Source organism: Carettochelys insculpta, chromosome 3 (assembly GCF_033958435.1).
Source record: "Carettochelys insculpta isolate YL-2023 chromosome 3, ASM3395843v1, whole genome shotgun sequence".
NCBI lineage: Eukaryota > Metazoa > Chordata > Testudines > Carettochelyidae > Carettochelys > Carettochelys insculpta.
Genome location: NC_134139.1, coordinates 185,353,340 through 185,641,697, shown reverse-complemented (window position 1 = coordinate 185,641,697; position 288,358 = coordinate 185,353,340). Strand labels below are relative to the sequence as shown.

Here is a 288,358-nt window from a genome sequence, read left to right as displayed (position 1 = left end):
TATAAACCTTTAGACTTTAATTGTAATCCTCTGCTTCCTTTTGCCTTTTCTACCTCTTCATTTCCTCTAGAAGTCACTACAGTTCCTATACAGGTGTCATATTTGCAGGGGTGGCTGCACATGTCACTTTTCAGACATGCCATTGGGTCCTATGCGTGAGCATGTAAGTCTACTTTTCCCAAGCTCCCCGAAGCCATCTTATCTCTGGAGAGAATATTTTACAATCCCTCCAGACTTTCTTCCCAAGCTCTGACTGTTCTGCACAAATCATGTTCTTTAGGCTATGCAAGTTGAGCAGAATTCCTCAGGCCCAATGTCTCTGCCATTGTCCCATTACAACCATGAAGGGTTTGCTGAGGGGTAGTTTATCTTGAAGTATTCCTTCTCTCTTCCTGCTTTGTTTTCATGATGACCCACTATTAAACTAAAGAAATGTACAGTAAGCATTTCAATTACTAGTCTCAGAGGGACAGCTGTGTTTGTCTGTAGCTTCAAAAAAGCAAGCAGTCCTGTAGCACTTTAAAGACTAGCTATATTATTTAATATTAAATGTTAATAATAAAATATTAAATTATAAGTTAGTTTTTAAGGTGCTACAGGACTGCTTGCCTTTATCTCAATAATTAAGTAAACATACCATTTTCATTAATTATTTCAGAGCGGTTCCACCCTCTTATCCACCACAATAGATTTGAGGACAGGCCAAACGGTGGGATAGAAGGAACTGATCCATTGACCTTTGAGATCAATGTCAATATCATGAAGATACTTCCATTGATTTCAATGGACAATGGATCAAGTCCTACATCTGAATCTGTTCTAAGCATAACATTAGTCTGAATCACTTCAACATTCAGAAGAGTGCTGAGGAGAAACTTCCACTTGGGAAAGTATAGCTTACAAAATTGCCTGGGACACAAATGGGGTGCAATAGAAAGTGACTTACATGAATAGGTTGCCGACAGAAAGGTGCCCAGTTGATGTCCCAAAATGAATGTACAAATAGCTGTGGCAAAACTTGCCTTATGCATACTAGTGTTACAAAAGGTATTTCACACAAGACTGGAATTTTGAGGACCAACTTGCAAGAATTCAAAAGTGATGCCTCGCCTTCTGACTGGATAGTGAGAGGAGACCGTCTCATACTGATTAGAGAGTCTTTGTCAGAAGTTCAGGCTACTGTTTCATCTATTCTTTAAACTCAAAAAAGAGGAACTATTCTCCCAGTAGAAATGGTATAATCTATCCTGTCTCCTTTAGCACATCTATTCATGAACTAGTAACAGAGAGAAAGCCATGCTAGTCTATATGCTATCAAAACAAACAAATAAAAAAAAGCAGCCAAGTAGCACTGTACAGACTAACAAAATAATTTATTAGGTGAGTCTGTCCCACAAAAGCTCATCACCTAATAAACTATTTTGTTAGTCTTTAAAGTGCTACTTGACTGCTTTTTTGTTTCTATTCACAAAAGTGCAGCAACACTGAAATGAGACCTGCTCTGACAGTGAAGAAGGGATTGGCGATTTCTGTGTGGAAGTTTGCAGTGCCAGACTGCTATGAGTTAGTGGGAAATCAGTTTGGAGTAGTTAAATACACTGTGGGAGCTGTTGTAATCCAATTAGGCAGGGCCACTAATCATCGTTTTTGCTAAGTAAAGACTCTGGGCAATGTGCAAGACATACTGAACAGGTTTGTCACAGGGGGATTACCTAAATGTGGTGGGGTAATAAATGTCACACATCTACTGTTTTGGCACCCAACCGCATTGCACGTATAGAGAAAAGGATACTTTCCAATGTTGTTACAAGCACTGGTAGATAATCAGAGACATTTTACTTATATCAACTGACATGAAAGTTGAATGGTCAGGGAAGGTGCATGACATGTACATCTTTAAGAACCCAGGTCTGTTCAGAAATCTGCAAGCAGGGACTTTTTTTCAAGAATGCAAAACAACCATTGGTGTTGTTGAAATAACCACAGTGATCCTCAGAGCAACAGCAGTGCTCATACTCCCATGGCTCATGAAGCTGGACACTGTACACCTGGAGAGTAGCAAGTATTAGTTTAATGGCTAGCTTAGCAAGTGCAGCATGGTGGTTGACTGTGCCTTTGGCCATTTAAAGACTGACTGGTGTAAATGTTACCCCTACTTCCTGTGTGCTTCATAATATCTGCGTTATACCTGTAGGAGTAAGGCTTGGAAGTAGAATAGGTTGTCTGCTAATTATGAGAAGCCAGATACTGGGGCTATAAGGAGACCTCAGCCTGGAATACTATGGCTATGTCTACACTAGCCCCTACCTTTCAAAAGGGGGATGCTAATGAGACACTTCGGCAGAGGCTAATGAAGCGCTTCCATGAATATGCAGTGCCTCATTAGCAAATTGCTGGCAGCGATGATTCGAAAGTGCTGCTTTCGAATTGCGTGCCGCCTATGGAGATGGGGGCCTTTCAAAAGGACCCCCCTAGTCTTCGAAAGTCCCTTACTCCTATTTGGTTTTAGGAATAAGGGGTTTTCAAAGACTGGGGGGGTCCTTTTGAAGGTCCTCTGTCTACATGGGCGTATGCGATACGAAAGCGGCACTTTCAAATTGCCATGGTCAGCATTATGTTAATGAGGTGCTGCATATTTGTGGCAGTGCCTCATTAACATCTGCCAAAATGTCTCATTGGCATCCCCATTTCAAAAGGTGGGGGCTAGTGCAGACATAGCCAAAAGCTTTCAAAACCCATTTCAGTAATGTTCTGCTTCTCTGTATTGTGTCTTCCCACAGTGTGAACCTTGCCATGGCTGTTAGATTTGACAGAAGCTGAGAATGGGTGGCAAGTGGTGGATCACTTGAAGATTGCCTATTTTAGTAATTCCCTCTGTATCACCTGGTGTTCACCATTGATGGAAGACAGTGTGCTAGGCTAAATGACTTATTGGTCTGAACCAGTATAGCCAATCTTACGTTCTTATGGTTTGTCTCCTACATGTTGCTTTCATTGCCTCAGTTTCTGGGTACCTCCAATTCTCTCTCCCACACCAGTTTAAATTAAAGATTTCAATCACAAAATGTGGAATTTTATTGCACAAATTTACCGAAACTGGAAGATCAAGAAAAGAATTGAGCACTGGATAGGTGGAATAAAATAAATAAATAAAATTTGGAGGGGAAGGACATTCATCTAGTCTTTAAAGCACAAGGGTCTTACTTGTCACACATTGTATGCACAGCTTTTATTTTTAGGATCCTCACTAGAGATTGAGTGGAAGGGGTATTGCATTTTCCCCTCCAGTCCTGGAATGCTTGGGAGAGGAAGAGAGGTAATACAACAATGTTGGAATGCCATTCTCGCAAGGGCTAGATAAGGAATCTAGCTTCAAGACATTTCTTCTTAAGGTCAGTCAGATGCCTCCACATGTCTGTTTGTTCCTTCAGAATTCCTGGCATCTCATGCTACGTGCCGCACTCATTCTCCTCGACTGCTCCCCTGCTCACCATATACATGCCCAATTTTTCTGAGGGAGAAATCTTCCACTCTGTCTACTCTGTGACTACATCTACATGAGTGGCTTTTCCTGGCAAAACAGGGCTTTTGTCGGGAAAAACCATGGAACGTCTACCCATAAAATGCGCTTTGTAAACAGTTTACCAGCAAAACCTGGGACATTCATCGACAGTGTTATAGCTCTCTCCATTCAGGTATAACACCTCTTTTGACAGTGTTCTGTTGACAGAACAGCCATGTAGATGCTCCAGGTCACTTTTTGTTGAGAGCCCTGTTTACAGAGCTTCAGGTCGGCTGTTCTGGAGATAGAGTGCCAGACAGTCTGGATACTCTCTGTCAACAGAGTAGATTGCTCTTTTTTATGTGTAGATGCAATCTATTGACAGAGGTTTTGCTAGGAAATCTCTACCAGTAGTCATTTCAGTCAACAGAGACTTCCCATGTAGCTGTGGCCTTGCACATGCTGTCACAGAGACATTAAGAGTTCATTAAACAGATAATCACACACATGGTTCTCTTCAATATCTTCATCAACGATTTAGATATTAGCATAGAAAGTACGCTTATTAAGTTTGCAGATGATACCAAGCTGGGAGGGCGTGCAACTGCTTTGGAGGATAGGGTCATAATTCAAAATGATCTGGATAAATTGGAGAAATGGACTGAAGTAAACAGGATGAAGTTTAATAAGGACAAATGCAAAGTGCTCCACTTGGGAAGGAACAATCAGTGTCACACATACAGAATGGGAAGAGACTGTCTAGGAATGACTACAGCAGAAAGGGATCTAGGGGTTATAGTGGACCACAAGCTAAATATGAGTCAACAGAGTGATGCTGTTGCAAAAAAAGTGAACATGATTCTGGGATGCATTAGCAGGTGTGTTGTGACCAAGACACAAGAAGTCATCTTCCGCTCTACTCTGCACTGGTTAGGCTTCAGCTGGAGTGTTATGTCCAGTTCTAGGCACCACAGGTCAAGAAAGATGTGGAGAAATTAGAGAGGGTTCAGAAAACAGCAACAAGAATGATTAAAGGTCTAGAGAACATGACCTATGAAGAAAGGCTGAAAGAATTGGGCTTGTTTAGTTTGGAAAAGAGAAGATTGAGAGGGAACATGATAGTGGTTGTCAAGTATCTAAAAGGGTGTCATAAGAAGGAGGGAGAAAACTTGTTCTTTTTGGCCTCTGAGGATAGAACAAGAGGCAATGGACTTAAACTGCAGCAAGGGAGGTTTAGGTTGGACATTAGGAAAAAGTTCCTAACTGTCAGGGTGGTCAAACAGTGGAATAAATTGCCAAGGGAGGTTGTGGAATCTCCGTTGCTGGAGATATTTAAGGACAGGTTAGATAGATGTCTATCGGGGTGGTTTAGACAGTACTTGGTCCTGCCATGAGGGCAGGGGGCTGGACTCGATGGCCTCTTGAGGTGCCTTCCAGTCCTGGTATTCTATGATTCTCTTTCACCTTTGCCTTATCTGGAAAAGCCTCTCCACTGGTGTGTATATCAATGCAGACCCAGGAGCTAGTTCACAATTGCTCTAGAAAAATCTCTTCCCTTGTTTCAGAGAAGTTCAAAGAAAAGAATTTTCATTTACATAAGGTATTCATTGAACAAGTTTACTCTTCCAGCCATTTTGAGTAAGGTCTGGATATTATGGGCATTGGACCAACAGCGACATTGGATGGATAACCTGTGATGGAACCAGAAGTGGGCAGGGAATCATGTCATCTTGCCTATATAATGTGGACACAGTCTGAAGATTGGGGATCAGACTTGACCCACACAAACTGAAACCTTGGCAGAGACTGTACTGGGGTGTTTTGCTTATTATCATAAGTGGGAACTACAAACTCTACACTCTGTCTACTCCCCACCACAATTCCCACCCTCCCATTCCATGGCCAATAGCCATCACAGGAGGTATGCAGTATCTAAAGTCAATACCAATTCCTGCCACCCATGCTATGGGCATGTTTTGGAAACAATGGGTGAACAGGTAAAAAATCACAATGTGGGAGGGGGAGCAAAGGTAATATTGTTTGTTATCTGAGCAAGGGAACTGGAAACTACCACCATGCCTCCTAGGTGATCCTATCTGATATAGTCTCCTGAGAGTAACAGAGGTGGCAAGGGAATAGATACTGCAAGCATCCACATACAGACTAGGTCTTATGCTGTTATTCTTTGTACTGCAATGATGCCAGCAGAATTAATAGTGGAGTAGTGTGGGAAAGTGTTCCACTGAAATGGAAGAAATTAGACTTCCCAGAAACATGCAACAGATTACAGAGTAGCTCCATGAAAGTTTTCTAGAGATTTCTGTGGAGGATTCCTAGACCATCTCTGTATATACATAAATAGTATTTTTCCTCCATGGGGCATCCTCTGACTACATGGTTTGGCCACTTGGATGGTTACTCTACCTCACCTTGTTAATTTCAATGAAAATGGAATATAAAAATATGAACCCAAGATATCACTTGAAATTGCATCCTCAGCAGAGGCTCCTCCCCCAGCATTAAACTCAGCTATAATGCTGCTCTGCAATTCCTTGGAGGTATCCATGCTGCTCTTGTTGGTCGGGGTGGAGTCACCACCGAGAATCACATGCAGCTCCTTGTAGAAGGGGAATGTTTGCAGTGCTGCACCACAGTGACTGTTCACCCCCGCCCCTTGCCTTCTGGTACATCTGCTGTGGTTCCTTGGTTTTCAGCTATCTCTGTTGCATGTTCCTTCTCTCCATGCCCTGCACAATCTCCTCAAAGGTATCTATGATTTTACAATTTTATCAGAGCTGTGCATACACAGTGTGTACTCCCCACAGACCAAGAAGATCCATGACCTCCTGTGTACTCCAAGCTGGAGTATATTTGTCATGTGAAGTAAATATGATCAGCAGAGCAGGTGAGCTCTCCACACCAAAAAAGAGGGAAATTTGACATTCAAAACCTCCTGGTCATTTAATTTCCTGTGTACCCAGAGGCTGTGCAGTGGAGTTGAAAGTGTTTACCAGAGTTGACACAGCAGAGCATTGTGGGACACCACCTGGAGGCCAGTTCAGAGGACATATGCAACACAATGGCTATGTCTACACTAGCCCAAAACTTGGAAATGGCCATGCAAATGACCATTTTGAAGTTTACTAATGAAGCGCTGAAATACATATTCAGCACCTCATTAGCATGTGGGCGGCCGCAGCACTTTGAAATTGACGCGGCTCTCCACTGCACAGTTTGTCCAGATGGGGCTCCTTTTTGAAAGGACCCCGCCTACTTCAAAGTCCCCTTATTCCCATCTGCTCGTAGGCACGTGTAGCCGATCCGCGTCCCACAACATCAAAACAGCGGGGTCCGCCATGGTGGCCATCAGCTGAGAGATTAACAGACGCTCTCTCCAGGCCCAGAGCTCTATGGTCACCACCTGCAGCGACCCTTTAAAGCTCCCCGCCCCCTGCCTTCCTGTACAGGAAGCTGAGAGTGCGTGCAGGCAGCAGCAGTAACACGCAGCTAGCCTGCACACCTCCCTGCAGCTCCAAGACATCACCCCGCTGTGATGGCCGCCCGCCAGCCCCCCAAGGGGACCCAGGGCTCCCAGCCTGGCAGCCAGCCCTGGAAGAGGCAGCGGGGCCCCTCCCGGATGGAGGCCAAGATCTGGGACCTGCTGGGGCTCTGGAGCGAGGAGGAGGTGCTCCAGGTAATGGGGAGCAAGAGGCGGAACGCGGATGCATTCGCTCGGCTGGCTGAGGGCCTGGCCACCCGGGGTCACCCTGCCCACACTCCTGACCACGTCAGGAGTAAGGTTAAGGAGCTGTGGCAGGGTTACGCCCGGGCCCGGGATGCAGCCAGCTGATCTGGGGCTACCCCCGCCACTTGCCCCTTTTACAGGGAGCTCAGGGAAATCCTGGGCCCCCAGTACACCTCCTCCCCACCGGTCACTCTTGAAACCTCGGCCGACGAGCCCCAGCAGGCCCCGGAGGCAGAGTCCACGCCGGAGGCAAGCCCCGCCCCCCGCCCCTCCCCCAGGAGCCCACCCCTGGGACGCTGGAGGAGGAGGAGGGGGAGTCCTCCTCCAGCAACGGGGGGCTACAAATAATCCTGCCGTCCCAGAGCTCCAGCAGGGCGTCTGCCCAGAGGGTGTCCTCCGACCGTGGGAACGGACCGTCTGGTATGTACCCCACCAGTGCACACCCCCAGGGTTGAGGGGCGGGGACAACAGACATGACCAGGGCCCTCCACATGCCCAGATGACCATGACTCCAAGGACAGCAGTGGCAAGTCCTTCAGAAGAGTGCATCAGCCCCTGCCCCCCACAGCAGGACAGTGCCATGTCCCATCCCTGGGGATGGGGGAAGTGGAACCTAGGGTACCCCCCGGGTGGGGGACACCCATCAACAGCAGCAGCAGCATCTCCTGGGGACGGGGATGGGGAACCAGCAGCAGAGGGGTGGGGGGACAAGGGCCATGGCTCAGGGGCCACACTAACGGCTGTCTCCACTCTTCTTCCCCCCCGTGTTCCGCAGCTACACTATCGGAGGGCACGGAGAGTGCAGGCGAGGTGTGAGTGGTCCTGGACAGCCCACCAGGGCCATCGCTGCAGGCCAGCCCCTCAGCGGAGCACCAACCAGCCCCAGGGCAGGGCTAACGGTGGACCCCCAGCTGCTTGCGACCCTCCAGCGGCAGCTGGAGGTGTCGGAGCAGCGCCTTTGGGTGGACGAGTGGCGCCTGCAATTGCAGGAGTGGGTGCTGGCCTGGCATCTGAAGGCATGGGGGGCCTTCAGGCACACTTTTGAGCGCATAGCGGACTACCTGGCCCCCCATGCCGCGCTGCCTGCTGCTCTGCCTGCCCTGCCTGCTCCACCCGCCGCTCCACCCGCTGCTCCACCCGCCATCCCACTGCTGTCCAACACCCAGGGGCCTTCTGCCAAGGGGGACCTGGGGTCTGCTGACACCCACCGGCTGTATCTGCCAGTTCGCACGGCCCCCAGCCAGCCTCGGCCAGGGTCACACCCGCCAACCCCAGGCACTGGACAGTAGGGGATGCGTGGCCCAGGACGTGGCCCCCCCCGCATCCGCCTTTGTACATATCCCCATTATTTTGTATATAGTTTGTGTTAGACCCCTGTTCTTTTATGATACCAGCCCCCCCATGTAAATAGTTCCCCCCTTTTGTTCCACTATTTTATATATTGTATTAATAATATTGTATTATTATGTATTATAATATAATACATATAATAATATGTACTATTGTATTAATAATAAGAGAATTCACTGTTTTGTGGTTTCAAAAACAACAGGTCTATTTTTATTTGCAAGAAAAGTTGGGGTGGGTGCTCTTGGGTGCTCTGTAGTGTGGGCGTGGGGACAGGGAGTGTTCTGGAGGATGCGGGGGTGCAGTGGGGGGTCTTCCAGTGTTCACCCCACGGCCTGGTCAAAATGGGCCCACAGGGCCTCCCGAACCTGGATCCCCTCGGGGTCCATCTGGCGACTGGGGGCAGCGGGTGGCTGCATGTCAGCCCTGCCAGCCTCCACAGCCCAGCCCTGAAAGAATGCCTCCCCCTTGCTCTCCACCAGGTTGTGGGGTGCGCTGCACGCGCCCACAGTCTGGGGGATGTTGGTGGAGCCTGCATCCAGGCAGGTGAGGAGACACCTCCAGAGCCCTTTGAGGCGGCCAAAAGTGCACTCAACCACCTGGCATGCATGGTTCAGGCGTGTGTTGAAGCGCTTCTGGCTGGCTGAGAGATGGCCCGTGTGAGGGTGCATGAGCCAGGGCCGGAGTGGGTACACCGTGTCTGCGATGATGCAGAGGGTCATGGTGGTGTCCCCCACAGGGATCTCCCACTGGGGGATGTAGGTCCCCGCCTCCAGCCGGCGGCACAGGCCTGAATTCCTGAACACCCGGGCATCGTGGGTGCTGCCAGGCCAGCCAACATAAATGTCCAGAAAGCAGCCCTGGCTGTCCACCAAGGCCTGGAGGACCACCGAATGGTAGCCCTTCCTGTTCAGGAAGCGTCTTCCACTGTGCTCAGGAGCTTGGATGGGGATATGGGTCCCATCCAGAGCCCCAAAGCAATTTGGGAAGCCCAGGCTGGTAAACCCCGCGATGGTGGCATCCGGGTCCCCAAGCCACACGAGCCTGTGGAGGAGCAGGGCATTGATGGCGCAGACGACCTGCAGGGGAAGGAAATGGGAGAGCACCAGTGAGGGGTGTGCAGGGTGTGTCTGGCCCTCCACCGCCAGGGCTCCCTCCACCCCCAGGGCTCCCCTCCCCCCCAGGGCTGCCCTCCACCCCCAGGGCTCCCCTCCACTCCCAGGGCTCCCCCCCCACGAGTCCTCTTACCTCCATGAGGACAGCCCCGACAGTGGCCTTGCCCACGCCAAACTGCTGCCCCACGGATCAGTAGCTGTCTGGAGTGGCCAGATTCCAGACAGCAATGCCGACCCATTTCTTGACCGTGAGGGCACACTGCATGGTGGTGTCCTGGTGCCTCAGTGCGGGGGTGAGCCACTGGCAGAGCTCCAGGAATGTCTGCAGGCTCATGCGAAAGTTCTGGAGCCAGCGGTCGTTGTCCCACTTGCCGAGCACCAGCCGCTCCCACCAGTTGGTGCTTGTGGGGTAGCTCCACAGCCGGTGGTGTGTGTGGCGGGGGGTGGGGGGGTTGGAGAACAGCAGGGTCTGGGGCTGCTTCCTCCTCCCCTGGGGGCAGCTCTTCTTCTTCTGTGACTAGAAGGTGATCAGCTGCCTCCTGCATGGCATCGAGCAGGGCAAGCACTGCTCCTGCAGGGGCGGCTGTGTGGACCTCTGGCTGCTGCTGCTGCTGCTGCTGCTGCTGCTGCTGGGGGTCCATACTGCTTTGCCGAGGTGTGCGTGCCTGTGGCTCTGCAGACCGTGTGCTGTGCAGGCTGAGTGTGTCTGGGAGGGGCCCTTTAAGGGAGCGGCTAGCTGTTGCCCCGGAAGTGCTAGTCTGCCCTGTGACCCTGTCTGCAGCTGTTCCTGGCACCCTTATTTCGATGTGGGCCACTTTGGCGTGTAGACGCTCCCCTGCAGCGCCTGCTTCAATGTGGTGCTGCCCAACGTCGACGTTGAATGTCGACAGCACCAGCCATGGAGGACGTGTAGACACTATTCATCGAAATAGCATATTTCGATGTCGCTCCATCGAAGTAAGCAATTTGATGTAGCATTCACGTGTAGACGTAGCTTAGGTGTCATAAAGCCCTGACTGTAGTGATTTAGGTGGGGTTGGGACTGCTTTGAGGAGGGAGCTGGACGAGGTGGCCTCCTCAGATCTATTCCAACCTTAATCTTTTATGATTATATGAATTATAAAGGAGTCTTGTAGGAGGGGCAACTCACAGGACAGTGGGTGAGAAGGGATATATGGTAAAATATGTATACTAATGGTGGGAATAGTAATTATGGGGCCTTCCAAAGGTCTTGTTATGCAGACTGAACCCAAATTCTGAACCTTTTGAGAAAGAATATTTATAGGGTTATGGCCTAAGTTCCCTGCTAGTGCTGTGGCCACACAGCGACCTATTTAGCATCACACAGGCACTCTGGGAGCCCAGAGAGGTTGGGAGCCTGCAGCATTCAGCTGGGAGAGCTGACCGAGCCCTAACTAACACATAGTGTGCCCTCCAGTTTGCTGCAGCTAGGGCCGCCTGTCCCTGCAACAGATCCTGCTACCACTAAGGGGGCCCAGTCTGGCTGCAGTCCCAACTCCACCATGGTTGGCACAGCTCTAGCCTCTGTCTCACCCATGCCACCGCTATGATGGTAGATGACCCAATCCTGGGGCAGCCTGGCCATGTACCCAACCTTGCTATAGCTGGGGCACCCAGGAACTGCCACAATGTGGAGACGTGCTTTTCCTGTCCAGCCCCAGTGCTGTCTTGAGGAGATGGAGCTTGAGGAGGTCCCCCTCCTTTCAGTAGGCTCAGAGCACACTCCCTCATCCCAAACAACTCCCAAACCTTGTCCCAACCCATAACCTGTACCTCCAGCCAGAACCCTTACACCTTTGCACGCCAGCTCTCTGTTTTATAACCTGAGACCTTCCCACACTATGGAACCCTTCCCCCTCCTGCCACCTGAACTGTGATATTTGCATCTATATGAAAGCAATATGTCACACATCCCCTCCGTGTTGCACATCCCCTCCACACTGGTACACTATGGCATAAGAGTGCTGGGCATTATTCCCAATTCTGATCAACCTTTGTGCATGATATTCTCTGTGCTTTAGTTCCCTCAGCCTCAACAAATTGTGATGGGGTTTACAAATCCCACAAAGGAAAGGACAAGATTAAAGAGCTGCTCTGAGCCCAGGAAATCCTGTGCATGCAAAGCCTGCACAAGCTGGAGGAACAGTGTAAAAATGGAGCAGATTACCTCAGTGGGATGACAGTGGAAGTCAGGAGCTATTGCAGGGAGGGATCTCTCAGTGGCTAGTGCAGTGGCCTTGGAAATCTAAGGTTGTGAGTGCAATCCTTGGGGGGGCAGGGGACTGGTTTCAAGGGTCTAGTGAAGGATAGATCTAAAAAAAAAACTGTTAGAGATGGTGGTACGTCCTGCTGTGAGTGCAGGGAACTGGACTTGATGACCTTTCAAGGTCCCTTCTGGCTCCATGAGAAATATATATTGGAGTGTGTTAACTTCCTTACTTGCGAGGAGTGTGGTGGGGGGCGGGGTTGAAAGCAGAAGGCGTTTCATGAGGTCATTAACAATGAGAATGGAGGGATTTATAAAAAAGTGATTGGTAAGCACTGGAGGTGATCCAGGGATTTAGCTGCCCAACTTTGGGCCTTGTACTGGGGCCTAGCAGAAAGGAGACTGTGCCTGTGTTCCTATAGAAAATGCATCCCTCAGTGGAGTACCAGGCTGGGAGAAGTTCCTGAAGTTGCAAGGGTCAGGACCGCAAGACCTTGACTCTAGGGGAAAATACTGAATCCTGGTCTGAGGTCTTCCCCATTATTGGGCTGTTCATATGTCACTTGAAAGCAGGGGTATTGAAAGTGTGACCTGGGCTGACTATTTCAAAGGGGGAATGCTAGGAAGGAATACTCCCATCTGGCCACTAAGGGCTTATCTGCACTTGCCCCCAACTTCAAAGGGGGCATGTAAATCGGGGTGATGGGAGACTACTAATGGAGTGCTACAGTGAATACACAGCACTTCATTAGGCTAATTCTCCCCAGTGGCAACTTCCAAGTGTCAAACTTTGCAGTACCAGTTTGCATGTAGCTGCAGGCACTTCAAAGTGCCCATAATACTTTGAAGTCCCTTTACTCCTCAAAATTTTGAGGCATAAAGGCACTTCGATTTAGTGCTATTAATGTTAGTGAAACTCCTTCCGGTCCTCAGATGGGAAGCACTAAAGATGGGAGATTAACTCCATACTGCAGAGATTAGGATGCTGGTGCTCTCCATGATCACCTCCGGGGTAAATTCTGGAGATTAAGTTCATGTTATTAAGATGCCTTCAATTTACTCAAGACTGTACCTGATCTTTTATGTAACCTCAAGTATAATTTCATTCCAGTGGTCTAGCTTGGAAGTGACAAGTGGATGGGGGCTGCAGTCAAATTATCAGAGTGAAAAATACAGTCTTTTTTTCTTTTTTTTTTAATCCAAAGATGAAAGATGATGCTTTTGATGACCGCCGTCTGCAATAAATCCAGCATGATAATAAGACTGCACATGACCTCAACTGAGAATGTGATGGCAGTGTTTGAAGTATTATTAGCACTATCCTAACTATTACCACTTCTATCTTTCCTGGGTTCAAGGTAGCCCAAAAGCCAAACCAATATTCCCGGATAACTCAATTAACTGTGTCAATGCTACCTGCATTGGATGAAAAGGTCACACAGAGCAGAATGTTGTCCTGGCATATATGTGTTCTCTCACATTATGGGCCCCTGATACAGAATAAGATTAAGCATTCCAGATTTCATGTGTAGCAAGTCTCTAGAAGGAGAAGGAGGGCATCATTCATGGTTCTTTAGGATCTGCTACAAAGGACAAATAAAGTCATTTTAGCACAAGACTTATCAATTTATGTATTTGGGTTGGTAATGTCTTGTAACTGAGTTAGTTGAAGGTGACTGAGAAGTGAAGTAGTATTAGTAAGAACTAGAGCAGATCAAATAAATTTTGATAGAACCAGTTTTCTATGAAAATGCATTTTTGTCAGAATTGAACACATTTTGCAGAATGTGTCAATTTCAACATTGAAGGGGGAAAAGTAGAACTTAATTATGTGTTTTAATAACTTCAGTGTTTTGTTTTGATAAAGTAAAACTATTTACTGTAGATTATAATTTCAATTTATTTCAATTTTATGTTAATTTCAATATGCATGTATGTTTTGTATTATTATGCTAAATACATGAATATAAAAGTCAAAAATAAATTAATCAAAATAATGTTTTAACCTTATCCAAAGAAAATATTTTGAGAAAATGTAAATACCATATTTTCAGCTTTGTTCCAGCTTATCATTTCTTTTTATGACGTCAGATTCCTGTGAAAGAAAAATTCCAACTTTAAGATCAACCTTTTGCTCGTATACACTGCCTTGCGGAGATTATCTGTTGATGCAATTAAAGTTATTTTTTGCCATGATTTGCATGATAGCTAGGTAATGAGCCATCTGGGATGCAAGTGGAGTTCAGATAGTATTGCAGTTGGTTTGCTGTCTTACTGGCTAGGAATGAAAGCAGCAGCATTTAGGCTACAGCTACTCTACAGAGAGCTTTAGAAAGAAGCTCTTCTGGAAGATCTCTTCCAAAAGAACTTCTTTCAAAAGAATGAATCCACACTCAAAAAAGCAGATCAAAAGAATGATCTGCTCTCTTGAAAGAGAGCATTCACACAGCTCCCAGTCTTTTGGAAAAATGGACCATGGCTGTGTCTACACGAGCCCCCTCCTTTTGGAAGGGGCATGTTAAAGAGGGAGTTGGAAAGATGCTAATGAGGTGCTGCTATGAATAGCCACCACAATTAGAACATGCCGCTTTTGAACCACGCACCACTGCCTGACCAATCTGATTAGTTTCTACGATTAGATAACTGGCTCTGTGGATCAGGGAAGATCAATGGGTGTGATTTATCTTGACTTTAGCAAAGCTTTTGATACGGTCTGCCACAATATTCTTGTCGGAAAGTTAAAGGAATGTGGATTGGATAAATGGACGGTAAAATGGATAGAAAGTTGGCTAGAAGGTCGGGCCCAGAGGGTGGTGATCAATGGCTCAATGTCGGGATGGTAGTCGGTTTCTAGTGGAGTGCCCCAAAGTTCGGTTCTGGGTCCTGCTCTGTTCAACGTATTTATCAACGACCTGGATGAGGGATTGGATTGCACCCTCAGCAAGTTTGCAGATGACACTAAGCTAGGGGGAGAGGTAGATACACTGGAGGGTAGGGACAGGGTCCAGAGTGACTTAGACAAATTGGAAGACTGGGATGCAAGAAATCTGATGAGGTTCAATAAGGGCAAGTGCAGAGTCCTGCACTTGGACCGGAAGAATCCCAAGCATTGTTACAGGCTGGGGTCCGACTGGCTGGGTAATAGTTTTGCAGAAAAGGATCTGGGAGTTGTAGTGGATGAGAAGCTGGACAGGAGTCAACAGTGTGCCGTTGTAGCCAAGAAAGCTAATGACATATTAGGTTGCATCAAGAGGAGCATTGCCAGTAGATCCAGAGAAATGATTATTCCTCTTTATTCAGCTTTGGTGAGGCCACATCTGGAGTACTGTCTCCCGTTCTGGGCCCCCATTTATAGTAAGGATGTGGATATGCTGGAGAGGATCCAGTGGAGGGCGATCAAAATAATTAGGGGCTGGAGCATATGACTTATGAAGAAAGGTTGAGGGAATTGGGACTGTTTGGTCTGCAGAATAAAAGACTGAGGGGAAACTTGATAACAGCCTTCAACTTACTGAAGGGAGGCTGTAAAGAGGCTGGAGAGAGGCTGTTCACAGTGGTCATGGATGGCAGAACATGGTCTCAAGTTGTGGTTGGAAAGGTCCAGGTTGAACAGTAGTGGAGTCTCCATCCCTGAAGGTGTTTAAGTCTCACCTCAACAAAGCCCTCGTGGAGCTGATCTGATGGGTTTGGTCCTGCTTAGAGCAGGGGGCTGGACTTGATGGCTTTTTTAGGTCTCTTCCAGCTCTATTGTTCTTTGATTCTATGATTCTATGTAGCCGGGGGCCTTTCAAAACAACCCCCCAGTCTCTGAAAACCCCTTCTTCCCAAAACAAATGGGAAGAAGGAGCTTTCAAGGTCCTGGGGGTCGATTCAAAAGGCCCCCGACTACAAGGGTGGCATGTGATTCAAAAGCAGCACTTTTGAATTGCCACAGCCACCATTATGCAATAGAGGTGCTGCATGTTCATGGCACTGCCTCATTAGCATCTTTCAAACTCCGTCATTAACATGCCCCTTCTGAAAGGAGGAGGCTTATGTAGACACAGCCCATGAGGATGGTCTCTCTCCAAAAAAAAGAGCCTGTGGAGCAGCTACACGCATTTTTTGAAAGAAGCTTCCAAAAGGGGGCACTCTTCTTGAAATGGAAAAGGAGGAGTGATGTCAAAAGGAGTGCCTCATTCTTTTGATTTACTTTCGAAAGAAGGATTTTTGTTTGTAGACGCTCCTGTGGATCTTTCAAAAGAGCACTCTTCTTTCAAAAAATCTTTCAAAAGAACTTGCTAGTGTAAATGCAGTCTTAGTGAGGTCATGAATAATGAGAATGGAGGGATTTTAAAAAACAGACTTATTGACTGAGGCTGCATCTACACTAGCAAGTTCTTTTGAAAGAGTGTTCGAAAGAAGGGGATCCTTTCAAAAGATCCTGTGGAGTGTCTACCCACAAAAAGCATTTTTTTGAAAGAGCAATCCTCATGGAACCTGATTTTTCGATCCCTGTCTCAGTCCTTTGAAGGAGCGGGGTGTGTGTGGATGCTCCCTTTCAAGAGAGCAGATCATTCTTTTGATCTGCTTTTTCATGTGTGGAAGCACTCTTTCAAAAGCGATTCTTTGGGAAGAGATCTTCTGGAAGGGCTCCTTTCGAAAAGATCTCTATAGAGGAGATGTAACCTGAGTGTTTTTGTAACCCACACACCTAGGTGTGATTCACTGTCCCACCTAATCCACTTCATGGGGAAAGAATGAGTATTCACTATAGCCTAAGCTATGCTCCAGCTACACCTTAGCTCAAACTGTAGAGGCACCTGTACTGAGATCCCAGGTTCAAGTCTGCCTCTGATCAGTTACATTCTAGGTTTGTATGGTATTCCTTTGGAGGGAAACATGGATGCTTTCCTTCAGCAATGGGCCAACACATTCTGTGCTAGATTTGACCAGTGAGGAGAGGCAAGATGCTACTTTAAATGGGGTACCAATGGCTACGTCTACACGTGAAGGCTACATCGAAGTAGCCTATTTCGATGTGGCGACATCGAAATAGTCTATTTCGATGAATAACGTCTACACGTCCTCCAGGGCTGGCAACGTCGATGTTCAACTTCGACGTTGCTCAGCCCAACATCGAAATAGGCACAGCGAGGGAACGTCTACACGCCAAAGTAGCACACATCGAAATAAGGGAGCCAGGCACAGCTGCAGACAGGGTCACGGGGCGGACTCAACAGCAAGTCGCTCCCTTAAAGGGCCCCTCCCAGACACACTTTCATTAAACAGTGCAAGATACACAGAGCCAACAACTAGTTGCAGACCCTGTATATGCAGCACGGACCCCCAGCTGCAGCAGCAGCAGCCAGAAGCCCTGGGCTAAGGGCTGCTGCCCACGGTGACCACAGAGCCCCGCAAGGGCTGGAGAGAGAGTATCTCTCAACCCCCCAGCTGATGGCCGCCATGGAGGACCCCGCTATTTCGATGTTGCGGGACGCGGATCGTCTACACGTCCCTACTTCGATGTTGAACGTCGAAGTAGGGCGCTATTCCCATCCCCTCATGGGGTTAGCGACTTCGACGTCTCGCCGCCTAACGTCGATTTCAACTTCGAAATAGCGCCCAACACGTGTAGACGTGACGGGCGCTATTTCGAAGTTACTGCCGCTACTTCGAAGTAGCGTGCACGTGTAGACGCAGCCAATATGTTCAGGCAAACCTTCTTGCATATTTATGTGTAACACTGGATGAGTGGAAATTTAGCAGCAGCCTGCCCTATCTTGTTTATCTTTGGGCTCCAGCAGCTCTCACCAATACACTTGATTTCTCTCAGTGAGGATGAAGTACTGGAGAGTTCCTCGCGAGTAATCAAATTTTAATTGATCTCCTTAACTTAAACTTTTTGAAAAAAGTCTCACAATTTTTTTCTTTATTAAAATAAACACAAATTCATAGCTACTTAGCTTCAGTTTTGATCCCATTAATGAAAAATATGAAGCACTTTATTTGTTAATTGCTTTGTTTGTACATTCCAAGAACTTTGAGTCCTTGTGGAATTAGTACTGCTTGGTATAAGCAAACACCCATGAAAGACATTTAATAGGAACTAATTGGGTGGATATTAATTATAATGCAGGTAAATGAGTTTTTAAATGAAAACGTTTCCACTGAAGGCTAAACCTAATTGTTTATTTGCTTGTGTGTGTGTGTATCAGGGAGTTCACTGCAGACTCTAAAATGCCTAAAGAAACCATTTGAAGAAGGTTTTCATTAGAACTAGAGTGAGAGCAGAGTTGTAATCAGCACATTAATCTGAACAATTTCAGATAATTGGTGTTATTCAGACTTACAGAACCATAAGGTAGAAAAGGACCATCTGGGTTATCTAATCTAACCCCTGAATAGGTGTCTGTCCATTCATCTACCCATTCATAATTTCTTAACAGAAAGAAATTAAGTAAAGATTTTTTAAATGTCTAATACAAAAAAGCATTCAAATATCTTTAGTTTTCCATGTGGAACAAGTATCAGAGGGGTAGCCTAGTTAGTCTGTATCTTCAAAAACAACAAGAAGTCCTGTGGCACCTAATAAACTAACAGATAATTTGGAGCATAAGCTTCTGTGGGCGAAGATGTGTTTTGTCAGATGGAACATGGACCCACTTCATCACATGGAATATAAACTCAGCCTTATTGATGGTGAACCGCTATACCCACCACCCTCCTCTTCTGTCTGCAGTTGGCATGACCCTTGTGAGGGAGAAGAACAGCATCAACAGTAGGTGGAGAGAGCACTTCAGCAACCTTCTCAACAGACCCTCCATTGCCGACCCTGTGGCCCTAGACCAGATCCCTCAGAAATCCACACTAGATAGTCTTGACCTGCCCCCTACAATGGATGAGGTCAAAAAGGCAACCAGCCAGACCAGCTCTGGCAAAGCCCCTGGGATGGATGATATCCCTGCTGAAATTTTCATAGGTCAGGACCAGTATCACTTGAAGTTAAGGATGCCACAATCATCTCAGTCTTCAACAGCAAGGGCAACAAAGCTGACTGTGGAAATTATCAGTGCATCTCCCTTCTCCGTACTGCTGGGCAGATCTTGGCTCAAGTCATCCTCAACTTCCTGATCATCAACATGTCAGAGGAGAACCTCCAGAGGCACAGTGTGGTTTTCGCCCAGGCCGCAGCACCACTGACATGACCTTTGCTGCTTGTCAGGCCCAGGAAAAGTGCATAGAACAGAACTTGGATCTGTACACTGTCTTTATAGACCTGACTAAGGAGTTTGACACCATCAAGAAAGGAGCCCTGTGGATTATCCTGTCAAAACTTGGCTGCCCGAGAACATTCGTTAACCTCATAAGCCTGTTCCACGATGACAAGACTGGCTTTGTTCTTTCAAATGGAGAGTCCTTAGATCCATTTGAGATATCCAATGGTGTGAAGCAAGAGTGCGTGCTGGCTCCAGTGTTATTCAACCTCTTTTTCATGTGCGTCCTCAGCCATGTAGTGAGGGACCTGGACCATGGAGTCTACATAAAATACAGACTTGATGAGTCACTTTTCGACCTTCGTCATCTGAATGCTAAAACCAAGATGCTTGAGAGGCTCTTCCCTGAAGCCCTATTTGCTGATGACTGTGCACTTACGGCACACGAGGAATCTGATCTCCAGCTCATCATCAACAAGTTTGCTGATGCCACTCACCTCTTTGGTTTGATCATCAGCCTAGGAAAGACCGAGGTACTGTTTCAACCTGCTCCAGGATCTGCTGCTCACCCCGCTTCAATTTTTATCAAAGGAACAGAGTTAAAAACAATAGAGGAGTTCAAGTACCTTGGCAGTGTGATAGCCAATGATGGCTCCCTTGACAAAGAAATCAATGCCAGAATCTGCCAGGCCAGCTGGGCACTAGGACATCTGACAGCGCGAGTGTTGAATCAGCACCATATCCAACAGTTCACTAAACTGAAAGTGTACAAGGCTGTAGTCCTCACCAGCCTCCTGTATGGCTGTGAAACCTGGACCTTGTACAGAAAACATATAAAACTGCTGGAGTGCTTCCACACGTGCAGCCTGAGGTCAATACTGCACATTCGGTGGCAGGACAGAGTTATGAACTTGGAAGTCCTGGACAGAGCAGGAATCATGAGCATCAAAGCCATGATTCTGAAAGCCCAGCTTCTCTGGACAGGGCACATCATACGAATGGAGGAGTCAAGAATCCCTAAGCAACTCCTCTATGGTGAACTCTCCCAGGGCAAAAGAAATCAAGGTAGGCCTCGCAAGAAGTATAAAGACTGCATGAAGATCAACATTGCTTGTGCTGATTTAAAACCAGATCAGCTAGAGCAGCATGCAAAAGACTGAACAGGCTGGCATGCTCTTGAACGACACGCATATCACAACTTTGAAGACCAGCGATGTGTACGCCTCATTGATGCTTGTGAGAGGAAGAAAGCAACAGCCGCAGCTGCATCAACAGAGCCAGAACAATTTCCTTGCCCCCACTGTGAACGTCCATGCCGTTCAAAGCTTGGACTCCTCAGCCACATGCAAGTCCACAACCAATGAGCCTGTGCAAGCTCAAGACGTCATTGTCAGACACGACGGACTACCTACATTGATAGTGAACTGCTATACCCATCACACTAACCTGCAAAACTGACTCCCAACCAATATGTTTGTTATGTGCAACAGAAGGCCAAGGATTGAATGGATATGGAGAATGAACTCTCCTCCTTCTCCAGATGTGGTTCCTCCAAGTCAATATTAGGCATATTGGCAGAGAATTGGAAAAGCTTGTACTGTTCACACCCAGACAGGGCCAGTTCTGTAGTTAGAAGACTCCTATTTCATGAAATTTGGAACCAGCCTTTTCACAAGCACTAAATACACAACAATTAAAGCATTGAGTATGGCTTTTCCCCAATGATAAAAGGCATGTTCTAGAACCTGTTCATCCTTTAAAATATTTTCAGAAGACTGCCAAATATTTGAAAACATTTTCAAAATTCTGAGCACCAAAGCCCAGGGGTTATAGGAGCCAAGGAAAGAACACAAAGACTGAAAATCAAGTGTGACCTAACTTTTCAAAAGGGAACTAGTGATTTTTGGCTACCCCAGTTTTTGTCTGCTCAGTGTGAACCACAGTATAGGATCCTTGAATGTGATGAGCACTTGCTCCATAAAAATCATAATCTAATGCTAAAATATGTAATACTTGTTTTATTTTTTATTTTTTCAGTATTATAGCAAAACCCACAGTGAGTCAAGCTTGGCTTAGGAAGGCCACCATCATTCAAAATATCTTAGTTGCAGCCAAGAGAAATAAATATCAGTAGATTAACAATTACACACAGCACCTAAGAATTGCATTACTGGATCTTGTGAATGATTCATCCTGTCAAGAACTGTGTCTGGCAGAAGCCATGCTCATCTGATGATATGCAAAAATCATCATCATTCATGATCCCTTTTGGTTGAGGATGGTCTTTTTCACAGGTTTTATTTTTGGGTCTTCTGGTGACTGAGTCGTCAGATTTTTTAGTCATAGGTTCACTGGCACTTTGTAGGTGGTATTGAAAGACCAAGTTGGGCCATGACTGCTGCAGGATAGTTGTCTTTATTTCCTCTTCTAGTATTTTTCTGTAACCAGGGCAAGGTGGCTTTTCTCAAAAGAGGATGTTCCCACTCTGACAAGTCTTCTCCCATTATCCCTATCCTGGGCTGCTGTCTTCTAGGCTGGAAGAAGTGGCACAGTAATGAGCTATCCGGATGATGCTAATGAGATGCAGATACAAATTTTCCATGCCTCATTAGCATATTGGCACGTGGTTCAGAATCCTGAAGAAACTCTTCTGGGCTCCAAGGTACATGTGCAGATGTGCAGCCCGGGGGGATCTTTGAGAAGGTAGTGTCAATCCTACATCTCTTGATGTTTCCTGAGTGTGTCTTTGAAGCATTTCTTTTGGTCTCCCATTTCCTTTTTCCTTTGGTAAGCTGGCCGTACAGCAGTTGTTTTGATAAGGTTATATCAGGCATACGCATACAGCACACACTCCATCATAGCTGGTGCTGAATAATCAGAACCTCAATCCTGAAGATGCTGGCTTCTTTGAGGACACTGACTTCTTTGCAATGATCCTCCCATTTTATGCTGAGAATCTTCCAAAGAAAGTAGTGGTGCTGTCATTCCAGGTTTTTCAGGTGTTTTCTATAGATCACCCAAGTCTCACAGCTGTTGAGGAGAGCTGTGATTAACACTGCCTTACGAACTTAAAGTCTAGTACATGTTCTCATGTTGTGATTGTTGAACATCTGGTCAGACAGGCTGGCACAGTGGATTCTGTGTTGAATCTCAGAATCTATGTCTGCCCTCTGTGAGAGATGGCTTCCAAAGTAGGCAAAGTATTCTTCATTTTCCAGTTCTTCATGGTCAATGTAGATCATCCTTGCTGGATCTGATGATTGACCAGGGAATGGCTGGTGCAAAGCTTTTGTTTTACTGATGTTCAGGGTTAGATCTAGGCTTTTACAAGCTCTAAAAGGCAATTAAGGGTTGTTTGTAGATGCTCCTTTGAGTGTGCAACGGCAGCATAATCATCTGCTTATTGGCATTTGTTTTTTGCTGACAATATTCCTGTAGTCCTGGCATGGAGATGAGAAAGACTGAAGAAATTGCCATCATTTCAATACTGGATGCAATGCCTTGTGGTAGACTGTCTTGGATTAATGTTTTCATAGCTGCTAAGAAAATGGAGAAAAAGATGAGTGCCAGTACACATCCGTGTTTTACAATGGTGATAAACTTGCTTGGGCAGCCAAACATCAACAGGATTTTCCCACAGTCTCATGGTTGACAGAGTCAAAGTCTTTTTTTCAGACCAATGAAAGCCATACACAGTTCCTGGTGTTCATGGCATTTGTCATGGATCTACATTGCTTTGAGAATCATGTTGTTGGTACTGAGTGAGTTTCTGAAGCCGCTTCAAGGGGGAGTAGGCAATTCACTAGGAATCTAGCAAGAATGTTCCAAGCAATGGAGGGGTCAATGCCTTGATAATTGCCACAGTTGGCCCTGTCTCCCTTCTGAAAATGGTGATGATGTTAGCGTTAGTCAACAGAAAGGTCTTTAGTGTGCCAGATTTGAAGGAGTAGCAATTTAAGCTTGTTAGTCAGTGTTTCTCCTCCCACTTTCAGTACTTTAGATGGTACTGAATGGTGATTTATTGTTATTTCTTTGCTTACCTTCTTTTCGAACCTACTCAGGGATCAGTAGGTGTCTTCCAGAGCTCTTTGATTTATGTGTTATATTTAAGAAGGGTATATTGTCTTTGTATTTCAGAAGTGTGAGGGCACATGAGATTGGTCCATACAGAGTCTTTATCTTACAAAAAGGCTCTGCATATCATCTCTGTCAGCAAATGTTTGGATTTCTTTTGCTTTGTCCTCCCACCTTTCATTTTTGATTTCTTGGCTCCCCTTTGGAAGGTCAGCTTTGAGATGATGGAAAAGGCTCTGCCAACATTTACAAGGTGCCCACCAACCACAACTCACTGTATTTCATAGTGTCCATTCCAGGTGCAACTTCCATTCTGCAAAAGTGAAAGAATAATTCCCTCCAATAGAGAAATTATTAGATAAAATGTTGTGCTCTCTGTTATGCTGGAAGTTAGCCTAGATGGTCATAGTGGTCCCTTTTTTGCCCTAAAATCTAAAAATCATCATTTCTGTCTACATCATGGAGTGATATTTATCTTCTCGAAAAAAATGTGAATTTTGCTAAATTAGTTACACTGAATGTGACCTTTTATTTTACAAATATATGTTTGAAAATATTGTAGTACATAGCTTTAAGTATTTATTAATAAACTCTGAGTAGAGAAAGCCTTAATTTGTCACATGGGCAGTCAAGTCACCTGTTTCTTGTTAAATTCCATGTCTAATACCCATTCTTCTCTTTCTGAAATTGTATCACAGAGTGGCTCCTTTTAGATGTACAGAACTAGTGCTAGTAATAATTTAATGGAGGTTCAATCTTGCTTGATATTTTTAGTGATGAAAGCTTTGATGTGTAGAATTGGCACTGTCATTTAAATACTCCCTTTGCTTAAAAATACTAAAATAGAGTTAAAGACATGTATTGGCATTCAGCAAAACAATGTGTGAAACTGTGCATGTTAATCAGAAGAGCCTGAGTCAAACGACAATTCACATGAAGCCATATATCAAGCCACTGTAGCTGTGAAATAGTGGTGCTGAATATGAATTATATTCAGCACCACTATTTCACAGCTACAGTGCCTTGATATATGGCTTCATGTGAACTGTCGTATTATATATAAAAGACATGACCCTTGTAATGACTCATTTGGATTTAAGTAAAACTAGATTGGAAAATATTTTCCACTGATTTCACAGCATGTTAAATTTATTGAACCATTTTAAAATACATAAAGAAGAAAAATATTTTTCCCATATATTGCTTGTAAATCTGTTTGTTTTTTTAACCTTGCCCTTACAGCTATTTTAGCTGTGAGTAGGAAGGGTCCAAAGTTGTTGTGATCCAACAACCTACTGTGGATGATACAACTAACATCAGGTGCTAGGTGTGGCCTTTCAGGTGATGACAAGTTGCATTTCTTCCTGCCCTCTAGCTTCCATAGATTATGTCTATACTACAAGAAAAACACCAAATCTCAGAGCTCTGCTCAACTGGCTTCAGTTTGCAGGGCTAAAAAAATAGCAGTATAGACATTCTGGCTGGAACCTGGTCTCTGATTCAGGGTGTGGGAAAAGGTCTCAAAACCTCAAATCCAGCCTAAGTGCAAACTCCTACATGGATATTTTCAATCCTGCATACGATTGTCAACTCTTCAGAATTGACCAAGAGTGTCCAGAAGTTAAAGGGTATTCCTTATGAAAGATTATGTCATGTGATGAAACTTCCAGAAGTAAATCCAACCAAAATTGGCAACTCTAGCCCCCGTAGCCCAAGCCCCATGAGTGCAGAGACTTGCTGCTGTGATGGGAGGGAAGGGTTTGTAGTCACAATGTAGTCTTAATCACAATGTGCAGGGTAAAACATGAAAAAATGGACCTAGGATGTGAGCAGGAAAGGGATATATAAGAGGGAGTATTAACTAATATGGGTGATTCTCGCCATTCTAACAAGATATTTACATGTGTTCCCCTCTTAGGCCTTCTCTACACTGGCAGCAGAGTCCAGGGCAGTGCTCTCCAAACAGTAGATCAGGATCTACTGGTAGGTCCTGGAGCATCTCATAGATGATCCTGACTAGTTTGGCCAGGAAGCTATCGAGTGTCAACAATGCAGCTGCTCCTCCCACCCACCCCATAGTGCTGTGCTTCTCCTGCCCTCTGTCTTGGTGGTGTTCCATGCGAGCCTCCTGCTTGCTGTGCAGGGTAGGGAAGGCAGAGGATGAGGTTGCTGATGTCATGTGGTGTTGATGTGGCCATCAGTGATTTGTACTGTGGTATCCAGGAAATGTATTTCTCGTGTGGAATAGTCAAGGCTGAGATTGATGGTAGGATGCAGGTTGTTAAAATCTTTAAGGAATTCTTCCCGAGTCTCTTTACCGTGGGTCCAAATGATCCACATCGATGCCACTCTCTACCAGAAACCCACTGACTACTACATTTATCTACATGCCTCCTGCTTCCATCCAGCACGCACCACACGATCCATCATTTACAGGCAAGCCCTTAGATACAATCATATTTGCTCTGATCCTGCTGACGGAGACTGAAAACTACAAGACCTCTACCAAGAATTCATAAAACTTAATTATCCACCAGGAAAAGTGAAAAAAAAACCAAATAGACAGGGCCAGACGAATACCCAGAAACCAGCTGCTTCAAGGTAGGCCCCAGAAGATCAGTTAGAGAACTCCACTTGTCATCACCTACAGCCCCCCAGCTCAATCCCCTGCCACACATCATTAAAAACTTACAACCTATTCAGGATCATGATGTTACGCTCCAGAAGGCCTGAGGTGACAGGCCTGTCCTTTGCTATAGACAATTCCTAACCTAAGAAATATTCTCACTAGCAATCACAGGCTACACCACAGTAATATAAATCCTGGAACTTTTCCTTGCAACAAACCCCACTGCCAACTTTGTCCACATATTTATTCTGGGGATACCATCACTGGACCTAGCCATGTTAGTTACAAGATAAAAGGCACGTTTTTGTGCACTTCCAGAAATGTTATATATGCCATTATGTGTCAACACTGCCCTGACACTAGGTACACTGGACACACTAGGCAACACCTTCAACAAAGAGTAAATAGACACCCAGCAGACATCAAGAAACTCAATACACATCAGCCGGTCAGTGAACGCTTCAATGGAGTGGGCCATTCTGTTAAAGACCTGAGAATTTGTGTCCTGGAGCAAAAAGAATTTAAGAACAGATTAGAGTGAAAAATTTGTGAGTTGGAATTCATATTCAGCTTTGACAGATTAACACATGGTATGAACAGAGACATCAATTATTACCTCACACATTACAAGCACTGCTTCCCTTCCTTTGATGCTCGTAATTATCTCAGGCAGGACAATTAACATCCCACTACACCTAATCCCTCTCCTATGTGTTTGATTTGTCAGTTTTTATTATAATTTTTTTTTAGTCCTCTGTACTTATAAATGTCAGTCTGTATTGGAAATGAGATTGATGTGATGAAGTGGGTCCGTCCCATGAAAGTCATCACAGCAGAAATCATTTTGTTAGTTTTTAAAATGCTACATTTCTGCTGTTTTGTTTTGTTGGAGTACAGACAAACACAGCTACCTCTCTTTTACATTAATACAATGTGAGTTGGTAGATGCCAATACAGATATGCTCCCTCTAACGAGTGTCTTCTTTTTTATATGGTAACCCTACTGATCTGGTTAGTGCTAACTTGAACTTTTGTATTTTAGATAGAACTCTGAAGATAATGCATGTCGTTTATGGAGTAGCCTTGTCATTCTTTGCTTCATTTAACTTATTGTTTATCATTATAAAATGGGCATGTAAGATGTAAGTTTATTTTTCTTCTTGTGGCTTTTGTTTTGGACTTGATTGTGGGAAGGCTGACCCTGTGCAATCTTTGCTGCAAATGACTTACTGCCTGAATTCTGGCTTTTGTGTTCTTTTATAATGTGTTGTACTAGGCAAGGGCTAGTGAAGTAAACTCTAGCCCAGTCAAATGTTATACCTACAGTAATCCCTTGATTTATGTGGATGTTGAGTCCCCTTCCAGCTGGAGGAGCTGAGGGCTTGAAGAGGGGGAGGTTTCCATTTGCACTTAACTCTTGTTAATGCGAGTTAAGCACAAATTGAAATTGCGCTTCTCGAGGGTTTCCTGTCTCCTGCTAAAAATATCATCGTAGATGTCCAAGCCACTACTAGGGCATGTACAGAGCTGTACAGGGCATGTAACATAGCCTTCTGACTTGTGTTTGCTTATCTGAACTATGCCTCACAGTCTATGCTGTTGTTTATACTGTGCTAGGAGGCTGTGCATTTTATGTATGCTACATGCTGTTGTGAGTGAGTGTGCAGTGTAGATATACCCTCAAGCACCAGTTCTTCCATTTATGCCTCACAGTTCCTTGTGCCTTCAGAGCCCCATTGACCGACTATTAAATTAACAGCACTGAGGCAGACTTATTCTTAATGCTTGATCGTGCGTGTCTATTTTAGCTTTTAACTTTCTCACAAACCTTGTCACTCTGTGCCTGAATGGGCCCTTAGCTCATAAACTAACATGATTTTGTAAAGATTCTTCTGAATAATGTTAGTGTGAGGAGAACTACTAATGTGTCTCTTTCTTAACAATATCCTCTTGATTTAGTCTTATCATAGTACCCCCAATTATTTCTGTGGTTTATTGAAAGTTGTTTCAAATGAGAAGCTGCCACTCTAATTTTCAAGGGCTTTCCTAGTCCTGTTTGCAGGCTAGGGACCTCTGTAGAGAAATGAGTGATCTGGGTCTTTCAGCAGTCAGTTTGCAAAGAGTCAACCTAAAGTAAGGCTTGGGGAGCACCTGTGTTTGTCGCTCTCTGAGTTGGGGTTCTTGCATGTTCTGAATTCTAGGAAATATAGTATAACACTGCAAACTTCCAGCCACTTTGTCTTTAACTACTCTAGGCATATGCTGTGAACATAACACTTTTACACACTATAATTACTGTATCATAGAAACTTAGCAGTGAGAGTACAGGGCTCATTCTTAAAGAGCTTAATGTACATGTAAGTCTGCTTCCTTTGACAAATAGAGGCAATCAATGCATGTATCTTGAAGTGTTTCTGGCATTATATCTAAGCAACTTACAACATCACGTGCAAAAGGAAATGACCCTACAGACGTACAGAAAATGGCTTTTCTGTCCCACAAAATATTAGTTTCAACATTCAACATTCTCTGATGAAAAAAAAAAACATTTTGACAACTTCTCCTTTTCTAATGATCCTTATTTTATACATTAGAAAATAGGGGATTGAAGTGCTCTGCCTCATGTATTTTTTCCAAGTAGTCAATGAGCCTGTGGGTAGATTGTGGGGAACTGTCAGCAAAAGATACACAAATTGTGCATTGAGTTTTGAGTATTTGTTGCCAATAGTTCTGTCGGAAGAGGCTTTTCTGACATTTGGCCCATCCTCATACAGCCAAATGTCAGAAAACTCCTTCTGTCTACACCACAGTAATACTAATCCTGGAACTTTTCCTTTCATCAAACCCCACTGCCAATTTTGCCCATTTGTCCTCAACAAATGGCATCTTTGAGCTATGACTGTATTTATTGCTTACATATGTATTGTGGGGATACCATCACTGGACCTAACCATGTTAGTTACAACATCAAAGGCACATTCCTGTGCACTTTGAGCAACATTATTTATGCCATTATGTGCCAACAATCCCCTGCCACTATGTACGTTGGGCAGACTGGGCAAAACCTTCACCAAAAAATGAATGGACACAGAGCAGGCATCAGAAATCTCCATACACATAAGCTGGTCAGTGACCACTTCAATGGAGTGGGCCATTCTGTTAAAGATCTGAGAATTTGTGTCCTAGAACAAAGAGAATTTAAAAACATATTATAGCTATAAATTTGTGAATTGGAATTCATTTTCAAATTCGACACATTAACTTGTGGTATGAACAGAGACATCAATTATTACCTCACACATTACAAGGACTGCTTCCCTTTCTTTGATGCTGGTAATTATCTCAGGCAAGACAATTAACCATCCTCCCTCCCTTCACCTCCCTCCTTCAGTCCTATGTATTCGATTTGTCAGATTTTATTGCAATTTTTTTGTTGGTCCTCTGTACTTATAAATGTCAGTCTGTATTGCAAATAGAATTGATCTGATGAGGTGGGTCTGTCCCACAAAAGCTCATCACTGAATAAATCATTTTGTTAGTCTTTAAAGTGAAACATTTCTGCTGTTTTGTTTTCCTTTGTCAAGACATCTCTTCTTCCTAGTGGCACGAGGTTTACAGGCATGTCGGCAAGATGCTCCTGACACAGCAGGCCTCTTCAAAGAGATCTGCAGTCTGGACGTGCTCTCTGTCAACCGAACTTCTGTTGACAGAAGTTTTTTCAACAAAAGCCTCCAATCTAGACAGAGCCTGATAGATTGCCTCAGCTTGTGCATGATCAGCGTAAGACAACAGAATTGACCCAGAATCTTTGCCCCTTTTTGAGAATTCAAGTATTGAAGGCTTCCCAGGTCACAGAGAAAGTCTGTGACAAAGATTGGGTAGACCTGAGGTATCCTGACTTCCCATCACATACTTTCGCTGTAAAACTATTCTTCCCCTCTCAGCCACAGAATGTGAATCAAGTATAAAGGTTTGTAATATGTGCTTGCAATTGGGGCGGGGTGTTTACTCCCACACAGGTGAAAAGGTTAATGAGTTTGACGCCTAATAACTTGTCTAGTGTCACCTGGAGGATGAACCAAACCTCACTGGAGATAAAGACCAGCTGTGGGAAAGATGGAGTTTACTTTCCTACAGATTCGTGTGGGCCAGGTAGAGGATAGGAGCCCAAAGGAAGCGTAGAGTTTTTTGGGGGGAAGCAACCTAAGGAAAGGAGAGAAGAGCAGACAGACTTCTCCAGACACTTTGTGATGGTTGTCCCCTAAAGGGCTGTAACCGGTCTGAAACCCTGAGTAAGAAGAGGAGGAGCATGTCAGATGTGGAGATGATAGTGGTACAGGCACATGCAGTGAGACAGGAGAGGCTAAAGCAGCAGAGGTAAGGTTAAAACACCGCAGCTACCAGCTGAGCCCAGCTAGGGAGAAGATTTAGTTTTTGCAGCTTTTCATTATCCATGATGAAGGACTTTGGAGCTCTGGCAGAGGCTGGACACTGTAAAGCAGTCTGGAGGGAGAGGCAGGACACTCCTTTGGCCAGAGCAGCCCAAGGAACAATGGGGAAAACAGAGTTGCATTATTATATTCTCCCACAAGGGGATGTTCTAGAGTGGCACTTTCTACAACACCAAAACTTAATTTCAGGCTAAAGGATTTGTAGTTTAATTTTCATTACTATCCATGTATGATATGCACAATCCTGATGCCATTTCCCATTAAAAGAACAAAATTTGGACTGACAGTTGACCATGTGGAATCTAAAGTCTGTCTGCATGAAAGGCAGTGGAATGAGGCAGAGTTTAAGATATTCAAAGCGCTGACAGATAGAGGACTCTGGTATAGCTATCTAGCATGGCAGTTCTTTCCATCCAGTTTAAGCAGAGAGTGATGTACTATCTTAATTATTAGCAGAGCTAAGGGAATGTTCTGCCCATACGTGTCTGTTCTTCCTTTTTATCTTCCCACCAACGCATTTGGCTTCTTGCAGAGATAATCCTTTGACATCTCTCTTGCTCAGTCAGTTGGTTCTCTCTTTCTACTCCTGACTGATTCAGAAGCGTTTGAACAGCATTAGCTAATATCTCCCTGCTGAAGAGTTTCTGAACGCACTGCTGCAATATGCTAAAGGAAGCTTTCCTTTATGCGGACTCAGCCTTATCATAGTTTATCCATTTCCTTAACTCCCTTCACAGAATACTGACATGTATCATCATTTTAGGAGATGATGACACATATCTGTCAGACTTCAAATATTGCATTTCATCCAAATATTTCTGGCATGAGCTTTTCTGCATTTTTAAAAAGTCTACTAAGTACCAAGTACCAAGATATTGGAGTGAAAACAGTTACTCTGCTCTTTTTCACCGAATCCCTCAGCTCTATATGTCACATGATACTGAGATGGTTGAGTCAGTGGCATTGGAAGACTGGATTATAATCCTAACACTGATATTCTGTGTGAGTTAGGTAAAATCACTTCATCTCTGTTTCTCCAGCTGCAAAATATGGATATTAATATCCTCTACCTCCATGAACAAATCTGACAACTCAAGATGACAATTGGCATGTAAATGATGAGTACTATCGCCATTCTTTGTTATGTTAATTCAACAGTAGGAAGGAAAGCAATTGCTATTTTGGGAATATTGGGAACGATTCCTACCCCAAATTTCTTATCCTTGTTAAAAATAATATCTCCTACAACACAGGGCCTAAAAAGCCAAGGGATTTAACAGTCCATTCAGTTTCAATCTCAACCTCAGTTCACGTATCTAAACTCTTGTCCTGAACAAATGGCACCTTTGAGCTATGACTGTGTTTATTGCTTACATGTTCATGTGTTTTCACAACAAGTCTTTGGTGTGGATGAGACAAATAGAGGTCCACTAGTTAAAGGATGATGCAGCATATGTTAGATCAGATCCAAAATAAAAAAAAAAAAAGTATTAAACTTTTGAAAATGTTTTTGTTCTTGCAAAACAGTTTTAAAAATATATTTGATAGTTGTCCCAATTTGTTTCAAAATTCTGAACTATTGTCCAGTTCTAGCATTGGTCTTTCATGCTTTAGAAAATGCTTGTGAAGGGATGAGCCATGTGGCCATTTCATGTTTAGTAACTTTTAGCAGGAAATGTAAGGAATTTGTCTGCAAGGCGCTGTTGTAATAGACATTAGTCAAAATTATGGCAGATAAAGCATCCACCTTAGGGTTTGCTTCCTTGGTTCCCTGGAAGAGCTAGCATCATGCTATGCAGAATTTAAACTATGCCTATGTGCAAATTGAGCCTGAGAGGAGAGGAAACATTAATGGTGTACTTAGAGAATAATAATAAAGTTTTAACCTCTAACATGAGGTACAGAGTTTCACATTCCCCTTAGTACAGTGTTAACTTCCCATGGGCTACGGGTATCAGCTGTGATCTCAATACTGGTGTACTATGGTCTCCTTAAAAGATCACAGGAAAATGAATATTTTTTTCATAGGGATGGGATTTTCATAAGTGCCTTAGGGGAGCTAGGCACTCAATTTCCATTTCAACTTCCAATGGATGAACACCTAAATCCATTAGGCTGCTGTATTTATTTATTTATTTAGTACAGACTGGTAAAAACATGCATCTGATGAAGTGGGTCTTTGCCCTCGAAAGCTTATGCTCCAAAATGTCTGTTAGTCTAGAAGGTGCCACAGGACTTCTTGCTGTTCTCGAAGATACAGACTAGCACATCTACCTTTCTGATACAGGTAAAAACATATGCATTTATAAATAAAAAGAAAATTAAATAGCAGAATTTACTGTTTTTAAATGTAATTCAGAATGAGTGTCAATTTGACAGGTGAGTGAACTATACAGCAAATAGATCTTGAAAGCTCTGGCAGTTTGTATTGCTCTGCATCTGAGCTGCTGGTCATTAGCTGCTTGTAGCTTCTCCAGTTTTCTGCTGAGAAGTTGCATGTGTCTGATAGGACAGGATGATATGATTGTGCGGGGTGCTCATAAGTGCTGAAAACACTGCTCTTCAGTTTTACAAAAAAGTTAAAATAACTCTGATTCTTCTTCCCCTTCCCCCACGAAAAATAAATGCTTGAAAATAATTATCAGGAAACGTTCTCCTTCTCAAATCCTACAGTAAAAAAAAAAAAAAAAAAAACAGCATAAAGTGAGTCAAAGCTTACCATGGCAACTGAAAGATCTGGGAAGGATAGAGCATAGCTTAATTAAAGGAGGATGTCTCTCTGCTACTGAAGCCAAGGTTAACAACTTCAAATGAATGCATCTGCACAAGAATGGAATCCTGATACCTATGCCTGCTTGGAAGTCAAAAGGATTACTGGCCATGAAATTGAAACAATTATGTAACACTTTTAGCTTTTCTCTTTCATTTACAGTGATTTAAAAGGAAATCTAAAAGTCTTGTGTTCTCTCTCTCTTTCCCAGGCTTCCAGCCCTCTTGCCCACTTTCTGATCTGTTGGAAAGAATATGAAACTTGTTGACATTAATTTGGATCCCCCCATTTGGAGGGTGGATATATCCATTTTAACAGAGAAAAATAAGAAAACATGATTAATGAGCCTACGGCACTTGCTTGGGGCCTTGGTTTGCTTTCAGCTGTTCCATGCATGCTGCTTCAGTGCAAGCGGTCTGTGGCTAAGGAATTAGGAGGCATTACCTGAAACATAGATAATAAAGACAAAATTGTTTTCAAATAAATATCAGAACACTGACAAGACTTAGTGTCTCAGAGTTTTTATTTTTGTAAACAATGTTACCTAACCAAGCCATGTATATGTTTTTTTTTGTTTGAATACTGCCTTTATCACCATAGTATCTTCACAAGTTTTTTTCATCTGCAGGGGGAGGTAAAGAGCTCCCACAGGGAATGTTTGGACTCTACTCTGCCCAGGCTATCAGGGGGCCCCTACCCACAGCAATTGAGTAAGACACAAAATTTTGGTGCTTTCCTTTTGAGAAGGAGCAATTAATATATATTGCTATGTATCTATGTTGGGGAAAGAGGTCAAAGAAATATACCTTATGCATGGAACAGAAGTTAGGGGTGTCTGTGGTGGCCTTTAATTTTTAGGATGACTGAAAATATCTTTCTATAACATTAAGGTGACCATCCATCCTGTTTTTACCGGGTCAGTCCCTAATTTAAGCTCTCTTGCTTTTTTTTAAGAAAACAGGCAAATTGTCCCATATTTTGCAGGGCTCTTTTTTCCTGGCTCCCTGTCTCTTGAGGTAGCAGCTTATCCTGCCAGAGAGCTCTGCTACTGGATGGCTGCCCAGTTCCCTAGAGCTCTGCATCTTGTGGCAGCAGCTCCTGCTGCAGGGGAGATCCTCTGTGGGGTAGCTGCCTCATTCCCCAGCACCCCATGGTGGTAGCCCCCACTGCCAATCAACTCCACAATGCGGAATCTCCCTCATTCCCTGGTGCCTTACACTTAGGGGAGGCAGCTCCTGCTTCCAGGGAGCCCCTCCGTGGGTGGCTGCATCATTCCCTGGCCTCCCGTGTCTCAACGAAACCGCTTCTGCTTCATTCCGTGTCCAAAGTTATCCTAACCAAGGTTAATGTATGTTTTCCTGGATCTACATATCAAAAATAAACTGGCTCACCCAAAAAGCAGGGAGAGCAAAGGGCAAGAAAGAAACCAACTTGCATTATAGCAAACATGTAGGAAAAGAAAGATCTGGTGCCTTCTTCACTGCCAGTCTCCATTGCTCCTTCTTTATTGCTGGAAAAATTTTAGTTCAAAGGACAGCCTTCAGGAAAGTCCACTTTGAAGGCTCATTGAACTATAAAAGAACTTAGAGGTTTCTTTCCCTAATTTCTTACACCTAGGAAGACAATGTAACAAACACATTTGAGACTCAAGAAGAGGGTTCTTCACCCATCTTGCTGGAAGATTTTGGGAAGACACCCCTTCTGAAACCAAACTTGCTAGATTAAGTTTTAGACCTTTAGCTGTATTTCACTCTTATTTGCTGATAACCATTTCTAACTTTGTGTTATACTTGAATTCACTTATATTACTCTCTCCTACTAATAAACGTAGTTTTGGTTTAATCTAAAACAATCTAATGCCATCTTTAATGAAGTAACAAACTGTTGAATATTGAGTCCCTAAATAGGTCACAAACATTGCTAACTGGAATGTCCAAGATAAGGCTCAGCAATGCAGAGCTTGTTTTTCATTTTGGAAAAGCACTTAAAAGTTAGGAAATGCCAGAATTAACTTTGCCTATGCTGAAGGCTTATAACTTGACCTAATTTTCGGGCATCTCTTCATGGAAACTTCAAAAGGTACATCCCTGAGGCAAAGTCAACCACCATGCCAAATTTCTAGTCCCTCTCCAAAGCATGGAAGTGGTAGAACATCTCAACAAGAATTTTTAGAATTGTTAGAATTTTTGTCGCATGGTCAAAATGTAATTTTTCTGAGGCTTATTCTTGGAAGTGGCTGAGCTTTTCAAAAACCACTCAGCCTGAGGCACCTGGCCTGGAAAACTTCTCCTGAAGTGGTTAAAATTGGGAAAAGGTATAAGCAACTGAAAACAGTCTTATAAGGGGTATTGTTGGGCCATCTTAACTATACCAGTCTCTGCCTAGGATAATATTTCACTAATATTTAGTTAGCATCTGTTGGTCTTTTCTTAAGTAAATCCTGAATGACTGCCTCAGATTTTTGCCCCCTATATTTGTTCATTACTCTTAATACATTCTCACCGCCATTCCAATAGCAACTCTAATAAAAAAATGTGTTATTTATAACTCCATCCTGCAACCTTCCATCACATGAACAGTTATCATCAATGGTTTCAGTCTGAAAACTCACAGGAATGCTAGTGGTGAGAATGGTCCTTTAGATAGTGGAATGAGAGAGGTAGTTCTGGCGCTTAATGGAGCTGGTCAATATCCTGGCTTCCAATGTTGAGAGTTACCACTGAACATTATAAATCAGATGTAACTGTAGGTTCCTCTACAAGGATTGGAATATTCTCATAATGAGTAAAGATCTTTATATCTAGCTCCCTGTGAAATGAGGGGTGATAATTAGTATATTTTATAGTGAATCCAATGAGAATTAGCTACACATGGGTAGAGAATAGGTTCTGATTGGTTTTCTTGTAGCACATTGGGCCAAACTTCTGCTGGAGTCAAAATAATTAAATACACAATAGTCTGCCATCTGTCAACTGTATTGTTTTGTTGCAATTTTATGAATAAAAGATTTGCTTTAAACAATAGAAAAAATTCCAGAGATTGGTTAAATATACTTCAATAAACTATGACCTATGTTTGTGTAGGTGGTCTCAGTTTGTCACAGTACTAAAATACATAATAATAGTCAGCTAAATTCCCCATCGACTGTTAATTCATACTACTTATTTACCTATTAGGATTCCCAGCTGTGCATGAACAAAACAACAGGCACTACACAGAAAATGCTCGTTTATGAAACTTATGAAATGTTTTGTAATGACAGACACCATTACCTTAACACTTTTTTGCACCAAAGAGGTAATGAGAGGTGGGGAAAAAAGAGGTGTATTTTCATTTGAATTTTAAAAAGTGTCACTTTCTTTTCTGAAAGTAGAACTATCATAAGTAAAATCCTGGTCCCATTGAAGTAAATGGCAAATCTCCCAACAGTTTCAGTGGAGCTAGGATTTTAACATATGCAGACTCATGCATTTGAGTCTGCAGTGCTTTCATTTTAAAAATGAATGCAATTAAAATTTTAGTGAAGTAAACAAGTTAAATCAAAAAATATACTAAAAAGAGGAAAGAATAAAGCCCATATTCACAAATTACCTAGGGATCCCTTTGTACCACTCAGCCAGCATAAAAAGCATATCTACATGACACTGAAAAATTCCCCGCTGGCCTAGGCTAAGGGTTGTTTAACGGCAATATACTCTTTGGGCTTATGACACTGTGTGAGCTCTGAGATCCTCCAACCTCACAGGGTCCATTGCTCAGGCTCCAGCCAGAGCTTCAACATCTAACTGCAATTTAAACAGCTTCTTAGCTGGAGCCCTATGATTGTGAAACAGCTGACACAAGGCAGCAGCAGGTTTTAAACTGTCATGTACATCTACCCAAGAGGCATTAAACTGATCAGCAGACAATGCTTCTTTCAGGCAAGAACTTACTGCTCATGCACCTAAACTAGGACCTGCCTTTTTGAGCTGAAGATCAGGAAGGGGTATGATGGAACTTGAACATATCAGTCCTTCACTGGCTTTGAGGCCTTCAAGTTGACATGGTTCAAGGGTAGTTTAGTGAGATTCTGGAACCTGAAATTTGCCACTGAGCAATCCTGAAAGTCAGAGTACTGTTGGTCCCATAGTCAGTGGTCCAGCTTAGAAAATTTTTGACCTGGATCAAGTTATTTTTTTTTGTATTTGGCTTTAGAGAAGCCATGTTGACATGGTCCACAAAAGATGTCTAAAATGCCATTTTTTGTTATTGCTGCGGTCAACATAACACCAGTCCAGCAACCATCTAAGCCTGTTAAGTGCTTAAATTTTTGCTGTAAAAGTTCCCTGGGAGCCTACCTTTCTGCCTTGGATATGTCCACTGTAGACTTGCTGTAGAAGTCCAGGCTAACCCTAACCTTTATCTACATAAGCTGCAGTGCAATCCAGAAACTGGGAGAAAAGTGTAATGCCTATCTTGCCTGGAAGGTTCAATCTGGTACGTGTCCCCAACATCTCAGGTGGTAGCAGGAATTCCTTTGTAACTCAGTGATTAGAGCACTTACCTGGGAAAAAGGAGACATTTATAAATACTTCTTCAGCAATCCAAAAGAGTAATGATTCATTACATTCTTGAGACTAGATTATTTATATGTTCTCATTACTGTTGTAGATAAGCATTTCCAAGTGTTGGTAGGAGTTCCCAGCTCAAATCCTCTTGTCTCAAGCAGAAGGAAAAATTCAACTAACATTTGCATTTACAGATTTATGTCCAAATGTTATTTCATTTGTTATGAATATAGAAAAATTTAAATATTGTTCACAAACTTAATTTTGTACTAGCTCTGTAGTTTTGAAATATTTCAATGATTGGAAAAAATAATTTGAAAGTGACTTTCTGAGAGTATGAAATCAAAAATCTAGTATACAATTTTGGGAAAAATTCCCATTTTTTTAAAAAAACAGGTCTGATGAATAACAAGGAAAGGCTGATTAAAAGTCCAGCAGAATGTGAATGTGTTTGCAAACACACTTCATTTTGTTCAGTTCTAGTTCCACTGTATTACAGTAGTGAGTAGGATCCAGATCTTCAAAAGTGTATGTGTTTCTTTGGCCATTTGGACCTAGCTGACCATATTACAAATCCACCCTTACGACTTGAACTAACTGACATCCTCAATGGTCATCTCAGCTAAGGTCACAAACTGGACATACAAATGGAATTCCCATCTCAGCCTTAGCAACGGAGGGTTCTGTGGCACCTTATAGACTAACAGAAAAGACCAGCATCTGATGAAGTGAGTCTGTGCTCATGAAAGCTCATGCTCAAAACTTTTCTGTTAGTCTATAAGGTGCCACAGAACCCTTCGTTGCTGTTACAGATCTAGACTAACACAGCTACCCCTCCGATACTTGACATCTCAGCCTTGACATTGATCACCTGAGACTAGGCCATTCTGAGGGATTTTATACCATTGTTCTAAGCCAGAGGTTTTCAACCTTTTATGATATTCAGAACTCTGAAAAATTTTGAATGGAGGGGCAGACCCCTTTGAAAATCTTCTTTTCCCCTGCCTCCTGCCCACCCTGGGACTGTGGTCCATAGGTTGAAAATCACGGTTTTAAGCCCACTCATATGGTCCAATAAAACCAAAAAATCCTGAATCCGTTGGAATTCCTGTGAGGAAGTGGATGTAAGGTTTTGAGTGGGGGGCTGAGGAGCTGATGGGAACTGCAGAAGACAGTTAATTTTGTTTGGGTTATTTTAATGAGAAACAGCAGAAACATGAGACTGGTAAATAAATCACGGGTTCTCATCCCTCACTGGGCTCACCAAAAAGTGAAATTTCATAATTAATTCTATTCATTGCAATGGGAGCAGCTAGTGACCATGCTTTCTAATCTGTTCTGTGGTAAATATACTGCAAAAACATTGGGAAATCAATTTATTTCAATGTTCTAAAAACTTCAAATTCACTTTCTTTACACTGAAAACTGCCAGTGAAGCTTGTCAGTTATATTTGGAAATCACAGTGAATTTACTGAAACTGACTGAAATCACTGAAGAGATAACCCTATGAAGAGGAAAACTCATTATGACTAATTTCAAACCCACTTCATGGAAAATAATGTGGACTATCTTTTGAAGGCAATGAGAGCATTAAAGTGAACTAGATATTCCAAGTGTTGTGTCTTCTGCTCTGGTGAGTCTCACTTCTGAGAGCTTATTAACATCAGCAGCAAAGTCCTTTCTAATCTTCATGGAAAGTCAGATACCATAAAAAGGGAGACAGATAAGACAATTTGACAGGTGCTCATTAAGTCTGAATTCTTTGTTAGTTTTACCTTTCTCTTTTGGACACACCCCTTTACAATGCAGAATGTACCACTATTACCAAAAACTCCAAAGTCTGACAATTGCTCCGGTTTACTGAGGTGTCCAGAATGGTGATGTAATTTTGGATACTCCATATTCTGTCTCCTCACATCAGCTAACCAATCAATTATTCTCTGCTGTACATAGCCATCTGATACCTCTCTTGGCCCTTACTGTCCTCCTGGAATACTTTTTCAGGCCTTAAGAGCCACTCCTCTGGTGACTGGTTATCCTTTCAGTTATCCTTTCCCAAATGAACCCGGGAACATACCTCTCTGACATCAGCATTCAGCATAGTGAGGACGTTTATGTAGTTATCCTATTTTGGTACAAACAAGGTAATCTTCACACTTCTGAGTTTCTCTACCTGCTTTGGCAATACTCTTGAGTATAGTCATATGTTTTGTATGGAGTTCTTTATATCCTTCTCCAAAGTAAATATGCAAGTTGACACATAATACCGCACAGCACAAAATTGGCTATAAAGTGTCTTTTCCCCCTGACAGAGTACTTGGCATTTGCTTTCAGATGTTTTGTAAGAATGAGACATATGCTTTCTATGAAAGAGATGAGCTAATGCATGACTGATCACACTTCATATAGCCTTGTATTTTAAACTGTGGGTGAAATTTCAGAAGCAAAATAATTAAGAATAAAAAATGCCTTTCTGCAGTACTAAGTGATGAGGGTTAGGAACAGGCAACTCAAGAGGGAAGGGCAATAGTGTTGCAATGTGTGGGTGATTTTGTATCAGTTAAAGAAAACATATTACTCTGATGGAGTTGGAGTTCCTTTAACCATTATGTGCAATCTTATCCTGAGTCACTCTATGTTGTCAATTGCCATTGCAATCATCAAAAGTTATTGAAAGGAAGTAGTTTATGCAAGCAAAACAAATTTCTTTAAAATTCAGCTTGAGACAGAACACAATTTAGACTGAACAAATATAGTTTGAAAAAACTATAAGCCAGTGGAAACAGTCTTGTAACAGCACACTATTGGATAGCCTGCAGGGATCACTTAGGTCTGTCTATGATAAATCGGAGTGCCAAAGAAAGAGGATATCAATTCGTAGAAATAATCATACTGCAGCAATAAATCGAATAAAATATATATTGAAGTTATAAATAGGCAAATTTCTGCAATGAAGTCTAAGAAATTTGATGTAACGTGCCCATTATTTCGAATTTATTTCAAAATAGCATATGCATAGTGTAGATGCTCACCAAGGTATTTCAAAATGTTGGCAGTTGAAATATTTCAAGTTATTTTGAAATAACTTTGCTGTGTAGATATAACCATAGAGACCCATGGCAAAATTGTCTTTGCTTTTGATTGGAACAGGACAAGACCAAGTTTGAATTTAACAGTTCAGATGAAGGAGAGCGTGGAAGCACCATGTCTTTGAATCAAATTCATTAGCCTTCAGAGGCTGACTGGCACTGCTGCACCTGGCTCCTGGCTCCCTGCCAATTGCAGGAGCTGTGAAACTGACCAGCGCAGCAGCCCAGGTCAGTTTCTCAACTCCTACAAGTGGTGGGGAGCTGGAAAACTCACAGTGCTGTTGCACCTGGTTCCCAGCTCCCTGCCACTCCGGGAAGCTAGAAAACTGGCCAATGCAGCAGAACCCGGGGCTGGGGGCGGGGACACAGAATGCAAGGCTGAGAGAACTGTGGGATACGTTCCTACAATGCATTGATGCAACAGTCGATGTTCGGCCACTCTAATGCTGCAGCACTAACTCAACTTTGTGTGGACTTTGTGGGAAGTGAGGATACTCAAAATCGAATTTATAAAACCCAGAGTTATAAAATCAAATTTAATAAAATCATATTTATCTGGTAGTGTAGACATAGCCTCAAACTCTTCTCAATTACTCTCTCTCTAATTGAAAAAACTTCACTGAGCTCTGACGTCAACAGATTTGTCTGAGCAATATGTTCAGGATTCAGCCTTACAATTTCACCATATTTTATTTTTATCCCATGCCTCCCACATCAGAAAATCCATTCCCTCGCTCTTTGGTTATGTTGACTCATTTTTACCTGACTTTTGATCATCTCCTATTTAAAGGCTCGAAGCAGTAGGAAAAATTCATTACATTATCTACTCTGGCTTCTTTACTTAGTGAGCTCAGTCCTTGGTTGTTATGACAACTATACTTTTATGACTTTGTTAATAATTAAGCTCCTGGATTCTGCCAGGGGGAGGAACCTGGATCTACCCCATGGCTTGTCTGTATCTGGCCCACAAGGGTCAGGTCTCAGTTACTCTCCCCTGCCCCCACAGTGGGGGCCCCAGGCTGGAACTCCAACCCTGAAGCCCCTCCCACCAACATGTGACTGGACTACCAACACTGGCACCCCACTGCATGAGTAGGGGGAGCCCTGGGCCTCATGGGTGGGAACCAAGTAAGACAGGGACAGAACAGGCCCATTGGCTCTGCCTGGCCGGGGCAGGAATTGCTGCATGTGCTGCTGCTCCCCATCCTTCCATCTGGGGGAATATCAGTGCAGGGAAGTGATTCCTGGAGGCTTTCTCCTGGCTGCTCCCATTGGCCAATCATGGCCAACAGGAGCAGGGGGGGGCAGTGCCTGGAAGCAGCAGGAGATGCAGAGCCATGTGTGCCCTGGAGAACTGAGCAAGGTAAGTGCTCCCCATTTCCCGGAAGCACCCCTCCCAACCAGACCTCTGAACCCCCTTCTTGCCCAGCCCCCCACCCCACCCAATTCCTCTCCTGCCCAGCCCCCCACCCTAGGCCCCTCCTGCACCCTCTCTCCCATGCAGATGCCCAACCCTAACCCACTCCTGCCCCTACCATCTGTCCAGACCACCCATCCCTATCCTGGGACCCCAGCCTGCGCTTGCATCCTCCCTCCTGCTCAGCTCACCAACCTCAACCTATTCCCTGGCAGTCCCCTCCTGCACATTGAACCCTGAACCATTCATTTTTGGTCATGCCCTGAACCCCCAGAAGAGTTCATGTGGCCTGGAGGAAACCTTAAACCTCTCTCATCCCCCTTGCCACCTTATGTCCCACCTGTGAGACTCTAGTGTGAGGGGACTGAAGTGTCTGAGTCAGGTGCCACGTCAGTGAGGGAGGATTTTTTTCACTTTTATTTTGCTTCTGACTTTTATGTGCCCCTCCCCACAGCTGACTTTTCTGTGGGTCAATGGCCCCAACCCAAAAAAGTTTCCCCATCTAAGCTGTGAAAAGAACTATCTATCATTTCCAGTCTTCATAACAGTCTAGCACATCTTCTTCGCTGTGGACCATATCCACCATCCCTCCGAGATTCTTTGTGCTGTCTGTGAGGTCAGTACGTGTTGAAGGTGCTGTGTCCTCACCATCCAACATTTGATGAGGTACAGAATCCTCAGTACCTAATCCCTTTTTGAAAGTGAGATTTAGGCACTGAAGTCATTTAGTTGCAACAGTGAAAGAATGCTTCTTCCCCCAAAAAAATAGGGAGAAGGGTTCTTTTGAAGATGGGGATTACTTTCAAAAGAGCCATGTCTACACTGCTTTTCTTGTTTCAAAAGAAGCGCTTTCGAAAGAAGGATATTCAAATGAGGTGCCAGATAAGTAAATGTGTGCCTCACTTGCATTTTTGATTTCCCTTATTTGCATGCCTCTTTCGAAAGAGGAATGCTAGTGTAGATGTAGCCCAAGTGTGCAAAGGCAAACGGTTGAAGAGGCCAGGAAAAAATTCTGCAGATCTTACACTCTACAAAAGCACATGAGCATAAAAGGAAATAAAAGAGCCTTGTCTCCATAATGGGGTGGAGAGCAAAACAGAATGCAAAAAAATTTTCCACTGACTGGTTATCACTGTATATTTACAGACCTTTCACCTGTTTTTCCCACAGGCTGCTCTTTGCTTTACCTTTACTGGAAAGTAAAAGACAAAATGCTACAGGATATCAGTGTTGGGAAAAGATGCCACCTACCAGGACCTGTAGGCTTCACACAGCCTCTTACGGATGAATTTGCATCATAATGTGCATCAGAATCTTCTGGGTCATGAGATATACACTGAACGAAATTACATACACAGCATGCCATGTATCTCTACTATCTGCATTGGCTTTTAACCATTTGACAGCTTAAAACAAGTCTAAAGTTTAGCAGAGTTTATCCTATAAATAGCTATCTGAACTCTTTAGTCACCATGCACATTATTCACAGATGGGTGCCAATTAGTGCGTGATTGGCTGATAGGTAGACACATAGACACGTAACCCAGACACATAGGAAATAGGATAATCAGGCCCACTGACAGGAATTTGTACTGCCCTAGGGCCCTGATTAGTGGACCCCCTTCCCCTTCCTCAGACAAAGCCACATTCCACCCCCAGCCAGGGAAACCCTGAGCACCATCACTCAGTCAGAAATCCCCCTGGTTGGTCATAACCCGAACCCCAATCTGCCCAGAGGTTCTCCTCCCACCCTCTGTCCCCTCCCTGCCACCCCATCAACCATGCATAGTTCTGCCCCCAGCGTGGTGCTGTGCCCAGCTCAGCTCCTACCTATCTCTTCCCTCGGTGGTCTTGAGCTTAGCTTGTCCCCTAGCTCACCTTGGACCACCCCACCTCCCGATGGTCCTGTGCCCTTCCCCCTCCCCCGCTTGGATCTCCACTACTTTGCATCTGACAAAGCAGGTCTTTACCCACGAAAGCTTATGCTCCAAAATAGCAGTTAGTCTCTAAGGTGCCACAGAACTTCTGGTTGTTTTTGTGGATACAGACTAACATGTCTACCCACCTCTTCTGATCATTGAGAGCGTGAATTAGCTTGTTCAGAAACTGGTGAGAAATCTAAGAGAATTGCTCAAAACTGGCTGTCAGTTATACAGCTGTCTTTAACTACTTGGTCATGGCCACTCAAGGGCTCCATCTACACTAGCAAGCTCTTTCAGAAAATTTGGCCCGTTTTCGAAAGAACATGTGGAGCATCTACACACAAAATATGCTCTTTTGACCTGAAATCAAAAGAATGTGGTTCTTATTCTGGAAGACTACTTCCACCTCCCAACCAGGAAGAGCAGTGTTTCTTTTCTAGAAAAACAGGGTGATGGAACACAAGTCAGATGGTTCCTCTTAGGGGGTAGGATGCTCAGTTTTAATGCTGTGGTCCCATGCTACTGCAGGACCAGTGGGGGCTCCTGGCCTGGTCCCTGTGCTGCTGCAGGACTGGTGGTGAAAATTTTTCTCATGTTCTTATGGAAAAAAGGTGCTGGAACTCTGTTCCAAGTGCATTCCACCAGAAAAACAGGCCTAGAAAGAGCAACTTCTTTCGAAAGCTTCTTTAAAAAAAAGTGTATGTAGATGCTCTGCGGGCCCTTTTTTTGAAAGAGCAGTCCTCATGGTGCTGATTTTTGGATCCCTGGCCTCTTCTTTTGAAAAGAGCGGGAACTGTGTGGGCACTGTCTGTCAAAAGAGCAGAATGATATATCAATCTTTTTTGAGTGTGGATGTGCTCTTTTGAAAGAAGTTTTTTTGGAAGAGATCTTCTAGAAGAACTTCTTTCAAAAGATAGCTGTAGTGTAGACATAGCCAGGCTGTTTAGATGCACATGTCAAACAATACATGAGTGAGAAAATAATCCAAATATTTGAAACTTTTTAAAAGGCTATAGCAACTTGAATTTTACAACCTTCTCCATTGGTCAAAATCACATACAAGCAAGGGGATAATATTGACTGGTATCTTGCCCATCATTATTAGACAGATTTAGAGGTTTCCCCTCTTCATCATCATCATCATAATTATTGTTATTATTATTATTATTATTATTATTATTAATCAGAGCATGCACATACAATGTTCGCCTGTTCTTTTCATTCATCCTTCTGTTATCTTATCCTTTCCTTCAGTACATGACTTCTTCAGCTGAAAGACATGATACATATTTAACATCCTTACAGTCTTTCACAGTACATGGTACCTGCTGCAATCTTTCCACGGACTTTTCCTTCATTGGTATGCACTGTGGTCATTCCTCCCTCTGCAGACTCGATCAATCATGACTTTAGAGAGATAATATTGCTGTCTTTTCTTTGTCTAGCACAAGGGCTATCAATAAATTGAAATCTAGACAAGCTTTATGTTTCATTCCATCCATCGAATTTTCCAAACGGGAAATCTGGGACTGCTTGATTTAAATGACTAATTATTAAATTGTTTGAAGTATTCCATATTTTTCATATTCAAGTTTGCTAGTATTTAAAGTGCTACATGATGGTTGTTTTGTTTTGTTAGAATACAGACTAACACGGCTACCTCTCTGTTACAAATCATTTTGTTAGTCTTCAAAGTGCAACATTACAGCAGCCTTGTTTTGTTATACTCAAGGTACAGTTATTAATAACAAAGGTTCTGAATTATGTGTCCTTGCTGTAAGGTAACTGCTGTGATCTATCAAAGATTGCAAACAGACTCTTCCAGTGTGTCTACACAGCAATGATGGGTGCATAACTGATTGGGAAACTGTTTTCAAAGAGTTATCAGTATTCACAATTCAGCCAGAAGGGCACATCAATTGGATTTCTGCAAGCCTCAGTTCTGGTTCTGGTTCTGGTTCTGTTCAATATCTTCCTCAATAATTTAGATAATGGCATAGATGGTACACTTAAAGTTTGTGGATGATATCAAGCTGGGAGGGGTTGCAAGTGCTTTAAAGGATATGGTCATAGCCCACAATGATCTGGATGAACTGGAGAAATGGTCACAAGTAGTAAATAGGATGAAATTCAATAAGGACAAATGTGAAGTACACCACTTAGGTAGGAAGAGTCATATACAAAATGGAAAATGACTGCCTACGAAGGAGAAATGTGGAAAGGGTCTTCAGGACCTAGTGCCTTCAAGCTAAATATGACTCAAAAGCGTGTAATCCTCCTATTCTCCCTGGCAACACTGACTTATGTGCCTGGGGCTCAATGTTATTGATATTAAAGGATATTCTTAGTATACCAGTGGTGGTGATGGGTACAAAAGAATCTTTATCCACCTCTCTGCTGCAAAATTGGTGGTGCCTCCATATAGCTGGTCCCGATACACACTCATTTATGTGACTGAAAAAACTGCAGGAATAAACCCATTTTAACAGTAACACGATTAAGCCTCAACCTAACTATTTGGTACAATATTGGATGCCACATTTCAGGAGAGATGTGTACAAATTGGAGAAAAATCAGAGAAGAGCAATAAACTGATTAAAGGTCTAGAAACTATTACTTATGAAGGAAGATTTAAAGAATTGGGTTTGTTTAGTCAAGAGCAAAGGGAGCATATTAATCAATTTTCAGAAGGCATTTGACAATATAGATCAAAAAGGGACTTGGATGGTGTTGGAGTCATATGGAATGGATAGCAGACTGATACAGTTGTTGAAGGATATCAATGACAATGCAGAGGCAGTGGTGAGAATGTGCGGAGACCTCAGAAGTTTGTGTGGAACGAGTAGAGGTAAGAGACAAGGAGATCCGATATCACCGAGTATCTTCACCATACATCTAGAGTGAACAATGGACTAGATCAAGGAAGAGGTACAAGGGATATCTGTGCATGGTATAAGAATTAACAACTTGAGGTTTGTGGATGATATAATTGTATTTGAGGAAGATGAGGAGAAGCTAGTGAAAATGTTGCAGGTGCTAAATGAGGAAGGGAAGTGGTATGGACTGATTATGAGCATGGATGAAACAAAAACAATGGTTTTTGGAGATAAGGAAATAGGAAGGAAGATCAGTGTAGATGGGATCAAACTAGAGAACATAGAGAAGTTCATGCATCTGGGGAGCAATATAGTGAATGATCCCAACTGTAAGAAAGAAATAGCAACTAGAATAGTGAAAGCAAAAGTGAGTTTGAAGATGATGGATAAGATCTGGAAAAGCAGTGAGCTTAGGAACAAAACTGAGCATCTTAAAAACATACATATTCAGCAGCATGTTGTACGGATGTGACACATGGGTGATAATGAAAGATTAGAAGACAAGAATATTAGCATTCGAAAAAAGTTGTTATAGAAAGATCCTGAGAATAGCATGGATGCAGAAGGTCATCAACGAGAAATTATACAGGAAGATAAAGGCAAAAGTGAACCTACTGTAGAAGGTTGTACTATGCAAGGTACAGCTGTTTGGGCATATCTGCAGAATGAACAATCCACGAAAAATCATGACCCTGGTATCTGGCATAATGGATGGTTCAAACAGGAGATGCAGACCCTATAGAGAATGGATAGACGATACAGTTGATCGGTGCAGAACTAGTCTAAAGAAACTAAACCACTCTACACTGGACGGGGACTGATGGAAATAAATAGTGAAAGAGACATCAGACACCAACGGGGGATGAGTCCATGGTTGATGATGATGATGATGATGATGATGAGAGGGAACACAGAAGTTTTCAAGTACATCAAAGGTTGTTAAAGAAGGAGAGAGAAAAAAATATTCTTCTTAACCTCTGAGTATAGAACAAGAAGCAAAGGGTTAAATTGCCACAAGATGATTTAGTTTACAAATTAGGAAAAACTTCAAAACTGTCAGTGTGGTTAAGCACTAGATTAACTGCCTTCATTATGAATTCTCTATCATTGGAGATTTTTAAGAGCAGGGTAAATAAAAACCTATCAGGGCAGTCTAGAGATAATCCTTAAACCTGTCTAGAGTGTGGAGGGATATAACCAGAAGATCTCTTGCAGTCCCTTCATGTCGTATGATTCTGTGAATATTACTTTCAGTGGTGCTTTTTGGTGTTCAAAGATTACTGATGTGAGGTAAAGGGGCTGAAGGAGCAGGCTCTAGGTTCTCTACATCTCACACTCTCTGCATTCCTTGCATTTCCCATCCATTCTGTAAAGGAAGTTAAATTCTTTGTTTAATTGTATTTTCTAGGTTAGGGAATAAAAGTAAGGCTACAAACTACCCACAGTCTGTAGAATGCCTGCTTCTAGTGTCTATGGAAAGGTTCACAGAATGATCAAGGAAGAAAAAAAAAAAGATCTTTACGCATTAAATTAAAAATGGCGTTATTATTTGTTCAGAATCTTCTCACGTAAAGAGACTGGAAAGCCAGAAGGGACCCTTCTTATCATCTGGTTTGACCTTCTGCTTAACACAGGCCATAGAAATTCCCCAAAATAACTCCTAGAGCAGATCTTTTTGAAAAAACACTCATTCGTGATTTAAAAAGTCTCAGTGATGAAGACTCTGCCATGAAGGTCAGTAAATTTTTCTAATGGTTACTTACCCAGACAGTTAAAAATGTAAGCCTTATTTTCAGTCTCCCTTTATCTAGGAATTCAACATTGCCTGGGGGGGAGCGTTCTATACGTGCTCAATGCCATGGCTGCCTTGTGCTTTTCTTCATTCCTCACCCTGCTTTCTGGTCCTCCTCTCTGACTCTATGCCATTCCTTTTTTCCCTTTGCATTTTCTTTCCTTAAACAACTCCTAATTCACATTTCAGGTACTTCAATTCCACCCTCTTCTCCATTCCATCTACCAAACAAATCATGATTGGAAAAGTTCATGACTTAATGCTGATAATGTATCAATTCTTAGTCTTTAATTAACATCTACTGCCCATTAATTGGGAGGAATTCTTACCTCTTCGCCATTTGATGTTATACTGCCAGCAGCATTAGGAAGACAACAGTGCACCAGTAGTGCTGCAGATTTCCTTTGCAACTGTCAGGGACACAACCTTCTAAACATAGTGTAGAATCCATCTGAATAAGCCCTCAATGTTCTAAAAATACACCCAGTGGGTGAAATATTTGACATGTGTGATGTCAATTGCTTTCTATTTGCTGGCTCTCTACTGCTGCAAATGGAGAAAATGGAGAGTATTTACAAGTGAGGAATGTATTGGAAAGAAGCAAGTGAAGGACGAAGGATCCAGGTTTTCATAAGAACAAGAGGCTCTTCAAAATAAATACTGTTTCATTAGCTCTGTCCATGTTTCACTGAACATGCATAAAGCCAGGGCCACTGATGGGCAGGCACAGGGGGCAGTTGCCCCAGAGACTGGTGATTCAAAAGGACCCAAGGGTCCCTGCTTCTAATGTCACTACTGCCAAAAAGGCAGTAAATGGAGCACTAGGCCTTTTAAATTACCACTGGAGCACTGGTGACGGTGGGCTGCTCCCACCCCGCATCCTTCCCTTTCTGCCTAAGGCCATGGCAAGAACGTGAAGCCAGGCCTTCCCCCACTTTGCCCTTGGGCCTGGTAAAGCGGTCATCAATCTCCTACAGAAAACATAGATGTCACTCTGACAGTGGCAGTGTCTATGGCTTTCCAGAGTTTTTGCCTGATATTCTGGCAAACTGTGTAAAGAGAGGGGCAAATCACGTCCTCACTCTGTTTTTCATCTTCCCAGCTGCCAAAAGAAGATAATGATTGTGATGTCCTCTGTAAAGTAGTGTGAGATCTATGGAAGAAAGTCCTGTACAGGAGCTCAGTATTAGCACTACGAGAGGTAATATTATATGATCTTACTCATGTGATGAGCTTCACTGAGCTGTTTTATATGCATTTTCCTTCGGCAGTTCATTATATTGAATGTTAAAATCTTCCATATTCCCCACCTGGCTGGCTGGTTGCTTATGGACCAAGACCTAGATCTGTTCTGCACCTTCCTAGTCAATTTCAGTTGAAAGTGTTCTCCAACTCTGCAAGGAAAATTCTGATCACTGAGGCAGAAAATAAAGTTAGTAAACTACAAGATAAGCTAGGATTGGTGAACAAAATATTCCATTCAACAGCAAGGGTGAAAAAAAAGCAAAGTATCACAATAATATGCAACAGTAGAGTGCAGATTTCTAAAGCTTCATTTTAAGAATCTTGTCTCACCAAGTAAGCCAAGTAAGAAAACCTAGTAAGAAACAGGCAGAATGAGACACTGACAGAGAGGAATTAGGCAAAGTAAGAAAAGAGCTCAATTAAAAGAACAAGCTGGACAATACCAGCCATGAATAGCTTCTGTTTGTTCTAGCAGACCATAAAGCAAGCATACAAACACACTTTGAAAAGGAAATTAGAGGATAGAATTTCAAATTCACTTGAACATTCTGAGCATTTGAAATGTTCATGGGACATGCAGATATTTCAGCTTGTTTTGTTTCAAATGGGGACAAAATGTTAAAATATCAGAGCTTGTCACAAAAGGAACAGTTCTGCAAAACCTCTAGTCCAGTGGTTCCCAACCTTTTCACTAGTGAGGACCCCCAATTACCCCCACTAACCGTTCACAGATCCCATCAAAGTCACTTCTAGCCACAATGTACACTTCCTTAAATGAAAAAGGAAACCACAACATCAATTTTTGGACAGCAATTAATAACATTTTTGGAAGAGATTTCATTTAAAGATAATTGTAACATTACAATTTATTTAAAGCTTATTTTAATTTTTATTTATCTTTTATTTTTTTTTGTCAACCCCCTGCCATAACCTCACAGACCCCTGGTTGGGAGGGACTGCTCTATTCAGAAATGTAAAAGCATTTTTTAATTATATTAACCTGTGTTGCCCAAGTTGGAACGTGGAGAAAGGAGTTAAAATTTGAGTGCTTCCTGCCCTCTTCTGATCTGAGATCCCAAGATGGCCTGTTTCTCAGGAAGCACCATGTTCCTATAACTCCCACAATGCACTGTGGCAAGTCAGCCAGAGAAACGTATCGCAAGAAATGTAATTCAGCCTGAGAGCCCTGCCCAGAGATGCGGATGCAGTCATGTTAATACACAGCCATCCAGCTGGATACAGGTTAATGTTGATCAGAATCAGAAAGAAAATAATTGTGTTTTGGTTCCACTAACTGAAATGTCCTTCATTTAGGATAATCTGAAACTAAATAATGTTTGGTTTTCATTTTCATATTTGAAAATATTAAAAACCAGCACAGTTCCATTTTCCCATGACAAATGTTGATTTTGCAGGAATTCATTTTCCTTCAAATGTTTTGATAGAAAATTTCCAGCATGTACTAATGCCTTGGGAAGCGGCTTTAGCTAATTTGGAAAATAAATCAATCAATAAATAATTCTTCTACCAAAATAAGGGTGGGTTGTGTCGAGACCTTTGCGGGGTCCACAGCCTGAGGGTTCAGGTGTGTCTTTTCTCTACTTGTCTAAGCAATGCCTTGCCACCAGTGCTAGAAAGGTCATGTGGTTTATTTACTCTACATGATATCAGAAGGAGTATGTAGATAGGTACACTGGGAAAAGGAGACTGCTAGATTGTGACTAACACTTTTGTTACACCAATTTGTAGTGGCCGTCTTGTTCACTGGGGATAGAGAGAGATCCCCAATGTTATTTCATATAGGCCATCAAGCAACCATTTATGACTAAAATTTTGACATCTCAAGGGCTGGATATGAACAAGTTTTGGCATTAAATTGCAGCCATTTATCACAGACAAAATCCAGTTACACACAGGGAAACAGAGCAACATTCTGACTTTTACTATATTTTGTAGTGCATAACAGGTAAACACTGTTTTGAAGGTTGTATCAAAAGTACTGAAAAAAATACAGACATGCTAAAGCTACTTCTTAGCTTTAAAAATTCTAGAACTGAAAAGTCAAATGCCTTGATTTACAAACAAAATCAAACTACTACACCCTTGTTTAAAACACTTCTGATTTCAGCAGGCTTCAGTGATCAGAATCTTTTTGTAATGCAGAATGAAAGGAGAGTTTTTAATGAATCCTAGTCTGAGGTGTACTGAATGTTCAAATTCTTATTGCTGTATAGTGGTTAAGAAATGTCTTCATGTCAACACTCTCTGAAAATCATACCTTACAAATCAGAGTTCCAATCACTTTCCCTGAGCAGGATTTGAGGATACACAGAGACGAAGACTGCCACTGCGTTTCTCCTTTGTGGATAATTTAATTTACCACTTTGTGGATTCTCTTTTCTGAGGCACTTAGTTCAGGAGTTCTCTCAATCAGCCCTGAAACCAAGTCTTACTGATGATGTGGTCCCATCTCATTCAGAGAACAGAAAAACATCTTATATCCATTCATTGTCTGCTTTTATTTGTGAAGATGATTTATCAGAGAGGGCATCCTGCTCGCTTTACTCATTCAAGTGGTGTTACATAAATCAACCAATATACCTGCAAGAGAAAAGTAACTTTTGGCTCTAGGCTTTTCAGACCTAACAAAACAATTACAGTATTTCCCCAAGCAATTGCTGTTTGTGCTATAGTTGTGTGGATGTTTGAAAATTGAACAAATGATCAGTTACAAACACCGAACATGAAAATATAAGTGTATAAATAAGAATACATACAATATGTTGAAACACTGCATAGTGCAGTTCTGATCACAGCTGGGATGAGAAGAAGCTCATGCTTCTTTTTGATCGTCACGATCACAGTAAACCCAGTACTCATGCCACTAACTAAATGGAGCTCTGTAACTTAGAGCTTCACTGCATAAGACTTTGCAGTTTAATGGTATAAACTGGCCACATTCTAGTTGTCAGGGAAACGCAACAGATCTCATAGGCAGTGTTTCCCATAAACTGAGTGCTTGGGCAGCCATCCTGGAAAAATTCGAATATTGTTTAGTCGCACGCGCTCAGCTGGTAGCATGAGTTTCTATTGGTGGTGCACATCTATGCATGCCTCAATGAACATAACAAAATTTATTCTACATACAGATCTGACAAACAGAGGAAACATTAATCACAGATCAATCATATCAATTTGAATTCATCTGGAAGCAAGTGCCAAAAGTGGATCATGGGCGTTGTGTGCACCTTTCATTCTGCAAGTCTTACGCATCTTGAGTAACTGACTGTCAGTCTGGTTTTCCTTGGGTTCACCCAAAATGCTGATTTGTCAAAGCAAAATGGTTCATGTGCATCTTCAAAAAGTTTGGAAACTGTCAAGATACCTTTCCCTTCATGTTCATTTTTAAATGATTTTTTTTTTACTTTTTGTGTTTAAATATAAATTGATTTATACTAAAAATGTCAACAAGAATAGGTCAAATTTGAAATGAGATTCCAGCTGTCAGTGTATAGCCCTCTTAATTTTCATACGTATAGACTTCTATTTATCCTGTCCATTTAGAATGTAAGCTTCTAGGGGTGAGGATGATTTTTCTGTATGTTTGCATAATGCCTAGCACATGGTCAAGTAACTGGTTCTCTCTCTCATGATATTGTCTCATTGATTCCTTTTTCTGCCCCATTGGTCTGTATACATCTGTTGTCTCTTGTCTTAGTTTCAGAATGTAAACAGTTTAAGACAGTTGTATTTTAATTGTGTGTTTGTCTTGGTCCTGGTCTATGACTAGGAAGTCCTGGGTGCTATGCTAACTCAAACAATGCAAAAATTAGAAAATTGGTCAGGGAATCTAATTTCTACAGCTGCCTCATTTCTAGAGGCACAGGTCATAGAATAATTTAATCATAGAATACCAGAACTAGAAGGAACCTTGAAAGGTCACAAGTACAGTCCCCTGCCCTCACGGCAGGAACAACCACCATCTAGACCACGTCTGACAGTTGTTTGGCTAATCTGCTCTTAAAAATCTCCAATGATGGAGATGCCACCAGCTCCCTAGGGAATTTATTCCAATGATAGACAACTAGAAAGTATTTTTTCCCCTCTACTGTCCTAAACCTCCCTTGCTGCAGTTTAAGCCCATTGCTTCTAGTCCTACTATTAAAGGAGAACAAATTTTCTCCTTTCTCCTTGTAACAACCTACTAGGTACCTTAAGTCTGTTATTATGTCCCTTCTCAGTCTTCTCTTTTCCAGGCTGAGCAAACTTAATTCTTTCAATCTTCCCTCATAGGTCATGTTTTCGAGACTTTTAATCTCTTTTGATGCTTTTCTCTGGACCTTATCCAATTTGTTCACATCTTTCCTGAAATGCGGCATTCAGAACTGGACACAGTACTCCAGCTGAGGCCTAATCATTGCAGAGTGGAATAATTACTTCTTGTGTCTAACTTACAACCCTCTTGTTAATACATCCCAGAATGATGTTTGGTGGTTTGTTTTTTTTTTGCAAACAGTGTCACACTGACAACTCATATTTAGCCTGTGGTCCACTATGACCCCCAGATCCTTTTCAGCAGTGCTCATCCCTAAACAGTGGGTTTTCATTTTGTGTATGTGAAACTGATTTTTCCTTCCTAAATGAAGTACTTTGAACTTGTCCATATTGAATTCCATCCTATTTACCTCAGACCATTTCTCCAGTTTGTCCAGGACATTTTGAATTACAATCCTATCCTTCAAATCACTTGCAATCCCTCCCAGCTTGGCATCACCTGCATACTGTATAAATGTATTCTCTGTGCCATTGTCTAAACAGCTGATGAAGATATTGAACAGAATCAGTCCCATAACTGATCCCTGCAGAAGCCACTTATTATATCCTTCCAGTATGACTGTGATCCATCGATAACTATCCTCTGGGAATGGTTATCCAAACAGTTATGTACCAACCTTACCATAGCCTAATCTAGGTTATATTTTCCCATTTTACATTTCTCTATCTTACTTATAAAAAGAGACGGTATTAAATGCTTCACTAAAGTCAAGGTATACCACAAATACCACTTCCCCCTTATCCACCAGGCTTGTTATCCCATCAGAGAAAGCTATGAGGTTGGCGTGACATGATTTGTTCTTTAGAAATCTATGCTGTTACTTATCACTTATCACTTTATCTTCCATGTGCTTGTAAATGAATTGCTTAATTATTTATTCCATTATCTTTCCTGGCACACAAGTTAAGCTGACTGTTCTGTAGTTTCCTGGGTTGTCCTTATTTCCCTTTTCCTGGCTACTGCATTTACCCTTTTCCAGTATTCCAGAACCTCTCCTGTCTTCCATGACTTTTCAAAGATGATAACTAACGGCACACCCACCTCCTCAATTTGCTCCTGGAAGATGCTCTAGGATGTATTTCATCAGGCTTTGGTGACTTGAAGAGATCTATTTTCTCTATTTAATTTTAACTTTTTCTTTTCCTATTTTAAGTTCTGAACATACCTCATTTTCTCCACCATTCATGATGTCATGCATCCAATCACCACTAAGCTTCTTGTTGGAAACCGACACTAATAAATCATTAAGTACCTCTGCCTTTTCCACATTTTCTTCCCTCTGTTGTTTTTCCCTCTATATTGAGTAAGGGACCTACACTGTCCTTGGTCGCCCTCTTACTTCTAATATATTTGTAGAATATTTTCTTTTTACCTTATGTGCCTCTGGCTAGCTTGAGCTTGTTTTGTGCCTTTGCCTTCCTAATTTTGCCTCTACATATTTTCCTTTTTGGTTTATTTTTATCCTTTGTAATTTGACCTAGTTTCCACTTTTTGTAAGACTCCTCTTTGGTTTTTTAGATTATTCAAGATCTCCTGGTTAAGCCATGGTGGTCTCATGCCACACTTCCTTCCTATCTTTTCTATGCAGTGGAATAGTTTGCTGTTGTGCCCTAAATACCATCTCTTTGAAAAACTGCCACCTGTCTTCAATTGTTTAGATTCATTTCCCATGGGACCGTACTTACTATCGTGGAGGGCAATGCTGTTAAGCAATGTGTGTACACTTGGGAAACTGAGGCAAGACACAAATTTTAAATTTTTCTTGATTTTTTGCCCCCGAGACACCTAACCACACCCTTAGAGATGCTGGTAGAGTGTCTCACTGGATTTTACCCTGCAACCCAGCGCGGTGTACACAGTGGTCACTCACAATAGGGTTTACAGGGTTGTGGTAGGATCCGCAGAAAAATGGTGCTGAACAGTGTCTGTCCTGAAAGAACGAATGAGTCCCTTTAAAGGTGCAACCACAAGAGGAATTTATTAAGGGGAGAGGAATTACACACGAGGATAAACCTAAATTGACAGACTATAGGTTTTCCCTTTCCTTTACTAGTTTTTTAGCGCAGAGTTTGTTTATTTATGACACCAGCCCTTGAATTATGTAAAGCCGCAATGAGCAGCACCCTTAAAATGTCCCACTACTTACAGCGAATCCCAGGAATCCCATGACGTCTTCACTGAGTGCTGTAAGGGGAAAGTAGTTAAGGCAGAATATTACACAATCCTTTTTTATAGAGGTGCCAGTTAACGGCAAAGAATAAGAAGTAACCTGCTGCAGGGAGTTATTCCCTCACAGGCAGGGGGGAGAGCCACGAGGCTCTCAACCCTAATTCCGGAATCACCTCTTACGATGATCCAGGCGCTCAACCTCCCTCTCGAACGGGGGGAGCAGATGGAATGGGACCACCTCCTACGACAGTTCCCAAGGTTTGGGGTCGCCTCTTACGACGATTCCTGAGGTTTGGGGTCACCTCTTACGATGACTCCCCAGATTGGACTGCCAGTTAACAGCTAGCCCAAGGTAAGAAACACCTTTCACGGTAGTTTCCAAATACAATATCCGTCCCTATTACGGGCCAGTCAAATTAATCCTTGCCTTTTATTGGCAAAGTAAATTATGCTTTTAGAATACTCTGAGGGTTGAAGATATCTCGGGCTGGCTATAAATAGCACCCCCTGTTCTTTACATGGGCTAGTAGAAACAAAGGGTTACACAGTTTGAATTGTTTTAGCAGAACTGGGGCAGTCCCAGCCTACCACCTATAATGCGTTGCTGCCATTGGTTAGCACATCCAGCAGCAACCAAAGATGCAACAACACGTGTAAAATACACACATTAACCAAGTCATTACAAGTACATTTAATTGTTACCTCTCCTTCCTTAGCTTTGTTTCCAGGCACTGGGCCTGCAATCACTTCTTTCAGGAGCTAGGAAAGTATGGCTGCACAGGTGCGTTTTTACAGCGCCGCACTAGGCCTGACAGGAAAGAGGATTGAAGAAAAGAACCAGGAGGAAAAGAACCAACTTGGGATACAAAAACCTCCTGTAACAAATTTGCAAATAAGCAAGCAAATTTGTAGTGATTTCAGAATGGCCTTAGTTCTCCCCACCGGCCACGGCAATGGTCGAGGAGGAGAAGGGCAGGACCGCTGCTTCAGTTTGTCCCTGTCACAGGGCGCGTGCTCGTTAGGCAGCGTCACCTGCCGGAACAAACCATCCGGGAAAAACCGGAGCCTCCAAAATGGCTGCAATCAGGAGCTCTTCTTTGTCCCTCGATGACTATGGGCGCAAAGTCCAAGTTCCTGAAGGCATCCTCTTCGGGTCTTCGACATCCCTCAGTGGCTGGGGTACGATGACTGACACGAAGCTTGTCACCTTCTTTTCTTCTTTCTTCTTCAGCTCAGTCCAGGTCCAGGTCCCCAGAAGGAGTGAGAGCAAGGGCCTCAAGCTCCTAACTTTATAGGGCCTGTGAGGACCTGTTTGAAGTCCATGTTGCATTTTGGTTGCCATAGCAACCGAAGAAAGCTATGTGTTACATATTTAGTAGGTATCCAAAACTAACCAACTAACTTTTAGGATTTCAAACTGTAATTTATACATATTAACTGCCCCTCATAAATATTTACACCAACTGTCATTTTCTAACTCTCATTCTTGTTTACTTCATTCTAGACAGTTCTAGATGGTGTTTTTCAAAGGGGATTTTTTACAGTGGATTTTTATAAAGTGCTTCTATGGGCCTGATAGGGAATAAAGTCATGAATTAAACAACATAGATGTTAAAATGCTTAGTTCCCAAGGCTTTTGGTTAAGATGTGGGGATGAACACACAGACACCACAGCCCATGGCCAGGGACACATCAAGCACCTCAGGTGAGGATATTTCAACACTTACCAATTCCCTGAGTTTGCTACAGTCTTCCTTCCTGAAATCCTTTGTCTCCATTTTGCTGTTCTGCTTCTTACCATTCCTCAGAATCATGATTTCCATCATTTCATGATGATTTTCACCCAAGCAGTATCCATTTTTCTAATTCTCAACCTGTTCCTTCGTATCTGTTAAACTCAAATCTGGAAATCTGGAACAGCCTCCCTTCCTTGTAGCTTTCTCCACTTTCTGAAAAAACAAACAAAAAAAATAAAAAATAAAATTAAAAAAACCCTCCAATACCTTCCAAAACTTTTTGGAAAAATCTGTGCCCTGATGTGTTCCTTTCTCAACAGATAGCTGGATAGCTGAAGTCCCCCATAACCACCCACTCCTGTGCTTTGAATTATTTTGTTAGGTGTTTAAAAATCTCTTTTCCACTGCTTCTTCCTGGTTCAGATGTCTGTAGTAGATCCCTACCATGACATCACCCTTTTTTTAACCCCTTTTATGTTGATAAACAATGTTAGTCTGTCTTTCTGAATGTACACTCTCTAGTGAGTAAATATGTAGGACGACAAGTAGCAGTATTTTAGATTTTAATTCTTTTATAAGTCCAAGCATATTGGCCAAAGAGAAATTGAAAGGAATTGCTGAAAGCAGTTGCTTTTAATATCCTAAGCTTCTCCTTTGTGGGCCAAAGAGAAATAAATGCACTGATCAAAGTGCATTAAAGACAAAGCTTCCTAGGAAGGATGATAATTATGCTAGGTGGTAAATAGTTGAGAATTGTTTATCATAAATAAAAGTAATATGAAATTTTGATAATTTGTGTTGTTCTTTGATCTAACTGCTGAGTCTCTAGATTGTGAGAATTGCTTGCAGAAATGTGTGTGTATCACACAGAGTTTGTCCACATTTGAGTGGTGAATGGTTGACTATATACTAATGTGATTCAGGGTGAAATTGGGGAAGAATATGCAAATGTCCTGATTTGAGAAATTATTTAAATTAAGCTGATGTGAAAAACACCCACAGCATTAAACTAGGAAGCTAGCCCTCCCTCGATTCAATAGAAGTGTTACTCCTCAAGGCTACAGCCAGACTTTGCCAGGCCCTGGGCAATGTGTGTGTGGCAGGAAGACACCTTCAGGCCTCCTGGAAGTGGGTGGGGTCTTGGGTGGAAGAGGTGGGGCTACATGATACCCTACCCCAGACAACCATCAGTGCTAACCCGACTGTGTCCTGCAGGGCTGGGATGGTGATTTAAAGGGGCTGGGGCTCTGTCCACAGCTGCTGCTGCAATGGTGGTACCGGTCATCTGAGTCTAGGGCCCTTGTAAATCACTGAGCCACCAGGCAATGCCCCTTTTGTTCCCTACCCCTTCAGTCATCCTGGTTATCCTACTGGATTCTAGTATACTGGCAAACATAAAATGGAAGTTCTAAGCAATATGTAAATAAGTTGACTTCTACATATCTAACTGGCCCACATAATGGCTTCACAGTGGTGAACTTAATCTTTGTAACATCAGCATCCTATTGGCATTTACAGCCCTATGCAGAAAGCAATAATTTTCCATAAATCTATATTCAAAACATTCTTCTCTGCACATTTTAGTGAATTCTGATGATGAAGTGCATGACTTTAAAGCCTAGCATTGAGAGTCTAATTACACATAACTTCCTCTGAATAATAAAGAGCAGTAAAGCAAATCTGCAAAATGAAGAAATAGTGGTGTCAAAGCAAAATTAAACAAACTCAAGACTATGAGTAAATATCATTTCTTTGTTGTCCTTTATGAACATGAATTTGTATGTTGCTAGACATGCGACACCACTAACACATTTGTCTTTAATACCATACAGCTGTGTTAGTGTAACCACCCGCAGGCGGAAGTGAACCTGGGAACTCTGGAGCTGTGTGCATTTTTAAAACAGTCACAATGGACTTTATGATGAATCTGCTTCAATAGTTCTGTATAATTACTCATATACAGCAAAATTTTCAAGTATACTGCTAACTCTGTTTTTACTTATGTTAATGGAAATTCTGAGGGTAGGGCAATGGACAAATAACCCCAGAAAACCTACTGGCAATCTTAATTAGCTATATTATGCAGCCCTACATTTGGTTCACAAATGGAATGTTTGTTTGTTTTCTTATGTTTTTCTCAGTAAAACCTTGAGCTAAGTTTAATGGTAGAGATGCTGGGGAAAGTCCTGCAGGCAATTCTGAAACTGCAGAACTTATTTTTGTTCTGAATAAAATGGAATTAAATTTTTAAACTATTTTTTGTAGAATAGAAACTCTGAAATTATGATAAAAACATCAAAAGGTTTTGAGATATAGATAGATAAAATAAAAGGATAAAGTCAACACAAAGTGTTTGAGCATTACTGAACTGCAATAAGGCAGTCAAAATTAGTCATATCAACACTTTTCCAGAGACAATTTTATCTAAATCAAAATGTTCCTGCAAAACATTTTAATTTAGATTAAACTTCCTTTTTTGACAGAATAGTGTTCCATTAAATGAAATGACCAGTTTTATTTAATACAGAAAAAAATCTTTCCTGTCTCTGTCTTTAAAGACAGTAATGTATTCAGTAAATGGAGGGTGACATTTAATTTAATTATTGAGGTGTGTGAACTAAGTTACAGTACGTTCATTTCAGATTAGTTTTAGATTGAAAAGGAGCATTGCAGCTTCCAAATGTTATTAATGGCTAGGAATCCTATAACATACTGTAAAGACATTGCACTTTAAAAACAAATATTTTTTTCTCAAGTCTTGTTTCATGCATCTAACATATGGGGATTGAAGTATGATGGCAGAATCCCAGATCCTTTTCAAAACATGTTAGAAAATAGTAGATGCTTTAGCAGTGGAAAATACTTTTTGGGTGATGGGGCCTTTCTTGGGGCCTTCACTAGCACTGGAAATAAGAAAGATTTTACGTCTAATCCAGAGCACCTCAAGTCTGTGAAAAGATTCTCAGTGAGTTCACTGGGCCTTTGTTTAGGCTGTGTAATTTGCACAGAATCTTTCCATCAGCTGCAATGCCCATTTTTCTCAAGGGGAAAACACTGAAAAACCACAAGAACATAGAGTGATATTCATCATCAATAACTCACTTCCATGAATGATTGAGGCATCTAAAAAGGGAACAGAAAGAATTTTGTCATAACACTTGTTCACATCTCAGTCCCAAGTCCATCTTGTGAGCCCCAACAACCTCCTCGTCCTCTGACATCAAAGACCAGTTCTCTGAACAGTTGAACACCCCTACAAGCAGGTTTCTGAAACACAAATACGTTTTCTGGATAGGGGCTTCAGTGCAAGAGTGGGAGCTGTTTATGAAGCAGCTATGTCGGTCTAACACGGAAGTGGTAAGATGAATGGAAACTGACAGAAACTGCTAGAACTGTGCTTCCACCACTACCTCTTGTGTGGAAACCTGATTCTTCCAGACAAAGCTGGAATGCAGGGTCTGTTGGAAACATATCAGACCTGACTGCTTGTACTAACTGGATCTTATTATCACAAAGTGTAATGGTCTGAGAACTTGGCCCATTAATAATGGCCCTGAACTTGAAGGTCTTCTATAGCATAGTTACAGTCAATGAATGTTTGGTACTTCTGGGTTATCTTTATCCATAGACCCCTCTTTCAGGTTGTCACTTATTTCTCATTTCACCTTCTTTCAGTCATTTCCCTTTGGTTTTCCTGCCTTTTAGCTCTCTTCCCATGTTCTGACATGTAGAATTCGGTCACAAATCACCACCACTGAAATGCTGAGATTACCTGATCCAGATTTTCAAGAGTATTTTTGTACCTAAAATCCCAAGCAATGCCAATCACCATCTAACTACTTCTGAAAGTCTGGCCAACTGTCCTTTGTTAGCTGCCTCAACAAAGAGACTAACAAGTGGACAGTAATAGATTCATCTCCAGATGTAGTTGCTCAAATTCAGGGCTGGGGGATTTTAGGGGAACAATGTTGGAGAGCTTACACAGAAACTGTGACTGCTCCCTTTTCTGTGCATTAATAGTGAGCTTCAGTTTCCAGCACCATCAATCCAGCAACTTTCATGAGAAGCAAATTCCCATTTAAGGAAATTCATTCTTTATGTGCAAGCAATTTCTCTCTTAATTGGTTGGAATTGATGCTTGATTAGTTGTACCCATGTAACAGAAGGATACTAATTTAACCAGAGCACTATATATTTATTAGTTCAAACATTCAAACACTGGCTTTAAATAATAAACTCTACTAGCACAAGACAGTATATAATTAGTGTGGGGGATATTTATAGGTTTGACTTAGTTATGTTGGTAAAGAAATGCACAGCTTGATGTTCCTCCCGTGAAACTGAATGCAGGTTAAGTAGAACAAGTAGAACTTTCTAAAACCCTGCATACTGCTCTATCTACATGGTTGACCTGCTTCCAGGTGAAGGCCAAACTCAAGACATTCCCTATTCTCATGGGATCCCATCAGTAATGGGTCCCCCAAAGGAATCTGAGCCCTTAGATTCCAATTCCACTGATCATAACGCAATAGTTTTATTGATTGGTAAACTTTATCAGGCTGTGGACCCCTACCTAGTGCATTGCTTGTTGAGGATTGTAGTATTGCTGAGAATATGACAATGAATGAGGAGTAATCATTGTAGATCCAATCAAGAAAAAAAATGGGGAAAGGTAAGAATTACTTTACTGAAGCTTTTCAACCTACAGATATGAGCAAGACACAGAAACAAATATTTGCTGGAGAGTTGCAGGAAGCAGTTATGTGAGCCAGTCCTGTAACATGCATGTAAGCTGAGAAACAGGGAAGGGACAACCAGCTCTACCCAAATATACTTGGAATTTGTGTATAGCACAGGAAGGAAGCTGTCCAGCAAAGAGACTATCCTGTATTTTGTTATAGTGACACTGAGGAAATTGTAAAGAATGTATAAATGAAGTATGAGGGCGTCTACACTTGCATTCCTCTTTTGAAAGAGGTATGCAAATGATGTAAATCAAAAATGCGAATGAGGTATAAATTTGCATATTTGACACTTTATTTGCATATTCTAATTTTGAAAGAGCTTCTTTCAAAAGAAGAAAGCCAGTGTAGAAGTTGCTCTTTCAAAAGTAAACCCATCTTCTTCCTTTTATTTAATGTAAGAAGCTCTTTTGCAAATGGGTGCCAAGTATGTAAACTTATACCTTATTTGCATTTTCGATTTGCATCATGTGCATACCTCTTTTGAAAGGGGAATGCAAGTGTAGACGCACCCTATGAGTGCATGTCCAGTAGGTGTTGAATTATCTTGAAACTGTTGCTCTAGCTGTTTGAACTGAGTGGAGTTATCTGTTTCCCCATCACATACAAGGAATACATTGGGGTTGGAGGTATCTCTGCTGTTATACCACTCCCTCAGGGCACGTCTTCATTCTGGAATGGATTGATGGACAGTGATTATTTTAGTGAGAGTTGATGCATTGCATCTAGTGTAAATCATTGGTGCCAAGAGCCTGGGTTCCTGCTGTGTTAACCCTACCCAGACTCCTTTTCATGTGTATTTCTTGAAAATGAATACTTCCTGCTTATTTCTGCTGCTCATAGATTTTTACCTGACAGCAGTCATGTAACAATGATATGGATGCTATTACAGTCACTGTGGCCTGTGTTTTTCAAGCAACGTAAATGGCTTTAGCGCTACATTACCATGCATCTTTACCTCTCTCAGGAATGCTGAGTTCGGAGACAGAGAGCTGCCTTGTGTTCAGTTCACTGCTGGCTGTTGCATAGGATACTCATGCTCTCTCTCAATGCCTTTGTGAAGATTTCATTGTTTTCTTGTTTTCTTTAGCATAAAGTAAAGGTACTCCTGACTGAAAGCACTGGTAAGAACTCTATGCACAGAAGAAGATAGGGCTAATGTCAGGGGTGGACTAGGCCCCAAGATGGGGTGGACAACTCTCCCATTTTCACTGACAGTCCCCCAGAATCAGGTTCAATCTCACAGAGGCTCCTGAAACTAAACCAGGAGATTGACCAATGTATGTCCAGTGGTGGAACAGTTCCTTGCCTACTCTGGCCATGCGCTGTTCTGGAAGTAGCCTGCCTGGCTCTCCCTGTGGCCGCTAGGTCAGAGTGAGGAGTATCTACATGCTGTCTCCACCCTGAGTGACAACTCTGCAGATACCATTGGCCAGGATTTCACTCAAACTCCCTCCCAGAGCCCACACCCAGAGTCTTGCACCCTAACCCCTGCCCCACTCTCAGCCCAGAGCTCCCTCCCATACTGCAAATCCCTCAACCCCATCCTAGAGACCACAGCTTCTCTTGCCAGGACGGGACATGGGTTTGGGGTGCAAAAGTGAGTGAGCATGGCAAAGTGTGAGCAACAGAGGAAGGTGGGATGCAGAAAGTGGGAGGGGGGTCTTGAAGTGGGTGGGGCAAATATATTGGGGCAAGGGTGATTTGTTGGCAACCTTATCCAGAGGTTTTCTGTTAGAGGCCTTAGGGTCCTGTCACACCTATCCCAAGAAAGGAGCAGTGCAGCTAAGTCCACCAAGCAGCCTAGAAAGACTCCAAAGGGCTAGCCAGTCAGAAGGGTTGCAGGGAGTAGCCAATGACAGCCCATGAGGGACATATAAAAAGTTACTGAAGTGGCAGAGACCTTTAACAATAATGAATTTAAAAATTATTGTAATTTAATTTGCCTTCTGGATTTTGAGCTTTAAGAAGAGCAATTAGGTCTTATTTTAAAGCACTCCTCCTCAACCAGAAAGGCTAGCAGTTTATTTTGTAAATTAAGGCTGAGATTTTTATACAATCACATGATCTCAGGAATGAGGACTTTACAACAAACTCAAGAATTAACAACAGTGTGCTTTAAATATAATTGCCAAAAATACGTTTTCTTTTAAGGAATGAGTAGACAGCATAGCCGCATCTACACTAGCCAGCTATTTCAAAATAGCTGTTCCATCTTCGAAATAGCGCCTGCCACGTCTACACGCAGCGAGCACTATTTCAAAGTTGAAATTGACGTAAGGCAGTGAGACGTCGAAGTCGCTATCCTCATCAGGAGATGGGAATAGCGCTTTACTTCGATGTTGAAAGTTGAAGTAGGGTACATGTAGACCAGGCGTGTCCAACCTGTGGCCCATGGGCCGCACACGGCCCTGGACAGCTAGTAATACGGCCCCGCAAGATCGTAAACTTTTAATATTATTATGTGATTTATATACATTAACTATATTATATATTTTGTACGCGGCCCAAGACTATCTTCACTCAAAGCGGCCCAGGCAAGCCAAAAGGTTGGACACCCATGGTGTAGACGATCCGCGTCCTGCAACATCGAAATAATGGGGTCTTCCATGGCAGCCATCAGCTGAGGGGTTGAGAGATGCTCTCTCCAGCCCCTGAGCTCGATGGTCGCTGCGTGCAGCAGCCCCTTAAAGCTCTCCACCCCCTTATTTCCTGTGCAAGAAGCTGAGAGCTTGTGTGGGCAGCAGCACAGCCATGTGCCCAGCCTGCACATCCCTCCGCAGCCCCAAGCCACCATCCTGCACCCCATGGCAGCCAGCCAGCCCCCCAAGCACCCACAGGGCATCCCCTCCAAGGGGACCCAGGGCTCCCAGCCTGCCAGCCAGAGGGGGAACAGGCAGCGGGGCCCCTCCTGGATGGATGCCGAGATCTGGGACCTGCTGGGGCTCTGGGGTGAGGAGAAGGTGCTCCAGGTAATGGGGAGCAAGAGGCGGAATGCGGATGCGTTCGCTTGGCTGGCCGAGGGCCTGGCTGCCCGGGGTCACCCTGCCCGCACTCCAGACCACTTCAGGAGTAAGGTGAAGGAGTTGTGGCAGGGTTACACCCACTCCCGGGACATGGCCAGCCGATCTGGGGCCGCCTCTGTCACTTGCCCCTTTTACAGGGAGCTCAGGGAAATCCTGGGCCCCCGGTACACGTCCTCCCCCCTGGCCACCCTTGACACATTGGCCGACGAGCCCCAGCAGGCCCCGGAGACGGAGTCCGCCCCAGAGGCCAGCCCTGCACCCCAGGGGCCCTCCTGGAGCCCACCCCTGGGACACCGGAGGAGGAGGAGGAGGGGGCCTCCAGCAACGGGGGGCTCCAGATTGCCCTCACCTCCCGCAGCTCCAGCAGGGCGTCCGCCCAGAGGGTGTCCCCCAGCCTTGGGAGTGGAGCATCAGGTATGTACCCACCTGGTGCACACCCCCGGGGTTAAGGGGCGGGGACAAGAGACATGACCAGGGCCCTCCACACACCCAGATGACCATGGCCCTGAGGACAGCAGTGGCATGTCCCTCAGAAGAGTCCATCAGCCCCTGCCCCCCAGCAGGACAGTGCCATGCCTCATCCCTGGGGATGGGGGAAGCGGAACCTAGGGTCCCCCGGGGGGGGAGGGGTTGGACACTCATCATCATCATCATCAGCATCTCCAGGGGATGGAGATGGGGAACCAGCAGCAGAGGGGTTGGGGGACAAGGGCCACGGGTCAGGGCCCAGACTAACAGCTGTCTCCACTCTTCTTCCCCACTCTGTTCTGCAGCTTCACCAATGGAGGGCCCGGAGAGCACCAGTGCAGCGTCTGTCATTCTGGAGAGCCCACTGGGGCCATCCCACCAGACCAGCCCCTCGGCGAAGCACGGACTAGCCCCAGGACGAGCCCAACAGCGGCGGGGCCATCTGTGGGCGTCCACGGACCCCCAGCTGCTTGCCACCCTCCGGCATCATCTGGAGGTGTCCGAGCAGTGCCTGCAGGTGGAGAAGCAGAGGCTCCACCTCCAGAAGCGAGCGCTGGCCTGGTGCCAGAAGGCTTGGGGGGCCTTCATGTGCACGTTCCAGGACATTGTGTGGCACTTGGCCCCCCGCCACTCCGCCCGCCGCTCCGCCCACCGCTCCACCCACTGTCCCTCCTCCATCGGCATCCTGGGGCCTGCCACCGAGGGGGACCATGGGCCTTCGGACACCGCCCGGCCATATCTGCCAGTTCTCCCGGCCCCGAAGCAGCCTCGACCAGGCCTCCAGCCGAGACGTGGGTCGTGCCCCCCAACACCAGGCACAGGACAATAGGGGTGCGTGGCCAAGGACGTTGTCCCCCAAGGCCCCCTCCTTTGGACTCATTCCCCCCATGTTGGTGTAAATAGTTTTTGTTCTACCCCTGTTTTGTAACTGACCCCCCATGTACATAGTTCCCCCCTTATTCTTCTGTTTTCATTTTATTAATAATACAAGAGTTGCAAGGTTTGGTTTAAAAAAATTCCATTTTTTATTGTACAGAAGTGTGGTGGGGGGTGTGTACTCTCGGATTCTCTGTGGTGTGGGTGTGGGGGCAGGGAGTGCTGTGGAGGATGGGGGGTGGTGCAGTGGGTGGCTCACCTGCAGCTGGCCCTGCCAGCGTTCACCCTGCAGCCTGGTCAAAAGGGGCCCGCAGGGCCTCCCAGACCCGGATCCCCTCAGGGTCGACCTGGCGACTGGGGGCAGCAGGTGGCTGGACGTCAGCCCTGCCAGCCTCCACAGCCCAGCCCTGGAAGAAGGCCTCTCCCTTGCTCTCCACCAGGTTGTGGGGTGCGCTGCACGCGCCCACAACCTGGGGGATGTTGGTGGGGCCTGCATCCAATCAGGTGAGGAGACACCTCCAGTGCCCTTTGAGGTGGCTGAAAGTCCGCTTGACCACCTGGCGGGCATGGTTCAAGCACATGTTGAAGTGCTCCTGGCTGGCTGAGAGATGGCCCATGTAAGGGTGCATGAGCCAGGGCCGGAGGGGGTACACTGCGTCTGCGATGATGCAGAGGGGTATGGTGGTGTCCCCCACAGGGATCTCCCACTGGGGGATGTAGGTCCCCGCCTCCAGCCGGCGGCACTGGCCCGAATTTCTGAACACCCGGGCATCGTGGGTGCTGCCAGGCCAGCCAACATAAATGTCCAAGAGGCGGCCCCAGCTGTCCACCAAGGCCTGGAGGACCATGGAATGGTATCCCATCCTATTGAGGAAGCGTCCTCCGCTGTGATCGGGGGCACGGATGGGGATATGGGTCCCATCCAGAGCCCCAAAGCAATTTGGGAAGCCCAGGCTGGCAAACCCTGTGATGGCAGCATCTGGGTCCTCAAGCCGCACGAGCCTGTGGAGGAGCAGGGCATTGATTGCATGGACGACCTGCAGGGGAAGGACATGAGAGAGCACCAGTGAGGGGTGTGCAGGGTGTGTCTGGCCCTCTCCCCCCGGCTCCCCCCCTCCCCCCAGGGCCCCCCCCGACCTCCCCCCACCCCCCTGAGCTCCCCCCCCCCGGGCTCCACCCCTACTGCTCCTTCAGGGGTGGGTGTGTGGGCCTCTAGCTGCTGCTGCTGCTGCTGCTGCTGCTGGGGGTCCATGCTGCTTCCACAGGGTGTGCGTGCCTGTAGCTCTGCAGACCGCGTGCTGTGCAGGCTGTGTGTGTCTGGGAGGGGCCCTTTAAGGGAGAGGCTAGATGTTGCCCCGGAAGTGCTAGTCCGCCCTGTGACCCTGTCTGCAGCTGTTCCTGGCACCCTTATTTGGATATGGGCTGCTTTGGTGCATAGACACTCCCCTGCAGCGCCTACTTCGATGTAGTGCTGCCCAGCGTCGACGTTGAACGTTGACGGCACGAGCCCTGGAGGATGTGTAGACGCTATCATTGAAATAGCTTATTTCGATTTCGCTACATCAAAATAAGCTATTTCGATGTAGCATACCAGTGTAGACGTACCGCATATCTGTGAATTTGAATGGTTTATATGACAGAGACTATTTTCTTTTTTTTTTAATAATAATTTGCCGAGTGTGATTATACAAACAGAAGGCATTAGATAAGAATTCCCTTTGAAAAAATATAAAAACAAATAGAAGAAAGGAGGAAGTTAATATTAATTAATGCAAGTCAGCAGCTAGGAATTGCAGACATTTGTTAGGGGAAATCAAATAACATAAGCAGAGGTACATGGCTAGCGGACTTAAGGATATAAGAAAGATTTTTAAATGTATTAGGAAATAAAACAATCCTGACAGTGGCATTAGAAGGCTATAATGTTAAATAAATATTTCTGGTTTTGTTCAATTTTATTTTTTGGGAGGTGGGGCGGGGAGTGAGATAAATTGTAGTTTATATAATTATTAAATAATAGTTTGTATAAGCAATATAGTCTCTATGGTTGTGTACGCACTAATCTCTTTGGAAGTGGGCATGGTAATCGGCCTGAGCAGAGAATACTAATGAAGTGCTGAGATGAATATGCAACACCTCATTAGGCTAATTCTCCCAGCTCTGGTCGGGTGTCTTTACCGGACAACCCAGTTAATTATAGAGTTGTCAACCTGATATATCTGGGGACTTACTCGTTAAGCAGTATCACAGTAAAAAAGAACCTGGGGATCACAGCGGATGAGAGGCTGGATATGAGTTGACAGCATCCCCTTATAGACAAGAAGGCCAATGGCATATTGGGGTGCATTAGGAGGAACATTTCCAGCGGGTCGAGAAATTATTATTCCCCTCTATTTGGCACTGGTGAGGCCACATCTGGAGCACTGCATCCATTTATGGGCCCTTTTTTTAATAAAAAACAAAATGTTTAGGGGGATGGAGCACATGACCTATGAGGAGAGGCTGAGGGATTTGGGCTTATTTAATTTGCAGAAGAGAAGAGTGAGGATGGATTTGATATCAGCCTTCAATATCCTGAAGGGGGGCTCTAAAGAGGATGGAGACAGGCTGTTCTCAATCGTGACAGAGGGCAGAACAAGGAGCAATGGCCTAAAGGTGAAGAGCAGGAGGAGTAGGTTGGATATTAGGAAAAACTATTTCACCGGGAGAATGGTGAAGCACTGGAACCTGTTATCTAGAAAGGTAGTGGAATCTCCATCCCTAGGGGTTTATGAGTTCCAATTTGACAAATTCCTGGCTGGGATGATTTAATTAGGATTGATCCTGCTTTAGGCAGAGGACTGGAGTCAACATCCTGAGGTCCCTTCCAGCCCTAGGATTCTAGGATTCTATGAAAAACAAATAATGTCAAACTAATTTGATAGCTTTGTGATGGAATTATGAGTTTGGTTGATAAAGGTAAGAGAGTGTATGTAATACACTTAGTTTACTAAAAGTTTGCCTGATTACTGCACAACATTTTGATTAAAAATTTGAAGGCTATAAAAGTAACGTGGCTTATACAAAATGGACTATAAATGGCCCAATATGTGTGAAAATGTGATCCTAAATACAGAATCATTACTGAGCAGATGTGTGTTTCCAGTGGGGTCCCACAGACTTCTGAATTTTTTGCCATGTGCTATTGAACATGTTTATTACTTACCCAGAAGAAAATAAAAGCATCACTGGTAAAATTAAGGGAGTGGCAAATGAACAAAGCAGGTCACTTGTTTTAGAGCAATTTGGATCACTTGGCAAATTGGGAGAAAGCAAACATTTTGCTCTGTAATCTGACAGGATATAAATGTGTGTACATCTATGAACAAAGAATATAGGCCATATGGGATGGAGAAGTCTATCCTGGGAAGGTGTGACTCTGACCATTATAACCCAGAAATCTTTTCTTCAGGAAGCTGAATGTGAGGTCTTGATGTGATGTAACAAAAATAGCTAATGCAATACTGGGTTGCAACAGGGAAATCTTGATTAGGAGTAGAGAGATTCCTATATCTGTATAACTACGTCTACATGTGTATGCTACATCGATATAGCTTATTTCGATGTAGTGACATTGATATAAGCTATTTCGATGAATAGTGCCTACACATCCTCCAGGGCTTGTGCTGTCGACATTTAACGTCAACGTTGGGCAGCACTACTTCGAAGTAGGCACTGCAGGGGAGCGTCTACACGCCAAAGCAGCCCAAATCGAAATAAGGGTGCCAGGAACAGCTGCAGACAGGGTTACAGGGCAGACTAGCACTTCCAGGGCAACAGCTAGCCTCTCCCTTAAAGGGCCCCTCCCAGACACACTCAGCCTGCACAGCACGCGGTCTGCAGAGCCACAGGCACGCACACCCCGTCGAGGCAGTATGGACCCCCAGCAGCAGCAGCAGCAGCAGCAGCAGCCAGAGGTCCACCCACCTGCCCCTGCAGGAGCAGTGCTTGCACTGCTCAGTGCTATGCAGGAGGCATCTGACCACCTTCTATTCACAGAAGAGGAGCTGCCCCCAGGGGAGGAGGAAGCAGCCCCAGACCTTGCTGCCCTCTGACCCCCCCACCCCCTCGCCGCACACGCCGCCGGCTGTGGAGCTACCCCACAAGCACAGACTGGTGGAAGCGGCTGGTGCTCGGCAACTGGGACAACGAGCACTGGCTCCAGAACTTTCGCATGAGCCGGAAGACATTCCTGGAGCTCTGCCAGTGGCTCACCCCCGCGCTGAGGCACCAGGACACCTCCATGCGGCGTGCCCTCACGGTTGAGAAATGGGTTGGCATCACTGTCTGGAAGCTGGCCACTCCAGACAGCTACCGATTCGTGGGGCAGCAGTTTGGCGTGGGCAAAGCCACCGTCGGGGCTGTCCTCATGGAAGTAAGAGGACCCGGGGGAGGCCTGGGGGGGAGCCCTGGGGTGGAGGGCAGCCCTGGGGTGGAGGGCCAGACACACCCTGCACACCCCTCACTGGTGCTTTCCCATGTCCTTCACCTGCAGGTTGTCCGTGCAATCAATGCCCTGCTCCTCCACAGGCTTGTGCGGCTTGGGGACCCAGATGCTGCCATCGCGGATTTTGCCAGCCTGGGCTTCCCAAATTGCTTTGGGGCTCTGGATGGGACCCATATCCCCATCCGTGCTCTGGAGCACAGTAGAGGACGCTTCCTCAATAGGAAGGAATACCATTCTGTGGTCCTCCAGGCATTGGTGGACAGCCGGGGCCACTTCCTGGACATTTATGTTGGGTGGCCTGGCAGCACCCACGACGCCCGGGTGTTCAGGAATTCAGGCCAGTGCCACTGGCTGGAGGTGGGGACCTACATCCCCCAGTGGGAGATCCCTGTGGGGGACACCACCATACCCCTCTGCATTGTCGCAGACGTGGTGTACCCCCTCCGGCCCTGGCTCATGCACCCTTACATGGGCCATCTCTCAGCCAGCCAGGAGCGCTTCAACACGCGCTTGAACCATGTGCGCCAGGTGGTTGAGTGCACTTTTGGCCGCCTCAAAGGCCGCTGGAGGTGTCTCCTCACCCGATTGGATGCAGGCCTCACCAACATCCCCCAGGTTGTGGGCACGTGAAGTGCACTCCACAACCTGGTGGAGAGCAAGGGGGAGGCATTCTTCCAGGGCTGGGCTGTGGAGGCTAGCGGGGCTGACGTGCAGCCACCCGCTGCCCCCAGTCGCCAGGTGGACCCCGAGGGGATCTGGGTCCAGAAGGCCCTGCGGGCCCATTTCGACCAGGCTGCAGAGTGAATGCTGGCAGGCCCCCAACTGCACCCCCCATCCTCCATAACACTCCCTGCCCCCACGGCAGGAATTGCGGCGGCGGCGGCTCCAGCTGTATTGCGATCTAGGCCAGGTGGGGGACCCGACACCGCCGCAAACGAGAGACGCGCACGTGCGGCCGCTTCTCCACGAGCTGCTGCCATGGCCGGCGGCCACCGCTGACACGGCGGATCTGCTGTTCGGAGGCCGGAGTGGCAGGGGAGATACCGAGGCCCGGAGAGGACCAGCCGCCGATGAGTGGCTGAGGAGGATCGGGGGCGACAGGCGGCTTTGGGGTGAGATCACCGTGCCCGGAAAAGTGGGCCTGGGCCGCCGCGGAGGTTTCCCCGTCCCGCTGCCTGCCAGAGGCTCGCGATGGCGGAGAGGCCGCCCCAGGTGATCTTCTGCCAGGACTCCCCGAAGCGGGTCCTGGTCTCCGTTATCAAAACCACCCCGATTAAACCGTCCCGGGGCGGCGAGGAGCCGGCGCCCGCCCCGCCCGTCCCCACCAGTCCCGGCTTCAGTGACTTTATGGTGTATCCCTGGCGCTGGGGGGAGAACGCGCACAACGTGACCCTCAGCCCAGGTAGCGCCGCCACTCCCTCGGTCCAGCAGCCCCGAGGGGCAGCGATCAGAGCCGCCAACGGGGAGGACGAGGAGGCGGGCAGCCCGGATAGTGGAAGCGGCAGCAGCCATCTGAAGGATGGTATTAGACGTGGCCGACCAAGAGCAGACACGGTGCGAGATCTAATTAGTGAGGGAGAGCATTCATCCAGCCGAATCCGTTGTAACATCTGCAATAGAGTGTTTCCACGAGAGAAATCTCTACAGGCACACAAAAGAACTCATACTGGATGTTTAAGCAGATTCACACATGCAAACCGTCATTGTCCTAAACATCCCTATGCAAGGCTGAAGAGAGAAGAACCCACTAGCAGACTGAGTAAAAAACAAACGGCTGACAACAAAGCAGTTGCTGAGTGGCTAGCAAAGTACTGGGAGACTAGAGAGCAGCGCACTACTACTTTAAAAAAAAAAAAAAAAAAAAAAAAAGCAAAAAGGCCACACCACAGAGCACCCAAGAGCACACCCCCCCTCACTTTTCTTGCAAATAAAAATGGATCTGTTGTTTTTGAAACCAAAAAACAGTGAATTCTCTTATTAATACAATATATATATATATAGTAGAAAAAAAGGGGTGGGACTATTTACATGGGCAGGCAGGTACCATAAAAAAGCAGGGGTCTAACACAAACTATATACAAATATTCTGATTTGCTCACCTTGATTATCTTTTTCTGATTTGTCCTCCTTGCTTACTGTTTTTAGTTCTCTGTGCCTTAAATATTGAGTCTGTTCTGGTCTGGCTATGGTCTGAAGAAGTGGGTCTGTCCCACGAAAGCTCACCTAATAAACCATTTTGCTAGTCTTTAAAGTGCTACTTGACTGCTTTTTGTTTTGATAGTGTATAGACTACCACGGCTTCCTCTTTGTTACTATATGCGAATATAATGGGGGATATGTACAAAGGGGGAGGGGGGGCCACGTCCTCGGCCCCGCACCCCTCTACTGTCCAGCGCCCGGGGTTGGAGGGCACGACCCTCGCCTCGGCCTGAGCCCTGGTCGAGGCTGGGTGGGGGCCGTGCGAACCAGCAGGTACGGCCGGCGGGTGTCTGCAGGCCCCAGGTCCCCCTCGGCGGAAGGTCCCAGAGTGGCGGACGGTGGTGGGACGGCAGTCGGAATGGCGGGTGGAGCAGCGGGTGCAGCGGTTGGCGGCGCAGCATGGGGGGCCAGGTATTCCGCTATGCGCTCGAACGTGCACATGAAGGCCCCCCATGCCTCCTGGCCCCAGGCCAGCGCATGCTCCTGAAGCTCCAGCCACCTCTCCTCCACCCACAAGCGCTGCTCCGACACCTCCAGCTGACGCCGGAGGGTTGCGAGTAGCTGGGGGTCCGTCGCCAGCCTCTGGTGGCTCCTCCTCTGGCAGCCTCGTCCTCGCGCTGGTTGGTGCTCCGCCAAGGGGCTGCCCTGCAGGGATGGCCCCGGTGGGCCCTCCAGGACCTCTGAGACCTCGCTGGCGTTCTCTGGGCCCTCCGATGGTGCAGCTGCAGAACACAGGGGGGAAGAAGAGTGGAGACAGCCGTTAGTGTGGGCCCCAACCCCTGGCCCATGTCCCCCAACCCCTCTGCTGCTAGTTCCCCATCTCCATCCCCCAGAGATGCTGTTGCTGATGATGATGATGATGGGTGGCCAACCCCCCCCGGGGGACCCTAGGTTCCACTCCCCCCATCCCCAGGGATGGGGCATGGCACTGTCCTACTGGGGGGCAGGGGGTGATGCACTCTTCTGAGGGACATGCCACTGCTGTCCTTGGGGCCATGGTCATCTGGGCATGTGGAGGGCCCTGGTCATGTCTCTTGTCCCCGCCCCTTAACCCCGGGGGTGTGCACCGGGGGGGTACATACCTGAAGCTCCGCTCCCACGGTTGGGGGACACCCTCTGGGCGAATGCCCTGCTGGAGCTCCAGGACAGCAGGGCAATGTGGAGCCCCCCATCACTGGAGGAGGTTTCCCCCTCCTCCTCCTCCGGCATCCCAATGGTGGGCTCCTGGGGGGGCCCCTGGGGTGTGGGGCTTGCCTCCGGGGAGGACTCCATCTCTGGGGCCTGCTGGGGCTCATCGGCCGAGGTGTCAAGAGTGGCCGGAGGGGGAGGAGGTGTTCCGGGGGCCCAGGATTTCCCTGAGCTCCCTGTAAAAGGGGAAAGTGACAGAGGAGGCCCCAGATCGGCTGGCTTCATCCCCGGCCTGGGTGTAACCCTGCCGCAGCTCCTTAACCTTACTCCTGACATGGTCAGGAGTGCGGGCAGGGTGCCCCCAGGCAGCCAGGCCCTCGGCTAGCGGAGTGAATGCATCCGCCTTCCGCCTCTTGCTCCCCATTACCTGGAGCACCTCCTCCTCGCCCCAGAGCCCCAGCAGGTCCCAGATCTCGGCCTCCATCCTGGAGGGGCCCCGCTGCCTTTTCCCAGGCTGGCTGGCTGCCTGGGAGCCCTGGCTCCCTTTGGGGGGCGTGCCCTGGAGGTGCTTGGGGGGCTGGCGGGCGGCCATCGCTGCTGGGGTGGTGGACTGCAGCTGCAGAGGGGCGTGCAGGCTGGCCGCGTGGCAGTGCTGCCGCCTGCACACACTCTCAGCTTCCTGCACAGGAACGCAGGGGGCGGGGAGCTTTAAGGGGCCACTGCACGTGGCGACCATAGAGCTCAGGGGCTGGAGAGACTGTCTCTCAACCCCTCAGCTGATGGCCGTCATGGTGGACCCTGCTTTTTCGATGTTGCGGGACGCGGATTGGCTATACGTACCCTACTTCAATGTTCAACGTCGAAGTAGGGCGCTATTCCCATCCCCTGATGGGGATAGCGACTTTGACGTCTCGCCACCTTACGTCGATTTCAACTTCAAAATAGTGCTCACCACATGTAGATGTGGCGGGCACTATTTCGAAGTTGGCACGGCTACTTAGAAGTAGCCGGCAAGTGTAGACGCAGCTTATATTTGGCACTGATGAAGCCATGCTGGTACACTCTGTCCAGTTCTGATGCCTGCCATTCCAGAAGGAGATTGATAATTGTGAAGGGTTCAAAGAAGAGTCATGGGAATTATTAAATAACTGGCAGATGTATCTGGAGTTGCTCAGGTTATTTTTCTACTCCCAGCTGCACCCTGCCTGTTCTTTGGTGGCTGTGGGGGAAGGTACGGACTGTGGCTCCCAGCCCCCCCTCCACTTTTGGGGGTCAGGCAGTGGCTCCTAGCCTTTTCTGACTTTCCTGTGGGGAGGACAGTTTGGCCTACAGTTCCTGGACCCCTCGCCTGTCCCCAGTCTGGGGGGCTAGATCAGGCTCTGACTCCAGTCCCCCCACCTGTGCCCAGGTTGGGGGGTTAGCTCGGTCCACAGGTCCCATCCCTTCACCCCGGCATCCTCGGGAGGCTAGGTTAGGCCACATCTCTTAGTCTCCCCACCTGTCTCTGAGTTGGGGGCCTGGGCCAGGTCATGGATCCTGTCTCTTTCCACCTCTCCTTATGGGGAGGGGAATGGGTAGGATCAGATCTAAACGAGGAAGGCCTGGCCTGAAGTCTGGGGTGGAGGGGAAATAAGGGCCTGGCCAAGCTGGGGCACCGAGCTTAAATCCAGACTGATCCTAAAACCAGACTGAGTAGGCCTAGCCGTGGTGCTGGGCCCAGGACCAAGCCTTAATTCCTGAGGGAGGCCCAGCCCCCCATGTGAATCAGAGTCAAGAACCAAGCCAAAAGTCAGACATGGCCCCAGAATTAGGAACAAGGCAGAAAGGCATGAAATGGACTGGAGTGACGACTGGAGTGAGAACAGGCTGGAAAGCTAAAGCCAGAATGGAGGAAGGCTGAACAAGGAAGAGAAACAGGAACAGAGCAAGCACAGATGCACCTATTGTACACATTGAGCACCTGATGTGTAGCTGTAGCCTCTGCAAGGAAATTATGTAGAAACATTTTTACTCCTATTTCTATTATTTTTAAAATCTACGTAGACCACTGACAGTTTATATGGTAATCAATCACCTGGTGTTGGGAAGGGTTCATTATAAAAATAACATGTAAATAGCAACAGCAATAATATTGCAAAATGATCATTCTCAAAGCATTGTAATTGCTTCAGAACAAGAAAAAAATAGTAAAGATTCAGTACAGATTTAATCGCATTCTGTGAGCTACAATAGCAATAACGAACATAGCACGAGGCATTTCCTAGAGAATTAATCACTTGACCGGGGTTAATGGCCCAAGGCTTTGTTTCAGGCCATCGGTTCTCCCAGCCATTCATTACGCTCCAGAAAATGCTCTTTGCTCTGAAATCTATTGCTTAACTATTTCATTAGTCCATTATGGTAGGGTCATAATTTCAAAATATCATTTCATGGCAGATTTGACAGAGAATCTCTAATGCATAGTTTGTAAATAGGCATTTTTTTGGCCTGCATTGGGTAGACACCACAATCAAAGAAGGTAGGGGACAGCTAATGTTAAATGATTGGCTAATGGTTGATATTTGCTTACTGAACATTCAGAGTTACAGGTTTGTCATTTCATGATAACAAGCCTGGCACCTCTTCACGATCCACTGTCACACAACTGAGAGGAAACAAAACACACCCATGTTCCTCCCACCTATTCCTGGGTTTGATTTTTTTTTATTAAATTCCAGCTACTTCCCATCACTACAGCTCAATTTTTCATGAGTGCCTAAGGCCCAGAGTTTTAAATTTAGGTTTTGTGGTGTTAGCTGTTGTAAAATCTGACAAAATTGCCAATGATCTGGACAAACTGAAAAACGTGGTGAGAAGTAAAATGGATGAAATTCAGTAAAGAGAAATGCAAAGTATTCCCCTTATGAAGGAATAACCAGTTCCATGTATACAAAATGGGAAACAACTGCCTAAGAGGGAGTCCTGCGGAGTAACAACTTTGAAGTACCTAAAAGGTTGTTACATGGCAGGGGGAGAAAAATTGTTCTCCTTAACCTCTGATGGGCTTAAATTGCAGCAAGGGAGGTTGAGGTTGCACGTTAGGAAACAGCTTCCTGTCAGGATGGTTAGGCATTGGAATAATTGCTTAGGGAAACTGTCAGTTCTCCCTCACTGGAGATTTTTAAGAGCAGGTTAGACAAACACCTGTCAGGGATGGTCTAGACAGTGTTCGATACTGGCTTAAGTGCAGGTGACTACATTTCATGACCTCTAGAGGATCTTTCTACTCTTATCATTCTATGGCATAGGTGCCTAAATCTCATTTTCAGAAGGCATTTTTGAGCCTAAATGCAATGGAAAAAAACATACAGCGAAGCGGACGGGAGCTGCAGACAGGGGAGTTTAAGAGGGAGAGCAAGTTATCCTGCAGCTGCAGAAGCTACGAGGTGAGAGCGCTGGCTTTTGGAGTGAGTGAGTGTGCTTAACTCTTTGAATTTGAACTGCCATTTTGATTTCAGGTGGGTGAGTTTCAGTTTCTGTGGCAGTTGAGACTGCATGCCTGACCTTTGTTCCCTTGATTAGCCTTCCCCTGTGTGACTCACAGGGGGGAGGGCCTGATCCAGACTTTAAAAGCCAGAGGCAAGGGAGACCAGGGAAGCAAAGCAGACAGGGAGCTGGAAACAGGGGAGTTTAAGAGGGAGTTTGACAGAGGGAGGCCTACTACGGTTCGGACCCGCAACACCTGTGCCAGCACTCTTACTGTCTCCTCCACCTGTGCCTGTAGCCAGACAGACTGCCTGACCATGGATGCCTCTACCCAGATCCTGGTGTGGCTTTGCAGGGACTGTGGCTTGCAATTCCCACTCACTGATATCCAGGCTGGGGGGACCATCCAGTGTGAAAGGTACCTGCTGGTGGAATGTCTCAGGAGGCAGGTGGAAGAGCTACAGGAGGAGGTGGCCAGGCTGAGGAGTATCCGACTCCATGAGCAGTTCCTGGATAGTATTCATGTGGAGACAGCTGAGGTAACTGTCCCAGTACACAGGACAGCTGATAAACCACTGATGGAGGAGGAGATAGATCAGGGTGGACACTGGCAGCTTGTTACTTCTGGCAGTAGGCAGTGTTCCACCCCTGCTCAGAACCCTCCCACCATGGTATTAGGAAACCATTATGCTGTACTTGATACAGGAGACAAAGAATCGCCCCGTACAGCAGAGGAGAAGCCTCGTACCCCCAAGGCTGGGAAGTCTGCTGCCACCACTGCGAGGAGGAAACGTAGAGTAGTGGTGGTTGGGGACTCTCTTCTGAGGGGGACAGAGGCACCCATCTGTCACCCTAACACTTCATCTCGGGAGGTATGCTGCCTGCCTGGGGCCCGTATCTGAGACATTATGGAGGTGTTGCCAAGGATTATCCAGCCCTCTGGCTACTATCCCATGCTTCTCATCCATGTGGGCACTAATGATACTGCAAGGTGTGACGCTGAGCAGGTCAAGAGTGACTTCAGGGCTCTGGGGGCACGGGTCAGGGAGTTTGGGGCGCAGGCGGTATTCTCTTCAATCCTGCCTGTCAGAGGTAGGGGCCCAGGCAGAGACAGGTGTATCCTAGAGGTGAATGCTTGGTTGCGTAGATGGTGTCGCCAGGAAGGCTTTGGTTTCTTTGACCATGGGATCCTTTTCCAGGAAGGACTGCTAGGCAGAGATGGCGTTCACCTTTCGAGGAGGGGGAAGACCGTATTTGGACACAGACTGGCTAACGGAGCGAGAAGGGCTTTAAACTAGGTTCGATGTGGGCAGGGCAGCAAAGCCCACAGGTAAGTGGAGAACATGGAAACCTGGGAGATGGGTCAGAAATGGGAGGCAGCATGGGCAACAATGTCAGAATAAAAAGAGGGTCAAGGCAAAACAGGGAGGCAAGATCAAATCAATATCTTAGATGCCTATATACAAATGCAAGAAGTATGGGTAATAAGCAGGAGGAACTGGAAGTGCTAATAAATAAATACAACTATGACATGGTTGTCATCACGGAAACTTGGTGGGATAATACACATGATTGGAATGTTAGTATTGAAGGGTACAGCCTGCTTAGGAAGGATAGACAGGGAAGAAAGTGGGGAGGTATTGCCTTACATATTAAAAATGTACACACTTGGACTGAGGTGGGGATGGACGTAGGAGATGGACATGTTGGGAGTCTCTGGGTTAGACTAAGAGGGGTAAAAAACAAGGGTGATGTCCTCCTAGGAGTTTATTATAGGCCACCTACCCAGGTGGAAAAGGTGAATGAGGCTAATTTTGAACAACTAACAAAGTCATGCAGGGCCCCAGATTTGGTGGTGATGGGGGACTTTAACTACCAGATATATGTTGGGAAACTAATACAGCAGGGCACAGAGTATCCAGTAAGTTCTTGGATTGCATCGGAGACAATTTTTTATTCCAAAAGGTTGAAAAAGCTACCGGGAGGAAACTGTTCTAGATTTGATTTTAACAAATAGGGAGGAATTGGTAGAGAACTTGAAAGTGGAAGGCAGCCTGGATGAAAGTGATCATGAAATCTTAGAGTTCACAATTCTAAGGAGAGGAAGAAGGGAAAACAGCAAAATAGAGATATTGGATTTCAGGAGGGCAGATTTTGGTAAACTCAGAGAGCTGGTAGGTAAGGTCCCATGGAAAGCAAAACTGAGGGGAAAAACAGCTGAGAAGAGTTGGCAGTTTTTCAAAGGGAGATTATTAAGGGCCCAAAAGCAAGCTATCCCACTGTGTAGGAAAGATAGAAAATATGGCAAAAGACCGCCTTGGCTTAACCAGAAGATCTTGCATGATCTCAAAATAAAAAAGGAATCATATAAAAAATGGAAACAAGGACAAATTACAAAGGAAGAATTTAGGCAAACAACACAAGAATGCAGGAGCAAGGTTAGAAAAACTAAGGCACAAAATGAGCTCAAACTAGCGACAGGCATAAAGGGAAACAAGAAGGCTTTTTATTAATATATTAGAAATGTAACCCTTCTATTAATGCCAGATGCCTGCCAGAAGGGCCGGGTTCAACTCCTGGGGGGGTTCCTGTCAAGGATACAACCAACCGGCTCGAGCCCCCACTCAGTGGCCTGGGACTATTTCACCCCACGTGCTGGGTGCCTGTAAGGCGATTCTCCCCCACTCGCAAGCACAGAGTCTGAGATAGAAACAGCTTGTTTAATGACCATAACCTACCCCAAGGTTACAGTGACAGATGCAGTTTATCTAAGCAAAGAAGAGACAAACCCCTTTATCAAGATACCATCCCCATATGCAGTAGAACCAAGTCTCTTAGGCTACTTCTACACGTGCCCCAAACTTCGAAATGGCCACACAAATGGCCATTTCGAAGTTTACTAATGAAACACTGAAATGCATATTCAGCGCTTCATTAGCATGCGGGCGGCCACGGCACTTCGAAATTGACGCGCCTCGCCGCCACGCGTCTCGTCCAGACGGGGCTCCTTTTCCAAAGGACGCCATCTACTTCGAAGTCCCCTTATTCTCATGAGCTGATTTGCGTGGCCATTTCGAAGTTTGGGGCACGTGTAGACACGGCCTTGCTGGGGCTCTTGGCCCTTTACCCCACACACAGTTACAGGGTGTACCTCCCGCTGTGCAGTCCTGAACCCAGAGCCCAGATATATCACCAGGGCTGTGTCTACACGTGCACGCTACTTCGAAGTAGCGGCACTAACTTCAAAATAGCACCCGTCGCGGCTACACGCGTCGGGCGCTATTTCGAAGTTAACTTCGATGTTAGGCAGTGAGACGTCGAAGTCGCTAACCTCATGAGGGGATCGGAATAGCACCCTACTTCGACGTTCAACGTCGAAGTAGGGACCATGTAGACGATCCGCGTCCCGCAATGTCGAAATTGTGGGGTCCTCCATGGCAGCCATCAGCTGGGGGGTTGAGAGACGCTGTCTCTCCAGCCCGTGCGGGGCTCTATGGTCACCGTGTGCAGCAGCCTTTAGCCCAGGGCTTCTGGCTGCTGCTGCTGCTGCAGCAGGGGATTCATGCTGCATGCACAGGGTCTGCAACTCTTTGTCGGCTCTGTGGATCTTGTGCTGTTTAGTGCAAGTGTGTCTGGGAGGGGCCCTTTAAGGGAGCGGCTGGCTGTTGAGTCCGCCCTGTGACCCTGTCTGCAGCTGTGCCTGGCACCCTTATTTCGATGTGTGCTACTGTGGCGTGTAGACGTTCCCTCACAGCGCCTATTTCGATGTGGTGCTGTGCAACGTCGATGTTCAACATCGACGTTGCCAGCCCTGGAGGACGTGTAGACGTTATTCATCGAAATAGCCTATTTCGATGTCGCCACATCGAAATAGGCTACTTCGATGTAGGCTTCACGTGTAGACGTAGCCCAGGGCAGTACAAGCTGTCCACTTGTCTGCAGTATCCCCTTACTGCCACCTGCTGGCCGCTGCTCTTACAGCCGCCCGCCAGTTGCCATTGTCCACCATTCCTCTTACTGGCTGCCCACCAGTCACTGTCATCTGCTGCTCCTCCTACCGGCTGCCTGCTGGTCACCATCATCACTCCCTTACCAATCACACTGCTAGGGATCATCCTGAGGCAGAACCCTGTGATTTCAGCTCTTTACCTGCAGTAGGGTTTCACAAACACCCTAATATCCAGCTCTATCTTTCAACAGGTGGGAAGGGCTAGTCAAGGCAGGCTTATAGCTATATAGCCAAGGCAGGGCCCAGACACTCAGCAACCTTACTTAACTAGTACCCCTCCCACTCCTCCTTTACAATACTTTAAACTAGGGAGCCGTGTGCAATCAATGTCTTATGCGGCTATGGTGACTGCCCTTTCCCCACAACAACCCAGAGCATTGGTGAGATCTCACAACTCCCACACTGAGTGTCAGCTTAAATTGTGATTCTACAACAACATGTTTACAATAGACCAAATCTCATGGCTTACTTGCTACCCATTAGGCTTTGCCAGAAAGGTATCACACATGCACCCCTTTGCATTCTCATGCAGATGACCTCTGGGAGACACATTCCTACCAGCCTCAGTAACCTTGCATTCCTGCTGCCACATTCCCTACAGAAACAAGAGGAAGAACAGGGACAGGGTAGGGCCATTGCTCAGTGAGGAGGGAGAAATAGTAACAGGGAACTTGGAAATGGCAGAGATGCTTAATGACTTCTTTGTTTTGGTCTTCACTGAGAAGTCTGATGAAGGAATGCCCAATATAGTGAATGCTAGTGGGAAAGGGGTAGGGTTAGAAGTTGAAATAAAAGAAGTACAAGTTAAAAATCATGTAGAAAAATTAGATGTCTGCAAGTCACCAGGGCCTGATGAAATGCATCCTAGAATACTCAAGGAGCTGATAGAGGAGATATCTGAGCCTTTATCTATCATCTTTGGAAAATCATGGGAGACAGGAGAGATTCCGGAAGACTGGAAAAGGGCAAATATAGTGCCCACCTACAAAAAGGGGAATAAGAATAACCCAGGAAACTACAGGCCAGTCAGCTTAATTTTGTGCCAGGAAAGATAATGGAGCAGGTAATTAAAGAAATCATCTGCAAGGACTTGGAAGGTGGTAAGGTGGTCGGGAACAGCCAGCATGGATTTGTAAAGAACTAATTATGTCAAACCAATCTGACAGCTTTCTTTGATAGGATAAAGAGCCTAGTGGATAGGGGAGAAGCGGTAGATGTGGTATGCCTAGACTTTAGTAAAACATATGATATGGTCTCGCATGATATTCTTATAAAAAAACTAGGCAAATACAATTTAGATGAGGCTACTATAAGGTGGGTGCATAACTGGCTGGATAACCATACCCAGAGAGTAGTTCTTAATGGTTCTCAATCCTGCTCGAAAAGTATAACAAGTGGGGTTCCTCAGGGGTCTGTGTTAGGACCAGTTCTGTTCAATATCTTCATCAATGATTTAGATATTGGCATAGAAAGCACGTTTATTATGCTTGCAGATGATACCAAACTGGGAGGGGTTGCAACTGCTTTGGAAGATAGGATCATAATTCAAAATGATCTGGATAAATTGGAGAAATGGTCTGAGGTAAACAGGATGAAGTTGAATAAGGACAAATGCAAAGTGCTCCACTTGGAAAGGAACAATCAGTTTCACACATACAGAATGGGAATAGACTGTCTAGGAATGACTACAGCAGAAAGGGATCTAGGGGTTATAGTGGACCACAAGCTAAATATGAGTCAACAGTGTGATGCTGTTGCAAAAAAAGCAAACATGATTCTAGGATGCATTAACAGGTGTGTTGTGAACAAGACATGAGAAGTCATTCTTCCTCTCTACTCTGCACTGGTTAGGCCTCAGCTGGAGTATTGTGTCTAGTTCTGGGTACTGCAGTTCAAGAAAGATGTGGAGAAATTAGAGAGGGTCCAGAATAGAGTGACACGAATGATCAAAAGTCTAGAGAATGTGACCTATGAAGAAAGGCTGAAAGAATTGGGCTTGTTTTGGCCTCTGAGGATAGAACAAGAAGCAATGGACTTAAACTGCAGCAAGGGAGGTTTAGGTTGGACATTAGGAAAAAGTTCCTAACTGTCAGGGTGGTCAAACGGTGGAATAAATTGCCAAGGGATGTTGTAGAATTTCCATCGCTGGAGATATTTAAGAACAGGTTAGATAAGCATCTATCAGGGATGGTTTAGACAGTATTTGGTCCTGCCATTGGGGCAGGAGGCTGGACTCGATGGCTTCTCGAGGTCCGTTCCAGTCCTAGTATTGTATGATATTTTAAAAATTAACTATGGAAATAACAATTTGGTGACTGTGTATAATTTATAAATTTGGTGTGACATTATAAACTTTTCTGGATGCATCTTTATCAAGCTGCAAACTCCACTTTGAATCTGAAGTCCTTTGCCTTCTGTTTTTCCTTTCTTCCTCCATTTTGCACTGAAATTTCTGGAGGTAGTGTTATGGTGCTGACAAGAAATGCTTGTTAAATTTGGACATTCCCCTATTCAAATACATGCATCCATGACTTAAAGCTGGCTCCTACCCACTACTTTTTTGTCCGAGGAGAAGTCACCTGGCAACATAGACAGTTGGGAAGTGGCCGTGATCACCCGAGGAAGCCGCTCAAGTCTCACCAAGCAGATGGGACTGAAAGGATATAAAAGGGCTGAAGCTGTTCTACTCAGGGCCTTCAGCCATTTTCACCAGCTCAAACTAAAGGGATCTGCTGCAGGAGCCTGTTGAAGTGGGAAGACACTTTGCTTGTCTGATGGATACTCAAGGACTCACAAGAGAAGGTAAATAAGAATGAGAAGCATTGTGGTCAGGGTGTCTGTTTCCTAGATGATGACTACTCTCTAATTTACAAGTAAAGAGAAGGGTGCTGTTTCAGGATCAAGTGCAAAATATGCGTCTCTTTGTTTGTCACATGCTAAACCTGTCAGGCGCCTCTGTGAATCCAGAGCACCCACCCAGCTGGAGTTCAGGGGAAGAGAGCACATAACCAGTTGAAGAATCTGAGAGTCAGCACTAGGAGATCTGAAAAAGTGGGTGTGTCCCACAACAGGTCATCGCCTAATAAATTATTTTGTTAGCCTTTGAAGTGCTACATGAATGCTTTTTTGTTTTGTAGTGTAGCTACTGATTGTGCTCTCTTTAAGCAATGTCAGAAAAGCTAGCCAGTGTTCATTTTGCCATGCTAACTGAAAACTATGTTCTCTGCAGAGCTGGCATAATGACCTTCTCTTCACTACAGTGTGGGACTGGCAGGGAGCCAGCATTCAACCTTCTTAAAATCTGATGATCACAGCCCCATTTGCTTTCAAATACCATTTATCTAAAGGCTTTAGGAGCTATCTTCTTGTTGAAAGACAAAACTGGAAATTTTTCCTTGTGTAGGTAATATTTAATGTCAAGGAGGAGGGAAAAGAATGGTTCCCTTTAACCTCTGAGGATAAGACAAGAAGCAATGAACTTAAAGTGTAACAAGGGAGGTTTAGGTTGAACGTGAGGAAATACTTCACTTCAGGGTGGTTAAGCACTAGAAAAAAATTGCTTAGAGAGGTTGTGGAATCTTCATCATTGGCATTTAAGAGCAGTTTAGACAAACACCTGTCGAAGATAGTCTGACTGGTGGTAGGCCCTAGAATGACTGCAAGGAATTACATGATCTCTCGAGGTCCTTTCCAGTCATATAATTTTATGACCTCTAATCTAATGGGAGGTAAACCTATTACAAATATAGACCGTAGTGGGTTCAGTATTCAGGGTGAGTTGATTTAAATCAAGGTGATTTAACACCCCCCCAAAAAAATCATTGATTTCTTTCTGAATCCAGTTACCAAAAATAGCTAAGGCTGTCTGTGCTTAGAATGCACTTAATTTTAGAGTAAATCCCATTGAACTCACTGGCACACTTATTTGGTTTTTTGAGAAAGCAAGTATAGAATATAGTTCCCTTGGAAAAGCTGAGTTATGCTGAAATGAAATAGGGAATAGACATCATCACCATCATAGTCACAGACCATGTTTCAAAATAAGAGGCATATATTTTGTAAGATGAGAAAATGATACATAGTGTCAACTGGCACATATATATTTCTCTTACTGCAGCTTTATGTAATGTATATTTAGGTGATAGATTCTAAACCAAGTTAACTAATTAAACAAGCCATAAGGATTAGCTAAGCTAAACATTTTTTATCAAAACATCCAACATGGGCTGGGAATTTACTTGTCAAACTACACTTTTATAAAGGCATGGAAAAAGTCTTCAAAAATGATGCATTACAAAGTGAATTATTTAAGGTATTAACCAGTTGATACACTCAGCCATATCCACATGATTTTCTCCCAATAAACACTTTTCCTTATGATGTTTCATCCTTGGCAGGTAGGCACTGCATCATCTTCTTGCATTGCTTGCACATGTTTAATCAGAGAATGAATTTCTTCAAAATATTCATAGTTAGGGTCTCTCTTATGTCTAAAAGGCACGGTGGCTTTTCTGTGGCAAAAGTGTGGGGGAATACAGACAGCTTTGTGTGTACTAAATAATATCTTTTTTTCCTTTCCAGACCATTTCACTGCTCCTTTCTGTGCTGTCTCCTTCCTTTCCTATAGATTGTCTCTGTCTTTAAAACAATGTCTCCTCTGTTGCACTCAGCCAAGGTCCACCATCACATAAACACAGAACAAAAACAATCCTATCCAGCTTGTGTCTTTCTTTGCAAGTTACCTTTAGTCTTCTGAGACTCAAAAATTGAAAGACCAGAACTTTCAAGAAGCAAGAGCTAGTGGCTAGGCTGGACAGACTAGAGTCATTAATTTATTTTTGAAACTGTATGGCTGTGTCTACACTAGCCCCAAACTTTGAAATGGCCATGTAAACGGCCATTTCAAAGTTTACTAATGAAGTGCTGAAATACCTATTCAGTGCCTCATTAGCATGCAGGCGGCTGCGGCACTTTGAAATTGACGCGGCTCGCCGCCGCGCGGCTCATCCCGACTAGGCTCCTTTTTGAAAGGACCCCGCCTACTTCGAAGTCCCCTTCTTCCCATCTGCTCACAGGAATAAGGGGACTTCGAAGTAGGTGGGGTCCTTTCGAAAAGGAGCCCAGTCAGGATGAGCCGTGCAGCGGCAAGCCGCGTCAATTTCAAAGTGCCACAGCCACCCGCATGCTAATGAGGCGTTGAATATGTATTTCAGCGCTTCATTAGTAAACTTTGAAATGGCCATTTACATGGCCTTTTCGAAGTTTGGGGCTAGTGTAGACATAGCCTATGGCTATGTCTACACTTGCCCTCTTCTTCGAAGGGGGCATGGTAATCAACCTTACTGGTGAATACTAATGAAGCGCTGCACTGAATATACAGAATTTCATTAGGCTAATTCTCCCTGCAGCAACTTTGAAGCATCAAGCTTCGAAGTTCCATCATGCTGCATAGCTGCAGGCACTTTGAAGCACACATGCAACTTCAAAGTGCCCTTACTCCCCTACAGAGTGCCCGCAGCTACACAGCATGCCAGTACTCAAGCTGCCGTGGGGAGAATTATTAGCCTAATAAAGTGCTGCATATTCATTGCAGCACTTCATTAGTATTCTCCGATCAGGCTGATTACCATGCCCCCTGCAAAGAAGGGGGCAAGTGTAGACATAGCCTATGTATAGCACATTTGTGATGAGATTTAATTTAAATGAAAAAAATAGTATCTTACAGATGACTTCAGAAAAATCAAAATCCAATTTAAATAAAAAAAGATGACTTTAAAAAAGGGATATTTTTATCCACCCCGATAATTAACATTAATTCAAATAACCTTGCAGGAATGTTCTGAGGGTTAAAATGTCAACATTTGTAAAATGGTACAAAGATGCGAAACACCAGACACAGTAAGTTATAAGTATTTAATGTACCATAATTAATATTCTAAAATACTAAGAATTTTGAAAGGCTTTTCTTTCACATACAATAAAAAGTCTCAAGGCACCTTATAGACTAACAGATATTTTGGAGCATAAGCTTTTGTGGGCAAAGACCCACTTCATCTGATGCATGATGAAAGCTTATGCTCCAAAATATCTGTTAGTCTATAAGGTGCCACAAGACTTCTTGTTGTTCTCGGAGCTACAGACTAACATGGCTACCTCTCTGATACTCTTCTTTCACATGTAAATTAAGGATTGGATTTTTAAATGTGGAAAATCTGTATGTCCATGATTGGAGGTTTTCAAATCTGGTCTTAAACATATGCAGGCTGGAAGTATAAGAAAACATAATGAAAGATTCTGCTTTATTAGACATCCTAAAGCAGCCTAACATCCACATGATGCCCTTGATGAATCTGTCACAGAGCTTTCAGCAGCTAATCAGCAACAACAGACCCACACCTTCTTATGACTGCTTGTGTAAGACAGTGTAACACCGGCTATGAATAATGGTGAGTCATAAAAATGACATACAAATAATTGTTAATTAAAAGGAGACCATAAACAGGATTTTGCTGCAAATAAATTGTTTTTTCCCTCCTTTCTTCCCTCTTTGTCCCCTATCAAACAGTGCCATCTTCTGGACAATGTGTGCATACACAAACGTGAAGAAACTAACTTTCAAGATTGGAAAGCAAGCTGTGCTCAAGCTTGCACGCACCATGGTTTATATAAATATCCACATATGCAGCTGAAATGCATTTTGCCACCTGCTTCCAAATACATATATACCATTAAGCACCTGTATGTCACCACATTACATATCATAGCTGAAAAGTTGCAGTGAAAATAAACCAAATCAAAGTAGCATGTATGTGTCAGATTCTTAGCAGTTTCTATGTAGCATGCGGAGAGGATGGGAAGGGTGAATGATTTTTCTACCATCTCTTCCAAACTTCTGCAGAGGGTGACTGACAACATTGTGAAACAGAAGGAAACCAGCGAAGATGTCAGAATTTCCCATAGAGTAAGATTCCATGAAAAGAATGCGGTTCAGCTAAATTGAAACTCTTTATTCTGATTTTGACATTTTTTAAAATATTACTAATGTAAAATAAATAATTGAAACAAAACCATTTTGAAACTAAAAATTGCATTCGGTTTCAGAAAGTTTCTCTGTCCTTGGATTTTGAGGTTCTTTTCTCCAAACAAAATTTTGTTGAAATCTACATGTGTCCGTGAAGTGTCAAGGAAAGACAGTTTACCCATAAACTACCACCAGCTCTCATAATGACAGATATGCAAACAAAAATCTCCTGTCTCAAAATGCTGTGATAAAACTTCCAGTTCAGAGCTACGTTTTGTATTTCTCCTCTGTGGTCCAGCCAAGGCATATGCTCCTGGCTTCTGTCTACAGAAAAAAACGACGAAAGGACCTATACTAATAAGTTTTACCAGAGATCATGCTACCCGTGCCATTGGATCTGACAGGAACAGTCCTTCAAAACATTATCCAAAGGGCTTTTCTTGTGATTTCAAGTTGTGAGCTGAGACTGTGATGAACAATTGTGTTGATACCATGTTTAGTTCAATCTCTATATGGTTAAGGGGCCCTTTGATCTAGAGTTTCCACAACAGATAATTAGCAAACAATTGGTTTTCTCTTCCTCAGAGTAAAACTTCAAAGATATGGGTTCAAAGTGGATCCTGTTCATCCCCCTCACCCACATATATTTCCTCCAAAATTGAATTCACACACATTGTCCTCAAAAGTCCCTTTAAGATCTGAACATATTCATTGGACATGTCCCAAGAAAAGCTGCATACAATTACGTCTTTAATATAATGGACACCAAAGCCGTGTCTACACGTGCACGCTACTTCGAAGTAGCGGCACTAACTTCGAAATAGCGCCCGTCATGGCTACATGTGTTGGGTGCTATTTCGATGTTAACATCGACGTTAGGCGGTGAGACGTCGAAGCCGCTAACCCCATGCAGGAATGGGAATAGAGCCCTACTTCGAGGTTCAACGTCGAAGTAGGGAATGTGTAGTCGTTGCGCGTCCCACAACTTCGAAATTGCGGGGTCCTCCATGGCGGCCATCAGCTGATGGGTTGAGAGACGCTCTCTCCAGCCCCTCAGCTCAATGGTGGCTGCGTGGAGCGGCCCCTTAAAGGTCCCCACCCCCTCCCTTTCTGTGCAGGAAGCTGAGAGAGCATGCAGGCAGCAGCAATAACATGCAGCTTGCCTGCACGCTCTTCTTCAGCCACCCACACCCCCAACTGACATGATGGCCGCCCAGCAGACCCCCAGCGCCCTCAGGGAACCCCCCCGAAGGGGAGCCAGGGTTCCCAGGGCAGGAGCCAGGCCGGGAAGTGGCAGCGGGGCCCCTCCTGGACGGAGGCCAAGCTTCGGGACCTGCTGGGGCTCTGGAGCGAGGAGGAGGTGCTCCAGGTAATGGGGAGCAAGAGGCGGAACGCGGATGCATTCGCTCGGCTGGCCGAGGGCCTGGCTGCCCGGGGTCACCATGCCTGCACTCCGGACCATGTCCGGAGTAAAGTGAAGGAGCTGCGGCAGGGTTACGCCCGGGCCCGGGATGCGGCTGGCCGATCTGGGGCCGCCCCGTCATTTGCCCCTTTTACATGGAGCTCAGGGACATCCTGGGCCCCCGGCACACCTCCTCCCCTCCAGCCATGCTTGACACCTCAGCTGAGGAGCCCCAGCAGGCCCCAGAGGCAAAGTCCACCCCGGAGGCAAGCCCCGCACCCCGGGGGCCCCCCCAGGAGTCCACCCCCGGGACACCAGAGCAGGAGGAGGAGGAGGAGGAGGGGGACTCCTCCTCCACCGACACTGGCCTCTAGATCCTCCTCCTGCCATCCCGGAGCAGCAGCCGGGCGTCCGCCCCCCAGGTGTCCCCCGACCGTGGGAGTGGACCGTCAGGTATGTACCCCCCCGGTGCACACCCCCGGGCTGAGGGGCGGGGGTAATAGATATGGCCAGGGCCCTCCACATGCCCAGATGACCATGGCCCCAAGGACAGCAGTGGCACGTCCCTCACAGGAGTGCATCAGCCCCTGCCCCCCCCAGCACAACAGTGCCATGCCCCATCCCCGGGGCTGGGGGGAGCGGAACCTCTAGGGTCCCCCAGGGGGAGGGGGTGGAACACTCAGCAGCAGCAGCAGCAGCATGTGATGGAGTGGGGGGAGTGCAAATGCGAGACTCAGGCTAGATATGAGCAACAAGCTGAATAGCTCCCAGTGGCTAAGGATGATCCTGGGGCTACAATTGGCAGGTTACACCTTTGCCCTGAACAAAGAGGAGGGAGGAGCCGAGCTGGCTTTGAATCGGGGGCCGCAGTTCGAGGCTAGGGGAAGGGAGAGCTGGAAGGCTGCCTGCCTGAGAAGGGGGAAAGCTACACCCCAGAGGGGCACCCCTTGGGGTCTTCTACCCAGGACGGGTTGGAAGGACTGTCTCTGACTGCTGTGCAGTCACTTCTAGGAGAAACTGGGCATCTGTTGCCTAAGAAACCTCTCCTGTCATACCTGCTGAGTGAAGTGAGAGTCACTCCCACCACGGGACGGGGTGCAGTGCAGGGGGACCCTTGAACCCCATCACAGCAGCATCTCCCGGGGATGGGGAACCTGCAGCACATGGGTGGGGGGACAAGGGCCACGGCTCGGGGCCCACACTAACGGCTGTCTCCACTCTTCTTCCCCCTCTCCTGTGTTCCACAGCTGCACCATCGGAAGGACCGGAGAGCGCCGGTGAGGCATCAGTGGTCCCGGAATCCCCTCCGGGGCCATCACTCCAGGCCAGCCCCTCGGCGGAGGACCGACCAGCCCCACGGTGGGCAAGATGGCGGACCCAGCAGCAGCAGCCGCCGGCGATGGACCCGCAGCTGCTGGCCCTCCACCACGGGCAGGTGGAGGTCGTGGAGCAGCGGCTGCGGGTGGAGCAACACCGCCTCCACCTGCAGGAGCAGGCGCTGGCCTGGCGCCAAGAGGCATGGGGAGCCTACATGCAGACATTCAACCGCATAGTAGAGTACCTGGCCCCCCATGCTGCGCCGGCCGCTGCTGCGCCCACCCTGCGTGCTCCACCCTCCGCGCCACCCGCTGCTCCAGTCGCCGTGCCGTCCACTGTCGCCCCACCACCCGCCACCGAGGGCCATTCCACCGAGGGGGACCTGGGGCCAGCTGACACTCGCCAGCCATATCTTCCGGTCCGCCCGGCCCCCAGCCAGCCCCGGCCAGGGCTGCGGCCCAGGCGGGGATCCCGGCCGCCCACCCCCAGTGCTGGACTGTAGGGGCGTGGGGCCCAGGACGTGTCCCCCGCTCTTTGTATATATTCCCCCCCGTTTTTTGGTTTTTTGCCCTGTACATAGTTTGTATTTATTTATTTGTGACCCCCGTTTTCACTGTCTGATCCTTCCCCCCGCCATGTAAATAGTTCTCCCCTTCCTTGTTATCCCGGTTTTTATATTAATATACATACATATAATATATAAGTTAGTTAGAAGTTCTATAGTTATTATTAAGAAGAGTTCAAGTAAACATGTTTGATTTCACAAACAAGTGTCTGCTTTTATTTGTACAAGAAAAGTGGGGGGGGTGCTGTTGGGTGATCTGTGGTGTGGGCGTAGGGGCAGGGAGTGTTGTGGAGGATGAGGGAGGGCCAGTGGGGGGCCTGCCAGCGTTCACCCCATGGCCTCATCGAAGTGGGCCCGCAGGGCCTCCCGGACCCAGGTCCCTTCGGGGTCCACCTGGTGACTGGGGGCAGCAGGTGGCTGCACAGCGGCCCTGCCGGCCTCCACAGCCCAGCCGTGAAATAAGGTCTCCCCCTTGCTCTCCACCAGATTGTGTAGGGTGCTGCACGCACCCACAATCTGGGGGATGTTGGTGGGGCCCGCATCCAGGCAGGGAGGAGACACCTCCACCGCCTTTTGAGGTGGCTAAATGTGCGCTCCACCACCTGGCGCGCGTGGTTCAGGCGCTGGTTGAAGCGCTCCTGGCTGGCAGACAGATGGCCCGTGAACGGGTGCATGAGCCAGGGCCGGAGGGGGTATGCCGCATCTGCAATGACGCAGAGGGGCATGGTGGTGTCCCCCAGAGGGATCTCCCACTGGGGGATGTAGGTCCCCGCCTCCAGCCGGCAGCACAGGCCCGAGTTCCAGAATACCCGGGTGTCGTGGGTGCTGCCAGGCCAGCCCACATAAATGTCCTGGAAACGGCCCCGGTTGTCCACCAAGGCCTGGAGGACCACTGAGTGGTAGCCCTTCCGGTTGATGTAACGTCCTCCACTGTGCTCCAGGGCGCGGATGGGGATATGAGTCCCATCCAGAGCCCCGAAGCAATTGGGGAAGCCCAGGGTGGCAAAGCCTGCGATGGTGGCATCTGGGTCCCCAAGCCTCACGAGCCTGTGGAGGAGCATGGCATTGATCGCGCAGACGACCTGCAGGGGAAGCACATGGGAGAGCACCAATTAGGGGTCAGCAGGGTGTGTGTGGCCCTTCCCTGCCAGGGCCCCCCTCCCCTGCCAGGGCTGCCTCCCCCGCTCCCCCATGGGTCCTCTTACCTCCATGAGGACAGCCCCTACGGTGGCCTTGCCGAAACCAAACTGCTGGCCCACAGATCGGTAGCTGTCTGGAGTGGCCAGCTTCCAGACAGCGATGCCGACCCGTTTCTCGATGCTGAGGGCACGCCGCATGGCGGTGTCCTGGTGCCTGAGTGCGGGGGTGAGCCAGTGGCATAGCTCCAGAAATGTCTGCCAGCTCATGCGAAAGTTCCTGAGCCAGCGGTCATCATCCCACTCCCCAAGCACCAGCTGCTCCCACCGGTCGGTGCTGGTGGGGTAGCTCCACAGCCGGTGGCGTATGAGGTGGCGGGGGGGTCGGGGTGCTGCAGGGTTGGGGGTTGCATCCTCGTCCCCTGCGGGCAGCTCCTCTGTGGCAAGGAGGTGCTCAGCTGCCTCCTGCATGGCATGGAGCAGTGCGAGCACTGCTCCTGCAGGGGCAGCTGGGTGGACCTCTGGCTGCTGCTGCTGCTGCTGCTGCTGCTGCTGCTGCTGCTGCTGCTGCTGCTGGGGGTCCATCATGACTGCATCACCCAAGGTGTGCGTGCCTATGGCTCTGCAGACTGAGTGATGTGCAGGCTGAGTGTGTCTGGGAGGGGCCCTTTAAGGGAGTGGCTAGCTATTGCCCCAGAAGCGCTAGTCCGCCCTGTGACCCTGTCTACAGCTGTGCCTGGCACCCTTATTTCGATGTGTGCTACTTTGGCGTGTAGACGTTCCCTCGCAGCACCTGTTTCGATGTGGTGCTGCACAACGTCGATGTTGAACATCGACGTTGCCAGCCCTGGCGGACGTGTAGACCTTATTAGGCTACATTGAAATAAGCTACTTTGATGTAGGCTTCACGTGTAGACGTAGCTCAAATGTATTAAACCTACTTCAAGATGGTTTAGTTCAATTCAGTAAAGTTATCTCAATTCCACATGGATTGTCCTGGATATTGTCAGTCTGCAACAACGTCACCCCAGCTTATCATTTAATCAGGCAGGAACTGTGCAAGGTGTGAGAAAATATAAGCAAAGCGGGCATTGAAAACTGGGAGATATTTCAGCCCCAGTTCATGCTTCAGACTAACACCTTCTTGCCTATGCCCAGCAAAATATTGGCACCATGGGGAAAATGCTAAATAGGGAACTTGTAGTACAGCAGTCCCACAGCACCAGCAACTCAGAGGCTAAGCATAAAGGCTACATTTACACAAGAAGCCTCTGACAGAAGTCACTGTCGGAAGGGATTTCCCAGCAAAACTCTGGGTGACAGATTGCGTTTTTGTGTAGATGCAGGTCAAAAGAGCTATCCGCTCTGTTGACAGAGCAACCAAACTGTCCTCTCCAGACAGAATGGCTGACTGGAAGCTCTGCAAAGAGGGCTGCCTGGTGAACTGGAAGCTCTATCTGTTGACAAAAGGGCCCTGGAGTATCTGCACAGCTGTTTTCTCAACAGAACACGGTTAAGAGAGGCGTTGTACCTGAACAGGGCAAGGATGTGCTGGGTTTTGTCGACAAATGTTCAACAAATCACATCTTGAATATAGATGCTCTGTGGCTTTTCTGAACAAAAGCCCAGTTTTGCTGGGAAAATCCTCTCGTGCAGGCGGAGCCTAAGAGAACAGAGCATCCAACAGCAAGAGGAAGTGACATGAGAATCCTACAGAGTTACCTCACCTAAAGCAACAACTCAGAGATAAGGAGACTACTGAATACAACCACTTACCTTCAAATTAAGAAGGTCAGAGGAATGAACGACTAGAAAGTTCCCTGGAAAAAAATCAGCACTGAATTATTTTCCTCCTAATTTGGAAATACTATCACTTTGAAGAATGATTTTAGAATTCTAAAGCCCAGATGTGCAAAGGTATATGTCCCTTATGTCTTAAGTCCCTAAAGCCCAGATTTAGATGCTCCTGCCATTCACAAAACCTGTGCTTGAATACCACATAATGCTATAAGTTGCCTAAATTCATGCAGCCCCTAAATTTTCACTCTAAACATCTGCTAGATGCTTGCATTCTGCCTCTCGGCACATGCACTGCTTCCTCATTCTAGTCTATCAGGACTCTTTTCTCTCCTGCCTAATCCCCAGTCCAATCCTCAAGCAATGTGCAGATTAGGACAGATCAGGGCCTGATCTGCTTGCAATGTGCAGTGTAATTATTCTCACAACTGCAAGAGTCAAGAGGAAAAATCTGCGCCTTTGGATGCTTACAGTACTAACCTAGGATTTAACTCTCTGCTGAAGAGAAGGGGCATGACTCATGTGAACTGGGATTTCCCACCCCTGATATGCTAATATAAGGCTCTCTCAGTTCCTTTTATAAATATTGCACTTTATATTAAATTATTACCTGCATTTTTCCAAAACAAGAACATCTTTGTATTCCATATGTTAAGGCAGCCACTTGAGAAGTGAGAAAACTCTCCTTCTTATCAAGTAGAGGTGGGAATAGAACTGGGATCTCCAAAATCTCTAAATGCTCTAAAAACTAGGATAAAGATTTGCCCACCTTGATTACAATTTTTCTGATTTATCAACAACCTTGATAACAATTTTTGGTTCTCTGTGCCTTAAATATTGAGTCTGTTCTGGTATGGCTATGGTCTGAAGAAGTGGGTCTGTTCCATGAAAGCTCACCGCCTAATAAATTATTTGTTAGTTTTTTAAGTGCTACTGGACTGCCTTTTTATTTTGATAGAATATAGACTAACACGGCTATCTCTCTGTTACCAGGATAAAGATAATCTGTCTTCATTTTGTGCAGTGTTAAGTATGGCAGAAGAATGTCTACTATATTGGGCTTCATAGGTTAGATAGGTTAGTCAAGGCCAGTGTTGACTTGATTTGAACCAGAGGGGTAGCTGTGTTAGTCTGTATCCACAAAAATGAGAGAAGTCGTGTGGTACCTTATAGCCTAACAGATTTTTTTGGAGCATAAGATTTCATGGGCACGTGACAAAATAGGTCTTTGCCCACAAAAGCTTGTGCTCCAAAAAATCTTAGTCTGTAAGTGCCACAGGACTTCTCGTTGTTTTCCCTTGATTAGAGGATCACACTGGGGTTTAAGTTAAAGATAGCCATCCAGGTGCTTTCCTCAAGATAGAAACTTTAGAATGCAAGGGACTTGTACCACAAAAGACTTAGGTGAGGTTATATGGTTCACCACAGCACCTAGATCTATGGTTTAGGCATCTTAGGGAATGTCAGTGCACCTGCAGCCGCTGGTCTGCAAGCCTGGCTTGTCAGACTTTGGCTTGTGGAAGATAGCACTATTTTAAAAATAGCTGTTGGGCTGAAGTTTGCGCTTTGATGCATGGCAGGGAAAACACTTTGGAGCCCATGTTGCAGCTTAAAAGCACTGTCTCCACAGCCATTTTAAGCACAGTAGAGGAAGTACCAAGTCTCTTGAACTAAGTCACTTGTATAAGGGCAGGAACTGGGAATTTGAGACAGGTCTCTTTGGGTTCCACCCTAACCTCTATACCAGCAGTTCTCAAACTGGGACCACAAAGAGAATCACACCTCCATTTTAATGGGGTCAAAAGGACTAGCTTAGACTTCCTTGAGCTCAGGGCTGAAGCCCAAGGCTCACCACCTAGGACCAAAGACTTATGGCTTCAGCTCTGTTTGGTTGGGTGCAGGTTACAGAGCCCTGCTTGGGTCTGAAGCCCTTGGGCTTTAGCTTCCTCCCCCTCCTACCGGTGATTATGACAACTCTGGCTTTGACTTTGCCTCTGCCATCCAGGGCCATGGGGTTCAATTGGGCTCAGTCCCCGTTCTTTGGGTCAGGTAATTTTTTGTCAGCAGGGGGTCACAGTGCAATGAAGTTTGAGAACCTGTACTCTATGCTGTCTTCTCATTGCTCTTCTGACCCATATACAAGCATGAGGAATTCAAATGGCATTTTCTCAGAGCATGAAGTTACATCCCCCTATGCTCATAAATACACGTGGTCAATACTCCTTATTTCATGGTAAGCAGAGGCAGAACAACCATATAGAAGTTGAACCTCTCCAGTGCAGTACCTTGGAACCTGTCTGCTGCTGAACAAGAGAATTTGCCAAATGACAGGAGGTCAGTATCATTCAGCAGCATTACCAACACTTCTACTGCTTATTCAGCTCTTAGAAGACATTTAGGGGTAAATTACAGCTAAACAACAGCATGGAACACACAGAGCTGGGAGGGGTGGCTGTAAACAAACTGTGGGACCCCAGGAAACTTGGCCACACCATGTCCGTGGTAAGCTGACACATCCAGTTAACTAAAATCATGCCAGATTACTGGTGTTACTGGGTGAGCGAGTGGCCGGACTAGAGAGGTATACAGGGCACAATTTTTAGCCACTCTGACAACAACCCTACCAGTTCTAATTTTACTTTAGGGCCATGTCTACATTACCCCTCACTTTTGGAAGGGGTATTAAATGACATGGATCGGAATTAGTTCATGAGGAACTTATATGAATATTCAGTGCCTCATTAGCATAATGGTGACCAGTCGTGCTTCTAAAGTGACACTTTTGAAATGCAAACTGGCCATGTAGAGGCAGGTGCTTCATAATAAATCCCAGACTTCAAAATTCCCTTATTCTCAAAAGAAATTGGGAATAACGGCGTTTTGACGTCTGGGGTTTAGTTCGAAGCACTTTCGAAGTGCGACTGGCTGCTGTCATTTAACCAGATCTGATCCATATAATTGAAACTCCCCTTCTGAAAGGGAGGGGTAATATAGACACAGTCTAGGAGGAAAAACACACCTTTGTTCTTTTCATGCTTGCTTGTGTTCTAATAATTATTTCGAGGTTCAGTCTCAAGCATCAATCTCCCACTAATCACACCAAGCAGAATCAATCTGCTTCTCTGTGGGGCCTAACTGCTATGGACAATCAGATTATCTATCATCAGTGCTTTTTGGTTTGACTACCTGCATGAAGTTAAATAAACGCTAGTGCAGTCCTAATAGGACACACTGGCAGCATCACATTCCATTCAAGTTGCGTTTTGCACCATGGAAGACCCTGAAAGGAAGCAGAAGATGTATAAATAGACTTTTTAAGGTCTCATAATTCATATGCTATTTAAGTGAGGTGGTGGAATGGTTAAGAGGCCTATGCGTACTCAGACCATTTTTTTCCTTCCACGGTGGTGGTGGGAACTTTGCTGTAAATTCTGCTCCCCTAATACAGCAGACAAATCCCTCTTTGAATGATTCATCACAAAGAGCAGTAACATCTTTATTAGCTAAAATATTTTTCTTGTCCCTTTCAGAAACTACTTATGGTTTGACCTTCATTATTCACTTAGCCAGATGCTTCCCCTTTCCCTTTAAGTTTTTGACCTTTCATAAGGTGAAAAAAAATGAGTGTTGAAAGAGCAATTTTGACATTAGAACATTCTGCAAGATGCTTGTCTCTTTTCCTCCCACACAGGAGTTTCACTTATGGCTAAATTGTGAATCCCTTACTCATACTGGTAAGGCATTAGTCACATGAGTAGTGACTTTAATAGAACTACTTGTGGGAATAACCGCTCATCACTGTGACCAAGAGATTTGCTGTCCAACCTGATTTTCTCTGGTAGTTTCTCAGAAAGGGAAGATGTCTTCCCATAGATACAGATACAGTTCCAGCTGCCAGCAGTGAGACTTGACGGCAGAGTGGGGCTTGATGGTAGAAAGAACTAGAACTAAGAGCAATTGCATGAGATTATATTACATATTTTCAGATGTTGCAAACCCCTCAGAGTACAGTGTTCATAGAGCCCATTTTGTTCTGTTTCTCTCCATGTTATCTGAGGAACCCCTACAGTGATTTGATTTTAAAAGAGGAAGAAAACAATGAAATAGATTATATGATTTTATTTCAATGTCCAGTAATTATTTTTATAAATACAGATGGATTTACGGGTGGAATGGATATAGCTTGGGAGTCCATAGCCCTAAGGAATGGCTAAGGGAATCAAAATCCTAGGGAATAACTCCAAGTGAGTGGTCTGAGAGTGATTAGGATTTCCTTGTGAATTACAGAATGTATTTGAGATGCTGAAAACTATCACACGTGCACCATCTATTTGCCCGCAACAGATACTTTTGGCTGATCCCTCTGGAGTACGGCAAAAGTTAACCAAGAATTTCCCAGGGAATCTTCCTTCTTCCATGGGATTTGCACTGGAGGGGATGAGTTGCACATCCATTTTATTTCAGATGAGTAAATTGCATCTGTTTGGGGTTTTGTTGTGTGCACACTCAGAAGAGCATATCTGGAGGTAACCTAGAATTGTTAGAAAACAGTGTAATTGAATTTGTCAAATAGATATCAAAATACGGTTGAAGAAATTAATATATATAAATTTATACTATTATATAATATATATATATAAATATTTATATATATATTATTTTCTCCAACCGTATTTTGATATCTATGTCTATATATAGATATATAGATATATATATATACACACATATAAAATTTAAATGTGTAAAGGAATTCTTGCATTTGTATGTGTGTCTGCTGATGAAGCAACTTGGAACGCCACTGACAAAGCTGGTTTATGAATTTTAGGTCTTTGGTCTGTGGAACTAGAAGGCAGCAGCAGACTGCTAGGAGGGAATTATTAGTCACATGCTGTCCCTCAACAAGACAAGGCAATAAACAAAAAATGAAAGACACAAAAATAAAGCCGTGACATTAACAACAACTGGATGAAAACAACTGGGTTGACAGCCAAGAATAAATGATGGGAATGGCCAAATTCCAATAAAAGTAAACTTTAGCCAGATAAGCAGAATGTATTAGTTTTGGTTAGCTGTTGTGATTTATGCATCAGAATGTTTTTAAGAGGGGAATAAAATAAATAGATATACAGATGAAGTGACTTGACAAACTGAGTCTTTGCAAAGTCATGACATAAAAAATAGGTCATTGACCTACACCGTAGCAGAAACCACAAGATTTGGAAAGGGTTGCACTGTCCCCAGCAGAGGTAATTTGATCAATGATTTCTTTTCAACTGACCTGCTTTCACATGTAATTTAGAGGTTATAACAACATTGTCTGAATGACAATATGAAGACTAAATGACTGTTTGCATTTAGGCTACATCTACATTGCAGGGTTTTGTTGTCAGGCATTTTTGTCAGAAGATATCTTGTGACAAAACTCTTGTCAACGGAGCACATCCAGGCATGAAGGCACCTCAAAAGAGCCACCTTCTCTGTCAACAGACAAGGGCCAGTCTGCTCTCAGCAAAACTGCTACCTGGAACCACATCAGCCAGGGTTGTAGGTCACCATTTTCTTCCAGGAGACATGCACTTACCTTCAATTTACACTGAAAACATTAATTGTGACTTAGATGACTTTGCTAATGGAGTAAAGCATATGCTTATAAAAAGTTTCAGATGACATCCAGCTGGGAGGGTTTTCAAGTAGTTTAGAAGACAGGATTAGAATTCAAAACAAAGCTGGCAAATTGGAGAATTGGTCTGAAATCAAGATAATTTCAGTGAATATAAGTGCAAAGTATTCCATTTAAAAAGGAAAATTCAAATGCACAAATTAGTAACTGACAAGGCAGCAGTTCTGTTGAAAAGCATTTGAGGGTTGTAGTGGATTAAAAGTTAAATATGAATCAACAATGTGATTCAGCTGCCCTGAAGACTTACATTCTGGGATATATTAGCAGGACTGTTATCATCTGTAAGACACAGGAATTGCCCTGCTCATTTCAGTAATGGCCAAACGCAGCTGGCGTTTTGTGACCAATTGTGGGTTCCACAATTTAGGAAGGATAGGTACAAAGTGGAGAGAGTCCAGAGGAGAGCAATTAAAATGACAAAAAGTTTAGAAAACCTGATTTATGAGGAAAGATTCATGAAAACTAGGCATATTTAGTCTTGTGAAAAGGAAGACAGAGGACTTGGTATGTCTCCAACTATCGTAACAGCTGTTATAAAGAGGACAATGATCAATTGTTTACTATGTCCAATGAAGGTAGGATGAGAGCAAATCAGTTTACTCTGTGGAAAGGGGGATTTAGATTAGACATTAGGAAAGAGGGTTTTAAGCTACAACATTTGCTGCTAAGGAACCCAGGGAATCCGTCTTTTAGGAGGGCTTTAAGAACAGGTTGAACAAACACCAGTCAGGAACTGTCTAAATTTATTTTCCCTACTTCAGCCCTGGGGATTGAACAAGTTGATCCCCTGAGGTCCTTCCCAGAAGGATTGCCTATATCAAATAATCATATCAAAATAAAACAGGAGACCCCAGAGAAATGTTCAGGTAAAATATCATTATTGCTTGAAAGGAATAGCTCCGGCAGGCTGACTGCTGCCATAACAGGGGTGATGTCATTCCTGCACCTCAAAAAAAAGTGAAGTGACAGCTGTAAAACGTGCAATGACTCTCAAGTGCTGTGCTAATGGGCTATGAGACAAATATCTAATGTTCCCAGTGTCACTGCCAACAACCGATGTTTTGGTACATGCACTTATTTATATATTTATTTTTAAGTAGCTTCTCTTTCAGTAGAAGCCTTTGTGAAAGCTTTCCTGCCCTCATTACGCTGCAGCTGCCAGTGTCTAAATTTGCCAGGTCTTGGAACAGCTAAGTCTCTGGGTGCAGTTGTGGCAGCAGCCATACACTTAGGTACCTTCCTTTTACTGTGGTTCTGAACAAAACCCCATTATGGCAGTGCCTAACTTTGAGTAAGAAAAACCATACTAGAGCTGACTTATTTGTCAGCTCTCCTAAATATTTGACTCACAACAGAACGTGAAGTTGAGAAGCTTTACTTTCCACATTGGTTATCTGTTCTATCTGTGGTATCTGATAACCTGTAGTCCTGTGTGTGTTACACTTTATGCTGAGTCAGGAATAGACCTCTGCCCATGAATGGTCTGACAATATTTCTGGAAGCGTCATCTTTTATATAGGATGTGTGAAACAGAGCATGCAATATAAAAAGGGCCATGGGCTCTTTTAATGAGTATAAAAGGGTTAAAATCTACTGATTTGTGTTTTTTCACATAACCTGCTGAGAATCAAAATCTGTGAGTTTTCCATTTCCTGCATGAGATCTACCATTGCTCTAGTAATATTTTAGCCTGGTTTCCAGCAGCTGAAAACAGTTATAATTGGGCAACTATTTAACACTCATTTCCTGGGGTAGTAACAGCACAGTCTTTAGTTATGTCGACAGAAGAGGCCTTCTGTAGACAAAACTAGGGAATGTCCACACTACAAATGCATTCTGTCAAGAATATGTTGACACAACACAGCAGTTTTCCTGGCAGAATTCTGTCTTGACTGTACAAGGCAGAACGCCTCTGTCAACAAGTTCTGTTGACAAAAAGGTGATGCTCCAGGGAGCCCTCTGTCAACAGAGAGGGCTTCTGGTTTACTAGGCTGCCCTGTTTGCAGAGCTTCCTATTGGTTGTTCTGTCAACAGAGGGCTGGGCAGTCTGGGTGCTCTCTGTTGACAAAAGGCATTCACAGGAGGAGCCTGTATTAGGTGTTGACGTGTTCTGTAGGCAGAGGTTTTGTTGGGAAATATCTGTCAACAGTGACTTTTGTCCACAGAATTCTGTAGTATAGACACAGCTTTTATGTATTAATATCAGTGTCCTGTAGCAGTAATATATTTTTTCTTTTCAACAATTGTTATCTTTCAGTATATATTTATAGCAACTACCTAATTGTTACTTGTGAGAAAAGAACCAGAGGTCATCAGCTCAAGCTATAAAACAAGGGGTAACCTATGAAAAATGGAAGTGTTTCTTTTAGAGGTAATGAGGCATCTTGACCAACATGGTGGGAGGAGACCACATCAGGGCATTCCTCTCAATCTGACAGGAGGGACTTAGGAATGCAATGAGGAAGGAAGGAAATGGAAACTGGCTGGCAAACCTCCGCTTCTAAATTGGGATATGACCTCTTCTGTGTCTCAAGAAACCATTTTTGCATATGGTGCAGTTTAGAAAACATATTTAGAAAACATGTTTAGAAAACATGTGTGAGATGAGGATCAGACAGCTAGCAGAGGAGAAGCGAGTGCACAGAAAGCACAATAAGGACTTGCCAGACACCCACCACATCTGCAAGAGATGCAGCAAGGACTGTCACTCTCATGTGGGTCTAGTCACAGTAGACGCTGTAAATGAAGTCTCAATTGAAACTATAAAGGGCGCGATCCATACTCTATGCAGACTGAAAGATGCCTACTACTACTAGAAAACATACAAGGAACTCCTGACCATTTCTCAGGGGTTTCCTGTAGAAAAGGGACAAAGAAAACCCAAATTCCACTTCACTGTCAATATATCTTTGTGATTTTGATTTTAAGATTCAAGTGAAATAACAGATAGAGGATCTAATTCCTACTTTTATTTAAATCAATGGCAAAACTCCTACTGGCTTCACTGAATACTTGATCAGGGAAGCATTAGGTAAAAATATTCTTTGACGCACCACGTGTCCTCAACTGGCCTAAGTCATGACCCCACCATCTGTTTTGAACTTGATGGGCACCAAGATCTCAGTGCCTAAGCCAAAACCCATTTAAGCCAATCATAGTACTCCCATTGACTTCAACCGGTGTTGCATCAGGCTGTAAAGCAGTAGTTCCGGTGTTTTACCAACTGCAGGGACTGCAGGCCCATCATCACTCCCATATGCAAATCCACCTCAGTCTGGGCTTTAGTTCCCTCTGACCTGGAAACTTGTTCTCTCTAAACTTTATTGCATTATTTATTTATGGGTGCCCTGCTAGATATTGAAACCAAAATGGGTTTAGCTTAACACTATCCTTGGATTCAAAGCCCAAATTTTTTAATGTGTAGCCAGTTATCCTTACCACCACAAATCATTTAGAATTTCCTAACCCCCCCTGCAGTGTATTGTGGGAAGCGGTAGAATCCTTTGAGGTGACCTTAAACAGAAAAAAAAAATCCTTTCTGCCCTGTTTTGCTTGTTGAATAAAGACACCATGGGCCTTTGCACAGGGCTAGGGGTTTGCCCTGCTGTTCTTAACAAAATAGATCACTGTTGTTCTACGTCTTACAGCATAGTGTATGTTAGGCTACATCTACATGGAAAGTTTGGTGTGTAATTCCCCTGCTCATGTACTCAAACGCCTGCTAGCTTGAACATAGATAATTCAAATATAAATAATAGGGTAGCTACAATAGCATTGGTAGCAGTATCATAGGTACCACTGGGGTAGGATGAGCACAAACCTGCCTGAAACCTGTGAGTGTGTACTCAGCATGACTAAATTGTATCTACATTGTGATATACAATAAACTTTCATATGCATTCTATCATCCAGGACTCTCAGCCAACATTTTAACCATAAGTAAATTTTAGTTACATTTTACGTAAGTACAGTATAGTGAAAGTAAATACAAATAAATACAGTAAATACAGTATAAGTTTACAGCATACAATGCTACTGTTGTTGGTAAATAAAGTGCTCTGCATACATTTTTGTTTGTTTCTTAATATCTGATCTTGTTTCTCTTTAGTGTTATGCATTGCTAGGTATACCTCTCTATTATCCAGACTATTTGAGTATCCAACAACCTCCCAGTCCCCCGGCTGCAGTATATGAAAGAGTTTACAATATTACTCATGCTGCCTCAGTGAGAGCTAGCATGAGTATGTGTATAGGCACATATGTACAGGAGCAGAAAACTCACCACCTCGCTCATAGTGGTGACTTGGTCTTTGTTAACCACTGCTTTCTACAAGTCATGATCACCTGCAGAGATGCTTGTGTTTATAATGGCTAAGTTCTTTGGGATATGTGGTGGTACATAAAAGCAAACTAACATTATGTTCTAAAATATTTTGTTAAACCCATGTTTACTTCAATTTTCTCCTCCTCCAAAGAACAACCCTTTTGCTCATCCTAGTTATCAGTAATGTATCTCTTTTTGATATTCCTGAATTATGTAATGCTATTCCCAACTACAGCTGGTCACAGGCACTAATGGTCTCTAGATTACAATAATATGGATAAATCTAATGAATACCTCTGGACACAAAGCATGTAGGACATGCAGGGCGTGCGATGTTATCTTGGAAGCAGTGACCTTAAAAAGATTTGGGGTCGTGGTGGATATTCATCTGAACATAAACTTCCACTGTGGTGCTATGGCCAAAAGGCTAATATAATCCTGGGGAACAAGGTAATCTCAAGTAGGAGTAGAGATCTAATTTTACCCTGTATATGGCACTAATGCTATCACTGTTGGAATATAATGTCCAGATGTGGTGCTTATAATTCAAAAAAAGATCTTGATAAATTGTAGTGGGTTTGGAGTACCGATGCAAGAATGATTAGAGGATTAGAAGTCAGGATTATAGTGAAAGACTAAAGGAGCTCAAACTATTTCATCTAACAAAGATAAGGTTAAAAGATTACTTGCTTATGGTCTCTAAGTACCTACCTGAGCAACGAAATCTGTATTAATGAGATCTTCACTGTAGGGCTGTATCTAGACTGCAGGGAACTGTCAGCAAAAGATATGTAAAGGCCTATATCTAACTGGTCAATTGATTTATCCCTTTAAAAATTGTGTAGCATTACATTTCTTCCAGTCTTCTGGCATTTCTCTAGTGCTTAAAGATGAAAGCCATCAGCCCAGGTGGCATCATACATGAATCAGCCTCAGTGCCAGATCCTCAACTAATGTAAATTTCTGACTCTGCATTGGCTGCAAGGGAACTACCCCAGTTTATGTCAGCTAACAATCTGGCCCTGGATATGATACCCATAGTCACTATACACTCAATCTGTGAATTCTGAGCCAAATTATCTTGAGTAGAGTTATTTTAAGTTCCAATGTAAGTGAGAGCAAAATGTAGTCCATGGCAGGGAAGACATTATAGAAACCAGATAAATTATATCAGCATATACAACCCTACCAAAAGACAGCTGAAATAAATTTCACTGTGACTTTTCAGAATTATAAGACTGTGAATAGTCATCAAGAAAAATCCCTGTAAACTCCCCACTTGCTAGTTATGATATTAACATTTTCTTCAGTATATTTATGACCATATGATCCTGCTAGTTTGAACATTGTTGATTTTGTTCATCATTTTCATTGTTGTTTTGATGACAGAAGTATGCATACATGTGTTTCCTGCCCGAGGTGAGGTTCACATCTCCAGGATGTGGAAAGTTAGCATGATAAATGTAATGACTGTGTAGAAGGAAGTGCACTCTGGTTAACAGGCATCCTATTTATTGTACTGTCACTTGGCACAACATGCTGCACAGCATTTCAGGGAGATACCAAAACAAATGTGGTCATAAATAAACATAATGTACAGAAGCTGGAAACTCTGCTTGGAAAAAAATCGTAAGTGGGTTTACTCTGAAGAAAGGCTATAGGTTATGCTCTTCCCTAAGATGCAAAGCATTCAGCTCACAGTGACTTCCTTAGGATGTGTGAGCATGAAACAGATGCATAATTTAGCCACAAATATTAGGCAATAAATACTTTTGTGCAAATGGACATGTCTGTAATAACCCTCAAAATTAATATGTAAGAGTACATTAGAATAAAAAATGTTCGGCAAAAACCTTTGTTCTTTTAACAACCCCTTTTCCTAAACATATATTCATTTTAGACTCCAAAGTTACATCTACATGACAGCAAGCTCATGCTCAGAACTTTTCTGTTAGTCTATAAAGTGCCACAGGACCCTTCATTGCTGTTACAGATCCAGACTAACACGGCTACCCCTCTGATAACTGTCAAGAGAAGTTACTCTTGGCATTATCTCTCATCAGGGAGAGGCAGAACTCTGTCAGCAGAAGTACTGTATTTTGTTGATAGACTTGTTGACAAAATGCATTTTGTGCATAGATGTTCCACGAGTTTTGTCAACAAAACCCTCTAGTGTAGACATAGCCCTTGTCTCTTCTGCTTTACGAAATATTTTATTTTGGTGTGATTCTCACTTATTCCAGTAAGGACTCCAGAAAGTCTTCAATATAGCAAAACTGCTTAGATTCCACTGCAGAGGGAGCAGAGATGAAGACTGGAAACTAAGCACCCCTTACACAGCTGTGGCCTCGATCTATTACCAATAGGTTAATTCAGTGGGACATAAGTAAGAGAGGGGCAAGGGTGTAGTCAACTACTTCAATTATATGGATCCAAAATCTACACGTCCCCAACATAGGGATGCTGAATTCAAGCCAGGGGCTGGATTATAACTCATTTTGGAGTTCAAGGGCAATTATGCCCTGCCTGTGGATTGCCAGTTATCTATTCACACAAAGGATTTTTTCAGAGAAAGGCCATTTACTTATGAAGTATATAATATTCCACTAAAACACCCTATATTTGAAAATTGGGCTGTGGTTGTAACAAGAGTGTAGTGAGTCAGTATGGCCTCCCGCAGACTCAGAGGCAGAGGAGGCTGCGCAGAGGCCCTGGTGGGCGGGCCCAGAGCCAGAACACCAGAGGCCCGCCCCTCAGAGGGCGGGGCCCAGGGCTGGAAGAGCCAAGGGCAGGACTTGGGACCCATTAAAGCCCGGGCCTCCAGGCAGGGAGGAGGCGCCTGTATGAGCTCCCCGGCACCAAGGGCAGAGGGCCTGTCACTGCCCGGCCCTGCCGGAGGAGCAAGCCCCCAGCGGCTCCAAACAGCCCCAGATTCAGATGCCCCAGGGGGACTACCTGGACTTCCCAGACCTGCCAGGACCCTCACGCCAGCGGAGACCCCCCGCCTTGGAAGGAGCCCCAGGAGCGGTCTGCCCCAGAGTCCCAGCGGATCCCTACAGCCCTCAGGCCCAGGATCGCCTCGGGTCCCCCATGCTACCGCCGCCTGACTATCCCAATGACATTGAGATGAGCGACTGGCTAGAGCCCCCGAAGGTGGACGATCTGGAGGAGACCGACCCAGAGGGACCCCCTGACCAGATGGACTGGGACCTTCTGCCAGTGGAGGTAGAGGTAGGAAGTGGCCCGGGGAACGACGCTCCCGAACCCATGGCAGTGTGTTGCAGCCTGGATCCCCACTGCCGTGGTCGTGTGTGAGCGACCCCCAGGGCCCCGGGCCGGGTCGCAGTGGAGTGGGAGAGCCTGTGACCCCCTATCCCCTCCTTGACAGGGCCAGCCTGCGTTGGGCCTGTGCTAACCCCTTGTGCTGTTGCCCCACCCCCAAACTGAGGGCTGGGCCTGTGCTTAAACCCTTGTGCTGTTGCCCTGCCCCAAACTGAGGGCTGGGCCTGTGCTCAAACCCTGAACTGCTGCCCCGCCTTGAACTGAGGGCTGGACAGGTACTGTATTGCTATTGAGAACTGCTGCCCGCCCTAGATTGAGGGCTGGGCCTGTATTGCATTGTAACGGTGAACTGCTGACCGCCCCGAACTGAGTGCGGGGCTGGTGTTCTAACCCCTTTTTGGGTGCCGCCCACCCTAGGCCAAGGGCTGGGCGTTTCGGGACTCTTACAAGAGTCACAGAAAATAGTATGAAAAATTCTTCAGCGAATCTGCAGTGATTGTTTCTTGGAAGAGGATCCACAAACTAGTGAAAACATTAACAAGGATTTGCTCAAGATCAGTGCTTTGGGATGCTGGTACTTGTTAGTACTAAGTACCAGCACCTTGGCAGCCTCAGCCATAGGCTTGGCTGGTGGGGAGAGGGTGTGGGCTTGGCAGAGTACTTTTTTTTTTAAAGAAGATGCCCTGCTCAATATTATATGTTAATACTATGAATTTATATTTATACAATGTCATAGGTATTTACAGTTTATTTTTGTTTCAAACTCAAAATCCTCGGAAGGACAAGGTTGGAAGATGATTTAACTAGTGCTTTAGTGAATTGCCATGCATCCTTGCTGATGCTACAGTCGCTATAATCATGGAGGGGATTTTCAAGGAATCCAGTTAGAAGCACTTGAAGGAGAGGAAAGTGACCAGGAATAGTCAATATGGATTCACCAAGCGTAAACTATGCCTAACCAACCTCATTGCCTTCTATGATGAGGTAACTGGTTCTGGGGGCGTCAGGGAGTTGGTGGAGATAATATACCTTGATTTTAGCAAAGCTTTTCATATGGTCTCTCACAGAATCCTTGGAGGCAAGTTAAAGAAATAAAACATGGATAAATGAACTGTAAGGTGAATAAAAGGCCAGCTAGATCACCAGGCTTAATGCACAGTGATCAATAACTCTATGTCTGATTGCAGCTCAGTATTAAAGTAGAGTCCCCCAAGAGTTGGCTTTGGGGTCTGTTTTGTTCAACATCTTTATTAATGACCTGGATGAAGAGATGGACTATATACTCAGCAAATTTGCAGATGACACTAAACTAGAGGTAGCAGCTGATATGCTGGAAGGTAGGGATTGGGTCCAGAGAGACCTAGACAAATTGTAGGATTGGGCCAAAAGAAATCTGATGAAGTTCAGCAAGGACAAGTACAAAGTTCTGCACTTAGGATGGAGGAATCCCAAGCACTGCTGCAGTCTGGGAATTGGCTGGTTTAGCGACAGTACTGCAGAAAAGGACGTGAAGATTGAATTAGATAAGCTGGATATGAGTCAACAGTGTGCCCTTGTAGCAGAGGAGGCTAACAGCATATTGTGTGCATTAGTAGGAGCATTGCCAGCAAATCTAGGGAAGTGATTAGTCCCATTCACTCAGCACTGGTAAAGCTGCATCTAGAGTGTTGCATCCAATTCTAGCACCTCCCATTACAAAAAGGATGTGGACACACTGGAGAGAATCCAGAAGGCGACAAAAATGATTAGTGGGCTGAAGCACATGACCTATTAGGAGAAGCTGGGGAATTTGGGCTTGTTTAGCCTACGGAAGAGAAGAGTGTGTGGGAGCAGGGTGTTGATAGCAGCCTTCAGCTACCTGAAGGGGTGTACAAGACAGGTTGGAGAGAGGCCATTCCCACTGGTGACCAATGATAGAGTGAGGAGCAATGGTCTCAAGCTGTGGTTGGAGAGGGCTAGGTTGGATATCAAGAAATACTATTTCACTAGGGCTATATCTAAACTGCAGGCTTCTGTTGGGAGCCCAGAGGGCAACCAACAGAAGTCTACCACATTGGGAGCATTCTGCCAACATCACTTTTTCCTCATGTTTGGGCCAAATGCCAGGAAAGCCTCCCCTGACAGAACGGTCAGCAGAAGATACACAAATGCGGTGCGCAATTTGTATTTTTGGCCAACAGTTCTCAGCAGTCTAGACGTAGCCTCAGAAAAAGGTGAAGCAGTAGTAGAATCTCATTCCCTAGTGATCTTTAAGTCCTGGCTTGACAAAGCCCTGGTTTGGATGGTTTAGTTGGGATTGGTCCTGCTTTCAGCAAGGGGTTGGATTGGATGACCTGTGAGGTATCTTCCAACCCTGATTCTAACGCACTCATTGTTTGCACTCACTGTTTAATATACTCTATAGTTCTCTATTTACTCATGTACCATTGAGTCAGTAAGCATTTGCAAGATCCAGATATAAGTCAGTCAATGTCAGTGAGTAAAATGAACACAATATGGCTATGTCTAGACTAGTCCCCAACTTCAAGGGGGCATGGTAATAAAGGTGTTGGGAGATTACTAATGAAGTGTTGTGGTGCATACACAGCTCTTCATTAGTCTAAATCTCCCCCTCAGCAACTTTGAAGTGTGAAACTCCGAAGTGCCAGCTTGCGTGTAGCCACGGGTCAGCCGCGGGTACTTTGAAGTGCCCGCGCTACTTCCAAGTCCCTTTACTCCTCAGAATTTTGTTGATAGACTTGTCAACAAAATGCATTTTGAGGAGTAAAGGAACTTTGAAGTAGCGCTGGCACTTCGAAGTACCCGCGGCTGTCCCACGGCTACATGCAAGCCGGCACTTCGAAGTTTCACACTTCAAAGTTACCGCGGGGGGAGATTTAGCCTAATGAAGAGCTGTGTATGCACTGCAGCACTTCATTAGCAATCTCCCAATACCCTAATTACCATTCCCCTTCAAAGGTGGGGGCTAGTCTAGACACAACCTATATTTCCAATGGCCAGTGGTGTGAGTGCTCTTTGTTACTGTAGGGAATTCTTTCACAGACATTTATCTGATAGGTTTTGACCACATGCCTAGTGTCTAACTGATCACCATATTTGTGGTCAGAAAAGAATTTTCCCTGAGGTCAGACTAGCACAGGCTCTATGGATAATTTCTTTTACCTTTCTTGGCAACATGGTATATGGGTCACTTACATATACATACTAGTGTTAAATGGTGAATTCTCCATAACTTGAAGTCTTCAAGTTGAGTTTTGAGTTCTTGGTATGCTAAGTAACTCAGCCAGTGGTTATGGGTCAATGAGAAGAGTGAATGGGTTAGGGTCTGTGGGTTTTGATATGCGGGAGGTCAAACTATATGATCATGATGGTTTTATCTGTCCTTAAAATCTATTGACAGGACTACACTACTTTACGTTAGCTGATATAATTTGAATTGCTCAAGAGTTGCAAACTTCTCCACACTGACGCTATGTCAGTGGGATACACTCTCCTGCCAGCATAGCTTCCACTTTTTACTGAGGTGGAATTATGTGAATGAGAGAGTGCTTTCATACTGTCAGCATAGTATGTCTTCATCAGAAATGCTACAGCATCAAAGCAGTACTGATGCAGTTACTCCAATGTAGCACTGCAGTACAGACTTGCCCTATAAATCAGGAAATAATCTCTGCTGCCTCTAGTCTGTGATGCATGAATTTAATTCTGTCTGTTATGAATCACTGAATCTGATCTTTCCCAGGATGGTAGAGAGACTTGCTGCTGACTCAAACCACAGAAAACAAAATTTGTTAAAGCAAAACAAAGACATTTTAGACTGAATCAGAGAATCTGGATAGCAGGCAGTAAAAGGTTATATTTATAAATTGTGAAACACGAGTGAATGAGGCTTCAGAAATGTTGGAAATCTCTTTAAACAACAGCAGGTGTTCTAGTAAAAAATACATGAATGGGTTATTAACATGGGTTGATTTTTGCCACAACTGCAGCATACAGATGTTGCTCATCTCACAAACCTATCAGTTGTGAAATATATTCCCGCAAAGATCAGATGAGATGGGGAAGCTCCTATTAAACTCTGATATTCTCTTTGAACTTTGAAATGTTGAAGTAATGAGCTGGATGATGATGATAAGCAGAAAGCTGTCACTAAGGATAGAGTCATTTCACAGCAGACTTGCTTTATTAAAAAAAAGTCCTCTGCCTTTTCATAGTCCTGATTCAAAAATGGAGGGAGGAGTTATATTGAACTTGACCGTTGCCAGGACAGTGAGAATGGAGCTATTGTATACAAAGCTGAATATAGCTAAGTGTGCTTCTTTTCACAGAGTGTACACAGCAATTATTCTTGGAGAGAGAGAGGCTCTGAAAAGCTGCTCTGAGCTGACTGTCAGTGACTCAAACTCTGAAGAAAAAACCCCTGAAGTCACGAAGCCCACAGGCCACATGAAATAAATATACAATTTGTAATACACAATTTGACCTAACCCCCCAGTGTAGACTGTGCTATTCTGATGGGCGGGCTTCTCCTGTTCACACAGCTACTGTCTCTTGTGCAGCTGAATTAACTAAATTGACAGAGAGGGATTGTGGTGGGGAGAGGATAGGTCTGTGGGCCTGAAGCCCCCCTGAGTAGGCCCTGAGGAGGGTTACCAGGGTCCATGGGAGAAGCTTTCCTCTCAGGAACACTCAGATTTGCAGCCCATCCTGATGGGCCTGGCAGATGGCAGCTGTACTCAGCTGCTCATAGGCACTCCCCTTGCAGCTGGTGGCTGACCCCCACCCCAGGAGGAAGGCCTTCCACTTTCCTGTATGGACAGGACAAATGTGAGAAAAGCCTCTCCAAACAGAACTGTTCGCAAAAGATATGCAAGTGAACGGAACTGATTTGCGCATCTTTTGCCGACACTTCCCCGCAGTCTAGACACAGCCCAAGTGTAGGGAGGAATTCTTCCATTGACCTAGCTACAGCCTTTTTTGGAAGTAAATTACCTGTGTCAATGGGAGAATCCATCTTGTAACTCACCTGTATCCTTTTACAGGTGTATAATCCCACAACAGTTAATGAACCAGGGATCTCCATAGCCAAAACAGAAGTAGCTACCGCTTGAACTAAAAAGTAAAGCATTTAAAGTGGCTAGCTATAACAACTTATATCATCTGTTAATAGGTGTAAAGGATGACCTGTTCACACACAGACACATAAAAACAAAAGTGAGTTAATTTTAGAATTATAGAAGGTAAATGATTTAAATAGCTCTTGTTGGGGAAAATCTCAGACTAAGGCAATGTCTACACTACAAGATAAATATGAATGTATTAAAATTGATTCTGCAATGCTGATTTTTATATATTTGAATTTGACTGTCCTTGGCTGCATCTACACTATGAGATAAAATCAATTTTATTAAAATCGATTTCTTAACACTGGGTTTTATCCATTCAATTTTGAGCATCTTCACCTTCCCACATGCTCCCCACAAAATTGACTTACTGCTGCCACGCACAAATAGCTTAAATCAAACTTAAATCGAATGCTACTGCAGTGTACTGTGGGCACCTATCACACAGTTCTCTGAGCCCCATTGCATTCTGGCCACACAAATAGATGTATATGTCATCATCTTCCCACATTTCATTCCCCTTTCCCTTGCCATATTAAGTATGTTTAAGAAGACATGGTTATTACACTGAAACTTGAATGAATGACCAATAATGGGCCATGGCAGCTAAAAGACGGTACCCACTTGATAGCCACACAAACCGTGACTGCCCACAGAGTGCCTCTCTCAGGCTTGGAGCTGGATGTAGGCCTCCTGAGAAAAGAAGACCTTATGGCCAAGTAGACATGGTTGTTGCACTGAAACTCAAATGAATCATCAGTAATAGGCCATGGTGGCTAAAAGATGGAAGCCACTTGACAGCAGTGCAAATCGTGACCACCTATGGAGTGCATCTCTCAGGCTTGGCACTCGATTTAGGCCACTTGGGAAGGAAGACCTTTATGCTTAAGTACACATGGTTGTTACACTGAAGCTCGAATGATTCATCAAGCTAAAAGATCCCAGACTACTGCCAGGTTTGGAGCTAGAAAAGAAGACCCTAAGGACAAGAATATTCCCCACTGAAACCCTTACTTTGACAACTGTGGTAATTGTATAGCTAATACATTGCCTGCATTAAGACATGCCTCAGGGTGTCTACAAGCCCCCAAAAATCTTGACTGCCAAGGGAGATGTCCCCCGGGCAGCTACAAGACCCCCTGCTACAGCCAGGCCCTGAAAATCTTGACCACTGAGGGAGACATCCCCCAGGCAGCTACAAGACCCCCAGTTACAGTCAGTCACCAAAAATTGTGACCGTCACTATGTGCAATCTGCCTGGCACCTTGCACAGCATGGCCTTTTATTGGTTTGGGGGTCAAGCCACATGATGCAGCTGGGTGCAGGAATGTTCCAGACTGTGTGGCGCCTCCGGGGGAAGGGAAGAGAGGGGATGTGGGGGTCAGAACAACACGTAAACAGCTGAAAAGAAGTTTCTTATACTACCAGACAATCACGACCCTCAGCCATAGCCTAGCTGACACGTGGTATGGGGGCGGGCAGTCGCTGGCACCAGGCAGCACAGGAAAAAATGCAGCTAAGAGGGGTATACACAGAAACACAGACCCCAAAGCTGTGCTACTAGCAAAGAAAAAGAAAGAAGAGTTTTCAGCCTCCCATGACCCTACAGCCACAGGCTTGCAGGTGCTGAATTGTAACGGTTCTGTTGCCTAATTCCTTAAGAGCAGTGTACATGTAACAGGCCAAAGTGGCCAACTGTGGTGCATTGTGGGGCACGAACAGGACATCTATGGAGACTAATGAATTCGATTTAAAGACATGCCGCATCCTCACTACCCTTCATTCAGATTCTTAAGTTCAAATACAACGCTCCACCCGTTGGGTTACTTTGATTTTATGATTTCGATTTCATGTTTATTTTAGTGGTCCATCAATTGAACTAATGGAATTTACAGTGAGGACAGACACTGGGAAAATCCAGCTAACTGACTTAAAATCCATTTCATCTCATAGTGTAGATGCAGCCCTCCTCACAAATTCCCCACAAAGTGGATTTATTCCTGCCACATTCAATCACCAAACATTGACTGTTGCAGCAGTGCATAGTGGGAACCTATCCCATAGTGCCCTCAGCCCCATAGCTTTCTTGGTATTTTTGCTGTTGCACCATGGGAAAAAAAGTGCCTCACAAGTGATAGTGATTATGTGATGTCATCATCCCATATTGCATTGCCCTCATTCCCTCCCATGGAAATCAAATGGCCATTTTTTCAGAGTGAAAGAAGTAAAAGTAGGGACCCACAGGTGAAAGAAAACCAAATAGGTTGGGTTCAGAAAGTGTAGTGCATCATACTGACCTGTGATCACCCAAGTGTCTGTGCCATCTCAACTGGCCCTCCAGTGACTTCCCTCCACCACCGCCTTCAATCCAGAAACAACATCCCTGAAAATATTACAGGAACAATGCAAAGCTTGACGAAAGAGAAGGATAGTAAAGGTTAAGAAAAAAGACATTTTGTGATGCAGGGTTTATGGCTTCCCACTTCATTACATAGACGTGTGCAAGACAGGGGATGGAACAAATCAAATTGCCACATCCATGGGTGGGTGTGGGGTGTAGGGCTGTCAGTTGAAGGGCCAGTTGAAATGGTCCCCTCAATACTTTGCTCAGACATGGGGGTCATTCCTGATTAGCTGTGCACAGGCAGCCCCCCACATTCCATTAGGTGTGGGATTGTTGGTTGAAAGGCCTGTTGAAATGGTCGCTTCACTATGTTGCTCAGGTGGGCAAGAGCTGGCCGCCCACATTGCATTGGGCGATGTCATTGGGTGTGGGGTTGTTGGTTGAAGGGCTAGTTGAAATTGTTCTTTACCTGGGCGACAGCAAGCTCCTGAAATCTTTGCCACAGGAGAGATTTTCCTCAGGTGACAGCAAGCCCCTGAAATCTTTGCCATGGGGGGAGATTTCCCCCCGGTGACAGCAAGCCCCAGAAAATGTTTCCTGCCTTTGGAGCCCTCACTGCACACAAGCCAGGACATGGTGCTTCCTGGTGGCATAGTCTGCACTGAACAGCAGGCACATCCTTTTATTGGATCTGGGGCTAGCCATGTGATGTGGTTGGCATGGGAAAGACCCTGACTGCATGGCACCTGTGGAAGGGGGGAGGCTGCCCCTGTACAAATGTAAACTGCAGAAAAGAAGATTCTTGACCTCTGTAGGGTGAGAGAAGACTTTGTAACGGTCTCATGAGAGCAGTCCAACCCCTCTGTGAACTCTCAGAGGAATCATATACAGAAGCATGCTGCCAATAAACAAGAGACACCAGAACTGGTCTGTGCAAGGTGAAAAGCTGCAAAACAACTCACAACACCTGAGAAACAAGCCGCGCCTGCCAAAACTCCAAGGCTACGCTGGCAGTAGGCCACTAGAGGTAGTGATAAGGAATGCATAGGCAATTTTAGGCAATCTTATGTTAATGAGCTCAGCTTATCAGCTAGTGTTAGGAGGCCTGTTACAGAGCCTGTCCCCGAGCGAAGCTCCGACGCGTCGGGTTTTCCCCCACTGGTGACTGCGGCATCTCCGGGGCTCCCGTCGCGGGTGTCACGCGCTTTCAATAAACCAAATATAGTGCTCGCCTTCTGGGTGCAGCCTCGTCTCTGGGGAACCCGAGCCTGGTTGGCTACAACCTCTTATACAAGCATGACTCCCACAGCCTAGATGCCACATGGTGCAGCAGGGCAGGGGCTGGCACCATCACTAAAAAAAATAAAATCAGCTTACAGAGGGAGAGGCAGAACCATGAACTCCATGTTTGGGCTATTTTTAATGGGTAGGTGCGCTCAGCATGCTGGTAGCAAGAAAGATGTTTCTCAGCCTCTCTTATATGTATGATCCCACAGGCCAGCACCTACAGGCTCCTTGGCACCAAATTCTACTTTGTGGGCTTCCTGTTCCCTAATTCCTGCACACCTGGACAGTAGAAGATATGGAAGCAGACAGAGCAGAAAACTGTGGACTTCAAAGTAGGTGGGGTCCTTTTGAAAAGGAGCCCCATCAGGACGAGCAGCACGGTGGCGAGACACGTCAATTTCGAAGTGCCGTGGCCGCCCGCATGCTAATGAAGTGCTAAATATGCATTTCAGTGCTTCATTAGTAGACTTCAAAATGGCCATTTGCGTGGCCATTTCAAAGTTTGGGGATAGTGTAGACACGGCCAACTTGCTTTAATATGAGTTAAGCAGAACTTAAAGCTGCTCTGCAGCTGTCAGCCTGCCTAATTTCTTTCAGCTGGGAAAAACTAGGCAGGCTAAGAGACTTCTCCCTGCCTTCCCCCAGCGGCCCTACTGTCAGGCTGACAACCTTGCAGCTGGGGGAAGGCAGGGAGAAGCAACCAGGAAATTGACCAGCCATAGTGGGCTGGTCAGTTTTCCAGGTCCCATAAGTGGCAGGGAGCTGGGAACCAAGCAGCAGCCTGGTTCCCAGCTCCACACCTTGACTTGCACAAAATTTTGAGATATGTGGGGCAACCCCTGTGTAACTCAGGGTTTTACTGTATTTTGAAGGTGTGAAATATCTGGCTTTCCAGACATCTCCACATGAAAAAAGTCATTCATAGAAAGTGTCTTCTCACTTATCATCATGTGATTACAAACACATAATGGGGATTTAAACTTGTGTTTCCGGGTTGTTGTGAAATAAAATTAGAAAACCAAACATTTAGAACCTGATTCTTCCCTGCTTTGCACCTTGCGAAAAATAGACATAAAGTATGAATCAGAACTTCAGTGGTTTACATCATTTTTACACTTGCTTTGTACTGATGGAAGACCTGTATTAAAGTAAAACATATGCTTTAAGTATTTTGCTGAACAAGGGTCTAAGTGATTACAGTGGGGACAAGGAAGTTGAGAGTCTATTCTGTACTTCTCAAGCCTTTGTCACCTTGTAGGTAGGTGCATGACTTAGCTAGTTTAAAGTACTTGTATTATAAACAAGAGATTGTGGGTTCAGTTTCCAGCAGTACTTCATCGGGGGGAAGAAAACCTGCAAGAAGGGCTAGGAAATCCCCCAGAAATTTTGAACAATATTTTCGACACTAAAAACACCACAGTAAAATCTCTATTATCTGGCACCCTTAGGGAAGCGGGGGTGCCAGATAATCAAAAGTGCAAGATAGTGGAGTGGGGCTCGTGGACCCAGTCCATAGGCCCCACTGCTACAGGCCAGTGAGACAGCCCCTCTGCACCCATTAATGCCTGAGTAAATGACCCCACAGCAGCCAGCCTTGGCTGGGTAACTGGCTCCGCAGCCACTAGCCGGTTAATACAATATGCTGGTTGTCAAGGTGCTGGATAACTGAGCTTTTACTGTTCTCTAATGTAGGTTTTTACATAATTCTCTAGGACTTTTAAAAAATTAAAACACTTTGGCTGTGGCCACACCAGCCCTCCTATTGGAGGGGCTATGGTAATGTGGCACTTTGTGATCTGCTAATGAGGCACTTCTATGAATATGCAGCACCTCATTAGCATAATGGCAGCTGCGCACGCTTCAAAACTGCCAGTTTCTAAATACACACTGCCCGTGTAGCTGGGAGCCTTTCAAAATGGCCCCCTGATTTCAAAAGCCCCTTATTCCCAAAACCAGATGGGAGGTAGGGGCTTTCAAAATCAGGGGGTCATTTTGAAAGGCACCTGGCTACATGGGCAGCATACGTTTCCAAACCAGCAGTACGCACAGTTGCCATTATGGTAATGAGGTGCTGCATATTTATGGTAGTGCCTCATTAGCATATCCCAAAGTTTCACATTACCATAGACCCCCTGAAAGGAGGGGCTAATATGGCCCCGCCATCATGTATAACAGCCTTCAGGTTACCCTCAGGGTTTGAACTGCACCACTGAATTCTGCCACTTGAGCTGGAAGGCTAACTGGGCAAATAAGGCTGTTATCCATAATGGAGTCATCTGTTAAGTCTGGAGGGATGTTAGTAGGCACCTGGTTCAGATCTCTTCTCCCATTACTGCTACAGAAGCTGGCAAAGTTGTTACTACTTTGGAATCAGCATGTATGGGCCTGACTCTTCAGAATGTTCACATTTAGTTGCTATTCTTTCACACAGCTGTAGTTTTCACTCAGAAGACAAGCAAGAAAAGGAAATATATATATAATTCATCCAAACCTAAACAGAGATTGTGGGATAAGTGAAAGGTATGTCTCTATGCAGAGGGCTTTATCCTTGATGAATTCCAAAAGCCTACTGCAAACAATGGAGGTGTTCAAGCATCTTTATAAAAAAAAAGTTTAAATAATCTTTTGCAATGGAAAGTCAACCAGAACGTTCAGATTTCTCTCAGCATTTGCTCTAACACATATTTAAAACACACACTCATAGAGACTGGCAGAATATCTGTTGAAAATATTAGCCATAGGTGAAATTCAAAGCAGTGGTATAGGTTAGAAAAAGTTTGTGCATCACTTAAGGCCATTGATGTAACAAATACTGACCAAGTTAGAGTGTGCAACGGAAGAGAGTAGACTCTGTGGGACAAATACTTTTCCTTGTTAGCAAATGGGCAAGATAATAATTCAGGAGAATGAGAAACAGGTACACCTTTCATTCTGTCTCTCCCTTCTAAAGTGCTGGCCAGCAAAGCTGTAACTTTGCGCACGGGAAAACATGCTGCACAACAGTGAGAGCTACAACAAATTAATTCCCACCTAACAGATCAAGATAATGCACAGAAGGAACTTGGAGTCTGAGTAAAAGTTTCTTCTGAGGACACCATCCGTGGTGGCTTGTTTATGCAACACAAAGGGCTGAGTGAAACTTCTCAATCAAGGATCAACCCTTCATTTTTTATTGCTATTGAAGAAAATGTAAAATATACCATTCTCCTAGATTGTATCTATAGCTCTGAGGTATATAAGTCAGCCATTTTGAATGCTCATTATTCTTGCAAAAGCATATTATTTGCATAAAATGAAAAGACTAAATTGTTAAGAATCTAAAAATATACTGTTGCCAGGATACGTCTTGCTAGATGCAAATGTAACTGTTTGTGCAGATCAACTAAAAATAGTTTGGCTCTCAGAAAAATTCTCACTAACATTATTAGCGGTAAGTGAAATTATATATATCCAATGAGCTACTAAAATTATTGCCATTCATTCTGAGTAATATGACATATAACTTTTACATTAGTAACATTATTTCAAGTAAATGGAACAATTTTTACAAGGTAATTTTGATCATTTAATTACCTTTTCCAGTGCAGGTATTACTATAGAAGGATGATCTTATAATGGTAAGTATTCTGTTTTAGCTTCTAGATGCACTTTCTATGACAATAGATTAGTCATTAATTAACGTTGGTTGTAAGGCAACGGCTCCTCCCTAAGCTGCAGTAGCAACAACAAAAGTTCAAATAGCTGTATATAGTAAGACTACTTCTACATTGTCAATACATACATATATTATGGAATTGCAGCTGAGAATTAGCATACAAAAGTGCTTTCTTGGGCTTTCAGCCTGCCCTTATTTGAGTCAAGAATGAAATGTTTAATGTGGTATGTCTACTTGTTCCACGCATGGCTCCAGTGGAGTGACTCCTGATTTACATCACTGGGGTTGATACAGGAATCAAGCTCCTCAACTCCAGACAACAGCTCTATGGCTGTTGTCCCTGCTCATTATGCTCACCAAGCCCCCTCTCTTCATGGGGGGGAGGGAGGGCAGCTGGGAGAGGTCAGGGAGCCACATGGCCTGACTTGGCCCAGTTGGGAAGCCATGTGGTCCACGCAGTTATCCTGGGGTGGGCAGTGGGGAGGGGAGTGTGGCCAGGGTGGCGGGGTGTAGGTGGGGAGCTGGGGGTGGGAGTGGAGAATGACCCCAGGAAGTCTGAAGAGCCAAGCAGCCCATCCCAGCCTTTGAGGGGAGAGGTCTGGGGAGCCCAGCCTCCTCCCACCCCTCTCCTCTCCCTGACTCCTCTCCCTACCTCCACCCACCCGAGCATCAGAGAGAAAGAGAGAGAGAGAGAGAGAGAGAGAGAGAGAGAGAGAGAATACTTAGAGAGTACTTTTTTGCATTTCACCAAGGGGCAAAATGACTAGTAACCAGTTCGCCATTTTAATACCCATACAATGTCATGGCTATAATGCTCAGGAAAACACCTACATAATCTACTAGTTCTGCAACATCATAAATCTTCCATGTGTTCTGAGGCCATTGTTTGCATCCAGGCAGCTGTTGGTGTAGTTTTGCATAATGAAGTATTTCAACAACTGCAAGACATCCTAGCCTCCAGACATTAAAGGTCATTCCGTGTTAGCAGTCATTTCCCAAATTTTCAGAAAGATATTATTATTGGTTCACACTCAAGAATCATTCAAAACTCTATATTCAAGCAAATAACTACATTTTTTTTTAAAAATCACATTTTTAGATTATTTTATAAGTATATACTTCATATTGATTTATTGTTGGTCCCTTTCCTACTCTCATCAAAATCAATGGATGTCAAAATTTATATTAAAAGCAAAGGCTGCGGCCACACTAGCCCTTCCTTTCAGCGGGGCTATGGTAATGTGGCACCTCGAGATATGCTAATGAGACACTTAGATGAATATGCAAAGCCTCATTAGCATAATGGTGGCCACACATGCTTTGAAACTGCCAGTTTTGAAACACACACTGCCTGTGTAGCCGGGGGGGGGGAACCTTTCAAAATGGACCCCTGATTTCAAAAGCTCCTTATTCCCAAAACCAGATAGGAATCAGGGGCTTTCGAAATCAGGGGTCCGTTTCGAAAGGCACCCCTGGCTATACGGGCGGCTGTGTTATGAAACCAGCAGTTTTGAAGCACATGCGACCACCATTATACTAATGAGGCACTGCATATTCATTGTAGTGCCTCATTAGCATATCCTGAAGTGCCACATTACCATAAATGCTTCAAAAGACGGGGCTAGTATGGCCACAGCCAAAAAGAACAACTTACAGATCTATTAGGCAGCACCTCATTCTCCCCATGGCAACTTCCAAGTTGCAAACTTCGAAGTGCCGGCATGCTTGGCCCAGCTTACTTTTCGGGAGTGAGGACACTTTGAAGTTGCGCAGGGAGAATTAGCCTAATGAAGTGCTGCATATTCATCACAGGACTTCCTTATTATTCCCTGCTCAGGCTGATTACCGTACCCACTTCAAAGAAGGGGGCTGATGTAGACACAGCCTTAGTTTATAAGGTGCCACAGAACTTCTTGTTGTTTTTAGGCGCGTCTACAAGTGCCGGCTACTTCGAAGTAGCCACGCCAACTTCGAAATAGCGCCCGCCACGTCTACACGTGGTGAGCGCTATTTCGAAGTTGAAATTGACATGAGGTGGTGAGACGTTGAAGTCGCTATCCTCATGAGGAGATGGGAATAGCGCCCTACTTTGACGTTGAACATCGAAGTAGGGCACGTGTAGCTGATCCACGTCCCACAACATCAAAATAGTGGGGTCCGCCATGGCAGCCATCAGCTGAGGGGTTGAGAGACGCTCTCTCCAGCCTCTGGGGGGCTCTATGGTCACTGTGTGCAGCAGCCCTTAGCCCAGGGCTTCTGGCTGCTGCTGCTGCAGCTGGGGATCCATGCTGCATGCACAGGGTCTGCAACCAGTTGTCGGCTCTGTGTATCTTGTGCTGTTTAGTGCAAGTGTGTCTGGGAGGGGCCCTTTAAGGGAGTGGCTTGCTGTTGAGTCCGCCCCGTGACCCTGTCTGCAGCTGTTCCTGGCACCCTTATTTCGATGTGGGCCGCTTTGGTGTGTAGACGCTCCCCTGCAGCGCCTACTTCGATGTAGTGCTGCCCAATGTCGATGTTGAACGTCGACAGCACCAGCCCTGGAGGACGTGTAGACGTTATTCATCGAAATAAGCTATTTCGATGTAGCATTCACGTGTAGACGTAGCTTTTAAAGATACAGGCCAAGTCAGCTACCCCTCTGGTAAAATTCATATTGCTATTAGTTGGAGAGGATGGTACTGTGTTTATTAACATTATTAGTAGTAAGTGAAATGATATATATCCAAGAAGTATTAAAATTATTCCTGTTCATTCTGAGTAATATGACAAATAACTTTTGCATTAGTGATGTTATTTCAAGAAAAATGGAACTATTTTTACAAGGTAATTTTGATCATTTATTAACTTTTTCCAGTGCAGGTGCCAGTATAGAAGGATGATATTGTAATGGCAAGTATTCTATTTTAGCTTTTAGGTGCACTTTCTTCTAAAATAAATTAGTCATTAATTAATGTTGGTTGTAAGGTACCAGCTCCAGGCAGGCATCATGTAGTAGCTCCTATCTAATATGGTGCCCCTGCCAATGGTTCCTCTTTTGTAGTTGTAGTCTTTCTTAACTTAATTCACAGTGCTCCCTCTTCACAATTCAGCTTCCTGGCATGTTCACTGTGGCTAGGGCTCCGTCACAGTTATTCCAAAATAACAGCAGGTGTGTTATTCTGAAATTGGTAACCCTCAAAGGCCGTGCCTACACTACCCCTCCCTTTTGGAAGGGGCATGTAAATTACAGCTGTTCAAAAATGCAACTAAGGTACTGATATGAATATTCAGCACCTTATTTGCATAATGTCAGACATCTTGCCCATCAAAAGTGCTGATTTCAAACTAAAAATAGCGGTGTATCCTTTGAAAGGGTGCCCTGATTTCAAATTTGAGAAGAAGGGTGCTTTCAAAATCAGGGCACCCTTTGGAAGGAACCTCAACTTGCATGGCTATCTTTAGTTCGAAATCAGCACTTTCGATGGGCCAGGTGGCCTCCATTATGCAAATGGTGCTGAATATTCATATCAGTTCCTCATTTGCATTTTCAAATGGCCATCATTTACACGCCTCTTCTGAAAGGGAATGGTAGTGTAGCCATGACCAAAGGATGTGTCTACACTACAGCAATCTTTCAAAATAAGCTCTTTCAGAAAGCAGATCAAAATAGTGATCTTCTCTTTTGAAAGAGAATGTGCACACAGCCCTTGCTGTTGAAAAAGAACAGATAGGGAGTCAAAAAAAATCAGGTGCCATGAGGACTGCTCTTTCAGAAAAAAAGGGCCCACAGAGAATCTACACACATTTTCTTTCGAAAGCTCCTTCCTGAAACAGGAAAATCCCCTTCTTTCGAAAAATACTTTGGAATAACTGCTAATGTAGATGCAGCTAAAGTGGGAGGAATAATCCCGATTTTGAAATTGCTATTTTGAAATAGGCACTGTTGAGACATGAGATAGCTCTATTTCAAAATAACCTCCAATGCCACTATTTTGAACTAGTGATATGGACCCGGAAATGCTATTGTGAAATAGCTGCCTGCTATTTTGAAATGCATTTTGTGTGTGATTGTGTTATTTCAAAATAAAATATTTTGAAATAGCTATTTCAAAATACAGATCCAGCCTCTCTAATCCGGAACTCTCTCATCCAGCAATGTCCATAATCTGGCATGATTTAGTTAGCTGGTTGTCCATTTATCATGAGTGTGGCCAAGTTTCCCATAGTCCCACAAAGTTTGTTGCCAGCCACCAGTCCTGGCTCTCAGTGTTCTGTGGTGCTATTTAGCTGTCATTTACCCCAAAATATCTTCTAAGAGCCCAGTAAGCAGTGAAAGTGTTGGCAATGTGCTAGATAATATTGACATCCTGTGGTCCAGCAAATCTTTCATTCAGCACTGGTCAGGTCCCAAGAGTACCAGACAAGAGAGGTTCAAGCTGTGTCTTATTTCAAAATAGGGCCGCAGTGTAGCTGTAGACTATGTGCCCCCCCAGTAGCTTTTCCAGCACAACTGTCCATGTGGCACCCCTAACAATGCTGTGCTATTTCCCAGCTGCATCTAGGGAAATGCAGCTCCCTCTCACTTCTGTGCTGGGCTCCAGCCCAGGAACCATATATGCAGTAATTATGGTGTTCTAGGTTTTCCAACCTAAATTCCTTCCTTATGGGAGCAAATGAAGACTGCTCCACACCCCTCCTCCTGATTTTTTGCCAGCTCCATAGCTCCAAACAAACCTTCTTTCTCCCAGGGAATGACTGCAGACTACTTCTTCTGCAGTCCCCTCCTTTCCTTTTATTTTCTCTTCTTTCTGGCACAACAGAAAGGGAAGAAGGATCTTTCAAAGATGGGGTTTACTTTCGAAAGAGCAGTGTCTACACTGGTTTTCTTCTTTCGAAAGAAGATATTTTGAAATAAGAATATGCAAATGAGCTTTCCTGTATGCAAATATGTGCCTCATTTGCATTTTCAATTTCCCTCATTTGCATACCTCTTTCGAAAGAGGAATGCAAGTGTAGACACAGCCAGCCTGAAAGTTCTGCAAGCAAGGCTGCCCGGTGAACCAGAAGCCCTGTCTGTTGACAAAAGGGCCCCAGAGTATCTACAAGGCTGTTTTGTCAATAGAACCCTGTTGAGAGAGATGTTATACCTGAATGAGGAGAGGTATAACGTTGCCGGCAGGTATGCTGGGCTTTGTCAACAAACTGTCCACAAAGTGCATTTTGCATGTAGACGCGTTGCAGTTTTTCCCAACAAAAGCCCAGTTTTTCCAGGATCCATAGTAAAGGTTAGTTTAAGAATTTAGTTGAAATTATAAAATAGTAAGAGGAAAGAGAATACTACCAGCATAAGGGATGCAAGTGGTGGTCATATCAATAATACAATTGGCAAATTACATACAAGACCTGAGGCATATAGACCTGTCGTCCTTACATCATGTGTGAGTCATATAGTTCAAAGAACAATAAATGAGAGATTAGTAGCATATTTGGAATATTATGAAAGTATAAACTGTGTCTTACTTTACCAAACAGAACATACACAGTTGATAACATTACACAATTAGAAGAAATACAAAAAAATACAAAGAACAGAGAGTTTATAACTGTCTTTTTGGACACTGAAAAACATATGGCATTCTATGTGGAAATGCTTGATGTGTAAGTTAGCAGGAAGTAAAATAAAAAAGAATGTTCTGGTATGTTAGAGACTTCTGAAGCAATAGAATCATGCCAGGCTTTGCTGAATATTTATAAATTTATTACTGACACTCCAGAGGGGAGTGTTAGTGGCTCACCCTATTGAATTAATTTCCAGGGCAATATACAGAAATAGGTGTTACCCTAGTTGCAGGTAATTGTGCTATATGGGCTAAAGGGAGAAGACTTAGGATAGCTATAGAGAGAACCAGTAAGGTTCTCTGGAGGATTTCCAAATGGAGATATGCTTGGGGATTTAAGTTCTCATTTGGTCAAACAAATGGAAAGGTCTTCACAAAAAAGGAAGCTTGGAGAAGAATGGAGCCTATATCACTATACAGAAAAAAATGCATGTGTTCAGAGTTCTCCATTGTAGTAATTATGTTAGATAACACAGCAACTTGGAAGGGTCATATAAATATTAAATGGAAAGAAGGGAATTATCAATTATTTACCAATTCATTAAAATAACAAGAGGGAAACGTATTTCTCCTCCTTTAACATGTTTATAACACAAATTCTGCAATAAATAAAATCTAAACTTTACCATCAATACTCAACATTTATTTGTGTTTCTTCAATTTTCCTTTTTCCTATTATCTCTATTTTAATTTAATTTCCATCTTATACAACATATATTTGTTTTCCATTATAACAGACCTATGTTACTGGGTACACGCATGTATATTTTATTCATCCTTCTCAATAAAAGTGCATTCAATTTTAAAGTATTTTCTTTATTCTTATAATGTTTGTAAAATCTTACACTGAAAATGGAAACTAGTTTCACTAAGTATGGAGCCACTTCTGAAACATACAGACAAATACAGAGAAGAAAAAGTTTTTCAGCACTGAATCAGGTTTAAAATAGCTGTACTAAGTGAGACACAAAAGGCTTTGCCAGAAAAAAACAGTCAGATGCAGAGTGTTCATTCCTCTCTAATACTGAAATCATTTTGTATCTGTTGGTTGTCAAGGTGATTAGAGTGCAGTGATGTATCAAGGGCTTATCAAGGTGACAAATAATGTGGAAGGAAAATGGTCCAGTGTCTATGGCACTGGCTGAGGACTTGAGAAACGAGGGGTGAATCTCCTGCTTTTTACGTAACCTTGACCTCCATGTGCCCAACATCCCTGCCTGTAAAATGTGGGAAATAGTACTTCTTTCCTTACATGGGATTTGTGAGGACAAACACATAATGGCTATGTCTACACTAGCCAAAAACGTCGAAATGGCCATGCACATGGCCATTTCAAAGTTTACTAATGAAGCGCTGAAATACATATTCAGTGCCTCATTAGCATGAGGGTGGCCACAGCACTTCGAAATTGATGTGGCTCGCTGCCGCGCAGCTTGTCCAGACAGGGCTCCTTTTTGAAAGGACCCCGGCTACTTCGAAGTCCCTTTATTCCCATCTGCTCATTGGCCGGGGTCACCTCACCTGGACCCCAGGCCAGGTGAGGTCCAAAGTGAAGGAGCTCCAGCAGGGCTACTGCCGGGCTTGGAACATGGCTGGGCGGTCAGGGGCAGCGCCCACCAGCTGCCCCTACTTTAAAGAACTCGACCGCCTCCTTCGGCCCAAGGAGGAGGGACCCCCAGCCATGTTCCTCAACATGGTGGACCTCCCGATGGAGCCGGAGATGGAGGGGATGGAGATGGAGGGGGAGGATTACCACAGACCACTGGCCACCTGCAGCCGCCTGCCACGGATCCTGGACACCTGCGATGATGAGGGCTCGAGCACGGGTCCCCTCATCATCGATGTCCCCTCGGGCCCATCCAGCCTGGCCCCCTTGAATTGCACCTTGCCCGAGTTCCTGGAGGGGCCCACAGGTATGTACCGTGCATGCGGGTGGCCACGGGGTCAGGGGAGGGGGCACACAGTCCCGCGTGGTGCGGCTGCAGCCCACCCACAGGGACATCAGCCCCAGGACACAGGCAGGCCAGACAGCCCCACCACCCCAGCCTCACAGGGCTGACGTGTGGCACCCAGCACCATGCGGGCCAGACCGCAGAGGGACAGAGGGTGGCAGAGGGGAGCTAGTGCTCCTTCAATCCAGAGGGGGAACACTGGATACAGTCCATGCAGGGCCCCCAGACTGGGGTGAGAGGGGTGGGGAGGGGATCAAGGGGTCCCTCACTGGGACTAATGGCCCATTCCTCTCCCCTTATGTCTCCACAGCTCCAGCAGCCAAAAGCCAGACCAGCCCCGTGATGGGCCTGGGCATCCTGGGGAGTGGCCCAGGTCTCGGACATGGACAGTGCGGATCCGCCACCGGTCCCTCCACCAATGCCACCAGGCCAGGGAGGAGGAGGCAGGGGACACAGCCCACACACCCACCTTTAGGGAGCTGAGGGGAGTCTCGTGGGAGTGGCTTGCCATGGAGCGGCAGGCATGGCACCAGGTGGTGTCCAACCTGGAAGCCCTCACCCAGGCTGTGGTCAGCCACCTGGCCCCTGCTGCCACTCCATTGCGGGTCACTCCTGCACCCACACCCCCTGTTACCCCCCACACCATCCCCCACACCCCTGTTGCCTGCGTGTCCCCTCCCCTCCCTCCCAGCAGCTCCTTCCCTACCCCAATACCCCATCCCCCTGCCTCCCCCACAACAGCCCCACCCAAGGAGGCTGACCTGGAGGCCCTGCTCCCTCCCCACCTCCCCCTGGCCAGCCTTGTCCACCTGACCCACACCCTGCTGGCCAGAGCTGGCCAGGTGGAGGCCAAGCCCCGCCTCCCAATGCTAGGGCCTGCACCCAAGCTGCGCTCCTATCTTCCTGTGCTGCCGGCCCTGGCCCGGCCCCAGCAGGGCCCCCGGACATAGGGAGGAAGGGGCAGGTGCAGGTGAGGGGGATCCCAGCCACCGAGCCCTGTCAAGTGGTGAGGCCCCCCCACCCCAGCTCCCCGTTCAACCTCCCCCCAAACATGTATATAGTTCCCCTAGAAAATGAGAGGCACAGTTTTTTAAGTAAATAGTTTATTTTTATAATTTACCCTGTGTCCCCTGTGCACGTGTGCTTGTGGGGGTGTGTGTGTGTGTGCGGGGTGCAGGTGGGGGCAATGTGTGTGCAAGGTGCAGGCGGGAGGGAGTGTGCATGGTGGAGGGGATTACCATGGCCCCCGCTCAAAGGCCTGTCACAGGGCCTCCCTTATACACACCCTGTCCTGCTGGTCCTGGTGGCACGGGGCGGCAGGGTACTGTTTGTAACCGTGTCCCACTTCGGCAGCCCACCCTTTCATATAGGGCTTGTGTTTCGCCTCCACCAGGTTATAGAGGGTGCAGCAGGCCCCGACCACCACCGGGACATTGGGGAGTCCCACCTCCAGGCTAGTGTAGAGGCATCTAAAACACACTTTAGGTGGCTGAACGCCTGCTCGACGGTGTCCTAGGCATGGTTCAGCCACTCATCAAAAAGGTCCTGGCTTGGCTGGGTGTGCCCAGTGTATGGCTGCATCGACCAGGCCTGCAGGGGGTAGGCCGCGTCCACCATGATGCAGGGTGACATCTTAGTGTCCCCGAAGGGGAGCTCCTGGTAGGTCCCGTCGGCCATACAGCATCACAGCCCTGAGTTCCTGAGGACCTTCATGTCGTGTGTGCTGCTGGACCAGCCCATGTAAATGTCCTGGAACTGGCCATTGGCGTTGACCAGGGCCTGCAGGACCACCGAGTGGTAGCCCTTGCGATTGCCATAGGCCCCGTGGCTGTGCTCTGGGGCCTGGATGGCGATGCGGGTGCCATACTGGGCCCAAAGCAATTGGGGAAGCCCAACGCATGGAATCCCTGGATGGCATCGTGCAGGTTCCCAACAGAAACCAGCTGCCTCAGGAGCACCTTGTTGATTGCCTGGACAAACTGGAGGACATAGGGGGGTGCGTTCACGAGCATGGGGTGGGATGTGGCTTGCCCACCCGTGCCCGTCCCCATCCCCGCCCCTGTCCCTGGGGTGTCCACCCTCGCCTGTCCCCATCCCCATCCACCCCTGGGGTGCCCGCCTGTGCCCGTCCCCATCCCTGCACCTGTCCCCGGGTTGCCCACCAGCGCCCGTCCCCATCCCCATCCATTTGTGGGGTGCCCACCCATGCCCATCCCCATCCCTGCCCTGTCCCTGGGGTGCTCACCCACGCCTGTCCCCATCCCTGCCCCTACCCCCAGGGTGCCCACCCATCTCCTGATGGTGCCCCTCACCAGGCTGCCCGCTACCCCCCGCATTCAGTCTAGGTGTGAGGTGGGCACAGCTTACCCCAATGAGGATGGCCCTGATGTTGGCTTTGCCCACCCTGAACTGGTGGCTGACAGATTGGTAACTGTCCGAGGTGGCCAGCTTTCATAGGGCAATGGCCACCTTTCTGTGCAGAGGGAGTGCCAGCATCGGGTGTGTGTCCCGGTGCTGAAGCACTGGGGCAAGAGAGTGGCATAGCTCCAGGAATGTCCTTTTAGTCATCCTGAAGTTCTGTATCCACCAGTCATCACCTCAATTCTCCAGCACCAGCCGGTCCCACCAGTCACTGCTGGTGGGGCAGTTCCACAGGTGGCGGATGACCCCGGGGGACCAGTTGGGGACGTTGTGCCCTGGGGATGGCATCCAGGAGGGTGGCCACTGTGGTGGCCATCCAGAGCCGCTGCAGCACAGCAGCCAGGACAGCGGCCAGTGCGCTGGCCACGGCTGCAATGGATGTGGAGGTGCTGCTTCGGGTTCATGGGGGCCTGGGATGCCTCCTCCAATCTCTCTCTCAGTCTCTCTGTCTCACACTCCCTCTATCTTGCTCTCTTTCTGCCTGGGGACAGGGTTGCTGGCCCTCAGCGTGTACAGGCTGAGTAGTGGTGGGGGGGCCCTTTAAGGGAACGGAGGGCAGCGGCCCCAGAAGGACTCATCCATCATGAGACCCTGCCCGTGGCGCTTCTTGTCCCTGTTCTTTCAAAAGAGCACCCTGGTATGTGTGGATGCCCTCTTTTGAAATTGTGCTGAAGGCCTTTCAAAAGGACGGACCAAACCTTCAGTCCCTGCTGGTGTGTGCGGATGCACTATTTCTAAAGGCTACCTTTCAATGTTCTTTTTCGAAAGACGTTCTTTCAAAACAGAGCTGTAGTGTAGACGCAGCCTTCCAGTGCTTCACCACCTTCCTGCTAAAGTAGTTTTTCCTAACATCCAACCTACTCTTCTCCTTCTATAACTTCAGAACATTACCCTTTGTTCTGCTGTCTGTCACCACTGAGAACAATTTTTTTCCATCCCTTTTAGAGCACCTCATCAGGAAGGTGAAGGCTGCTATTAAGTTACCCCTCAGTCTTCTCTTCTGCAAACTAAATAAGCCCAAATCCCTCAGCCTCTCCTCGTGGGTCATGTACTCCAGCCCCTTAATCATTTTCATTGTCAAGAAGCAATGGTCTTAAATTACAGCAAGGGAAATTTAGGTTGGACATTAGGAAAAAAATTATATTTGTCAGGGTAGTTAAACACTGGAATAAAATACCTAGGTAGATTGTGGAATCTTCATCACTGGAGATTTTGAAGAACAGGCTAGACAAACACCTGTCAGGGATACTCTAGATAGTCCTTGGTCTTGTCATGAGTGCAGGGGACTTGATGACCTTTTGAGTTGCCTTCTATAGTAAACCCTAGAAATATGCAGCTTCAAGTTGCACTTAACGTGCTTTAATGTGAGTTAAGCACAACCTGAAGCTGCTCTGTGGCCTCTTCCCCCAGCCATGCAGCTGTCATCCGGACAGCTGTGGAGCTGGAGGAAGGCAGAGAGAAGGGACTTTTAGCTCGCCTATCTCCCTGCAGCTGCAGGTAGCTAGGCAAGCTAAAAGCCTTCCCCTTGCTTTCTCCCCAGTGGCCCAGCTGTCAGGCTGATAGCCACGCTTCTGGAGGAAGGTAGGGAGAAAAAGCCAGGAAACTGACCAGTTGCCCTCTGGTTTCTGGCTCCCCATCACTCTGGCAGCCAGGAAACTGATCAGCCAGTTACACAGGGGTTGCAAGAATGTGCAAGGTGAACCAGCCTCCCCGCATCATTCTCCACACCTGAAGAAAGAGCCAGCCTTTGCTTCCGGCTATCAGCCCCTGCCATTTTATACGGGTGACCTGGGGCAGCTGCTATAAAAAGCAGGCAACTGGCAAAGACCCATGTGGAGCTAGCTGCCTTCTGCAAAGATGAGTGTGTGTGGGGTGTGGTGGGGAGGAGGATGATGGGGTTAGATGGGGGTCTCGGGGTGCTTTGCTCAGGTGAGGGGATGGGGATGTGGTAACAGTGGGGGGCTGGTGGTGCCTGACTTTGTGGGATGGAAGGGGCTCAGGCTGGTGGCTTCTATAGGGCTCGCGGGGCTTGAGTGGCTGGCTGGCTTGTGGGATTCATGGTGGTTGGGCAGCTGGCCCTAGCATTGCAGGGTTCAGGTGGCTCAGGCTGACAGATGGCCCCAGCAGCGCAGGGCTTGGGAGCCTCAGGCTGGCATGTGGGCAGCTGGTCCCAGCAACACAGGGCTCAGGTGGCTTGGGCTGGCAGGCAGGTGGTTGGCCCCAGCAACGTGGGGCTTGGGTGGCTGGCCCCAGCAGCATGAGGCTTAAGTGACTCAGGGTGGCAGATGGGCAGCTAGCCCTGGCCGCTTGGGGCTTAGGTGGGCAACTTGGGCAGCTGGACTGCAGCTGAGGTGGGCGGCTGGTAGGCGAGCAGGTGGTCCCAGCAGTGAGGGGTTCAGGAAGCTGACGCGCAGACAGGTGGCTGACCCAGGAGACTGGCTGGTGGGTGGGTGGCTGGCTGGCCCCGGCAGCACGGGGCTCAAGCGGGTGGCTCTGACACTGCAGGTCAGGCTGTTGCAGTCTGTTCTGGTAGCTGGCATGGGGCTCCAGCAGCTGGCCAACTGGGGCTGCACTAGACACCTTCAAGGGTCCAAGAAAAACTATTTGTGCCTATTTTTAAATTTTAAATAACATCTTTATATCAAGTTTTTGCGTTCATTTTAAATTACGAATTGAACTTTTTTCCTAAAAGGTGGGTTGGATGATGGTAAAGAAGAGGCGGAGAGCATGAGGGTTTCTCAAAAACCAAGGTGGGATCTGATGCTGAAAATTTTGGGAACCACTGCTTTAAAGTCTGATGAGAAGCTTACTCTCAGCACTTGGCATAGTTTTTGCAATATCAATGCAGATCCCTGAACAACTTTTCTACTGTCTTTGTTCCCCCATTTTAAAGCCATCAAAAAGCTTAAGTATTTCCTCTCCTATAGTATATGTCAGCAGTACCTTGCAGAAGATAAAGTATTTTACTCTTTTCTCAAAGGTTTTCTCACATGTGCCGAACATAGATCAGTCACTGTGCTGCCTGTAAAACATCAGTAGGTTCATCAATTTGTAAAGAAAAGATCTTGCTCTTTCTAATCCTGTACATCACTTGATTTGCTATGTCATTGGACATATTGTCAATATGGCAATACATTGTACCATTTGACAGTGGAAGAGAACTCTGCTGAAGGGTAGCTTCTTTGCAGATAGTAATCTCACATGTTTGTTTAGCTTCAGGAAGAATAAGAGCCAGTGGTGGTGTGAGGATTTTTTTGCTTTGGTGCTTACAGGTGAAACAGGATAAGGTGCCTCCAGAGTATGGGTATCACAGCTGCTGATTTATATATAACACTTTTTGTTGTTCAAGTTCACAAAGTCTGCCTTTTATAAAAATTTATAAAAAAACAGTTCTCCATGTACATTGCTGAAGTGTATCTGGTTTTAGGTGTTATTGGCCAAAACTTCACTGAATAAAACACACTGGGGACTTGGAGTATCTTCTGAGACAGTTTAACTAAATGCTAATGCCAAATAAAAACAATAGTATTTTTAGTTTTTCTTCCCACACCCATACCATACCATACTGCCCTTACATCTGCACTGCAGCTGTAAGCAGCATTGTCTTCAGATTTGATTGGCATCATGACTAGCAGCTGCTACTGCCAGATCATCAAAGTTCTAAAGGTGAAGCACCCATCATGACCCAGTTAGGGTGTCTTTTATGCTATTGCCACCTTTACTTTTTTGCTATTACTGGTGCAGTGCTGCCTTCAGAGCTGGGCGATTAGCCAGCAGCTGTCATTCTTGCACCTGCTTTATAAAAGTTTTGCAAACTCCCTTTTGGGCCTGGACCCCCAGTTTGAGAAACACTGGGCTAGAGAATTCATTTAGCAGCAGAACCTACCGTCCTGCCCAACCTTCATATACAGCCCCCAAAGATAGGAATCCCAGATCTCTCCTTTTCTTATCCATTAGAAATGCTCCAGTTCCATACATAGACCTTGTCTTCACTACAGAATTGAGCAGGTTAGCATGCAACTGCGACATTTGTAAAGTTTGTGTGTAACCCACACACCTTTTGAGTTTGATGAACTGTCCCTTCTTATGGCACCGAGACCACTTACAGAGCAAAGAAGTGTGGTCTACAGTGTTAACTACAGGACTGCGGGCATTTAGCTCAAGCAGTAGAGGCTTATGTTCCAAGCTGCAAAGGTTCCCAGGTTTAATTTGACCTATCAGTGCTGCACGATGACGGAAATATGACAGTGGATATTAGGGTCATGTCTACACTTGGGAAAAACTTCGAAATGACCATGTAATGGCCAAATTGGAGAATACTAATGAGGTGCTGAAATGGATATTCAGCGCCTCATTAGCATGCTCTCAGACATGGCACTTCATAAGTGATAGGAATAAGGGGATTGCGAAGTTTGCAGGGTCCTTTCAAAAAGGACCCCGTGTAGATGAGCTGCGTGTGAGCAAAAAGTGGCTCTTTCAAAGTGCCAAGGCCAGCAGCATGCTAACGAGGCACTGAATATTCATTTCAGTGCCTCATTAGTATTCTCTGATTTGGCCATTAGCATAGCCATTTCAAAGTTTTTCCCAACTGTAGGAGTAGCCTAGATGTCACAGGAAAACCACTGAATGGAAATGAAGGGAGCTGATAGAAATGATGTTATAAGAATATGCAAAGACAGGTGAAAAATCATGATTAGATCTACCATGCCATATGGTCAGAAAGATGACCAATCAGGCAGTGAGAAGAACTTCTTCACTGTGCCCAGCATGAGAGTGGTTTATGGATGCTGGGTGAGAGGACAGCACGTGAGTCATAAGATCTGCAATTAAAGGTACCTGCTATGATGCTAAAGCTAAGCGAAGAGTGACTGAAAAGGCTGAGTCAGTGCATGGTTAATTCCTTCACTTACACTGGGGTTGAGAGGTCCCAGAGCCTGTTTCCCCCCAGCTTACACTGGGATGGGTGGCCCCACTGCCTCTTCCCCACTTTACAATCGAGTTCAGGGTCCCAGAGCCGGTCTTCCCTTTGCAGCGGGCTTGGGGAGGTCCCAGAGCCCGGCTGCCCCTCACACTATGGAAAGGAGGGATCCCAGGGCCTATCTCTCCTGGCATCCCCCCGCCCATAGCCTGGGTTTGGTTGGTCCCAGAGCGCAGTCCCTGCCCGTGGGCTCTGAGTGGAAGGGTGGGAAACCGCTGCCCTGTCTGTCATGAACGAAGAGGCGAGGCTGGGGAGATGTGCCCGCCCACAGCGGGCGGGGTCGGCGGCTGTGATAGGTCTTCAGGCGGAGGGGGTGGGGGCAGTGCGTGCGGCCCCTCTTCTGGCTGGGTGGGGGCTGGGACGCCTGTCGTTCGCGGGGGAGCCGTTGGGTGCGGGGTTTGCTGCCGGCGGAGTCCAGCGGTTCAGGTAAGAAGGGGCTGCGTCGCGCGCAGTGTTGGCGTTGTCCCAGGAGACCGCCTGGGTGGGCGCGGAGCTGGGTACGGCCGCTCTCTCCCTGCAAGCTGCTCCCGCCTCGGAGTCCAGCCGCCCCCACCCAAAGTGGTGCGGGGAGGGGGCGTCCCGGGCTTCCCCCTCATTCGCCGTGGTGGCGGGTGGTAACCCGCTTACTGCTGTGCTTCCCGCAGCCCCCGCTTAGCGGCGGTGTGGGTGGGCGACGTGGGGGTAACCGGCGGCCGTTCCCTCTTTACCTTCGGGGTGCGCGGGGGGTAGGGCCCGCTCGGCCCCCCCCCCCACCCCGGCTAGGTGGGGGGCGCAGGCCTGTCTGCTCTTCTTAAGCAGAGTGGTGGGCAGTCCCGTTCCCTAGGAGCTGACACGTTTATTTGAAGCTATGGCAGGTGGCTGAGGCAAGCAGAAAGGGGGGTGGGGGAATAAGACATACACACGTAGGTGGCTGAAGACGAGGGGTCTTCATGTCCCCAGGGCTCTGTGTTTGTGTAACTTGGTTTCCCTTGAACTGTAGCTATACTTCATGCATCCCGCACACCGCAAAATGCGGTTTAGTTTTTGAATAGATCATTTTCCTATAAATAGGTAGAGGCAGTACCAAGCTGAGATTCCTTTCACCCTGGTTACTTTTAAAAACAAAATGTCCTTTGTTTTCTTGTCCTATGAATCATTGGGACTTTTCAGGCCTCATCAACATAGGAAAGTTTTATCAGTTCTACTTTTAAGTTCTATCTGTTCAATTCCTGGTTGGACATTTGAATTTTTGTGTAAGGTTGCTTTTGTTTGCTCTAGTTTAAATCTCTTTCCAAGTACAGGTTGAACCTCTCTCGTCCAGCACCTTTAGGACCTGACCAGTGCTGAACGAGAGAATTTGCTGGCCCAATGAAGACCAATATTGTCTTGCACATTACCAACACTTCCACTACTTACTGGACTCCTAAGACATTTATGGGTAAATTACAGCTAAATAACAGTACAGAACGCTGAGCGCCAGAACTGGTGGCCGTAAACAAGCTTTATGGGACCACAAGAAAATTGGCAACATGCATGGTAAGTGGTCATCCAGTTAATTTAATCCTTCTGGATTACGGATGTTGCCAAATGAGAGACTTCCGGGTGAGAGAGGTTCAACCTGTAGCATAAACTAAATCAAAAATTGCCAGAATGTAGTAGTGCATTAACAGTGTAATTATACTGGTTATAATTCATGTCTCAGGTTATCCTGAAAATACCTTTCCTTCTAGGATTTGATGATGTGACTGTAAAGAGCCCCGAGATTAATCTTTCGTAGATTAAACATGAGAATATTGAAGTTATTTATGAGGATGGATTGAAAAAGCTGCTGTAACATTGCATCCATAAACACTTTTTTCTGTATTGTGATGTATTTGACATTGAATTGGTAATATCCTTGATTTTACTCATTTTGCTACTTTAGCTTCAACGTACCCTTCCTTTTAGAAGTCCTGTGGCACCTTATAGACTAACAGATATTTTGGATCATAAGCTTTCATGTGCAAAGACTGACTCACGCATCTGACGAAGCGGGTCTTTGACCACGAAAGCTTATGCTCCAAAACATCTGTTTAGTCTATAAGGTGCCACGGGACTTCTTGTTGTTTTTGCAGATACAGACTAACACGGGTACCTCTCTGATACTTGTCTTACTTTTAGTTTATTGATCTGGCTTTGATAATGCTAAGCTCTCAGCATTCCTGTATTATGTACTGGAGTTGTGAGTACTTTATAAAGCACTACAAAGATTTTCACTCTTCATTTTCTGTTTTCATTTTGTACTGTCTTTTTTTTTTTTTTTTTCTAAATTTTCTCTCATTCTGATTTTTTTTTTTCCCTTCCCTTCTTCCAGCATTTCCATCTGCTTGGTTATAAATATATAATGATATAAACCTCACTTTTGCTCTGAGCTACTATTTGGAAGACTTAAATGCATTTGTGACATAAGTTTGCCTTTTGAGTAAAGAATTCTACTCACCCAGTACTCGACTACAGAGTGGGGGAAAAAAAATAACGAGACACCCTATGCCAGATGCAGAAAAATGAAGCTAATTCATTGTTTGTTCTGTGTGATGTAGTTCACATTTTACAAAAAAGGAAAATTTTGAGAATATTTGTGCAGCAGTAATTTGTCTTTTTTCTTAGACATGACTTCTTTATGTAGTTTCACTCAAAATTCCCCATATGCTTAGTTTAAATAAATAAAGCTATGAAACACAGTAGAGATCAAGAATTTCTTAACCCTATGCTGGCTAGACTGTAATTTGTTCATGGTCATAAAATTACAGTTTATGTATGAGTAACATCAAGAGCTTGACTTAAACCCCCAGAAGTGGAAACTAACTGTTAAGGCTGAAATTCTTCCAAAGACTGAATTTTGGCTAACTACTGCAGGTCATCTGGTTTACAAGAGTGTATCTAAATGCAACTAACTGTATCTAAGAATTTTATGATTGGCTATTAATTTTCTTGAATTTGGAATACTTCATATTTTAGTGTGCTCCCTTTGTAATTTTATTTTATGATACCCTCTTTTGTCCTTTTTATGGTAACTCTTGAATATACCCTCAATTAAAAAAATCCATACATTACAAGCCATGAAAAAGTCAAGTATTTGCAAGACCAAAAAAAAAAAAGTGGGGGGGGGGGACCATAGTAATGTTGGATTAGTTGGATGCCATTGCATAGTAACATTTGGCAAAAATTGACCAGAAGAGTGTTATCAAACTAGCTGTGAATGTCATATTGCTGAGATTGTCACTATGCTGAGGATTAATAAATTGCCGTAACCCTGCTTTACATTCTTTGTTTTTGTCAGGTCAAAATATCTTCTTCTCTGTGGTGTGGTTTACTTATATAATTTGTTGATTTAAATACAAATGATGTGGCTTTGCATAAGCATGTTACGTAAAATTAATGTTTTCAAATAAGTCTTTGCAGTACCTTTGCTACAGAGTGCAAATCATTGAGACTAGAATGAAAATTTCCACCTTAGAACAGAAATCCTATTTTGTTGATGTACAAATAACCTCAAGCTGGTTTGCCTTTTCCCATCAGTCACATTTATATGCATATCAGAATATCCTGTAATTATAGCTTATAATGTAAATTGTTTGTATTGAGCATGCTGGAAAATGCTTTTGGCCTTCCTTTAAACCATGTAATGATTAGATTCAGAAACTCCCTTTCTGATGCATGCATAAAATTTGATCATTCATTTGCTAACTCACATTTTTTGTATTTTGTATAATCAAAAATCACACCTTCATTCTTTGAACTTAATTAGGTTTTTCAGCCATAATACTGATGGTCTGCTATTAAAATCCTGCAAATAAATTTACTATGCTGGTGTTAACCTCTTAATGTACCTAGTGGACAATAAAACACATGTAGTAAATATGTGAGAATATTGGGAGCCAGAACTTGCTGGTGCTATTCATATATTTCTGTTGACTTCACTGCTTGTCATGATTTTAGCTCATCATTAACACTCTAACAGTACTACATTTCATGATTCTCATTCAATTTTATTGTTTTGTTTATTGGTATGGTGAACAGAGAAAGTACTTTGAAATGAAAGAGTTGAAAGTTTTATACTGAGCTAGCCAGAAAGCTCAAGGGGAAAAAAAGGAATTTCTTTGAAATTACAGGATATTGGGATATATTTGTAGTTAGTTATAAAATTGAAGCTATGATAGATGATTGTTTCCATAGCGAATGGTGCAGTAAGTACTACTGTGAGACACTGAATGTCTTCTAATGAAAATAGAGAACATTTATTTATTTTTCTATATGTTTGTACCATGTCTAATCTTAATTCAAGTTATTTGAGGCTACCACAATACAAATGACTTGTTGACAGAGGATAGTTATTTTGGAGGGCGTATCTGGCCATGATTATGAAGTCACTCGTATTAAATTGTTTTTAAATATTTGTAAAGCTCAAATTGAGTCCTAGAAATGACAAAAGTGAGATTCATATGAATAACCCATTCTCAAAAACTGTTTTAATAATATACACATCACTAAAGCACTTTAAAAGCTGCTGAGGTATGATTATTTAATTCAGAAGCTTCTGAGTTACACTGATTACATTCACTTCTATAGGATTTTATTATGTGTTCTGTTAGTTCATAGTTAGCTCCATGCAAGTCAGCTTACAGGTCTGTGCCTAAGTCAATGGGAATAGTCACCATGCTTGAAGTGAGGTACACTATACATTTTTGCAGAATTCATCCCTACGTGTTGAAGAGTCGTGTGTGTGTGTGTGTGTGTGTGTGTGTGTGTGTGTAAAACTTTCTAGAGTGCAATTTTGCTAGTGTAATAGTTATGGCTAGAGGAGTCTATCGTTAGTCCTGCTTGTTGCGGCAGTTCATTGTGGTGATAAATATTGTTCCACTTCTGCAAATATATTCTTAGTTTGATCTGGAAGTCAGTATTTGTGTAATATATGAATAAATGATCGTATAGCTTATGGAAATTGTTCGTCAGATTCTTGGGTTCTTTACTGCTCAGTGGTGACTTGCCAGTTAATGAGTCATAACTGGGCCTGAGATTTTGTGCCCATAAACCTTTGTACTGTGTTATAATGTTGTGGTTCATCAGTGTTTCTAAGGTGGTATTGTAAGATTTAGGTATTCAGGATGTACAAGGTCCATAGTGTACTGTGGTTCTCTGACACTTTAATTTTGAAACAAATTTGTGTGTGTCAAGGCTGTTCCCCACTCTGACCCTTGGAATGCAGAAGGTGGTGGCTCGTCAGGGACCTTATAAATATCTTGCCTCTATAGTCTTCTGCTTAAAAGCTTCCCAAGGTCACAGGTACCCTGACCTTGAGAGAGAACTGACACCACCCCAGTGAGAGAACCAATCGTTAGAACCCGGGAAAACACAATTGAGATGTCTCCCTAGCTGGGTCTAAATTGCCGAGATAATCATCATTGTCCTGGTGTGTAGGGCGGCAACAAAGGTCCTCCACTTCAAGCACTATTGAGAGGCTGACCAGTGACAGAAGTGTGATTCATGCTCTTCATTTCTACTTCAGCAGTGCAGTGCCATGTCATCTTAGGTTGTCCTCATTTCCACTTACCTTCAGGAGTCCAGTTCACAGCAGTCCTTGTGATAGAGCTTCCATCTTTCCTGAGCATGTGCCCGATCTATCTCCAGCATCCTTTTCGTAATGATGGACATGTCTAACTTTTATTCTGGATCTCATCAGACTACTGCTGTTTGTCTCCATTCCCGCAAACGTTTTTTCACATCCTTTCTTCAGGATAATAGATAACCAACACCATGAGGGAGTATCATTCCTTCCAGAAAAAAAGGACTGTTTCACAAGTACTAGTCTTCATTCTTCCTGAGCCAATCCATCTGCTCTCACTGATACCAAGGATATGCAGCTTGTAGCGTCTTATTTCATTTGTGATCTGCGTTAGCTTATCTGTTTCATACATGGCATGTACATTGCAGAACCCAATTCTGGTCTTGCTGTTGGCATTCCGGACTTCCATCTTCAAGTCAGTAGCTTCATTTGTGCTTTTACCACTGGCACTCATACGACTCTGGATGTCCCTCACACACAGTTGAGAAGCAATGCTTTGTTGCTGTTACCCTAACAAAGGTTTGTTTTTTTTCTGTCAGGGTTTTTAGCCCAGAACCAAATCTGCAGCTTTGAGGATCATTGTGCATGCTTAGTCTGGCTCCTCCCCGCCTTGATCTTTCCAGCTTGGTTGAACCTACCATGAGCATTAAGCTCCTAGGGTCATAAGAGCACTCACTGGCAAGGTGCATGCACAAGAGGAGAGATTGATGAGAACTGTCAGTAAAAGATAGCAAATTGCTCAACGCATTTACGTATCTTTTGCTGACAGCTCTATTGGAAGAGGCTTTTTGACATTTGGCCTGTCCACATGGGGACAAATGTCAGAAAAAACCCTTGAGATATTCCTTCTTCCTCGTGGAGTGAGGTGTATAGGAATGTCGATATAATGCTCTCAACCAGCAGATTTCTTCCAAGAAATCTACAGTCCGCAAGCGTGCTATGTTGCCAAAACTTCTGTTGACAGAAACCTGCAATCTAGACATAGTCCTGCTGGGGCAATCTCAAACTCTTAAACCCCACTTCAGAGAGAGTTTAAAGACTAAAAGAAAGTAAGTAAACTGCAGTATCTGATAGCTGTCTGTTCAGTCTTAGATATGCATAGACACATACCCTTCTTCAGGACACAGGAATCAAATAATTGTCTTAAAAAGTAATTTGTTAACATAACAAAAAGATATGTGGCAAAGCATACTTGGTTGTGAGGTGTTACAGTGCAACTGAAGAAAAGATGGACAAAGCACAGAGAATTACTTCCCTGGAATCCAGTTTAAAAGTTAGTGTACAGTGGGGTATACTAGTCAGCCTGAGAAGTCCTGCAACAAAACCCTAGACAAAATAACTTGATCAAGTCTGGTTAAACATTTCCTTTTTACTTACATATCTGTATTCCCAGATTTCTTTTCAGCCCTAGATTTTTCCTGAAATCCTCTAAGCCTGGTGCAGATTTAAACCATCTCTGTGTCTCTTTTCTCTGGCCACGCAGAAGACTCTCCCAGCAGGTAAAGGCTTCAGTTCAAAAATCCCTCCTCTCTTCCCCTTTGTCATCAGCCATGTGAGCCAACACAGAAGCTAGGATCTCTGGGTTTAATGCTTTACAGGCATTCCTTTATGATCATGTATAGTGCATGGATGTTTTTTAGTTGAAGGTCTTCCTGGCAAACGTGGCATTTTTTCTCTGTCTCTGGATGACCTTGTATTGGCTTTGTGCTTCAGTAAGTCTCAGGCAAGACTTGGCCAGATTATGCCAAGATCATTTGTATACCAACTGACTTTTTTCCTCAGTTTTTTTTTTTTAATAAGAACTCCGGATAAGAGCACAGTTTGACAAGTGTAATTTAATGATTAATATGCAGGTTGAAAAAGGCTGGATTGACACCATTGCCCTTTCTGCTATTTTCTCATTTGAAAACATCTGAATATAGCATGTTTTGTTTCACAGAAAATGGATTGGTACTTATGCTAATTATTCCACCATCATTTCCATTTTACAGTAGTTCAGAATTCCACACAGGATGTCACATTGAAGGAAGAGCTCTTTGCGGGCTCAAAAATCTTGTGTCTCATCGACACATGCTGGTCCAATAAAATATATTACTTCAGTCATCTGGTATCCTGGGACTAATACAAACATTATGTAGACTGAATCAAAGGTTTTTTTGAGGGGGAAAAGAAACTTGAACAATGTTTCCTTACTTGTTTTCGAAAGCAAGATCCCATGGGAATATGCTAATGAGATATGTAAATCTGAACCCCATTAGTATTTCCAAATGGCTGTATTTACAAGCCCCTTCCGAAAGGGAGGGGCAGTGTAGCCACTGCCTAGGTGTTTAAATTTCTCCTTTGATTATATTATTTGAGATTTTTTGGATCTAATTTTCTGGGGATATTATTTGAATTAGTAGATTTTGATGGAAATATCTGAGGTCAGATTCCATAGCTTACAAAGCCAGGAGGGACTATTGTGATCATCTCTGACTTCTTATGTAACACATACCATAGAACTTTTTCCCAAATAATTCCTAGAACGTATCTTTAAGAAGAATATCTGGTCTCGTTTGAGAATTAGTTAATGATGGAGAACTGAACATGAACCTAGGTAAATGTTTAAGGTGTACATTTTTGACAGTGAGGGCAAGTATTTCCATTCTGAATTTATCTAGCTTTCAACTTCCAGCCATTGGATTGGGTTATATCTTTCTCTGCTGTGCTGAAGAGCCCATTGTTGTATATTCAGACCTCATGTAGATACCTACTGCCTCTAGTAAAGTTTCCTGTTATCCTCTCTCTTTGTTAAGCTTAATGTATAGGTTCAAGGGTCCCAATCAATATAAGGCATATTTTTGAATACTTGAATCATTCTCATGAATTGTCTGAATCCTCTCCAGTTTATCAACATTCTTCTTGAATTGTGGGTATGAAAGCTGGATATGATATTCTAGCAGTGCTTGTACCAGTGCTAAATACAGAGGGGAAAAAGAATGTCTGTACTCTACTTGAGATTCTCCTGTTCGTGCATTTTAGGATGACATTTGGTTCTTTTGGTTACAGCATCATATTGGGAGCTCATGTTCATTATATTGTCCACCATGACCCCCAAACCTTTTCAGAGTCACTACCCAGGATAGAGTACCCTATTCTGTAAGTGTCCTACATTTATCATTCCTAGATGCATACACTTACATTTAGTCATATTAAAATATGTAGGGTTTGCTTGTGACCCATTTACCAAGCTATCTTTATCACTCTGTATCACTGACCTTTTCCTCTTCTTCATTTACTACTTTGAGCTTTTCTTTCATCTTCAGACTTGACCAGTGATGATTTTGTGTGTTCTTCAAGGTCATTGATAAAATGTTGTAGAGCCAAGAACTGACTTCTGCAGGATGCCTCTGAGACCACACTCATTCAGTGATGATTCCCATCTTAAAACTACTTTTTGAGATTTTTGAGTTAGACAGTTTTTAATTAATTTATTTTGAGCTCTATTAATTGTGTATCATTCTGGTGTTCAAATTAAAATACCCAGCAGTACCAAGTCAAATACCTTGAAATAGTTTGTGTATTATTTCAGCACTATTATCTTCATCAAATTTGTAGCAACATCAAAAAAAGTTACCATGTTAGTTTGATAAAATGTATTTTTCCCATACTCCCATGTTGATTTACATTAATTCAGCTTCTTAAATTCTTACTGAGACCATTATCTTACTGGGATCAATGTCAGCATGACAGGCCTTTAACTACCCAAGTGATCTCATTTATGCTTTGTAAAAATTGATTACATATTAGCTTTTGTCCAGTTTGTCATCTGGAGCTTCCCCATTGCTCCAAGTCTCACTAATCATCCACTAATTTCTTCAGCTAGCACTCATAAAATTCTTGGGTATGAGTTACCCGAGCTTGCTCATTTAAAGAATCTCTGTCTTTATTAGGATTTGCCTAATATCTTTTGGGAGCATTAGTAGGCTGGAAAAAAATATTAGCACTGCATGATGAAATTACATCTGTTTTCCCCCTAAATACAATATAGAAATATTTACAGAAGATGACTGCCTCTTTTGACATTGTTACAGATCCATATTTTTGTCACATTTCTCTTGTTTCTAATACATATATATTTAAAAAACAAAACCCTCCTTGTTTTTCCATAACTTTTCTGGCCGTATATTTCTTTTTGTGTCCCTTGGCTTCCCTAATCAGTTTTCTACAATTTCTAATTTCTAGTTTGTATCCCTTACTATCTGCTTTCCTTTTTCTTTCATTTGTCATGCATTATTTTAAATTGTTTTTAGTGATCTTCACTTCCCCTGTTTTTTAACTAGCATAGTCTTCTTTAATTGCTTATATTGTGGCTTTCTGGAAATCGGGTAAGGGTGTTCTTAGATTTCCAATTATCATTCACACTTTTCTGTGTGTGTTTTTCCTTCCAGCTAATTGGCTCAAGATTGTTTTCAGCTTTGTGAAATTGGTTTCATAAAGTATATTAATGGTCTGGATTCATACTGCTTGCACATTATAGCTACACTCACTTTTAAAGGTGCCACAGGACCCTTCGTTGCTTTTATCTAAGAAAGGGATTACCAATTACAGAGACACCTGTAGCTGTGAGTGCTACTGCTGCTGACTCCTCTTGCGGCTGCAGAGGCTGCCTCCACTTACGCAAAGCCCACCGTTAAAATGGGCTTTAGGCTTTTTTGTTTAAGCAGTAGCAACCTCTAGAGCCACAGGTAGAGTCAGGGGCATCAGTGAGCCCTGGAAGGGAAAGCCAGCAGGGAAGGGAGCTGTCTGGCTTTTCTTCTGAGTTAGTTGGTAACAGGGAGGAAGGATTTTCTTATGGTGTTTAATATTATTTGTTCAAATGACTGTTTTCTGGATTGGATCGTTTACATACAGTCTGGAAGTTGAAATTGCTGGGATTGTTTTTCATCTGAGTTGTCATGAATTCTAGAAACTGATGGCATCTAATACTGCATCAGGGTGATAAATGTATTGAGAGTGGGGTTGATGTTTTCTTTCTTTTAGCTGTATAGGTTTTATGTACAGATTATAACGATTTTAGGGGTGTGAATAGTTGCTTATCCATTAATATAATGGGTATAAAACCAATTAGTTGCTTTTTGATAAGTATGATTTATGTTACAGCTAATCATGCATTTAGTTCCGTAAAAAAATGATCTACCAAAAAATCTCACTTTCATCTGCTACTGAAGAACACTGTGGGCTGCCAAGTCCTAGCAGTCTGAGTCACCACAATTGTAATGAATGTCTGTATTTTTGTGAAAGCAGTAATATTCAGTATGATTTGATTTATAAATAAAGTGAAGGGTTACTCTGTTTAAAATAATACATAAAAAGCACATTCTTTGCTTACATGTGTAATATTTGATTATTAAAACAAAATTAAAATATTTTTCACAATTCTGTTAAATGTAAAGAGAAGAGTCCATAGCAATAAAAATTGAGTTCTTCAGTTTTCACTTTTAGGTATTTACTGGTAATATGAGTTCAGAAAACCCCATAAATAACAGGTCACAAAACCTTGGATTTTAAATCACGTTTGATCTGATAATATCCTTTTATTTTTAGAAGCTTGTCTTTTTCTGTTAGGAGAACCTTGATCCTTAAAACTATTTTAAATGCCTACACATGTTCTTAACTTTAAGACTTGGCCTGTGATCACATGCACTTGGTGGACTTCAATTGTTTGCTGCATTAGTGCCCAAAAAAGCAGGGACAGCTTGATTACAATATTGTGTCAATAGCTTAGTAACAACAGGTGAATTTTGGAGTGGAGTCTGCAGCCCACGTCCTATGGGGCTGGTGATTAGGTTGGACCTATAAATAAGTTGCATAGGAAACTGTAATTAGGTGAATATATGCATGAAAAGAGCAGCATTGTGAGTTGGGACAGGCTTCCTAGTTGTCACAAGAAGTACGGATGCCCTAAACTGAACTTTGTTTCATTAGTAGTGCAGAACAGCAAAGTTCATTGAAGGCATGCTGCAGTAATGTCTTCTGAAAGTCTAAAGTTTTAAAATTTTACGTTATTAGTCTCTTTCCTAGTTCTCAGCATCAAAACATAATTAGGAATATAGACTAATAAATACTGTGTTATACAGTTCTGCACTTTAATTGAAATTGAGTAGTTGTCGTTATGTCTTATTTCCGAAGAGAAATTCGTATACTAATAATGTGGCGTTAATTCAAGACGAAAATGCTAGATTAGTAAATGCAAATAATACATGTCCTGCATCTCCTAGTTCTTAATATGTAGTCCAGAAATCATGACACATTTTGTGATAACTAGTGTGTGTGTGAGAGAGAGAGAGAGAGAGAGAGAGAGAGAGAGAGAATTTGATTTATTGTCTGTGCTTTCAGGGTATGCGCGCTCTCTTGCTTTTTACTGAGGTAGGAATGAGTGAGTAGCATAGCAGCTCACAACAGATTCATATGCAGCACAGAAGGGAGCAGCCTCTATAGTGTTGCTGACTTCCTTCTACCCTTTTGCCCATAAAAGGAGAAAAACACTGCCAAATGAGAGAATGTACTTGAGAGAATCATAAGGCAAAAACCACACACTTTTAAAATTGCTTTAGGAAGTTTATTCTGTGAGAGAGCTCGATGCATTCTGTTACATGTTTAATTTGGTAAATATGTATATTATGACTCAGATATGAGATCTCATTTGTTTTATTCTCCCACCTTCTTCTTTCCACTCAGTTTTGAGCATCTCAGCTCTTTGTGTGAGAGAGAGAGAGAGAGAGAGAGAGAGAGAGAGAGAGACTAGTAACATCTTCAATATGCATCTGCAGATCTCAAATATATTTTGTTCTGATCAAAGAAAAAATTGTTAAACGTCTTTGAACTAAGGTTTTAATTGTTGTTTCTTTCCCATTGATGTGAGAGGGTTCTGATGGGAGCTGGTATAAAGAAGTTGGAGATAAATAGCTCCTTAACCAAGCCATTTCTACACCTTTCAGAAAATTTCTGCTGGGGTTAAGAGGAACAACTCAGAATGTTCTCCCACCCTGTGTCACAAAAGCTGTGTCTGCAGTGCACCACCCTTCTGGAAGGGGCATGCTAATGAGTGAAGGGGAACATTCAAATGAGGCATGGATTTAAATGCCTTGTGCCTCATTTGTATAATCCTGTGAGATCTTGCTTCAGGAAGCAAAAGCAGCGGAAGGAAACTGCCCCTTCTGGAAGAACCATTATTCCTCCAACTCTAGCAACCTTATAGATAGCAAAATTAAAAACTAAGTACAGACCCAAAACAAAATATCAATATGACAGCCAAAAGTAGTCCGGTTAGTGGTGTTTTTTTGTACAAGAATAAAAAGGACAATATGTTTCAAAAAAGGACTGTCTTTTCTTAGAGCTTTAAAAACATTTTTTATGAAAAATAAATTCAAAACTAAGTATGGAAACAAGTATCAGACGAGTAGCCGAGTTAGTCTATATCTTCAAAAACAACAAGTCCTGTGGCACCTTATAGACTAACATATTTTGGAGCATAAGCTTTCGTGGGCAAGGACCCACTGGCGAAGTGGGTCTTTGCCCACACAAGTTTATGCTCCAAAATATCTGTTAGCTTATAAAGTGCCATGGGACTTCTTGTTTCAGTATGGAAAAATATTTTCAAATTTTATGGGTTTTTTTTAATAAATTATTTTTACAGAAAACTACTAGAAAATAAAAGTAAGTAACTTGAGGGTTTGTTTTTTTTTTTTAAATGGGAAGAGTATTTTTGCATCTGTTCTGGCACAAGTTGCAAAATAACAAACTATCCTATTATGAATAGTAAGAAAGGAAGCCGTGCTAGTCTATACACTATCAAAACAAAAAGCAGTTAAGTAGCACTTTAAAGACTAGCAAAATAGTTTATTAGGTGAGCTTTCGTGGGGTCTGTCCCCCCCCGCCCCCCCCCCCCCCCACACAGTGGAAGCCCCAGCCCCTTCCCTGGCCAGCACAGGGCCTGATCTAGCCCCCAACACAATGCGGGGCCTGGCCCATGCGCTTTGGATGTGTATTACAACAGGTTGGTATCTAGAACTTTCTTCCAGCCCAACTTTTGCTTGCAAGCAGAGCTGCAATAGGGCCTCTAGTTTTTTAAAAAAAAAAAAAAAAAAAGCTAAATTATGGTTTTTTTGCCATCCTCTGAGCAGAGAATGTGTACTCTGGTTAGATTCCAAATTTATCTGTATTCTCATATTTTCTTTATAGTTAACCTAAACAGCAGCACCATCACACAAACATAACCTAAAGGTGGCTGTTTGTAGCGTTTCCACCACAGAATCATGCTGCTTCTCAGAGATGCTCTTGCAGCTTTTATTATACTAAATTTAAGCCCACAGAACAAATGTATCTAACCTCAAAGATTTGGCAGAAGTGCCTCTGTTTCTGTAAGTGGGGTTCATACTATTGGTATCCAAATGACCTGACAGAAGCTCCCCATTCCCCACACCTTACATAAGTTAAATAATACATGTCTGGTATGAAGAATCCTTATATTGAAAACATAAATCTGTTCTACTTCAACACACATTAAGAGCACCTAATGTTTTGTTTTCTTCTCTGAAATAAAAATGCAGAAACTATAAATTCATTTTAGCCTGAAATTTGGTACCTTAAATAATGAAACTCTGAGATCTCAGGTAGTTTTGTAGTGACCTCACTTCAAATCTTATGTTTTCTTTATATTGCATATTGCCTTATCTACTAAATCTTTGTGGTCTGCAATAGTCAAATTTTGCAATTCTGTGTTTAATCTACTTTGCTTTTCCTCTGTACATGTAACTCCTTCTCTATTTATGCTTCTTTGAATACTGATCATATGGCTTTCATTATTTTTCAAACAGCAGAAGACAGTGTCTATTGACTTAGGCGCAGAGTGCAATTGATTTAAAAAAAAAAAATCTGTGTGTAATAAGCTTTGCTCCAAGCAGGTTTGCTGAAAATACTGAACTTGGTCCATCATATTTCCTTCTAAAGTGCATTTAACCTGCATTAAATTGACTTGGTCACTATCAAAAAAAAAACTTACAAAACTAATGTGTGATGCTTAGTTTTTGAATTCTTCTGAATTCAGGATAACGCTTTTGCTAAATTTGAAAATGTACTGGTATGGTATGTTTGTCGCTCAATGTAAGGCTCGTATAATGCAAGTAGTACTGCAACTGTGTCAGGTCTCAATATACTATATGCATTTGAGGCTATGTCAATGTTTTTAGATGTTTAAATGTAAGGCAGTTGGCTTGATCGTACCAGGTGACTGTTTTCACTGTAAATACCATTAGCTCAGTTTAGGGAGCACTAATATCGATATGTCGTCTGAACTGGGTGGGTATAGCATCAAGTTTGAATTTAACAGTTCAAATGAAGGCTAGTGTGGAAGCACTGTGTCATTGGATCGAATTCATTAGTATCCAGAGGCTCACTGGTACTGTTGCACCACGCTCCCAGCTACCCACCACTCAAAGGAGCTGTGAAACTGACAAGTGCATCAGTTTTCCAGCTCCTGTAAGTGTCTGGGAGCTGGGAAGCTGACCATGCTGCTGCACCTGGCAGCCTGCCACTTGTGGGAGCCAGAAAACTGACCAGCACGGTGCCTGGTTCCTGGTTCCCATGAGGACCCAGGAACCAGGCAGCAAGGTGAGTGCTGCCAGCATTGGTGGGTGCAGCAGGCCTGGAGGGAAGGCACAGAATGCAGGGCTGAGGGAACTGTCGAATAGGTTCTCACAATACACTGCTGCAACAGTTGATGTTTGGCCACTCTAATGTGGCACCACTAAACTGACTTTGTGTGGACATTGTGGGAAGTGAGGGTACTCAAAATTTAACATTTAAAAAAACATTGTTGTAAAATTGAATTTATCTGGTGGCATAGACGTAGCCTTAGTTAAAAGTTGCTCAGGAACAACAGATGTCCTCCAGTCCCCCGTTGTTCCCAAAGCCCTCTTAATCGGGGTCCATTAAATACTAAATTGTGCCCTCCATCCCCCCCCACACACAAAAGAAAAAAAGTAAGACTGCTTAGTGGAGCTTCCACTGCTGAGGCTGGAGGGACCGTCACTTCCAGCCACTGTGGGCCACTGCGGCTGAACCCTCCACTGTGGCCTGGGCTGGAGCTGCCACATTCTCTTTCCACCAGGAGAGGGGTGCATATAGAGGCAGATAGCACTCACATATGTGCTTCATCCCTGGTGGAAGGACCATGTGGTGGCTCCAGTCACGTCAGTGACTCCTTCAGGCCACAGCAGAGTCTCCAGCTACAGTGGCTCTGGTTAGTCGATGGCATTTTTTTGTGGGGGCTGGGGAGCTGGGGCTGGGGGAGCCTGGTGGGGGTGGGTGAGTGCTAGGGTGAAGTGTGAAGTCAGTAAACCCTCAGATTTCACAGACTTTTTGGTTTCACGGACACGCCACCCCCACATTAGTCTGTTAAATTGAGAGGTTTTTATTATTTCTTTCTAATCAATCTGATGCTCCTCTGCAGCTGCTTTCAAAATTGTAAATACACTTTCAATATACATTTTTGTGTAAAGAAGAGTATTCTGTTAAAATTGCTTTATTTAACAATGCAAGAATATTTAAGGAAATAAGCCTTGAGAGACTTAAAGCCCCTCTTCCACTGTGCAGTTTCCCAGTGGTTGGCATTTGTATCTGAAACAACCCAAATGTGATTCGTGGGGGAATTCTGCACTACTGTGAAACTGTAGAATTATGCAGAATTTACTTTTTCTTCCCACAGAGAACAGCTCCCAGCCAATATTATGGGCCATTGAGCCAAGGAGAACTTAGTTCAGACATAAGACACTGCGTGGTGCTAGAGAGGTTCCTGATAGTTGTTGTTCCAAGAATGCCCTGAAGGAAGGAGGTGGCAGTGTGCAGGAAACTGAGGCTGTTTGTCCCTCTGGATCCCTTGCTCTGAGGATTTTTTTTTTGGGGGAGGGGGTAGGTGGGGGGGGGGCTACAATTGGTTTCCAGGAGTAGGACAATGATAGTGTTCACCGACATATCTCCAGCCTGGCCTTTTGTGGGTGGAGTCTGTGTGTCCAGACTGGAGAGGAACATGGCTAGGTCTGAGGGCAGAATGTAGAATGAGACCTGCTACAAAACCTAAAGATTTCTTTAATTCTCTACTCCTGGAAGAATTTTTGTGTGTCGTATTGTTACAGGCATTCTTGCTAATAGGTATTTTGAAATAAATTACCAGATAATTGGCACTGGTGTGGTACCATTGTGTTAACAAATAAAATTTGTAAAATTTTAAAAATTTGTGTGTAAAATTATTTTTTTAGCACAGAAGTCTCCAAGGTGTAACGTGCATACTCTGCCTGGCAGACCATTCAGTGCTTTCGTTGCTTGCTTCACAAATGGTATTGATGGTTGGGCCCAACGGGTAGTGGTCAATGGCTCGATATCTGGATGGCGGTCTGTTTCAAGCGGAGTGCCGCAAGGCTCGGTTCTGGGGCTGGTGTTATTCAACATCTTTAATGACCTGGATGAGGGACTGGGTTGCACCCTCAGCAAGTTTGCAGATGACACAAAACTAGGGGGAGAGGTAGATACGTTGGAGGGTAGAGAGAGAATCCAGAGGGACCTGGATAAATTGGAGGACTGGGCCAAAAGAAATCTGATGCAGTTCAATAAGGAGAAGTGTAGAGTCCTGCACCTGGGGTGGAAGAATCCCAAACATTGTTACAGGCTCGGGACCGACTGGCTCAGCAGCAGTACGATGGAAAGGGACGTAGGGGTTATGGTGGATGAAAGGCTTGATATGAGTAAACAGTGTGCCCTGGTAGCCAAGAAGGCTAATGGCATACTGGGGTGCATTAGGAGGAGCATTTCGAGCAGATCTAGGCTACGTCTACACGTGAAGCCTACATCGAAATAGGCTATTTGGATGAATAACGTCTACACGTCCTCCAGGGCTGGCAACGTCGATGTTCAACTTCGACGTTGCGCAGCACAACATTGAAATAGGCGCTGCGAGGGAACGTCTACACGCCAAAGTAGCACACATCGAAATAGGGATGCCAGGCGCAGCTGCAGACAGGGTCACAGGGCGGACTAGTGCTTCCGGGGCAACAGCTAGCCGCTCCCTTAAAGGGCCCCTCCCAGACACACTCAGCCTGCACAGCATGCGGTCTGAGGAGCCATAGGCACACAGACCCCGGGCAACGCAGGCATGGACCCCCAGCAGCAGCAGCAGCCAGAGGTCCACCCAGCCCTCCCGGCAGGAGCAGGGCTTGCCCTGATCCATGCCATGCGGGGGGCAGCTGAGCACCTCCTTGCTACACTGGAGGAGGAGCTGCCCCCAGGGCAGCAGGGCTCAACCCCCAACCCTGCAGCACCCCCGCCCCCCCCCCCCCGCCTCATGCCGACGGCTGTGGAGCTACCCCACCAGCACCGACTGGTGGGAGTGGCTGGTGCTTGAGGAGTCGGATGACGACCGCTGGCTCAGGAACTTCAGGATGAGCCGGCAGACATTTATGGAGCTGTGCCAGTGGCTCACCCCTGCACTCAGGCACCAGGACACTGCCATGCGGCGTGCCCCCCCTGTGGAGAAAAGGGTCGGCATCGCTGTCTGGAAGCTGGCCACTCCAGACAGCTACCGATCCGTGGGACAGCAGTTTGGCGTTGGCAAGGCCACCGTCGGGGCTGTCCTCATGGAGGTAAGAGAACCCACGGGGGGAGGGCAGGGCAGGGCAGGGCAGGGCCATGCACACCCTGCTCACCCCTCATTTGTGCTCTCCCATGTGCTTTCCCTGCAGGTTGTGCGTGCCATCAATGCCATGCTCCTGCACAGGCTCGTGAGGCTGGGGGACCCAGATGCCACCATCGCAGCCTTTGCCACCCTGGGCTTCCCCAATTGCTTCGGGGCTCTGGATGGGACTCACATCCCCATCCGTGCCCCGCATCACAGTGGAGGATGCTACATCAATCGCAAGGGCTACCATTCTGTGGTCCTCCAGGCCTTGGTGGACAGCCGGGGCCGTTTCCAGGACATTTTATGTGGGCTGGCCTGGCAGCATCCACGACGTCCGGGTTTTCCGGAACTCGGGCCTATGCCGCCGGCTGGAGGCGGGGACCTACATCCCCCAGCGGGAGATCCCTGTGGGGGACACCACCATGCCCCTCTGCATCATCGCAGATGCGGCATACCCCCTCCGGCCCTGGGTCATGCACCAGTACACGGGCCATCTCTCCGCTAGCCAGGAGCGCTTCAACCAGTGCCTGAACCATGCGCGCTAGGTGGTGGAGCGCTCATTTGGCCGCCTGAAAGGACGCTGGAGATGTCTCCTGACCCACCTGGATGCGGGCCCCAACAACATCCCCCTGATTGTGGGTGCCTGCTGCGCCCTGCACAATTTGGTGGAGAGCAAGGGGGAGGCCTTTTTCCAGGGCTGGGCTGTGGAGGCCGGCAGGGCCGACGTGCAGCCACCCGCTGCCCCCAGTCGGCAGGTGGACCCCGAAGGGACCTGGGTCCGGGAGGCCCTGCGGGCCCACTTCGATGATGAGGCCGCGGGGTGAACTCTGCCAGGCCCCCCACTGCCCACCCCTTCCTCCACAACACTCCCTGCCCCAACCCCCACACCATGGAGCACCCAACCGCACCCCCCTCCCACTTTTCCTGGACAAATGAGAGCACGCACTTGTGGCTGAACTTAAACTGCTTTTTCTTTTAGAACTTTTTTTTTTTAACTATAAATAAAACAAGAACAAACTATATACAACGTGTGGAACAAAAGTAATGTGTGCAAATAAAATAATAATAATAAAAAGAGAACCAGGGATGATAAAGGGGAGAACTATTTACATGGGGGGGAACGGGGCAAACGGGGGCACAAATTAATGTCACAACTATATACAGGGGGGGGGGGGCACATCCCAGGCCCTTCGCCCCTAAAGTCTGGCACTGCGCGTGGGCGGCTGGGAGCCCCGCCGCAGCCGCAGCCCTGTCTGGGGCTGGCTGGGGCGGGGCGGACCGGACGATATGCCCGGCGAGTCTCAGCTGGCTCCAGGGGTCCCTTGGCGCTCCGGCCCTCGGTGGTGGGTGGTGGGGCAACGGCGGATGGGACGGCGACATGCGGGGCAGCTGGTGGTGCAGCGGGTGGAGCAGGCAGGGCGGGCGCTGCGGCGGCTGGTGCGGCATGGGGGGCCAGGTAGTCCACCAGGCGGTTGAAAGTCTCCATGTAGGCCCCCCATGCCTCTTGGCGCCAGGCCAGCGCCCGTTCCTGCAGGTACAGGTGGCGTTGCTCCACCCGCAGGTGCTGCTCCGCGACCTCCAGCTGCCGACGGTGGATGGCCAGCAGCTGGGGGGCCGTTGCCGTCGTCTGGTGGTGACGCGGGGTCCGCCGTCTAGCCCACCGTGGGGCTGGTAGGTCCTTGGCTGAGGGGCTTGCCTGGAGCGATGGCCCCAGGGGGGTCTCTGGGACCACTGATGCCTCGCCGGTGCTCTTTCGGTCCTTCCGATGGTGCAGCTGCGGGACACGGGAGGTGGGAAGAAGAATGGAGACAGGTGTTAGTGTGGGCCCCGAGCTGTGGCCTTTGTCCCCCCAGCCCTGTGCTGCAGGTTCCCCATCCCTGTCCCCGGGAGATGCTGCTGTGATGGATGGGGTTCAGGGGTCCCCCTGCACTGCACCCCGTCCCCTGGTGGGAGCGACTCTCACTTCAGTCCGCAGGGTCTGATAGGAGAGGTTTCTTAGGCCACAGATGCCCAGTTTCTCCCAGGAGTGACAGCACCAGCTGTCAGAAGAGACAGTCCTTCCAACCCGCCCTGGGGAGAAGACCCCAAGGGGTGCTCCTCTGGGGTGTAGCTTTCCCCCTCCTCAGGCTGGCTGCCTTCCAGCTCTCCCTTCCCCTAGCCTCTACCTGGGGCCCCCGCCCCCCCCCCATTCAAAGTCAGCTCGGCTCCTCCCTCCTCTTTGTTCAGGGCAGAGTTGTCACCTGCCAGTTGTAGCCCCAGGATCATCCTTTGCCCCTGGGAGCTATTTGGCTCTTGTTGCTCATATCTAGCCTGAGTCTCCCTTTTGCACTCCCCCCACTCCATGACATGCTGCTGCTGCTGCTGCTGCTGCTGCTGCGGGGGTGTCCCACCCCCTCCTCCCGGGGGCCCCTCGAGGTTCTGCTCCCCCCCTGCCCCGGGGATGGGGCATGGCACTGTCGTGCGGGGTGTGGGGGCAGGCAGGGGCTGATGCACTGGTGTGGGGGACATGGCCCTGCTGTCTTTGGGGCCATGGCCATGTGAGCATGTGGGGGGCCCTGGACACATATCTATTACCCCCCACCCCTCAAGCCCAGGGGTGTACACCAGAGGGGGGTACATACCTGTCGGTTCACTCCCACGGTCTGGAGATCCCCGGGGGGCGGAGGCCCGGCTGCTGCTCCGGGATGGCAGAAGGAGGATCTGCAGCACGGATTCTGCGGAGGAGGAGCCCCCCTCCTCCTCCTCCTCCTCCTCCTCCTCCTGCTGCAATGGCCCGGGGGTGGTCTCCGGGGTGGGGGGGGGCTGGGGTGCGGGGCTTACCTCTGGGGCGGACTCCAGCTGCAGGGCCTGCTGGGGCTCGTCGGCTGAAGTATCAAGGGTGGCTGGAGGGGAGGAGGTGTGCCGGGGGCCCAGGATGTCCCTGAGCTCCCTGTAAAAGGGGCAAGTGATGGGGGCGGCCCCGGATCGGCTGGCCGCATCCCGGGCCCGGGCGTAACCCTGCCGCAGCTCCTTCCCCTTACTCCTGACGTGATCAGGAGTGCGGGCAGGGTGACCCCGGGCGGCCAGGCCGTCGGCCAGCCGAGCAAACGCATCCGCGTTCCGCCTCTTGCTCCCTATTACCTGGAGCACCTCCTCCTCGCTCCAGAGCCCTAGCAGGTCCCGCAGCTCGGCCTCCGTCCAGGAGGGGCCCCGCTGCCGCTTGCCGGCCTGGCTGCCAGCCTGGCTGGGCTGGCTGCTTTGGCTCCCCTTGGGGGGGGGGTCCCCTGGGGGCGTTGAGGGGGCTGCTGGGCGGCCATGAAAGGTTCTGTGCCTCCTGTGGCTGCTGAGGGACGTGTAGGCTGGCCATGTGTCTGAGCTGCTGCCTGCATGTTCCCTCAGCTTCCTGCACAGGAAAAGAGGGGGAGGGGACTTTAAGGGGCCGCTCCACGCGGCCACCATTGAGCTGAGGGGCTGGAGAGAGCGTCTCTCAACCCCTCAGCTGATGGCCGCCATGGAGGACCCTGCAATTTCGATGTTGCGCGATGCGCAACGACTACACGGTCCCTACTTGACATTGAACGTCGAAGCAGGGCGCTATTCCTATCCCCTCATGGGGTTAGCGGCTTCGATGTCTCGCCGCCTAACGTCGAAGTTAGTGCCGCTACTTCGAAGTAGCGTGCACGTGTAGACACGGCTCTAGAGAAGTAGTTATTCTTCTTCGAGTGGTCCCTGTGGGTGCTCCACAGTAGGTGTCGGGCTTGCCCTGGCACCGCAGACCGGAAAATTTCCAGCGGTCTCCGTCGGGTCGTGCATGCGCCGATGCGTGCCAGTCCTTAGTGCGCTTTCATTCACGTGCGTAATCCGGTCCCTGCCAGTTCCTTCTCAACCACCAACGGCTGCAGACGGAATCTGCTCCGGCTCCAACGCCTGACAAAGATGAAAACTCTGTGTTTTCTTACTGTTAATAGTTTAGTTCAGTTATTACTGAAGTTTTTCTGTGTTAGATGTGTGTATAGTTTTTTAAAAAAAAAAAAAAAAAAGAGAGAGTGAGAGAGAGAGAGAGAGAGAGAGAAGAACAGAGGTGGCCGCCTCAGGCGGTCTGCTATCCTAAAGGCTGCGAACATTATCTGTTCCAGGACTGATTAGCTGTTAAGTGCTCTATTAACATTCAAAGACTTAAACGCCCGGGCAATGTCTTCGCCAGGGTTTAAGAAATGTGAGTCATGCCGTGAGGCCATGCCTGCCTCAGATGGGCATAGCAAGTGCATTTGTTGCCTCAGGGACACCCACGTTCCACAAAAGTGTCCTCACTGCTCTAAGCTTACAGCTAGAGCCGGAAAGGACAGGGAAATGAGGCTGAAGATGATTTTATTTGATAAGGCCCTCCAACCTGGTCCATCGGAGAAGCCCTATAAAGAGGGGCCGTCAGGGTTGCACAAGAGGAAGGCGGCTTCCCTAACCTCCTCTGGTGCAAAAGAAAAAGCAGCTCTCCCCAGCTCGATCCTTGCCGGTAACATCCGCGAGCAGAACGAGTGGAGCACAGGGCCCTGACCTGTTGGCTGTTCATGGCGGGAAGACTGCAGCGCACGCAGCTGCTCAGGGCCCTCCGACCATTAAGCAGTCGGCACCAAAGGCTCCGCAGGCGCTGGAATCGGTGGCACCGACTCCCACGGCACCGAGCATTGCAGCACCGATGGCACCGGAGCGAGGGTACCCGGCACAGGACCCAACGGTGCTGGAGGAAGCTACCCGCGTGGCACCGTGCGCAGTGGCACAGAGTGCGGCGCTGAGTATGGTGCCGAGGTCCCCGGAACCAGAGGGGGGGCACCTGCTCCTCAGGGACGGGCAAAAGCAAAGGCCAAAACCCGGCACCGCAGCCCATCTCCAGACGTCATCACGTTGCCATTATCGCCTAGCTCTCTTCTCCCCCCTCCCCCTCCCAAAAGATACACTGGGCAGCAACTCCAACAGCCTGCTTCAGACCTCCATCCCCGTTCCTTCAACCACCATCCCCCTGGCTCGGACATCCTTCACCAATCTCCAGTATGGATCCCTATGAATACTATCACAGAGCATCTCTGCCATCATCAACGTCATCACGGGGGTCACGCTCTTCTAGGCACCATCGTGGCCCAGATCTCCATCACTGGGCCCCTGCCCCTGTTGTTATGGCCGTCCTCACCATACTGAACACAGGCACAGGGGGTCCAGATCCAGGGGTAGATCACCACCCACACCTCGCCAACACCCCTTCATACAGTCTCACTCTGTGGGAGGAACACAGCTTTCCCAGCCGGAAATTGGTCCAAAGGCCCTGGACCTCCCTCCGGAACCCTCAAAAGAGCAAGCATATGAACACAGTCAGGAACCTGAGGAATTAGAGGAGGTATATCATACCGATGCCTCCTCATCCTTCCCAGATGAGGCAGTTGTCCCCAGGGATATCTCCCCGCCTCCCCGGATGACCTTAAGCAAGTCCAAGAGCTGTTCAAGAGGGTAGCACAAACACAGGACATTCAAATAGCAGAGGTGCAGGAAAAACATCATAAACTCCTGAAAAATTTGAGACCCCTGGCTTCATCCAAGATTGCCATCCCACTAGATGAAGCGATTATGGAATCAGCCACCAACAGATGGCAAACTCCGGCCTCCACCCCACCCACGAATAAGAGGGCGGATAAGAAATACTTTGTTCCAGCCAAGGGCATGGAATTCCTGTTTAGCCACCCTCAGCCAAATTCCCTGGTGGCCGAATCGTCACAGCATAGGTCCAAGATGCCCCAGTATAAGTCAGGAGGGTCAGATAAAGATGCGAGGAAATTAGACCTGTTTGGCAGGAAGGTCTGTTCCTCCTCTACCTTACTACTGAGAGTGGCAAATTATGCGGCACACCTGTCAAACCACAACTTCGACAATTATTCCAGACTTACATCCCTCATGGATTTCCTTCCAGAGGACAAGAAACCGGTGCTGAAAGCGATCGTCCAGGAGGGCTACGCGGCCTCACGAGCAGTAGTTCAGATTGCCCTGGATGTGGCGGACACGGCAGCACGTTCCACAGCTACAGCAGTGGTAATGCGTAGGGAATTGTGGCTCTAGACGTACGGTATTCCCAGAGGTCTGCAAACAAAAATCGTAGATCGTCCATTTGATAGACAAAAGTTATTCACAGATTCAACCGACTCGGTCCTACACTCCAGCAAGGACTCGAGAGCCACACTTAGGACCCTGGGTATATATACCCCCCCATACAGGAGTAAAAGGTTTTACCCCCCAGCAAAGGCGCTACGCTTATCAACCACAGCGTACACAATATCAATGGGGCTATGACCAGGGGTGCCACTACCAGCAGCAACAGTATAGGGCCCCCAGACAACGCCCCCAGCAGGCTCGCGCACCCTCGGGGCAAGCCCTGAGACAGCAAGTTTGACGGGTATGTCGAGGGCTGCAACATTAAGACCATCTCTCAATGCCAATCTCAGCACGTTCCACCATCGGCTCAAACCGTTCTACTCCCAATGGCAAAACATCGCGACAGACAAATGGATTCTGGAAATTATAGCCACGGGATACACGATCCCCTTTCAATCACTACCACCACCGAAACCTCCCACCCAGTCCTTCTTCAAGGACCCCTCTCACGAGACAAGGTTAAAACAAGAGATAGACCATCTCATGTTTATAGGGGCGGTGGAGAGAGTACCGGAAAAATTCCAAGGGAAAGGCTTCTACTCACGATACTTCCTAACAGAAAAGAAGACAGGATGCTGGAGGCCAATCCTGGATTTATGGGCCCTCAACCGGCATTTGCGCAAACAGTGTTTCAGGATGACTACAATTGCCTCCATAATCATGGTACTGGACGATGGAGACTGGTTTGCAGCCTTTGACTTACAGGATGCATATTTTCATACAGCAATTCACCCGGTGCACAGACGTTTTCTCTGATTCACAGTAGGCAGGGAGCATTTTCAATACAGAGTTCTTTTGTTCGGTCTCTCTTTGGCGCCCAGAGTTTTTACCAAAACACTGGCGGTAGTAATAGCTTAACTACACAGGCAGGCTGTGTTTATTTGTCCATACCTGGAGGACTGCCTACTGAAAGGGGTTTTGAAGGCAGAGGTCCTACGCATGGTACATATCACTACAAACACATTTGCCTCATTGGGCCTAGTTATCAACCTCTCGAAATCTAGCCCACGCAAAATATAGAGTTCATAGGTGCACGCATAGACTCTATTACGTCAAAAGTATACCTGCCCAATGCCTGTTTCTGCACCATCAAATCCCTGGTACAAGTAATGATGTACAGCCCCAAAGTGCCAATCCTAACATGTCTACAACTGTTGGGGCACATGGCGACCACCACGTTTGTGGTACAGAATGCCAGGCTGCATATGCGAGGCCTGCAGCATTGGTTGGCGAGCATTTACAAACCAAGAGTCCATACCATCCACAGGGCAGTATCGCCCACAATGGAGGTACAAAGATCACTGGCATGGTGGGCAGATCCCAAGAACTTACTGGTAGGGGTGCCCTTCCACCAACCACAAATTATGATTTTTCTTATGACAGATGCATCCCACATAGGATGGGGAGCACACATCGGCAACAAAGTAACTCAGGGACTAAGGCCCCCCGCGGAAAAGACGTTGCACATAAACCTACTAGAGCTCAGAGCAGTGTTCAATGCGTGCAGACGTTTTCGACAATACCTGCATGGCAAAGTAGTCGAGATAAATACCGACAACACCTCCACCATGTTTTATATCAACCAACAAGGAGGGGCCAGATCTTGCGCGCTATGCACGGAGGCAGTTCGGTTGTGGAACTGGTGCATTGTCAACAATATAATGCTAAAAGCCTCATACTTACTGGGTGTCCACAATGTGAAGGCGGACCAACTCAGCAGACACTTTGCACTCACACACGAGTGGCAGATCTGTTCCAATCTGCTCCGACAAGTATTTCACAAATGGGGGTTTCCCCAAATCGATTTGTTTGCCACTCACAACAACAAGCAATGCCCTCAGTACTGCTCCAGAGCAGACATAGGGCGGGGATCCTTGGGGGACACCTTCATGGTGCCATGGAAGGGCCCTCTACTCTATGCGTTCCCTCCTATAACACTCATCCACAAGGTTCTAGAGAAAGCCAAAAGGGAGAGAGCACACATGATGCTTGTAGTCCCAACCTGGGACCGACAGCTATGGTTTCCTCTGCTTCTGCACATGTCATGCCGCCCGCCACTCCCCCTACCAGTAGTGCCGGGCCTTCTCACACAGGCTGAGGGGTCCATAGTGCACCCACATCCTCAAGGACTCCGCCTACAGGTGTGGCTAATCCATGGCTCAGCGCCTTAGAGAGCACATGTTCGGAGGGAATGAAACAAGTCTTAGAGTTCAGTCGAAGGAATTCCACCAGAAGGACTTACGCGCAGAAGTGGAAACGATTTATCTCCTGGTGCTCTTCCAAGCAGTTAGCTCCTTTGGACGTCCCTATAACTGTAATTCTAGAATACCTGCTGGAGCTAAAACGAGACGGGCTCTCCCTAGCCTCGCTAAAGGTCCATCTCGCAGCTATATCAGCATTTCAACACAAAGAGGAAGGGCCAACCATATTAGCCCATCCTATTGTCACATGGTTCCTAAAGGGGCTGGCAAACCTGTACCCACCTCAGAAACCGCTACCACCGTCATGGAGCTTGGACTTGGTCCTCCACATGCTGTCGGAACCACCCTTTGAACCATTGGCCACGGCACCCCTCCGGTTACTTACCATGAAAACAACCTTCCTTCTCGTGATTACATCAGCCCGCAGGGTGAGCGAACTTGCAGCAATAATGGCAACACCACCCTGCACAGTATTCTCAAAGGAAGCGGTGATCTTACGATTACTCTCAGCCTTCATTCCAAAGGTTTCCTCAGAGTTCCACATTAACGAACCAATAGTATTACCCTCATTTTATCCTAAGCCTCACAACTCCAGCAAGGAGGCGCGGCTGCACCAACTAGATGTGAGGAGGGCGTTGGCCTTTTACATAGACAGAACTAAGCCCTTCTGGAAAACGGACAGACTCCTGGTGTCTCTCGCACCCAGGTCAAAAGGGGAAGGCATATCCTCACAAAGAATTTCAAATCACATCGTATCCTGCATAAGACTGTGTTATGAGCTTCGTAAGACCCTTCTGCTAGTTCCGTCCAGGGCTCACTCCACCAGAGCGATGGCGACATCGACGACCTTCTTCAAAGGAATCGCGTTAAAAGACATCTGCAGAGCGGTGACTTGGTCATCTTACGACACCTTTGCCAAGCATTATGACACGCACTGGGTGTTCGATGAGGATACACGCCTATCGGCAGCAGTCCTTTCAAGGGCAAACTGTACATAAATCGGGTACCCACCTCCTTATTTGGGGTCACTGCTGGGTAGTCACCTACTGTGGAGCACCCACGGGGACCACTCGAAGAAGAAAGAGAAGTTACTTACCTGCATGGTAACGATGGTTCTTCGAGATGTGTCCCCGTGGGTGCTCCACTACCCACCTGTTCCTCCCCACTTCGGAGCTCTGTGTTCGTGTTTTTCAGAAGCATCCAGGGCGGTTGGTCAAGGAACTGGCGGGGACCGGATCACGCACGTGACTGAAAGCATGCGAAGGACTGGCGCGCATCGACGCATGCATGACCCGATGGAGACTGCTGGGAATTTTCCAATCTGCGGTGCTGGGGCGAGCCTGACACCTACTGTGGAGCACCCACAGGGACACATCTCAAAGAACCATCATTACTACACAGGTGAGTAACTTCTCTTTCCTCTTTATTCGGCACTGGTGAGGCCACATCTGGAATATTGTGTCCAGTTTTGGGCCCCCCACTACAAAAAGGATGTGGATTTGCTGGAGCAGGTTCAGCGAAGGGCAACAAAAATGATTAAGGGTCTGGAGCACAAAACCAGTGAGGATAGGCTGAGGGGTTTGGGCTTGTTTAGTTTACAGAAGAGAAGACTTCGAGGTCATTTAATAGCAGCCTTCAACTTCCTGAAGGGGAGCTCTAAAAAGGAGGGTGAGAAACTGTTCTCAGTGGTGTCAGATGGCAGACCAAGGAGTAATGGTCAGAAGTTGAAGAGGGAAAGGTGTAGGTTAGATATTAGGAAAAACTTCTTCACCAGGCGGGTGGTGGAGCATTGGAATGCGTTGCCTAGAGAGGTGGTGGATTCTCCATCCCTTGAGGTTTTTAAGTCCCGGCTGGACAAGGTCCTGGCTGGGATGACTTAGTAGGGGTTGATCCTTGTTGAAACAGGGGGCTGGACTAGATGACCTCCTGAGGTCCCTTCCAGCCCTATGATTCTGTGATTCCTCACATCTGCACTCTTTAATTTGATGTTTCTGTATAATAAGATAATATTATGGCAGTGTGAACTTTGTCATTGTCTCTGTTTTATATGCTACATTTCAAATTAATTTTTATTTCCTTTCTAGATACATAGGATTCTCCTGGAGCAGGCCTTACATTCTGGAAATCTACTTTAATCACTATTATGGTATGTCTTCACATCCCACAGGGGCAAGCTTCCTCCCCTCCCCCATGCTGACAGACTCAGGATAACACAGGTCTTGCAAATACGTCAAAAATAGCTGTGTAGATATGGCTTTGAAGTTGAAGGTTTAGTTCTTGAAACCATCCTCATCCTCAATTTCAAACAAGTTGCTTATTTTCTGTTAAATATTTTTGAGCATCTTTTTATTCCTCTGTTTTTTATTGCCTGTGATGTATCCTATTCCAATGTGAGTCACACAGCAGTTGTTTGGTTTAATTCTTCATGTTTTTAATTTTTTTAACTGAAATCAGTGTAAGATTTTTCTAGCAATAGCTTTATTAATTCTTGAATGGAATGAAAATTTAATACGTGCCACTCTGAGAAATAAAGGCAGCTTAGCTTTCTGCTCCCCCTCTACCCTGTTTCTCCCCCACCCCAGCAGTTTGATGCAAATCTCTACCTCCTCCAGAGCAAACATATTTTCAGCATTTTAATGGAATGAGACAGTTTTGAAATAGATTACTGTTAAGACTATAAGGGTGATGACTGTGATGTCTGTAATTAAAGACTAGTCTTTTGTTGATCATCTTTCAAGCAAGAATTTGAAAGGTTCAGTTGTATATGTGTGTGTGCTATAAGTAAGAAGTGTTCTTTGAAGTAAGCAAATGATTTATTGTCCCTCCCATGGCCAAATCGTGACTTTCTTCATTTTCCATCGCAAACAATCGAGTATCAAAATATTGTGTCAGCCTTCTTTGCTAAACTAAAATTTTAATTTTTTCTTTATGACAACCAGATATTTGTGCAATATTTTTATTTGCTTAGTTTTCAATTTGTTGTCTCCTTTCTATGTCCTCATACAAAGAGCTTGAAAAAGGCCCCCACCGGTCTAATAACCGGAAGACTAAATAACTTCACTGCTAAATAAGACTTGTGAGAATTCAACATTCCCTTCTTTTTTAAATTATTGGAAAGGAAATAGTTCTGGGTTACTACCAGGTTTTGTCCCTGGGATTTGCTTATGGTGGTGGGGTGGGTGTCCTCCATTTGCGCATGCTTTGACTTTTAAGTTCCTGATAAAGCTGAAACCCTGAGCCATCCTCTGGCTGTTCGAGGGGAAAATGGCATTCTTCTTGTTTTCTTCATCCCTGTAGTATCTTGGCTAATGAGAGCAAATACTTCTTCATGGAAATGCTGTAAGAGAGATCTAATACTATATCTGTTCCACAGCTCAACTTTTTCTGTTGCTCTCACTAGTTACCAGAGTAGAATTGTTCAGTGTTTTGTCAGTTGCACTTCTGTCTTCATGGTTCTCAGTAGCCATGGTAGTTGCAGTAGCAGGGACATAGCCTGACAAAGCTCTGAGCTTTTTTCAGGATCTTGGGGCGAGTGGGGGAGTGCATAGCAATAGTTTACGTCCAAGTTTGGAGATAAATGACTGTTTACCTGAGTTTAAGTTTCTGTGATGATGAATTATCTTGCAACAGAGTTCATTACCAAGAAGACTTGCTCTGATATCTTTTAGGAGTTAGGTCATATTCCTTTGCTTTTCATTAACAATAAAAGGATGTACTTTCAAACTTATTTATTTTGCGGTAACCATTGTTTTTATGATCTTTCAAACTGAATTGCAGTCTCTGCCTAAATACATATTCTCTGTTTTATACCATGGGGTTTTCATCTAGTGTGCAGACTTACAGGCAGAACCATACCATTTCTTCCAGTGGTACAGGAATTGGGGCCCATTCTCTTCTGAAGCCCCCCTCATGCGTCACCCCCAAATATACCACTCCTACAAAAGGATTTTCCTCGATCTACAGCAGCTTTTTTCAGCAGAAACTCTAAAAGGGCAGTTCAACCACTGAAGGAAAAACTACCAAGCAGAAAGAGCCAAACCAGTTCTGCTTTGAATGGTGGAGGATGTGTTGATTTTTATCAATACAGACAGTCCCTGACTTAGTAATGGGTTACATTCTGAACACCTGGTCGTAACTTGATTTGGTCGTAAGTCAGAAATACCCTTATACTGTAATACTTCGAGGTATGTGAGGGTTGCATTCCACGCAGCCCTCATGTACCTTGAATTTCACGTAAGTCGGGGCGGGCTTGGGCTGGAGCCCTGGGAGGGGGCAGGGGGGTTAAGCTGGAGCCCCACATGCCAGGGAGTGGGAGCTGGGGCCATGGGGAATTGGCGTGGGGGGAAGATTAGAGCCTCATGCGCCTGCAGTGGCTGACAGCTGGAGCCCAGCACATCCTGGTGGGGGGGAGGGTTGGGGGGGTGGGTCAGCTGGGGATGGGGTTGGGTTGAACCGGGCAGAGAGAGGGTTGAATGAGGGTGAACTGGGGCAGTGGTGGGTTGAGAACTAGCAGGCAAGATAGAACCCCTGTGCATGCCTGTGGCAGTTGACAGCCGGAGCCCCAAGCACAGGGGGTAGGCAAATTTGTGACTATCCACATTTGCTGTTGTGGCTGCAGATATCCATTGACCGCTTTTATGGATGTGGATGCAGATAAAATAAATTGTATCTGTGAAGGGCTGTAAAAACATAGCCATCTTTCAGAGTTCCACTACTTGGGCAGCCCCGCCAGCTTTCCTACGACTCACTTCTAACCAAACAGGAACCATTTTTAAAAAGTTAAACTTTCCCTTCAGATTTTGAAAACAAAATTCATCTTCAGGCAGCGACACAGCATGAAAAAAAAATCAGTTTAAACCTGCGATTAGACTGGAAACGGTTACTTTAGATCCTACAATGATTACAGCTATAGAAGTTCAGCTCTGGGATTTCAAGATCCTAATTTTCTCCTATTAACTTTTTTTGCCTGTAAACTTGCATAGCAGAGGGAAGTGGTGGGTGGCTGTTAACCTGGCTGGATGGAAGAGGCCTCTGTTTTCTACTTCCATATTAGAAATATTGTGGCTATAATAAACAGGCATTTCAATGTTAAGCTTTTGTTTTGTAGCAAATAACTTTTTAAAGTTGACTTTACTTCTGTGCTGGGAAAGCATGAGCCTTCAAAACTAACTTTGCTTAAAAAAAAAAGGTGCAGCTACTCTTGAGTCGCAGGATGAATTGTGGGGTTTCAGCCATAAAAAAAGTCACGATGATGCATTACATATAACCATTGTGTGTGTTTAATTTTATTTTCCCCCAATATAGCTTTGGTGGCTATTTGAAAGTATGAGAACTTGATCTCAGAAATCTTCCAGTATACAACCAACTTTGGCAAAGCATTATGACAAGCATCTACATTTTACAAGGGCTTATGTCTCAGAAATGTTGCATAATTTATTTGAATTCTTAACATAATGCACATGCCTCAAATTCACAAAAACACCTAGACCAATCTTGGCAGCAATTCATCAACTTAATCCTAACTATTGTTATTGAGACAAATAAAACATTTTGATAAATAAAAATCCAAAATAAACGTGTAAAAATCAGCTCTGCCACAGCTTTAAATTCATTATCGTAAGTCTGTTTTAACAAAGTTCCAAAACTTGCTTGTTAAAGAATGAGTATCAGCTTTCCATTGTATAACCCAACTTGTTTTCTTTTTAAGGTAGGGGAGTCTTATCTGCAAAGTTGAGGGAAAGGAAAAGCACAGTGATTCTGGGTGTGATCCTTCATGTTTTCTGTGAGAGACGGATGCTGAGTCTCTTAACTCCATTGTTCTAATTTATTGAACCTGAGCTAGAACTACTACCTTACTAGGTAAGAAATTCCCAGGTCTTTGATTTATAATCCTTCCTCTGTGCAGTGTTTTAAGTGAAAGTAAATACATATTTTGAAAAGTAGCATAATGTAGAGCTGTAGAGTGTAAAATATTAAATGTTTGGCTTCATTGTGTGCTCCATTTCTGAAATGATTGGTACGTTGTCCTCCCTGTCATGGGACAGATGGTAGCAACATCTCTGCTTGCAATGAGTTGAAGCATTAGAGTATGTCTTTGTACAGAGAGAGTGTTTGGCAAGTGGGAGTGTAAATGTACAATGCTGTACCTTGCCAGGCGCTAACTCTAGGAGGTCCCTAGTGTGCTTGTTGTACTGCACTTTGAAACAACTGGTTGTCAATGTGTACTATGGAAATTTTTGAGACTGGCACTGTAGATTTACGCTCCAGGTTGCTACACATCATTGTCTTATAATCTCTTGGGCTCGTCCAAGAAAAGATTTCTGAGGCATCAAGAGAAAGAAGAAGCCTAGTTTGAAAGGCCGTGCAATTCCATGGTATTCTATCCTGGACGAGGACTTTCTCCTATCCCACTTCTATGTGTCTGGGTCTTTCGAAAGAAGGGCTTTCAAAAACTGGGGGGGCCTTTTGGAAGGTCCCGTCTCCACGTGTGGCACGTGATTTGAAAAGCCACACTTTCCAATCACCGCAGCTGCCATTATGCTAATGAGGTGCTGCATATTCATTGCAGCACCTCCTTAGCATCTTTCAAACCTGCCCATTAACATGCCCCTTTCGAAAGGAAGGGACACGTGTAGACACAGGGTGTGAGAGAGAGCCTTGGTGTTTTGGCTACTGCTGCCCACCACTGAGGGGAATACAAACTGAAGAGAGAAATATAATGCTCCTTTTAGCACTATTAATATTGTACAGGTCGAGTAGAAACAGGTTGAGTAGATTCTAGACCAGTTTGCTATTTTGGGATGGCATGGGAGGAAGCTGTGGGAATGGCTACTAGGACACCACCTGCTCTTCTCCCTGTTCTCCTGACTGTCCGGGACTAAGGGGAAATCACCTGGTTTGTGTGAATCACTCTTCTGCCACCTCCCCTTGTGAGCCAGGAACAAGAGGCATGCACACAAGCTGTGTACTTTCCCAGTGCTCCCTGACAGTCAGGGGAACAGGAAGAAGAGCAAGCGGTGTCCCTGTACGCATGGCTGCTGCCCCCCTTGCTCTCCCCAAATGGGCCCTTAGCTCTAGTTCTATGGCATGCTGCCATGGAGACCCGTTCTCACCAGCTCTGACTCAGACAAGCCACTCTTTACCAGCTCTTCTTGGTTTATATGAAAACTTTGGCAGATGTTGGTGTTTAAAGCAGATGGTCTATCTGATAGTAATTCCTTATCAAATCCTAAAGGGAAGGACACACTTTGTTTTCATAGTCTTTATGTATGTGGGACAGGGCTCATTAGCAGAGGTCATGTTGGGGCTTGTGGTTCCTAGCAGTCCTGCTCCACATCCCATCACAATTCCCAACACTCACAGGTGAGATTTGTGTGTCACTGAGTTACCATTGCCAATCTGCTGATTTGCCACTGGGCACTTGATCCTTTCCCACCCTGAATGATCTGTTCCATAGTGCAGTGATTGTCACCACTTAGTGAGAGGTCAGAGATCATCTCATTCCTGGTCCCTGAATATTGCCTGCTCACCCTTTGGCTTGGATCAGTGATTGTTAATGGTGGATCAACTGCTATCATGGGCTTTATTTTACTGGGATCGTTGACACCACTGCTCTCATTATGGCCTCAAAGCCAGTTACGTGGTAACTCTCAGCATCATGGGGGTTCAGGTAACCATCCCTTCCCCTCTGCTTTGTGCCAGGAGCCTTAGAGGAGTCATCAGCTGTATCATCGCACTCTTCACCTGAAGTGGAATTCTAAGAGGTGACCGTATTTTAGGCCCATAAGGGCTCATACAAAGCTTGCTATAGGACCACCATGGCACTGAAAACACCCACAGTACTGATCTTGTTCGCTCCATCTCCAGAGGGGGCAGACACTCTGCTCCCCGTCATTAAGAGCTGCTCAACAGTGCAGCATCAAGCCTGGGGCTACAAGCAGAGCAATTGGAGCAGCCCATGGACTTGATGTCCTTTCCTCTTCTGCCCTGCCAAGATGTCAGTGCCTGTGCACAAAGAGGTCTCAGAAATAACTGCCTTGTGGCAGACTCCATCCTCTCTGGCCCTTATCCTGAAGAGGGCCCAATAGAAGTATTTCATTCTGGCTAGAGGTAATAATACCTATACACCCATCTGCCTCCTAATTCCATTTGTCAAAGCCATCAACCATAGGGACAGGCATGGAAGATCTGGAACTATCTGCAAAAATAAAGCCTTCAGGAGACTGGATTTACAGTAAGCCCTTGCTATAATTGACTAATGAGGGATGGGAGTAAGGTTGTCAGCTGTTACCAAAAGTCTGTTATATGCAAAGGTTTACCTGCCCACCCACCCCTGCTAGGCTCTCCCAGCCTCCCCCACCCCCACCCCACACAAAAAACCAACAACACTGCCACTCCCCGGAGTAGCTGCTGGACCCCCTGTGTCACTGGAGGTGCCTGCTGTGTAGCTGGAGCTGCTTTGCTGTGCGCAGCTAGAGAGGCCACCGCACTGCCTGGAGGAGCCGCCACCGAAGCCCCCACATATGCATAGTGGCTCCTCCAGGCTGCACCAGTGGTAACATCTTTAACTTTTTTTTGGTGGTGGTGGGGATGATATTACGGACCCCAGCGGACTTCAGGAACAACGGGGGATGTCTGCTAAATTGGGGTCCTTAAAATTGATGGTTCACTGTATTTGGGTGTACAGTTTTTGTTGTCATGTCTACTACTCTGGGTGGTCAACCACAGAGTCCTCCTTGGCTGCTATGACTACAATATGTGGCAGGCCATGGTCTGATCTGAAGGGCCACTTCCTCAGAGTTCTGCAAAGGAGTTCAAGTATTCTGGGGGAAGGTTTGGTGGTAGCCAGAGCAGCCCTCCAGGTCTCTTTGGATGCAGCTGATTCAGTGGCATGCATGGTGGCTTTGGCCGTCTTTATGTGCAGGGCATCCTAGCTGCTACACTCAGATCTGTCCTTGGAAGCTCAGGAGTTGAGGCAAGACCTTCCTTTCAGTGGACAGGCCTGATGTGCAGAGCAGTAGGACACTTAGCTTCATGGCTTAAAGGATTTACGCATGACCATAAAGATTCTGCAGCTGTATTCCCTTGCACCATCTTGTAAGTGGTTCAAAACACCTAAGTCTTAAGGTTAGTGGAGCCAGTCTAGACAGGAGCCATCTTCTAAACAGCACAAAGACTTTAAACAACACCCTAGCCAACCATCTCTGCCCTCCCCACAAAAAGGCTCACCCAGCTTTCAGCAGGGATCAAAGCACCTATTTTGAGGGTGTATCCAAGGACAACCTACCACTCTGTTTCCAGGATCCATTTTCACTGGCTTCCCCCTCTCCCACCTTCTTGCTTGGGCCTACATTGCCTTGGACGGTGATGGGAAAAAATAGACCCTGCAGTTTTTCTAGCCCCAACCTGTACCATACCCCTCCCCTATCCCTCTTCACGGACCCCTCTCACAAGAATCTTCTTTTACGGGAGTTGGAGGTACTGAAACAAAGCTATTATACCCTTGGTTTCTTGAGGCCAAAGGCAATCTGCATGCCATCATGGTACTATGACGTCTCAACAGATACTTAAAGTAGTAGAAGTTTCTCATGGTCTCCCTAGCCTCCATCACCCCCTCCCTGTATCTGGGAGATTGGTATTCCGCCTTTAACTTAAGGATTCTTATTTTCATGTTGTGATCTTCCCAGGACACAGAACCTGGAGATTGCCAGTTCACAGTCTTCATCTTGGCCTGGGGACAGCAATGAGGGTGTTCACCAAATGCATGGTGGTGATCACTGCTTTCCTGAGTTGCAGACACATCCATACCTGGATGACTGGCTTGTTCAGGGCCACTCAGATCCAAAGCTAGATGGGATGCTGAGGGACTAACGATCACTCGCTTGTCACTAGGCTTCTTCGCGAATGCCAAGAAATCCACATTAATCCCTGTACAAAGTATGGAATTTATAGGAGCTGTACTGTACACTTCCTATGCCAGAGCTTTCCTGCCTTTTGAACAGGTTTGAAGCTCCTTTAGACATGGCAGAAGTGTCCACATTTCCTCTGGCAACAACCAGGGTCTGCCTGCACCTGCTGGACCACATGGCAGTGTGCATATATATAATGTGCCATGCCAGTCTTCGCATGTAACCATTCTGGCACTGATTAGCTCTACCTACTCTTAGTCCAGGGAACACCAGGAAAAGGTCATTGCTATCCCTCTGGCCCTACTTTCCTCACTGTGATGGTGTACCAAAGCAGAATATGACCTGGAAGGAGTCCCCTTCAACAGTCCCACTCCCTCTGCTGAGTTGGCATTGGATGCTGTGGACTTTGCATGCATGTGGGAGATCTACGGACCTAAAGATGATGAGACCTCTTTGCATATAAATGTCAAAGAGCTAAGGGCAGTCCAGCTGGTTTGCAGTGTGTTCCAGCTCCATCTGTCAGGAAAAGTGGTGAGCAGCCAAATAGACAACACGGCCTCGGTGTGCTACATTAACAAGCAGAGGAAAGCATGCTCATCAGCCCTCTGTTGTGAGGCTCTTCTGTTTTCATACTTCTACATCAGCCATAACCTACAGCTAGAGTCTTCTCATCACCCCAGTATGGATTTCTCTTCTCACCTCGAGTGGTCCCCCTACCTGGAGGTGGCCTCCAACTCTTCATGATTTACAGCATTTGTAAATTGGATCTGTTTGCTAACAGACAGAACAGAAAGTAACATTATTTTTGCTCTGCCAGTATCTAAACAAGGAGTCTCTTTCCAACATGGCCATCCTGCCATAGGCAAGGGATCCATTGTATGTGTTTCTTCTGAGCCACCTCATCACCCAGGGCCTAGCAAAGATCAAGAATGACAGAACATGGCCCATCATGATTGTCCCCATGTGACTGTGCCAGCACTGATTTTGGTGTGCTTGTGGACAAGGCAGTGGCCCCTTCCCAGCCTTGTGGACCTGCTGTCATGGGATGACAGCAGACTACCACACCTGGAGTGTCTGTGCCTCCTGGTGTGGCTTCTTTATAGCTGAAGCTGAATGAGTGTACCTGTTTGGAAGAGGTCTAGCAGGATCTTCTTGGATGCAGGAAGCCTTCCATGAGATTTACTTACCTTCCAAAGTGGACATGGCTCTCCTGTTGGATATCAGAGTGGGGCATCTCTTCTTCACTCTCTCCCATGCAGTCAGTATTGGACTACTTACTGCATCTTGGGAACAATGGTCTGACATACTATGCCATCAAGGCACACCTTTGTCATCTCTGCTTTCCACTAGTCAATCCAGGGCCCGATAATCTTCTTTCATGACATGACACTTAGGTTCCTGAAGGGCCTCGAGAGCTAAATCTGCAGGTTTGGGACCCTGTTCCACAGTGGGACTTCAACCTGCTTTTCTCTGTTTTCACTGGACTGCCATTTGAACTGCTGGTCTCCTGCTCCCTTTCCTGTTTGTGTTGATTGCTTTTCTGGTGGTGGTGACATTGGCCAGGCAGTTGTCAGAATTGAAGGCCCTGATGCCAGAACCACTCTAAATTATGGTCTTTTTAAAAGGACAGCATCTAGCTGTGATCCCACGCAGCGTTTCTGCCCAAAGTAATGTCCTGTTTTCACATAAACCAGGACATATTTCTATCTGTGTTCATGTCCTACACAGTATGGTGGCAGAGAAGTGTTTACTTACTCTGGATGTCAGGAGGACACTGGTGTGCAATGTGGTATGTACTCAGACTTTCCGCAGGTCTAAGCAGCAGTTTTATTACTGTGGTGGAAAGGATATAGAGCCTTATAGCATTGTTGCAGATCTCCAATTGGATCGCTTCTCGTATATGGACCTGCTACAGTTTGGCCAGGCTGCTACTGCTGCCAATTGTCAGATTCATTTGATCAGAGCTCAGGCCTCCTGGATGGCTTTCCTTCCCCATGTACCTATCCAGAACATCTGTAGAGTTGCAACGTGGTCTACAGTCCACACATTCACATCTCACTATGCCATCACTCAGCAGGCTAAAAATGGCATTGGGTTCAGCAGAGCTGTGCTACAATTTACACACCTGTGAATTCCTCTTTTCTTCTAGGGGTAACTTGAAGTCACCTAATATGGAACGTGTGTGAGCATACACCTGAAGATGAAAAGAACACCTCTTCTGTAACTATCAAAACAAAAAGTAGTCAAGTAGCACTTTAAAGACTAGCAAAATAGTTTATTAGGTGAGCTTTCGTGGGACAGACCCACTTCTTCAGACCATAGCCAGAAGTGGGTCTGTCCCACGAAAGCTCACCTAATAAACTATTTTGCTAGTCTTTAAAGTGCTACTTGACTGCTTTTTGTTTTGATAGTGTATAGACTAGCACGGCTTCCTCTCTGTTACTTTTCTGTAACTGGTATTCTTCAGGATGTGTTGCTTATGTCCATTCCACGTACCACCTTCCTTCCCCAGTCTTGGAGTTTTCAGCATAAAGAAACTCAGATGTGGGGGGAGTGTTCCTTAAAACACTACAGAGGTGCCGCTTCAGGGGCTGGCTGCCAGAGCTGCTTTTCTATGGATACTGCTTGGGGACAGATGACTTCTGGCACCAGTGCATGTGGCAAGTACACGCCTACTGTGGAATGGGACATGAGCAACACATCTGAAATAAAGTAGTTACAGAACAGGTTTTTTCTGTTTGTACAGTACCTAGCACACTTGGGCCTCCTGGTCCATGACTGGAACTCTTGGGTTCTATTTCAATACAATACACAATAAATAAGCAGATTTCACATCACAGCCCCTGCTTAGCCATTATCGAATGTTAAGTCAGCTTTGTGACATACGTAAGTCTTAAGGAAAGTAATATTGTAACATATGACAAGTATTTATAATTAGTTGCAGGAAGAATTTTGCAAAAAATGTGGTTTTCTTGGAAATGGGGAGGCTCAGATTTGAGTTCAATTTTATTTTCTGTTCTGGGTTTTTCCACAGTCAGATGAACAGGTTAGAGATTACTTCGGGTCCCTTGAAAGCTATATAAGTGGACATGATTAGAGAGGTAGTCTCTGATGTTTCTTGTGCCCAGCCTATTGATGGGTCACAATATTATGGGTAAGGTGTCCCTAAATCATGAAAGCACCTTAGATGAACAAGTCCCATTGATGTATTAATTTTTTTTTCAAGTTCTAAGACCAGAACTTTGAACTGTTACCAGAAACAAGCCGAGAGGCCATAGTAAGTCAACATAGTGTTAATTACTTTAAAAGCATTAATTTAAACTTTTTTAAAATTCATGTTTTTGTGGTATCTACCTTCAATAACATAACTCACTGACTTCTTCCTCCAGTAAGGTACTTCTTTAACTTAAGGGTCATAACTGAATGAGAGCAGCAAGCCATCCATCTCTTTCACTTTCTAGTTGCAGCAAAGAAACAATTTTTAATCAGCTCTTGAATTTACCCTCAGAGTTCAGACCTTCTGTGTGTACTCCTTTGAGTACAGGAACTTGCCTTATAACTGCCTCTGTGTGCAGCAGCAAGCAGATTCCTTCCCACTTACACACCCACTGCCCCATATTAAACCCAAAAAAGTGTGAAGTTGCTGCTTTACAGTTCTACTCTCTCAGGGGAATATAATGGTAGAGAAACAGTTCCAATCTGGAAAGACTCTGTGAAAAGTGTCTAATGCATTTCTGCTCTTTTACATAATCATTCAGTGCACAGGAGTGTGCAGATCATAGAAAACAATAAATACTACACTTGTCCCAGTGTTCCTCACCACTCCAGGATGTTCTTTGCCTTATGACAGGGTGTGTAGTGCTCTTCTGCTTCTGGGCCAGTGTATAATTAACAGCTACCACGTGCTGGATTACTTTTCCCTTGTGGACTGAAGAAAAATGGCCCTGCCCTGTGTGTGCAAATCAGTTTCTGCCTTCTTAAAAACATTTTCCCCTTCCCTCCCTGAGTCATTTGACACCCATGCCAGTTTTCCCACATGATAAACCTTGTGAGATGATTGTTGTCCGGATAACCTCACCCTGGCTATGCTTGTCCTGGGCAGGAATGAGTTTTGTCTTTAATGCGAATAGATTTTCAGCAGGAGGTACTTAGCTATCCTCTACCTGTAATCCCTGTTGCTCCGTTTTGGTGCTTCAGTCCAATAGGGAAGTAAACAGGCAAGAGAAAAGGTGAAATCTGTACATTCAAAATGTTGTTTACAGACTCATGCAGTTCATAATTGATAAATTGTACTGCTTGATTCTCAAATTAATGCAGTGTGATACGACATTTTTTGCTTTGCATCTTTTTCGTGATTGCTTGTTGACTAGCCACTTGTGCTATGTTTTTAGCATTGTGTCGACTGAGTAACTGGTTATGTTGGGTTACTAATAAGCTTGAAATCCGTTAATTAAACTGAAGTAATTCTTTAATCTCTGACATTCATAAATGAAATTGATTATACAAAAGTATTGTTCGTCAGTCTATAAACTATAGTTGTGTTACTGTAGCTGATTAAATGATGCCACTTAGTGGATAACTGTTATTACTGCAGCCTCTTCTGCAGAATTAAATTACAAGTTATGACTATATACACTGTCATTTCCTTTTATTTTTAGATAGACCATGTTAAAGGTGTCACTTTTTTCAAATGACTTTATACAAGTTCAGCATGTTTATGTTCTCAGCTTACACACTGCTCAGATGAAGTAGAGTGAAAGTGTGAATAATTACTTTTCTATGGCAATTCACATATATTATTTCAAATTCTAAAATAAGTAAAGATTTCATTAATAAGATGAAATGTGCAAAGGCCTATGTGGAAAATGTCTGTTTTATACTGGTTATCTTAATAAAATACAACACAGGGTACTTGCTGAGCACTTGAGAGATTTTCAGGGTGAGAGTAACTCCATTTGTGTTGTGGGAGGAGGTGAGAAAAATGAGAAATGAAGAACTCGGAGTGAATTTAAACTTTCTAAATCTAGCTAAATTTAGAACACTTGGAACAACTGGATTTGCATAAGTTGGTCATTTTCAAACTCTGTCACTGAAGGCTTGATGAATGACCTGCCAAGCAAACAGTAACCTACGACAAACTGACTTTGCCAGAATTGAAATTAAGTCAATAAAAATCAAACCCATCTTATTTTTGACAGTCTGGTAAAAGGAGAGGAAGGTACTAGTGGAGAAGAGGCTTGGAAAAAAGTGAATGTTTACAAGGAGATAGAAATAGTTCTATCCGATTCAAATGAAGTCTGTCTTTAATTTGGAATCTACAGAAGAATCTAATTTTTTTTTTTTTGAAACGCAGAATTCCTCTTTGAGTGATTGCTCATGTGCATTCCAATTTGGGTGTATGCCGGGCACGTGCCCAGTTGCTGGAAGCTTTTTACCATAGCCAGTAGCTCTAGGGTCGGTGTGGCACCCCCGGAGTGGTGCCCATATGCGCACCACCTGACCTACCCCCTGCTCAGTTCCTTCTCACCACACTGTCGGTTGTTGGAACACCCTGGTTGTTGAGCGTTCCCTGGTAGCCTTTATTGTTTTAATTAGTTGTAAATAGTTATTTTGCAGGTCCATGGTGTAATGGTCAGCACTCAGGACTTTGAATCCTGTGATCTGAGTTCAAGTCTCAGTGGGACCTTCTGGTTGTTCACTGTAAACCCCTTTCCCATACAGAAGAGGAGAAGCCTCGTACCCCCAAGGCTGGGAAGTCTAGTGTCACCCCTGCAAGAAGGAAACGTAGAGTAGTGGTGGTTAGAGACCCTCTTCTGAGGGGGATGGAGGCGCCCATCTGTCGCCCTGACATTTCCTCTCGGGGATGTATGCTGCCTGCCGGGGGCCCGTATCCGAGACGTTACGCAGGCATTGTCGAGGATTATCCGGCCCTCTGACTATCCCATGCTTCTCATCCATGTGGGCACTAATGATACTGCGAGGTGTGATGCTGAGCAGGTCAAGAGTGACTTCAGGGCTCTGGGGGCACGGGTCAGGGGGTTTGGGGTGCAGGTGGTATTCTCTTCAATCCTGCCTGTCAGCGGTAGGGGCCCAGGCAGAGACAGGTGTATCCTAGAGGTGAATGCTTGGTTGCGTAGATGGTGTCGCCAGGAAGGCTTTGGTTTCTTTGACCACGGGATCCTTTTCCGGGAGGGACTGCTAGGCAGAGATGGCGTTCACCTTTCGAGGAGGGGGAAGACCATATTCGGACACAGGCTGGCTAACCTAGTGAGGAGGGCTTTAAACTAGGTTTGACGGGGGCAGGGGAGCAAAGCCCACAGGTAAGTGAACAGCATGAATACATGGGAGATGAATTTGAAATGGGAGGGAGTATGGGCTACACAGGGAGAGTAAAAAGAGGGCCAGGGCAAAACTGGGAGGCAAGACCAAATCAATGTCTGAGATGCCTATATACAAATGCAAGAAGTATGGGAAATAAACAAGAAGAATTGGAAGTACTAATAAATGAATATAACTATGATATCGTTGGCATCAGAGAAACTTGGTGGGATAATACTCATAATTGGAATGTTGGTATTGAAGGGTACAGCCTGCTTAGGAAGGACAGACATGGAAAGAAGGGAGGAGGTGTTGCCTCATATTAAAAATGTATACACTTGGACAGAGGTGGAGATGGACAAAGGAGATGGACGGGTTGAAAGTCTCTGGGTTAGACTCAGAGGAGTAAAAAACAAGGATGAGGTCCTACTAGGAGTCTACTACAGGCCCCCTAGCCAGGTGGTAGAGGTGGATGAGGCTTTCTTTAAACAGCTAACAAAATCATCCAGGGCCCAGAATTTGGTGGTGATGGGGGACTTCAACTACGCAGGTGTATTTTGTTAAACTAATACAGCAGGGGACAGACTGTCCAATAAATTCTTGGATTGCATTGCAGACAACTTTTTATTCCAAAAGGTTGAAAAAGCTACCAGAGGGGAAGCTGTTCTAGATTTAATTTTAACAAATAGGGAGGAAATTATTGAGAATTGAAAGTGGAAGGATGCTTGGGTGAAAGTGATCATGCAATTATAGAGTTCACAATTCTAAGGAAGGGTAGAAGGGAAAACAGTACAATAGAGATAATGGATTTCAGGAAGGCAGATTTTGGTAAACTCAGACAGCTGGTAGGTAAGGTCCCATGGGAAGCTAAACTGAGGGGAGAAACGGCTGAGGAGAGTTGGCAGTTTTTCAAAGGGACATTATTAAGGGCCCAAAAGCAAGCTATCCCGCTGTGTAGGAAAGATAGAAAACATGGAAAAAGACTGCCTTGGCTTAACCAGGAGATCTTGCATGATCTGAAAATAAAAAAGGAATCATATAAGAAATGGAAACTAGGACAAATTACAAAGGATGAATATAGGCAAACAACACGAGCATTCAGGAGCAAGATTAGAAAGGCTAAGGCACAAAATGAGCTCAAACTAGCTACAAGCATAAAGGGAAACAAGAAGGCTTTTTACAAATACATTGGTAACAAAAGGAAGACTAAGGAAAGGGTAGGGCCATTGGTCAGTGAGGAGGGAGAAACAGTGACAGGGAATTTGGAAATGGTGGAGATGTTTAATGATTTCTTTGTTTCGGTCTTCACTGAGAAATCTGAAGGAATGCCTGACGTAGAGAATGCTGGTGAAAAAGGGGTAGGTTCAGAAGTTGAAATAAGAAAGGAACAAATTAAAATTTACTTAAAGAAATTAGATGCCTGCAAATCACCAGGGCCTGATGAAATGCATCCTAGAATCCTCAAGGAGCTGATAGAAGAGGTATCTGAGCCTTTAGCAATCATTTTTGGAAAATCGTGGGAGACGGGAGAGATTCCAGAAGACTGGAAAAGGGCAAATATAGTACCCATTTATAAAAAGGGTGACAAGAAAAACCCAGGAAACTACAGGCCAGTCAGCTTAACTTCTGTGCCAGGAAAGATAATGGAGTAGGTAATTAAAGAAATCATCTGCAAGCAATTGGAAGGTGGTAAGGTGATAGGGAACAGCCAGGATGGTTTTGTTAAAAACAAATCATGTCAAACTAATCTAATAGCTTTCTTTGATAGAATAACGAGTCTTGTGGATAAGGGAGAAGCGGTGGATGTGGTATACCTAGACTTCAGTAAAGCATTTGACATTGTCTCACATAATATACTTATCAATAAACTATGCAAATACAACTTAGATGGGGCTACTATAAGGTGGGTGAACAACTGGCTGGATAACCGTAACCAAAGAGTAGTTATTAATGGTTTTCAGTCTGGCTGGAAAAGTATAACTAGTGGGGTTCTGCAGGGGTCTGTTTTAGGACCGGTTCTGTTCAATATCTTCATTAACGATATAGATATTGACATAGAAAGTACACTTAGTAAGTTTGCAGATGATACCAAGCTGGGAGGGGTTGCAACTTCTTTGGAGGATAGGGTCATAATTCAAAAGGATCTGGATAAATTGGAGAAATGGGCTGAGGTAAACAGGGTGAAGTTGAATAAGGACAAATGCAAAGTGCTCCACTTAAGAAGGAACAATCAGTGTCACACATACAGAATGGGAAAGGACTGCCTAGGAATGAGTACAGCAGAAAGGGATCTAGGGGTTATAGTGGACCACAAGCTAAATATGAGTCAACAGTGTGATGCTGTTGCGAAAAAGGCAAACATGATTCTAGGATGCATTAACAGGTGTGTTGTGAACAAAACACAAGAAGTCATTCTCCTGCTCTACTCTGCGCTGGTTAGGCCTCAGCTGGAGTATTGTGTCCAGTTCTGGCCACCGCAGTTCAGGAAGGATGTGGAGAAATTGGAGAGGGTCCAGAGGAGAGCAACGAGAATGATCAAAGGTTTAGAGAACATGACCTATGAAGAAAGGCTGAAAGAATTGGGCTTGTTTAGTTTAGAAAAGAGAAGGTTGAGGGGGCACATGATAGCAGTTTTCAGGTATCTAAAAGGGTGTCATAAGGCAGAGGGAGGGAACTTGTTCTTCCTTGTCTCTGAGGATAGAACAAGAGGCAATGGACTGAAATTGCAGCAGGGGAGGTTCAGGTTGGACATTAGGAAAAAGTTCCTAACTGTCAGGGGGATCAAACACTGGAACAAATTGCCAAGGGAGGTGGTAGAATCTCCATCACTGGAGATATTTAAGAAGAGGTTAGATAGATGGCTTTCAGGGATGGTCTAGAAAGTGCTTGGTCCTGCCATGAGGGCAGGGGGCTGGACTTGATGACCTCTCGAGGTCCCTTCCAGTCCTACTCTTCTATGATTCTATGATAGGTAAATAGCTCTTCTTAGCACCTAGTGAGCTGAGGTGAGTCTTTAACCCCTCTTGGTGCCTTGGCACCAGGGGATGCCTGGCTACCTGGGGTTTAAAAACTGTTCAAAATGTGGCAAACAAATGCCCAAAAGCGACCCACGTAAGGCGTGTTTGAGTTGCCTCTGTGAGGCACACCTCCAGGAGTGCTGGTCTATTTGCAAGGCCTTCAAGCCTAGGACTTTAAAAGGTAGAGCTCAACGGCTGAAGGTTCTACTAATGGAATCAGCCTTGCACCTGGACATTTCCCCGACGGGAACTTGGAGCGCTGCATCATGGGTGCCGTGAGAAAGTACCCGGCACCAAGAGCAAGACTCAGTGCCTAGCGCTTCCCGGCACCGTAAGCTAGTCCCTGGTGCCTCGCAAAAAGAGAAGACGGGACCAGGGTCAATCCTGAGAAGGAAAGAGGCCAAGGCAAGCTTCTGGGGAGTCCACCAGATTGCATCATGATCAAGGTCATGAAGTGCAGGTGTCAACTCTAGCATGAGGCAGGAGCCCACGCTCTCTCAGACTGCCGTCGTTGCCGGAGGCCTTTAGTGCTGGGCAAGACCTCCCGCAAATTACGATGCAGCTACAGGTGCTGCACCAGGAGCCTTCATTGCCCCAGTGCCAGGCACCTGGTCAGGCACTAGGGACCCCAGCATGGTTCCTGACGCTGGTGAGACCCCAACAAACAGTTGCCTCCCTTCAGGGCCATGCAGACGGTGCAGAGCGTGTGAGAACTGGCGGGAGCTACAGACCCTCGGCACCGCCATGGTCGTTGGTGTCAGAGTCCTCCTCAGAGTTGGACTCTTTTTACTCTAGCTCAGCTTAGAGCAGCAGTATGAGGTCCTCTCAATGCAGTGGGCATTGACACTGCTCCCAACTCCCCTTAGGGGGGAGTGGCAAAGGCCCCCCCAAGGTGCCCCACAATGGCCCTTCTGGACCCCGTGTGCGATCCACAATGCACAGGGGCGGGATGTGGGACTCCTGTTCAGGGCACCCAGCACTCCTTGGGTGCCAAGATCGGCACTGACTTCTGCTTTGGGGGCCCCACTGAGAGAGCAAGTGGAATTATCAGCACCGGCACCAGTGCTCTCAGAGGCAACCCAAACTTGGGTGATGCCCCTGCAGGCACCAGGGACTGTGGTGCAGTGGGCGCTGGCACTGACAGAACTGGTGCCGTCCCAGGTGCAGTGTGGCCCCATCTTCATGGCACCATACCAGAGACCACTAGGGGGCCCTTCACCCTAGACGCCGAGCATGGCACCGCAAACCATGGTGCCGGGGACTCAGATGGAAGTGCTGGATCCTCCTGGACCGGTGGGCTTGGAGGGGGTGATGCCGTCGTCCTCCCCAGATGAGGCGCTGGCTGGATCCTCTGCATTTTGGGTACTGGATGATGGAGGAGCGTACCAGCAGCTGTTGAGGAGGGTGGCCTAGAGTCTGGGGGTGCAGGCGGAAGAGATCAGGGACTAAATAGACCCTGTTACAAATATCCTTGCGACTTCTGGACCGTCCAGGGTGGCATTGCCCATTTATAAAGACAATTTCCAACACAGCAAAGACACTGTTGCAGACCCCAGCCTCAGCCTTGCCCACGGCTAGGAACAGTGAGCCCAGGGAAATGAACATCTGTTCACCCCCTCTGCCCCGACTCCCTTGTTGTTGATGCTGTGAACAATAGGGAGAGGCAGGGGTCCAGGGGCCGTCCCCTAAAAACAAAGAGGCCAAAAGATTAGACCTGTATAGTGGGAAAGTTTATTCTACAGGTGGCCTCCAGTTGAGAATTGCTAACCAACAAGCCGTGGCCAGCTCCATGGACCGTTTAGCTGAGCTGCTCCCGCCAGACACCAAGTTGGAATTTAGGACCCTGGTGGAGGAGCAGAGACTCATATCCGGAGCAGCACTACAGACCGCCCTTGATGCAGCGGATGCGGCCACCAGGGTCGTGGCCTTGGGTGTAGCCAGGAGAAGTGGGGCATAGCTTCAGGTCTCGGGACTCTCACACGAGGTGTAGCAGTCCATTCGGCCCCTCCCTGTTTTTGGAAAAAACTGACAGGAAGCTTCATAGTATGAAGGACTCACGGGCCATTCTACGCTCACAAGGTCTATATACACCAGCTACCCAGCGAAGACATTTTACCCCGAGGCCCCAGTTCAGACAGTTCCCACAACAACAATGGGATGGGAACAAAAGAAGGAGGCCATCATATTAGGAGACCTCAGGGTCGCCAGACACAGGACCAGAGCAACCAGAAACCCCCACTGGAGTCTAAACACCAGTTTTGATGGGGCGGTCAGGACTGACACACCGGCCACCTCCACAGTCCCAGCTCAGTATTTATTTTCATCCTGCCTGTCCCCATTCTCCCATGCATGGTGCAGCATAACGTCAGACCAGTGGGTCCTCTGCACGGTAGAAAAGGGATATGCTATCCAAGTTTCTTCCTACCCCCCTTCCCACCCACCTTCCCTGTTCCTCTGCAGGGACCCCTCTCACAAGACAGTTCTCAGGCAGGAGGTGGGGGCCCTCCTACAGAAGGGGGCTATAGAGAAAGTTCCCCTGAAATTCCAGGAGCAGGGATTTTATTTTATTCCCATTTATTTTATTTTATTCCCATTATTTCCTAATCCCAAAAGCGAAAGAGGGGCTATGGGCAATCTTGGACCTGTGAAACCTGAACAAATTTGTGAAAAAGAGAGAGTTTCTTACGATATGCCTGGGCATAATTATCCCAATGCTGGAAGGAGGGGACTGGTTTGCTGCTCTCGACTTCCAAGGCACATATTTCCATGTAGCAATTTGTCCACCTCACAGGAGGGTCCTCCGGTTTGTGCTAGGGAAGGACCATTACCAGTTCACAGTCCTTCTGTTTGGCCTCTCCTCATCCCCAAGAGTCTTTACCAAATGTATGTCAGTAATGGCAGCCTTCTTAAACAGACAGGAAGTGCACCTGGTCCCCGACTTAGGTTACTGGCTGATCAGGGGTCAGTCACAGAGACATGTGATGAGACATGTACAGCTGATAAGAGAAACGTTGGACACGTTAGGCCTCCTAGTGAACGAGGCAAAGTCTGTGCTAGATCCAACTCAAGTCATGGAATTTGTGGGTGCCCAACTAGATGCAGAGCAAGCCAGGGCCTTTCTGGCCCAGAGCGGGATCCAAGCCATGGCATCTTTTATCCAAGGGGATGCCTCGGACTGTTGGGACACATGGTGGCATGCACGTTCATAGTCCAGCATGCCAGATTACGAATACGCCCCTTCTAGCTGTGGCTTGCCTCAATATACAGACCTCTCAGGGACAGCATAGACAAGTTAGTTGCAGTCCCCCCCGCCCCGCCCCAAGAGTGTTAACAGCATTACACTGGTGGCTAGAAGCCGGGTCGGTCTGTATGGGAGTGCCCTTCAGTCCCCCACAGTCCTCCCTCTCCCTGGTCACAGACGCCTTGGGAGCACATTTTGGGGACAAACAGACTCAAGCTCTGTGGAGCAAGACAGACGCTCACCTCCACATAAACATGCGGAAGCTCAGAGCAGTTTGGCTGGCGTTCAAAGTGTTTCACAGCGAACTGAAGGGGCAGTGTGTCGCGGTCAGCACAGACAACACTGTGGCAATGTACTATATAAACAAACAAGGGGGTTCACGCTTGTTGACCCTGTGTCTCAAGGCCCTCACACTCTAAGACTTCTGCATTCAGCACCAGATTCTCCTGAGGGTGTTCTACCTGACTGAGGCTCACAACTCCCTAGCAGCCCACCTCAGCACGTCTTTCATGGGCCACGAGTAGTCATTACACACTGAAGTACTGAGTTCAATTTTCCAGAGATGGGGACGTCCCCAGGTAGACTTCTTTGCCACTCATATCAACATGATGTGCAGGATGTTCTGCTCTTACCAGAACCGAAGTCCAGGCTCTTGGGCAGACGCCTTCAGCATTCGTTGGTCGGGTCCATTGCTGTACGCCTTCCTGCCGATACCGATCACGATCATCCACTGAACATTCTTGAAAATTCGGTCAGACCGAGCATCAGTTATCCTGGTGGCCCCAGCCTGGGCTCGACAATACTGGTACTTGATCCTCTTGGAGATATCCACTCGTGCCTTGGAGGTGCTTCCACTGCGTCCGGACCTGCTGACACAGGAGGAGAGGAGACTGCAGCACCCCAATCTCCAGGCACTGCATCTCACAACATGGAGGCTCCATGGCTGAGACCGGTCGAGCTGGGCTGCTGCGAACCTGTCAGGGAAGTATTGTTGAATAGCAGGAAACCCTCTACGAGGGTAACATATGTAGCCAAATGGAAGAGGTTTACCATATGGGCCACTCAAAAGGGGTCGTCCCCGGGAGACGCCCCAGTACCACTACTGTATGGTCCTAAGCCAGACAGGGCTGTCACTATCCTCCCTGAAAGTGCAGCCATTTCGGCATTTCACCCAGGGGCCGGGAGGTCATTTGATCTTCTCAGACCCAGGGTTGAAAAGGTTTATGAAGGAAACGGGAAGAGTCAAACTATGGGTACGGGCCCCCCTGCCAATATGGGACCTCAGCTTGGTTTTGTCTAAGCGTATGACTTCCCCCATTTGAACCTCTCACCTTCTGTTCTATGTTGTTCCTTACTTACAAGGTGGTTGGTGGCCATTACCTCAGCCGGAAGGGTGTCGGAGCTCAGGGCCCTGACAGAGGACCCACTTTATACGGTGTTCCACAAAGATAAGGTCAGGCTGAGACCCCACCCGGCATTTCTGCCTAAGGTGGTCTTCCCGCTTACATATTAACCACGACATCACCTTACCAGTGTTTTATCCAAAGCCCCATGCCTCCACTAGGGAGCAGAGCTTACACACTTTGGATGTCCGGAGGGCACTGGTCTTCTACACAGACAAGACCAAAGCCTTCGGGAAGTTGCAGCAATTGTTTGTTGCAGTGGCAGACAGGATGAAGGGGCACCCAGTCTCCTCTCAGTGGATCTCCTCCTGGATAGTGGCTTGTATCAGAGCATCTTACTCGCTGGCGTGGGTTCCCCCTCCCCTGATCAGGGCTCATTCCACCAGGGCACAGGCATCCTCTGTTGCATACTTGGCCAGGGTCCCTATCCAGGACATCTGCAGGGTGGCCACTTGGTCCTCCATTCACACGTTCTCAGCGCATTACGCAGTAACGCAGCACGCACAGGAAGATGCTGCGGTGGGCAGGGCTGTCCTGCACTCCTTCCGAGGCTCCGACCCTGCCTCCTAGGCATTGGCTTGCATTCACCCATATTGGAATGCACATGAGCAATCACTCGAAGAAGAAAAGACAGTTACCTGTTCTGTAACTGGTGTTCTTCGAGATGTTGCTCATGGCCATTCCAAAAGCATCCTGCCTTCCCCTCTTTCAGAGTAGCCGGCAAGAAGGAACTGAGCCGGGGGGCAGGTCAAGTGGCGCATATATGGGTGGCCACATGGGCACCACTCCAGGGGGCGCCGCACCAACCCTAGGGCTACCAGCTAGTGCAGAAAGCTTCCGGCAACTGCGCATGTGCCGGGTGCACACCCAAATTGGAATGGACATGAGCAACACATCTCAAAGAACACCAGTTACAGAACAGGAGCTGTCTCTTGTGTGCTAAGATGCAAATGCTCTGTTTGGTCACTTCTGTGCAGCAATGATTTTCTTGATGTATGTCCTTTGTCCACTGCCCAGTTTATTTGAATGAGCCATAGTACAAGATTTGGATGTGTCATAAATCATGGTGAAAGTCATCATAAATAGATTAAGGCCTGTTTTGGGGAAGTAGTAGACAATGAATGGTGTGGCTGAAGGATATGAGAATCTTGGCCTCACATTGAACATCAAAAAGTCCAAGGTGCTCCACCAACCTTAATTGATGGGACAATCTTATGTGCCTTCTGCTGAAGTTAATGGAGAACCACTGGAAAATAGCAGAAAGATGTCTTCCATAAAATCGACAATGTTGCAGAAGTCTAGTGTCATCTGAGCTGTGCAAGCTCTGCTTTTGCCTGCTGAGAGAAAGGGTCTTTGAGAACCAGGACATCTATCCCAAGATAAAGGTTCTTGTATACCATGCAGTAGTTGTTCCAATGCTATTATATGCAAGTGAAACCTGAACAACACAGGTGTCATTTGAAGGCACTTGAACAATATCATCAATCTTGCCTCAGGAGAATCCTAAATATCTTTTGGGAGGATAGGTGTGTGAACAATAGTGTCCTGGAAGAGTCAAACATGACCAGCAGTGAAGCCATAATTATTCATCAACAGCTTCGTTAGACTCGTCATGTGTTTTCAGATGTCTGATCAGCGCCTCCCAAAACAGATAGTTTTCCAAATTGGGAGAAAGACAGAGGGGCATTGGGGGCCAGAGGAAGCGATATAAGGACATGCTGAAGGCACACGTGAAGAAGTGTAGCATCAGTGTTAACATGTGGGAGAACCTTGCCCAAGACCATCCCCAGTGTAGAACAGTGATCCGTGATGGGGTGTTGGAATTTGAGAGGTCCTGCTACAGTGCAGATGAGGAGAGATGGAGAAGAAGAAAGGAGCATCAAAAACTGCCCCATGCCCCTCCAAGAGCTATTAACAACTGCCTCTTCTGTGATAAGATGTGCTGCTCCAGAATTGGGCTGATCAGCCATCAACGGACTTGCAAATAAGAGGGTGACGTGAAGATATCCTACTTGTTATCGAGTGGACCCCTCCCCCCAAGAGGCCATAGACCAGTCCACAGTTTCATCTATCAGATATTCCATGCTCTGACAGTTACAGGAGGAAGGACTTAAGGCTGTTTTCATGAAGTAAATAAGAATAGCAGGCATTTGATTCAATTTGGAGGAAAGCTTTATGGAAAGTAGCAAAATCATATGAAGTTGTAGTTGTTAAAGCTATATATGAAGACTTATAGTACAATAGAAGAAAGAATCAACTGGCTCAAGTCAAAGTTCAGTGTAAGGCCTTGAGGCATGGAATCATCATTTCATTTCATGGTTTTTAAACTGAATACAAAATTTAAAAATGTTAGAGTAGTTGAATGGTGTGACATTAGATTATCTACAATTGATCTCCTTAGCTTATTATATATTGTACACCTGGTAGGCATGTTTATTTGAATTAATATTTTTACTTTATTGGGAAGTTTTTGTACTTGATTTGTACTTACAATAAATACCAAGCAGATTAAGTGGCTGAACCTTGCTAAAGAGACATCAGATAGTGTTGAATGCAACAGTAGTGAAGTCACCAACTGTAAAAATCTTGTGTAATTAGGAAGTTTGATTAGTGCCAGTGACCCCATAAAGGATAATGATATAAGTAGATGGACCACTTCTACCAGTGGTACGTTGAAAATGACAAAATAGTTTTTGTTTGTTTTAATTATTTGTTTGTTTAATTAATTAAAGCCATTGCATTCTGGATGGAGTATAGGTCATCTACAAGTCTCCTCCACTTCAGTCCCTCTTGGAAGAAAATTTCTAGCTGACCCCACGTGTACCCCAGTTGTTGTCCTTCAGCGTTAGTAAATCTCCACTTTTGTTCGAGATCTTCCTCTTCTTGCGTTTTCCTTGTGGGTTCCATCCGAGGGCTTGACAGACAATGGTGGATGATGGTTTTCTGAGAGTGTGGCATAGCCATTCCCACTTCCTTCTCTTGATTTGAACGTAAAGTGGTTCTTGTCCTGCTCTGTTCCACAGCTCGTTATCTTGGGCCAAGTTTTACTATTTGCTGTGAAGGATGTGCCAGTGGCTGCTATGAAAATTCACTTTTGGTTCTAAAGCATGTTACAGCTTGAATCTCTCTAATCCAGAACCCACTCGTCCAGCAACATTCGTAATCCAGCATGATCAGCTGGATGACCTCTTATGGACATGGCCAAGTTTCCAGTTGTCCCGATGACGTTTGTCTACAGACATTAGTCATGGCTCTCAGGCTTCCGTGCTGGTATTTATCTGCATTTTACTCCTAAATGTCTTCTAAAATCCCTCTAAGCGGTGGAAGTGCTGGTAATGTACTAAACAGTATTGTCTGGGAAATTCTCTCATCTGGCATTGGTCAGGTTACAAAGGTTCCAGACCAGAGAGGTTCAACCTGTAATAGTATTATGTTATAGTGTAGAAGCAGTTGCTTTAAGTGAAACAGACCTCATAAGGCAGAAAGTAAAGATGACATCTTTTTTGAAAGATGACTGATATAAAGTGGGGTGATTTTTGAGATAAATTGTTAGGAGCAGAATAGGATGTGAAACTGGGTTATGAGATTGGCTACAATCAAAGATTGTGGTGGTGCAGAGAAGACAAACATGATAAGATGCCAAAGGAAATAGTGCAAAGGCAATCTTTATGACAGGAGGACATTGTACTCGGGGATGCAGTCAAGGTAGGCTGATTAGAGGAACAAGACCTGGCAGGAATGAATACTGACTATCTGCGCAGATGCAAGGAACAATATAATCTGGGATGAAAGAGAAGCATTCTGCTTTTGAGCTTGTGTATCAAAGGCAACCAAAGTGGCTATTAATACACACCCTGACAGACTTGTACACAAGAACCTAGCTTCTGAATATTAAAGCTAAAGTCTGAAAATTCTGCACACATGCATAGATTCAAATCCTTTTCTAGGTGCTGAAGTAAGTGGCCTGATTTTTCTTCAGTGTTCAGTACCTGAAAACTCTCATTGCCTAGTTTTAGGTTCCCACTTAAAAACACCTCATAAACTGAAAGCTCAAAAACAAATGTAAGTTTGGATGGCCTCTATAGAATATATCCCTTCCACTGTGAAAAATGCTTCCTGGTGGAAGACACAAAGTAATAGGGAAAGAAGTTGTACTCCTTTACTTTACCATCTTGAACATATTCATGTGTGCTAGTGGTGTTTAGGGTTGTCTGGACCCCTTTTCCCTAAATACATTTCCACTGCTTCTCATGAGTATAGCTGTTTTGTTTCATCATAGTTTTTTTTTTTTTTGTTCTCCCCTGAATTGTTTCAGTTGGATTTGGAATAGGCCCTGGGTTTTAACTGCAGTTTTTGATGCAGCCACAGGAAATAATTCAGTTAGCTTTTCAAAACCTAGAATGAGTTACTGATTTTTTTTTTTAAACTCTTGTCTTCTAAAGGGATCAAGATTGCTCTGGAAGTTATTTAAGCAAAAAAGGTAACTCCACATAAGTTCTTGTCTGTTCAAAGTATCAATTTTCACATTTGAAGCCTTTTTGTATGTCATTCCAGTTTGACCATTGTAATACTTTCATAAAAGTACAACAACTGGGATACTTCTGGAGTCAGCTAAACGTTCTCTCTCAAAACAGAGTGAAGTGAAGGAGACTTGTAGATGACCTGTGCTCCACTCAGAGTACAAGGGTTTAAGTCAATAGAATGGAGTACTGAGGTGACAAAAAATACTTGAGATTTGTGTCTTCCATGTAGTTGCCCTTGCAAACAGCAGAGGGCAGTGTATAATCACCAAATATCCCTTTGTAAGCTTGTTTTATCCCCCCCCCCCCCTTTTTTTTTTTTTTACATGAAGCCATATTGAATGAGCAAATGTCTATAGACTGGTCTGTGAGTTTTAAATGTCTCCTTCACAGGAAATCCACTGAGTAGCATTGCAGGGTTGTGAAAACAACTGCACAATGTCCACTTTTGTGCATGTGTTTAACTTTTCTCACATCATTGAACAATACTCTGTTTTCTTTGTATAATGGAGCTTTCTGGTCATAGGCATCTTGTAATATATGAAGGGAAAATAAGCTAAGACTAGGTTTATATTATTAGTTATTATGCGAATATGACCAAATAGTAGTGAAGTAATCTCATAATGGTATGTTACAAAGCTGACTTTTAACATAAGTTCTATCATGTATCAGTTTTATTGTCTTAAAAATTATTGTGCCATTGCTAAATTAAAAGTAGTGTCCAATAGCGATTTGCCTCAGTTGTTCTGTTTCCTTTACCATTTTAACAAACTTAACTTGGTATTGCTGAATTCTTATTGTGTGCTGTGACAACAAGGTGCTTTGTATTTGTTCAGTTGCAGGATATTTTATTTCCAGAGCTTTTGTGGCATTTAGCTACTTTCTCTACATTGTAGATTTTATTATTTATTTAAAAATGAAAAACTGGTAGTGACTATAACTGCTCATTCTTGAAGAGCATAAAAAGCTATGTTGTGAAGCTGATAGTTTACATTGTTTTTTAAAGAAGATAGTTAAGCCAAGACATCAATCTAGGAGTTTCTAGGGTGTCTGCTGTTACAGCAGTTGGATCCTCAGTTTGCCCCTGAATGAAGCTAATGTAGCAGTTAGCAACAGGTGATATGCAAGGAGGGGAAAATGGCCCTGAATGGTTTATTTTCGTTTTGTTTCTTAATTTGGACCACTCCTGTCCTACAAGTGTCTGCATGGGGACATTACCTTAGCATGATATTACATAGGACTTCAGCATCTAGTGGAGAAGACTGAGGCTGAATCTACCCTGAGATAAAATTGATTTTATTAAAATTGATTTACCACTGGGTTTTATCCATTTGATTTTGAGAATCTTCACCTTCCCACATGCTTCCCACAAAAGCTATTTACTGCTGCCATACACAAGTAGCTTAAATCAAGTGCTGCTGTAGTGTGTTGTGGGAACCTATGCGACAGTTCCCTGAGCCCCGTTGCATTCTGGCTCCACAATTATATGTGGGTATATGATGACATCTTCCCACATTTCATTCCCCTCTTTTCCTTGCCAAGTTAAGTATGTTTAAATAGGAATGGGGACTACACTGAAACAGCGTTCCTAGGCTTTATTTTGTCTTAGATATTGATTTATACTTCCTGGGAAAGCGAACTCTTAAGTAGACATGGGGGCTACACTGAAGCTTGAATGAATGATCAGTAATGGCCCAGAGCGGCTAAAAGATAGTACACTGTTGACAGCCATGAAAATTGTGGCTGTCCACAGAGTCTCTTTCAGGAACTTGAATTTGGATTTAGGCCACCTGGGAAAGATCCTTATGCTTAAGTAGACACGGTGGTTACACTGAAGTTTGAATGATTCATTAGGCTAAAAGACTCCAGACTACCACCAGGTTTGGACCTGGAAAAGAAGACCCTAAGGACAAGAAAATTCACTGTTGCAAGCCTTACTTTGACAACTGTGGTGATTGTATAGTTAATACATGGCTTTCATTGAAACATGTATGGCTTAGGGTAGCTACAAGACCCCTGGCTACAGCCAGCCCCTGAAAATCATGACCCTCGCTGCACACTATCTGCCTGGCACCTTGTGCAGTACATCCGTTTATTGGGTTAAGGTGACGCCCCGTGATGTCGCTGGGTGCAGGAATGTTTCAGACTATGTGGCACCTTTGGGCGGAGGTAAGGGAGGGGGTATGGGGGTCAGGACACCATGTAAACAGCTGAGAAGAAGTTTCTCATACTTCCAGACAAGCATGACCTCCACCCACAGCCCAGCTGACACATGGAATTGAGGGTGCGGGGGGCAGTGGCTGGCACCAGGCAGCGCAGAAAGAAAGCAGCTAGCAGGGCTATACACAGAAACACAGACCCACAGCTACACTTCTAGCAAAGGAAAAGAAGATTTTTCAGCCTCTTGTGACTATGCAGTCACGGGCTTGCAGGTACTGAGTTGTAATGGTCTTCCTGTTGCCTAATTCCTCTGCACTTGAGAGCAGTGGAGATGTAAGAGGCCAGAGTGGAGAACTGTGATGCATTGTGCGGCATGTACAGAACATCCGTGGAGGCTAATGAATTCAATTTAAAGACATGGTGCATCCTCACTACCCTTTATTTGGAATTTCAAATTCGAATTGAATGCTACACCCATCAGAGTACTACAATTTTAGGATTTTGATATCGTGTCGATTTTTAGTGGTCCAAAAATCAAGCTAATAGAATTTACAGTGAGGAGAGGAGCTTGGGAAAATCGAGCTAACTGACTTAAAATCAATTTTACCTCGTAGTGTAGATGCATCCTGAGAGTTACTAAAGTAACCGCCAAAAAGTCAAGAAAAATAAACTTGAACAATGAGGGTGGGGTGGGGGGCAGAGTAACTTTCTAGAAGAGGGGTGGGCAGTAATTTTCACAGAAGGGCAACTCCATGAATTTTGGTAATGGTGGTGGTACGCCATTCCCCCCCACCAGAAGGGTCTGGACCTCAGGCAGAAGGGTTGGGGCTGAGGGCCACAGAGACACAAAAAGAATGCATGTGTATGAAAGAGAAACGCCTTGGCTATGGCTACACTATAGTTGCTATTTTGGGATACAAATGTATCCCAGAATAGCAACTTCGCAGCTAAACACAGTGCTGGAAATAGCTGCGCTGCTATTTCAAGTGCAGTATTCCCGTTGTGGTACCCCTCATCATACAAAGGGTAGCGGAAACTTCAAAATAGCTGCTTATTTCAAATTTCGGTGCCATGTGGATGGCACCAACTTCAAAATAAGTTACTCAAAATAAATTTAAGCAATTTGTGCAATGCAAATTTCGTAATTTTATGTTGTGGTATGGCTACAGTGTAGCCATGGTCTGTGTGCGAGAGAGACTTTGTGACAGATTGAGTGTGCTGTGCAATGTATATGTGACAGTGACTGTGTGGAACAGACCGGTTATGTGAGACAATGTGTGCATGTGCTGGCTGCTGCTGGTTAAGTTTCTGAGAAAAGCCACCCTTGGTCTTAAGGGAAATCTGGCCTGCTCTGTTGCCTCTCCCACCCCTGCTCTGCATTTCTGAGTGAGTAACTTACCATCCATGCTTCAGACTGGAGCAGCTCCACTGTGTCATCCTCTCTCCCCAAACCTGTTCTGTTGAGATATCGTAGAAGGGCAAGGGAGCACCATGACTTCAGCGCTACCTTCTCTTCCCATTCTGCACAGCTGTCAGGAGAATCCTGGGAACAGTGCTGCTTCAAACGGAACAAGAGCTACGTCTACACGTGTGTGCTACATCGAAATAGCTTATTTCGATGTAGCGACATCGAAATAAGCTATTTTGATGAATAGCATCTACACATCCTCCAGGGCTGGTGCCGTCGACGTTCAACTTCGACGTTGGGCAGCACCACATCGAACTAGGCGCTGCAGGGGAGCGTCTACAAGCCAAAGTGGCACACATCGAAATAAGGGTGCCAGGAACAGCTGCAGATAGGGTCACAGGGCGGACTAGCGCTTCCGGGGCAACAGCTAGCCGCTCCCTTAAAGGGCCCCTCCCAGACACACTCAGCCTGCACAGCACGCGGTCTGCAGAGCCACAGGCATGCACACCCATTGAAGCAGTATGGACCCCCAGCAGCAGCAGCAGCAGCCAGAGGTCCACATAGCCGCCCCTGCAGGAGCAGTGCTCAATGCTATGCAAGAGGCAGCTGACCACCTTTTATTCACAGAAGAGGAGCTGCCCCCAGAGGAGGAAGAAGCAACCCCAGACCTTGCTGCCCTCTGACCCCGCCGCACACGCCGCCAGCTGTGGAGCTACCCCACGAGCACGGACTGGTCAGAGTGGCTGGTGCTCAGCGAGTGGGACAATGAGCACTGGCTCCAGAAATTTCACATGAGCCAGCAGACATTCCTGGAGCTCTGCCAGTGGCTCACCCCTGCACTGAGGCACCAGGACACTGCCATGCGGCGTGCCCTCACGGTGGAGAAATGGGTCGGCATCGCTGTCTGGAAGCCGGCCACTCCAGACAGCTACCGATCCATGGGGCAGCGGTTTGGCGTGGGTAAGGCCACTGTCGGGGCTGTCCTCATGGAGGTAAGAGGACCCGGGGGAGGGCAGCCCTGGGGGGGAGGGCCAGACACACCCTGCACACACCTCACTGGTGCTCTCCCATGTCCTTCCCCTGCAGGTTGTCCGTGCCATCAATGCCCTGCTCCTCCACAGGCTTGTGCGGCTTGGGGACCCAGATGCCGCCATTGCGGGGTTTGCCAGCCTGGGCTTCCCAAATTGCTTTGGGGCTCTGGATGGGACCCATATCCCCATCCGTGCCCCGGAGCACAGCGGAGGATGCTTCCTGAACAGGAAGTGCTACCATTCTGTGGTCCTCCAGGCCTTGGTGGACAGTCAGGGCCGCTTCCTGGACATTTATGTTGGATGGCCTGGCAGCACCCACGACGCCCAGATGTTCAGGAATTCGGGCCTGTGCCGCCTGCTGGAGGCGGGAACCTGCATCCCCCAGTGGGAGATCTCTGTGGGGGACACCACCATGCCCCTCTGCCTTGTCGCAGATGCGGTGTACCCCCTCCGGCCCTGGCTTATGCACCCTTACACGGTCCATCTCTCAGCCAGCCAGGAGCGGTTCAACACGCGCTTGAACCACGCGGTCCAGGTGGTTGAGCGCACTTTTGGCCACCTCAAAGGGCGCTGGACGTGTCTCCTCACCCACCTTGATGCCGGCACCACCAATATCACCCAGGTTGTGGGTGCATGCAGCACCCTCCACAACCTCGTCAAGAGCAAGGGGGAGGCATTCTTCCAGGGCTGGGCTGTGGAGGCTGGCAGGGCTGATGTGCAGCCACCCTCTGCCCCCAGTTGCCAGGTGGACCCTGAGGAGATCTGGGTCCAGGAGGCCCTGTGGGCCCATTTCAACCATGCCGCGGGGTGAACGCTGGCAGGCCCCCCACTGCACGCCCCCATCCTCCACAACACTCCCTACCCCCACACCCACACCACGGAGCACCCAAGAGCACACACACCCCTTCTTGCAAATAAAAATGGAGCTGTTGTTTTTGAAACCAAAAACCGGTGATTTGTCTTATTATTCAAACAACAAAAATAGATATATAGAGAGAGAGCAGAACAATAGGGGGGAACTATTTACATGGGGGGGCAGGTACCGTATTAACAGAACCGGGTGTAACACAAACTATATACAAATATATATGGGGGCATATGTACAAAGGGGGAGGGGGGGCCACGTCCTGGGCCCTGCACCCCTCTACCGCGACCCTCGCCTCGGCCTGAGCCCTGGCTGAGGCTGGGTGGGGGCCGGGCGAACCGGCAGATATGGCTGGCGGGTGTCAGCAGGCCCCAGGGTCCCCTCGGTGGAAGGCCCCAGGGTCCCCTCGGTGGAAGGCCCCAGGGTGGGGGATGGCGGTCGGAGCGGCGGGTGGAGCAGAGGGCAGGGCGAGCAGAGCAGCGGGCGGCGTGGCATGGGGGGCCAGGTGTTCCGCTATGTGCTCAAATGTGCGCATAAAAGCCACCCATGCCTCCTGGCGCCAGGCCAGCACCCGCTCCTGAAGCTCCAGCCGCTGCTTGTCCACCCACAGGCACCGCTCTGACACCTCCAGCTGACGCCAGAGGGTCGCGAGCAGCTGGGGGTCCGTGGCCATTCTTGGGTGGTGGTGGCTCCGCCGTTGGCCCCGTCCTGGGGCTGGTTGGTGCTCCGCCGAGGGGCTGGCCTGCTGGGACGGCCCCGGTGGGCTCTCCAGGACCACTGAGACCTCGCCGGCGCTCTCCGGGCCCTCCGATGGTGCAGCTGCAGAACACATGGGGAAAGAAGAGTGGAGACAGCCGTTAGTGTGGCCTTCGAGCCATGGCCCTCATCCCCCACCCCTTTGCTGCTGGTTCCCCGTCCCTGGGAGATGATGCTGTAGCTGCTGCTGTTGTTGCTGCTGGGTGTCCCACCCCCTCCCCGTCCCCCGCCAGGGGACCCTAGGTTCCGCTCCCACCATCCCCAGGGATGGGGCATGGCACTGTCCTGCTGTGGGGGCAGGGGCTGATGCACTTTTCTGAGGGAGATGCCACTGCTGTCCTTGGGGCCATGGTCATCTGGGCATGTGGAGGGCCCTGGTCATGTCTGTTGTCCCCCCCCCTTAACCCCGTGGGTGTGCACCGGGGGCGGGTACATACATGATGGTCCGCTCCCACGGTCGGGGGACACCCGGTGGGTGGACGCCCTGCTGGAGCTCTGGGACGGCAGGATGATCTGCAGCCCCCCGTCGCTGGAGGAGGATTCCTTCTCCTCCGGTGTCCCAGTGGTGGGCTCCTGGGGGGGCCCCTGGGGTGTGGGGCTTGCCTCTGGGACGGACTCCGCCTCTGGGGCCTGCTGGGGCTCGTCGGCTGAGGTGTCAAGAGTGGCCGGAGGGGAGGAGGTGTACCGGGGGCCCAGGATTTCCCTGATTTCCCTGTAAAAGGGGCAAGTAGAGGGGGTGGCCCCAGATCGGCTGGCCGCATCCTGGGCCCAGGCGTAACCCTGCCGCAGTTCCTTCACCTTACTCCTGATGTGGTCAGGAGTGCGGGCAGGGTGACCCCGGGCAGCCAGGCCCTCAGCCAGCCGAGTGAATGCATCCGCTTTCCGCCTCTTGCTCCTCATTACCTGGAGCACCTCCTTCTTGGTCCAGAGCCCCAGCAGGTCCCAGATCTCAGCCTCCATCCAGGAGGGGCCCCGCTGCCTTTTGCCAAACTGGCTGGCTGCCTGGGAGCCCTGGCTCCTCTTGGTGGGGGGGTGCCGTGGGGGCGCTTGGGGGGGGCTGGCGGGCGGCCATTGCAGCGGGGGGGTGGCTTGGGGCTGCAGGGAGGCGTGCAGGCAGGCCGCATGTCAGTGCTGCCGCCTGCATGCGCTCTCAGCTTCCTGCACAGGAATGCAGGGGGTGGGGAGCTTTAAGGGGCCTCTGCACGCAGTGACCATAGAGCACAGGGGCTGGAGAGAGCGTCTTTCAACCCTTCAGCTGATGGCTGCTGTGGCGGACCCCGCTATTTCGATGTTGAGGGACGCGGATCGGCTACACGTGCCCTACTTCGACGTTGAATGTCGAAGTAGGGCGCTATTCCCATCTTCTGATGAGGATAGTGACTTTGATGTCTCGCCGCCTTACGTCGATTTCAACTTCGAAATAGCGCTCGCCACGTGTAGACGTGGTGGGAGCTATTTCGGTGTTGGCACGGCTACTTTGAAGTAGCCAGCACGTGTAGACGCGGCTAAGGTGTGGTAAGAGGCAGCTGAAAAGTTGCTGCTGGCTCTAAGTATGCACATAATAAGCTGGGCAGGCAGAGAAATGCTTGGCAGGCCAGATCCAGGCCCTGGAACTGGTTTTTGCTCTTTCATGGTCTAACACTTTGCACCTTGGAGGTAAGGTGGAGGGAGCTGTTCTTAAAACCTGTTTAATGTGAATGACTGGCTAACATTTTTGAGGAAGTAAGTCCTAAAGATTTAGTAAGTTGTTCTATAAAAGATAATTAACAATATGCACCTTTTGAGATATCCAGTAGGTATTCATAGAATTATAGGACTGGAAGAGATCTTAAGAGGTCCTCTAGTCCAGTACTCTGCACTCATGACAGCGATCTAGACTATCCCTGACAGGTATTTGTCTAACCTGTTCTTAAAAATCTCCAATGGAGGAAATTCCACAAACTTCCTAGGTAGGTTATTCCAGTGCTTAATGATTGTGACAGGAAGTTTTTTCCTAATGTCTAGCATAAAATGCCTATGCTGCAATTTAAACCCATTACTACTTGTCCTATCAGCAGATGTTAAGCAGAACAATTTTTCTCCCTCATCCTCGTAACAAACTTTTATCTATTTGAAAACTATTATCACGTCGTCTCTTCCTCAGTATAAGTGAACAGTTTTTTGGTCTTCCTATAGATCATGTGCTCTTGACCTTTAATCATATCTGTTGCTTTTCTCTGGACTTTCTCCAATTTGTCCACATCTTTTTCTGAAATGTGGTGCCCAGACATAGACACACTACTCCAATTGAGACCTAATCAGTATGGAATTGAGCAGAAATTCTTCTTCTCCTCTTAAAACTGTAGACTGTTGTTTCTGATATTTTTGAAGTAGTAAGCAGAGCTTAAAACAAAACTTTCAGGCACTCTTTATTAATTGTTAAGCAGAATGTCAGTGCCAGCCATCTGCTTAGCTTCTTTCTATTTGTTATTAATATCCTATTTTTTTAGAGTGGGGGTGCTGGAGGTGGCTGTCTCTGGGGGAGAGTGGGTGTTCAGCTAGAGCTGGTGGGGAAGCTGGGGGCACCTAGCTCTGGGGAAGGCTTGGCAAATACAGAAGGATGACAAGTGTGGTGAACCTTGAATTACTATTGGACATCACTTCTCTAGAGTGTGAAAAGGCTCATCTTGTTTTTAAAGCATTTGTATTGAATTTGCTCATTATACTCCAGAAAGTACCATCAAGAGCTTGAATAGCTGATAAGACAAAAAGGAACAGCTACATTATTAAAGTACAGTGCAAGACCTTCTATTCCTAATTTCTGTATTTGTATGCCACATGTGATGTATAATGGTACAATTTTTCATTTTCAACATCTGTGAGTTCTATGGGATAATGCCCAAATAAATCCATTCAAGCATTCAGTTAAACTTCCAAATTTCTGGGGGCATTCATAGTGGTGGCTTCTCTCCTTTTTTACTTGATCTTGTTGAGGGTTAAGTGGAAGAACACCCTGTGATATTTTCTGCATCACTTAACTCAACTCAGTACTGGTAGATACAGCATGGTTACAAAAGTGTGGCCTTATTGGGCCTATCTAGGACAGTTGCCATGCTTCAGAGGCAATTAACTGAACAGGCCATCCTCAAATTCCATGTCACCTATTGTAGTAAACAGAGGCTAGGGACACCATCCCTTCCCATCCTGGCCAATAGCCATTGATGGTGCTGTCCTTCATTGTTTGATTCAAAGGGGGCATACAATAAACCCCCTAAATGCTCAACTTTGAGTTGTGCTTAAATTGCATTAGCACCAGTTAAGCACAGCTTGAAGCTGCTCTGTGGCTGTCTGCCTGCCCAACTTCCCCAGCTGGGGGAAGCTGAGCAGATAGACCACTGTGCCTCTGCACCTTTTCCTGGGCTTTCCCCAGCTGGGAGAAGCAGCACCACCAGAGCTGTCTGACCAGCATGGCTTCTCCCAGCTGGGGGAAGCCCAGTGGGTAGAACAGCTGTGCCTGGCTCCCTGTCACTGGTGGGATCCAGGAAACTGACCATCACTGGTGCTGGTCAGTTTTCCAGCCCTGCCAGTGGAGGGGATCTGGGAGGGAGGCTGATGCCTGGTCTCCAGCTCCTGTCCACTTGCTGGAGCCAGGAAACTGACCAGGGCTGGTGCCCTCATCAATTTCCTGTCTCCTTTGCATTGCATGGGAAATGTGACTTACGTAGGAGTTGCAAGAATGCATCCCCCATGTAAATGGGGGATTTTACTGCATTTTCAATTAGGCAAAACAAAGTATTCCTTTCTTCTATAAAAGAAATTTTTTGCCCCATATCTCTGTGTGCCAAAACCTTGGCATTCTTCTTTGCTGTCCTCTTAGCTGGGTTCAAATAATATTAAAAATGGGATTATGGGAAAGAAACTCTTCCACTTCCTTGGCTGCTAGTATACTTTACCTGTTTTCTCTGGTGAGCATCTACAAAGGTGATCTGTATGTCCTTCATATTGCAGCAGAATACACTGAACACAAAGCTAATTGTGGAAGCAAAGAAGAACCTGTGCAAAATGTATCCCATCCTGCCATCTCTGTTACAAGAACATTAGTTTAGTGCCCCAGTCCCTTCACAGGCTTCCATTCTATTTCGTTAACAGTGTGTAAAGGTTTGATCCTGATCTGCAAATTCATCAGGGGATCAGGATGAAGATAGGTCAGAAAACCTCATTGCAATATCACCAGAATAGCTCCTAGGATACTGCAGCCTCCTAAGGCCAGTTTATATAGGAACTCAAGAAAAATCATACATTATGGTTGGTCGAATATAGAACAAAAAACATTTTTGAAGTGATAGCACAAGATAAGAGACCTCCAGTTCAGAGCATGTAAGCCTTATAATATGAGGGCATCCCTTTTTTATCTCATAATTTTGGTGAGATATATTCAACGTGTATTTCTTTCTTTAGGGTTGCAGGCTCTGACAATGCTGGACAGCTGCTTGTTGTGATGTAAAAGAGGGGAAATAATTTTATCGTTATATCAAGTAGATATTTGCTAACTCTTTCAGATATGTACAATTGTACCATGTTTACTGTAGTGTGCCAAGACTGTGTAAATTGCAGAGTTGGAACACTGTCTGCTTCTGTGGTACGTCAGTTCTTTCTACTTTATGGTGCGGATTGTTTGCAATTTGCTCTTCAACAATGATGCATGTTTTGCTCCACCCAATCATACTTATTGTCTTCTGACCTTCTTTGTGCAGATCACCTAGCCCTGCTTTCAGTGTTCCCTTTATTGTTTTTTTCTCATCCATGGACAGAATAAATTCTGTGCATCCAAGGCATGCGTAGATGTGCCCCATCAATAGAAACGTGCTGCTGGATGTGGGTGCTGTGCTCATCAGCTGGATGGCACCTAAATCTCTCTTCTCACTGTTATTTGTAGCACATTGGTATATTTTGCTACTGATATATTCATTTAAAAAAATAGAAACAAAGTTTATTTTAAAACCAGTGAAAATAAAGTATGCTTTTCATAGTTCCCTGAAGGCATCCATGCATGTGAGCGCTAATTCTGAAGACTCGATGCTCATTAATATCTTCAGTCCTGCAAAGACTTACATATAACACCTGTAACTTGATTGCAGTGGACTACTCATGTACAAAGTAAAGTACATCATTCCTGTGCGTAATGAGACCTGCATTTGAGCTCCTGCTTTTGTTAACAAAGTTGTATCTTAAGACCTGATCACAAAAACCTCTGAGGATATTAACTGCTGCAATGGACACAAGCTGATGGACTAAGGGTCTGATCCAAAGTAAATGAGGGCTTGTCAACACAGGAAAATTGACTGGCATACCTCTTTAGGAGTAACTATTTCTTCATAATTTAACTATTTTAGTCAGTTTCCCCCACACAGCCAGTAGGTGTTCCCACCTCTATTGATTTCAGTGACTGTAGACAAAACAGGGTGAATGAAGTAATATCTTTTATTGGATCAGCTTCTGCTTGTGAGGCTGGTTTCAAGCATGTAGAGCTCTTCAAATCTCTCTCCCTATGAAAGGTGCATAATGGTGTAACTGCCTTAATCCTCTCTGCTTTTTATTATGACCTCTGTTTTTTGTATAGAACTTCAAATTTGAAACACCAAAGGAAAAAATGAGGGTTTGATGCTGTTAGCTGTCCTGTAAATGTATGTAAATATGTTTTTGTTACATACTTGTGTAAATTCATAACTAAATTTTAACAGTCTGGAAAGCAGAAGAAAGCATAAATGTGTAGCTGAGAATCTGATGTCAGCACTTCGTTGATTTAAAGCATACCATGGAAAGTTAAGTTATTTCTAGAATTTTAGGTGGTTTGGACACTAAACAGAGTTTGGCATGCCATTTAAGAGTATTACAGTACGCACATTTTAATCATGTGTATGTTGAGCTAGAACTCACCTTTTAAACTGAGTCTACAGTATTAGAGAGCAAATACTTTCCAAGTTAGTGAAATGGAACATTGTGCTCTTCTAAAACTAATTATTATACGTGATTTGTTAGTCTATCAGTTTTTCACTTGAGTATCTACTTTGTGTGATTGAGATAATAAATAATATTCTCCCCCCGTCACAGCGGAAGTAATTAGCTGCTATTTGGTAGAGTTTACCATTATCATAAAAGATTCTTTATCAGGTTAAAGTTTACAACTGGTTTGCCCTTGTATATCTTTATCATAAAGCTTAAAATACTGCATTTGAGATTTTTCCAGTGGACATTTTCTGGAAATACTATGTTTTTATATGCTGAAATATGGTAGATAAATCAGGTCTCCACACACTTATTTGTCTGAGGATTGAGCTAGAACAAATGTGTTGTGTTTAGTAACTGTTAACGCTACTGTTGATCCTATGCTAGCAACACTCATGCTGCCATAGTTTCCCCTTCTTTGCCCCACCAGTAAGGTTCCTGGATAGGTCTTTCCTATATTAAAATGTTAATGCTGGTGAAAACCATGTTGGAAACTGTAGCTTAATGTAGCTCAGACACTTACAGGATTTTTTTTAACCATTCTGTTGTCCAGTATTATATGCACATATTTTGAATGATGTTAATTCAAAAACTAAAGGTAGATATCAGGGTTGGGATTTCAAGGTGAGGGAAGTCCTGTATATATTTTCTTTTCTGAAACACCCTTTCTTCACTTCCTTTTTTAAAACGTCTCTAGTCATATCACTGAAAACTGTGGCAGAATGTTGCTAATAGTTAGCTGTCCATGCTGTAATTTTTATCCCCTTTGTGGTATGATCGTCTCACATTCTGCCTAGTCACGTGCTACCTGTGGCACGTTGCACATATTCAATGTAGATTACATTTAAAATACAAATTGAATTTCAAAAACTTATTGGCTAGGAAAATTTTGCAAGTATTTCCAACAGATACATACTGTTCCTTATCCTTGAAGATTTATAAGCTCTCTGATTAGACGAAATTGTTTGTTTCAGGTTGGGATAATGGACCAATGCTAGTTTCTCCAGAGGGATGAAAGTGACTTGATTTTGAGGTCTCTCCTATCATCTCCAGAGTTAAACCAGTCTACCTCAAGTTTCATGTATATATTAGTTTAACGTCAAGTGTTACTTTGTTCCTGGAGAGTCTAAAGCAAATGTTACATAGAGTTTGGGGAATCGTGTGTCCAGAGAAGATGCAGTTGCAAGAAATATATTTAATCTCACTTTTTCAACATTATTGTCATATCTTGGTTCCCTAGAACTGCAAACTAACTTGGTATAAAGTTTCCCATCTGGTTATTCATCTTCTGCTTTCTGTGAGAACTTGTGCCTGTGTTCAGCTTGTAAGGAAGATTGTGGTGGAATTTAGTTTCTTAAAAATTTCCAATGTATTTTTATCTACACATAATGCAGTAACTCAATAGATAAATTATTTGTCTGAGTCTAAAGAACAAGGTGCACTGACAGTGGGAGGTGGCAAAGAGGGCAATTCTATCCGGGCCCAGCGATTCAAACCTGTGACTGGAACTCTGGGCCACTTTGAAACACTGCAGCCGCGCTGCTCAGTCTCTCCATGTGGCTCTGAGGGTGGCTTGCCCTTGGCCTCATGCCTTCTGGGGGTGTTGAACTGAGTCCCCCTATCATCTTGCCCCAGGGCTCTCAGTGTCTGTCGGCCCTACTGCTAAGTACTGCTGCCAAGCAAATCTGTTAAGTCCGTTTGGCTTACTGTCCCCATAGTGGAGGAAGTGGAGAGCTGTGCAAAAGGAAGGAATGAGTGCAATCTGAAGACTGGTGAATAGAATGTTTGATGTTTTAAAAAAAAAAATAGTTAAAGTTATATTTTCCATTTAGTCCATGAAACCCTTAAGAGCATGCTGAACATTGGAATCTAGCTTGTAAGTACAATAATTTGAGTCAGGATTTTTTCAATCCCATTTCTGTGTTTCCTTTTGTTGCCCTTTGATTTTATACTGCAAAAGAGAGAGCAATATTTAGTGATCAGCTCCAGCAAATCTTTTGGATATAGAAGTAGTTTTCATGTTTTTTGGTTAGATAACTTTAGACAGCAGACATAGAAGTTGTTGCACCCTGTAGCACACCACACATAGTTGTATGATCATCAGCAATTATCACTGTGAAACAAATACTTTGCTAAACCTATCCTTTTTTGTGATGGGACAAATCAAACAGAAGGTGAAAAGAATGTAATTACTGTACTATTCCAGAAGAGGAAATTAAAATAAATTAAAATGGGAGTTCAGGTATAGGTGACTTGCATTAAATGTATTTAGATATTTTCCCCTTAACCCTGGACTGCAGCACTCCACGGCTATTATTTAAAGACCTAGGATTTGAGATAGGGGTTTTAGTCTCAGACTAGTATGTTTGTTGTTTGGCAAAGGGAACTGCTTTCTTGCTGTTTCTAGCATGCTTTCAACCAAGCAAGTACTTGGGTGTAGTGCTGAGTTTGGAACTAGAAGAAATCGCTTAATCAGATGCAGTCTGAAGAGTGAGGTAAGACGTCGTTTAAAATGGGAGGAATCTGCAGTGGGACTGACTGGGTCATGTTAAATGTTTTCTTAAAGCTGAAGTTCACTGACAATGCATTATTTCTTCCACAATTATAAAAAGAAAATTGAGATCTGCATATTGTCTTTTCTGCATGGTGCTGGTACCGATTCATTACTGTTGGGATGAAATATTTAACTACTGAAGAAATGCATGATGTAGTATTGTACAAACTAATTTTGGTTCCATGTGCAGTTTTTTCATGTTTGCAATCTAATTGAAAAGTTAAACGCAGTAGCTATGATACAGGCCTCACTTTGAATGTTTTTTTAAAATTTGGTTGTTTCTGTGTAAGTATTATGATTTTCTGAAAAACTGATGTTTGCATTTTGATTATTTTGAATGCAAAACGTTGTGAATTGTAAAGGGCTTGACAGTCTGCTCATTAGAAAGGAAACTTCTGGATAATTCCATTAAAAATATAGAACCATTTTAAGCCTAGTATAACTTCCTACAGCAAGTGAGGTCATCTGTCATTGACGGTTAACTTCATTTAATGCTTTGTGAAATAAACAAGATTGCTTTAAAATCATGGAAACGTTCCACTACAAGGCTGTTCCTGTTCTCTCTTGTCATGGAAACACATCCTTTAAATGTGTAACAGCTAGGTGCCATGTCACACTTTATTCATAATGTTTATAGGACAATTGGAAAACAAACCTCACTCCTCAGATTGGGTGTGTGAAAAACCAGTGTTTCTGATTTTAATAAATCAGAGTCGGTGTGGTCTAATACTCCTTTAACAAAGACAGAAGGAGAGAGATGAAACTGAAAAATAAATGATTCTCAGGTGCCAGTCCAAAGAGCTATGGATGGTAGGATTTGACAAATACATGTGCAATGCTTAGGCTGTCATTAATGTAGTACCTCACTTATCTTTTAATATAGTACTTCTGAAAGAGGTACTTACATGGAATGAAGGTAAAAGATAAATATTGCAGCCCTAGATTGCTTAGACTGCCCACAGCATGATTTTTTTTTTCAGCGTAACTTGGTTTAACACTTTTTCTCTCTCCCATTGTAAGTGTACCTTTTTCAGTTTAGCTTGTTCCTCTCCCTTGGGAAGTAGTATTCAACTAAACTGGGGGGGGAAAAAAAGTATTTTTATGCTCTGCCAGAATAAGGGTCTCCATGTGGAAAGATATTACTGGTATAATTTGTAAAACTTTTGCAAAGACATGGCAATCCAGAGGTTCGCTTTCATATCTGTCAATGAGATACTAATCTTTTAGGAATTTTTGTAAAATTTTCTGACAGTGGAGGGGTTTATTTTATTTTTTTATTCAGAAATGCCCTGACTCTCTCTTAAATAACTAAAAATAAGTACCTAAGGTTTAAGGATTTTCCATTTTAAAAAAATATACCACAATGAAGGGGCAAACAGCTTTTGTAGTAGGTCTTTTGATGACAGTGCTATTTAAATCTTTGTTACTTCAGAAATGCAGAGAGCAACAACTTTTTGATTCTTTTCCTTAGGCTGATGGATGTGGTTTTATTTCAACAGATGACTTCTAAATATAAATCAAGGAATGAGGCCTTGTTTTCCTATGGAATATTCCTAATACAGCAATTGTGAGGACAGGGGCCATTCAGGGTTTGTCAGTTTACTAAGTAAAGTAACTCCGACACATCTTTACCTTAGTTTAAGTGTCAGTACAAATGCATAGGGCCCTTTCAAATTCATGGTCCATTTTGGTCAATTTCCCAGCCATGGGATTCTAAAATCAGTAAATTTCATGATTCCAGCTATTAATATTTGAAGTTTCAGTGTTCTAATTGTAGGAGCCTGGACCCAAAATGGAGTAGCAGAGGGGTCTCAAGGTTATTGTCTGGAGGGTTGCAATACTGCTACCTTACTTCCGTGGTGTTGCTGATGGTGGTGCTGCCTTCGGAGCTGGGTGGCTGTAGAGCAGGTACTTCTGGCTGGAAAGAGCCACAACAAACAGTGTCACAGAAGTAAGGATGGCATGGTTACTTCTGTGCTGCTGCCTGTAGAGTTGGGCCCTCAGTCAACAGCCACCATTTTGTGCCACCCATTTCTGAAGGCAGTGAAGGATGCCCTAGCATAGTATTGCCACTGTTACTTCTGTCCTGCTGCTAGGGCACTGTCTTCAGAGCTTGGTGCCTGGCCACAGCTGCACTCTCCAGCTGTCCAGCTCTGAAGGCAATGCAGAAGTCAGAGTATCACTACTGTGAGTCTCTCCCCGCTCTGCCCTCCCTCCCCCCCAAAAAAAAAAACATTGACCTTGACCTCCCACAACTCCCTTCTTTGGTTAAGACCCCCAGTTTGAGACTGTGAAATCTGTGAAATAGAAGTTAAACACACCCACAAAAGCAGATTTCATGGGGGAGCCAAAATTTCACACTTTTTTTTTTATGGCTGTGAATTTGGTAGGACCCTATAAATGCATCTACCATGACTGCTGACTGTTTGTTTGTTGATTAGAGGTGTTCCAAATATAGACAAGACCTCACTGTCTGAGTTAGAAATTAAATATCACACAATTAATAATGACCACTTTCGGCAAAGTCCAGAATTTACCATGCACTTTAATAGATGTTGCAGACTAAGTCAAGCCTTTAGTTTTAACTTAATAATTCTGCATATATAACTTCTTATGATTTTGTTGCATTCACTAGGTTTGCTGGGATGGGTAATCTTCTTAAAGTCCTTACCAGGGAAATTGAAAACTATCCACATTTTTTCCTGGATTTTGAAAGTAAGTTCAAAAAATTACAAGACAATGAGAGAATCTTTTTCCATGACTTAAAAGCTGACTGAGAGAACTTGATAATGATTGAATATAGTGGCAAGTTTCCAGCAGAATCAGAATATCTAAATCCATGTCTCCAAGATCATTCATTCAGTAAGGAAACAGTTTCTCTTCCTTTTCTGTTTTTCAGTAATCAAATATGAAAGATTTTTAAAAATACTCAATTATACAGAACTTGATCTGGAGCCAATTTTTTCTTGACTTTGAAAGTGAGCACAGCTTCTTGCCTGGCTTGCCACCTTTATTCCTAATACATTTTTTCCTAACAGTACATGGATGTATGTGTCACATAATATTGCAATAGCTTTACAAATAAATTTATTTATGCTTCTGTTTAATACAGGTTGAACTTCTCTAGTCTGGTAACCTCAGGACCTGACTGGTGCAGAACCAGAGAATTTGCTGAACCACAGAAGGTCAATATTTTCTAGCATCATTACCAACACTTCCACTGCTTAGCTGGGCTTTTAGAAGACATTTAGGGGTAAATTAGAGCTAAATTACAGCCAAGAACACTGAGAACCAGGACTAGTGGCTATAAACAAATTTTATGGAACTGCAGGCAACTTGGCCACACCCATGATAAGGGGACATCCAACTAACTTTAAATCATGCCAAACCAGGGATGTTGCTGGACCAGAGAGTACAGTACTAGAGAAATTCAACCTGTATTGAATGTTGATGCTTATAAAATATCTTACTATGAAATTGCTAATTTTTTTTGGACAAAGAGGAGAAATCTAAGAGTAAAGTCTCATCTTGACTTGGTTTCAATACACTTACTTTTAATCCTGAAAGTAGACACACATACAGATGTTTCTGATGAAAGGCCTCCGTTTTCTTTAGACAATATTTTGTTGTTTCAATGTAAGAAATGTTCTTTTTTAAGTAAGCACTAAATATATCCATAATTGTAAGAAATAGTTTAGATAGTACTTTGCATTCTTCACTACTGATTTAAATTGGGTTATTTTTATAATGTGTCAAATGAAAATATCTGTGTATATGCTTTACTGCATCCCTTTGTCACATTTGTCAGCTTGCAAACTGTAATTTGCCATAGGCTTCTTTTCTGAATACATCTGTACCTTGATGCAATTATTTATTTATTTATTTATTTATTTGCTGGTTAGTTTTTTTGCATGTATTCTAGATATTCTCTTGAAAGCTGGCCATCATATTGTTAAATTATGTTAAATGCCTATTTAAATTATACCAATGCATGTTGACATGGATTTTTTCTTAGAGTAATTAAATACATTTATTTATTGGTGTAATTATTTTTGCTACAACTAGACTTATATGAAGTTGTTTTAGAAGAATGAAAAGGAGAATTTCAATCTGAGTCTGAATTTGTAGGTGCTGTAAAATATTCTGCTTGAAGAATTTGATATTCACCTGTTTTCTAAAGTCATACTTTTAAAGATTGGATCCACTTTAAAAAAATCTAATCATTAGTTTTTATTTTTAACAGAAACATAAATTATTTACACCGTTAGATTAGCATGTTCTTAAATCAATGATTGCTCAAGAAATCACTCGTGCATGCTTTTCTCAATTTAGGCTGCAGCTTGGAAGCAGTGTCATGTGGAGTTTTCTTCCCAGATCTTATTTTAATACATTATAAGAAATCATTTGACACTATTTGTAGAATTTAATCTGTTAGTGCCAATAAATAATTAAATAATAAGTAATGCAAGTAAATAGTTTATAAGCCTTGCATCTTTCTTTCATTAGTCCAAATAATGTGAATACTTTTTATTGCAAAACTGGAATGTGAAACCTTTGTCCTAAAAGTTATAATCTGGTCTACCAAACTTCATAGTATTATAAATCATTTTTATACCTTTATACCTTCTTTTATAGCTTTTATACCATTTTTATACCTTCATTTTTACATCTTTATACCTTTTATACCTGCTTTCACAAAGACCTCTTACTGCCTGGGGATGAACTGTTTAATTGGTACTATCATGTCATGGATTGGGAAAAAACAAGATACTTCTGCCAGAACTACAGATTTGGCAGGAGACAGGTGGTCTGGCTGTAGGATGCCTGAAAGGAAATATCTATTTTAAAATCTTGGCATTGGAATGGGATTTTCCTGAAGTATGTTGCCAATGGGAAATGAGGTAGGCTAATGCAGAGAACGCCCACTCCCTAAGGACAGCGACAAGCAATTATTGTAGGCACATGCGTATGGCACTCCCAAATGTGCGTGAACAAAAGTGAATGCACATTTAACTTAGGTTGACACTGCTGAGTGAAAGGTTAAAAATGTCAGATTTTGTTGTGACTTCTAAAGATACTACATGATTGTTTTGGATCAACTCTAAAACGTGTCTAATAGGTACCATAAAAAATATCTCTTAACTGCATGCTTGGATATACTTTACGTTTGCCCCCATTATAGCCTAAAAAGAAGCTCTTACACTAATGTGCGTACATAAGAATGTACTTGAATACTTGCTAGACTTGTTTTGTAACTTCCTGTATACTTAAACCTTCTAATTAAAGGTAGATGTCAATTAAAATTCCAGCAAAGCTGATCTTTCAGGAGGCTTTTCAGAACACTAACCAATGGTAAACACATGCATAAGTGGTGGAGGACTAGTATTTTATAGAGTTATACTTCTGTTCCATGCTCATTAAGTGAGTATCTCTGGTTTGCAACCAGCTATTGTTAGTCCCTTACACGAGAGAGACTATTTTCACTGTATTTCAATACTAAGATGATTTTCACTCAGAAAAGATAAATAGAAACAAGAAAAAATAAAACTGTCAAATTAACACACACATCTTAATTTTTATGACTCATTCTGCCCCTTTCATTATTTATAAAGGAACTGTCATGATAAAGTTTCAATGGAATCTTTACATTTTATTAATATATAATACTGTGTGTTTGTAACAATTTATTTTACGTTTAGAAGCAGTTGGGCTCAGTCATCTTTCAGCTGATGAAGTTGACATTTATGACAATGTTTCACAACCCTTTCTACACCCAGGCTTTGTATCACAGATATTCCTGTTTGTCACAGGTGCACAGCAGCCAAGCAATGTACCACTTTAGAAACACAGAGGTATAAATATCTCACAGAACTGGAAGGGACCTTGAAGGGTCATTGGGTCCAGTCCTCTGCACTCACATCAGGACCTGTTCACCATCCCTGACATTTTTTTAATCTAACCTGCCCCAGACCCTTGAAAGGCCCCATCAAGGACTTGAGCTCACAACCTTGGGCTAACAAGGCCACTGCTGTAACCACTGAGCTTATCCTCCCCCCCGGCATATCTGACTGGTTTGGAGATAGTGGATGTACACAGTGTATGTGTTCTTATTTTTAGATTTGTAGCTCTTAAATTGTGCTTGCTGTATAGCAATTAACCAATAAAAACAATTTGCACCTCCAATGCTGTCCTACATATCTGGTATGTAACTTTAAAAATGCTAATTCTTCAAAAAATCTGACCATGTTCCTCTGCTTTAGAAATGATTATTAGAACCAGCAGAGGAGGGTTAGTCAACAGTAAGGCCACATTTACACTAGCAAGTTCTTTCAAAATAACTAGCGGGGTGTCTGCACATAGCGTTGGTTTTGTTTGTTTTTTTTTTTTCTTAAATTAAATTTAAAGAATGCAGCACTCCTTTAGAAATCACTCTTCCGCTCCTGATTCAGGAAGAGCACCTTTTTTTGAAAGCTTCTTTTGGAAGAAAATGCATGTAGACGCTCTACAGGTTCTTTTTTTGAAAGAGCAGTCCTCAGGGTACCTGATTTTTGATCCCTGGCCTGCTCTTTCAGAAGAGCAGATGCTGTTCAGGCATTCTCTTTTGAAAGAGCAAATCACTCTTTTGATCCGCTTTTTTGTGCATGGACACATTCTTTTGAAACGTTCTTTTGGAAGAGATCTTCTGGAAGGACTTCTTTCAAAAGATCGCTATACGGTAGACATAGCCTAAATGTTTCTGTTACTCTCATGTTACTTTAAATGTGTCAGTTGGAATCATAAACCTAAACCCTCTTTGGCTTAGTTAGTAATCACGCATCATGCTTAATTAATCATCTGTCTAGAAAACTCTAGGTAGACATACTGTTATAGTACATTACTTTACTGCCCTTTTAATAAATACTAGTTTTATTTGGGATAACTGCCTGTGGTACAGTTTTTGTTTTGTGATTGTATTGATAGAGCCCTGCAAAAATGTGGATCCACATCTGATCCAAATCCATTATGTGATCCTCTAGCTGTGATTCTCTAGCCATCATCCTGTCTTGAGGAGGGAGGAAGGGACCTGGGATGAGCGACCGGCAGGGATCTTGCAGGGAAGAGGCAATGCAAGGGCAGGGCCTGGGTATAAGGGTGGGGTGCGGGCTGGGTCTTGAGAAGGGGTTGTGTGGAGTCAGGAAACTGGGGATAAAAGCTGTCACATCATGTCCTGTTTATGTAATGTTTTAAGGCTGGTTGAAAGTAAATGCAGAAAAGTGCCTTTAAATAAATAAGTGAAGGGCTTTCTAAACGTGAAACATACCTGGGAAGACAGCAGACTTGGGTTTGTTTCTTCAGGCCACACAAAGAGGAGGGTTAACTGTCAGAAACAATGCTTCCAAACCTTTGAGTAATAGATAGGAGGATTTCAAAGCACTGGAAAAGAGGATGCTGTGTATCTGGTAGAACCACCCTTCTCCACCATGTGTGTGTCATATCTTCAAGTTCAGCATCCCCAAGAAGGCATAACTTCAAATGTTACAGGCAAATTTGGGTCTGCAGGAAGTTGAAGTATGCAGGGGGCTGCTTGCCCTTCATCTGACAGAGAAGTAGGTGACTGTGTTCCCAGGGACACTGAGTCTAACTTCCCTGAGTTACTGGTGAAGAGGGCTTGATGTTGTGCACTCTCTTGTAGGATGTGCTCCATCACAGCGCTACAAGTGAGCCAAGCTCAAGCAGGAGCCACCAGTGGTCCTTCTGGGAGTCCTGTCTACTACAGGTGCCATATGTTGCTCTGAGGAGCCCCATAGGACTGGATCCCCTGCCCAAAGCCTCCAGGGAGCCATAGAAGCATTTACGCTGAGAGGATGGAAGGAAGGGGACTGCACAGTCTGGGTTGATTCCAAGATGATGCCCATGAAGAATGTACAGTTACTGCTGCCCTTACTCTGGGTTTAACTCACTCTCCACCCCTCAGCATCATGAGCAGATTTGGAAGGCACAAACATGAGCAATAGCTGGAGAAGACAGGGAGGGTCAGATGCTGTGTGCAGCAGTTAAGGCTATATAGGCAGAAAAGTAGACCAGAGTCAGTGTGTTGCATTTGCACTCCCCGTGGGATTTCTTTCTGAGTTAAATATCTAAACAACTTGCCCCTGCATTTAGAACATTGTGCAGTTATATCTTCATCCTGTCCGGTACCCACAAAAATAGTTCATTGGTATCTATGGATTTTCAGAGCACTATGTGTTGTCTCCAGATTGGAATTTCTGGTAGGAAGTGTTTTCCCAGACTTTAAGGCTCTATATTGTCCTGAAAATCTAGGCTATGGTTTGATGACCTTGGTAATTGGTAATTTTTGGCAGATCCTCAGTGCCTTTAGCCCTTCCTAGGACTATCATTTTTTCTATAGCTTAAGCCAGTTGCTCTCCATCAACTTGCTGACCTCTCTGGGCACTGGGACATGTTGGTGATGGCAGGGACTACTTACTCAGAGAAGGAAATACATAAATGAGTATCACCAGCATCTGAGCTTCTGACTTTCTTTGCCCTTGTATATCTTCATGACAGCATTTGGTGCATAATGAGCCTTTCAGTACTTCCTATGATAATGCCTCGACGACAGAGAGCAAAGGCCAAGAGTGGATTCCTGGGATATGTTTGATAGGAATACATGAACCCAGTAGTGTTCTCGTACTTGCTCCTGTAAAAATTTTGTGTAAATACCCCTGCACAATGTAATAAGCAATGCTTCACAAAACTGTAGTACTATTACTGTATTATTTGTTTGTAATAAAAAAAAAACTTCAGTGGGTTTGAGTAAATGAGTACCAGCAGAACTGTTTTGGTGCCTTAATACACTTGAACTTCTTTAATCCAGCAACCTTGGGAACTTAACCTATGCCAAATACAGAATTTTGTGGACTGTGGGTGTTCATGTAAAGTTTTCGTTTTGAAGGTGAATATAAAAACATTTTGGAAATTATTGAATTTTTATTTCATATGTAACATGGACAACAATGCATACAGGGTCTGGAAGGGAGGGAAGGTGCTGGAGGGAGAGCAGGTGTGGAGAAGAAAGAGGGTGCAGGGGCATGCTGGGGATGGGGAGTGCAGGGCTTAGTAGGGAAGGGGTGTGGAGCATTTACCTGGTGCCCTTCTCCTGATGGCACATGTGGCTCCACACCTCCCCGCTGCTCCCAGGCAGCACACCACACTACAATGGCTGGCTAAATACAGAAGCAGCTTCCCCTCCCTTGGTGTTCACACCTCCAGATCAACTGCTGGTAGTAAGCCTCACCCTTGCTGACTGAGCTAACCTTGCTCTGGCTTATTTATACCTGGCTCTGCAGATTTCCAAGACCAGCATCTGATGAAGTGAGTCTGTGCTCACGAAAGCTCATGCTCAGAACTTTTCTGTTAGTCTATAAGGTGCCACAGGACCCTTCATTGCTGTTACACACTACAATGGGATCAGCAGGGGAAGAGCCTCAAGATAAGCACTTTGCTGCACTGCCTTTCCCCCAACTGGGAGGAGCAAGAGCAACCGTGCACAGAGACGTTTCCTCCCACTTGCCAGGATCTGAACCACAGCTGTTTCTGGATCAGAGACACTCAGATTAGGGAGGTTCACGTGTACCTGCAAGCTGATGATGATGACAGTAATAGATGCTAATGGAGCTTGAGTTACTGTCTCAGTTATCTTGCCAAGAAAAGCAGTCTGAGGGTGATGCAGAGAAGGATTCAAGAAATGTATGACAAATCAGAATGATTTCAAAGTTGTGAGGCATACATATTGAAGCCAAATTCTACCCCACACATTCTATAATGGGCTGCAAATGGCATTTTCCAATTCATTTGGAGCCTTGATGTATTAATGCTCTCAACTATTATGAGAAGTCAAGTAGAGTTGAGCTTTTAACTTAAAGCAGGACTAAATTTGCAGTGTTTTGCATATTAATGATTGAACTCAGTGTCCAAATTTAACACAACTGTTAGTCAAAGGAGAAGTAAATTTTATGGAATATTTTCTGGATAAAATATTTGCTAACTTCTCTAAAGAAAATGGTTTAGAAAAGCTCAGACAGCTATGAAATCTTAGTCCTTAATATTTCTATTTCATTGTTAACTATAGCTAAACTTTCACTAAAACCTGCACAGTTCACATACTTTCCAAACCAGTGTCTTTTTATCAGGCACAGGCCACCCCTGAAATTTAAAATACAAACATACAAAAGGAAACAAAGCGGTCCTGGAGCACCTTAAAGACTAATAGTACTATTTATTAGGTGATGAGCTTTCATGGGGCACACTCACTTCTTTAGATGTGGAGAAGCGTGTAAATCAGATCTAAAGAAGTAGGTCTGCCCCAGGTAAGCTCATCACCTAATAATATTGTTAGTCTTTAAGGTGCAACAGGACTGCTTTTTTGTCTTGTGAAGATACAGACTGTTCATCTCACTAAGCTTTATTTCTACCAAAGGAAGTAGATGGAACTATCCCACTGTAGGATGTATTTCTGTTTTCCGATGCTTCCTCCTTGGCCCTTGTGCTTGATTTAGTTTCCTGCTCCCTATCTCCACTCCTCAGAGTTCTCCAGCCTGATCGTGGGGATGAACTCTGAGCTATAGAATGATGGAAGTAGAACAGCATACAGTGTTATTTAACAGAACTGTTCCCCAGCTGCATTGCTAAACTTGTTCCCTCTTTCTTCTTTAAGGAGGTATGGCAGCTTTTGGAATGGCTGAGCGGTCCTGCCTATAAACAACTCAAATCAATTCTCATCCTAGCTTTTCTCTGTCTTCCTGACCTATTCACACTGGGCCTTCTACACATGTGGTCTTCCCAGCAATGGATGTTCCCTCCTAACACAGCTGCTTGGTTGAAGTAGACTGAAGCTTCTCTCTGGCAAACTACAAGTAAATCCCAAGGACAAGAAATATCTCCAGAGTTTGTGATGTCCTGCAGTAAACAGTTTTTGCAATAATTTCTTCCCTCCCTGCTCTCAGTTGGAAAAATCAGACATGGAAATTTGCAAATTAATGCACCTCAGGGAGCATAGCAGCTTCTGAAGTTGCTGTTCCCTCATACAAACCTCCTATAGCATGTTAAAGATGAATCCCAATGTGACAAACATCAGAGGGACAGCCGACTTAATCCGTCTTCAAAAACAAGAAGTCCCGTGGCAACTTACAGACAAACCTGAACCTTCAACATAAGGGCAGCCAACAGAGGGAGTTTGCCCCGGCAGAGCACCACAGAGTTTGGTGACTTTTCTCTCTTTTCTCCTTCAGTCTTCAGGACGTGATAAATACAACATCTGAGAAGTCTCTCGGAAGGCAATATGAATAGTCAGAGATCAGCTGTTGTGATGTGCCATGTTTGTCTTCCTCTCAGAGGAAAGAAGACTATGTTATTTTTATTGAAAGAGAAGATTACAGGATTAGAGACTTAATTATCAACCTTGTGTTCCATCAGAGAAAATGAAGACCTTCTGGATAGAAGTCAGTATTTGATACTGAAAGCACAGGATGCTGAAGAGCTAGAGAGGGCAGTGCAGAACAGGGAAGAAAACTGGTATCTTGTTGCCTCCAGAAGAAGTAAGAGAACTCAGGTATCCACAAGGGAGATAGAGGTAAGTAATCGTTTTCAGGCTCTGCACAGGTACTACAGTAAAGACTCGTTTGGAAGAAACCTCTGAGGGAGCGGGTCTGAAGGAGTCCTCATCAACCAGAAGCCCTGGGATACATTATCCTAGCAATGGAGTTCCATGAGTCTCGTTCCCAAGAAAAGGATATGGGTGGTAGTAATCAGAGACTCCTTCCTAATGGGGCGAGTAATCCATCTGCTATCCAGATTGGGAAACTTGAGAAGTGTGCTGCTTGCCTGGAGCTAGAATTCAGAATGTGACCAAGTGTCTTCAGAGACTGATCAAGCCCTTGGACTGCTAACCCTTCCTACTTCTCCATGTAGGAACCAGGGATACTGCCAAGAATGACCTTGAGCAGGTCACTACAGATTGTGGCATTGAGAAGGTTCCAGGAGTTTGAGACACAAGTTTGTGTTCTTGTCCATTCTTCCAATTGAAGGAAAAGGCCCAGGTAGGGATCATCAAATTTGGGATGTAAATGCATGGTTGCACAGGTCGTGTCTCAGAGATGACTTTGGATCCTTTGAGCATGGCATGCTGTTGTGGGCACAAGGATTTCTAGGAAGAGATTGGATCCACCTAATGAAGAGAAAGAAGAGCATCTTCGTAGGCTGGCGTATGGACCTGGGGAGGAAATGAAATACTCAATGTTTATTTTTTGCCTTTGTCTTCGCAGACCAGGTGAGCACCCAGAGTGCACTAGGCAGCACAACATGGGAAGGAGCTGGGCAACCCTCAATGAGGGAAAGAATGAATTAGGCACTGGAATTTGTTACCTAGGGAGGTATTAGTATCTGCATCCCTAGAGGTTTTCAATTCCTGGCTTCCAAAGGCATGCCTCGGATTATTTGAGATTCCTCCTGCTGTTGGCAGGTGGTTGGACTCAGTGACCTCCAGAGGTCTCTTTCAAACCCATGAATCTCAGAGTCAATTGGCTGCATGGTAGACAGGCAGGGGGACAGGGGAACAGGAGAAGTGTGGGTGAAGACAACAACTAGAACATGAATAGAGGTTAAAGGATTATGTACTAAATACACCGCTACTCCAATTATGCTGTTAGAATATGTGCTGAAGTGCAGATGGTGGGAGGTATAAAAACATGGGTTGAGGACAAATAGGTGAGCTGAGACGTTGTAAGAATGTAGATGAACAGACATGTATGAGGAGCATGTGAACAGGGAAGAGGGTTTTGTATGGAGGCAAGAGACAAGACACCTTGTGCTGAGGTGTCCGTGAGTGAAGGGCTCCTAGAGTAACTAGAAGGCAGCACATACAGCGCTGTTATGCCTGTATTCAATGTAGAGACATTACAACCTTGTACTTTATGGATTCTGAACATGTTATTACAGGTATTGGTAATAACAGATTATCTTAATCTGGTCAAGATCTGAGTTCATGTGTTGTGTGAATGATATCAAATCATTCAATGTATGCAGTGGGGATGTGCATTTGAACATAACTCTGCTGATTAATATTTTTGTTGACAACCTGAACTACAAATAGGTTTCAGAAATAATGCACATGTATCTAGGTAAATAAGAAAAAGTTGCTTAATTATGTTAAAAGATTCCTTTCTCGTTGAGCCAAACCCTTGCCACAAGAAAAAGGTTTTCAGTTATATGAAGACATTTAAATCAGATCAGTATTGGTTATCTCAGTTCATTTGGTTTCAAATAAATTGAATAAGTAGGACAAATTAGCAGTCAGTGTTGTTAAACATTTTATAATCTAATCAGATACATGGATGAATCTTATATGAATTTAAAGGGGTTTATTACAGGCACATATCACTTCTGTGCTTGGGCAGCTAGATCTCTAAAAAGTCATACTTCCTGTTAAAAGGGGTAGTTTTTTAGCTCAGCACATTTTTGTTCGGTTCTGTTTTCCTTGCAATGGTTAAAATGAAGTCCAATGGAGTCAAAATGTTATTTCAACCATTACAAGGAATAACTGCTGTTCAGTAGCTTTTGTAGGTGTGAAGGTACTAGGAAGACAAATACGCAGCACTCTGGAGAATGTTACTCTTAAAAAATGGTGTTGGGACAGCACATTTGGTTCTTGGCATTTTGTGACTTGACACTTTATAACTGCATCCTGAAATTTGTGAATCATTGCTGCATGAACTCAAGACATATATATATATTACCTTGCAGTTCTTCACTAGCCCTTTGGATATATTTGCGTAAAGTGGGTATGTGAGATGACATATCACTTTTCTGTCATGGATTCAAAATGTCTTTCAGGATTGCAATCCCTAATTCTTTTTTTGGGAGACCAATCTTTTTGAAAGTAAATATAACTGTGACCCACATGATTGCAGCACCCTCCTCCACTTCTGAACAGGTTGTGCAAATATTGGTAAAAAGTCATTGGGGAAATGAGGTAAGGCATCTGAATGGGATGAGAAACTAAACAGGGTTATTTGGTTTCCATTTTTATTGTGAGCCGTCCAGAGGTATGTGGTGTCAGACTGTAGGGCTGAGCTGCGCTATCCTATCCCAACAAAGTAGCGTGGTATATGTTTATTAATACTGATTCTCCATAGCTGCTGTTCCTGGAGCAACCAGTAATTCTATAATTTGATACAGATTAATAGTGTGACATCTTCACATTATGATTTGAAAAATCCTCCTATGTAACTTTCATATAACACTCCAGTTTGCTTTAAATTCCTCTTCCTTTATATCAGCTGAAAGATCTTACTTCCGTCTCGAACATTTATTACCAGCCTATTCCTTGCACCTTTTTGTCCTGAACATCTCATTTTTTTATATGAAATGCTTGACTCTGTTACTAGGGCTATTTGAAAAAATTAGGTTGGGATTCTTCAGTATTTGTTTGAAAATGCACAACCCTGGCCTTTTTAATTCAAATTTGTAAAATTTGAATTAGCTCTATAATCAACTGGAAAATGGGGTTAAAAGACAGAAATTCTCAACATTTTCCTCTATTCAGATTTTGAAATTTCATTCTATTAAAATTTTTTTTTACCAGCCCCATTTTCATAAATGTAATCTGTGGTGTTTGTCTTCCAGGTACAGAAAAATCCTTTATCTCTTGATTGATTGATATTTTTAAACTAGCCAGGTTTGTGGGGGGTTTTGTTTTGTTTTGTTTTCCTGCATTTTATCTTGACAAAGAAGTATACTTCTAATCTGGAGATGGGAAGGGAATGATTTAAAATCACCATTATACTTTTCTGTAATATTGTCTTGCAAGCAAGTGGAGTTCTGCATAAACAGTAGTTTTCCTGAGTTGAGCAGGTGCTATAATCAGTGCCATAAAAACCTAGACAAAAAAAAAAGCATGAGGCATTGGTGATGCGGACACTCTCTTCAAACAGATTTGGAGTTGGATTGATTATATGCCGCCCATATGTTTTCCCTTTGTCTCACCTGAATTTTGAGTTAATAGAATAAATGATACAGAGCCACAATCCTTATAGCTCTCTATTAGTCAAATGAATCCTAAGTATCACACTTTCCAGACTTTCATTAGCAATGATGGTGAATTCCATTAGTTGCATTTTGTTAATTCAAGAGCCATTGTATTATTTGCATCTGGCCAAATTTAAATTAATGGCTAATAGACTGACTCCTGAGTACCTGAGGCTATTCTCAGCAGGTTCAGACTTTCTTCTTTTTTCTCTGGATTTACTGCCAAAGTTTACAGCTGCCCATGGAGGCCTTTATTTCAAGGAGTACAAAGAAAGCAGAAAAAGTAAAGCTTGCTGGGCATTCATGGGGTATACCTGGGAGTTTCCTTAAAGCAACAACAAAATCATCTTTAAACTTTGAAGGCGTTTTTTATATATGTTGTGCAAGTTATTGGTTTTTTTTTTTTTTTCCCCTTGAGCATGTCCGCTCTCCCATGTACTGCTTCTTTCCCCCTTTAAAATATCTTTCACTCTCTAAAAAGCATGGATGCTTCCAAAACCACTTGGAACTGAATGTAACTTACACAGTACCCTGCAGACCTTGACATACCAATTTTGAACTATTATCTAGTATTTGTTTGGATTTTTATTCAGATAGCTTTCACAAACTATGATCCTTTGGAATGACAGACCAGAGAATTTGAGACTGTTAGTGCAAATAACCATTTTATTCTCAAGCAAAGCTAAACTTAGATCAATATTTTCAAACTAAATTGTCTCAGTTCTGTATTTAGACACCTTGATTTTTTTCCCTGTTCCAAGCCAAGTATAGTTGTGGGTATTTAGCATGCTGGAAAATCAAGCAGGCTGACTAGCAGCCTTATTGGGAAGTTTAATGGCTAATTTGAGACATGAGTCTTGAGAATGTTGATTTTTTTTTTAACTCTTTTATGTCCTCCCCCTTTCTCCCCCCAAACACACACACACACACACACACACACCTTACACTGTTCATTCCAGGAGGGATCGCTCAGTGGTTTGAGCATTAGCCTCCTAAACCCAGGGTGGTGAGTTCAATCCTTCAGGGGACCATTTAGGAATTCAGGGGCAAGCAGATTTTCCTGCTTGAAGCAGGGGGGCTGGACTACATGATCTCCTGAGTTCCCTTCCAGCCCTATGATTCTAAGACATTTTTAACTTATATCTTAGTGAGTTCATCATGAAAAAGCAATGGAATCAATTCCAATATATTAGAAAAGTTATGGGTCTCAGATTGCTAGCTAATTAAAGTTTGTAGAAATAGTCATAAAGTGTCCGGCAATCCCATCTTCAGACTGGTTAGCAATTGTGAAATCAGATATTGTCAGCATAGTTGCTTACAGTATATGCAACTTCTGAATGGAGAATGAAGTTTCATATTAATGCAGGAATAGAGGCATCAACTGTTGGAAGAAGGATATATCTATGGCATGTGGGTGATGTTGACTTCTTAGATTCTGAAAGAAGAGATATACAAGACCCTTTAATGCAGTAAAAGTGTTTTCTAGTAGCTCTAATTTCTCCCTGAAGTTTCCCCTCTCCCTCCCCACCCAAAAGAAAATCCTCGCCAAAGGTGCATTGATCTTGCCAAGACCAACAAATTTAGAATTCATAGGAAAAGCTGTGTTTTGCGGTTAGAGCCAGAAAAAGTAAAACCACTACCTCTTATTATTTTGCAATCACATCCGTGAAATACCTATGATGAAAACATCCAAACAAATTTCTTTTGCGCATGATCATACTCATGAAATTTCAGGTGGCTTGGTTTTATTTTGACTGATTTAGAAAGTAGGAAACCCAGAATATAGTTTATAAGAAAAGCTGGTGTAAGTCTGAAAACACTGGGAGCTTAACATTTCTACCTAATTTTATTTTTAAAAAAAGATTATTATTTAATGATGTTTGGAGTCCTTGTTGCTGTAACAAATAATGATGGGAGGAGCTCATAAACTACCTTTTATTTAATTATTTTTGATACATGAGGATGGGGGGATCAATGTTGCTGTGATGTTAAAATTGATTACAGCAAGCATACAGTATCTTGCATTCTACACAAAACTTTTGACTGGGATATAGGGGTTCATTAATTGTTATTTCTGTTGGGCTGATGGTCTGATTTCCATACACCTATGGCATGCACTAATGGAATTATTAAATGACTCCTCTTTGTCCTAATACTTAGCACCTTTTGTAAATGTTCTATTTATTAATAATTGGTTTAACTGTTAAAATATGTAGTAATTAATTTATGGGTGGACACAGCACTCACCCCATCCAGCTATTTTCATTACACTTATCAACAAGATGTCTGCTGTTGGCAGTAATCTCAGAAGTGCTTCCTGTAATGTTAATGTCTTGTGTGTGCAGAGGACACAAATTCATTACAGTGAGTGTGTGCCTGTTTGCATCCTGGGGTAGAACCAACACATCAGTCACTGGCAACAGTGAAATACCCACCCTTGGATTTCGCTCCAGTTTTATCTACTTCCCAATTTGCTAGTCGAAGCAGATCATTTCTGACTAATTGTTCAGATCAGTAATGTGTCTAATTCCCTATGTTGATCCCAGGCTGCATTTGCTATAAAGAGATTCTTCCTTCGGCTTCTCTTCTCCTTGAGAAACGTGGCAGTGGCTAATGCCCTCTGGTTGTGATTGTGCTAGACAACCTAAAAGCTAGAGGCAAAAGAAATGGTCTCAGCTGCCGCCCCCGCCCTCCCCCCAGCATAACACTTTATTAAGGATCTCATTGAGGTCTGGGCCATGTCACCTGAGCCTTCCTTGGGTAGCGAAAGAGCAAGGTAAGTATAGAAAGGCTGGCTCTGCTTGGCAAAATCTCAGCCACTTAGGCTGGGTGTGGTCATTTTAGTCCTTTTCTCCCAGTGTGCAACTGAGCCAGGGAAAAACATCTAGGAGCCAGAAGCTCCACTCTACTTATCTCTGAGAGGGAAGTAACATCAGAAGGATTATATACTATGCGTAAGGTTGATGTACCTTGCCTTATTACTCATACCCAAGAACCACATCTCTAGCTGCAGAATGCATGCTCCTCCTCCCTCTCTGCTTCCTCTTACGGTAAGCTCTGGACCCAGCATACGTGCTGCCCATATTGGAAAATCACGTTAAGGAGCCCATTTGGCTTATTCCATTACCATATTGCTGGATCTATATCAGAGGCACTTTTTAATAGTCCAGGCAGAAGCCTCCAGGAGAGACATGAGCTTAGCAGGCGCATGTTCATCCAGTACATTAGAAAGGGGTAGAACTTCAGAGAAGTCCATCCTTAAATCCCAGACCAGTGCTTTCCTTAACATATCCAGAAAAGACCTCTATGGGACTGGAAAGAAAGTAATTATAGCTTATTTGAGAATAGGGAAAGCACTTAAAATAATTTTGGAGTAATTTCTGATTTTACTTTTATTCCACCCACACTCACCAGCCTTCTGCAGTAAGATTATTGGGACAAACTTCCAGGGGAAAATCACTTTAAATCATCACGATTATCCTACTCACTTTCACAGAGTGCAGCAGAAAAGACCAGGCCTTTAAAGAATAGTTAGCCTCTGTTGCCCCAGGACATTAAGCATATCTCCTAACCAACCATATTTGGCCAGCGCAAAGTTCATAATTAACAGCTGTGTTTAATAAGTGATGTATGGACTTGAATTCCTCCATGAGGGCCATAAGTATATATGAATGACCCATAAAAACTTCAGTTTTCTGTAATACAATATTAATCATCACGTTCAAGGAAAGGAAATAGTGTACAAATCCTAAAGTTAATTGCTTCCTTAGAGCATGAACCCTTTATTCTAGAGTTATAGAGCACAGCCTTGCAAACCTCATTTTGCTCTATACAGCACTACTTGTTTGAACCCCTGCAGCGTCTCTATACTTCATGTCTTTTTTTAAAGTAAATCTTCTCATAGTTACTGTCCCATATGATTGACTTAAGAAGTTGAGCTATTCCTCAATGCTGTCTGATCGGGCAGAGTTCTCAGCTCTCAGAATATTCATTCCTAAAGTAATTTTAAGGAAGAGTCTTCCTTTTGTTTAAATGTTGAAGTACAATTGTTATAACTTACTTCATATCAGGTCCGTTCCTGAAGATTGTATTTTAGGTGACCATTTGATCATCTGTACATAAATTAACTAGAATTATACATATTGCCCATCCAATCTCAAACAAGTGCCACTGGGGTGAGGTGGGGGGAGTATTCTGTATGCATTACTGCGCAGGGGAATCATAGAAATTTTGGACTGAAAGGGACCTCGATAAGTCCTGTGCACTCAAGGCAAGAATGGAGAGTATATAGTGAGAGCCCTGCAAATCTGTGGATATCTGCAGCCTGTTTGTATCTGTATGGGGCCCTCTCTGTATAGTACGCTTGGATACCCATATTCAAAGGATGAGTGAGAGTGCATTGTATTCTAAAGACATGACTGTGAAAATTGCAATTGTAATGGGACTCAACATAATAAATAAGATACATTTATCTGCTTATTTGAATTTCCTTTCTTCGAGTAATAAGGTCCACAGAGCTGGCCCATCTTGGAGACATGCCAATATCCACAATAGAGATGATTCACATCCAAAGATTTGGGGTAGTAGCTTTAGGGGAAATTTCAAAGAAACAAAATTTTTTTTCTGCTCAAAGTATATTTAATATGATCTGTAATTTAGGGAAATAGCAGTGAATTATTTGGGCTGTGACAGCTGTCTTACTACAGGGATTTCAAAGACGGGGCATTCTCCTGCTGCCGGTGGCTGACAGGTCTGTTTCTACCATCGAGCTGCAAGTAGGCTAAAGTAGCCATTGTAATGGATTGTGGACCTAATTGCTCAGCAAAGGGAAACTTTCAGTTAAGCACAATTTAGTTTCCTAGTGTCTAACTTGTTTACTTCTAAAAAAAGCATCTAACTTTTTTGTATGCAATGTTATGACCAGGTCAGTCCTAGGATGTTAGACATGATTGATAAGGGTGTACCTTCTATTGGCTCAACTTCTATCAGTGAGAGACATGCTTTTGAGTTTACAGATGTAGAAGAGGTGTTATTCAGGTGTAAGTTTGAAATCTCATCTCTGTCTCCCCAGCAGAAGTTGGTTCAGTTTGAGAATTTACCTCACCCACCTTCTGTGTCTCAATATTTTGAACATTAGCATGTCTTAACTTCAGAGGGGCATGGAGAGACTTGAACAAAGACAGGATCTGATCAAGATACTACCAGAATAACAGGAATTGATTTGAATAAGATTTGGATCAGTGCCTGAATCTGGTCTTTATTTGATGTAAAGGAATAACTTCTTTGAAGTAGTGGAGTCATACCGCCATAAAGTCAGAATCAATTGAGTGATCCAGTTACAGTTAGTTCCATAAATTGAACTGAATTATGTTGACGTTTGTATTTTGTTTGTAATGTGATGGGTATTTGATTTTTATGTTTATTAGATGCGCAGCCTACAGATGGAGAAAGGGAAGTATGGAATCAGATCAACGCAGTTTTACAGGATTCTGAAAGTTTGCTTGCCGACCTTCAGGCTTACAAAGGAGCTGGACAAGAAATAAGAGATGTATGATATTCTACTTTGCATTCCAGACAATTCATAAAAGTTGTATAGCTCATATATTCACATGTTATATATCTTTGAGGAAAAGCTTAGCATCCATAGTTAGAAAAATACTCGAATATCATTAAAGCTCGGTAAACTAAGAAAAATGCAAAATAATTTCTGTTCTGTGTAAGACTGTTAAATGATACCATAAAAATGCACTGTAATTATAATTCTACATGTGTTCCTCTAAGGAAAAACTACAATGCTACAATTATCTTTTAGCATTTAGAATTTGTATCCAGTGGTACCAACAGCCACCAGGTGTCCAGGGCAAGGTGGGAGTAGGACCTGGCTCGGGCAGGGCCAAGGGCAGAAGGAGTGGGGCTTAGGGCAGCCAGCACTGTGCGCCCCCACCGTGTATGCAGAGTAGTGGCACTGCACTCAGCAGTGTTTCAAAGGGGCCTGGACCTCCAGCCTCCATTACTACTGCTGTGCCAGAGGTGGCAGCAGGAGCTCTGGGCCCAGGAGCAACTGCCCCATTTCCCCACCCACCCACCCTCATTTGGCAAGCCTCTTTGTAGCTTAATGTTTTAGCTCTCACTTGGCATGTAGGGTGTTTGCCAAGATAGGAGTGTATGTTTTGTCCATTGTATTCATCATAATCATTAGTGAGAGCAGGGTTTGTTTTGGCTGCTAAGTAACTTAGTATTAAAGTGTTGGCAGAACTCCCATTCCCTGTGAAGTGACAAATCTTTCAATCCTATAGACACTTTTTAATCTGAATGTAGTACAGGTGACCTTTGTTAATGTTTCTACTATGGATACTTGGTCTAGAAGACTATTCTGAAGCATGCTCCTAAATGTGGATGCGGTGTTCTGAATGAATAGTTTCAAAATAGTTCCCAGGACTTCATTGAATGATGTTGTTTCTATCACAGCTGAAACAGATACATTGATATTTTTGTTTTGCTCTTTTATGTTGTTGGCTTGTTTTTCTTTTCATACAATAGCTAGTTTTACTTCAAGAACATTTTAAAATTACCTTACAGGAAATCTTCCTATATTTGTGCATCATAAGAACTTGATTCTTTATCCCAGCATCATACAAATGCTTACAGTAATATTGTCATTGCAGGCAATACAAAACCCAAATGATATCCAGCTTCAAGAAAAAGCTTGGAATTCAGTGTGTCCACTGGTTCTGAGGCTGAAGCAGTTTTATGAGTTTTCACTCAGACTAGGTGAGTGACTCTCTCTTGTGTTTTGGTTTAATGGGTACTTTTTCATATACAGATATTCTAAGAGTCTCTTTTTCTGAAAGGTTAGAGAGTTAAACAGTATATTGGTATACCATTATTTTGGCTATAATACCTAGATTTCTGTCTTCTGGGAAGCCTGGAGGTTCTGTTTGCACAGACCTGAACATAAATTTATTCTGATGTAATTTTTGAACTTTATTAAAAGCAGCATAAAGCTGTTGCTTTAACATTTACAGTTTTGGTCAGCCTTAAATATTGTTTCACTATTAGTACTGGTCAGTTTCCTGAGTTAAAGGTGTCAAAAGGGCTGGGAAAGGAGATCTGCGTTAGGACTCCTGAACAGAATGGCTGACAAGTATGGACAACCTTCAGGGCCACCTGGCTTAGCTTTCCCTTCCCAAAGTCTTTGTAGGGGAGTACCCCTGTATCCTGTATTGCCAGATCCCTCACTTTGTATTTGTCATCCTCACGTTTGATCCCAGGTGCATTGGTGACAAAGGGTGGATTCTTCTGCGCAGATGTCCCAGAGGCATCTTCATGTTGTGGGAGGGGGTAACCATTATGTGGAAGGTAGGTGGATGAACAGTCTGAGGAACACTATACAATAAGTGTTTCTTTAGCATTTGTATATGGGGAATTGCTGTCAAATCATTAGGAATGTGGAAGGCCTCTTTTGAGAGAGAAGAGAGAACTACAGACTGAAGTGAATAACTGAGTGAGGAGCCAGGTTTTTGTTTTACTTCCATCTCTCATTTTAGAATCCTAAGGACATAATTGTGCCTAAAATACAGAAGCCGTGACTCACTACGCATTTTCATGTGCGTTCTGTCTTCCTTAGAGAAAGCCCTACAGAGTTTATTGGAATCTTTAACCTGTCCACCTTATACTCCAACTCAGCACCTGGAACGAGAACAGGCTCTAGCCAAGGAGTTTGCAGAAATCTTACATTTTACTCTGCGCTTTGATGAACTTAAGGTTAGAAATAGTTTTGTAAATGTACACTGAAACATTTCCTTGCATTTTGAAGTGTGTTGAATATTGATTCTTTTTATCCATTAAGATGAGAAACCCAGCCATTCAAAATGATTTCAGTTACTACAGACGGACAATAAATCGCAACAGAATAAACAATATGCATGTAAGTAAGTGTGTGTGCATTTCATCTGTTTCTCCATGCTAGTAATATTTTGAAAAATGTCATTTATTAACTACTTTTGTCATGTTTTCAATAGATAGACATTGAGAATGAAGTAAATAATGAAATGGCCAACAGAATGTCCCTGTTTTATGCAGAAGCAACACCAATGCTGAAAACTCTCAGCAATGCCACAACACACTTTGTATCAGAAGTAAGTGATAAAAATAGTGCAAAAAATTAACATTAATGGTACAAGTTGGTTTAATAATCATGATTGTGTTTAACTCTTTTAGAACAAAACCCTACCGATTGAGAATACAACAGACTGTTTAAGTACTATGGCCAGTGTATGTAAAGTCATGTTGGAAACACCGTAAGTTATTTATCAGTTCAATCGTTTTTTGGTCTTTTTCAGTAGTCATCTAGCCTTAGCATTTTTTGCAAACTAAATGTAGTTTGTATGCCTTAAATTAATATATATCTTAAATTTTTATAGATCATCCTGCTTGGTAGAATATAAGCAGCCATGCCTACTGTGTTGACTAGTAAGAATCTTTTTCATTAATTAATTAGCAGCTTTGCCTAGAGAGGTAAAGATAAGGCTCTGATTCAGCAAAGTGTTAGAATTGCTAGATGGATTTGAGTGGAACTACATACCTATATAAATTTATTCATATACTCTGTTTTGCCAAATTGGAAGTCTAATTACTTAGAAAAGCCATATACAGTTCTATATGGGATAATCGTACTATAGTTGAAATCTCAAAAACCAGTTACTTATATGAGTGGTGCCATTTTTAAAGACAAATTAATGGGAACAGTTTTTGGTTTTGTGGGTGTGGTTATAGGGTATTGGTTTCCTTTGGTTTCTGAAAATAGTGGAAATTGTGGAGAAGTGTATGTATTATTTCTTGATCAGGAAACTTGTTTACATTTAATCTCCATTTTGCTGTAAACCAGCCAATGGAGAGAGCCTTCATTCAGTTTTGGTCGGTTCTACCTTCACTGCAACAGCTTTATATAAAAGTTTATCTAAATAGAGATGGAATGTCAAAAAAAAAAAAGTTGAAATGCTCCTCTGCTTTGATGCCCATAAAAACAGGTATACTTACACAATGATTTATCATGTCAATCACAGTCATTTGCTACTTTATGTTCTTCCCAGCTTCGTTTGTATAAAATTTTTGGTCAGATTAAGTAAACTCTTTGAGGTACACACATTCTTCTCATTATATGTTTGTATGGTGCTTAGTATAATGGATTTGGTCTGCTAGGCATTACCACAGTATAAACAACAAATATTATCATAACCCCCATTGTAGAAGAGAGGTCTGTAAGTAACAACATAATTGATCTTCTCCCAAGTACAGGACCCTGGTTTACATTATCAGTGTACAGTTTTCTGCAAACATTAATTCAGTTCTCATAATGCAGTTGTGAGTTACTAAATTACCTTGGGATTTTGACATTGGGAAAGTAAGGATGCAGAAGAAAATGCCTGTGGCCATATAGGGTGTTGGTGTATACCCTCTGGTCAGTATCTGTACTCAGCTGACAAGATTGCAGAGATTATACAAAAATGACAAGAGGAACATAGACTATTGTCTTCACCTTCAACTCAGTGCCATTACTCTTTTAACACGGGACTATTATATAATATTATTGGATCCCTGGAATTTATTTAAACAAAATAAGCTAAAGACTGTGTAATGAGGAAGCCGCTATTTGATTTTAGGTAGGGATGTGGATGATGTGATTGTTATTTTATGTAAACCACCTTGATGAAATGAATCCCTTAATTTTGCTTACTGTTATGGCTTCTGCTGCTGTTTATCTGTCAGTTCTAAAATGCCCTGGCATGATGCATCTAGACAGCTTGAAGGAGGAGGGGAGGCAATATTAAAGGTCAAAAAAGATGGTACTGAACTCTCTTTTCATTTACCCTAACATTCCAGGAGCTATGGCGTACTAAAAATTATCATCATCCTAGCCTGTCCTCACTGTGGTTTGGAACAAGGGTGGGCTGGCAGCCCCCTATCAGCTCCCCTAAGTTCCCTGTAACATATGTGTCTGGGAAGTTATAGTTCAGCTGGCCCTCCCGCACTGTGAAAATGTTCTTGTCTTCCGCCCTGGAGCTGCTCCTGGGAGCCTCCTGCTTGCTGTATGGATGCAGTGGGGAGAAGGTGCTGATGACAGGATAGCCCCCACATCAAGCTCTCCTGCAATCTGTATCTCATGTCCATGAAGCAGGATATTACAGCCACATATCCTTGAGTCTGAACTTTCTGATCTGCAGTAGTGTTCTCAGAAGGGCAGTGAATTTCAAGTGAGTTGTGCCTACTTAAAGGGGAAATGCGCATCCTAGACTCTCAAATGCACACAGACAATTTGTGTGTGTCTGTCTCTCTCACACACGTCTTGGCAGTATGCAGCTGTGTATGCACTGTATGGAGGAGAGTAATGCACTCCAGTGGGATAATGTGGGTTCATCACCCTGTTTTTTGCACGAAAGTGTTTCCATCATTATGATGCATTTGTTGTTTCCTCCTGCATGCCTCAGTCTATGCTGCCTCTAGAGTATGAAGCTACATTAGCAACACATTAACCCTTGAGGACTCAACCGACTGCTAGTTCATAATTTAGTAGCAAGACATTCCCTAGGCAATATTCCACCCCGACTCCACTATCTCAACCAAGCTTTACAGTCATCATTGCTGTGTACGGAACTAAATTGCTTGTCTTTTGTCTCCCAAAAAAGATTTTCCTGGAACCCAACCTCTCATATTCACATTAATTGTTATGGGGGAATTGGATTTGCTTAACATTGTTTTGCTTAAAGTAGCATTTTTCAGGAATATAACTACAATGTTGAATGAGCAATTACTGTGACTTTTCAAAATGGCCCACGCATTACAGGAAAAGGTGGTATAATTAAGGAGAACTTAAGGAATTAAAATCATTCAGATAGAGTGGATAATAGGTATAATGAAGTTCCTGTTGATAAGCTGAAGTTTTGTTTTGTGGACGCTCAGGATCAGGAGGATGTTTTCACTAATCAGTTTTCTATCCCTAAATTTGCTACAGTTATTCTTTGCAAGAGGCTGTATTGCGATCCTGGTATAATTGTTTGGGTTTTTTAGAGACAATAAAATAAGAAATTGGACATTTTCAAAATAGCACAACTCTGTCATGTCTGCTTCATGTAAATTTTACCACTGACTTCTGTGGAAACAGAGTTAAACAAATGCTGATTGCCCAAAAATACAAACTAAAAACTTTATAAAAGCACAATTTTAACATGGTTTTATTAATCCAAAAGTTGAAAGCTTAATAGTTATTAGACATTTCAAGACATAAGTGCTTATAGCTGGTTCTGATCGATTATTAGTGTTACAACATTACATAAAAAAGAGACAGCAAATTTCTGGAGAATAAAGTACATCATCTAATTTTTTGCAATCAACAAGCTAGTCATTCTCCAATTGGTAATTCATTTGAGAAATGAGCAGAGCAGTAATTAGTGAAAACAATAAAGGAGTTAATCTGAACTTCTGATATAGAAAGGTGGTTGAGGCCTCATATCTGCTCAATTCAGTTTTCACCACCCTGATGATGATTTCAAGAGTCTTTGCCCACAAAAGCTTATGCTCCAAAATATATGTTAGTCTATAAGGTGCCACAAGACTTCTTGTTGTTCTGTTTAATTCTGACATCTGCATACCGAGGCTACTATTTGAAAAGGAAATTAAATCTTGATAGGAATGTTACCTATTCACTACTAATATTTAAACAGCAGGTGTAGCATTACTTTGAGTTCCTATTATTTTGATAACGAATAACGAGCCTTGTCTACCTTTTTTAACCTCCCATATCTGTGGAAGCCTTCAGTAAAAGTCTAAGATTGATGGTTTGATAGAAGCGAAGCGATAATATGACTGCTGAAGAGATAGTGGAAGACTTTATTGTACCATCAGTTTTCTCATTTTTTTTCTCTCTAAATTGCGAAGTTGATTGATTAAAAGATCATTACTGGTGTTGATTTACTTAAAAGCTTATTGATTTACACTTCTAGTGCTATTAGATCAGATCTGTGATTTCCTTGCATTAATACTCCGGTTTGAGAATGAAGCTGTCCTGTGAAACACATGAAACAATAAAATTGTTTATATATAATGTGTATGTGTGTGTATTTTTATTTTCCAGAGAATACAGAAGTCGATTCACCAGTGAAAAGACTCTTATGTTCTGCATGAGAGTAATGGTGGGCGTTATTATTCTCTATGATCACGTTCATCCTGTGGGAGCTTTTTGTAAGACCTCAAAGATTGATGTAAGCATAGTTTGCAAAGAAAATTTTTCAGTGCACCGAATGTTTGAAATATAGTTGTCTTTAGATTTCTTCTATAGAAGTTTAGGCTTTTATGTAAGTCATTTTCAATTGGTTTTGAATATTGTATTTTACACTGGTGTTCATTTATTGTTTTAAGCCAGTTCTTTTGCTTTGCTAACTGTCCTGTTGATAAAACAACTTGTAAAATTACTTGTGGTGCTAACCTTGTAATTTACCAGTTTTAAACCTCTCACTTTTGGCATCATTTCTAAGTTATATGACCCACTGTTCCCTGTGGTTACTGTTTTGGCTGAGATCCCAAACTAAAGTTTATCTTTTTAATGTTGACTGTGAGCTTTCAGCTTAAATTTTTGTTTCATCTTAAATGCCTAAAATTTAGTATTAGGAGATTAGACCCAATTTAGGCGACTTTGGTTGAATTTCTAAGGAATCAATCCATGCAACAGGGTCCATTCCATCGATTTTTAAGCACTCCTATTGTCGACTTTTGTACTCCTGCTGTTCATGAAAAGTAACGCCAAATTGCAACCTTGCATAGTTTACCTTAGGGTAATACAGATAGAGCATTGCAAAATTTGGCATTTTTGGCCTCCTAAAGGTGTCCCACGGTGCCTTAATGTGACCACTCTAGTCACTACTTTCAGCTCCACTGCTCTCCAGGTGTGGCAGACACAGCCCAGGAAAAATTTGAATTTCATTTCCTCTTTGGCCAGTGTGGCAAACAGAGCAGATATTGCACCTCACCAGCAAATCTGGCCATGAGTTCCCAGTGTTGCAGATGAGTTCCAGCTGTGTGGCAGTGGGGATGGATCTTTGCTAGGAAAACTACAAAGCACCAAAAGAATTGCAGATGTACACCAAGATCTCACAGGCCTGGAGGAAAAAGAACACACCAGGGAGCTCAGGCATGCGTACCATAACATAAAGGAAGGAAACGGACATGATGGGTCCTTACTGCAAACATGCCACTTCTATAAGCAGCTGCATGCGATTCTAGGGAGTTGACCCAACCACTGTCTGAAAAAGTCCATCGATACCTTTGAAGAGATTCAAGGAAGCCTCTGGCAAAAGCGAGGAAGATGACGACAGTGGTCAGCAGAGGAATGGAGCAGCTGATCTCACTGACAGACAGGAACATTTTGTAATACTGGATCTCACACCCTCCTCCTAAGATGTGGTGAGTTCTCATTTTTAATCATTCTACAAGTGGGCTAATGCATTTGGGTGTGATCTGTGGCGGACGCTGTACCTACACAGCCCAAGGCCCTCAGAACAACTTGTTAATGTGTCTTGGGAAAGAGTGCCAATTGCCCTTGCACATCTCCATAAAGCTCTCAGACAGCTACTCTTTAATTCTTCTCACAAGGTTTTTGGTGAGGTCTGTGTTATTCCAGCCTCCCTGGTAGGGCACTTTTCCACACCAAGGCACAAATAAGTAATCTGGCATCATGGCAGCATAGACCAATGCAGCCTAACAACAATACCTGTGCCCATATCCAGTCACCATCTGTTCCTTATGATCATTTGTTAGTCTAAGTAAACCACTGTCTCTTTTTGCAACCCAGAGAAAGCAGGAGAAAGAGCATTAAGCTACTATATGATGACACAAGCTGCTCTGCCATGCCTGGACCACTCCCACTATTCTCTCCAGGCTGCCTGGGGAAGAGAAATTTTCACTGTCCCCGCCAATCTGACTGGTGGGGGAAGACCCTGTGGTGACTAAGAGAGGACACTGCAAGCTGCTTCACCATGCCTGGACCACTCCCCTCCCTTTCCCAGGCTGCTGGAGGACGAGAAATTTTCTCTGTCCCAGCCAAGTGGGGAGGGAGACCACACAGTGACCAAGAGAGCCAAATACAAATGATGACCACCATCACCGCAGCCCATAGGCCCTCCCTCCTGTTCTGCTTGCAATGTGCATATCTGCGGAAACTGCTTTTGCAGTCATAGGTTTGAAAGCATGGCCCCAGTCTCTGCTTCACCATGGCTGTAAGTGAACTGTGTCAAGCAGGTACTTGAAGTTCTCTGTGTAACACCTGGTGCACAGAGGATTCTTAAAAGACAAATTATGTCCTTGCAGGGAATACATCTCCATCGTCTTTCACCAAGGCTCATTCATGAGATTCCTTTGTGTGTTGTTAAACTTATCTACAGTAAATATATCTCCTTAATGTCTGGCCTTCACTTAGTTTTGTTGCAGTGTGCTCAACAGTGAGCTCTTGGACCACTACTCATGTTCCCTTCCTCCCAACCCCAGCTATTAGACTGGCACAGATCCAGAGGAGAAAATGAATGTGGGAAGAATGCAGCAAGCCACCGCACAGAGAGATCACAGTTAAGTGCCTGGAGGAGAACCATGCTGGAGCAGAGGCAGTCTGATCCAGAAGAAGTGAGAGCAGACTGAAGCAAAGAGAGAGCACAAAGTGATTTGGAGACCCAGGAAGAGATGTTGCAGCTGAGGAAACAGCAAACAGAACTCCTGTGGTGCCTTGTATAGGAGCACAGAGCTCCACTGCAGCCACTGCTGATCATTCCATACCTGCAGATCTTGTTTCATGGCACCAGAACTGGTGCTACACTGTGTGCAAAGCGTCAAGTGCAGCCAGCCTCTCACATTCATATATATATATATATAGCAATTCTTAGCTCCATAACCCACATGTGGCTCAAATGCTTATCTCACCAACTGATGTTGATCCAGTGAAAAATACTACCTCATCCTCATTGTCTAATATTCTAGGATTGACACATCTACAAATGGTGATGTGTCTATTTCTCTAAAACTTTAATTGAGGAAGGGCGAGGGAAGGGGGGTGAGGGTAGGGGGAAACTACAGTTTGATGGTTTGGGCACTGGCTGTAATGTGAAAAACCCAGGTTAAAGTCCCTGCCCTACTTGATTCAAGAAAAGAATTTTTATCCCAGATCGTTTCAAAATCAAGCAGAACAGAGACTGGAGCCTGAACTCTGGGACCTTACACCTTTGCCTATTATATGATATAATGATATTTTACTGTTCACACTCACTGGCTGTATGAGACATATTTGAAAATAAAGCTGACCTCCAGAGGTTAGATTTTCACCTGTTTTATGATACTGCAAATTATGTATTGTTCATTATTTACATGCTTCTTTTTCCAGATGAAGGGGTGCATAAAAGTTTTAAAAGAACAGCCTCCTGATACTGTGGAAGGGCTTCTGAATGCTCTCAGGTATGTACAGAAGTAGATACAATAGCATAGCGGGAGGTGCTCAGGCCAGATGGTAAGTAAATAGAGCCCTGCAGATTCATGGAAGGTCGCTTTATATGCATGGGTATCTGCATCTATGGATGTGGAGTGGATATCTGTGGCTCATTTTGTGGGTAGGCATTTTGCAAGTTGTGAATACAAATTTATGCTCTAGAGACTTACATATGTGTAAGATAGGTAGATGTATTAAATGATGATTCCAAAAGAGCAGAAAGTATTTTGATTTTGAAGCGATATTGATGAGATTTTTTTGAGAGCATAGAGATGAAATGGATGAATGGTAATAGGGCCCGTGGCTGTTCTTCCATGAAAGTATTAATATCAGAGTGTTATACCACCTATTTTAAGAATTAATTTCCCAGGAGGAGCTTTGTTTTCCATAGGAAAGTTGAGAAAACCATGTTGTTCTTCTAGTGATTGCTCATGTGCATTTCAGCTGGCATGCATATGCCATATGCATGATTGTCGGAAGGCTTGCTTTCAGGGCTTAGGTGAAAGTCACTTAACCTTAATAAGTGCAACGTTTTCAGGAGTTTCAAGCCTCATACTAAAGGCTTGTCTTCACTTCTGTGATGATTGACCCAGTCAGAGTAGATCTTCCAGAGTCCAATTTGTGGTAAAGACATGCAAATCAATCTCTCTGGGCTCCTGCTTTTAGCATTGCTCCTGGAACTATCATAGGGAGGCTCCTCCAGCACTGTGTAGTGGACACCCTGGCACTGTTCTGAATGCTCTGGACCTACCATCAGAATCAGGGGCCAGTGTCGTAGGCAGCTTTGGTGTCTTCATCTCACCAGGTCTCTTTGGCTGTGGTGGTGGCTCCTCAGCTCCCAAAGGACCCTCAATCTGCTCCAGTTCAAGCACTGACTTAGCATGTGCAGATGCCCACTGAATCACTGACGTGTCAGCCCTCTGGTTTCTCTGAGGACATGAGTGAGCCCAAAGGTCAGGAAGGTCCTCTCCTCAGGAATCTTTCTCCTCCTCCCTGGACGAGGCTGTTGTGGGCACATCCTCCTCCCTTCCTGCCCCTGATATGAGGGCACATCGGGACCTTTTGCAGCAAGTGGCCACAGATTCTGCTCATTTCAGAACCACAGCCATGGCTGCCATGCAGATGTGTTCCACATTCCATGGTCAGGCAACTCTCTGTACTTGTTCCCTCCCTTCCCCCAGGTGCATAAAGTCCTTCTCAAAATTGGACAAGACAAGGTAGATATGATCCTCACTGCACTGGTGTGGCCCCAAAAGTGTAGGTTTGTGGTGCTATTCGGCGTCTCAGAGGACATGCGCATAGCCCTGCCACTTTACCCCAATGTTCTCACTCAGAACCATGGTTGGTTGCAGCACCCCAGCTTCTAGTCACCATCTCATGGCCTTGAAGGCTGCATGGATGAACCCTCAAGAGCTTCAGTGCTCAAACTTTGTTAGGGAGGGTCTCCTGGGTAGTAAGAAGCCGTCCAGTAGAGCCATATACCTAGCTAAGTGGAAGCACATTTTGTTTTGGTCTCTTCGGAAGGGGGCCTGGCCTGGAAAGGCCTCAATAACCTAGGTCCTTCATTACTTTTTAGGCCTGAAACACCAAAGCCCTGTCATCCCTTAAGGTGCATTTGGCTGCCATTTCAGCCTTCCACCCAAGGGTGGGTCATAACTCCCTTTTTTTTCTGACTCCATGGTTGGATGCTATTGACCTCCAGGAAATCTCAGCCTAGTTCTCTCCCAACTCATGGGACCTCCCTTTGAGCCTCTGGCTACCTGTTCCCAGTCCTATTTCTCCTGGAAGGTTGCCTTCCTGAGGGCCATAACTTCGACCAGGAGGGTTTCAGGACTTAGAGCCCTGACCTCCGAACCCCTATATATGATATTTTATAAGGACAAGGTGCAGCTACATCCCCTACCAGCCTTTCTGCCCAAAGTGGTCTCCCATTTCCATGTGAACCAGGACATTTTTCTGCGTGTGTTCTTTTCCCAAATAGCATGCCACTTCTAAGAAGAGAGCTATGCACTCCTTGGAAATCGGGAAGGGTGTTAGCCTTCTACATTGACTGCACCAAGCCATTTTGTAAATCACTGCAACTCTTTATTGCAGTAGCAGCTCAGACAAGGGGACTGCCCATCTTACCCCAATGTCTTTTTTCCTGGATCATGTCCTGTGTCAAGAGATGCTATGACATGGCTGAGATCCCACCTCCAGTCTGCATTGCTCATTTCACGAGGGTAAAGACTTCTTCGACAGCATTCCTTGCTCAGATCCCTGTTTAGGACATCAGGGCTACGTCAACGCTAGCACACTACATCGAAGTAGCCTATTTCAATGTAAGAACATCGAAATAGGCTACTTCGATGCGTATCATCTACACATGCTCCCGGGCTGGTGCCTTCGACATTCAACGTTGAAGAAGCGACCGAGAACGTCAAAAGGAGCCACCCCAGAAGAAAATGCGGAGCGTCCACACACAAGCACTCTCCCTGTTGAAATAAGGGGCCAGCAAAGCCCCAAGCTGCTCCCTTAAAGGGCTCCTCCCAGACACACTCGCCCTGCACAGCACGAGATCCACAGAGCCAACAATCGGTTGCAGACCCTGTGCATGCAGCATGGACCCCCAGCTGCAGCAGCAGCAGCAGCAACCAGAAGCCCTGGGCTAAGGGCTGCTGCACACAGTGACCACAGAGCCCCGCAGGGGCTGGACAGAGAGTCTCTCAACCCCTCAGCTGATGGCCGCCATGGAGGACCCCACTATTTTGACATAGCAGAACGCGGATGGTCTACACATGTCCTACTTCGACGTTGAATGTTGAAGTAGGACACTGTTCCCATCTTCAGATAGGAATAGCGATTTTGACGTCGATTTCAACATCGAAATGGCTCACGGCACATGTAGACGTGATGTGTACTATTTTGACGTTGTGCCAGCTACTTCGAAGTAGCCAGCTTGTGTAGACGCACCCCAGCAGAGTAGTGACGTGGTCCTCTGGCTGCATGTTTACAGCACATTATACCAATATCTGGCAGGCATGGAATAATGCAGTATTCAGCACAGTGGTCCTCCAGATGGCTACACAGATGGCTCTGGCCCCTCCTACAGGTTAAGTACTTGCATGTCACCTGTTGGAATGTACATGAATGATCACTCAAAGAAAAAAAAAATGGTTATTTACTTTTTGTAACTGTTCTTCGAGATGTGTTGCTGATGTCCATTCTAAATCTCACCCATCTCCCCTCTGTTGAAAAGTCAGCAAGAAGGAACTAAGGCACTTTAAGGCCAGCTGAGTCAGACTATATACTGCAATGTGCAGACATCTCTCCAGGAGCTCCCACAGCTGGCCTGATGGTTACTGCTAGGGGAAAAAAAGCCTTTTGCCAATCATGCATGTGGCACACACACACCTGTTGGAATGGACGTGAGCAATGCGCCTTACAAAAGCGTTTACAAAAGTTTAGTAATAATTTTTTTACTGTGCATGCACTTACTATATTTAGTAAAATGTCTTATTCATTTGAAGAACAGCTAGCAAAGCTGTGAGCTTGTCTTAATTAATATTCATTTTTTATTACCCTTCTCTTTGTATTTGTAATTCCCAGGTTCACTACAAAACACCTGAATGATGAATCTACTTCCAAGCAAATTCGAGCTATGCTGCAGTAGCTTCTTATGAGATAAGTGGACCCGTGTGTTGATCACAGAAGATGTGTATGTTTACATAATTTAATACAGTTTGATGTCAATACTTGTATGTTCTTTACATCACTGAAATCTTTGAATCTTGATTCATAACATGACTGATTTTATATAGCACAATATTCATTTACATGTTGGCCTTATTCTTTGACATTTTATTTTGGCTGCATCTATAATAGTTGGTTGTCTCTGTTTGTTTAATCCATATGTGCCAACTCTTTTACAAAAGTAAGCAGTAGTTAGGGACAAAATGGAGGTCAGATAGACAAAACCCTAAGGATGAAAACTTCCAGGAGAAATTTTAATGAGAATTAAAAATTGTCTCATTTCTTTTTCAGTGAGCTGTTTAATTGGAAATTTAGTTTTGCACAAACTTACCCATTACATTTTTATGGAGTGAGTCATTTTAATGTTCAACACCATTGTATGAGAGACAACAGGTTTTGTATTAAGCAGAAGGAAAAGTGGGCCATCTGCTGCTAATTCTTTCCTGTCTGATAACAGCCAACAAATTGTCTCACCACTGAAGACATTTTGTGTTTTCAGTTTATTATGTAGCGCTCACCATTCCACAGTGGAGAAATAATTAATGTCCTGTTTCAGGTTTGATGTATGTACTTGTGAGGCATTTCAAGACTATCTTCAGATTAAGACAAGCTTGTATTAATGAAAAAGAAAAAAAATCTTATTTGGCATAATGACTGAAGCTTGGAGAATAATGGAGAAGTACTAAAGCCTGGTGTACACTAAAAAGTGTTTGGTGGTGTTGCTTATAATATCAGACTCTCCTAAAAGGGAGATAATTTACACAAGTTGAAGAGTTATTTTGCCAGTACAGCTTACATCAGTTCCCCAGATGAAATCTAAGGGTCTGTTTACTCTGTAATAAAACACTTACAACCAGCCCAGATCAGCTGACGTGGTCTCAAAGGCCATGGGCTGCAGAATGTAACATCACAGTGTAGATGCTGGGTCTTGTGCTGGAGTCCAGGACCTTTCCTCCTTACAGAATACCAAACCCTGGGTTCTAACCCAAGCTTCAATGTCTACACTGCAATTTTATAACACCAATCCCCACAAAATGTGCCAGCCACAAGATTTTGTTATAGCCTAGACATTCCTTAAATGGGCCAAAGCCTTTTTGCAGGTGTAACTGTCTGCGCTAGAGTTTTGTGCCAATGTAAAATATTGTGAAGACTTTCACCCAATTGACTATCAGCAGAATTTTCTAGAGTAGACCTGGCCTCATTAGAGCAGGATTCATGTGAAGAGGGTTTGACTGTTTTTGGAAGTTGTGAGTGTATTTTTTTTCCTTTTGTGAACTCATTTACAGTCAGACTCCTATATAATACTTATTTACCAGTTGACAACATGACAAAATTGAGAGATTTCAGTGGCTTACTTAACCACTGTTTTCAGATATGACTGATCCTTTCAAGAAGTTGAGTTCATCTAGTTGAAGGGTTGGAGGTCTTTTGCCCAAACCAGTAAAGTGCCCTTTTGAGGATCTGAGTGACCTGTAGCAGCTGTGAATTTTCTAGCAGAGAGCATCACGTTTTCAAAAACATGCACTAAATTTTGCATGCTTGGCCTACATGTTTGCATGTAAACTCTACGGCATGTGCATAAACCTTGATTTGTGTGTCCATATACATGTTGGCATTTGTGTGCAGTAACTGGAGTTTTCATGAACATACTTCATGAGCGTGGCCCTGTAATGTTTTGGAGGTGTAAAGCTGTGTGCTAGAAACTGTACTGCACTCTTACAAAGCTAATGTCAGTTCCTAGGCAGTATTTAGTTTGTAAGCTCTTTGGGGTAGGGATTGCCTTCTGTTTTATATTTGCAAAGCACTTAGAACTCTGAGGCCTCATTTCTGATTGGGGCCTCTAGAAGCTAATGTAATATGAATAATGCTTCTGATTGTATTATACTACTGCTGCTGCTACTGAGTACTCAAATGTCATCAGAAACATAATCTAAAATTGGTGGTGGTGTGGTTTTGCCCAGACCAAATAATTTTCCCAACATGTTTCAAGATCTACACTTTTCAGTATAGGGATATTTAAAAATGTACTTGGGAAAAAAGTACTTTTGCCATTGTCAGCTAAAGGGACTACAGATCTTCATCAGTGGATCTGGTGAATTCTTGTTTTTGCTAAATCTGCTAACGTTAATACTCGCCTATCTGTAATTATAATTGTTAAACATTGAAGTCTTTTAAAAGCCAAAAGAGGAGAGCTGTGTAAAAAAGAAAACTGTAAACCTGAAAGCATTCTTAACGTTGTCATGTGCTGTTTGCAAATGCCACTGCATTTCTTTGCCTGGTGTTACAGGACTTTTTTGTACAGGAATTTGTTTGAAGTAATATAAAGTTTGGTACATTCCCAGCATTTGGATTGTCTGGCTTTTTTTTTTTGTTTGTTTGTTTTTTACAATGGGTAATAAGAGAGTATGGATTGACATTTGAGCATTCCAGTCAGTATAATCATGTATAATTTATAATAATGTTATACTTTTTATACCAGAAATATTACAGACTCTATTTCTTTGGTTCAGTCTTCATGGCTGAGGATGTTACAGAGGTTCCTAAATCTGAGCCAGCCTTTTTAGGTGACAAATCTGAGGAACTCTCCCAGATTGAAGTGACATTAGAGGAGGTTTTTGGAGTTAATTGATAAGCTGAATAGTAACAAGTCTCCAGGACCAGACGGTATTCACCCAAGGGTTCTGAAAGAACTCAAATGTGAAATTGCGGAGTTATTAACAGTGGTTTGTAACCTATCCTTTAAATCCGCTTCGGTACCCAAGGACTGGAAGACGGCCAATATAACGCCAATATTTAAAAAAGGCTCCAGAGGAGACCCTGGCAATTATAGACCGATAAGTCTAACATCAGTACCAGGCAAATTAGTAGAAACAATAGTAAAGAATAAAATTGTAAGGCACGTAGAAGAGCATGAATTGTTGGGCAAAAGTCAGCATGGTTTCTGCAGAGGGAAGTCGTGTCTAACTAATCTATTAGAATTCTTTGAAGGGGTTAATAAACATGCGGACAAGGGGCACCCAGTGGACATAATATACCTAGATTTCCAGAAAGCCTTTGACACGGTCCCACACCAAAGGCTTTTATGTAAATTAGGCGGTCATGGGATAGGAGGAAAGATCCTTTCATGGATCGGGAATTGGTTAAAAGACAGAAAACAAATGGTTGGAATAAAAGGTAAATTTTCACAATGGAGGGGGATAACTAGTGGTGTTCCCCAGGGGTCAGTCCTGGGACCGATCCTGTTCAACTTGTACATCAGTGATCTAGAAAATGAGGTAAGCAGTGAGGTGGCAAAGTTTGCAGATGACACCAAGTTGTTCAGGACAGTCAAAACCAAAAGGGATTGTGAAGAACTACAAAAAGATCTCAGCAAACTGAGTGATTGGGCAGCAAAATGGCAAATGAAATTTAATGTGGGTAAGTGTAAGGTAATGCACATTTAAAAAAAATAACCCAAATTACACGTACAACATGATGGGGTCAAATTTAGCTACGACAGATCAGGAAAGGGATCTTGGAGTTATAGTGGATAGTTCTCTGAAGACATCCATGCAGTGTGCAGCGGCAGTTAGTAAAGCAAATAAGATGTTAGGAATTATTAAAAATGGGATCGATAATAAGACAAAAGATATCATACTTCCCCTATATAAAACTATGGTACGCCCACATCTTGAGTACTGTGTGCAGATGTGGTCTCCTCACCTCAAAAAAGATATATTGGCATTAGAAAAGGTTCAGAAAAGGGCGACTAAGATGATTAGGGGTTTGGAACGGGTCCCATATGGGGAGAGGCTAGAGAGACTGGGACTTTTCAGTCTGGAAAAGAGGCGATTGAGGGGTGATATGACAGAGGTATATAAAATCATGAATGGTGTGGAGAAAGTGAACATAGAAAAATTATTTACCTTTTCCCATAATACAAGAACTAGGGGACACCAAATGAAATTGATGGGTAGTAGGTTCAAAACTAATAAAAGGAAATTTTTCTTCACACAGCGCACAGTCAACTTGTGGAACTCCTTGCCGGAGGAGGCTGTGAAGGCCAGGACTCTATTAGGGTTTAAAAAAGAGCTCGATAAATTTTTGCAGGTTAGGTCCATAAATGGCTATTAGCCAGGGGTAAAGTATGGTGCCCTAGCCTTCAGTACAAGGGCAGGAGATGGATGGCAGGAGATAAATCACTTGATCATTGTCTTCTGTTCTCCTTCTCTGGGGCACCTGGCATTGGCCACTGTCGGCAGACAGGATACTGGGCTGGATGGACCTTTGGTCTGACCCAGTATGGCCATTCTTATGTTCTTATGTTCTTATAGTTGTTAGGTACTTGCACAGTTCTGCTAGTCAAATGTATTCTACCAAATATTCTTGGGAGAATTCTGCACCACTATGCAATGCTGAATTTGCACAAATATTAGTTGTGCTCAAAATGTCCTCTTCTCTCCACAGAAATGAGCTTCAGAGCACCTGGCCACTGTTAGGGAGCACTAGACCCAGCAGAGCCCAGCTCACAGATAGAAAACACTGACATAGGGAGGGATAGGGAGCTGGAGGTTTCCTGAGAGCTGCATTTCCCACCATGACATGCATGAAACTTCATACAAGCCAAAGACCCAGCATCTGGATGTGTGTGGGGAGAGAATGAAGAGTGGTAGTAGGTACATGCGAGTGTTTGAGCTGGCTGGGGTGTGGTCAGAGGTGGTCTTTGGGGAGAAGGGTTTTGAGTATCTGGCCTCTCAGCTGGGCTCTAAGGGGAAAGACGGTATAGAAACAATATCTGAGTTGTAGGTGTTTCCTTAACTCTTTACTTCTTGGGGAATTTTTTAGCACAAAACTCCACAAGGATTATGGAATACACCTTCACGTCCTTGCTCATGTCCATTGCATATGAGGCGAGTGTGTGCTTGCCACATGCACTGGTGCCAGAAGGTTTTCACTCACTGTTATGCATAGGGGACTGGCTAGGCACCCTCTGGACTGATCTACTTGCCACTATGTAAGTATCAGAGTAGTAGCCGAGTTAGTATGTATCTTCAAAAAGAACAAGAAGTGCTGTGGCATCTTATATACTAGCAGATATTTTGGAGCATAAGCTTTTGTGGGCAAAGACATGCTTCATCAGAGGCATGATTCCCACCTCTGAAGAAGTGGATCTTTGCCCACGAAAGCTTGCGCTCCAAAATATCTGTTAGTATATATGGTGCCACAGGATTTCTTGTTGCATTGCCAGCTCCTCGCTCCCTCAGTTCCTTCTTGCAACTAGTGATGGTGCTAGAACATCTTCTGCTAGCATTCCATTTTGTCAAGTGTCTCGTACAAACACGTTCCTGTGATGTAGTTATATGTAGTTAATAGTTCCCGAAGACTGCGTCTACACTCAGATAAAATTATATTTAAGGCATTTAGCTCAGTTTCACCAAGTGCCTTTTTCACTGTAAATACCATTAGCTCGATTTATGGAGCACTGAAATCGATATACTATCCATCCATAATATATCACCACCTGATGGGTGTAGCATTCAGGTCGAATCTAGAGTTCCGAATGAAGGCTAGTGTGGAAGCTCCATGTCTTTAGATCGACTTCCTTAGCCTCCAGAGATGTCCTGTATGTTCCGCACAGTTCTCCGCTCTGACATCTTCCATCTCCACTGCTCTCAGGTGTGCAGGAATTAGGCAATAGGAAGACCTTTTCAATTCAGCATCTGGAAGTCTGTGGCTGGAGGGTCATGTTTTCATGAGAGGCTGAAAAACTTTTCTATCTTTGTTATTAGCACAGCTGTGGGGTCTGTGGTTCTGTCGGCCTCTGCCAGGTATCTTCTTTTTTTCCTGTGCTGCCTGGTGCCAGCTGCTGCTTCCCTGAACCACGTGGCAGCTAGGCTATTGGTGGGGGGGATCGTACTGGTATGAGAGGCAGAGAAACTTCTTTTCAGCCGTTTACGTTTTGTCCTGCCCCCACATCCCCTCCGTTCCCTCCCCCAGAGGCGCCACACAGTCTGGAACTTTCCCACGCCCAGCTGCATCATGTGGTTTGACCCTGAACCAATAAAAGGACAAGCTGAACATGCTGCCAGGAAGCTTGCATGTGGTGAGGGTCCTGGAGCCGCCCAGGGGACGTCTCCCTGGGCAGCTAAACAATTTGGGTGCTGGCTGCTATTCAGGGGCCTTGCAGCCAACTGGGGGGAAGTCTCCCTTAGTGGATAAGATACTCAGGGGGCCTTGCAGCCAACCAGGGAGAAGTCTCCCTTGGCGACTAAGATATTGGGGCTTCCCTCAGCAGATAGGAAGTGTTATCAAAAATTGAGAGGGCAGACATTCAGCATGGGCTTGATGCAAAGGCCATTTAGTCAATGTATTAGCTCTACAATTACCACAGTTAGCCAAGCAACCAAATGAACCAGAATCACATTCATTTCAATGGGCTTTGGCTCAGGCCAAATTTCTTTTCAGAGTTATGGGTTAATCCATTCCACATCCATGATCTGGAGTGGAAAGACCTTCTTATGAAAAACACTGAACATACTGTCTCAAGGGAAGAAAAAACTTGGTCACTAGAGTTGCTGGCCTTTGACAGAAAAGGAACCATAACTGTTTTAATGAGCCATTTGCATTTTCTGTGTAACTCTGGTGTGTACTGGCCTTTGAGAGAAAGTTATTGTTCTGAGCACCTTTTTTGCCTGAAGATCTAAATCCAGATCTAAGCCTTAGTCTTGTTGTTTAGATCTGCCCTAAGTCACAGTTCATTCTGCAGGTTGCTTGTAGAGTGGAAAAGCTGTCTCCTATTCAGGGCACATGGCAAAGCTGCAGGAATTTCTGTCCTCAGCCCTCCACTTCTGCATGTGCTCTAGTTCTTTTGCATCCCATTTTGGGGACCTGTTGGATGGGAAGCTACTGAAATCTATTTTCTAACCCTTCCTTTGTCCAGTCTCCTACAAGCACAGCAGGACATAGCACCATCCCAGACAGATTTAAACAGAAAACTATTTGCCTCATATCTGTGAACAGCCCAACCAGGGATTGAACTCTCAGCCCTGGGTTCAGCAGGCAAATGCTCTAACCTCTTTGCTCCTCCTCTTGTCCTCTCTCTCATAAAAAAGAAATCACTTATTCAACCAAGATTCCACCTGGAAAAAGGGATGTCAGATACCCACAGCCACTTGTGGGGCATTCTTTTCCCATGCTGCAGCAGTGAAAATACCCAGAATGCTACAAGGTTCAGGGAACTGTGTGATAGGCTCCCACAATACACTGCTGCAATAGTCGGTGTTTGACAACTTGTGTGTGGTAGCAATAAGTTGAATTTGTGGGGACCTGTGGGAAGATGAGAGTGCTCAAATTCAAATTTATAAAACCCAGTGTTAAAAATCAATTTTAATAAGTCAGCTTTAGCTCATAGTGTAGACGCAGTCTAAGTCTTAGTTTTAATTTGTCCCATATGAGTCTCATATGGGACTCAGCCTAGTTTTAAGCCCTGTGATTATTGTAAGTGGCCTGTGTCCATCAGTGATTTTCACGGTCGGGCCATATCTATACAGGCACCTTCTGTCGACAGAACTCACAGAGCATCTATATGGCTAAGGTGTTCCATCGAGAGTTTGTCAACAGAAATGAGCTTTTTAATTGTCAGAGTTATACCGCTCCCTGTTCAGCTATAACGTCATTGACACAGTGACCATGTAAACGCTTCTGTCGACAGAGAGGGCTTCCAGTTGTCAGGCAGCTGTTTGTAGAGCTGCTATTCCACTTCTCTGTCACCAGAGGACAGTGCAGTCTGGCAGTTCTCTCTCAACAGAGCAAGTTGTGTGTGGCTGGTACACAAGCCTGGCATGTTAATGAGAGGGTTTGAAATATGCTAATGAGGCACTGCAAAGAATATGCAGCACCTGATTAGCATAATGGCAGCTGCGGCGATTCGAAAGTGCGGCTTTTTGAATCACGCACTGCCCGTGGAGACGGGACCTTCCGAAAGGACCCCCCAGTTTTCGAAAGCCCTTCTTCCTAACACCAGATAGGAAGAAGGGCTTTCAAAAACTGTGGGGGGTCCTTTCGGAAAGTCCTGTCTCCATGGGCAGCACACAATTCAAAAAGCCACATTTTCGAATTGCTGCAGCCGCCATTATGCTAATCAGGTGCTGCATATTCATCGCAGCACCTCATTAGCATCTTTCAAACCCATTCATTAACATGCCCCTTCTGAAAGGAAGGGGCTCATGTAGACACAGTGGCTGTGTCTACAATAGAGAGTTTTGTCGTCAGAAGGCCCCTTCTGTCAATATACATCAGGGAGCATCTATACACACAAAGCATTCTGTCAATGACAAGAGTCTTGACAGAACTCTGCATTTGCTTTAACAGTGTTATCCCTCAAAAATTTGAGGAATAACACTGCAGTGCAGACACATCTGTTGATAACAAGGGCTTCCTGTTGATGGGCAGCCCTGTTTGCAGAGCTCTTTCTGCTTTCTGTCACCAGAGGACAGTGCATTCTGGCAGTTCTCTGTCAACAGTGCAAGTTGTGTGTAGCAGCAATCTGTCGAGTTTGCTCTGTCGACAGCTGTCTGTGTAGATGTGGCCTAGCTGTTTAAGATGTCACAGCAAGAGGCACATAAACAAGTTTCTCATTTATAAATCCTTTAAACCCTGGATGGTGAGCAGCGAACAGGGGGCAGCAGCTAACAGGGAAAGGAGTTTGCCTCTGGGCAAAGTGTCCTAGAGGAGCTTGGGTGAGTGTGGGATTTGGGGGGCTGTGTGGTGAGCTGGTGGGTGAATGTCTGTCTGTCTGCAGCTTGATCAGCTGCCTGGGTGCCTGAGCTTGTGCTGTGCAGAGAAGAGCAGTTTGCAAGGCGTGAATTGGGGGAGTTCTCTGCCAGGTGAGCCTTCAAGGGCTGATTAGACTGGAGGCAAGGCTTTGAGCAAGGCCTGACCAGCTAGCAGCTCTCCCTATAAGAAGGGAGCTCCCAGCGAACAAGGGGCAGCAGCTAACAGGGAAGGGAGTTTGCCTCTGGGAGTTCGCCGAGGGAGGAGCCCCATGTTTGTTTTCCTTTTCAGGTCTGGTGTTCCACCTGTGCCCTGCAAGGCAGCACTACCAGGAAAAGGAGTCTGTGAAGAGAAGAGCCTGAAGAGTGATGGGGGAAGGTGGACCTGGGGGCACTGAGAGCAGCTGGGGGGAGAGGGGCCAGTGCAGTGAGGAGGCCTGACATGGGAGCAGATGGGGGGTAGTGGGTTGGGGAGGGTCCTATGGTGATGGTAGCTGGGGGGAGGAGTGGCGAAAGGTGGGGAGGAGGGTCCTGGGGATATGAGGTCATTGCTCTGCAGGGAGCTATGGTGACTCGTGGTGACAGACAGGTATGAAGTAGTGGGATCCTTAACCACATTCTCCACACCCCACTGCCTTGTGGGTTATCCTGGGAAGGAGAAAGCCTAAGGGAGTAAACCCTGACAGAAAATCCAGAGTGGAGTCCGAAGGCGGTTCGGTGTCAACTTCTGGCACTGTCCCGGCAACTCCTGCAGCTGAGCTGGTACCAGACGTGGAGGTTATCCTCTCCTTTGGACTATATCAGTAAGGCCGAGAGGGGGACACCGGTGTCTGGGCAGCCCAGAGTCTCCATAATAAGTGCCCAGGCTCGCGCCCGGTGAGGTACTCCGGCATCGCTGAACAGCGTTGCATCAACACGGGAGGCAACAGATACCGGTTATAAGCTCTTGCTCGATTGGCGTAGAGAACGAGCACCAGGGGTTGCCTTTGATGGTGGGAGAGATCCTCACATCTCACTGGACAGTCACCGCCTGCCTCAAGCTGGGCAGCCCCCACCCAATAGGGTACTGTCCCGCCACAGGTCACCTGCCTCGCTGGGTGCGTGAGGCTTAAGGTTCCTGAACCTGACAAGTGACTGAAATTTGGGCACCAGGCAAAACAATAAGAAAATCAACAAGAAATGAGAAACATCAACAATTTAAGCTTGCTTGCCGGAATGTGCGGACCATGCTGACCGGCTTGACTGAAGATCTTCAGGCCATCAGTGACACCCGCAAGACCGCTGTCATCAATGAGGAACTGAAGAGGCTCCGAGTTGATATCGCTGCACTGCAAGAGATGCGACTCGCAGATTTGGGATCTCTAAAGGAAAAGGACTACACCTTTTTCTGGCAGGGTAAAGCCCAAGAAGAACCCGGAGAGCATGGTGTTGGCTTTGCTGTCAGAAACACCCTTCTACAAATGGTTGATTTAGTCATGGGCGGATCAGAAAGACTTCTTCGGATCACACTTCAAACTTGCGCCGGTCCCGTCCACCTGATCAGCGCTTGTGCTCCAACCCTGTACGCCACACCAGAAGTAAAAGACAAGTTCTATGATGTGCTTAGTGCTGCTGTAGCACAAATACCTGCTCATGAACAACTGTACATCTTGGGTGACTTCAATGCAAGAGTTGGAGCTGATTGGGCCTCATGGCCTTCCTGCTTAGGACACTTTGCTGTGGGAAAAATGAATGACAGTGGACAGCGTCTCCTTGAACTGTGCACGTACCACAATCTGTGCATCACAAACACATTCTTCCGAATGAAGCCACAGCACAGAGTGTCGTGGAGACACCCGCACTCGAAGCACTGGCATCAACTAGATGTGGTCATCACTAGGCGTAATAACCTCAGAAACGTCCTTCTGACACGCAGCTATCATAGTGCTGATTGTGATACAAATCACTCGCTAGTTTGCTCCAAGCTCAAGCTGAGACCCAAGAAGCTGTACCGCACTAAACCTGCTGGAAGGCCCCGCATTGATGCCAGAAAGACGGCAAACTCAGAGAAAGCTGAAAAGTTCAGAGAGACCCTCCAGGAAAATCTGCCCAGCGGCCCTGGGGGTGCCGATGTGACAGCCAAATGGCAACATCTAAGGGATACAGTTTACAACACGGCCTTCTTGGTGTTTGGAAGAAGAGCTAGAAACACAAACGACTGGTTCAAAGCTAACTCCGATGAGATGATTCCAGTCATTGAAAAGAAGCACGCTGCCCTCCTGGAGTACAAACGCTCACCGAGCCAGAGTACCCAGCAAGCACTTAGAGAGGCCAGAAGAACAGTACAGCAGACAGCCAGGCGCTGTGCCAACAACCACTGGCTCCAGCTATGCAGCAGCATCCAGACCTTTGCCGAATACGGTAATCTCAGAGGAATGTACGAGGGTATGAGGAAGGCATTAGGACCCACCCAGAAGAAGATGGCACCTCTGAAATCCAAATCTGGTGAAGTCATTGCTGACAAAGCCAAACAGATGGAGCGCTGGGTTGAGCACTACTCCGAGCTGTACTCACGCAAGAACGTTGTGGTTGACGCAGCCCTCGATGCCGTCGAGCTCCTACCAGTAATGGACGAACTGGATCAAGAACTGACTGTGGATGAACTGAAGAGAGCCGTCGACAGCATTGCAGCAGGAAAGGCCCCTGGTCAGGATGGTATACCACCAGAGGTAATCAAATGTGCCGTGGACACACTCCTGGAACCCCTACATGAACTACTGTGCCTGTGCTGGAAAGAGGATGAGGTTCCACAGGATATGCACGACGCTAACATTGTAATGTTGTATAAGAACAAAGGAGACAGAAGCGACTGCAACAACTACCGTGGAATCTGCCTCCTAAGTGTCACTGGTAAACTGTTCGCTCGCGTCATCCTTGGCAGACTCCAGAAGATTGTTGAGAGGGTGTACCCCGAATCGCAGTGCGGATTCCGCGCAGAGAGGTCTATCGTTGACATGGTCTTCTCTCTAAGGCAGCTGCAGGAGAAGTGCATGGAGCAGAGAAAGCCACTCTACATAGCCTTCATCGACCTGACCAAGGCCTTTGACCTGGTCAGCAGGGATGGTCTGTTCAAACTGCTCCACAAGATAGGCTGTCCTCCACGGTTACTCAAGATGATCCAGTCGTTCCACGAAGACATGAGAGGAACCATCCAATATGATGGCACATTATCGGATGCTTTCAGAATCAGGAGCGGCATCAAACAAGGATGCGTGCTTGCTCCGACATTGTTTGGGATCTTCTTCGCACTCCTCCTGAAGCATGCCTTTGGATCTTCAACAGAGAGCATCTTGCTGCACACAAGATCTGATGGGAAACTGTTTAACCTTGCAAGGCTGAAAGCTAAGTCTAAGGTGCGAGAAGTCCTCATCAGAGACATGCTGTTCGCAGATGCTGCTGCTGTAGTGTCTCACACAGAAGACCAGCTTCAAAAACTGCTGGATCAGTTCTCCAAAGCGTTCAAGGACTTTGGGCTTACCATCAGCCTAGAGAAGACAAACGTACTCGGTCAGGATGTTGCTGAATCCCCATCAATCAGCATTGACAACTATACGTTAGAGGTCGTCCACGAGTTCGTTTACCTCGGGTCCACCATCACTGACACCCTGTCACTGGACACTGAGCTAAATAAGAGGATCAGAAAAGCGGCCACAACTCTGTTCAGACTCAGCAAGAGAGTGTGGAATAACAACAAGCTGTACACTCACACCAAAATGCAAGTCTACAGAGCCTGCATCCTCAGCACCCTCCTTTATGGCAACGAGACTTGGACCCTGTATGCCTGCCAGGAAAAGAGACTGAACATCTTCCACTTGCGCTGCCTCAGGTGCATCCTTGGAATATCTTGGAAGGACAGAGTGACCAACACTGCCGTCCTCGAGCAAGCTGGAATCCCAACCATGCACACCCTCCTCAGGCAGCGTCGACTCTGCTGGCTTGGCCACGTCCACAGGATGAATGATGGAAGGATTCCAAAAGACATCCTGTATGGTGAGCTAGCCTCTGGCAAAAGACCTCCCGGACGCCTCCAGTTGCGCTACAACGATATCTGCAAGAGAGACCTCAGAGAGGTAGACCTCGAGCTGGACAACTGGGAAGAACTAGCAGACGACCGCAGCAGATGGAGGCAGGGGTTACACAAGGGCCTTCAGAAGGGCGAGATGAGGATCAGACAGCTAGCAGAGGAGAAGTGAGCGCACAGAAAGCACACTAAGGACTTGCCAGACACCCACTACATCTGCAAGAGATGCAACAAGGACTGTCACTCTCGTGTGGGTCTTCATAGTCACAATAGACACTGTAAATGAAGTCCTCAATTGAAACTTTAAAGGGCGCGATCCATAGTCTATGCAGACTGAAGGATGCCTACTAGGGCTACTAAACCCTGGACAAAGTAAGAGACATCTGTCTGAAGATGCTCCTGATGGAGTCAGCACTCTCTGGTAGAGGAGAAGAGGTCTGACTCTGCCCCAAGCATTTCAGTGTCTGTGAGGAGCAGATTGCCAGTACTTTCTACAAGCCAGCATGAATTGCCCCACCCTGGCTCTGGCCAAGAAGCTGAAGAGGATTGCAAGGCAGATTTTCCACTCCCTGTGAAGGAGAGGAGAGAGTTGGAGAAAAGCCAAGACTTTTGGTGGGCAGCTGAGCATCTCTGTCAGCAAGTTGTGTTCCAGCTCAAGTCATGTGGTCTGGCACATCCAATCCCATACCTGCCATGTCAGTGATGAGGGCCTCCATCAACTAGACACCAAAGCCACCTGTTACAATGCAGGAGATCCTGACACTACTGTTCCTGTCTGCACCAGTTCTGGAAGCCTCACTCAGTGTAGGGGTAAGCCTTCTTTGAAACCTTATGTGTCCCCACCTCAGCAGCACCACTCCATTGTGGGGGATATCCACCTATTTGCCTGTGAGGAGCCAGCATGTCTCAGAAATGTCTCAGACCTGGAGCACTGCAGTGGGGTTTGATGCACTGCTTGCCAGTAATCTTGTGCAGACCCAATGAGTCACATGTCCCTGGCAAGAGCATAGAGATGGGCCCTTTGGATCTCCAGTGTGTCAGCACCAATCACGTGGCTGATCATTTGGGCAGAGCTGATGATTGCTGGTCCTCTGGCACCTGTTGCTTACATATTGACTCCTGTGATCAGGAGCACCCTTCTAATGACTGGCCTTTTCCAGCTCCCCATTCATGCAGGGCCTCCCCTTCTGTGACTAGATCCTGTTTGCAGAGCGGATAGACAGCAAGTTTCATGGTCTAAGACTCCTGCTCGACCCTGAAGTCTCTGGGTCTGTATGGCCCCATTCAAGCCACAGCAGTCTCACACCCAAGGTAGCCAACCTCAACAGGAGCTGTCCCCAGAGCAAAGGAGGGGCTACAATGCCATCTAAGCCACCCAACTCTATCTTCTTCTTCATCAGTCTTGATCCACAATAAGCAGGGGGGGCAAGTGTTTTGATGGTGTGCCCAAAAGTGACATACAGAACTGTACCCTAGATCGAGCTCTCTGCTTTTCTTCAACCACCTTTCTTTTTCTTTCCTTCATAGACCACTATAAAACTTCAGACCACTAGGTCCTCGATACAGTGGCTCAAGGTTGTACCTTCCAGTTTTTTTATTCCTCCATCTCACTCCTTTTCCCATCAGTCTTTAGGGACCCCTCTCATGAGAGCCTCCTTGCATAGTAGGTAGAAGGATTGCTCTAGCTGGGTGCAGAAGAAGAGATTCCTTATATGTACAGAAACAAGGGGTTCTGCTCCCAGTATTTCTTAATCCTAAAGGCCGGGGCAGTCTAGAGCCTGTCCTGCACCTGCAAGACCAAAATACATAAAGAAATTGAATTTTTGAGTTGTCTTCCTGGTCTTCATCGTTCCTTCCCTAGATCTGGGAGACAGGCATGCTGGCATTGAGTTAAGAGACTCATATTTCTTCACAGCAATCTTTCAAGGTCTTTCAAACCTGGGCTCCTGTCCCACAACAAGACCGTAACTTGGTTCCAGCTAGGCTTGTGAATCCTCTGCTACCTTTCCCACTTGCTGTGGAGAGTTGCTTTTCTTGTAGCTATAACATCAGTGAGAAATGTCAGAGTTTAAAGCCCTGACAGCACCACCACTATATATGGTGTTCTACAAAGTTCAAGTGCAACCAGCTCCAGTCTTCCAGCTGAAGGTGGAGTCCAGGACCAACCTTAGTCATATGCAGCTACATTGGCCTCCCTCTGTTAAGTATGTGTAGGGCCACCACCAGCAGCAGGCAGCCCTGGATCTGACAGACCCCAATCCTATGCCTCCCTTCACCATTGTCAGAATTTTTGTCAGAAAAAAACTGAGGCTGGGGAGTGCTGCTGGCACCTTTTATACCACAGAATGCATGCACCATTCCAGAGGGTGCCAGCACCAGTTCCCTACGGATACTTCTGATGGGAAAATTTCTGGTGCCTGTGGTTAGCCCATACACCTATATGGAATGGGAATAGACAACACATCACAAAGAACAGTTATGGGAAAAGGTAACTTTTTCTGTATCATGGACATTATACAAGGAAAAGCCTTGAATTGCTTGTTTTTAAGCTGCTTGATATTTGATTACATCATCCTATATTACAACAAAATAAAATTCAGGTGGCATGAGCTCAGATGCAATACAGAGTTCTAAATCGCTCACCATAGTGGAGAAAGTTCAACTATTTAATAGAATTGTCATTTTTATATGGTGCCTACATGTAGAGTCGAGGTCCGGTGTGCTAGGTACAGTAATCCTGTGGCTTTAACGTTCTACCACTGCCTGTAGGATGACTGCTGAGTCTATGTGGGTGGCTAATTGAGGAGGAAAAAATCATGCTAGAAGCAGTAATATGTAAATTTTTCCATCTGTCTCCATCTTTCCTTTGCCCTGAAACTGCTATCCTTGGAACAAAGAAGCTGGGAAGCAAAATGAAACTATACAGACACTTTTTTCAAAACTACATTTTGTATATTTCAGTTAAGTCGAACCAAATATATTTAAAGGTTAAAAGGTTGGTGTGGGATTTCCAAAAGAATCTGAGCGAGTTGGGGATTGAGCTGCCATTGACTTTCTGTTTGGAGCTGTGCATCTTAAGGGGTTCTGGAAGTAACATTCCTACCAGTCAGGAAAGGTAGTCTGTTGATACGACTGAGTGTTAACATCCGCCATTTATCAGAGAACAAGGGTAAGAACTTATATATGAATTAGAGCAGGGACTGGAGCCACCATCTTCCACGTAAGTGCCCCAAACATTGGACTACAGACATTTTCTCTCTCTCTTACACAATGACAGTTCAAATATTTCATACAAAGCTGAGCAGCTTAAACAGGAGAGACCCATCTGAGAATATGTTACAACAGAGGCACTGATCTGGGATACATGGATTCAAGTCCCAACTCTGAATGCATCCCTTGGTATCTCATGTCATGGGCCAGTGTTCTAACCATTAATCTAAAAGGGTGTGTCTACACGTGCACAGTATTTCAAAAAGACCGGCCCTCTTTCGAAAGAATGAAGGGAGCAGCTACATGTGCCATGCGCTCTTTCGATTTGAAATTGAAGGAACACAGCTCAGATATCGAAATCCGTACCCCAATCCTGTAGTGGGAAGAGCGACCCCAGTCAAAAAACAACATCAGAAAAAGGCATGTGTAGATGTTCCGTGGCCCGCTCTTTTGAGACAGGAGTCCTCCACAACAGCGTCCAGCTGGAGCGCGGAAACGCCCTGGCCCACAGAGCGGAGCTCTATGACTCACGCATCCGGCCGCTCTTAAAGCCGCATGGACCCAGAAACCCCATGGCAGGAAGCTGAGAGCAGGCAAGCTGTGACAGCACGATCTCCCAGCAGCATGCCTGCTCAGCTGCCCCTGATGACAGCAAAAGGCACATGGCCAGTGCCTGGCAGCCTCCTGAGCCCCAGGGCACCACACACACCCCGACCCCAGAGCCCCCAGAGGGATCCCAGGAGCCTGTTCCAGAAAAAAGAAAAGGGGCACCTCCTGGACAACCCATGAACTCTGAGACCTCCTGGGCCTCTGGAAAGAAGGGGAGGTCCTCCGTGAGATGGGGGTCAAGCAGAGGAATTCCACTGCCTTTGCCCGCCTGGCTTGGGGACTGACCAGCCAAGGCCACTCGGAGCAAGTCCAGAGCAAAGTTAAGGAGCTCCAACAGGGCTATGCCTGGTCCAGGATGTGGCCGGGCGCTCAGAGGCAGGTCTCTCTACCTGCCCCTAGTAGCAGGAGCTACGTTGCATCCTGGGGCCCCGGGACAGCTCCCCACCCACAGCGGTCGTGGACACCTCTGTGGACCACCTCGAGCTGGAGGAGCCAGGACTAGCTAGCCTGAGCCATGGGGCAGACACCACCCAGGACTGGTCCAGCAAGGAGGGCAACCTCGTCATCGACATCCCCTTGCGGTCGTCCAGCTAGGCCATGGGGAGCCGGGTCTCCCTGGAGATTGTCGAGGTGCCCCCCAGTAAGTGCACAGCGGGGCCAGCACCCTGGCGGGCAGGGCCGGGGTTGCACCCCTGCCAGAGGACCGGGCACAGGCCCAGAGGCCCAGGGCCAGACACTCCAGCTGGCCACAGCCCCAAACACGCCCCCTGTGCCCACCTGCACCACCCAGCACCCAGACCTGTGGACAGCTCCAGGTACCCAGTTGCCCAGTGGGACGTCCACAGTCCAGCCTGCACCTAGGGATGCTTCCACACAGGGGGAAGCCCTATGTGCACCTGATGCCGCAGGGTTACCATGCTCACCATGGCTGGGCCCCGGCGAGGGGATGGGGAGGCGGGGCCTCGTCGGGAACAGAGTCCTGGGGGACGAGGTCCTGCTCAGAGACTGACATGCAATTCATCACCCCTTCCAGGTGCAGCAAGCAAGGGCCCACGTAGTCCATCGGCATCGTTGGTCCCCAAGAGCCCCCCACAGGTGTTGGACAGGGGCCAGGCACCTCCAGCAGCAGCAAGATGCCGAGTGCACAGCCAGAGTTGCATCGCTGCATGGGGGATGACCCGGCCAACCTCCACCAGGCAGAGCTCATGGAGCTCCGCCTCTGGCTGGAGGAGACTGACCTGGCATGGTGGAGGGAAGACTGGGGTCGGCTCATGTACTACCTGGGGGGCAACCACGGGACTTTTCAGGAGCACATGGGCAATGTGGCATGGTTCCTGGCCCTCCACACCTCCCCCTAGTTGCCCAACCCCCTGAGCACTCCCGCAGGGCCCCCCCAGAAAGGTCCCCCCATGGTCCCCTGCCCACCCCACATTCCCCAAAGAGTCCTCCACCCCACCCCACACCGATGTCCCCTCTGCCATCCCACCACCTTTCAGTGCTCCCCGTCCCATCCCAGCTCCGCCGTGGCACCCGCACCCAGGGGGAAAGGGGATCCCAGGGCCAACGGGGCTCTTGGCCCATAACCCCCATGCCCAAGTGACCCTCCCAGTTCTGATCCATTCCCCACCCTCCTCCAAGTTTATGCCCCCAACCCCACAACATACATGGATGTCCCCCCACCCACATTGTAAATAGTTATGCATCCAATATCCACTGGTTTATGGTTAATATTGATAAAGATTTTTATTGTGCACCAATGCCCATGTCCTGTGGTTCTGTGGGGGGGCATGGGTGCAGTGGTGGTGCGTGTGGGGGGACAGTGAGGGGTGGGCATCGGGGGGGTCAGTGCACCCTTTGGGTAGTGGTAGCCCTTCCAGTTGATATAGCAGCCAGTGGTGTGCGGTGGGGCACAAATGGGGATATGAGTCCCATACAGGGCACCAAAGCAATTCAGGAACCCTGAGGAGAAACCCCTGACGATGGCGTCCAGGTCCCTGACGCAGACGACCTGGTACAGGAGCATGGCTTTTATGGCATTGACAACCTACATGGGAGGGAGGCCGTGCGCTCTCCTGAGGGTGTGGCAGGGTATTCCCAGCAAGTGACCACCTCCTGGTGCCCTCCTCCCCCGCCAGCAGCCCCTGAGAGGTCCCTGTGCCCGTGGGCCCCCTTCCCGTGATGGGAGTGTGCCCTGGGCCCGGCTTACCTCCATGAGCGCTGCTCTGATGGTGGCCCTGCCCACCCTGAACTGGTGCCCCATGGTCCAGAGCCAGGTGGCATCATCCCATTGCCCAGAACCAGTCGCTCCCACCAGTCCATGCTGCTGGGGTGGCTCCACAGGCACCAGGGTGCCAGGGGTGGGGTGCAGGCTGGGTGAGCTCTGTGTCCTCAGGGGGCCTCTTCTGACTCCCAAGGAGGAATGGGGCAGCTGCGGTGACCGTGCAGACAGTGTGGGCAACAGTGCCCACGATGTCTGCATCCAGTGCGAGAAGCAGGGTGTCATTGGCCATGGTGCTGCTGCACTGGGGTGTGTCACTGCTGGCAGTTCAGCAGGCCCTGACTAGTGCAGGGCGGGGAAACTGGAGAGGGGCCCTTTAAGGCGGCGGCTGGCTGCGGTCCCTGGAAGGGCTTGGTGGCCATGCAACCCCATCCGCAGCATCTCCACCTCTCTTCTTTCAAAAGAGTGCTCATACATGTGTGGACGCTCCCTTTCGAAATAATGGGACAGGTTCTTCAAAAGAGGGGGTCGGAACTGCAATCCGCCTTTGCCGTGGGGTCGTGTTCTTTTGAAAGCCGTTATATCGATTTCTGGCTTTTGATTTTGCCCTTTCAATGGTGGGCTGCCATCTAGACACAGCCAAAGGGAGTATCATCCCGCTTTTCAGCTGTGTTCTGTGGGCCTAATCCAATAGGCAGCCATGCTAGGACAGCTTCTCTCTCTCCCTCCTTCTCATTCCCAGTACACCTGCCTTCTCTTGTGTTCACATCAGTCATTGTTTCCTCGTGTTGAATAGTAACAGAGAGGAAGCCGTGCTAGTCTATACACTATCAAAACAAAAAGTCAAGTAGCACTTTAAAGACTAGCAAAATGGTTTATTAGGTGAGCTTTCATGGGACAGACCCACTTCTTCAGACCATAGCCAGACCAGAACAGACTCAATATTTAAGGCACAGAGAACCAAAAACAGTAAGCAAGGAGGACAAATCAGAAAAAGATAATCAAGGTGAGCAAATCGGAGAGTGGAGGGGTGGGGGGGAAGGTCAAGAATTAGATTGAGCCAAGTATGCAGACGAGCCCCTAGAGTGACTCAGAAAGTTCCCATCATGATTTAAACCATGTGTTAATGTGCCGAATTTGAATATAAAAGCCAGCTCAGCTGCTTTCCTTTCCAGAACGGTGCGATGATTCTTCTTCAGTAACACACATACCTTCAGGTCATTGACAGAATGCCCCATTCCATTAAAATGTTGACTAACTGGTTTGTGGATCTGGAGTGTTTTGATGTCTGTGTTGTGCCCATTGACCCTTTGTCTAAGGGGGTTAGAAGTCTCTCCAATATACAAAGCATCTGGGCATTGTTGGCACATGATGGCATATATGATGTTAGTAGAGGAGCATGAGAAAGTGCCCATGATTCTGTGAGTAACCTGGTTAGGTCCAGTGATGGTGTTTCCAGAGAAGATATGGACAAAGCTGGCAGCGGGCTTTGTTGCAGGGAAAGGTTCCAGGACTGGTGTTCCTGGAGTATAGACTGTGGCTGTTAGTGAGGATCCTCATGAGGTTGGGAGGTTGTCTGTAGGAGAGAACAGGCATGTCACCCAGGGCCTTCTGGAGTGTGGCATCCTGATTAAGGATAGGTTGTAGGTCTTTACTAATTCGTTGCAGTGGTCTGAGTTGGGGGCTGTAGGTGATGACCAGTGGTGTTCTGTTCTTGGCTTTTTTGGGCCGATCTTGGAGTAGCTGGTCTCTGGGTATTCGTCTGGCCCTGTCGATTTGTTTTTTTACTTCTCCTGGGGGGTAATTCAGGTTTATGAATATTTGGTAAAGTTCTTGTAGTTTTTGGTCTCCGTCAGTTGGATCAGAGCAAATGCGATTGTACCGAAGAGCTTGACTGTAAACAATGGATCTAGTCACGTGTGCAGGATGGAAACTAGAAGGGTGTAGATAAGTATAGCGATCAGTAGGTTTTCGGTACAGTGTGGTACTGATCAGGCCATCCTTGATCAGTACTGTAGTGTCCAGGAAGTGTATCTCTTGCATGTTGTAATCGAGGCATAAGTTGATGGTGGTGCGTGTGGGGGGACAGTGAGGGGTGGGCATCAGGGGATTGTTAAAGTCTCTGTGGAATTCTTCTGCAGCCTCTGTACCATGGGTCCAAATCATAAAGATGTCATCAATGTATCTTAAGTAGAGGAGTGGTAATACGGGACGAGAGCTGAGGAATCGTGGTTCCAGGTCAGCCATAAATATACGAGCATTTATGGCTGACCTTGAACAACGATTCCTCAGCTCTCGTCCCCTATTACCACTCCTCTACTTAAGATACATTGATGACATCTTTGGTGTTCAGGAGACTAAACTTGTGAATCAGAGCCCAGGAGATATTCTGATGCCATCAGTGCCTGAGGCCCATGTGGCAGCTGAGAACTGATTAGTTGATATGCCTCAATAACCCTTGCAGATTATCAGTGTTCCATGGAAATCTAAAAAGTGGGAAGGTCTCCACCAGTTGACCAGGGTGAAAATTTCCTTCCTGATACCCCATCAAGTAATCATTGTGAGCCTGAACAAGGGAGCTTCTGCTAAGCTTGTGGGACAGGACTCTGTACTTCACTGCAGCATTGGTTCATCTCAGTTTGTAGCCTGATGTCATCTGTGGCCAATATCTGATGCTTCAGACAAAGATAAGGGGGGAAGAAAAGAGTGCAGCTCACCAAATATGCATGGGGAGACATTCCTTCCTGACTCTTGCAGGTGACTGAAGCATGGGGTAAGATTGTAGAGAATGATTAAATAGAGAGCTGAGAGTGCTGAGGGCACGCAGAAAGCAGTGTAGATTTCCTGTTCTCTCCAGAGCCCAGGAAGGGAGGGAATAAACAAAGGGACAGGATTATGGTTTTTATTTGGCAGTGAGAAAAAGGAATCGGGAGGGATTAGGGACAGTGCCTCCAATGCACTCTGCACTTACACGAAACAAATCCAAGCAGGAAAATGCTATGCCACCTTCCTTCTGGTGGATGAGAACCAATCACACTCTACAGTGCCTTTGTAGGCTAATGGTTTTACTGGTGGGCTCTGGTCTCTCATTCCTCTCTTTCTGCATACAGTCTTCAAAGCATGTACTGAGGACATGTGGAAATGAATTATATTATTATAATAAGAATGCTAAACTTCTCTGGGGCATTAACTGCTTTGATGCTTTGGGGTCCAACCCAGATTAGTAAGAGATTTTATCACTGCCTGATCTGTAAACCTGGGTGCCTCTGTGCAGTTCTGGTTCAGCATCGTGACACCTAAGTGCATGTTCACAGCACAACAGCCTCAACCTGCTTGTTGCCAGCCTGGTTACTTCTTGCAGAATGAGACCAACACCCTCCTAAAAAGTTGGCCCCAAAAATGTTTCTGCAGTGCCCAGACCATCCCACTGTAGCACCCATAAAAGCTCAACTTTTCTGTTACTTTTAAGAGACCATGCACTAAGTGGGGTTGATAAATCTTCCTTTTTCATTTCAGACATTTTCTACCTATATAATACTTACTGTCTATGTGTAGAAGTGCTTTACAGCCATTAATAGCCATACAGCATCCATTCAGGTGTTGTAAGCCAGTGAATTTTTCAACCTTGTTTTACAGATGGTGAAATTAAGGCTTGGCGGATGAGACACACTCCATGCCAGAGTGAGGTCTTACCAAAGCAAGGATTTGAGTTATTACCAAATTCTAGCTTTCTTACAAGTCTGCCTTTTGACAGTTTAGTCCACTGAAAAGGATGCATATATTCTGTAACCAATGGACCGCTCAAAGATGTGTGATTCTATCAGCATGGAAATTTGGAATGCTGAATCCTGGAATGCAGAAGAATTCCAGAGCCCACAGCTGTAATGACATGCAATGCACAGTACAATATGGGAACCAATGGGCTGAAATAGTTTATAAGATTTCCACTTTCACATAAGTGAATGAAAACCACTTTGATTGCATTGAAATGACTCCATTTTACATTTTCTTTAGCTAGGTCACATGCAAAGAGTACAGCAGCTCAGAAGAACCCATTGGAGCCTTTGTTCTACATATTAGGCTGAGGACTCTGGCTGAGATCCACAAAGGGGGATAGGCACTGCCAGGCTGAGCATGACAGCACCTAAATTTTAGGCCCATAGAAAAATCACAGGAACAACATTAGGGATACATCTACACTTGCATTACTCTTTCGAAAGAGGTAGGCAAATGAGGTATAAATTTGTGTATCTTGCACCTCATTTGCATATTCTAATTTCGAAAGAGCTTCTTTTGAAAGAAGAAAGCCAGTGTAGATGCTGCTCTTTCAAAAGTAACCCATCTTCGAAAGAATTTTTCTTCCCTTTATTTAATGGGAAGAAGGATTCTTGTGAAGATGGGGTTTACTTTCGAAAAAGTAGCGTCTACACTGGCTTGCTTCTTTCAAAAGAAGCTCTTTCGAAATTAGAATCTGCAAATGAGGTGCTGGATATGCAAATGTATACATCATTTGCATTTCAATTTAGCTCATTTGCATACCTCTTTTGAAAGAGGAATGCAAGTGTAGACGCACCCAAAGGGTACTTCTACACTTATGGGAAGATCAACACACTGGAGGTTCAATTTAGTGCACCTATTGGGGATGCACTAAATCTAACAATTGTGGTACCACTGTCAATCCTGGTACTCCTGGAAGTCGAGATGGGTAAGGGGGGTTGACCTGAGTTTCTCCTGTCAACCTCATGTTGTGTGGACTGCAGCAAAAATCGATTTTAGATAAGTCGACTCCATCTATGCAATTGTCATAGCTGAGTTTGCATATCCAAAATCAATTTTACTTCCTAGTAGTAGGCCTAGTAGTCCTGGCCTAATACACAAAGATGAATTAGGTATCTAGGCTCCCTGTACTATGAATGGAAGAATGCCTAAAAATGCAGTCTACAAAGCCAGCATGCTAGGTGAGAAGTCATTTAAGCTCATCAGAGGAGGATGCCAACCAAAGACGTGTGTGCAAAGCTAAATCCAGGCTTCAGGGAGGTGCCTAACTACTTGGAGTCAATTGAACCATCTTGTTGGAGTCAGATACCTCTTGAGGATTGAGTTAGGAGCCTGCCTTGCTCTGCTCAAAAAGGCCAGAAGAGAGGCCTACATTGTAATAGTAGTTAGCCCAGTATTTAGTGCACTTGCCTCAGATGTAGGAGACCCATGTTCAATTTGCCCGTCTCCATCACAAGGAAAGCTTGGATTTTTAACAGTCTTCCATCTCTGAGACGGGTTTTCCTGTTGGGCTACGGAATCATTCTCATTCTTCTCCCAACCCTCAACTGGAGAGACTGTGGGAAGCCTGCTTCGGACTATCTCAGCTGAGCTAACATCTGATCTGTCCTCAGGGCACACCTACCATATCAGATCCCACCTGTCATGTAGGTATTCAAATCTTCATTTTTCCGTGGCCTGTGAATGGCAAGAGAAAGTTATCTAAACATCCAAAGAGAGGCAGCAGGAGCATAGACTGAAACCTAGGCATCAAGGGAACTCTTGCTTTGAGAACTTGGGCACTGAGTAAGTCTGGACACCTATATGCTTGGACAGCAGTACTGTTTATTGTGCTGGAGTCAAAATCATAACTTAGGACACTCTGCCTGGGTCTTAGTTATGTACATCTCCACACTTAGACACCTAAGCACCTTTGTGGCTCTGGGTTTGTGTGTCTTGCATATCTACTGCTTTCCTGCCAGAGGACTGAGCCTGCACCTATTGTTGTAATTGTCAATGCTCTCTAGATGTCCCTGGGTAGAGGTCTGAGCCCTAACACTGGTGAAAAATTATCCACTTTAAGCTTTATTTCTGTTGGAAAATGTGGGTTTTGACTCAATGAAAATCTTTGCTGAAAATGTCTGCTTTCTCCCATAAGTTTTCAGTTTTCAAATAAAGCTTTTTTTATTATTTTTCATCAGATTTGTAGAATGCTTTTGGCTGATGTTTTATTTTTTTGGTTTTGGTTGCTGAGAGTCAAGATTTTTCTAATGAAACTTTTTTGACAAAAACAATTTTGATTTGTCAAAATTGTTGGGGTGTGGGAGGGAAGGAGGAACACATTTTGGCGGGGTCTACACAAGCCCCTTCCTTTCAGAAGGTGAATGTTAATGAGCAGGTTTAAAAGATGCTAATGAGGTGCTGCCATGAATATGCAGTGCTTCATTAGCATAATGGCGGCCGCAGCGATTTGAAAGTGCAGGTTTCCAAATCGCACACCACCCGTGGAGATGGGGACCTCTGAAAGGACCCCTCAGTTTTCAAAAGCCCCTTCTTCCTAACACCAGATAGGAAGAAGGGGCTTTCGAAAACTGGGGGGGTCCTTTCGGAAGGTCCCCTTCTCCACGGGCGGCACACGATTCTAAATGCTGCACTTTTGAATCACCGCAGCCGCCATTTTACTAATGATGCACTGTATATTCATGGCAGCACCTCATTAGCATGTTTTGAACCTGCTCATTAACATGCCGCTTCCAAAAGAAAGGGGCTTGTGTAAACACACGGTTTTCGATCAGTGGTTCCCAACCTTTTCAGTAACACAGCACACTTCAACGAGACAAACAATTTCATGGCACACCCACTTTTTTCAGCTGATTGATTGCTTGTAAGTTCAGCCTCTCTCCACCAGTCTGTTGGAGTCAGGCAGTGGCATTTAAACCCTGTCCCAGCTCCCACAGGTTCTCTCCCTCCTTTCTTACTACAGCAGGGAACAGGCAGCCTGGCTGTTTGAGGCCCAGCTGATGTGGGGTTGTCAGTTTCCTTCTGCTATGGCTCTTCCAAGAGCCACAGCAAGGGGAAATTGATAAAGTTTCACAGCACACTTGGACAGTTCTCACGGCACACCAGTTGAAAACCACTGCCTTAAACTACCAGTTTGTCCATACCTGAATAAACCCATTTTTATAGTGAACACAAAGACAGCAGTAGCTCCATTTGAATCAAGTATAAGAGCCCTTATGGAATCAGGGCTTTAAAAATCATCCTCCCCAACAAGGGTGATCAAATATCCCAATGTGCTAGGAACAATCCTGATATTCAGGGATTTGTTGTACATAGATACCTATTAGACCCACGCCCCATCCCACTTTTTCATACTTACTATCTGTTCCCCTATCCAAACAGAAGAGAAGCCTAGAGAGCTTTAACCATGGTCTTTAGATGAGTTTCATAGAAACTGCTAGATATGGCCTTGATCACTGATATTTGGCTCTCTTAGTTTATGCTTTCTAAGGTGTTAGATGCCATGGTGAGGGCAGCCATCTAAATTCTTGTAAAATTAATAACTAATCGTGACCCAAGACCAACCTTCTTAAGGACTTACATGAAACTCTTATTATATTTATTAAATTAAAAGTACAAATTCAATTTGCTCATTTTTGGTTATGCATGTTTTGATTAAAATAGATGTTCTTCTGGTATTTATGCCCTTAAAGATTATTTCCAGACACAAATAATTGATTGAGCAAGTAGCCATGCTTCAAAATCATTTGTTTAACTTAATGTGTCAGAATGACATTTGCTTTATTAATTAACAAGTTAAATAAATTAATGAAGATTTCTTTGTTCAATGGTTTCATGTTCACCTTAAGGCTTACCATTCAGATAATATCGTGTATAGCTAAAATTTTAACTAATTAAGTGACATATGCATTTAAGCTTGAATAATTAATCTTTATTTTGATCACTCATGACAGATCCTCAACTGATGTAAATTGCTCTTGTTCCATTGAAGTGAATTAGAGCCATTCCAATTTACACCAGATGATGATTTGACACAAATAATTTAACCTGGTTTCAGGTCAAACCAGCTACCACCAGCCTTTTTTTATTTTACAGTGGCAGTGATTCATATCAGAAAATCTAGGGATAATTAAATGTCAGGGATTTTACACGTGGTAATGAATAGTAGATATGAACCCAGTGAAAAAATAAGAGCTGCTCCTCTTGAATAAGTGCATTGACCCTGCAGTGCTGCTTGCTTTTTTGCTCTTCTCATTGGGTATTTTATGGTGCTAGCATTACGCTAATACAACCAAAGTTACACAGAAGAGAGCGATTAATGATGCCAGTAACAGACAGCCCACTCTGAGGAGTGAGACTATAATACACATGAGGATGTACAGAACCCAATTGTCTCTTTTACACAGGGTAATTTCCTGCCCTGTCTAAAATCCATGGGCATTTGGCCATTGACAGCAGTGGTAAAACTCCTGATTTACACTGCCTGTAGTTCTGATGTGAGTCATGCTGTTGTCATCATTTGCTTTTGAAGTGAAAATAAAATGATGTTGCCATTGTTTAGATTATATGAAGTTTTTACATCATTAGACTTTAGAGTGACAAATAGATCTTGTGAGAAAGTGCTAAATCACTTTTGTCTTTGATGGGTTTGTTTAGCTGTAACTTACTGGCACTTAATAATCAAGCCTGAAGGTAGTGCACAAGAAGGAATATAGTTCAGCTCACTATCTTACATGTGTTGGCTACACAAAGTGAACAAGAGTAAAACACCATGAAACTTTAGGTCTTTCACTTTTCATTTCTCACAAGCTGTGGTGGGCATCTACTGCACACTAGCGTGCTGTAGATGAATGAACCATCTGCCCTGTTCTGAAGCACTTTAATAACTATTTAGAACTCTTTGATCAAGTCCTCTTTGAAACAGGACTGGCTCAAAGGACTCTAATAAACAGTTAAAGTGCAAGGCACACAGACAACTAGTGCACAAAAAGCTAGTGTGGATCACATCCTAATTAAGCAGAGAAACCATGATGGGGTATCCTCCCCACACAAGCAGAGACAATTGAAGTAGTTTAATGAATCTGACTGCAACTCTGATGAGCCAGCCACTGAAAGATTTATTAATGATGGAACGAACTGAGGAGGAACAGGTGGGGCAGACATAAAGCTATGAAGTTAGTAAAATGCAGCTCTGGGAAAGTAGTCTTCAGTCACACTTTGGGAGAAGAGAAGTAGCTTACGGCTTTGGTGTTCAGTAGGCTGTAGTTATTTCCTGGCAGGAGGGCTGGTAAACCTAAAGAAAGAGAGAAAAGATGTAGGAAGGAATCCAAGGAAAGAAAGACAGACTATGTGAGAAAGCAAAGTACAGGTGCTACCTGAAATAGATGGCAGGCCTGGATTCTCCTTCCAGCCAGTGGGCAAATGGCACAAACTGCCTGTCTAGGATAGTTGTTCAATAGGAATTTGCTACCTTGGGAAAGGAAGGGCTATAATGACCTGGCTGGAAGGCCAGCCTATAAAGACAACACCTTGAGTCACAGAGAAGCAGTGGAAGGGGCTGTTAGCCCAGGAGGGAGATGATCCTGCAGAGCAGCCAGGCAGCAGTACCTACCAATGCGTGCAGCCTGTGACACAAGTCCTTATTATGTAACTTTCTGCTGTGATGAGCAAAGTGAACAAAAATTTCAGTTTTGCTTTGTCAGAAAAAAGACTTTGAAGTGCATCAGTGGAAAGGCACCTTTTGCATGAAAATGGAGAATCGAGTGTCAATGATATATTCATGGACAATACTGCTTCTGAAGAAAAAGATCAGTCTGTAACCAAAATCCTTTTAAAAAAATTAACATTAGAATTTATGTAGCTCACATACATAGTGCAAAATCTAAGGGGTCACTTTTGATAGGAATGAAAAATTCTAGGCGTCGTGGTTGTGAAACAAACTTTCCAAATGTTCTCTGCCTGAGTTTGCTGGGCGTCTCAAACAATGCCTCTGGGAAGGAATATATAAAATGCACCTTCAGGGCATACACGTACCATGCTACTGCAGCTGATCTCATGAAGACCCTCTACAGAGATGGGAGAAAGCTCTCCTTTCTGCATAGTAAAACTGCTTCTTTCAGCAGCAGTAGCTGTGTCAGTGGGAGAAGCTCACACACAGAAAAGCACTTATGTGACCAGCTATGTCAATGGAACTTATGTCGCTCAGAAGAGTCAGTTTATTCACACCCCCACGTGACAAATTATGCAAACGTAATCTGTTGTGTAGACATAGCCTAAAATAGTCTGCAAAACTACTTGCTTCTCTTTCTTCAAATCCCTCCCCTAGATCAGTCATGGACGGTGCCTATGAGTAATCAGCCATTAAGTTGAATGACAACTGCAGCTTGCTGTCTTTTCACATATGAAAACAAAAAGAAGTCCGGTGGCACCTTATAGACTTAACAGATATTTTGAAGCATAAGCTTCATGGGCAAAGACCTGCTTCATCAGTTTATGCTCCAAAATATCTGTTTGTTTATAAGGTGCCACAGGACTTCTTTTTTGGTTTTGAAGATAGACACTAACTCCACTACCCCTCTGATACTTTTAACGTGGTAGCTGAAGCTTCAGAAGCAGACTAGAATAGATGCTCCTTAGTTTTCTAGCCATTGCTGGATTTAGCCTCAGTTGAAGGTTCTTTCATATCTTATCAGATTCAGTGTGAAACAAGAGTCAAAGAAGCAAGCACAGCTCCCAGTGAAATAGCAATTCTTCGCCTAGTGCAGAAAGTCTAAGGCTCTTTGTGTGTGCCTTGGAAGCTCATTTTTCATAGGATTCTTGTTCCATTGTATTGCACACTATGGTAATAGTAACTGCCTCTTACTGGGTATATCCCTTTGACATAGCTTTTATTGACTTCCCAGGTCAAGAAGCATAAAAATGAAAGATAGTGTGTTAACCCCTGCAGTGGTGGCCATTTACCTCCATGATCTCTAAAGCAGTATGAAAACAATTCATGGTCAGAGTGCTGGCATTAGAGCAGTTAAAAAGACATTCTCTCAACTACTTTTTAATGGGCTCTAATATTGTTTTTGCTAGCTGCCGCCTTCTCTCTCGCTTAAAAGCTTGAACATAAAACCCCTTTTCCTGATCTATTCTGTCCTCCTCCCTTTGGTGCAAAGCTATTTCTCCCATGCCCTGTTTTTCAGTATGTCCAAAGCAACTGGACTGAACCCTGGGAAGCCTAGACTTCTAAATGCTGTCAGCAAAGACATCACAGGACATATATTGTATAAGGTTCCTTCTTTCATTCTGGGAATCATAACCGCAATTGTTCCCTTTTTTTGTACATCATGGGCCTCAGAGGTGAGAAGGCTTTGTTGTGATGAGCCTGGCAAGGAAAACCCTGACCTCTCCAAAGACTGCACCCCTTCTGTCATTTTCCTCCTCTCATCATGGGCCTGAGAAAGATGGGTTAAGCTAGGGGCTCTCAAACTGTATTGAAGCACGTTGCCCTTCTGACTACAGAATTGTGCACCACCCGTATAGGCGGGGCTTTGGAGAAGGACCCCCCTGGACTTCAGAAGCCCCTTCTTCCTATTTGGTTTTAGGAAGAAGGGGCTTTCAAAGTCTGGGGGTCCTTTTGAAAGGCCCCGTCTACATGGGCAGTAGCGATTCGAAAGTGGCGCTTTCTAATTGGGTGCTGCTTCCATTATGCTAATGAGGTCCTGCATATTCATGGGAGCGCCTCATTAGCATCTTCCCAACTTGCTCATTACCATGCCCCTGCTGAAAGGAAGGGACTAGGGTAAACATGGCCCAGAAATAGGAAGCCTGCCAAACAATCAGTGGGGCCACTGACTGCAAATTCACCTCCTCCTGCCACCCTCACTCACACTGGTGTCTGACATTTAGGCCCCTGTCCTGCAAGCTGATGCAGATGGATGGATCTTTGTGGCTGTAATTATGTCAGTGCTTAACCAGCAGCACATAAAAACAATTATAATGCATAGATAACACTTTCCCACTGTCTCACTGAAAATGTTTGGTGTATGTGTGCATAGTACTCTTGGCCCTATCAGGCTGAGGTGACCATGGTTGCTGAGGGAGAAGTATTTAGATCGCAGGCAGAACAGTGCTTTCCTGTATAACCTGGCTCACCTAGTGTTCTAAGTAAAGAGCCCAAGACCTGTTCTCAAGTTCCTTGAAGTCAGCGTGTTTTGGATGGAGCCTGTTATGAATTTGGAAAGAAAATAAAACTAAAAAGCAGTTATTTTGAGTTCTGACATTTTTGTTTATTTGTTACGTACCCCCAATAAATCCTCCTTTTCTCTCTGGTGGCCACAGGCTACCTGACAGGCTAACCAGCAACACTAATTTCTCCAGAAGGGTTCATCAGTTCATCCTTACTGGGTTACTTGGGACTCCTTTTCACTCACTCTCTTTGGGTCTCTTTGCCATCTGTATCCACTTTGCACAGAGATCTCCTCCAATGCTGTTATATTTTAAGACATGTTCCATTTGCCACAGCACAAGTTTTGTACCCAGCCATAATTGGTTTGAGCTGATCAAAAATAGTCCAAATAGCAATTTGAACCAGAATGTGTTTACTCATCACACATCGTAACCTTACACATCTTTGAGAAATGTTCTTTGATTTAGTAGACTAAATAAAGAAAATCAGTAAAAAAATCTATTTTTCTTATGAGCAAAAGGAGTGCATTATAGCAAATAGTTAAGGATCTATGCTTATTCCTGATTTTCAAAAAACACTATGTATTCAAGCCCACAGTATTCAGTTGACTTATAAATATTGAATAAAACATTATGAGAATATTAGTTTGAATTTTAAAATCAATTGGCCTCAGTCATTTTCATGTCACCAGTTGTGTATGCTTTCCTTTATCTTTCTGGAAAACAAGTAGGACTAATTGATAGGAATCTCTGTGGGTGGGAGTATGGATTATGTTTGTGTTTTCTTTAATAGAAAATGAATTTTAATTTTCTATTTATAAGGAATTGCTCCAAAAATCTGACTCTAAAATTTCTGCTCATCCATTCAAGGAACATGAAACTTATCATGCTGTCCATCTTAATATTTGACTATCAGACATGAGCAATAGAATACAAATAAGCTACAGCCAAATAATTATTTGTAAAAACGTGGATAATTTTGAATTATAAATTTTGAAGAAAATTATGATCTATTGGTGGAGAAATTGCTGGAAAAAATGCAAAATTCATTGAGAACTTTATCCCAGTCCAAAGCATGTCAATAGAAATTTAAATCTTAGTGTTAAGGGCTTTTGATCAGGCACTGAATGATTCATTTCATTCAGCTCTACTATGACAACAACATAAAATTAAACTGAGATCTGAGAGTTCAATCTCAGCAAGGCAAAGTTCCCATTAAATGTCATCTCAGTGGGAATTTGTTTGAGTAAGGATTGTCAGAATGCAGTCTCAATGAGTAAGGCCTTTAGCACATTGATGATTTCCTTTTCAGTCACATTCTGCCCTGACTTTGGCCTGTCTACTATGAACCTTTTCTTATTGTAAAACTTGTACAAATCATGGGCCAAATTCTCCACTGGAATAATCCCACTGAACATAAAGTACTTTGCAAAGAATTTAACCTCTTGACTCAAATATGTCCATACTCCTATGAGCAAGAGATAAGGGTCATTTGTGCCCTTGCTCAAAGGAGTATTGACATATTTCAGTCAAGAGGTTAAATTCTCTGCTGAGATAAGTACTTTATAGCCAGTGGCAGAGACTGAGGAATAGACAAGGATATCAACGCCAGGATAGGGAAAGCAACATCTGCATTCAAGACTCTTGTTCCCCTATGGAGTTCACAAATAATATCTGCAAAGACAAAACTGTGAATCTGCAACACAAATGTGAAGAATGTGTTCTTGTCTGGATGCGAGACCTGGCATAGTAAAAAGTCTTCAAACCTCAAGCTACAGACATTCATAAACAGATGCCTGATGTACATCCTTCACATCAAATGGCAGAACTTTATCACAAATGAGGAGCTTTGGAACAGCAAAGGACAGAAACCATTTGACATTCAAATCAAGAGAAGAAAGTAAGGATGGCTAGCTAGGCCACACTCTCAGAAAACCATCATCTAGCATAGTCCGACAAACTCTCACATGGAACCCACAAGGAAAATGTGAAAGAGGAGGACCTATGACAATGTGGAGAGATCTACTGAGATTGAAAGACAACAACTCAGGTACTCCTGGAGTCAGCTGGAAGTTTTGTCCTGAGACAGAGTGACGTGGAGGAGACTTGTAGATGACCTGTGCTCCACTCAGAGTACAAGGGTTTAAGTCAAGTAAAGTCCTGTGAGGAAGAGTTTGGCAAAGAGCTCAGTATATCATTGCCTAGAGCAAGGCAGAAATATAGAAAAGGAAATGTTTGCTACAGATGCTACTGAATATTATACGCTATGATCTATACTGTCTCACTTACCTAAGCCTTTGATTTATGTCTGTTTTTCACTGAGTTAGTTTTCTCCTTTATTGTTAAGTGATATTCCCTCTGTCAACTCAAATTTGCTTCCTGCAGTTACATTTCTTAGAAGGGAAAAATAGCAAATCATAACTTTTCACTTAAGAGTTTCTGCTTCTAGTCAGATCTGCTTTCGTCTTATGTGGAAAGAAGAAGAGAAGAGAGGCCATTCTGCTGTCTCATGTTTCAGCTCAGTCTAACATAGCTTTGCTTGGGAGCGGGTGGGGAAGGGTTGAAGGAAAAAAGGAAAATGTCAAAAATGAATAATAAATGATACATAAACAGAAGCAGATTTTCTGTGATACATTATCCTGATAAACTTGGTAATGTTTCCCAAATGTGTTGACTTGGTTCAAAGCCAATTGACTGGTCAGGTTTTATGTGCTATTTTTAATTTTACTGCTTAAAATACTTGACATCATCCTGTAGGAATTCCCTCCTACTGCATAGCTGCATCTAGTTATTTGTATGTTAAAATTCGTCTGAATATTGATTCATATAAAACATGTGTTACCAAAGAGACAGCGCTGAGTGGGTAAAACAAGCAGGATTTGCAAGGAAACTTTTTTTTTCTAAGTGAAATATGTTTTCCTTTGAGGTCATTCCACTGTTTGATATTGTAGACCCAAAGGTCTCCCCATTCAGTAAACTTTCTTTGCCCTTTATGCAGTGAAATCAGAATGTGAAATGTGAATGCAAACAACTAAGGACAGGAGGACCTAGAGTCGTTTTGGGTTTCACACAAAGCCTCTAGAGCTATATGATAAACTCATGAGGCTTTGCAAAACAGTTTTGCTCTTATTTAATACATAGAAACAAAGGGCCTGATTCTTTGGTCCGTCTCCCCTGCCCCCCAGAGTACACCAATAGAATACTGTCAACCTGGGTAATATCACTGCAGTTTTACATCAGTATAAATGGAAGTAGTCAGACCCAAAATGGAAGGAATTTTGCACGGTCTCTCAGAAGAAAATGTTAAAGGGAGTTGTGATTTTAAAAAGGCATTACAGTGGATCAAGGATACTAGAGAGGGATGCTAATAATGAGGCACTGGGGTCGTGTCTACACTAGCCTCCTTCTTTGAAGGGTGCATGGAAATGACACAGACTGGGGAATATCAATGAGTAACTGTCATGCAGTGCCTCATTAGCATAATGGCAGCTGCACCAGTGCTGACAGGCAGTCTAGCCATGTGCACTTTGAAATATGCACTCAACTTTGAAATTCCCTTATGCCCAAAACGATTTGGGAGTAAGGGAATTTCAAAGTTGGGTGAGTATTTCGAAGTGCCTGTGGCTAGACAGCCTGTCAGTACTTCAAAGTTAGCCACTTGGAAATTTGTGTGGCCGCCATTATGCTAATGAGGTGCTGCATATGCATGGCAGCGCCTCATTGATATTCCTCTGTCCATGTCATTTCCATGCCCCCATCAAAGAAGGGGGCTAGTGGAGACATGGCTTGGTAGTAGAAAAAATAGCACCATCTTTTTTTTTTTTTTTTAAGTAGGCCCACCATTTTGGTGATCATTCACCTAGTTTTCACTTTGCTCACTAGCCCTCAGGAAGTGATAGCAACATGGAAACAAATCTCTGAGAGTTGCTTAAGTTATTGAGGTTTTGGTGCTCTAGCGCATCATTACAGAAGAAAGTTATATGGACAGGTCCTCAGCTTCTGTCAATTGACTTCAATGGAGCTATGACAATTTATATCAGCTTTGGGTGTGACCCACAGAGCCTGATATACTTTCATTTTTTTCACCACCAACCCTTCCCGGGAAAGAAAGTTTGTCAGCTGTCCAAGTGTCTTACGTTCTCACTACCCAGAGCTGGAGAAGCATAATGAATCCTATCTCCAAGATGGGATAAATTAGCAAGTGCTGCAAATCACATGATGCAGCAAGCTTTATTGCGTCTGCTGGGTCTATCTGGGAATACAAGGACTATGCAAAGATATTGGTTGATTGACTTTCTGATACCTACTTCCACCATAGACTGATCACACATTGATTAAGTAACACATGGATGATCGTGGCTACCACAATTCCTTTAAAATATTAATATGCCCAAAACCAAGGAATTCAAAATAATTCTTGACAGTTTACTTACTTGGCAGCGTTCTACAGGCATGTTAACAATAAGAGGGTTATCAGGGAAGGTGTAGGGCCGTTACTGGATGAAAGAGGTAACCTAGTGACAGATGATGTAAGAAAAACAGAAGTGCTCAATGCTTTTTTTGCCTCACTCTTCATGGACATGGACAGCTCCTACACCACGGTTCTAGACAATGCCATATGGGAAGGTAGAGGTCAGCCATTGGTAGGGAAGGAACAAGTTAAGAGCTACCTAGAAAAACTAGATGTACACCAATCCATGGGTCTGGATTTAATTCACCCAAGGGTACTGAGGGAATTCGCAGACGTCATTGCTGAGCCTTTGGCCATTATCTCTGAAGACTCTTGGAGATCGGGAGAGATACCAGATGATTGGAAAAAGGCAAATGTAGCGCCCATCTTTAAAAAAGGAAAGAAGGACAATCCAGGGAACTATAGACAGGTCAGACTTATCTCAAACCCTGGGAAAATAATGGAGGGGATTGTCAAGGAATCCATTTTGGAGCACTTGGAAGAGGGGAAAGTGATCAAGAGTAGTCAGCATGGATTCACCAAGGGCAAATCATGCCTGACCAAACTGAGTAACTTCTATTAAGAGGTAACAGGCTCTGTGGACATGGGGAAGTCAGTGGAGGTGATATACCTTGACTTCAGCAAAGCGTTTGATACGGTCTCCCACAACGTTCTTGTCCATAAGTTAAGGAAATATGGATTGGATCCACGGACTATAAGATGGATAAAATGCTGGCTTGATGGTCGAGCCCAATGGGTAGTGGTCAGTGCTGGAGCAGGTTCAGCGGAGGGCAACAAAAATAATTAAGGGGCTGGAGCACATGACCTACAAGGAGAAGCTGAGGGTTATGGGCTTATTTAGTTTACAGAAGAGAAGACTGAAGGGTTATTTAATAGGATGGAGTGAAAATGTTCTCAATGGTGACAGATGGCAGAACAAGGAGCAATGGTCTGAAATTACAGAGGGAGAGGTGTAGGTTGGATATTAGGAAAAAACTACTTGACCAGGAGGGTGGTGAAGCGCTGGAATGCATTGCCTAGAGAGGTGGTGGATTTGCCATCCCTAGAAGTTTTTAAGTCTTGACTTGACAAGGTCCTGGCTGGGATAACTTTGTTGGGGTTGATCCTGCTTGAAGCATTCACCAGTGGTGGCATCAGCAGCAGGAAACAAAGCAACCTGGCTCCAATCCACTAAGTTCTTCTGGCTCCCAACTACATCATTCCACGTCCCACCACTGCTATTGAGTGAAGGGAGCAGTTCCAGAGTTTACCCTAAATCTCCTCCCTCATTGGCCCTGGGGGTTAGCAGAGTGCCTGGTAGCAGCAGGAAGGGTTGGCCTGTACTCACGCTGCTGCTGCCAGATTAAGAAAGGGGTTTAGGGGCTGCAGACCAGGGCCCAAAGCTAAGTCCCCTGGCCTGCAGCCACTTAAGTTCCTGTGTTCAGGCCAGCCCTTCCTGGTGGGATCAGGGAGGGAGGAGGTGGCTATGCATGCTGCCATCCCTCCCCCACAACCCAGACTGGAGCTGTGTCACCACAAGTGCCAGGAAACTGTCCCTGCTCTCTTGTCTCCTGTGGGTTCTGCCCCCACTGCTCCCATTGACCTGGAATCACACTGCCTACAGGAGAGCACAGGGCAGCGTGGAGCCAACTTTTCCACCCCATTCCAAATGGCGGCTGCCTCAGGTAAGTGCCCTGCATCCCAGTTCCCTGACCCTAACCCAGCCCTGAGCCCCTTTATGCACCCTGCTCCTGTACTCCAAACCCCTTGGCCTCAGCCTGGAGCCCTCTTCTACACCCCAAACTCCTCATCCCCAGCTCCACCCCAGAGCCCACACCCTAGGCTGGAACCCTCACCCCACTCCTTCATCCACTCTCCTGTCTCAACCTGCAGCCCATCCTGCACACTGAATCCATCATTTTTGTTCCCACTCCAGATCCTAGGGTGATCTATAGAATCGCTGGGGGATTCTTTTCATCTCAAGGTACTGAAAAATTATCTGAGGAAATTTCAAAGCCACTGGGAATTATATTTAACAAGATGACAGGAGAGGTCCTGGAAGACTGGAGAAAAGTGAAGGCGAGAAAAGGAGGAAAAGGGGAAAACAGTCAAGTTAGCCTAAATCTGGAAATTGGGAAGCTACTAGCCCAGTGTTTCCCAATTTTATTTGGCAACAGAACCCTTTTAAACTTTAAAGAATTTTGTGGAACCCCCATTCCCAGGCTGTATGCCCCTTGGCCTCCAAAACCATCCCCCATCTCCAGGCTTTACCCATATCATCCCCTAAATCCACCTCTTTATCCCCAAGCTTTATCCCCCCATCCTGCAAACCCACACCCTGATCCATAATCTTAACCCTGCTCAGTGCCAAACCAGCCCCTGGGACGTACCCATCCATGGCACTGTCTGGGGAGCGTATGCCAGGTTGCCACATGTGCCCAGCGGAAGGAAGACTGGCATGGAGGTGTTCCATTGGTGGGGGTAAGCAAAGCCATTCCCACAGGAAGGGTGTGGTTGCTTGGGTAGCAGGGCAAGTGTGGGGTTCTCTGCAGCTGCCTGCCATGCCATCGCTGAAATCATGGAAATAAATTCAGTTGGTTTAAAGGCCATATCCTCATGCCACGCTGCTGGCTGTTAAACTAATTAAATTTAGTTCTGCTGTTTCAGCAGCAGCAGGGCAGAGAGCTGCAGTCAGCTATTGTAATGGAATTTTCTTGCGGAACCTTTATTTTCACTTCACAGAACCCCAGGGTTCGGCGGAACACCATTCGAGAAAAACTGTGTTAGACCATTGAATAAAACAGTTAATTTGTGGATACTTGGCAGATGAAGAGTAACCACTAGCAACCAGGATAGTTTTCTCAAGAACAAATCATGCCAACTCATCTTGTTTTCTGTCTTGACAGAGTAACTACTTTGGTGGATGCAGGGAATGTGGTGGACGTAAAATACCTGAACTTCATCAAGGTTTTTGACCAGAGGTGGAAAATAACCAAAAACCTACTGAGAAAAGTGCAGCTGCTTTCATGTCTGGGTTCTGGAGTACAATAAAGATATGAGGTGTGTATGTGCATGTGTGCTTTTACTCATGTAGTTTTGCAGAGGGACACTAGTGATTTGTACGTAAGTACATCCCTCCCGCACCACAAGCAGCTGCCCTTTTACACAAGTAACTTTCTGGGTACTTTTCCCAACATTGTTTTTGACTCTGTCCCATGTGACATTCTGGATAAATCTGTGCTCCACAGAACTGCCATAAAGTGGACACATAATTGGTTAAACAACTACAAACAAAGAGTAGCTACTAATGGAATTGTGTCCAACTGGAGTAAGGTGTCAAGTGGGATTCCACAGGGGTGTTTTCTGCATCCAGTGATGTTTAATATCTCTGTTAGTGGCCTGGAGCTGTGTATAGAAAATATATTGACTGAATTTGCATATAGAACCTTCTCCCCAAACCTTGTGGCAATATTTTGGAGGCTAGAGCTAACATTCAGAGGGATCTTGTCATATTGGAGAACTGAGCTATATATAAGGCTATGATTTAGACAGAGATATATTTAGTAAAAATCATGGACATGTCACAGGCAATGAACAAAAATTCACAGCCTTCTGATTTGTCCATGACGTACTATAAATGCCCCTGACAAAATCTTGTGGGGAATGGTGCTTCTAGAAGGGTTGCATCCAAGGGCCATTGATGGAAGAGAGATGAGAGGAGGATGCTGGGCCCTCTAACTACCTGGGGACTGCTGCTCCACACAGGGACTTTTGCTGGGGCCACCAGCAGCACTTGGCATGAGGGGGACGGGGGCACTGCTTTCATGGTCCTTGTGCCAACAGCCAGGGAACACTCCAGCAGAAGCTAATGTGGCTAATGTAGGGCCATGCGAGCAGCTGTCTGTAGGGTCACTACAACAGCAGCAGGAACAGCAGTCCCTGAGGCCACCTATGTAGTGGCCCTAGAGCCACCTGCTTTGGTGGCCCTGGGGTCAGCCACACTGGCTACTGCAGAAGTCACAGAGGCTGCAGAACAGCATGGAATCTTGGACCTCTGGGAGACACAGAGACCTAGCTATAGACAGCAAAATGAAATTCATCAGACAAATGTCAGGTGTTACCCTTAGGCTATGTCCAGATTGCAGGGGTTTTGTTGGCAGATGTTTGTGTTGGAAGATATCTTGTGACAAAACCTCTATCGACAGAGCAAGTCCAGACAGCAAAGCGCATTGAAAGAGTGATCCACTCTCCAGCCAGAGAGTGGCCAGACAGCCTGGCCATTCTCTTGACAAACCCAGCACCCAGAACTACATCACCTGGGGTAGTCGGCCACCCATCCCTTCCGGGACCCGGTGCCAGAGCCCTGTGGAGACAGGCACTTAAAGGGACCCCTCCAGACAGCAGTTTCCTGCCAAGGAACAGCAGAGCTCTCCAAGTACCTGCTATGTTTTCCCTCTGTTTGAGGGCAACACAGCCAGTCTCTGGGTTCAATTATGCCAGAGCTGCCCCTGGGACTGTGATGGCCCCACATGGACTTGCTGTTGCTGGGGTTGATCTTTCTGGCAGTTGTCTTGCTGTTCCTCACTGAGGGTGACCCCAAGGTCACATGTAGAGCTGGTGCCCTGGCTGCAGGACTTGCAAATCTGCACCCAAATTCCAAATTCATATTCCAAACTATTTACAAAGAAGTGATGTGCAACCACCTGTGAACTCTTCACATGGGGAGCTGGGGGCGGGCCTCAGAACATGGAGGTTTTGGGGTCCATAAACCTGAGGTGGAGCAGGCCTCAGGATCCCCTCCTGCCATGCATTTGTGGTCCCTGTCAGGGGTGGGGCCAAGACCAGGGTGAAGTATGGACAGGGAGGGGCTGCAGTGGGGTCTGAGTGGGAAAGTGAGAAGGGAGACAGGGGGAGCTGGGGGGCCTGCGGGACAGGAGGTAGGGGCCATGGCTATTGCCCATGGGATCAAGCGGGGTTCATGGTACCATGCAGGAGGGCAGGAAGGTGCAGAGGAGCTGGCAGCAGGGGCAGCTGCAGGTGGCTGAGGCAGCATGTCCCACCATATGCTGGTAACAGCATCACAGTGGAACATTAACTTGTCCCAGACCTGCGACTGCCACTCCACATCGACCCTGAGGTAGCATTCTATCCGCAGCATTCCGTGAATGTCCCTCAGCACCACAATGTGCTGCCACATCAGGTCTTCATGGACCTGCCATCGATTCCTCCAGCTGTGGGGGCAGCCTGGTGGTGTCACGTGGATGGCCCAGCCTTCGGCTGGTGTAGCTCCTCTACATGGAACAGAAGGAGGAGAGATGGTGAGTCATTTGTGCATCGCAGCCCCTACAGCCATGCCTTCCACCATGAACAGCAGCCAGCACCCCCTGGGCCAAAAGATAGGGATATCTGAGGGGCAAAGTCATGTGGCCTGCACAGCAGGCTGTGCTGCCCGAGAACTCTGCAGTGTCTCTGGGAGTGTGCTTACCCCTCCCTATTCAATGGGCTAGTGGCCAAGGGGGGTGTCCAGCCACAGAGGGATCCCCTCATGGGTGAGAGGTGAGCTCAGAGCAACCTGACCCTCCCCAGGGCCCACTCCTACCTGCTCCTTACAGCACTGTCAGCAGGAGTGGGTGCTGCCTGACACCTCTGGGTGCTGCACCCCTCGCTGTGTGTGGAGTTAGGCCGGTGCCTCTGTGACTAGCCTGCTTCCAGCTGTGGCAGGTGCTGAGAGGCCCCCCAGGGCCTAATGGTAGTCAGGCCCCCTCTGAGCCTGGCAGCAGAATTCTGCCCACGCCCTGGGGCTGTCTCCTGGGTCCAGGTGGTGCACACTACTGCTGTGTATGGTTCTGCATGCTGGGAATGCAGTGCAAGGTCCCGCCCCAGCCGGCTGAGCAATGCCTTGTCTGCACTCACCTCTCACACCCTGGGATATGTGACGCACAAGGCACTCACTGGAGGGACCTTTGCTGTGCTCAGAGGATGCCTGGGAGGTGGCATGCCTGCCAGGGACCATGGCCAGCACCAGGATGTGGCTGCGCACCTCATAATCTGGCTCCTGATGGGGTTGGCCCTCTGCTGGTTGCTGATCCTCCTCCTTGGGCTCCTGCTCCCGAGGTAATGTAAAGGGCCCAAGCCCCATGTTGACACTCAGGCTGGGGAGGGGTGAGATGTCCCCCACCAAGGATCTGGTTTAGCTCCCTGTAATAGGGGCAAGAGGGTGGTTCTGCCCCCAACTGGCCTGTGGTGTCTCAGGCTTGTACATACCCCTGCCTGAGCTGTTTGACCTTCATTTAAACCTGCTCCAGGGTGCAGCAAGGTTAGCCCTGCTCAGCCATGGCCCCAGCCAAGTGACCATTGATCTCTGCATTTTGGTAAAAGACCCAGGGTCTTGGAGGGTCTCCTCTTCTAGCCATATGGAGGATGCTGGGAGCCTTGAAGCTGCTTCTGTGAGGGCCCGGGGAGGGCCTCTGCCATCACGACTAGATGCTAAGGTACAGCTCTGAGGGTGTTTGACAGCAGTGTGTGGCTCAGCTACTACACATTCAGCTTTCTGCCATAGGGTTCATTGGGCTCCCTGTGGCTTTAAGAAGGGCCAGAGGCAGGAACCATAGAGCGCTGATTGCTGTGGACAGTTTGCCCACTGGGGCACCTACAGGGCATCTTGGAGGGCTCTTCTGTCAATAGAAGCCCCCCATCCCCACCCGCCCAGAGCACCCAGACCATATTTGCCAACAGATCTCTCTGGCCAGAGGCGTTCTTCCTTGTGGTGAGTAGAGTATGGCTATCAACAAAAGCACTCTTTTATGTCGACTTACTGTAGACAGACTGCACTTTGCAATCTGGACGTTCCACATGTTTTGACTGATGACGTCTGTCTTGGATGGTTTAGACACAAGTCTTGCATCTTTTCAGGGAGTTAATTTAGATGCCCCTTATGGTCCCTTCTAGCTTTGTGATTCTGTGATCAAACGTAAAGAATTCTAATTGTACCTCATACAAGCTCACAGCCTCTAATTGTTTTTTTCCTCTGGGAAACTTTGTGCTGTTATGATATTCTCTTCTGCTAATGGAAGTAAGAAACAAACTTACCTTTAACAGAACGAGAGATTAGTTCAAGAGACATCTAACTATTTTCCTGCACCGGGACAGCTAGTTACAGACTTGAAAATTGCCATTCTCAAGCAAAAAAAAAACCTGAAAAAACAGGCTGAAACATGTAACTGCTGAGCTGCAATTCAAATGCAAATTTGACACCATCCAAAAGTGTCTGACTAGGGACTGGACATGGCTCACTCATTACCATAAGTAATTTTCCACTTTAGCTATTTTCTCCATCTCATCCACAAACACACTGATTGAATTAGCTCTGATGTGAGACTCCCATCTCTGTACCTCTACTCTGGTTTCTTTATCTTCCACTTCATGCATCTGATAAAGTGAGTTGCAACTCACAAAGTCTTATGACTTAATAAAATTGTTAGTGTTTAAAGTGTCACCAGACTCCTTGTTGTTTCATCTTCCTAAATGTCCGAGTAAAGGAAAACATGGTGCCATTTGCCTTTTCCATCAAATGAAACCATCTGATTTAAGGGTCTCTCCATGCTGATTAGGGCTTCTGAAGCGTTGAAATGGCAGGTGTGGGACACATAGACTTTCCACCAATTTTTGGGATGAATATGTCACCTTTTGTACCATATTTTCTCCATGCATACCATAGGCATAATAATGCAAGGACTGGCCGAGCTCATCAAAGGTTTGACACCACTAAGAAATAACCTAAGGGATGAAATTTGGCCCACTTTTCATATTTGATTCACCTTCCAAATGCCTAGTTGCATGAGAGTGTTGTGTTACAAATATTAATTCTAATAATAATTAATAGACTCTAGGAATGCAGTAAAATACAAGTCAAATCTATGATTTTTACCTAGCAGTCAAAGTAATTGAGTCAAGAGTAAAAGTAAAATCAGTACTTATAATGATGGTGTAGGGTGCGAGAAGAGTTTGTAATGGTCTCCTGAGAGCAGGTCGACCCCTCTGTGAACCCCTAGAGGAATCCTATACAAAGGCATGCTGCCAAGGCTTCAAGGCTACCAAAACCAGTCTGTGAAAAGCTGCAAAACAACTCCTGCCTCACAACACAAGCCGTGCTTGCCAAAACTCCAAGGCTACACTGGCAGTAGGCCACTAAAGTTAGTGATAAGGAATGCATAGGCAATTTTAGGCAATCTTATGTTAATAAGTTCAGCTTTATCAGCTAGTGTTAGGTGGCCTGTCACTGAGCTTCTCCCCGAGTGAAGCTCTGGCGCGTCGGGTCTTCCCCCCACGGGTGACTGCGGCGTCTCTGGGGCTCCCGCCGCAGGTGTCACGCGCTTTCAATAAACCAAATATAGCACTCGCCTTCTGGGTGCAGCCTTGTCTCTGGGGAACCCGAGCCTGGTTGGCTACGGATGGATTTAGTAAGCCTGGATGCAATAAAAAAGCTAAATTATGTTAACAAATCTTTACTTTAATCACTGCATTCAGTGATTTTCCTGGGGAAAAAAAAAAAAAGATCCTTCCCTCCTTAGACTGTAAGTCATTGAGCACTAATATATTGGAAAATCAACACTGAATCCAATATGAACAGTTTTCTATATTCTCAGAATCTTTTTTTTAAATGTACCTATAGATTAAAAACAAGGGCATGTGAGTTACTGCTGACATAGGCTAGACGCTAAACCACCAATCTCACCACCCTGTGGCTCACTCAGCTGCCAGGGATATAAGGATCTATTTAGAGAAACTGGTGGATCTTGCCTAGTGCTGATGTAATGGTGCATTCCTGTGGTTTGCAGGCTGTTTTGGAAGAGATATATGCTGTTCATATGCAGAGGGGTGGGAGACTAGGCTTTACTACATCCTGCCCAGAGGCCAAAAGAGGAAACAAGCCACAGCAGCAAGAGTAAAAAGAGAACAGGTAACATACAAGATTTGGGGAGAAGATTAAAGAAAACTTTTGAGTGAGTTGGAACAGGGAACAATACAACTTCATGCAAACCACACTCTATAAGAGAAGATGGCTCTTAGAGGGGTTTTCCTTGTTCATATTCCTACATAAACTCAGTTAATGAGCCTGATTTGCCTGATTTACTTCTCCTTCATCTCAGTTCAATTTTAATGTAATTCCATTGGCTTTAATGCCAAAAAATGTAGTACTTTATTAAAACACCTCAAATCCCTTTGAAAGCCAAACAGTGCACATACATACTGCTCCCACTTGCCCAATATTCCCTGGTCAAGGGCAGGAGCAGAGGGGCAATGGGTGGGAGATACCTGCTACCTGAAAAGAGACCAAGGAGCTCTTCCCATTTCACTCCTGCTCTCAGCTGTGGGTGGGGAGCAGTAGAGGGATTGTGAATCTCTGTTCATTCTGTGCTTTCCTCTGCAGAAGTACACTTAGGCACCCACTCTGTTCTGCACACCATGTACAGTTACAGTCTTGTCCGGGGCGTCCAACCTTTTTTCCTCAGGTGCCACACTGAAATTGTGTGTGTGTTCTGGGAGGCGAATATAAAATAGCCCTGAACAACCCCTCTAAGAAGCTGCATGTGGGCTATTCAGATCCAGGTTTAAATCCTCAGTCTGTTTGATTTGGAGCATGAAGTTGAACCAAGATTTCCCATCTCTCAGGGAAATTCTCTAATCACCAAGCAACAGGATATTAGAACGATGAATCCTTTTAGTGCATCTACTCAAATGAGTAAAACTTTGCAGAATCCGCTCCACAAGTGGTCCTAGTCTCAGAAACAAGGAATAGAACTTCTATTACACGCTTTCCATTCCTCAGTTCATACAATGATATCAGTGTTAATAAACCCCTGGATAACATATATGAATTACTGAAGTTCAATTTGCATGGTAACAAGGTGAATATTGTATCCTATGCAGACAAAGTGGTCTAGATTGAGGATAACCTTGAATGTCTCTTCTGATAGAAGAGATATCTGAGCCATTAGCAACTATTTTCAAAAAGTCACAGAGAGGTAGCCATCATAGTCTGTATCTTTACAAAACAAAACAGCAGGCATGTAGCACTTTAAAGACTAACAAAATGATTTATTAGGTAATGAGCTTTTGTGGGACAGACCCTCTTCTTCCAATCCAGAATTCTTCTTCAGAATTCCAGATGCTTTTGTTTTGTTTTCAAAAAGTCAAGGAAGATGGGAGAGATTCTGGAGGACTGGAAGAGGGCAAATATGGTCACCTAGAAAAAGGTGAATAAGGATAACCCTGGGAATTACAACTAGGCAGCTTAACTTCAGTATGCAGAAGGGTAAAGGAGAAAATAGATAAGGAATCAAATTGCAAACACCTAGAAGATAAAAAGGTGATAAGTAAACTCAACATGCATTTGTCAAGAACAAATTCTATCAAACCAAGTTAATAGCTTTCTTTGAAAGGGTAACAAACCTTGTGGGTAGGAGGAAAGCCGTAGAGGAGCTCTGAAACAGAGCAGGACAAGAATCAATTGACTCTGAAATCAAGAGACGAAAGTTGGGATGGCTATACCACATTATCAGAAAACCATCATCCATCATAGTCAGTCAAGCTCTCAGATGGAATCTGCAAGGAAAACACAGAAGAGGAAGACATCAGACAATGTGGAGGTCTGAGACTGAAGGACAACAACTGGGGTATTCCGGGAGCCAGCTAGAAGTTTTATCCCAAGACAGAGTGAAGTGGAGGACACTTGTAGGTGACCTATGCTCCATGCAGAGTACAAGGGTTAAGTAGTAGTAGATGAGGTACACCTTAACTTTAGGACGGTTTTGGATACAGTCTTGGGAAATACAACCTAGATGAAGCTGCTATTTACATGGGTGCATAAGTGGTTGAAAAACTGTTCCCGGGGAGTAACTATCAGTGGTTTACAGTCAAGCAGGAAGGGCAGAATGAGTGGGGTTCTAAAGGGATCAGCTCTGGGTATGGTTCTGTTCAATATCTTCATCAATGATTTAGACAATGGCATAAACAGTACTCTTGTAAAGTAATCAGGAAATACCAAGTTGGGAGAGGTTGCAAGTGCTTTTCTAGGCTGATATTAATTTTCAAAATTATCTGGACAAACTGGAGAAAAGCTCTGAAGAAAACATGAGGCTCGAAAAGTCAAATGCAAAATTTTCTATTTACAGGAGAGCAAGGAGTGGCACACAAACAAAGGATTAATGACTGCCTAGAAAGGAGTACTGAAGAAAGGACCAGTGTAACACTGTCGCAAAAAGCATGCATCATTCCTGCATGTATTAGCAGGAGTGTGGTAGGCAAATCAAGAGAAGTAATTACTCTCTCTCTATTCTGCTGAGTTTTGAATGCCACATTTCAGGAAAGAAGCAATCAGTGAATTTATTGAGATAATTTGATCTACGTGAGTCCTTAATGTGGCAAAGGGGTGGCATTAAACATGTACTTACCAGCTTTCTTGAATCTGTGCCTAATTCCCCAACAGCATGTAAAGGAGTTGTATGACTGGAGTTGTTCTTTTTTGACATGGGGTAAATCTGAGGACTTGACAAATGATGCTCATGAAAATTCCCCGTGGCACTTTTCATAAGAACAAAAGCTTGGTAAAATTCCAATCTGGGTAGTCATGTTCTATCAAAACTCATGTGCGGCACCCTGGGGGAAATATAGTGGGTGTAGAGCATTCTGTGGCACCAAGCTTCCCTCCTCTGTTCCATTCCCTTTGTGCTTCTCATGCACTGGTGGCCCAACTTGCCTACTCCTCCCTTTCCCTCCCACAGTTTCTAGTCTGGAAGAGAGAAGACAGGGAGGGCATGATAACAATTTTCACATACATAAAAGGATTTTACAAAGAGGGAGGAGAAAAAATGTCTTCTTTAACCTCTGAGGATAGGACAAGAAGCAATGGATTTAAATTGCAGCAATGAGGATTTAGGATGGGCATAGAAAGATGGAAAAGAGTCAATCTGACACAGAGAACAGGACAAGAGGCAATGGGATCACTCTATAGCATAGCAGACTGATCCTAAGTTAGAACAGCCCTCAAAACTGCTGATGCCATTGGTGGCTTGCCTGATGGGTGGAAACCCAAAGCACCTGCAGCCATATCCTCGTCATTATCAAAATTAACCTAATATGGAGGCTGTAGATAAATGAAATGGGATTAAGACTGACATTAACATTGTGCTTAAGCCAAGTCAAGAGTAGTCAAATGCTACAGATTCCATGGGAGCTACCATTTGCAAGGCAATAAACATTTCTACATACTTCTTGGTCCAAACATCATGCATCAGGTCTTCTGGGGGCGGAGGTGGGTGTTCACAGACATAAACACAATGGAAGCAATATATTTTCTGACCCTAAGGGTAGGAATGGCAGAGACTGGGGTTGGGAATACCACACATGACTTTTAATCCCCTGAATATATGCTATCTGGTATACTGGATGTTCTGTTCTGTTCACCTGTCCTTGCTCTTACTGAGAGCTGCTGTTGCCATCAACGG

At 44.9% G+C, this 288,358-nt stretch overlaps 1 protein-coding gene, 1 non-coding gene and 1 pseudogene across 6 annotated transcripts; all 3 read left to right on the top strand.

Annotated features, from left to right (window-relative positions):
• The first annotated feature begins 72,717 nt into the window (after window positions 1–72,717).
• LOC142010731 (zinc finger protein 367 pseudogene) lies at window positions 72,718–138,219 on the top strand (annotated as a pseudogene).
• CYRIA (CYFIP related Rac1 interactor A) lies at window positions 136,841–278,862 on the top strand. 5 transcript variants are annotated; one of them, XM_074988972.1, is made up of 14 exons: window positions 136,847–136,889; window positions 165,210–165,271; window positions 168,833–168,984; window positions 208,927–209,006; window positions 226,781–226,902; window positions 228,020–228,125; window positions 228,982–229,118; window positions 229,204–229,281; window positions 229,376–229,492; window positions 229,575–229,654; window positions 233,485–233,611; window positions 236,773–236,843; window positions 240,463–240,571; window positions 278,759–278,862. In XM_074988972.1, the coding sequence occupies exons 4-13, from the start codon at window positions 208,937–208,939 to the stop codon at window positions 240,524–240,526; spliced, it is 972 nt and encodes a 323-aa protein (XP_074845073.1). In that variant the 5' UTR covers window positions 136,847–136,889; window positions 165,210–165,271; window positions 168,833–168,984; window positions 208,927–208,936; the 3' UTR covers window positions 240,527–240,571; window positions 278,759–278,862. The 5 variants fall into 5 exon arrangements, with proteins under 5 accessions (XP_074845072.1, XP_074845073.1, XP_074845071.1 ...); XM_074988970.1 differs by lacking the exon at window positions 278,759–278,862 and having other exon boundaries at window positions 240,463–242,944; XM_074988971.1 differs by lacking the exons at window positions 168,833–168,984; window positions 278,759–278,862 and having other exon boundaries at window positions 136,841–136,889; window positions 240,463–242,944.
• Window positions 178,649–178,719, top strand: TRNAQ-UUG (transfer RNA glutamine (anticodon UUG)). Its single transcript has one exon. It is a non-coding gene; the product is annotated as a tRNA-Gln (tRNA).
• Window positions 278,863–288,358: the final 9,496 nt, after the last annotated feature.

Coding starts and splice junctions, on each gene's coding strand:
- CYRIA (XM_074988972.1), top strand. CDS start 208,937: ATGGGTAATCTTCTTAAAGTCCTTACCAGGGAAATTGAAAACTATCCA. Junction 229,282..229,375: donor ACAGAATAAACAATATGCAT/GTAAGTAAGTGT, acceptor TGTTTTCAATAG/ATAGACATTGAGAATGAAGT. Junction 229,655..233,484: donor AAAGTCATGTTGGAAACACC/GTAAGTTATTTA, acceptor TTTATTTTCCAG/AGAATACAGAAGTCGATTCA.